At 43.5% G+C, this 288358-nt stretch overlaps 4 protein-coding genes and 1 long non-coding RNA gene across 13 annotated transcripts; 4 read left to right on the forward strand and 1 right to left on the reverse strand.

The window, feature by feature from the left end:
- Positions 1-16254: 16254 nt before the first annotated feature.
- Positions 16255-19837, forward strand: LOC307207780 (uncharacterized protein; the record flags this gene model as incomplete). Its single annotated transcript, XM_079961842.1, has 8 exons — positions 16255-16297; positions 16530-16564; positions 16753-16869; positions 17111-17190; positions 17846-17948; positions 18366-18449; positions 18823-18927; positions 19685-19837. 8 exons carry the CDS (start codon positions 16255-16257, stop codon positions 19835-19837), a joined length of 720 nt encoding a protein of 239 aa, XP_079817968.1.
- Positions 19838-28495: 8658 nt separating this feature from the next.
- MAGT1 (magnesium transporter 1) lies at positions 28496-43620 on the forward strand. The gene is made up of 10 exons (XM_079962286.1): positions 28496-28655; positions 29837-30006; positions 30896-31013; positions 31426-31566; positions 32718-32858; positions 34283-34372; positions 38320-38383; positions 39322-39396; positions 40213-40303; positions 41171-43620. Exons 1-10 carry the CDS (start codon positions 28572-28574, stop codon positions 41184-41186), a joined length of 990 nt encoding a protein of 329 aa, XP_079818412.1. The 5' UTR covers positions 28496-28571; the 3' UTR covers positions 41187-43620.
- A 30721-nt stretch (positions 43621-74341) lies between these two features.
- On the forward strand, positions 74342-167698 carry ATRX (ATRX chromatin remodeler). 6 transcript variants are annotated; one of them, XM_079961184.1, is made up of 35 exons: positions 74367-75009; positions 91343-91443; positions 93234-93301; positions 94162-94214; positions 97411-97535; positions 100417-100536; positions 101904-102013; positions 103766-103833; positions 104964-107725; positions 111800-111875; positions 118661-118791; positions 119469-119648; positions 123159-123252; positions 125570-125672; positions 129293-129472; positions 131945-132083; positions 132301-132410; positions 134459-134605; positions 134818-134995; positions 137923-138060; positions 139055-139230; positions 140890-141007; positions 144115-144245; positions 144532-144620; positions 144814-144980; positions 149944-150091; positions 150285-150385; positions 151818-151926; positions 154041-154218; positions 155134-155328; positions 158715-158864; positions 159838-159963; positions 160398-160493; positions 162215-162343; positions 164674-167698. In XM_079961184.1, exons 1-35 carry the CDS (start codon positions 74948-74950, stop codon positions 164974-164976), a joined length of 7161 nt encoding a protein of 2386 aa, XP_079817310.1. In that variant the 5' UTR covers positions 74367-74947; the 3' UTR covers positions 164977-167698. The 6 variants fall into 6 exon arrangements, with proteins under 6 accessions (XP_079817315.1, XP_079817310.1, XP_079817312.1 ...); XM_079961185.1 differs by having other exon boundaries at positions 74368-74967; XM_079961186.1 differs by lacking the exon at positions 100417-100536.
- Positions 167699-178598: 10900 nt separating this feature from the next.
- Positions 178599-201854, reverse strand: FGF16 (fibroblast growth factor 16). Of its 4 annotated transcripts, none has more exons than XM_079961516.1 (4): positions 201409-201854; positions 187180-187283; positions 180286-180524; positions 178599-178826 (listed from the first exon to the last, which is right to left on the reverse strand). In XM_079961516.1, the coding sequence occupies exons 1-4, from the start codon at positions 201680-201682 to the stop codon at positions 178733-178735; spliced, it is 711 nt and encodes a 236-aa protein (XP_079817642.1). In that variant the 5' UTR covers positions 201683-201854; the 3' UTR covers positions 178599-178732. The 4 variants fall into 4 exon arrangements, 3 of the variants coding, with proteins under 3 accessions (XP_079817642.1, XP_079817641.1, XP_079817643.1); XM_079961515.1 differs by having other exon boundaries at positions 180286-180527; XR_013834689.1 differs by lacking the exon at positions 178599-178826 and adding an exon at positions 179168-179806 and having other exon boundaries at positions 179838-180527.
- On the forward strand, positions 188965-194995 carry LOC307207561. Its single transcript, XR_013834721.1, has 3 exons — positions 188965-189421; positions 190398-190518; positions 193426-194995. It is a non-coding gene; the product is annotated as an uncharacterized lncRNA (long non-coding RNA).
- Positions 201855-288358: the final 86504 nt, after the last annotated feature.

The raw sequence follows: 288358 nt of genomic DNA on the forward strand, positions 1-288358 counted from the left end.
TACTGGAATAATCAAAACATCTTTCTTTAGCATTCCAAATCTCAAACAGTTCTTCAGGGCTTGCACTGGCAATCTTTGACACATCTGCATGAAGTGGCAACTAAGTGGGAAAATTGTTCCATCGTGACCTAGCTCTCTGGCCATGATCATCCTGGAGGCAAGAAATGCATCTATTATGCGGTCATTTATCCAGTTTGATCCTTTCAGTGTGTTTATGTCATAGTCATACACACAGATGTTGGCAACTGAACCCACAAGTCCCGTGGTTTGTAGACTGAGTGTGGGGAAGGTACAGTTGTGCCATGTGGGAACTGATGTACAAATCAGTGATTTGCCCCAAAACTTCTCACTTTGTGTTTAGAATATGGGGCTGTGAGGATCCACGAGGATCTGTGCTTTGAAACCATGTTTTTGGGCCATGGTATGGCCAACAAGATGTGGGTCTGAGTTTTTTGTGGTGCGGGCTGTGCCCCTGGCTATGATGTGTGATTTGATGGTGAGTTAGGGGTGGCCCAATGCAAAAAGCATAAGGATCCATGAGGATCCGTGGTTCAGAACCACGTTTTTGGGCCATGGTATGGCCAGGAAGCCATGGATCAGAGTTTTTTCTGGTGCGGCTATGATCTGTAATTTGATGCAGAGTTTGGGGTGGCCCAATGCAAAAAGCGTGAGGATCCATGAGGACCCGTGCTTCAAAACCACGTTTTGGGGTCTTGGTATGGCCAGGAAGCTGTGGATCCGAGTTTTTTGTGGTGCAGCGTGCGCCCCTGGCTATAGTATGTGATTTGATGGTGAGTTTGGGGTGGCCCAATGCAAAATATGTGAGGATCCATGAGGATCCGTGTTTCGAAACCACGTTTTTGGGCCATGGTATGGCCAGGAAGCCGTGAATCTGAGGTTTTTGTGGTGCAGGCTATGCCCATGGCCATGATGTGTGATTTGATGTGGAGTTTGGGGTGACCCAATGCAAAATATGTGAGGATCCATGAGGATCCGTGCTTCGAAACCACGTTTTTGGGCCATGGTATGGCCAGGAAGCCGTGGATCCTAGTTTTTTGTGGTGCAGGCTGTGCCCCTGGCTGTGATGTGTGATTTGACAGTGAGTTTGCAGTGGCCCACAAATGCAAAAAGCGCGAGGATCCATGAGGATCCGTGTTTCGAAACCACGTTTTTGGGCCATGGTATGGCCAGGAAGCCGTGAATCTGAGGTTTTTGTGGTGCAGGCTATGCCCATGGCCATGATGTTCTACAGTATCTGATGGTGACTTCGGGCAGATCTAGTGCAAAAATCATGAGGATACACGAGGATCCTTGTTTTTTAACTATGTTTTTGCACCATTGCGCCCCCACTTAAACAGTGGGTGCATGATTTTTTTTATGCTGCCTACAGACTAAGGCATGGTCTACAGTATCATGGTGGTTTTATTTATATTTGAATGAAAAAAATCATATGAATTCATTTAAAATCATCTGGATCTGCCTTGTACCCAGTCCACCCGATATGCTTCTTTTGATTCTGCAGCGAGTCCTGGCTTGCTTGCAAGACGTGGCACATGTAGACTATTTGAATGTCAATGCCCATCAACTTTGGAGGGGTGGTCCCCTCAAATATTTTATTGCGTGGTGGGGGGCAAATGGACCTTGGCCCCTAGGAACTATCTCCTATGCAAATAGGTGGCTTGTATTATTTGGTTCGTAGCTCAGAAATTGTCAATGTGGGTTGGCTGGTTTTTCCCCCTGGGTAAGCATTTATTGTATCAAAATGTGATTTCTGTGGATAAAGTTCCCACTCCTTTATCACCACAAATCCCATCTGCTTATCTGTGGCTTGTGAAATGGGTTGGTTGGTTTGGCAAGCTTGGAAGTAGGTGTGTGATGCCTGACTATTGTTTTTTCCTGAAATGCTGTTTATTACCCAGAATGTGCTTTGGGGTGTGTGGAAACTTCATGGCTTATGGTAACTGTCATCCCCATCCTGTCCAGCTTGTGGAAAGTTGGTGTAGCAATTTTTTTTCAAATGGGTTCTGGGCATGAAGGGGCTAATAAACCTATTATGACCTTAGAAGTATTGCCAATTGCCTCTAACAAGACACCACAGCCTTTTGAATCAGTTTTGTTTGTAAAGGAGCTGTTCCCTTCCTGGTTTTGCACCATTAGAATAAAGTGTGCTTAAAAGCAGCCAAGAAATGTTCTTATAAATTGGGTGTGGGTAATCTGTGGCACTCCAGCCTTGCTGGTTGAGACCAATAGGAACTGGAGTACAATGATGCCTGCAGGGTCAACAAGGCGAAGGTTCCCCACTTTTTCTAAATAAAACAAAAATGCATTCAAGTTGGTTTTGCTTATGAGTAAATAAGCATCTTATTGAGCTGTAACACTGTGCACATTTCCTGGGAACAGGGCTGGCTGAAAACATTTTGGAACCTTAAAAGAGTCACAAAGTGGCACCCCCACCCTTTCCCTGAGCTGGAAAAAGAGGTGAATGAAGATCTATATCAGGAACAAAGAGAAAAATAAAGCTCTACATCAGAATCCACTGCCCCTGTGGATCCTGCTGCCTGAAGCAGTTGCCTCACCTTGCCTCATCGGCCCTACCTAGGAGTAATGGTTGTTTGGCATCTCTCTGTCTCAGGGGACAATGGAAGAGTGCAGCTTTGGGGTTGAAGTCAAACCCTAATTCATTTAAATGGGGCTTACATCTGAATAATGTTGCATACTTGCATTGGTTTGCAAGTGTTCAGAGTGCTCCACGTAAGCTATTTTGTGGCAGACCACCAAGTCTTCATCCTTTACACTTATACATCTGAGGGGATGCTGATAGTACTAACAACCCAACACCCTCTTTTCACTGTGGCCAACCAGATACCCCAAGGGGAAACCCACAAGCAAAGCACAATAGTGCCCTCCCCTTCTGCAGTTTCCAGAACATGGTAAAACTCTGTTCCCACGTGCTTTCCAAACAAAATATAAAATAAAATGGGAATGCCAGAAGCTGCTGTCTGCTGGGCAGTTTGCAGGTGAAGGAAGAGCTGGTTTTCCCCCTGACATTAAACAAAGGCAATATTGCCATCACTACCACCAGAGGGCAGCGGAGCCTGCACAGTGCAGCCTGTGCAGATTTAAAATCAACAGCACAACCGCTATACAACATGGGTAGGCAAACAAAGGCCTGGGGGCCGGATCTGGCCCTATCGCCTTCTAAATCTGGCCCACGGACAGTCCGGGAATCAGTGTGTTTTCATATGAGAAGAATGTGTGCTTTTATTTAAAAGGCATTCTTGGGTTATTTGTGGGACATAGGTATTTGTTCATTCCCCCACCCCCACCCCCACCCCAAAATATAGTCCAGCTGGCTCACCACATGGTCTGAGGGATGGTGGACCAGCCCCCTGCTGAAAAAGTTTGCTGACCTCTGCACAAGTTACTCAGAGATTCTACTGAGTTCAATGGAGGTTTCTCCCCTTTAAGTGTATAGATGACTGCCACCTTAGTGGCTAATCTCTCCCTGCCTTCTTTTGTTGGCATCAGTCTGTCTCGGGAGACCTTTGGGAGTGAGGTTAAGCTGTTGGACAGTTGCAGCAGCTGCTGTGGCTGTAAATACCGAAGCCGCACAGTCTTGATTTGTTGCAGCTGAGGAAGATGAAGGCTGCTGCAGATGCCCCATGGTGCTTCGTCTCTCTATGAGCCACCCAGCGGTCATTCCTCCTCTAGTCACTACTATGGATGCACAACTTGACTGTCTGTCTCCAGACACTATGGTCATCTGCAAAGGATTCCCACACATGTTGCCAACCTTCATGTCATGATTGTAGACATCTTTGTAACACAGAGTTGGTCTGCCACTTGGCCTGTTGTTGGAAGCCAGTTCCTCATAGAGCACACCCTTGGGGATCCTGCCATCCTTCATTCTGTGGATGTTATGTACTAAGCTTGGATCCTAGAGCAATAGGCAAGTAGAATTCTAGAATGCAACAACTAATTGGCTTGCAGAAAAGACCAATCAGGCTCCAGGAGGGAAGCAGAATCAGCCAATCAGACGGGACTCATTGTGTAAATAATGTATATAAAAGCCTGAGGTTTGGGAGGGAAATTCAATCACTGTTGTACAAGCTGCAATAAAGAGCATGAAATCACTACCGGACTCTGAGTATATTTCAGTGGATGTGACCAAGCCAGCACAGATTTTGCTGAGACAGGAGTGTGAACATGCTGGGAATGTGGGCTTTGGAGGGCACATCTTTGCTTGAGACTCTGTCCTGCCATGTGATGCCCCAAATCCTCATAACACAGCGCACATGGAAAGCATTGACGCATTGCTCCTGGTAAGTTGCCCACAACTCACTTCCATAAAGCAGCATGCTCAACACGCAAGCCTGATAGACCTTCATCTTGGTATTGGACATTAGCATCACATTTTCCCAAACCCTTTTGGAGAGGCGAGCCTTTGCTGTAGCTGCCTTGCCAATACACTTGTCTAGCTCAGCATCAATGGAGATGTTGCTAGTTATGGTGGGACCCAGGTAGACAAATTTGTCTACCTCCTTAAATGGATGGTCACCAATGCTTAAGACCAAGGTGTAAGTACGGCTATACTCCCTACAAGCTTGGATGGGGGCGCAAAACGTCTGATGAGCCTCTATAATTAATTAATTAATAATTTTTCATTTATACCCCACCCTTCCCAGTTCAGGAAACTGGGCTCAGGTCGGCTAACAACAAATTTAAAACACTTAATTGGTTCTGCAAAAAACCCAGCATAAAATACGGTATAAAGCGTAAATAACAAATCAAAAATCAATTTAGGGGGGAAATCCATCCAATAAACATTAGATGATCACCAGGGCTAGCTGGCTAAATTAGTCTCACTTGGGCCAGAGAGGAGACCAGGGGAGAACCAGCTGTGGGATCCCAGAGTGGGCAATCTTCACAAAAAGGGGAGGGGGAGGGAAGGAAGGGGAACAAAAGATCAGGCCAGGTTCAAATTAAAAGCCAGGTGGAATAGTTCTGTCTTACAGGCCCTGCAGAAGGAAGTTAAATCCTGCAGGGCCCTGGTCTCATGGGACAGAGCGTTCCACCAGGTCGGAGCCATCACTGAGAAGGCCCTGGCCCTGGTGGAGGATAATCTGACTTCCTTAGGGCCCAGGACCTCTAAACTATGATTATTCATGGACCTTAAGGTCCTCTGCAGGGTATACCAGGAGAGGCAGTCCCGTAAGTACGAGGGCCCTAAGCCATAAAGGGCTTTAAAGGTCAAAACCAACACGTTAAACCTGACCCGATACTCCACCGGGAGCCAGTGCAACTGGTAAGCACTGGGTGAGAAGCCTCGCTGCAGCATTCTGCACCAGCTGGAGTTTCTGGGACAGTTTCAAGGGCAGCCCCATGTAGAGTGAATTACAGTAGTCAAGCCTGGTGGTGATCGTCACATGGATCACTGTGGCCAGGCCGGGGCGGGAAAGGTAAGGGACCAACTGCTTAATGTGGCGAAGTTGGAAAAATGTCGCCTTAGCTGTTGCTGTAACCTGCGCCTCCATGGAAAGGGAGGCGTCAAGGATTACACCCAAACTCTTAACGGAAGGCACTGGCACTAATTGGTGTGTCCGGGGTCGAGTCGGTGTGGCCATCCATCAGCAGATAGAGCTGAGTGTCATCAGCATATTGGAGACAGCCCAGCCCAAAGCTCCGGATAATCTGGGCAAGGGGGCTTCCTGGGAGTGTGCTGTGCCATCTGCAAACATCTCTCAGGTAAGGATCCACCACACTTTTATCTTGGCTCTGAGACGTACCAGTTTGTTGCTCCTTGAATGGATGTTCACACCCTCTTCAGTTGAGCTGAAGGCATATAAGAGCAACATGGAGAAGAATATGCCAAAGAGAGTTGGGGCAAGAACAGAACCCTGTTTCACACTGTTCTTTATAGGGAAGATGCCTGAGGATGAACTGTCATATTGGATGGTGCTGTGCATATTCTCGTGGAAGGACACAATAATCTTGTGAAATTTAAGGCAGGCGGTAACTGACCAGTGAGACACACCACTGGCCACCAATTAAGGCAACTCATAGTGCTTGTACCTTACTCCAATCAGATTGAGCTTATAAATCAAAACTGATGCTTCCCTCATTGTTTTTGCTGCATTTTCAGCACAGCACTAAAGTGATTTCCCTGGGGCTCAAGCCTGGACAGTGTGTATCAAGGTCCTAGACTGCCCAGAAAAATAAGACCTCCTTCTTGGCCTCAATGATGTGGTCCAGTGCTTTTTTTCTACCAAAAATGTTTAGGGGTACTCTCATTTTCCTACTCATATTGAAATATTGCCCCTCAATGAGGCCAGACTTAGATTCACAAAATGTTTAGGTGTATGCGTAGCCCCAGGAAAAAAGCACTGGACATGTGTATTTTGTTCACACCCCTCACTTCTGAGATCGAATGTTATTTTAAACGGCATTTAATAATGTGTTTTAGTATTAATGCATTGTTTTAATTGTAAGGTAAAAAGGTAAAGGACCCCTGGATGGTTAAGTCCAGTCAAAGGTGATTATGGGGTTGCAGTGCTCATCTCAATTTCAGGCCGAGGGACCTGGCATTTGTTCATAGACAGCTTTCTGGGTCATGACTAAACTGCTTCTGGCGCAATGAAACACTGTGACGGAAACCGGAGCACACGGAAACGCCATTTACCTTCCCACCACAGTAGTACCTATTTATCTACTTGCACGGGCATGCTTTTGAGCTGCTAGGTTGGCAAGAACTGGGATAGAGCAGCATGAGCTTACCCTGTCACCTTCTGATGGGGAATCCCAAGAGGCTCAGTGGTTTACACCACAGCGCCACCCGCGTAACACACTCTCTCTCTCTCTCTCTCTCTCTCACACACACACACACACACCCTGGGACTTTGGGTTAAGGGCAGAAGATATATTGTAATAATAACCACAACAACTGTGACTATTATTCTCCTACCTAGCAACTAGGTAAGGTTGGGAGAGAGAAAGATCTACCCATTTGTTCTTAAGTAATATAATAATAATATACATTATTTTTTTAAAAGGGATTTAAAAAATAAATCTCTCATTTATTGCTGGCATCCTATATCTCTCAATAGAACCTCCTAGCAATATCCTGTACTGGGCTATTGCAATCAAGTCCATTGTTTTAATTATAGCAAATCATGCCTACGGGTGTTTATGGAAACATGATAAATGTCCTGGAAACCAAGTCTTATGACGAACCATTGACTGTTTAGTCTGGAGAAGAGGAGATTGAGATGAGATAGGATTGCATTTTATAAATGTCTCAAGGGCTGTCACATGGAAGATGGAGCAAGCTCTTTTTTTCTCCTGCTTGGGAGGAATTGAACTGAACTTTCTGACAGTAAGAGTGGTTCAACAGTGGAATGGTCTCCCTCAAGCGTGTGTGGGCTCTCCTTCATTGGAGGCTGTTAAGCAGAGTTTGGATGGCCATCTGTCATGGATGCTTTAGCTGAGATTCCTGCATTTGCAGGGGGTTGGCTAGATGCCCCTTCCAATTCTATGATTCTGTGAATATACAGGGTTCCCAGGTACATCACTTTGATCATCTGCAGGAACGTCCCTGGTCATTCCGCAAGTTGGCAAGGTTCATTTGACAACAACAAGAAACCAAGCCTTAGTCAGATGGTGGGGTATTTGCTCCACTGCCAGAGATTCAGCAGGCACCTTCTTCTTCTTCTTTAAAAAAAATTTTAAATTGATTTTCTGTTCTCATAACAATTATTCAATATCAGCATTTAATATCCATTTCCTAGTGTCCCGTGTCCCGCCATTGACTTCCCCCAACTTCCATTTCTGGTTTGTTACACCAAATGTTATATTCTGCTGTTTATATATAATGTTCTGTTACCACTAGTATTTCTTGTTCTCTGTAAATAAAGTTGTAAATATTTATTTAAATCCTGCAAGTCCATGGGTTTTTTGTTTTGTTTCTGAAAGTATGTTGTAAAGGGTTCCCATTCTTTTCCAAAGTCACTATAGTCCTTTTCACACAGTTTGTCCGTTAACTTTGCCAGTTCTGCACAGTTCATCAATTTTTCTTGCTATTGCACCTTGGATGGTATTTCTCCAGTCTTCCAGTTTTGTGCTATTAGAATTCTTGCTGCCATAGTAGTGTTTTGGGGGGACAGGAGGTGGGCAGGTGTGGAGGACTCCTTGGTCCTGAATGGTGTAACTGTGCCCCTTAAGGACCAGGTGTGCAGCCTGGGAGTCATTTTGGACTCACAGCTGTCCATGGAGACACAGGTCAATTCTGTGTCCAGGGCAGCTGTCTACCAGCTCCATCTGGTATGCAGGCTGAGACCCTACCTGTCCGTGGACTGTCTCGCCAGAGTGGTGCATGTTCTGGTTATCTCCCGCATTGCCTACTGCAATGCGCTTTATGTGGGGCTACCTTTGAAGGTGACCCAGAAACTACAATTAATCCAGAATGTGGCAGCTAGACTGGTGATTGGGAGCAGCTGCTGTGACCGCATAACACCGGTCTTGAAAGACTTACATTGGCTCCCAGTACATTTCCGAGCACAATTCAAAGTGTTGGTGTTGACCTTTAAAACCCTAAATGGCCTCGGTCCAGTATATCTGAAGGAGCATCTCCACCCCCATTGTTCTACCCAGACACTGAGGTCCAGCACCGAGGGCCTTCTAGCAGTTCCCTCACTGCGAGAAGCCAAGTTACAGGGAACCAGGCAGAGGGCCTTCTCGGGAGTAGCACCCACCTGTGGAACACCCTCCCACCAGATTTCAAAGAGAAGAACAACTACCAGACGTTTAGAAGACATCTGAAGGCAGCCCTGTTTAGGGAACCTTTTAATGTTTGATGCATTACTGTATTTTAATATTTTGTTGGAAGCCGCCCAGAGTGGCTGGGGAAGCCCAGCCAAATGGGCGGGGTATAAGTTGTTGTTGTTGTTGTTGTTGTTGTTGTTGTTGTTGTTGTTGTCATCTGTTTTTCGTCTTTTATTTTGGGGAGATTGCTACTTTTTATATATTCTTCCATCAGTGTCTTCTTTTCAGTTCCTTTTTTATAAAGATCTTCTGTAAAGTACTTAATGAAGGCTTCCCTTATTTCCTTTGGTTTGTCAGTGACCTTCAGCAGGCACCTTCTGACATAACCTTCAAATGCCTGTTAAAAGCTTTTCTATTCCACCAGGTCTGTGCAGGCAATTAAGAACACATCTTTCCACAATAGTTAATTGATGCCTGGTTTTATTTTTATGGTTCTTATTATAATTTTATGTATTATTGAAAACTGCTTTGATATTTTTCTTCGAAACAGCAGTATATAAATATTTGCTTGTATTTGAATAATATTTGAATAAATATTTGAATAATAATAACATATACAGTCATACCTCGGGTTGAATATGCTTCAGGTTGAGCGCTTTCGGGTTGCGCTCCGTGGCAACCCAGAAGTAATGGAGCATGTTACCTCTGGGTTTCTCCGCATGCGCACACGCTCAAAATGACGTCATGTGCATGCACGGAAATGGCAAAACTCGACCTGCACATGCACAGACACGCCATTACGTCTTGCATTCTATTCAGGATGCAAACGGGGCTCTGGAACGGATCCCGTTCGCATCCCGAGGTACCACTGTAAGGCTAAGCCAGACTGTTGATCCGTCTTATTCAATACTGTCTGCACAGATTTGGCAGCACACACCCTGCCCCCCACAGGCCCAGTTTTCCCAATTTTCCAAGGACAGTCCTGGAATTACAAAAGCCAACCTGGCTTCTGATTTGATCCTGGAATGGCCCTATTTCTCTCTCCAGCAGAACCACAGCAAAGGGATGTTTGTGTGTGTTCGGTATTTTGCCCTAGGTGATGCCTCCAGAGGGGCGCGATTGAGGCTCCCAGCCTGGGGGGGGGGGAGGGGCAAATGCGCATAGTGGGGTTGGAGGGTATGTGTTTTTCTTTCTTTCTGTCTTTCTTTCTTTCTTTCTTTTCAGTCCTGTATTTATTTTTTATTACTGATTTCATTTTACATGTTAGTTGCCATACATTTTCAACACTATACATTACATATATAATAGTATATATACAGATTCCCCACATCTAACTCTAAACCCTATACTCAACTCACCATTTACCCAAATACCCATGTGACTTCATCCGCTCCACTTCCCAGTACGGAGGAATTGCGGTGGACTGCATGGCCACCCACTCCCCACCGGGGGCAGGGGACTCTGTCCCCCATTGCCTGGGGGATCCTGGCCACGTCAGAGCCTGGCCAGCCAATCCGCTGGCTGGGGGGCGTGGCTGGGACAGTTTAAATGGAGGAGCGAGCCAGAGGACTTCCTCTTTCGCTCGCTTCCTCAATTTGCAGGTTAGGCACTGGCCTTGCTATGGACTAAGGTTGGTCACCTTGGTTGTCCGAGGGGCCTGGTGGGAATTTTTCCACTTGGCAAATTGGCACTGGCCACTTGGTTTTCACCTACCTCGTAGCAATCGCCACAACTTTGTTAGGGTTGTGGTTAGGCATCGTTTGACCTTGTGTGGGGGAGGGGAGGTGTGGCCATCACCTGCCCCTCCATGCTTAAGGGTATTCCGTTAAAGGAATCCGGGGGTGTTGATCTTGTCCGAAGCCTGGCTAGGGGCTAGGGCCTTGACACGACCCCGACGGGAACACCAGGGGGAGCTCGAGTTGGTTCGCATTGATAGGGCTCCCCCTACCGGTGAATTACCTTTACTGGACTTCCTGCACAGTGGGTAGGAGTCAGATATAGTCAGGTCCAATCAATGCCTAAGCCAATACCGCTCACATTCTGTAATTCAATAAAGTTGTGGCCAAAATTTGCCCAATAACATAAACCTAACATCCTTTTTTGAAAGGTTATTTTAAAGATTTTTTCAATTCCTCATAAATATTATTCCAGAAGGTCTTTATCTTTACACAATTCCACCAAATATGATATAATAATAATAATAATAATAATAATAATAATTTATTATTTATACCCCGCCCATCTGGCTGAGTTTCCCCAGCCACTCTGGGCGGCTTTTTTTTTATAGTGAGCCTTCAGTCTTTTTACATCTCCAACATAAATTTGTGAGTAGTTTATAAATTTTAGCCAGTTTGAGCGGGGTCATATACCACCTATAATTCATCTTCATGATATTTTCTTTAATAGCGGTGCACACAGTAAAGTTTATATCATATTTCCATAACCTTTCCCATCTCTCAAATCAAATTGCGTAGCCCAGATCTTGTCCCCATTTTATCAAGAATTCCTTGGTTTGCTCATCTTTTAATTCCCACTCAAGAAGCAGGTTATATGCTTTTGAGAGATTTATCTTTGTGTTTTGTAGAATTTCTAATTGGAATTTACCATAGTTTTCGCTCCATAAGATGCACCTGACCATAAGACGCACCTAGTTTTTAGAGGAGGAAAACAAGAAAAAAAAATTCTGAATGAAACAGTGGATGTATGATTTTTGTGATTCATGCTGTGGCCACAGACATGTGATCTGATGGTGAATTTGGGGTGACCCAATGTAAAAATCCTGAGGATCCACTGGCTTTTACCTCTCCCCTCCTAGGCAGCCTCCGCTAGCGTCCCTTATCTCTCTCCCGATTCCACTAATCAGCTGTTTTCTTTCAACACTCCCTTCCCTCTCCTTTGCCTTAGTGTCTTTTCCTTAGCTGGAGCAGCTTTTTGCTCCTCCTTTTCTTCTAATTTCTCTCCTTGTTGCTTTAGTCTTTCTGTCCCGCCCCCCCACCTTTGCAAGTTAGCTGTCTTTACCTCCCCCCCCCCCCGCCCCGCAGCCTCCTTTCTCTCTAGCTTCCTTATCTCTCTCCTTAATCGGCAAATGATCAGAGGCTTTGTTTCAATACCCACTTCCCTCTTTCAAAAAAAAAAGAACATGATCTGCTTTTGGCCAATGGCAAATTTGGCTCCAGGGACCACGCATTCACTCCATAAGACGCACAGACATTTTCCCTTACTTTATAGGAAGAAAAAAGTGTGTCTTATGGAGTGAAATATACGGTCTATTTTTCTTTCAAAAAACCTATTTTCTTGTCACAAAAAAAATTATCATTCAGTTGGTAATACTGGAGCCAGCTAGTGCAATATACTTTTAGTTCTTTATACGATTTAAGTTTTAACTGTCCTCCCTCCTCTTCTATCAACTGTCTATATGTGGCTCTAATTTTGCCCATATTTTTCTTCTTAATTGAGAGTATTTCAAATGGGGCTGCCCATCAAGGGATTTTAGGTTCCAAAAGCCCATGATGTTTCCTCCAGACTTTAATTAATGGATTCCTAATAATTCACCATTAATTCTAAAAGTTTTTTAACCCTCTCTTTTCGGTCTTCCAGTGTCAGGAGTAAGTCATCTGCAAATGCATGACGTTTATAAGATATGTACCCCAGAGCAATCCCTTTTATGCTCTCATCTAGTCTTATATCTTGATTAAGTGTTTCTAAAGTTAAAATGAACAGGAGCTGGCAGAGTGGGCACCCTTGCCTTGTTCTCCTTTCAATCTTGAAGGTCTCTGACATTTCAGAATTAAGCTGATCATTAATTCTAATTAATTCTGAAGTGTGTGTTTTTCTTTTTGTAAATCTACCACAGAATAAAGTAAAATTGAGATTAAGGGGTTTTCTGAGGACTGAGGGGTGTGTGTGTGTGCTGTGTGCCCCATTGGTGCAGTGGTGCTAGTGGAACTGCTCTTTGGGGGTGGGGGACACAAAAAATAAGAGGGTTGAGGTGGGTTAGTTGTGGGGAGATAGCTCAGTCAGTAGGTCATAAAACTTTCAATCTCAGGGTTGCGGGTTCAAGACCCACATGGGATGAAAGATTCCTGCATTGCAGGGGGTTGAACCAGATAGCCCTTGTACTCTCTTCCAGCTCTACATTTCTATGATTCTACCTTCTCCATGTGAAGCAGAGGCTCAGCCACTGAGCAAACATGTTTATATGCATCTACTGGTGTCCAGATCTCATGTGCTTAGCTCAGGGGTAGGCAACCTAAGGCCTGGGGGCTGGATGCAGCCCAATCACCTTCTAAATCTGGCCTGTGGACGGTCCGGGAATCAGCATGTTTTTACATGTGTAGAATGTGTCATTTTATTTAAAATGCATCTCTGGGTTATTTGTGGGGGCTGCCTGGTGTTTTTACATGAGTAGAATGTGTGCTTTTATTTAAAATGCATTGCTGGGTTATTTGTGGGGCATAGGAATTTGTTCATCCCCCCCTCCCAAAAAAATATTGTCCGACCCACTACATGGTCTGAGGGATGGGCGACCGGCCCATGGCTGAAAAAGGTTGCTGACCCCTGTCTTAGATAGAAGAAAGGGTCTCTGAAACTCGGCAGAGTGCATCTCTAATAACCAGAAGGCATCCCTCCCTTTTCTAGGGTTTCCTCTGCCATATCAGCAACTTCAGGCCTTTCCAGATGCCTGGCAAAATGTGAGCTTTGTTTGCAATTCTGCAGCTTCCAATACCTTCTTGTTTAACATTCCTCACTCCAAATAAAGCTTTATTGTAGTTCTATCTTGTGTGAAGTTCCTTTACAATAATCGCCGTCCAATTCCAGTTCTGAAGGTTTTCTCTCTGTAGTTGGAAGGGATCCCTAGGGTCATCTAGTCCAACCCTCTGCAATGCAGGATGGCCATCCAACCTCTGCCCAAAATCCTCCAATGAAGGAGAGTCTGTATTGTTCAACTATTGCTCAAACATGGGTTTTAAAAATGTGCTCTCCTTGTATTTTTATTCCTTTCTATTCCATAAAGATAGTAGCAGTAGTTGCAATACTTGGCAGCCAGCGTTGAGCATGTCTTCCTATTTGTGGCCATTAACATATATAAGCATGTGCATTATTCCTGGATTCAGTCATCTTTTATTTTCTAGCTCTAATCTACAGTAGCACACTAGTAATGGACAATACTACAACCAGGTGTCTGAAAAATAAGGGTTTTTTTCACAGTTTTGTTAACAAAATTAATAATAATAGAAAATTGAATAGATTTTCCATATTGGAAGCATCTTAGGTTTTTGGCTTATTTGGAGGCAGCAAAAATTTTCGGTTAGGCCACGTCCTTGTTGGCAGCCATTTTGTGATTGGTGCCCTTGGCACCTTTTCAAAATTCAGAATGTGTCCACAGACTCAAAAAAGTTGGCAGATGCTGCCGTATGCATAGCCATTTGACACTTTGGAAGTGGACCATAAGGGGAGGAAGCAAAGAGGTAAATACATCAAATCCCCTCCTAGTAGACAGAACAATTAATGGAGATTTCCTGGCTGGGAACATAACAGATACATGGATATTGGAAGGCGTTAGCTGTGAATTAGGGCACCCACCCAACCCAACAGGCACAGCAGAGGTCTTCTGTGCTATCCCCTGCTGCATGTTTGTCTATGGTGGCAGCCCCTGAGGCCAGCCATGAACAGGTGTAGGCAGGCTGGGGCTCAAGTCAAGCACTTTTAGCAGAACCCTCTGCAGGTTAACTTGGAAAGAGGCCCCACTGTGTCCATAAGAAGAAGCTTTTGGATCAGGCCAGTAGTCCATCTAGTTCAGCATCCTGTTCTCACAGTGGCCAACCAGATGCCCACAAAGGGAAGCCCACAAATAGGACCTGAGCACAGCTACTTCCCCCTCCTGCTATTTCCAGCAACAGGTATTCAAAAGCAGTACTGCCTCTGACCATGGTAGTAGAGCACAGCCATCATGGCTAGTAGCCACCGATAGCTGTATCGTCTGGGAATTTGTCCAACCCTGTTTCAAAGCCATCTAAGGTGGCCCTCACTGACTCCCCTAGACGTGAGCTCCGTATATCATGTGAAGACGTAGTTTCTTTTATCTGTCCTGAATCTCCCAACATTCTGCTTCATTCATTGTCCACGAGTTTTACTGTTAAGACAGAGGGGGAAATAACCTTTCTGTACCCATATTCTCCATGCCATGCACAATTCTGAAACTTCAGTTGGGTTACCATGTTAGGAAAGGGTGCACAGAGGGCAACCATACAGAACTACACTGGCTCCCCGATTTTTTTCTAGGCACAGTATAATTTTGTGCAGAAATGCAGCCCCAATGACATTGTTGCAGAGGTAGGATGTTTCCCTCCTTTTATATTCAGGAATTATGTACTTGTATTCATACACAGAAAGACCTTTCTATACTATGTATCATGAAAATGTGTGAATGTGCATGTCTTGTGGAGAAGGTTGCTTGTTCTTAGGATAAACAATGAAACAGGAATATAAAAGCAGGAAGTTGCACTGGCTGGCAGTAGCTCTCCAGGATTCTCAGACAGTCTTTTCTTTTCTTTCTTTCTTTCTTTCTTTCTTTCTTTCTTTCTTTCTTCCTTCCTTCCTTCCTTCCTTCCTTCCTTCCTTCCTTTCTTTCTCAGCCCTACATGGAGATGCCAAGGATTGAACCCAGGACTTTCTGCGTGCAAAGCAGAACTACTGAATTACATGCCTTCCCCTAAACTTGGGATGTTTGCGTGCTCTACTGCATATAACAGGCACGTGGGAGTATCCCTCTCCTTTAGAAATGTTGCCGATTGAAGCAACTAGCCTATTAGTGAAACAGGGTTATGGAAATGAAGAGATATCGAAGCAAGCTGGCAGTCAAAACAACAGGTGCCTCAAACTTTTGAAGGAAGACTCAAGAGGAAAAATATTTGCTGTCCTATTAAGTGGGCTGCCAAGATTGTTAATTTGGGACCTACTTGTTAGACCTAAAAGTGCATTTTATCAAGCAATTATGGTACATTTCATAAAAGAGGAACAATGTAGGATCCAAATGGATTATACTAGGCCAGGCCGTGCTGTGCAGCTTACAAGTTTTATACTAGCTTTATACCTTCGGCAGAGGCTTCTTGAACTTTTGCGCACTTCTTTCCAGTTTTTGATAAGGCATTTGGAGACCTTGGCACACTGATTAAAGGGAAAGCAGCCCGGGCACTGCGTCTAAACAAAAAGAGGGGGTACAAATTGTTTTGGAGAACCAACAGTGGAAGCACGCCAAAGTTTACTGAGGGAGAAACTGTTGATACGGAAGGGGCAATGATGCTGATTCCACTGCCGCTCCAGATGGCTTATGATCGTTCATAGGCTACATTTGTCTAGGTCCACCCACATAGATAGTGAAATTGGTTGGAAGTTTCAGTCCAACCCCCTAGTCCTATCACTGATGTGGGTAGTCTTAGGTCTACTTTCCAAAGAGTACACTTTAGTTTCTCCTGGCTTGCTCATATTGGCTTCACTATGTGTAGAATTCCTCGAGCTTTGGATGAGTGCACTGAGATTGGTAACTATGATTTTTTTTTAATTGACCTGATATACTATGGGCTGGGTGAAATGGGGGGAGAGAGATAAGAGTTGTATTATTTACTTTGATTAATCACTTTGGCAATGGTACTTTCGTAGTATTGTAGAGTTGGAAGGGACCCCAGGGGTCATCTAGTGCAACCCCTTGCAATGCTTGTCCATGTGAGAAATGCAAACAGATGGATGAAGCTTTCTTCCTCTTTCCATTGCAGAAATTCAGGTGCAGCAAGCTGACCCAGTTCTAGAGGTTAGTATCTGTGGGAGCAGGAGTGAAGACCTGTGCCCCTTGGCTCTGCTCCCTTGCCTCTGCTCCCCCCAATGCCCATTTTAGGTTTTTGTCCCCTGGAGCACCCCATTTTGCCCCCATGGCTTTCACAGTTCTGTAGTCTAGGAAAGTCCTTTCCTGATTGAAAGCCTGACTTTCTCCACATTCAGGGTCTTTCTGGGGATGATCTTTTCCTCTTCTGTGTGGCCTTCACCTGTGAAAAAGCCTATAATGAGGGTGAGGATAGAGTGGAGTATAATAAAGATGCTGTGTCCATGGTCATTTTGGTAAGTGAGGTTCAGGATGAAAAATCCAGTGGGAGGTGGGCAGAAGGGGTGGTGGTGGTGGTTTGGGAAACACTCTGGGCAAGGGAAGTTTGTGGGTCTTGCAAAGAAGAAGAATTTGCAGGCATTTGGGACAGGCATTCCAACTGCAATTGAAGTCAACCCCTGAGTCTGGGGCTGGAGCAGCCCCCCTGAACTCCATGGGGAACTGACTTTGCTCTTCTGCTGTTTGAACTCTTCTCAGGACATCATGCAGAGATGGACCCAGTTTCCAAATCCCGTGAGAATACTGAAGAGGGGAATGGAAGATATTGTCTGTCTCACGTATGTTGTTGGCACTGTTTGTTTGTGTGTGTCTATTCATGGTAATTGGGTATTAGAAGTGGAGAGAGAGAGAGAGAGAGAGAGAGAGAGAGAGAGAGAGATTGAGAGATGCTTGAGGAAAGGGCAGCCAGCAGTTGGCAGTATGGGGCAATGGAAGTTTCTTTTTTTGAAAAAGAAAGAAGTCTTGATTGATGACTTTTATGCTTCCAGGGCTAGGTGTATCTCTCCCCCCCCCCCCCCCCGCATCTCATCCCTTCCTTGAAGGAAGCTGGAACTTGATGGGAGCTGTCTGGCATGGAGGGGGCTATTTACTCAGTGGATCATGGAGGTCTCAAATTGTGGGGCTCTGTCTCAAGAGCCCTGATCCAACGGGGTCAGTCTGTGGGTCAGGCATGGTCCTGATTCTGGAACCTGGCTTGGTGTCTGCTCCCTCTGCCTCCAGTGCTAATGACCTGGGGGAAGCCAGCTGACCCCTCCTGGACTTAGTTTGAGACACAGCCCAGACTTCTGCTGGGCGGTGGTGGAGGGGGGCAACATTTCAGAAGAAAAATATATAAGAAGGGCATGAGAGGGGCTTAAGGATCGCAACACCCCTGGAAACCACCCACAGGTCTTTGCAAAACTCACCATGTTATTTCTTGCTTCATCATGACAGTTTCATGAAACCTCCATTTATGCAAAGTAAGAAATCGGCCATCATCCATGGGATGCTTTTTCCAATTGCTCACACTTATGGACTGAATAATGCTGAAAAGGAGGTAAAGTCTTTGTAGCTTTGATCGTTACTCTTGAGTTTTGACTTCTACTGGTTCAATTTATCTCCTGAAAGTTTTGCACCATCTTTTCATTTCTTACTGTTTTTTTTAGTGAGAGAGTAAGCTTAGTTGCACAACAATGTTTTTGGTTTCACTGGTTTCCAGCTATTACACACAAGGATTTTTTAAAACATCATCTCCAATCAGAAAGTGCATTTTGCCTCATTATTTGTCCATGAGTGAAAACTCTTAGTCTCATTTGAAGCTGGCATTTGTCTCTAGTCTGCCAGTTTGCTTTAGTACCACCCTTATCCAATGCTAAAAATCTGTTAACTATTCTCACCCCCCCCATGTCTTTCCACATCATCTCCTCCCGTGAATCTATGAATCCACCTCTGTGAAAATGGTTTTCACCACCAGGCTCTCAAGCAGCTGTTTCATGCAATTGTGAGGCGCCTGCTGACTGAGGACCCAACCGCTCTGTGCCTACAAACCCTCTTGGAAGTAAGTGTGTTGGTGGGACGAGGGTATTGATTCATTTCAGCAGAGCCTGCTGGCATAAAAGCTTGATCAGGCAGCATCACAAATCCAGAACATGGGTGTCCCCTGACACGCTGGGGAAGGGCAGGCCACTCAGACAGGGGGCCACCCTTGTCAAGGCCCTTTCTTCAGTCTCTACCTGGGTGCAGCAGCTGTGGGGGGGGGGCAAAGCAAATTTGGGGCTGGGTAACTTGGGAGAAAGTAGTTCTTTTTTGCTGTTTGGAACAATGAGCAAAGAATCTCCCTCAGATAGTGGGGGAGACTTCTCGGTGGAAGCGGTAGCTTGCCTCTCTAGCCGAAACCAGCCCCTAAACTAAGGTCCTTTTTCCTCCCACAGGCACTGGCTTATTATTTCACTCTAGGGAACGAAGCAGAAAAGGATATGGCTACCAGCAGCACCCAAGTTTTGCTGGAACATGCACTGAGATTCATTAACCTGACTGTAAGTACTCTATTTTATGGCCCAGAGAGGTTTCTCAAGGTGGCTTACTGAAATATATTCAGAGTCCTACAGTGATTTCATGCTCTTTATTGCAGCTTGTAAAACAGTGATTGATTTCTGCCCCAAACCTCAGGATTTTATATACATTATTTACACAATGAGTCCCGTCTGACTGGCTGATTCTGCTTCCCTCCTGGAGCCTGATTGGTCTTTTCCTGCAAGCCAATCAGTTGTTGCATTCTAGGATCCTACTTGCCTATTGTTCTATGATCCAAGCTTAGTACAGTGGTACCTTGGGTTACATACGCTTCAGGTTACATACACTGCAGGTTACAGACTCCGCTAACCCAGAAATAGTACCTCGGGTTAAGAACTTTGCTTCAGGATGAGAACAGAAATTGTGTTGCGACAGTGCGGCGGCAACAGGAGGCCCCATTCGCTAAAGTGGTGCTTCAGGTTAAGAACAGTTTCAGGTTAAGAATGGACCTCCGGAACAAATTAAGTACTTAACCCGAGGTACCACTGTACATAACACTTACAAAAGACTCTCAATGAAAGTGATATCCAAGCTTGGTGTCAGACAGAGAAATAATGTGGTCTCCTAGTATGTCCATGATTATTCAGGTGGTATTTTGTGCTCTTCTTTGGTGTTGCCCTTTGGCCTCCGCCTACTAGACAGCAGAGCCCACAGAGGTCCTAGGAGGCAAGGGAGTGAGGTAAAAAAAGGATCTGATTCAGGCTTTTCTTGATTTTACAGGCTGAGGTCATAAACAGCGTTCTTCCCCAGCAGTTCTCTGCACTGTTCCAAAACATCTGTGAAGGCAAGTTGTCCATTCTGCAAGCACAGAACAAACCCACAGGGCTCACTCTCCACCCCAAAGCCATCCTTGGCAGCCTAGCTGGGGTCTGAGGAGGGCTCACTTCTTTGCTGTAACACACCTGCCTCAGGTTGAAAACCCAGCCCTGCCTCAAAGCCCCCAAACAGGGTGGAGAGTGAACAGCTGTTCCCAGATGCTATGGGGATGCCCAATGGTCTGGCAATGGGGGTGGTGATGTTGGGGGTGTGTAGCAGCCCCACTGGGCTTTGCCAGGGCATGGGAGGGGGCATTAGCTGCCTAAGGATGCCCGGTGATGAGTCTGGGCCTGGTTGTAAGGAAGGCTCACTTTCCTTATCTTCTTTTCCATCCAGCGGACATCCAGCCTGGAGTTGTGGATGTGTTCCCAGTACTGAATTACGAAGAATGAATCCTCTTCATAAACCAGATTGATGTGTGTGGTCAGAGATAAAGGAGGGATCATTGTCTGTTGTAATAATAATAATAATAATAATAATAATAAATTTTATTTATATCCCGCCCTCCCCAGCCGAAGCCGGGCTCAGGGCAGCTAACAACAATAAAACAGTACAACAGTATCTGGTGGATTTTCCCATTTTAAATAAAAAACCAATTTTGTTCTAAGCTTACATTTGTCTTTGTGATTTCTGTTCCATCACTTTACTTGCACCCCTGTGCTGTGGTTTGGAGGTTTCTTTCTGGGGGCGGGGAGGAAAGAGACACTGCTGGCAACTTCTGAGGGCGATTTACATCAAGTAAAAGGCCACTCAAGATGCCTCCCCAGTTGCTGCTTTGATTTTTTTTTTTTTAAAAAAAGAAATCCTGGAGCATCCATATCATCATGTGTGCCTACTTGAATAAGAGATTGTCTTTCCCAGGCTTCCTCAACCTCAACCCTCCAGATGTTTTTGGCCTGCAACTCCCATGATCCCTAGCTAGCAGGACTAGTGGTCAGGGATTATGGGAATTGTAGTCTCAAAACATCTGGAGGGCTGAGGCTGAGGAAGCCCGGTCGTTCCTCTCTGTATGAGCAGCAGAACACTGTTCCACAGTGATGCCACCTGGACAGGAGTTGGGGAAGCAGAACGGTCAGGAGGGCAGGTGGCACAGCACGTTGCGAAGCTTTGATGGGAAGAGTCTACCCTTTTAAATTCAGCAAGTGAAGACTTCCTCATCAATACTTCTCTGGACTCGGGGGGGGGGGAGATGCAGCCGTGAAAAGCTGCAGAACAGACAGGAGTATAGCAGGTGAAGGGTTTTTCTTGAGAGCAGTGGTGAGAAGGCCTGGCCTGTTACGTGGCCCTGAAGGTACAACAGCCCTGCCAAGGAAATTATGTATGGTAACATGAGATGCTAAGCAAGAATACTTGGAAGCACTCAAATGGTTTATATTTTGACAAGGTTGCCTAAAATATGTACCTGTGTCCTGTAAGAGAGAGAGAGAGAGAGAGAGAGAGAGAGAGAGAGAGGTGAGAGAGAGAAAGGGCTGTGTGGGGGAAAAGGCAGGCAGGCACACAGGAAGATCCAAGGACCTGTTCTGTTATCCCTTCTGGAACTTGCTCCGCTGGGAAGAATTCCTGGCATTAATATGGTATGATTTTATTACTTATGCTAACAATTTTGTACATGATATTGTTCCTCCTGCAGTTTTCAGATAGATGTGATTAATCTTTTAGAATACTATCTGTATACATTATCATTATCATTATCATCATCATCATCCATTATCATTATTATTCTGCAGTCAAATTTTAATTCACTGAGCATCCATAAGTGTATACAAGGCTTATCCACACTTGCTCTTGTCCTGCTGCTTTTCCCTGTGGAAAACTACTCTTTAGTGTTCAATTGGGGAAAACAGCAATACTGGTTTTCCCTGGATTGCCATTTTTTCCAATCTATCACTAAAAAATTAGTTTTCCCTTGGAAAAGGAGCAGGGCAAGGAGGAAACTATATGGACCTGTGCTTTCTAGGCATAGCACAAGCCGACTTGTGGATGAGTTCTAAGTGAGGAATGAAAAGGGAGGAGAATAAGGGCTTACCCACACTTAGGTTTCTTCCTATCTTTCCAGGCATGGTCTGCATGTTCTAGCATGTCATTTTTATTTATTTTTGGTCTGGAGCTGTCTCTGTGAAAACCTACACTTTAAACTTCAATCTGAGCACATGTCAATCCACAGAAAACCCGATTTGTCATTTGCTTTAATTCAGATTTAAAGAGCAGATATTGATGGGGAAAGCTCGGTGCAAAAAGCCCACTCAGATACAGAGTGTTAAAGCATGAACCTCTGTTAAAAAGGGGGGGGGGGGTAGATATTGTTGGTTCAAGTTTAATGTTTTTGGTGCAGTTTGTCCCTTTGGAGCACCAGGGGGATTCCTTTACCAAAGGAGTTTATCATCACAAGCACGCATGCACACACACACACCCCTCATTTCCATTCTAATCATTCCAATCTGTGAGCATTCCTCACCCGCCCCCCTCATTTGGGCCTTGAGGAATGGCCATAGGAAGCCCCCTCTGGCTTCAGCATTGAGGTCAGCGAGTGCTATGGGGCCCTAGGAAAGTATCATCTCCTTTGTTTCCTGGATGGGCAAAATAAATGTGCAACTGTAAATATTTTTATATTTGTGGTAATCAATCAGAGGATAATTTTATTGTTGTTAAAGATAGAATTCTGCGTTTTGCCAGGGAGATTTAGAACTTCAAGCTTCATGCTTTTATCCATTTTGCTTTTACATCACTTTGTTCAGATTCTTATACATTTCATTTCAGTTCAATATTTGTTAAAAGACGGACAATATTTCCTTTTCAATGACATTTTGTGAAAATTCAGGGTCTCAAGTTTGTATTGTAGTTTATCAAGTCTGAGTTAACTTCCATTTCTGTAGTACACATTTAAAACTCTGGGATACCATTTTAAACAGTTGTGGCTGCCCCAAAACATCCTTGAAACTGTAGTTTATTAAGGTTGATGTGAGAATTATTAGGATACGCCTATTCGTTTCACAGAGTTACAATTTCCAGAGTTCCAGAGGAATGGATTGGTAAATAACTGGTTCTAGAGAAAGTTACTCTGTGAGGAGGATAAGGGGTTTCCTAACAACTCTCAGGACCCTTAACGAACTACATTTCCCAGGATATGAGCCACTCCTAGGTACTTTCAGCATCCCCAATAAAATATTTGAGAGAGCAGGACCACCTCAAAGTTGATGGGCATCACCATTCAAATGGGGGGGGTGAGTGTGTGTGGTGTCATGTGATTTATTATGCGTGGTGGGGCTTACCTGCTCCCCCTCCCCAATATTTTATTCAAGTTGGCGCCTCCGATACACAGGATACTTTGGGGGGCAGCCATCTCTGTTTAAAATGGTCTGAGCAATTGCCTTGATACTGGCAATTTTTCCTAACGTGTGTGTTTTTGGATTCAGGTAACAGGGATAAAAGTAATGTGGTCGTGTTCTGAGATGATGATGGGAGTTTAAGAACACAATAGGAGTCCACTGAACCCAAGAGTCCAGGGTTCAAATCCCGCCGACTCAGCCATAAAGTTCACAGGATGACTTTTGGCCAGGTCTTCGGCTCTCGGCCTCCTTTACCTCACAGAGTTGTTGTGAGTACCACCATGTGTACCACCTTGAGTACCTTGGAGGAAAGATGGGGCTTCTATGTAATGAAAAATACAACACCAAAAAAGACCCCTCGGAGCACAATTTTTTTAAAAAAAAAGATGCATGGAGGTGGTGAATGTAGGTGAGCACCCAGGTGAAGAGAAAATGTGCATCCATCATACAAAGAAGCCCACACATTAAAATGAAAATGAAAGAACATTACAACTACTGGAATTTATAATACACAATGGCAAATGAGGAGTCACCAGGTAGCCAGCCCTACAGGTGTGTTCCAAGTTGGTGTCGTAAACTGAATCCCAGTTGCACCCTACCTTATTTCCTTCCATGCCTCTGAGGGATGCAAGATTGGATAGGGGGAGGACTATGGGGGAGCCTAGATCCTGCTGCCTTGATTTCTTTGTGAGAAAGAAATGAATGGGTGGGCCAGGGATTGTGCAGCTGCTTGAAGGTGACCCTGGCAGAGAGAGCTGGCCTGGAGCCCAGAGGCCATTGGGTCAGTCCTTGGCCAGGCTCCGACCACACAATTTGCTCTGGAATCCTGTGAAATGTTTCCTTTCCCATCAGACCAGTTCAATTAACCATCTCCTTCAGAGGACTTCCTTTGATCCGCAGAGGTCAGAAAATATTGCTATCTCTTTTGGCTCGGTTTAAAATCTGGAAGGTATTCTGCCTCCCCTATTTCACAGCGGGGGGGGGGGGTGTTTTGCCAGATGCTGCTGAAAATAAAGTTAGGGAAGAGCAGTACTTTTTTCCTTTAAAAATGTTTAGGGGTGCTCTCATTTTCCTGCTTGTATTGAAATACTGCCCCTCAATGAGGCCAAACTTAGATTCACAAATGTTTAGGGGTATGTGTACCCCTGCCTGCCCCCCAGAAAAAAGCACTGGGGAAGAGAGAGGAGACATCCTTAAGCCTTGTGTCCCGTCCCCCTCCCCAACCTTCCAGCCAGTTTTTAAATATGCTCCTTGGTTATTTGACCCTTCTAAATCCCATGTTAGCTGTCATGTGAGCCAAAATCTTTCCCAGTGAGTTTTCTGATAAATTTTCTGAGTTGCCACCACCACTCAAAATATTCAAGAAAATGGCCCCCTACCCCGAAAATCACTACTCACAAATTGAATGAGGAATTCTGGGAGTTCAGTTTTCACTTAGCCCTAAAATACACACCCCTTCTGTGCAAGGTTCACACCTGAACCTTTGGGTGCTCCCTTCCTCGGGGGCATTTCCAGCACCTAGAGTTGGTTTCCCAAATCCCAACTCCTACCAGCCCCAGACAACAGGCCTGAGAGTTAGGGATAAGGGGAAAGAGGGGAGTTGGGAGTCCAGCAGCAACATCTATAAGCAGGGCCAGATTTAGATGAAGAGAGGCCCTAGGCTGCTCCACTTGTGAGGCCCCTCCCCACCCCCACCCTCACAACTAGAAGAAAATGGAAGAGTGTTATAAACAAAATTGAGTGAAGCCAAGGACGATGGCGGGTTTTTAAAATTCTGCAATTCTCAATTTCTCCTCTAAAGGACATAAGATGTTATTGTTAAATATCATGGTGATTTTAAAAAATGCATAAAATTAACACTGAAAAACTTTTGCAATTACTGAACTTTGTAAACCTTTTGTGGAATAAGCATTATTTTTTAGGAAAATGAAGTTGTAATGTTATTCTTTAAAAAAACCAACACCTTGAGTTTACAAATTATATTGCCTGGGAAGTGTAAATAATATGAGCATGATTACCTGACATTGTGGCACTTTTAGAATCTACTTTATGTTGTCATTAAAAAGTCAGTTTTAAAATACATATTAAGAAGTAAACTACAACCATCAATACAGTAAGGCTAAACTGTTTCCCCCCTAGCCTTCCTCATAGCAAAATCATCCAAAACTTCATGAATATTTGTTTGTCTAAGTTTGTCACTTTCAATGTACAGAATGCTCAGTGCGGACAACCTCTCTTGAGACATTGTGGCCCTTAATTCATTTTAAATTCTTTGGAGTCTTGAAAAACTCCTCTCTCCTGAGCAGTTAGTGACCATAAGGCTAAGAAATAGCTGCAAAATTGCTTCCACATTAGGAAAGGCCATACAAATTTTGTCCTTGTATATAATTTGATAAAGGTCTGTATGAGACAGAGAATGCTCTGCTGTAGGCCTATGGCTTTGTCTCACTTACAGGTGAAAGTGCAAAAGTTCACCAATAAGTTTCAGGCCAGTATATTCCGGGTATCTTCTATCAAAAGTTCCACACCTTGCTGAATTTCTTGCTTAGATGCTGTCAAATCAGCAAGAATGGCAAACAATTGTGCAACATCACTGTACACAGTACTTCTTCTTTTTAAATTGGCTTCAAGTGCATCTAATATAGGAATAAATTATTTTTTCCTAAACCTGTATCTTGAAGAAAGTGCATCTAATGCATCAGGTGCACTTCTGCCATTTCCTTGCCATTCCCTCACTCTTTGTCTCCTTGTTTTGTAGTTGACATTTGGCAAGGTGGCTTTTGCTTGTTTCTCAAGCTCATCAAAATCATCTCTAATTTTCCTTAAGAAATCCAGAAGTGAACTGTACAAACTTGCACAAGAACTCAATAACAGGTCTGATTTCTGAAGGGCTTTGCTGACCTTGTGAAAATGACCTAGCACATGGATCCAAAAATGCAGCGTAAACACAGATTCCAGTTCTTACATTTTCTACAAAATATTGTTAGCTTGGACCCTGGTCTCCCCCTTCCCATTAATGTCAGAGTCAGTATGAGGTCCAGTTACCAACATGCAGCCTGGCCTCCTGCCTTCTACAGGTAGTTCTGGATCCCTCCGCAGATCCCTTCCCACTGCTGAGTTCCCTGATCCCCAAGACCTCTCTCTGCCTGGGGGCAATCTGCAGTGCATGCTGCAGGCACCCACAGGGCTCTGTGAAGTGTGAAAGATAGACTTCCCTGCCTGGGAGGGGTGAGGCCAGTGCCAGTCACATGTGCTTGCCTTGCTCTGTTCAAGCCAAGGAGGAGGGAAAGAATGGAAGGGACTTGGGAGAGCTTACTTGCCTGGTCTATCTGCCCCATGCAGCCCCCCACTCACACTCTCCCACTGATTAAAGTGCAGTATGTACCACTACTGACCTGACCCTTGAGCTGGGGAAGGCTGTGCAGCTGGTTGTTGACTCTGGGCCTGCTGGCTCTGGATTCTGAGATGGGAAATTCTGGGGTGCGAGGATACGCATCAGGGCGGTTAGCAGAAGAAGGAAGTTCCAGTCAAATACAGGAGCAAAACAGCAGTCAGTAGACCACAATCTTTATTATTGCGCAACAGGTCTCCACACAGAGTAAGAACCCCGAATATGGGTTACAAGCTCTTTGAAGACATTCCCTCCCTACCCAGAATACATTTCCAGAACCATCATTCATACATCGCTGATACATCAACATGATGTCACAAGGAGGGAGGGGAGCCATGAGGTTGCCCAAGTTCATCAACTTTCCTCAGTTCTCAGATCAAGTTCTTAACACCTTAAGTTCCTGCCACCTAAATAACAATAAAACTATCTATAACAATAAAACTATCTGGCCTTCCTGAGGATGGGCTGTGGGAACACCTGGCCTCAGGAAACCCATCAACAGATGTTCATTGTTCCCCTCAAGGGAGGGGTGCTCTGTACTTGACTGTATATCCCAAGGATTATGAAGGAGGGTGGTATCCAAGTTTTGAGGATTATGGAGGAAGATGATGTCCAAGTCCACCTTTCCTTTTGAAGCAAAATGTCACTGAAATAGGAGAATTGGTTATGGCATTGATTTTATGTGATTTTCAAAGGTTAGGAGTCCAGCATGGTCAAGTACAAAGGGATACAATTCTGATACTTCCTTGCAACAATGCAACAAGTTTTGCTAATAGAAACCAGAAGGGATACAATTTGCCAGCCTTCTCCATTAACAGTGCAAAGGCTCATTGTCCTGGGGTTTTGAGGGAGGAGAGGTGTTGAGAGGTGACAAAAATGATTTCCAATAAGTGCCTCCCTTTATTTCCCCCCTTTTATTTCCATAACAAGTCATTGAGTCTGTACTTTGAATAGTGACACCAGGGACCCAGAAGTGGCAGCACTTGTCAGTCCAACCCCTGCACAGCCTCATCAGGGCTGGCCTTAAGGCAATTGGAGCAACTGGGCCAAATTGGGCCCCGCAAACTGCTCCTAAGGGGCCCCCCGCACCAGGGCAGTCTAGATGGATTGTATTTCTGACTCTAAGATTCCAAGTTGGGACCCAGAGCTTCAAATTGGGCCCCGTTGGCTAGCCCTGAGTCTCATAGTTGCTGGGCCCAAGTTGCCTTGCCCTCGCATGAAGTCTTGGGTTTGCAATTTTGGAGAGTGAAGACTGTGGAGCTGTGGAGCGGGCTGGCTGGCGAGGTCCCCTAGATTTAGAGGCTTTTATGATTGCCTGGCTTTCAGTTTATTGTTTATTAGAAAATTGCATTTTAATATTAAATTGCATTTTATTCCTTTTTGAATATGGTGGTATAAACATGTTTTACATAAATAGGTAAAATGATCATTAACGTAGTCAATGCAAGTTTTAACCTACTTTTACTTTTACTCTATTGCTATTTTAACTTTTAAAAAGTCTTACACTATTATTGCTGTTAATTATTCCTTTTGATAATTTTATTGTTTTATATTTTTCGTAAACCAGTTTCGGGGTTTTTTAATTTAAAAAAAGGGTGCATAAATTTTATGAAATAAATAATAGTAAATAATTAATAAACAGCTAGTCTTTTAAAATTGACGCATCCCTCTTATCCCTCCCTCTTACCCCTCCCTTTGCGGGCTGCTGAGCGCAAAGTCCTCCCGTCTGGCGCAGAACCCAGAGACAGGCTGTGCCAACCGGTCTCTGGCGGCCAATCATATCGCAACAGCTTACCCCATTCTCATTTGTCAACGGGAGTCTGACGCGTCCTTCCTACTCCTCCCTCCCCTCCTGAACTCCTTTCTCCTCCACTTCCAGTCCAAAAAGTAAAAGTTCGGGTAGGGGCGGAGACTTAGTGAAAGAGGAAGAAGCGCAGGGGATCAATAGCTAGGCAGCGGAAGTTTCTTTCACCCAATCCGGTACTGGCCCGACGCGCGGCCTGGCCTATGGGCGCCGGGCTGCCCGTGAGTGGCTTTTCTGCCTGTCGCTGAAGGAAGGGAGGCCGGTTCAGTCATGGCGGCGTTTCTGAGGGTTCTGGCTCTGGCTTTCTTGGCCGTGCTGGCCGGCTCCGGCGTCGGAGGGCAGAAGAAGAAGGAGGTGAGTGGGACTGGCTGGAGGAGGGCCGATGCGATCGCGATCCAGGCGGGGAGGAGGAGAAGGAGAGGGGCACACCGAGGTCATCCAACCGCCCACCTTTCTTACTCTCAGGGCCCAACTTACGGAGGCTCGCCAACAACTGTTTGCTAGGCCCGCAGTTATCCTAGGAAGAGCTTTGTGTGTGTGTGTGTGACGAACTACAGGGTTGCCGAGCATGTGCAGAGTGCCGCGCCCCCCCGCGCCTGAAGCACTTTGCATCGCTTAATCGCCGCTCGTCTCTCCCACTGCAGTCCTGTGGGAGTCTTCGCCCCCCTCAGGCTGCTGCTGTTAAGTTGCCGCCGCAGAGAGTTCCTTGGTGGAGAGATGGATTCATAACAAGTGATGACGATGATGAAGATTATAATGAATGAAAAAGTTGTTGGCTGCGCCTTCAGCTGCTGCCAGTTACACTGCAATAGAATACGTTTCGCCTAATTTCTGCACGACCAGGCTGCAGCTATAGGCGCAAGCGAATTAGTGCCGCCAGATTTTAGCAAGAGATACCTAGAAGAGGGCATGTTTTCTTGTCACGTAGGGCGACGGGCGCTGTCTGCGCTGAGGAGGAGGATCCGACGGTTATGACTCTTAGTCAGGCAGTGAATGGCAGGTGATGAGGGAGAGAACTGAGAATGGGGCAGCATCTAAGGGTGCCTTGGCATGTCTATGCAGACCGTATGTTGTGTCGCCAAGTTCACGGAATCAAAGGCTTGTTGCTGGTTGCATTATCTGAATGCTGTGAACAGGCCTAGTGTACTCCATATAATCTGGACATCTTCCGTGGCCTCTGACCACGGGCTGATGGGAGTTGTAGTCTGCCAACATCTGTAGGACACGAAGTTGCAAGCAGCACTGAGGAAGTGAATATTCACCTTGATTTATCAATGCTAGTTGCTGTAAAGAAATGGTACTGGGAAGGAGATGAAATGATAACATACTGGAAAGGCTAAAGAGAAGACATCAGTATTCCATTCTCAGTCTCCCAACACGGCTTAGGAGCTGGGTCTGATTCTGGGATCATGCAGCTAATACATATCATTTAAATGTCATCCATGGTTGTTCAGATTAAGCTGTGGCAGCTTAGACTCCTAGTAGAAGACTTGTTTAACAGAAACTGTTTTCTTCCTTCCAATTTTATATTTTAGATGGTTCTTTCAGAAAAAGTGAACCAGCTGATGGAATGGGCTAGCAAACGGTCGGTAATTCGACTGAACGGTGATAAATTTCGTCGTCTTATAAAGGCACCACCAAGAAACTACTCTGTGATTGTTATGTTCACTGCGCTTCAGCCTCACAGACAATGTGTTGTGTGCAAGTATGGATTTAAATTACTTGAAAATTCATTATTACAGAAAACCTTGTATGCTTTTTTGTGTCACAGTATTTCTTCTTTGTTTTATCTTTTTTACTTCAAACTTATTCTATTGTACTCAAGGGAAAAGCACCATGCTAGCATTCAAAAAATCAGATGCACCAAAAGATTGTTGAAGTAGCAATTAATCATTGTGATATTTTGAAAATAATTCTTTTAGAAATGATATAAAGTCATACACAGGGAGTTGCTTTTTAAGTTAAAAGTACTATACCTGCTTCTTATGAAGAGAATTTGACAGAAACAATGTCTCTTCAAACAATTCATGTAGGTATTGTGCTTGCTAAACCTTATTCAAGCACCTGATTCACAGACCATCATCTTTAATTGACTTAGCATTTGGCATCAGAGGCTTAAATTCTACCTGCGCACATCTGAAGTGCCAACCGTAAGTGGTTTAGCATTTAGCATTAAAGATTTAAATTCTACTTACTCACACCTGGAGTGCCATCTGTTCTCAAATTATAAAAATATTCTCAAAGAAATGCTCATTGACATGAGGGATCCAGCTAAAGACATTATTTATTGGTACTACATTAGCTGAGACTGAGGGATGAGGGTCTTTGAATCCTACTATATAAAAGGCTTTCTCCAAAGAAAGCAAAATTGCAACTTTGTGGGAACGCCAGGAAGTATATGCATCCCTGTCAGTTCAGATGCTGTTCTTTTGTAGTGGTGACTTGTGGCTGCATGATCATTGCTGCTGTTCAGGTTTCTTCTTACAGCTAGTGTGAAAGTGTGGGCTTACGTTCTTGAAACTTCTGATGGGCTAAATGCTTTTAAATCTTGACATGGTTAGATGCTTGAACAGCACTTTCTTACATTTTTGTAGGCAAGCTGATGAAGAATATCAGATTCTGGCAAACTCATGGCGGTACTCAAGTGCATTCACAAACAGGATCTTTTTTGCCATGGTTGATTTCGATGAAGGCTCTGATGTATTTCAAATGGTAATGTGCTTCTTGCGTAGTTATACTTGTGGAGTAGGATTAAGAAAAAGATGTGCATTACTGTTTTGTTTTTAAAAATGGTTTATACTTACTGGGGCATCAGTAACATAAACATACTTAATATTACTCTAATATTTAGGATTGCACATTAAGTAATAACTTGCTTCTTCAGAGCATTTCAAACTAAGTGGAGTGGGAGGGAGAAATAAGCTTTTCTGGTAACCTGTAGTACAACTACTGGTATTTATGTGAGACAGTGGAGTTTGCAACATAGACCTATGTGTCTTGGTTCACAAGTTATGCCTGGATAACTTCAGAATCTGAGCTCCATTTCAGAGCATGGATTTTAGGTAGCAGCTCAACAGACAATTTAAGTGACAGTACATTTCTTTGTGTTTCTTAAAAAATACAGCTCAACATGAACTCTGCTCCAACCTTCATTAATTTCCCACCAAAAGGGAAACCGAAAAAAGGTGACACATACGAACTGCAAGTACGAGGTTTTGCTGCTGAACAGCTAGCCCGTTGGGTTGCTGATAGAACTGATGTCAATGTAAGTAAAGGCCAGACTTCAACTTCTATGCAGTGTTTTGCTTCTAACTGTAATATAAAGAAATATATTATTGTTCTGTTGCCTCAAATAGCAGGACTGCCACACGAAGAGAACAAGTTCATGAGCACTTGTCCATCTTTTCCACCATATGCATATACTCAATACAATTATTTCTTTTAAACCAGAACAGTTTACTTAGTCTTATTTTGGTGCTCTATGAAATCATGTTTTCCATGGTGGATGGAGAAAGGGTCGGTGGGTTGAACTGTTAGATATTTTTATGGAGAGGCAATTTTGTTGTTTCCTGTGTTTCCCAGTTGTCATGAGCATCCTGGTAAAACTGCTAGTGATTGGAGTGTCTTTTTAAACATACTTCTGGTATATTATCATAGAATCATAGAGTTGGAAGAGACCACAAGGGCCATCGAGTCCAACCCCCTGCCAAGCAGGAAACACCATCATGTCACTTTTCAAATTATTTTCAGGGCATTCTAAAATCCAGCAACAACCCTTTGCTATGGTTTTTGTATTATTCTTGCAGCTTAATCCTATCCTTAATCTTATATTATCTGGGAGTAAGGCCACTGTGTTTGGTGGGAATTGTTTCCACATAAGTGTGCATGTAATAAATGCAGCTTTAAATTGTTTAAAGGTTCTTATTAGAGATCTGTGGGCATCTGCACCATTTACCTGTAAGGTAAGATTGACTGCAACTTGGAGCAGGAATATCTCAGTGGTACATCTCAGTTTGAAATGCTCACTTCATTGTGGTCTAGTATACTCCATGCTATTTCTGAGGTTTTGTACACAAGATGAAATATTTTCTTTTTAAAGCAGATGTTTTTGTAATGTGCTTCCTGGCTATAGTTTAATTGTAACCTACTTTGAGGTAGGTTATGAGAACAACGGAGTGTAATGTAATTAAAATATTGAAATTATTTGTATACTTCAGTGTTACTTCTCAAAAGCAATTTTCCGTATGGAACACTTTAGATTTTTTTTTTTAGAAGTTGAAGTAGCTTTGCTGCATTCTCAAAAACTTACCTATCCCTCTAGTAGTAAAACTGTTCAGGAATTATTGGTGCCTATATATTTTTGTACAGAATTCTTCCAGTTTGTTTTAATGTGCAAACTGTTTTTGACTTTCATAGATCCGTGTGATAAGGCCTCCAAACTATGCTGGGCCCTTGATGTTGGGGCTGCTCCTCGCTGTTATTGGTGGCCTTGTGTACTTAAGAAGAAGCAACCTGGATTTTCTGTATAACAAGACAGGCTGGGCTTTTGCTGCTTTGGTAAGCAAATTATGTTGTAACCACTTTGTTTCCTCTTTTCTCCTCAGGATCCCTCTCCCAACCTTCCTCATCACTTGGCCTATTCTTTGCATGCATCTACTGTGATCTGGCTGTATTGTTTTTCAGTTTAAAAAACAGATTGTCATTCTGGTTTTTAGTAACAGTTTCTTTTCCACTGATTCAGATGGAAGGGCTTCTGTATCTTGTCCCCCATTCCTGTCAGCATCGCCTTTGAGCCAGTGCCACCAACTGGACTCATCCACTTCAGCCCCGACTGGGCTAGGCGAGCTGGGTAGCACTTCCAGAGACCACCTTCTGCACAGGAACAGGTCAAAGTGCTGTGGATTCACAGCTTAGAGTTGTGAGCACCGGATTCACTCCAACAAGAAGACAGTTGTCGCACAGCGGATTATAGCATAGCATAAACGACTCGGAGAGCAGCTCTGTAGAATATCTTCTTTATTCTATCTACAACTATAATACACAACTATATACAGAGCTAAATGAGGTCTAAACGAAAAATGCTGAACTGCACTGAGTGTCTGCAGCTGCAGCAACCTTATCTATACACACGATCTCTTTCTAACACTCAGTCTCTCTCTCTCTCTCTCTCTCTCTTTGATGTGAGGCTGGAGCGAAATAAGTAGAGAGCAGAAAACCACCCCTCCTCTCTGGAGAATCAGCAGATTCTTGGATATGGGAGGGGTGAAATCTCCTCAATTCCAGGGGAGTATTAGCAAACAGGATGGCTTTGGATCCTGAAGATCCACTGCCATTTCTAGAAAATCCCTTCTTCTCTCCAGCGTCAGAGTTCTGATATCAGAGTGATAATGGCTGTGGACCTTTCTGCAGCTTCATAGAGCAGGTATATGAGGTCAGATCTTCTTGTCTGAGGTTGAACCTCTCTGTCCTTTGAGAGGGAAATCAGGAGAATACTATTCTTCCCCCACTCCCACCCCTAAGATTGTGGCAAAAGGTTTTTTGTTTGCTTGTAAATTGTTGTGAGTTTACATTTTAAAGGAAATAAAATAGCTTCATTCCCTTAGTGGGAGCTCTTTTATTTGAGGAAAGATGCAGTTGTGAAATTACTGTTTTCTGTTGGATTAAAAAAAGGGTTTTAATTGCTTTGCTTGGGGCATGTTCAGTATTGGCAGCCACTTGTGGACAGGATGCTCTTGGCTATGTCACATGATTGTGTAATATGCAATCATGATGTGGGCATAAATGAAATATAAACTCGTTTTGAGGATTCAACTAGCGCACAGGCTCAGAATATATCTGAAATTTAAAGCTGTGGGGAAATAGTGGAAACAAATTAATGATCAGTATTATTTGAGGTCACTTAAAAGGTGAGCAATGTTTGAATCAGGGATGTCTTTCTTGGTGCTTACAAGTTTACTGATTTCTCAACGTGTTGTTTCCAGTGTTTCGTTCTGGCAATGACATCAGGGCAAATGTGGAATCACATCAGAGGGCCACCATATGCTCATAAGAATCCCCATACAGGTCAAGTGGTAAGTGATCATTTAAAAAACAAACAAACATCAAAACTCCAGTATAACTTTTTAAATATGTTAACATGTCTTTCAGCATATACTCCCCTTCCAAGTTCATTTGTAAAACTCTAAAACACATGAAAATACAACCCCCATCCCATAAAAGCAGCAGCTACTAAGTATTTTTTCATGTGTCAAAGTGTCAAACAACTCAACCACAGACTTCAATTAATGTTTCTCGAGAGGCTTTCTAAGGACCAGCAGAGTGTCTCTCTGGTTCCAAAGAGTTCCAGAGATTCCCACCCTGGGAGAAAGCACTATTCCTTGCACTCACACAATTTAATAGCTCTTGCTTGATGGACCAGAGAGCAGGGCTCCTGCTTGGGCAGGCTCATACAGGTATAGGTGGTCCTTTAGACAACATAGTCTCCAGCGATTTAGGGTTCTAAAGGCCACAACCAGCTCTGAATTGAGTCCAGAAGCAGAGAGGTTGTCAGTGTAACTGATACAGGATAGGTGTATTCAGAACAGGAGGTACAGAATATGTAACAGATACAGAACAGGAGTATTCAGAATAGGTGATACATTTTTTACTGAAGTGTGTAGATTATTGTAGCTAGTATACATTTCTCTCCTGAATCTTTTTTTGTCACACTCTGCCTGTTAAAGAGGTCCCTGATTAGGCATATTCCTTCCTTCAATTTATTGTTAAAGGTTCTGTCTTTCATACCTGTAGGCCTCTTAAATGTGAAACAGAGTTTCTAGGCTGTGGTAACAGTGAAAATATTGTGGTTATTTTAAGCAACACTTCATTGCTTTCGGATTCTCACAAACTGTTGGTCACAGTAATGCTTCTAAATCTCGCATTTTCAGTTTTAAAAATATATACGTTTTTGCCTCCTATTTACTTTCACTACATACTGTTCAATTCAAAATTTATGTATCCTGTATTTGTTTGTATTCACCTTGGTTTTGCTCAGACCTGACCCACTGAAATTAAGGAACGTGATTAAGTTATGCTCATTAATCTCAATGAGTAAGATTGAGTTCAGTGCCACCCCATGTTTAGTAAAAGTGCAAAAGCACATTGAATTGAGTTTTCTGTTTGAAAACTTGCAAAGATTTAACATGGCGACCTTCTTTATAAGTCTACTTTAAACCTTGATCAGGAGAGTTCTGTGGTTATTTTGGCACATGGCTTGCAATCAGAGCTCCTGCATGAAGCAGGATTGTCCTCTGTCTCCCCTGCTTTTTGTGCTGGCCCAGATGTTTAGCAAGTTGCTGCGAGTTTTAATCTGCCACCACATCTCTACTTATTTAAATTCATACCAAGAATGATTGAAGACTGGAAATTTTTTAAATTGGCAAAACATGATTCTAACATTTATACATATATACAATGAAAGCCTTGTTTGCCACACAGAGTATTATTTCAATTGACTTCACAAGGGGGTGAGACAGTACGTAATATTGGATGGTGTTACACCATGTGACCTCTGCACGGTGATATCATGGACTGGCTGGCTGAAGGGGAGTGGTGGGTGGCACCGGCCAGGGAACCCCCAATGGAAACACCAGAGCAGGAAGGCTCAGAGCCAGGGGATTGGTGGTGGGGTGCTGAGGAGAGGTCAGGGGGAGAGGCTTGGAAGGAAGGGCTGGATGTTGAAGGTACAACAGGGTTTAGTGAGTAGGAAGTGTTGGTGACAGGGAGCAGTTCAGACTCCGAGGCTGAAGCAGAGGAGGGGGGTCAAGAGGCTGCTGAAGAATCCAGGGACCCTCCCTCTCCTGCTGCGACAAGCTCCCCTCCTTCTTGGTCTCCAAGAATATGCAGAATAATGAGGAAGGAAGAACAGAGACCAGAGGCACGCTTGGGAAATATCTGGGAGAGGAGGAGCCTCAGAAAGGGCAACTGCTCCATAGTGCTGATACCTGCTGGGAAATGTTGCTGAGTTGTATAAAGTTTAATTGACTAACTCTTTACTAACTTCACTAACAATGAAGCCTTGCATCTTTCGTACTGACTTGCTTCTGACTCTGGCCCTGACAAGTATGAAGTATGATCACTTCTTGTTACGTTCCAGGGACAGAACAAAAACATATATATCCGAACACCCCTGGAACCTCCCCTGCATGAGCAATTTTACCTCCCAGAGCTGGTGCACTGAACAGGTCTTACCCCCACAAACAAGGCAGAGAGCTTTTATGCTCTCCTACTTGCATACTGGGCTCTGGGAGGCTCTCTTGTTGCTTCTGGGAGGCTCTCACAAGATCTGAGTTCCCACAAAATCTTGTGAGAGCCTCCCAGAGCTTGGTAAGCAAGGTGCAGAGCTTAAAAGCTATTTGTGTGCCAGGAAAACCCAGAACAAAAGGAGCTTTTAAGCTCTCCAACTTGCATGCAATTAATTTGCAGGCTTTCAACTTGCCAGCTTTCAGCTACAGAGGTTGAAATTCTGCTAGTTAATTGTGTGCAAGATGTGATCATACGGTATTACTAGTAATCCAGGGATTGGACCAGCTGCGTGGATACAAATCAAATGTATTGTGAATTGTAGTTCCTATAGGGAAAATCCATTTAGGCAGTTTTGTAAAAATGCTTATTCAGACATTAAAAAATCCGTTTTTGGCATCTTATTTTTGGATTTGGAGGTGGTGGTATGCCAAACAAGTACCCTCCAATTTTCTCACTGGCGTTTCATCTGGTTAGAGAAAAAGCCCAAGGAACTTCTATAATCTTTGGTTTATTCTTATTTCTTAGGTCAACAAAGGAACATGGATATAGGCCTCTGAAAACACATGGAAAGGCATTTTAATATAATTAGACAGGGACCAATTGACCCATATGCTCATTTTCAATGGGTATCATTGGGGCACTTTGTATGGTACGGGGAAGAGGTATAATTTTATTTTAAGTTAATTTCTTATTTATGCAAAACCGATAAACATATTTTTAAAAAACAACTTCAGAAGCCAAACACTGATAGTAAATTCATCTGAATACACTTAAATGGAAGTTGCACACTTCTTAAAGGAGGCTAAGGAGTGTGTGTTAGAAAGACCAGTAACCTTTTTAGTTGGGTCCTGTTGCTCCTTTGCATATATTATACTTAGGGAGAAAGTGAAACTGCATTCCTTGGAAGCAAATCTTTTATGCAGTTTTGTTAGTTGTCGTCTTTAAAGTGCATATATGCATTTCATAAACCAACTCGATAGATTTCCCTTTTGCTGGGAGGTATGGTATTTTGGGTTATGGCTCCAACTTCTGGTCAAGGCAGGTGCAAACACTTTGGAAAAAGGCTATAACAACCATGATGCTCCAGTAAGCAATGGTTCCCAGGGGGTCTGTGGCACCATTCACATAACAAAAAGTAGTATAGAGAGAGCAAAATTTTCAAAAGTAGGGGTCCATGGCTTGGCTTTTGAAACAAAAGGGGTCCACAGAACTTAAGTAATTGGGAACCACTAGTTCGCTCCTCTCTTGGTCAGATTAGGTACAATTGCTTCTCTCTGACTCTCTCTTTGGCTCTTGGGTAGATGGAATTGTTGAAAGAGTGCTCTTCCTTGCTTTTTGAGACTGTTATAGGTGACAGTAACAATGCAGTCTCTAGTCTAGGAGGACTGGGCTATTGCCTTTGTAGGTTAAAGCCTGTATTTTAAATGTAGAAAGCAATCACTGTTACACATCCTGAAATATTATTGTAGTTCCTGGCAAGAGATGGACCATCGCATGGAGCATTAGCTGACCTGAGAAGGCAGGTACCACAGTAATATGCTCAAGGAATATCTACTGATTGGAACAGTTTTGCAGTCAGCAGAATCCCTTTTAAGTAAGTCTGGAGACTGAGTGAACCTGGCTTTTCATCCCCATGTAGATCTGTGTGTAAGCATGTGCAAATTTAGATCAGGAATCTTATAATCAAATATGAAATAATCAAAACTGCATAATTTTTTTAACCCTTTTCTTGCAGAGCTATATCCATGGGAGCAGTCAAGCTCAATTTGTTGCTGAAACACACATTGTTCTGTTGTTTAGTATCCTTCTTAACAACAAATACTTAAGCGTGAAAACCTTTTGACCAGATCTAGCCAAAGTTTCCTGGGGCTTGCATTGGTGACTTTGCAACCTTCTAAGGAAATCATTGATCAGATCAAGCAAGTAGTTGCTGAATTCCGATGCCAGTCAGGTGTGGTTATCTGAATGGAAAACCATTGTAACTGCTAGATTTTCATATAGGTGGTAGCCAACTATGTTAAGAGTAGACTCAGTGAAATGAATACTGTAGATCTAAATGTGTGTCCATTATTTTCAGTGGCTCCTCTCTCAGTAAGATTGCTGTTATTTTTAAAGACAGGCATGCTTAGGATGTTTGTACTTTTACCTCTTGTTATAAACGGTCCTTGGGGTTATCTGTATAAGTTTAAGCTTTTAATTGAAACTTCAAAGTGCCACAGACTCTGATTTCCCTCTCTATGCTTTTTGAGTCTGTATCTGTTAGTACAAACTGAAAATGGCATTGCTTGTGAAGTGGGTTGTAATCCATGAAAGCTTTTGACTCAATAAGTTTGTCTTTATAAATTGCTTTGAATTATTTGATTTGGTTAACATTGTGTAACTTATGCTGCCTGCCCCATCCCTAATTCAGTGATTTCCCCCTCCAGCTCCCCTCACTACTGTCTCTTGCTTCCAATTGTGCATAAAAGTCAGGTGGGGTGGGCGGGAATCTAGCAAGTTTTTGAGAACACAGAGACCTAAAACATAATGACTCTTACCCTTCCTCCTTTTTTCTGTAGTTCAACCCAGAATGCTAGGACAAGGTTGCTGAGTTCAAACTTGGCTCAGTCTTGCAAACTCTGCAACTACAGCAAATGTTAGGATTTTTCTAAATGCATAGCATTAAGAAACTGGATAGGAATGTCCCGTACTTTTGTTCAGCCTGTTGAAGTGGTTTAGCCTTAAACAGCTTTCTCAGATGCTGGTGTTACTCTTGGGATGGTGCTCCTGCATGAAGCTGCAACTTCTGACCTGGAGGTAATGAAGAGAAAAAGTAAGTACCAGATTTTGCTTCACCTGGCAGGGATGGTAATGTTGGGTTGCAGCGCCATCTTCTGGTCAATCCTGACACCACAGCATTCTCCTTCCTTCCTTCCTTCCTTCCTTCCTTCCTTCCTTCCTTCCTGTGCCTGGAATGCAGTGTGCTTGCATTTTTAAACAGGAAGTGTCAGGATGGGAAAAGCAGGTGTGTGTGTGTCCATAAAAAATATTTTGGTACTTGGGAAAACTTTCCTCTGGCAGTTGTGTTGTCAGTAAGAATAGGTTTGTTACTTATTGCTGGTTTTCTAAGTTGTATGGCCTCTTTTGCTCCTTTTGAGAGATTTCTCACAAATTAATTCAGTTGGAACTGCAGTTAGACAATCTGCGTGGGTGATGCTGTGGTCTAAACCATTGAGCCTAGGGCTTGCCAATCAGAAGGTTAGCGGTTCAAATCCCCACAACGGGGTGAGCTCCCATTGTTCGGTCCCAGCTCCTGCCCACCTAGCAGTTCGAAAGCACGTCAAAGTGCAAGTAGATAAATAGGTACCGCTCCAGTGGGAAGGTAAACGGCATTTCTGTGAGCTGCTCTGGTTCACCAGAAGTGGCTTAGTCATGCTGGTCACATGACCCGGAAGCTGTCTTCGGACAAATGCCGTCTCCCTCAGCCTATAGAGTGAGATGCGCGTGCATCCCCAGAGTCGTCCGCGACTGGACCCTAACAGTCAAGGGTACCTTTACCTTTAAGCATTCTTTAAATTTCAGTTTCATGATTGATTATTTTCATGCTGTTTTGGCAAGCTGACTTCATTTTGTGATTTATTTCCTGCAGTAATGTGTATGGCTGGCATCGGTTTGGTGGTCTTGTTCTTCAGTTGGCTGCTGTCAATATTTAGATCTAAGTACCATGGCTATCCATACAGGTATGTATTTTTTACTATTTAAAATCCCTTTATCCCAATGAATAGCTTTTTAATAGTATTTTTACATCGAGCTTCCCTGAAAAAAAATTGTTTGTTTGGATAGTTCCAAACTATTAATAATACTTAAACAGAGAACACTGAACATGGTGTCACTTTTTTCCTTAATGATGTTTTATGAAGTAACACTAATGTCTCAACAAATGAAACTGATCTGTAGAAAACGTAACTTGAAAAAAGAGACATTGCACATACTTTAGTAAATCAAGAAATCTTTAATAAAAATATATATTTAAATAAATAAATTGATGTTTTATGAAGAATATGAATTAGACTGATTTTTTTAAAACAAGCAAGTTAGAAGATAAATAAACCAGATCAAGGGACGCAAGCATGGCCATTCAGAATACACAATGCAGTACATCACAGGGTTAAAACCACAGGGGGGAATCTTTATTTTATAACCAGACAAGACTACCTTTTCTGTTTTGTGATTAAAGAAAAAACATACTTTGTAACTTGGGAAGTATTTGGACAAGTCTCTAAAATATGCTGGGCCTACATGCGGTATACAAATGGCATGCACAGGTTCCTGCCTGCAGAGAGATTGTCTAAGTGGGACTTGGAGGGAGAGGACCCTGAGCTAAGAAATCATCAGCTGCTGTTCTGTTGGCATGTTTTCTGTCACACTTCCCAAATGATGCTAACTAAAATTTAAATGCAGCATATTCTGATGCCAAGTACATTTTACATTTCTCTAAAATCAGTGGGTGTTCAATTTGAGTCTTTAGGATTTGTGAGCAATAATTGCTTATTTTGATTTGGTAACCTGAAAAGTGTGTGTGTTCTCTCTCTCTCTCTCTCTCTCAGCTTCCTAATGAGCTGAAGAATGTTGCATCTCTGCTGTTTTCCTGAAGCGTGAAATATGTGGACCATGCTACCTCCATTTGAAATGAATAGGAATGAGACTGTTGCACACCAAACCAAAGATGTCAAGTGCCTTGACAATTTGCCCTAAAAGTCATGGGGAGTACAGTGGTACCTTGGGTTAAGTACTTAATTCGTTCCAGAGGTCCATTCTTAACCTGAAACTGTTCTTAACCTGAAGCACCACTTTAGCTAATGGGGCCTCCTGCTGCTGGAGCACGATTTCTGTTCTCATCCTGAAGCAAAGTTCTTAACCCAAGGTATTATTTCTGAGTTAGCGGAGTCTGTAACCTGAAGCATATGTAACCCGAGGTACCACTGTATTAAGATACATGCTCTTTTCGCCATTTAATTTAGGTCTAGTATAATTTTGCATCTCGGTTCCTTGTTTCTGATTAGTTTAAAAGAAAACTACATTTTAATTCTCAGGCGACAGTCCAAAGACCCTCTTTTAGGCAGATGTTAGTGCCTCTGTGTTATGCATAGAGACACCCTGATAATCACAGTTACCACCACTTGTAGCTTCATGAACTACTGGACTTATTCATAGTTCAGCTGCGTTTCAGGGTGGCTTTTAGCAGGGCGGGGGGGGGGGCACAGGGAGGGCTGCTTTGACACGGGAGGTGCCCCAAAACAGTACAGTGTGCATGTGCAGCTTTCCATGCAGCCCTTTGGGCTGTGGCTTTAACTGTTATATACACTGCATTGTATTTCTGGCACCTACAAGGACTTTACATTTTGCCCATATTTTTCTCCCCCTATTGCAAAGTACTCACTGCAGATGCATTCAGTAGGTCCCTCTTTGTGAGATGTTCAGCTTCCAGGTGATCTGATTCTATGTTGGGCAAAAGATTCCTGCATTGCAGGGGGTTGGACTAGACGATCGTCCTGGTCCCTTCCAATTCCATGATGACATTTTTAACCTCGGTTTCTGTGCAACATGTTCCAATGCAGAGCCAACTGGCAAGAGAAGTTGACTCCTTTTTTAAAAAAAGTACATGACTTGAAAGAGACTTCCATAAGCCTTTCTCTCTCTCTCTCAAACCCTGGGAGTATCTTTCAGTAATACTGCTTTCATAATTATGAGGGGGCCCCCGGTTGCATTCATTCACTTTGTAAGCTACACTAGAACTCCTTCAGTACAGTGCATCGTCCTCTTACTCCATACACAGTGCAAATGCTCATGACTACCAGAAAGTGTTTTCTGATGTTGAAACTGTCATGTGGGCTTGTAGCCCCAGCAAACTTTTGTTCAATAAAGAAGCATCCTCAACAATTTGTGTTAAAGCGTGCACAGCCCGTATCTGATTCTCTGTGCAGAGCAGCCTGCTGTATACACATACACCAGCCAGACAAAGTCAGTGTGGTCAGCCTTGATAGTACCAATTCGCTATTGTGTTAGTCTCCCAAACAAGTGAATGGCACTGTTAAAGCTATTCATATTGCCAACTTGCTATGGGCTGAAAATAAGGCCCTGTTCCAGTATGTTAATGACATGCCTACTGTTCTAGATGCTGCCTGTGTGTGTGTGTGTGTGTGTGTGTGTGGTTTGTCATGCACAGAACTCTTCAGTGCATTTGACACTTGACTCACAGAGCAGTTTTCACATGGAAGCCTGTCTCTAGGAGTTGATTTCCATTGCCAGTTTGGGGCAATATCTCTTAAATCTGAACATATTGCATGCAGAATGCAGGGCAAAGTATCAAACATGTCAGTGCTTTTGCCATTGCCTTGTAATAATATTTCACTGCTTTTCTTTACCTCTGAATGCAGTGGAAAGGTGTGGGGTGAGAGAGGGAAGATCCCAATATGTATAATGAATCTTAGTTGGTGATTGTAAGCCTTATAAGAAAGCCTCTGTTTCTTCTGCTTTTGCTGCTTTCCCCAGCTCCTTCCATGTTCAATGAAAATGATCTGCTTGGTTCTCATCCTGCAGTCCATGAGGATACTAGGAACTGGATCTAGAAGGAATCTTAAAAGGATTCTAGGAACTGTATTAATTTGGAACTTCTGCTTCTTGGCTTGATAACACTGTCTCCTTCAAGGCAGGCCTAATAACTGGGTGTGATTGACGACATAGAACAAGAAAAACATAGTGCTTTTTCTCGAAGGGAGTGGGTATGGGGAAGGTAAGGGAAATTATGTTTCTCATTAAAAGTTGAATAGAGGTAACTACTACTATACTGAACAAAGTAGTTTTCTCTTATGCAAATTTGCTATATTTAATTATATTTCAAGTGCCTTAACACCATTAGTCTATTTTTTGATATTGACTCCATAAATATTTTTAAAAATGCATTTTTATACAGCTCACAGCATTCAGTTGTAGCATGGATATTGAAAGGACTACAATGGATTTTGAACAACTTTCAATAAATATTTTACCTACCCCTGCTGTTGTGTTTCTGAACTTTATCACATCTCTAAATCATCATTTGTGGACTACAGTCCACTGTGATGTTTCCCCCTCTGCAAGCCTCAACTTGACGTAAATCAGACTTGCTCAAAAGGCTGCATTTTGATAGAAAGATTTTTAGGTGCATTTGACTGAGATGATCTATATCATAAGTGGCCATCATCTAGCTCTATCACATTTGACTCTGACAAGCAATGTCTGCAGCAGTGAGAACATTGTTAGTAACACCATCCAGGACTTCATTCTGGAAAGGTCTGCAGAGTGACCATCCCACTTGCACATTGTACCACAAGACGCACCTAGTTTTTAGAGGAGGGAAACAAGAAAGCAACGCAAAGCCTCTTGAGCGAAGAGGCAGGAGTGCTCCAGCTGCACTCAAGAGGCTTTACGTGGCTATCCCTGAAGCCAGGAGAGCAAGAGGAATCTGTGCACACCGATCCCTCTTCTCTCCTGGCTTCAGTGATAGCTGCACAGCCTGCATTCTCTCCATAAGATGCACACACATTTCCCCTTACTTTTTAAAAGGGGAAAAGTGTGTCTTATAGGGTGAAAATTATGCTATTTATAGTTTTTGTTTGTTTGATCTACAGTGGTGCCTCGCAAGACGAAAAGAATCCGTTCCGCGAGTCTCTTCGTATTGCGGTTTTTTTGTCTTGCGAAGCAAGCCCATTAGCGGATTAGCGCTATTAGCGGCTTAGTGGATCAGCCGATAAGCGGCTTAGCGGATCAGCCGATAAGCGGCTTAGCGGATCAGCTGATAAGCGGCTTAGCGGATCAGCTGATAAGCGGCTTAGCGGATCAGCTGATAAGCGGCTTAGCGGATCAGCTGATAAGCGGCTTAGAAAAAGGGGGGGGGAGGAAAAAAACCCCGCAGGAACTCGCAAGACATTTTCATCTTGCGAAGCAAGCCCATAGGAAATTCGTTTTGCGAAGCACCTCCAAAACGGAAAACCCTTTCGTCTAGCGGGTTTTCCGTCTTGCGAGGCATTCGTCTTGCGGGGCACCACTGTATATGCTACCCTTTATTGAAAGGTCCCAGGGCATTGTACAACATTAAGAACAAACTTTACACAGTGTAATAATAAAAACATAATACAGAGGATAATAATACACAGTATAATCATCATCATCATCATAACAGCCATAGTCCCCGCATTTAATAGACCATAGATTGAGAGGCTTTCCCTCGTATTCTCCTACAGTAATTGAGCAGAGAGTGGAGGAATCACTAACACCAAGCCCTGGTAGCAGCAAGGCCCCTGAATTCAGCTGTCGCCTGACTGAATGTTGGGATTCCTGTCTGCTAACTTCCAGCAACAACAAAACCCAAAGCCTTCATTGAACAGCATAAGGGATGGAGTGGGTTCCTACTAACCCACTTTGGGAACCACTGTGCTAACCACCTCAAAAGCGCTTCTCTGCCTTTGACAGTTGCAGAAGATGTGATGTCCCTGCAGGGCTTCGTCTTCATGCTACACACCTTCATCTGTTGCATAACCATGTGGCTTGCAGAGAATCCTATCTAGAATACGCAAGTTGACAACCTATCTAGCCTTAGGAACTTCAGACCACTGGCCATGTGGAAAGCTACACCACTACGGCCTCCCCAGGGAATGTTGTTGGCATCTGTCTGTTGAGCAGGGGTCTGCAACCTAAGGTCCATGGGCCACAAGCAGCCCACAGGGTCGTTTAACCAGCCCCCTAGCCGTCTGCTTGGCGAGTCCCCATGTGCTGCTCTAAACTGGCACAGTGCAAGGACTCGCTTTTGCAGTGCCGGAAATTGTGCATGCGCAGACGCCAAAAATTGCGGGCACACGTGCTCATGCTCCGGCCCACAGACGGATCTCTGCTAGAGTGAACTGGCCCAGGCAAGGTAAACCTTGCCGAGCCCTGGTCTTGAGAGACAATGGAAGAGTGCGTCTTTGGGTGTAAAGTTAAAGCAGTTGGAGAGTCATAGCACCTGACATGGCTGTAGAGACTGATACAGGAGAGGAAGGTTTTATTGCAGATGATGGCATCCGTTTTTGCTGAAAGACCACCTGGATATATGCTACCCACTGGCTTGTCCTGGGCTGGAAGGACCATATGAGAACTTTTCATCTCAGTTGTGTTTTGCTCAAGCAAATAAGGTCTTCCAGGGCTCTGGCCTATCTTGTTTTTCTGACCATGCTGTTTAGTCATGATTCACTACGGCTGTTTCCCACAGCTCAGCCCTGGGAAGAAGCATAGGGATTGTTTGTAGCGATGATATTTTGTAAATGTCAAGGTTGAGCTAAGCAGGTGTCTGAAGTGCATCCGAGACAAGGGATGCAACACAGCTTCAGCTGAGCCAGGAAAGCCTTGTTGCTCAGGCAAAGCCCCAGACTCAACAGCATATTTCTGTAGCACCTTCTTGTTGGAGAGGGTCCCCAAAGGTGGTCCAGAGCCCCAAAGAAGTGCATTGCTGGGATCGTGTAACAAGCAAAAGACCCCTCCTGTGCATAGCAAACCAAATACGAGCCCCAACACCGATGACGCCTTTCCAGCCATTAATGATATTGTCAGCCTAACACTGCTTTAAAGTTCCTTATCAAGGATGTATAAAGATCAGATACGGGGAAAATAATCCATCTGGTATATTTCAATGAAGAAAAAGCTTACCTGTGCCTGATGATGTCCTGGAACATTTAGTACTTGCAAGGACGCTGGAGAACAGTGTGTGTGCTCACCGAACACCCTTCCAAGGACAGATAATACTAGAGCTGTTACAAGTGCTGCTTGCTATATCTTAAGAGCATTGGGGTACCTTATTCAGCCGGAGGGCTGCATTCCCTCATAGGGACCCATGTGGGTAGTGGTAGGTGGTACAGTAGGATACATTCCAACCATTAAAAAACTATAGGGTTTCCAATAATAATAATAATAATAATAATAATAATAATAATAATAATAATTTATTATTTCTTCCCCAGCCACTCTGTGCGGCTTCCAACAGAAGGTTAAAAATACATTAAACATAAGAAGAGCCTGCTGCATCAGACCCAATGGGCCATGTAGTCCAGCATTCTGTTCTCATAGTGACCAACTAGATGCCCGCAAAGTGAAGCCCATAAGCAAGGCATGGGCACAAGAGCCTTCTTGTCCCCTCTTGTGGTTTCCATCTCCCTTAGTACCATTTGGTGCAGCTCATTAGGCACTGCAGATTTGAAATCATTTAAAATACCATAGATTTTATAAGACGACTTTTTAACTCCGGAGAAAAGGTTAAAAAGTTAGGGGTCGTCTTATACGCCGGGTATGAGCAGCGGGCTCTGCGCTGGGAGAAAGTTGCCCGGCATGGAGCGGAGCCCACCACCTTCTGCTGCTGCAGGCTCCGCACTGGGAGAAAGACAGGGCTTATAAGACGAACCCCCAAATTGCAGCTGCCAATTTGGGGGGTCGTCTAATACGCCCTGTCGCCTAATACGCCGGAATCTACGGTAGCTAGTTTTCCTATCTTGGGCTGGATCTCCTCCTTGCATTGTTTATTCTGTTATCACCAGGTTGGGCACTGTTTTCCTTTTAGGTGAAGGCAGAGGCAAAGTAGGGCTTAAGCAGCTCTGTCTTCTTTCTGTCACCCCAAAGCATTTATCTGTCTTCTCCACAGAGAGGACCTACTACTTGGTTGTTCTTCCTCTTGCTTTGAACATAGCCAAAGAAACCTTTTTTTTTTTTAAATTAACCTCTCTTGCAAGCCTGAGCTCGTTCTGAGCTTTGGCCTGCCTCACCTTCTCCCTGCAACTGTTGGCTACTTGTGTATACACTTCCTTTGTGATTTTCCCTTTCTTCCATATTTTTTTTAAAACCCTTCTTAAATCTCCATTCTCCTTATGCAGCCACACTGGCTTCTTTAGATGCCTCCTACTTTTCTCTTTTGTTTGAATTGTCTGCATTTGGGCTTTCAATTTTTCATCTTTAAGAAACTTCCATCCATTTTAGACTCCCTTCTCTTTGAGTATTTCTGACCATGGGATCCCACCCAGTAGCCCCTTAAGCCACTGCCATGAGTGCCGGAAGGAAGACCTGCTCCTTGCTGCAAGGCCCATTTCCACCTGGCCTGGGAGCAGGGACCAGACTCACCCTGCTCAACATAAGAGACTCCTGGGAGGCCAGAGGGACATTGCCTTGCTGTAATCCTGAAGAGCCCAGACTCACTGGAACAAACTCTGGGGTTGGGGCAAATGTCAAAAATGCTTTTAAATATTTTTTAATAGTTTTAAATCTGTGGCGTTTTAAATGCTGGGTTTTTTGTTTTGTTTTTGCTCTCCTGTGGGTGGGATAAATGTTTAGCTGGAGCTGGGGATTAGTTTAATTTTAGTTTCTACTGTCTTATTGGTTTATAGTATATTTGTATTCTGTTCTGAAGGGGAGAAGCGCAGGTCAATTCTGTGTCCAGGGCAGCTGTTTACCAGCTCCATTTGCTACGCAGGCTGAGACCCTGCCTGCCTGTGGACTGTCTTACAGGAGTAGGACATGCTCTGGTTATCTCCTGCTTGGACTACAGCAATGCGCTCTACGTGGGGCTACCTTTGAAGGTGACCCAGAAACTACAACTAATCCAGAATGCGGCAACTAGGCTGGTGACTGGGAGCGGCCACCAAGACCACATAACACCGGTCCTGAAAGACCTACATTGGCTCCCAGTACATTTCCAAGCACAATTCAAAGTGTTGGTGCTGTCCTTTAAAGCCCTAAACAGCCTCGGTTCTGTATACCTGAAGGAGTGTCTCCAGCCCCATCGTTCTGCCCGGACATTGAGGTCCAGCGCCGAGGTCCTTCTGGCGGTCCCCTTACTGCAAGAAGTGAGGTTGCAAGGAACCAGGTGGAGGGCCTTCTTGGTAGTGGCGGCCTGTGAAACACCCTCCCATCAGATGTCAAGGAAATAAACTGCTATCTGACTTTTAGAAGACACCAGAAGGTTTTTAATATTTGATGCTTTATCATGTTTTTAATACTCTGTTGGAAACCACCCAAAGTAGCTGGGGAAACCCAGCCAGATGGGCTAGGTGTAAATAATGTAATTATTATTATTATTATTATTATTACTACTACTACTTAAGAAACTAATTAAATATATGTAGCATTTGAAGAGGCACTATTATGAATATATAGATACTGGCTCAAGGACGAAATAAAAGAAAACCACATAACTTGGTCACGGGAATATCCGCCCTCCCTTCCCCACAGGTTGGCAGGGTTTGCGGCACTGAGTGGGGCTCCCTGGGTGGGTGCCACCCACCTGCTTGAGCCGGCCTTTGACCCGCCCTCGGCCAGAGAGGACAATGGACGGCTAGCCAGGGGTGGGCCTAAGGCCAAAAGAAAAGAGGCTGACTCCTTGGCTCAAGCCTCAGATTATGAGGGTGGCCTCCTCACCTCTTTGCAGCTAGGCTGCAGGTGCTGCCTGCTTGCTTGCCCTGCTCGCCTTTCAGCGGCGGCAGGAGGGCACTGCTTCCTGCAGCCGCTGGCCGGGGGACGCTGCAGGCCTAGAGCGGGCTGTGCGGGCCCGACTAGGACGCAGGTGCGGCCTGCTGGGTTTTACGTCAGCGGGGGTTGGCATTGCCGCCAGTCACCAGTGTTGCTGACTTGAGTGAGTGGCGTGGGTCCCAGCCAGGCCGCATGGCTGGCCTGCTTGTTTTGCGGGGGTGGGTGCTTGGCATAGCTCCCCTGCCGCTGCTTACCCCGATGGCCTGGCTGCTTACCTTCTCCCCTGGCGGCCGCTGCTTACCCTGATAGGGCTTGGCACTTGGCCAACTATCTGGGCATCATCTTAAAAGCCAGAAAAATGACAGGGGACTCTGCAGCTTTAGCATATGGTGAGCTGTTCTGCAAGAGGGCGGCTGAAGAACCCAAGGCGCGTTGTGACATCAAGGACAATGATCTTTGGTCCAAAGTAGTGGCCCCAAACTTCCAAAAAAGGGCTTTTGGAGAGAAGTCAGGCAAACCCCCCTCCAAAGTGCAAAGGGTGGCTATGTCAACTTGTTGGGAGTTTAATAATGGGTTGTGCAGCAGGGACCAATGCCATTTTAACCATGCTTGTGAGCGCTGCGGTGGTCCTCACTCACGGACTGTTTTCGGGCTAAGCCTCCTTTCTGCAGTTTTTGAAAAACAGGATCGGGGAGTAGAGCCAAGATGCCAAAGGAGACTCTGGAGCCTCTACCTCCAGAGCCTAGCAAGCCAAGGCTACCTCCCGAAAATGAGGTTTTTTCCACCCTAGCCTCAACCCCTGTCCACCTCTCCGTGATGTTACCGTTGTTACAAGCTTAATCCAACAGGACCGCAGCCAACTACTTGGAGGCAGGGTTCTGCATCCCTGTCTCTAGTTCACCAGTATCCAGAACCCCTCCCAATCAAAAGTCGGTAATGCCCCTTGTTGCATTTAACAAAATTGAAAAAGAGTGGCGTTTAGGCAGGGTGGCCAGCCCTTTCCCGGCCCCACCGTTCAAAAAGTTTATAGTTTCCCCTCTTGGCATAGTGCCCAAAAGCTTCCTGGTGAGTTCTGCATGATGCACAACCTGTCTTATCCTAGGGGTGGGTCTGTAAATGATGCCATAACGTGGGAGCATTGTTCAGTTAAATATGCGTCCTTGGACATAGCCATCAAAATGATGAGAGAATTGGGCCCTGGGGCCTTATTGGCAAAATGCGACATCGAGTCAGCCTTTCGGCTGCTCCCAGTTCATCCTGAAGATTTTTGGCTCCTAGGATTCAAATTCAGGGATAGCTGGTATTTTGACAAGGCTATGCCCATGGGTTGCTCTGTGGCCTGTGCGGCCTTTGAAACCTTCAGCACATTTATTGAATGGCCTTCAAAACTACATCTGGTTCCCCTTTTATGACCCATTACCTGGATTACTTTCTGATTATGGCGACCCCAGACTCCGCTGCTTGTGTCCTATCCTTAGCTACATTCATGTGCCTTGCGGCTGACTTTGGCATACCTCTGGCTGCTGAAAAGACTGAGGGCCCTTCTACTATCCTTTCCTACTTGGGTATTGAACTGGACACAATTCGGCAGTCATTGCGCCTCCCGCAGACCAAGCTGGAATCCTTGAAGCGTTGCTGGAGGCAATGCTTGGGGTTAAAAAGACCACCCTTTCCCAGGTGCAATCCCTATTGGGTCATTTTGCATGTAGGGTAGTTGCACCAGGCCGTGCCTTTTGTGCCCGTCTGGCACGGCTCACGGCTGGAGGGGTAGCCCCCCACCATCACATTAGGGTGGCAAAGCAGATAAAGGATGATCTGAGGGTTTGGCTTGCATTCCTGCAGGATTATAATGGGGTTTCATTTTGGCAGAAGAGCCTTAAACCTGTGGTGGAGTTCCAGGTCCATTCTGATGCTTCTGGCCGCTTTGCTTTGGCATGTTCTTCAGGGGCCATTGGTGTGCCCAGCTGTGGCCATCTTCTTGGCATGCAGCAGGCATCACTAGGGATTTAATTCCAGAATTTTTACTATTCTAGTCACCATTCGCATCTGGGGAACCCTCTTCTTGAATTCCAGGGTCTGTTTCTGGTCCGACAGTCAAGCGGTGATAAGAGTTATATCTAGGCAGTCAGCAAAGTCCATGAGGGTCATAAGGGTGCTGCGCCTGTTTGCGCTGGAGTGCCTGCAGCACAATATTTCCTTCACTGCCCATTTCATACCTGGTCTTAACAATAACATTGCTGATGCGCTATCTCGTTTCCAGATGGAGCGTTTCCATGAGCTGGCACCAGAGGCAGCCCAGACCTCGGACGCCTTCTCAGACAATCTGTGGGAGATTGGAAGCGAGAAGTAAACCAGGGAGTATTGTCAGCAATAGCACCCTCCACTAGACGTTCTTATTCCAGGGCCTGGGATGCCTTTGGGTGCTTTTGTGGCTCCGTGACACGGCGTGCATCCGAGGAGGAGGTGCTTCAATTCTTGGTGCTCCTAAAGCGCAAGGGCCTTGCCATAAAACTTTAATGCTTTACAGGGCAGCTATCTCATTCTTTTGTAAATTCCTTTGTTGGCCAGACCCCTGTGACAGCTTCCACGTCAAGAAGCTGCTGGCTGGGTGGCGTTGTGTCATTCCCCCACATCAAGATGGCAGGAAGCCTATCACTATCGACACACTCAATCTAATTTGGAAAAAACTACCAGAGATCTGCTGGTCAAATTTCGAAACACGTCTCTTTTGGGCAGCATTCTCCCTAGCCTTTTTTGGCGCCGTGCGCATTGGGAAGTGTTTGGCTGGGTCTCCTCAATCAGGGCTGGCAGACACTGACATTAAGTCTGCCCATTGAATGTCAAGAGCTCCGATCGGGAGGAACTTGCTCCGTGGAAAGTTGGGTCTGAACCGCCACGGCGAAGGCGGAGACCCATTGAAATCACAGGCGGAAGAAGCCTGTGAACCTGGGATTCGGCTGGCACCTTTTGCGCCTCCCCTACTCGCGGGGAAACCCTGTTTTGGGGATCCGGAGCGACGTGGGGTGAGCGGCGCGGTGCTTTGAATCGACCGCTTCTTTCACGGAGTGAAGCCGCATTGCTGTTGCTGGAGAGCGCTGACTTTTTCTTGTGGACAATTGGACAATTTTCTTGTGGACAAAAGAGGGAGGTGAGAGGAGGTCAATGATACAAGGGAATGAAAGATAGAATATGGAAAAGGTATGATGTATGTTTTTAAATTGTTTTTGTTTTGTTTTGTTTAGTTTATTGTGTTAGTTTAATGTGTTAAGGTTGTGTTTTGTATTGTTTATGTATTGTATTGTTTTTTCTCTTTTTTGTTCTTTTTTTTCTTTTGTCTTCTTTCTTCCTTTTCTTTTTTGTAAGCTCTAAAAGTAATAAATATTATTTTTTTAAAAAAAGAATGTCAAGATTCGGTCCTCAAAAACTGACCAATTGCAGAAAGGGGTCATGCTGGCACTGTCCCCGACAGAACAGCTGGGCCCCTGCCCATATCATGACACACGCTGCTTCTTCAGGGTCCGGCCCAAGTGCAGGGGCCCTTTCTTCATTCATTCAAACACGCGCCCTTTGACGCGATCTCAATTCACAGCAGTCTTATGCAAAGCCTTATTGGCTTGTGGCGTTAGTCCCCAGGAATATTCTGGGCACTCCTTCCGTATCAGGGCTGCCACTTCAGCGGCGGTACAGGGTTGGGACCCCGCCCACATCAAGACACTGGGGTGCTGGCGCTCTGCAGCCTACAAAAGCTACATTTGTCCCGGCTCCTCCTCCTTACCGCTTGCAATTTAATTTTCTTACAGGTTCACCCTCCATGAAGATCTGGGTTATAGGCCACAGCATTGTCCATTGGGCAGCGGATTACGCATGTTCACACAGTGGTGGCATAACCTTAACATCCTCCCCAAGGTACGCATTTATTGGATTGCCCAGTGGGGCATGCATTGGCGGAGCTTGATGCCCATGTTGCGTAGTGCTGCGGTGGCGCATGGTCCTCCGAGGGTCTTGATTTTACACGTGGGAGAGAACGATCTAGTGGAACAAAAATGCATTGCCCTGACCCTTGCTGCAAGGGCAGATATAAAAAGCCTGCATGCCTTGTACCTGACAATGACCATTGGCTGGTCCAATCTCCTACCTCGTCTGCACTGGAGGGGGGTTTCCAATCCCTCTCACATCAATTATGCTGTGGAAAAAATTAACAGGGCCATGCGCAATACCATGCAGCAAATTGGTGGGTTCTCTATCCCACATCCAACCATCCCAGCAGATAGAGTTGACCTATTCCAGGAGGATGGAGTGACCCCACTGAGTAATGACTTCTGGCTCTACGACTTGTGACAAGTCCTTGGGGACTGGATGGACTGCAGGGTTTGATTGGTCCTCAGTTGTGGGACTTGGCGGTGAGGCCACTTAGGCCCTCGGGTGGCGGTTTTTAGGCCTTGGCAAGGTAGCCTTTAGTCTAACATCAAGTCGGCGGGGGGGATGCATTCATGCTACCTCCCCATGCGGCGGCGCTTGCAGGGCCCGTTAAAGGGCAAAAACCGGGAGTCCCTGTGTGCTGGTCCCAGGGGGAAGGTTACCGTTGGCGTAGTCAAAGTCCGGTCCTGGGTCAATAGCCTGGAAACAGTTCCGAGGGAGCCTGGGTCAATAGCCTGGAAACAGTTCCGAAGGAGCGGGGCGAGGTCCGAAGCAGGAAGCCGGGCAGGGACAGGAACACTGGAGGAACAGGACTGGATGCTGGCCGAAACAGCTCTTCATCGATGTTGCTCCCGCAACCTGGGACCGGGCTGACTGGCCTTTATCTTCTCTGAGGCCAGGGGCGGTCCCGGCCCCCAGGAGACCCGCCTCTCCTGGCCTTAAGGCGAGCACTCCTCCTGGGAGAAACCAATTCCCTTCGCCTCTCTGCCCTGAGCCTCTGCAGTTCAGGAGAGGCTGAAGGGTTACTGGGCCCAGGGGGAGACTGAGTCCTCAACCACCTCTGGAGCCAGAGTGGAATCACCTGGTGCCTGCTCCTGAGGATCCGGCACAGGTGCAGGCACTTCAGAATCAAGGCCCTGCCCCAGTTCAGCCGGCCCTGGAGGCGGGGACTCCTGTGCAGGCTGGGATTCCTCTGGTTCAGCCTCTGAATTGGAATCCCAGGCCATCACACCCTGTCCCTAGAGTGGTGGCATGTAGGTCAAACTCCCGGAAGGAGGTCGGTGGAAGGGCATGCTGTGTAAGTTTGTGCTTGCAGTCCCCTCTCACTGGACCTCATCTGCCTGCATATCCTCAGTCAGGCGGGCTGAGAGGGTTACCTGCCAAGGCCTGTGCCAAGTTTCCCACTTCTGAAGCTCAATAAAGTTGTGGCCAATTTGAACCCATACTCTGGTCTCTTGTCTCATCATTTCGAGTAAAGGGGTAGGCACCACAGACAGGGTTTAGCGCATGTGCCCACAATCAAAGTCAGAAATGGTGAAATGTGTTATGCCTCTCAGAAAATTCACAGTCCCTTTGTTAGCTTTTTATTCTCATCTCTATTCCTCAGATAATCCTTCCACTTCAGAGATCGGTGATTATTTGTGCAAAGTGGATTTTAAACCAATGCAGCATAAAAATCTGCTAAACATTCCCGTCACTTTGGATGTGTTGTTAGATTTGTAAACAGGGGTGTCAAACTGTACTTTATACAGGATTTATCATTGTAGTAGATCATGGTATTAGTAAAGTTGATCTCATTCAATATAACCCAGTCTCTTGGTTGCCGCCTCAACAGTCAGCAGCAAAGATGGTTCTGGCCTTTTCTCTTTTCTTGTTCCCATCAAATCCCTGCCCAAACTCCTCCCATCTGCCTGCTATCCCAAGTCTAGTTTTTTTAGCAGCACATTTTTCCTGTGAGCAAAGCCTTCCCCCTCCCCGTCACCTTGGCAACCCCTGCCTGCCCTGGCCCAAGGATTCCTCTGTGATGGGGTCATCAACACCTTTTGTCATGCTAATGCCTCTATCCTAGGTGAGGCCCTGGTTTGGAAAGGAAATTTAGTCTGTATTTTTCCACTGGCCTGGAATCTTACATTCAACTCTCCCAATAATTAGCTACATCCTTACATTGATTAATTTATTCGGTTGGGGGGATCTCCCCCCCAAAAAAAAACTTATAACAATATTATTTCAACTACTAAATAAGCAGAGGAAACTGTTGAGATTTTAATAGACTAACAAAAATAAATAAATATTGGTATTATAAGAATTGCTCATCTGTTCTCCTTTAAGATGCATTGACTATAGGTACAAAAACCCTAGATTTCCAAAGGTTAGTTAGCTCTCCAAGTTCCAACAAGCAATTTCACTTTACGCAACACTCCGCTTCGCCTTAAGACAAGCCTCTCTTTCTTGCTTTGCGTTTGGTGTGAGTTCTGTGGCAAATTGGTCATGCTCACGTTCTTTATGCTTTGGGCAACAGTTAGGGATTTGTTTACTGTTTAGATCAAGATGTGCATGTACTGTATGAGATGCACTATGTTTCAGCTGGTGTTATTTATCATTAAGGATCAAGCAGGAAAATTATAAAACAAATAACTTTCATTTGAACAAGGTTTCCCTCCATGCTACTAAGTTTATCTCCTCTTCTGTCCTAACTATCTTGCTTAGTGCCACAAACAATGATGCATATTTCCTGCATATTTGATGGGCGTAGGCCCTGATCCAAACTTTTTGAGAAATTATTTCTAAAGAAATCTAATATTGTACATCAACAGGTTGTGCCCGACACAGCACTATTTCTTCTTTCATTAGAAAGTGATAGCAATTCCTGTTGGCTGTGGCAAGGATATACTTAATGTGCTTCATTCTCTCAATTCCACTTCATTAGACAGAGCAGCCGAGTGGAAGATACGTTCAAGTCTTACTATCCAAAACTGGTTTGCTAGAATTTGAGAAAAAGCACACTTAGAGTCACTATCTCAATACAGTAGAATGCTTTAAGGGTCAAGTTATAAAGGAGAGAAAAATGTGGGGTTGGCTTTTATAGCTCAGCTCCCCATCAAGGGGCACAGTGTCCCCTGTCCATTATCGGTCAGAGAAGAATAGATGAAGGCAGGATCCAGGGAAAACAAGGCAGATCTCTTCTTTTTTCTGTTGCAGGAGAGCCCACCCTCCCTTGCATGGCAGTGAGGACCCAGAACAAGGGTGTGCCAGAATTTTTAAAGACTTTAGAAATTGCCCAGCCCCTTAGCCAAAGACCACCCAAAAAACATACACCTGTCACATAAAGAGAAAAGAAATTTGAGAGTGTGTAGCTTGCCTCTTGTCTGGCAAGATATCTAATCATGGTCACTGATTGCATTTACCAGGCGAGCCTGAGCCATTCTTTTGAGCTGGTAAATATCTTATTTCCTGAATCCAGGTCACAGGCCTACCCCATTCATACACAAAATATGTTCTTAAGACAGGATTTGTAAGTGAAAAGAACTACTGGGAAAGGTTTTTCCAAGACATTTCCTTCTGCAAAAGAAATATTTAGAGTCATTAGGAGAGCCAAAATGGCTTTTGGGATTGTTCTGTTTGCTAAAATAAAGTTCGAAAGCACCTCCGGGTGCAAGTAGATAAATAGGGACCGCTTACCGGCGGGAAGGTAAACGGCGTTTCCGTGTGCGGCTCTGGCTCGCCAGAGCAGCGATGTCACGCTGGCCACGTGACCCGGAAGTGTCTCCGGACAGCGCTGGCCCCTGGCCTCTTAAGTGAGATGGGCGCACAACCCCAGAGTCTGTCAAGACTGGCCCGTACGGGCAGGGGTACCTTTACCTTTACCTTTACCTTTAATGTGGTTACAGAAGAGTTTAAAATTGAAAAAGGAACACGACAAGGCTGCCCGATTTCCCCTTTGTTATTTATATCGGTTCTGGAGGTGCTCTTGAATATGATCAGAGGGGACCGGTTGGTGGAAGGGGTTCAGGTTGGAGCGAAACAATATAAACTTAAAGCTTTTGCAGATGACCTGGTTTTGACCCTGCAGGAGCCAGAATCTAGTACAATAAGAGTATTACAATTGATTCAAGATTTTGGTCGGGTGGCGGGATTTAAACTAAACAAACAGAAAACTAAGGTGCTGGGAGAAAATTTGACAGATATAGAGTCGGAACGGTTTCAGAGAGAAACAGAACTAACTGTGGTTAAAAAAGTAAAATACCTAGGGGTAAATATAACAGCAAAGAATCTGAGTCTATTTAAGGATAACTATGAAAAATGCTGGTCTGAAATTAAGAGAGACTTGGATAGTTGGACAAAATTGAAGCTTTCCTTGTTAGGCCGTATTGCTGCTCTTAAGATGAATGTATTGCCAAGAATTTTGTTTTTGTTCCAAACATTGCAGATTGTGGACAAGATGGAGTGTTTCCGGAAGTGGCAGAGAGATATTTCTAAATTTGTCTGGCAGGGCAAAAAGCCCAGAATTAAGTTTAAGATACTAACTGATGCAAAAGAAAGAGGGGGCTTTGCCCTGCCAGACTTAAAGCTGTACTATGAAGCCGCAGCTTTCTGCTGGCTAAAAGACTGGCTACTTCTCGAAGACACTGATGTACTGGATCTGGAAGGTTTTAACAACGCTTTTGGTTGGCATGCATACTTATGGTATGACAAGGTTAAGATCAATAAGGTCTTTAAGAACCATATTGTCAGGAAAGCAGTATTTAATGTCTGGACAAAATACAAAGACTTATTGGAAAACAAAACTCCGAGGTGGCTTTCACCTCTGGAAGCCAAGGCCCGAAAAAGACCCAATATGGAGGCCAAATGGCCAAAATATTGGGAAATATTAGAAAAAGATGGAGATAATTGGAAATTGCAGAGTTTGGAGAAAATGAAGGATAAAGTGCGAGACTGGTTACATTACGCTCAGATTAAAGAAGTTTTTAAAAATGATAAAAAGGTAGGGTTCCAGGTGGAGAAATCGAAGTTGGAAACAGAATTGTTAGAACCAAAGACTAAGGTATTATCAAGAATGTATAACTTGCTGTTAAAATGGAATACACAAGACGAAATGGTTAAACCGGTTATGATAAAATGGGCTCAGGATATTGGGCATAATATTATGTTTGAGGACTGGGAAAGGTTGTGGACCACTGGGCTGAACTTCACTGCATGTAATGCTCTGAAGGAAAATGTAATGAAAATGATATACAGATGGTACATGACCCCAGTTAAACTTGCCAAAATATACCATTTGTCTGATAATAAATGTTGGAAATGTAAAGAACATGAAGGTACATTCTTTCACCTCTGGTGGACTTGCCCTAAAGTGAAGGCCTTCTGGGAAATGATATATAATGAGCTGAAAAAGGTATTTAAGTATACCTTCACTAAGAAACCAGAGGCCTTCCTTCTGGGTATTGTCGGCCAGAAGGTGTTAAAGAAGGACCGAACATTTTTTATGTACGCAACAACGGCAGCAAGGATACTTATCGCTAAGAGCTGGAAAACCCAAGATCTACCCACGCTGGAAGATTGACAGATGCAGCTGATGGACTATATGCAACTGGCCGAGATGACTGGCAGAATCCGAGACCTGGGAGAGGAGAGGATTGAGGAGGACTGGAGGAAATTTAAGACTTATCTACAAAAATATTGTAATTTGGTTGAATGTTAAGAAGGATGCTAGATCATAAATAATGGCCTACCACTGAATTAGATTTGATTCTGACGATAAGCGAGATTAAGGAAAATATAAATTTATTGGAGAATTGTTAGATTTTATTTAAACGAGCAGAGATAAGATTGTAAACAAGTGGGTAATTTGCTTCGAAAAATTCTATTTTATCTGTAATGATGTAAGTGCGAGCGGGAGACGTGGGGGAGTCCAAAGAAGTGATGAAACTATGTTATAATATAAGTAATGTTGTTTATTTATGCATTTTTATTCAAAAACTTTAATAAATATGTATTAAAAAAAAAAGAAATATTTAGAGTCATTAGGAGAGCCAAAATGGCTTTTGGGATTGTTCTGTTTGCTAAAATAAAGTGTAATCTTTGCAGGGAATATTTCCAAAATTCTGAAGGGTGAAGAACTGGTTTTTTGTGGAGTATATGTCTGCTATGTGTGCGTACCCTAAAATTTTATAACAGTTTGAAACAACATGGTTTATGTTTATTATTTATGTCAACAAGTCAGCTTCCTTGATTAAACTTCCATTGACACATGTATCCCTGGGGGAGGGGGGTTATTTGCACATGTGAGTTATGCTATTTGAATTTACCTTAATACAAATACATTTGTATTTACTTGGTACAGAAGGCAGCTTAAACACCATTTTTGTTTGGTTATGCTTGGGATTCAATTGTAGTTTTTATATGTCTATTGAAAATCAATAACATACATTTTTTTTAAAAAAAGATTGATGCTTTTTGAAAGCGTGTGTAAGATTTATTTATTTATTTGTTTGTTTGTTTGTTATCTTTCATATTCTGTTTTTCATCCTCCGCCACACCTGAACTAATTGCAAGGAGCCATAGCTCAGTAAAAGAGAATTCGCTTTGTATGTAGAACAGTCCCAGGCTTAATCACTGGATCTCCAGGCAGCACCGGGTGAGCACTGGCTGAAACCCTGGAGAGCTGCTGCCGGTCAGTGTAGACAATACTGAGCTAGAAGGACCAGCAGTCTGGCTCACTATAGCTCAACTTCATCAGTTGCTTATGCATACAGCCTTATCTGGCAAGGCAATCTGCACCATGCTGTTGTCTGCAAAATGAGGCTGGTAGTCTTCCTGAAGGATTATTCAGTGCTTTAAAATAGAACAGTTAAGAGCGAAAGCTTAGGGTCAAGCTGACCTTGAAAAACATAAGCCAATCAGAAAAGGGTAAGTGCCAGGTAACTTCACGTTCTGTACTATGACGTCAAGTGTGGCCTTGCAGGATGGTAACCCTATCTCCCTGTTGCATCCACCACCCAGGAAAGGCAGCGGTGCTATGCTCTCTGCTGTATCTTCACAAACACCATTTTGGACTGCCTGGTAAGAGGAGTGTCAGAGTTTAGCAACAAAAGCAGAAGACACTTTGCTGCCTGGAATGACAGTAGGAAATAGCATCCCCTGGGAATGGTAGTTTGTTAAGGTTGCTGAGTTAGAGCGCGGATAGGAAATGTGAGGCTCAGGGACCAAATACAGAGGTACCTCAGGTTAAGTACTTAATCATTCCGGAGGTTCGTTCTTAACCTGAAACTGTTCTTAACCTGAAGCACCACTTTAACTAATGGGGCTCCTGCTGCCGCTGCGCCGCTGGAGCACGATTTCTGTTCTCATCCTGAAGCAAAGTTCTTAACCCGAGGTACTATTTCTGGGTTAGCAGAGTCTGTAACCTGAAGCTTATGTAACCCGAGGTACCACTGTACAGCCCTTACAGGTCTATCTGTGGGGCCTCAGGCCTGCCTTGCACCCTCTTTGAGTGTGTTTGACGCACTGAAATGTGTCTTTGGCTGGAGAAAAGGTGCTGTGGTTTGTGGTCTCACTTTGCCCCAACTTCCTCACCCACCACCCACCCCCGCTTTCTTTTTCAGTTCTGCTGAATGACCTCTCTCTCACCTTTGCACCCTTGCTTACTCAGTTGGATGGAGAGACTGAAGCTCCTCTCTTGCGAAACTGAGAGGGAGCCTGCCTACCAGGAGGCAGCTGCACACACGCTGCATTTCACTTCAGCAGGACTTTGCAGGTTGCTCATTTTGGAAGGAAGGGAAAGTAAAGATGCTATGAAATGGGGAGGAGAAATGTTGTGCTGAAGCAAGGTGGAATGAAATGGTGAAGGAAAATGTGGGGGGCGGGTTGGGGTGGAGAGGGAAAGCATGAATGCAGAAAAGCAAGCAGAACAAACTGCGGAAGGAAAATAGGGTGCAGGGAGGGGAGGGAAAGCGAAGGGCAGCAAGGGGGGGCATGGTAGTGGGCGCACAGAGCAGGGGGGAAGAGGCAGCCACATCTGAATAGGCCCACCACCCTGCCAGGAATTGCCCTTGCCAAATAACGGTCAAACCATGACCAGAGTGCATTGCATTTGGGGCAAATAATAATAATAATAATAATAATAATAATAATAATAATAATAATAATAATAGAGCCCTGGACACAGAATTGACCTGCACCTCCATGGACAGCTGTGAGTCCAAAATAACCCCCGGGCTGCACACCTGGTCCTTCAGGGGAACAGTCACCCCATTCAGGACCTGCCTGCCCTGCCCCCCCAAAACAGAACTTCTGTCTTGTCAGGATTCAACCTCAATCAGTTAGCCACTGTCCATCCTCCAACCGCCTCCAGAAACTCACACAGGACCTTCACTGCACTGGTTCTGATTTAAAAGAGAGGTAGAGCTGGGTATCATCCGCATACTGATGAACACTCAGTCCAACCCCCCTGATGATCTCTCCCAGTGGCTTCATATAGATATTAAAAAGCATGGGGAAGAGGATAGAACCCTGAGGCACCCCACAAGTGAGAGCCCAGGGGTCCAAACACTCATCCCCCAACACCACTTTCTGGACACGGCCCAGGAGGAAGAAGCAGAAGCACTGTGTTACAGTGCCTCCAGCTCCTCTAGACAGTCCAGAAGGATGTTATGGTCGATAATACTAAAGGCCGCTGAGAGATCCAGCAGAACTTAGAAACAGCTTTCACCATTGTCAGTCAATAGCCCTGGATAACTCCGCATTCCAACGGGCCACCAGGGAATCGGCTGAAAGGCCATCAACATGAGATAAACATCCCCTACCATTCTCTGGAAACCATTTGGATCCATTAAGTGGCGGGAACGAACCATCTGAATCGATCCCATCTCCTTGCAGAGAGGAAGGGTTGTAGAGAAGTCCAGTAGCACCAGGAAGTGATCCAACCATGGCACTTCTTTTGTTTCGTTTTTACTTAGTGTCAGATCATCCACATCCATAAAGGTCTAACACCAGGTCTAAGGAATGTCCATAACTATGAGTTGGGCCAAACAGGGACAGCGCTATGGAGGCCACACTTTCCATGAAGTCCCATATGACCCCTTGTAAGGTTGTGTTGGATGCGGGTGGCGCTGTGGGTTAAACCACAGAGCCTAGGACTTGCCGATCAGAAGGTCGGCGGTTCGAATCCCTGCGATGGGGTGAGCTCCCGTTGCTCAGTCCCTGCTCCTGCCAACCTAGCAGTTTGAAAGCACCTCAAAGTGCAAGTAGATAAATAGGTACCGCTCCGGCGGGAAGGTAGACAGCGTTTCCGTGTGCTGCTCTGGTTCGTCAGAAGCGGCTTAGTCATGCTGGCCACATGTCCCAGAAGCTGTACACCGGCTTCCTCGGCCAATAAAGCGAGATGAGCGCCGCAACCCCAGAGTTGTCCGCGACGACCTAATGGTCAGGGGTTCCTTTACCTTTACCTTAAGGTTTTTGTCAGCATGGATGTTAAAATCCTCTAGGACCAACCAAACTAGGTGTCTCCAGGAGAACATCCGCCACGACCTGAAGCAGCTCGGTCAGGGAATCCTTGTTGCAGTGGGGAGGTCAGTACACCAAAAGGTGTACTGCCCCTATTGCCCACCTTCCAGAACATGCAGTCAGAAAACTGGGTCTTCCCAATAGGATGCCAGGTATAAGCTAATGACTTCTTAAAAATCACTGCAACCCGCCCTCCCCGCCCATATGACCTGGGTTGCTGTGTACAAGAAACGCCTGGTGGTCAAGCAGTGGCATGTACAGTATGACATCATATGGGGACTTCCGGCGAGGAAAAATGGCGGGCGCCATGGCAGCGAGCAGCTCCTGAAGCCAGCCAGAGCCAACTGCCCTACCGGCTGGCTCCAGGCTGCTGCTTGCCGCCTCCACCGCCACTGCCAAAGGGGAACCGGGGACGTCAGGCAGTACAGATCTCCTGCCTCCTTCCCCCTCATCAGGGGAGGCTCGGGAGTTGCGGGCGGGCAGCCGTTGCCTAGTTTATGTTTCACAAGGTGTGAAAGAAGGGCTTTGCACCTTGCCTGGCAGAGAAACCATGCACATTGCGACCCTCCTGGGCAACGGCCGCCCGCCTGTGACTCCTGAACCTCCCCCGATCAGTCAAAACAAAGGGAGCAGGGGGCAGGGGGAGGCTCGGGAGTCACAGGATGGCAGCGCGCCATTGCCCAGTTTTTAAAAAACTCTGTGCATTTATGTTTCACAGGGTGTGAAAGAAGGGCTTTGCACCTTTATACAATATGCTCATGTGCTTGGGCCCAGGATCTTTTGCCTCACCATCCCCACTACTGACTCCCTGTTGCTACTTTAAAAAAAAAAAAATCTGGTAACCATAAAGTACAGGCCCATCTGACCTGGGATTGCACAGCAGCACATTAAGTTGATGTGCCCTGCCTGATGTGTTGGACTAGTGATCATCTGAGTGAGACCCATAGTTGGCATGGAGACCATGAAGTCTTGGGCTGCTTCTTCAGCAGCCTCCATGTGGATATTGAAGTCACCCCGAACAATTGTGTTTGGGTCCTCCAACAATTCCCCAGAGACTACCTCAGCCAGCCCAGTCAGGGATGCAGCTGCGCACCAGGGTAGTCAATAGACCAGCAGCACCCCCAATCTGTTTCTCTCATCCAACTCCAGCTGCAGACCCTCTAAGCCCATTCTGAGGTCAAGTGATTTTCTGGTCAAGGAGATTGTACTTGTATGGAGAATAGCAACCTTTGATTAGCCTGGTGATGTACTCAGTTGGGCACAGCTGGGTAAGTTCAGTCTGACCCAGAACACTCAACCAAGTCTTGGTAATGCAGACTTGATCTGTCCATTCATCCATGATCAGATCATGGATAAGTGTGGTCTAATGGTGGCCTGGCATTCAGCAACAGCACCACTAGACCTGAGGGCTCAGTGGATATGCTAAAGGAGTCAAAGGGCTGGAACTAGAAATGGAGACCAAACACTTGGGTGGTGGTCAGCACCTCCACACCAACTGTACCTTCCTCTGCCCACAATCAATGAGATTGGAGCAGCAATTTCACCACTTCTTGCTACCTGCCCACTCAGATACATTAGTGTACCACTTTTTATCCTTGTATACAGCTGAGGGCCACAGGCAGAAAACGAAGGCCCAGTAGTATGTGCATCCCATGTTGTCAGAAAGAAGATGATAAATCCTCTTCAACTCTCCTCCCCTTGCCTCTCACTTAAGGGGAACCCCACTAAACCAAACTCCCCCTCAGTCAGGCTTTCACCCCGGGTGAGGGTCACAGGCCTGTCTACCGCAGTGGCCTGCGAATCCTATACAGTGGTACCTCAGGTTACAGGCGCTTCAGGTTACAGGCGCTTCAGGTTACAGACTCCGCTAACCCAGAAATAGTACCTTGGGTTAAGAACTTTACCTCAGGATGAGAACAGATATTGCACGGCCACGGCGCAGCAGCAGCGGGAGGCCCCATTAGCTAAAGTGGTACCTCAGGTTAAGAACGGACCTCCGGAACGAATTAAGTTCTTAACCCAAGGTATCACTATTTTTTAAAGGTATTTTTTATTAAAGATTTTCTTGATTTACAAAGGTATGTGCAATGTCTCCTGCTTTCATCCTGCTGCCGGGGAGAGGCTGCGCGCAGCTATCCCATAAGCCAGGACAGCAAGCGGGATCGTGGAGCTGCAATCCACCACCTAGGAAAGGCAGTGGTGCTATGCTCTCTGCTGTATCTTTTCACAAACACCATTTTGCACTACCTGGTAAGAAGAGTGTCAGAGTTTAGTGACAAAAGCCGAAGACACTTTGCTGCCTGGAATGATAGTAGGAAATAGCATCCCTTGCGAATGGTAGTTTGTTAAGGTTGTTGAGTTAGAGCGCGGATAGGAAATGTGAGGCTCAGAGACCAAATACAGCCCTTACAGGTCTCTCTGTGGGGCCTCAGGCCACCCTTTTTCCAATCCCCTGCTTCCCTGTTGCATCCACCCATGATAGGCAGCAGTGCTGTGGCCTCTGCTGTATCTTTTCACTGATACCAGTATGCACTGCTTGGTTAAGAAGTCATAAAAATTAGGGACAAGGGTTTTGATTTTGTTTGGGTTAGGTTTTGGGGTAGGCACTGTTGTCTTTCTGGTCACAGCTGCTCAACTTGTACATTTCTTTTTAAAAATTGGTATTTTTGAGACCCTGTTTTGGTTAACTTTTTTCCCCTGCAGCTAATTTTAATTTAGGACCTAGGTAAAGGGACCCCTGACCGTTAAGACCAGGGGTTGTGGTGCTCATCTTGCTTTATTGGCCGAGGAAGCCGGCGTACAGCTTCCGGGTCATGTGGCCAGAATGATTAAGCTGCTGCTGGCGAACCCGAGCACTGCACAGAAACGCCTTTTTTTAAACCTTTTTTTAACCTTCCCGCAGGAGTGGTACCTATTTATCTACTTGCACTTTGACGTGCTTTTGAACTGCTAGGTGGGCAGGAGCTGGGACTGAGCAACGGGAGCTCACCCTGTTGCGGGGATTCGAATCGCTGACCTTCTGATCGGCAAGCCCTAGGCTCAGTGGTTTAGACCACAGCGCCACCCGCATCCCAATTTAGGACCTAGGTTCCATTAATTAGAGAATTTAACTAAGGAGCAGTGTCCTTTCATAGGAGTTCTAAGCTTGTGGCATTCCTTGCCCCTTCAGATCATATTGTTGCACACCACCCCAATCTCAGAGTTGCACAAAATTCCAGGGGTTCCAGAAACTTCCCAGGGTTTGGTCTCCTTGGAAGAAGGGAGCGGAGACTGCAGTGTCTGTACAACCTGAGCCTACTGTACATTGGAAGGGTTGGGCTCATACAGTGGTGCCCCGCAAGACGAATGCCTCGCAAGACGGAAAACTTGCTAGACGAAAGAGTTTTCCGTTTTGGAGGTGCTTCGCAAAACGAATTTCCTATGGGCTTGCTTTGCAAGACGAAAATGTCTTGCGAGTTCCTACAGGTTTTTTTTCCTTTCCTCCCCCTTTTTCTAAGCCGCTAAGCCACTTATCCGCTTATCCGATAAGCCGCTAAAAGCCGCTAAACCGCTAATAGCGCTAATCTGCTAAGCCGTCAATGGGCTTGCTTCGCGAGACAAAAAAACCGCTAGACGAAGAGAATTGCGGAACGGATTCTTTTCGTCTTGCGAGGCACCACTGTATCATTATTAGCCCAGAATGTCTTGCTTTTCTCATAGTCCCCTGGATATTCCCAGGGGAGCTGAAGGAAGCAATGGTATGTCCGCTCGTAAAGAAAACTTCACTAGATCCTTTAGATCTGTCCAATTACTGCCCAGTTTCAAATCTCCCATATCTGGGTAAGGTAATTGAGAGAGCGGTTGCTGAACTGCTTGGTAGGTTTCTGGAGGAAACATCGGCTCTAGATCCATTTCAGTCAGGATTCCATCCTGGTTTTGGGACCGAGACGGCTCTGGTCACCTTAACAGATGATCTCCTCAGACAACTGGATCAAGGCAGGTTGGGATTGCTGATTCTCTTAGATTTGTCAGCAGCCTTTGACATGGTTGATCACGATCTTTTGGACCACTGCCCCGCCGGCGTGGGGATACAGGGCATAGCCCGTAAATGGCTGTGCTCATTTATCTCTGGTCAGGGACAGAGGGTGGCACAAGGGAGGGAGATGTCGTCCATGTGGAGTGCCAAGGGCGCAATCCTCTCCCCAATGCTTTTTAACATCTTTATACGCCCCCTTGCCCAGATTGTCCGGAGCTTTGGGCTGGGTTGTCACTGTTAAGTTGTGGGTTGACATAGCAGACGACACAGCTATTTCTCCAAGTAGCTCTTTATTTTTGTAAGCTGGAATAGAACTGCCTGCAAACAGCTCAGCCGGCCTGCTTCTATAGGCAGCCGGCTGTCAACATTGTAACAACAACAGCCCAGAGTTCCCGCCTAAAATAACTGACGTGGACCTGAGGGAAAACTATCTACAGACCTGAGTGAAAACTATATACAGTATCCCCCTGCTGGCCCAGGGTGAAACTTCACTACATAACACCCCTCCCCATCGAGATAAGGCGTTAGTTACAATCGTAATGGTTTCCTTATATACAGCACTACGCGTAATGGTTCAATTAGGCACAAAAGCATATCGGTTACATTTCCCATACTTAGACCAACAGTGATACATGTCCAACAACATAGTCCTTTAAATAAGTTGGGCGCTTGGAAACTCTGCCAGACCGCCGGGGACTGGTAGCCAAGTCCAGAGGGCCACACAGTTCTTGCTGAGGCTGTGGTGCGACCCTAGGTGGCGTTGGAACCAACTTCCCTGGATCCGCTGCTGTGGGTGGAGCCTCCGCAAGTGGAGTGGTCTGAGTCTGTGGTAAGTCTGGCAGACCCTCTGAAGCGGCTTGGTTCGGCTCCACGCTGGCAGTTTGCGAGGGAGGTGTAGGTGGGGCCTCGCCATCTGTACGTGTCTCTTCTGGAGCCGCAAGCATAGTTGGGGGCACCTCGGTAGTGTCCAAGTCCCCAACCCTGCGCCTAAGCTGGTCTATGTGCCGTCGCCACAAGCGTCCGTCTTCGAGTGCCACCTGGTACGAGCGAGGTCCAGTGACTCCCACTACTGTGGCTGGCACCCAAGGAATGTCCCCCACATAGTTCCGGGCAAAGACCTGGTTTCCTGGGACAAATGACCGTGGCGCGTTGGCACAGCCTGGGGGTTCAGCCACGGCAAAGTCCGGGTGTAACCGGTCGAGCGGTGACCTGAGGCGGCGGCCCATAAGCAGTTCAGCAGGACTCCGCCCTGTGGCCGCATGAGGGGTGATGTGTTGCACGAACAAGTATTCGGCGACCCGCTCATGCCAGTCTCCCCGGTCCAGGCGCGCCAGTGCCTCTTTTGCCGAGCGCACCATTCTTTCCGCTTGCCCGTTGCTGGATGGATGAAAGGGTGCCGTTAGGGCATGGCGGATGCCCAGTCCCAAAAGATACTGCTCAAATGTGCCTGACGTGAACTGCGGTCCGTTGTCAGAGACAAGGACATCAGGACACCCATGCGTTGCAAACAGGCCTCGCAGCACCCGGATGACAGCTTCGGTAGTGGTGGAGGGCATCAGGGCGACCTCCAGCCATTTGGAATAGGCATCCACCACTACCATAAAGGTCCGGCCGTGAAAGGGGCCAGCCAGATCGATGTGCACCCTCGACCAGGGTGTCTTTGGCGTCTCCCAGGTGTGTCCCTTAGCTGCCGGTGGTGCAGGCCTCGACTCTTGGCACGCTTGACAGGCGGACACCCAGGCAGTGATGGCATCGTCCATATTAGGCCACCAGACGTAACACCGAGCCAACGCCTTCATTTTGACAATTCCCGGGTGGCCAACGTGCAGAGCCTCCAGGACGCGCTGACGGAGTCCCTGGGGAATCACGATGCGGTCTCCCCACAGCAGACAGCCGCGATGAGCTGAGAGTTCATGTTGTCTGGTTGCGAAGGGCTGGAACTCCAATGCAAAAGGCCCTTGTGGCCACCCCCTCCACACCCAGTTGAGCACCCGGCTGATGGTGCGATCCCGGGCAGACGCGGAGGCCACAGTGGCAGTCGATACAGGCGCTGCCGGAAGATCCTCAATCAGAAGGAGTGATGAAGCTGGAGCCGGGTCTTCCACAAATGCTGGAAGAGGGCAACGGCTGAGGGCGTCGGCATGGCCCATCGATTTCCCCGGGCGATGGATGAGCCGGTAGTGGTAGGCAGCCAGGAAAACAGTCCATCGCAGCATGTGTGGTGAGAGGACCGGTGGAGTTGGACAATCACCGGCGAGGAGGCCCAGGAGTGGCTTGTGGTCAGTGATGAGGTCAAAAGTCCTGCCATAGAGGTATTCATGGAACCTCTTCACTCCAGCCACAAGTGCCAGTGCCTCCTTGTCGAGCTGGCTGTAATTCCGTTCCGTCGGAGATAGCGTCCTGGAAAAGTAGGCGAGCGGTGCTTCTCTTCCATCTGGAAAACGGTGACTAAGGACAGCACCGATGCCAAAAGGTGAGGCGTCGCAGGCAAGGACCAGCGGCCTGGATTCACTGTACTGTACCAGCACACTGTCTGATGAAAGGAGAGCCTTGACCGCGTTGAAGGCCGCCGTCTCCCGATGACCCCAGGCCCAAGGCGTCTTAGTGCTAAGGAGTCGGTGAAGAGGCTCAGCCACTGTGGCTTTGTGGGGCAGGAACATGTTATAAAAGTTCAGCAGCCCCAGGAATGCCTGCAACTCCGTCTTGCTCTTTGGGGTGGGGGCCTGCTGGATATCGCGGATCTTGGATGTGGTCGGGTGAAGGCCGGAGGCATCGATAAGATAGCCCAGGAACTCTACCTGTGGAACGGCGATCTGGCACTTCTCCCTCTGGCACTTCTCCCTCTTTACCTTGAGCCCGGCCTCTTGGAACCTGGTCAGCACGGCACGGAGGCGCTCAAACAGCTGCTGGTGTGAGTCTGCAGACACCAAGACATCATCAAAATATGGTACCACGCCCGGAAGCCCTTGCAGGAGACGCTCCATAAGGCTTTGGAAGATGCCAGGAGCCACACTCACCCCGAACTGTAACCGGCGGCAACGGAATGCCCCCCGGTGGGTGACGATCGTCTGGGCTTCAGCAGTGGCATCATCGACGGGCAGTTGTTGATAGGCTTGGGCAAGGTCCAGCTTAGCGAAGACCTTACGCTCACCCAGGGAATGCAGCAGGTGTTGGACAACAGGAACCGGATAAGCGTGCTGCTGAAGTGCCTTGTTGATCGTGCACTTGTAGTCAGCGCAGATTCTCACCGACCCATCTGGCTTGACAGGCGTGACGATGGGGGTTTCCCACTTGGCGTGGTCAACCGGCTCCAAAACTCCTTGGGCGATCAGTTTGTCCAGTTGTTCGTCCACCTTAGCCTTGAGAGCAAAGGGAACCCGGCGTGGCTTTAGCTTGATGGGGCCGACTTGTGGATCAAGGCTAAAGGAGATGGGCGTACCTGTATATTGCCCCAAGGTGCCGTCAAAAACCTCGGCAAAGTCTTTGACCAGACCCTCAGTCTCTGCGTTAGAGATGCAGTTGATGCCGGTGACTTCCAGGCCGAGGGCATCAAACCAGTCTAGCCCTAGGAGGCTTGGCCGCTGACCTTCGACCACCACCAACCGGAGCAGGCCCGAAAAATCCTTGAAGGCGATCCGGAACCGGCCAACGCCTACCACGGGAATGTCGTTTCCCTGGTAGTCTCTCAGGTGTACGCGGTGAGAGTCGAGTTGCCTTTTGGACACTCTGGGTACCAGTCTTTTGATGGTGCTCCATGACACGATGGACAGGGCAGACCCGGTGTCGATCTCCATGTCACATGGAGCTCTTTCAATGAGCACCGTGACGTTCAGCTTGCGTCGCGTAGGTGAGTCGGTTTGGCCAATCGTGGTTCCAGACAGGCAGCGGCAGTTGGTGAGAGCGAAACAACTTTCCTTGGCAGACTGGAGTGAAGACTTGGACTTGCGAGTCGATGAAGGGGGGGTGTCAGACGGAGCCGATCGGCAGACCTTAGCGATGTGGCCCCTTCTGGAACACTTCCTACAGATGGCGTCTCTGAATCAACACTTGGCACGGGAATGGTTGCCTCCGCAGCCGGCACATTCCGGTTGGCCCTTGGACTTCTGTTGGAACTTCCTGCGCTCCCGCTTTGTCTGGTGCACGTCATCGTCTTCACTGGAGGATGCCTCATCACTGCTGGCCTCTTCATGATGCACCGGAACTGGCTCCCTAGCAAGACGCGGGCTGCTGGACTTGCGGATCTCCTGGGCGGAGCGTTCAGCAGCTTCTGCGGCCACAGCCTCCTCAATGGCTTTCTGTAGCGTGAGGTCTGGCTTGGCAAGGAGACGCCGTTGCAGATGGATGTCCCGGACCCCGCAGACGATTCGATCCATCAGGGCATCGTCTAAGTCTTGGAACTCGCAGTGCATTGCAGCCTGTCGCAGGGCGGTGGTGTAGTTGTTGATTGACTCCCCCTCTGCCTGGTTCCGGTGGTAGAACGCATGGCGGGCAGCAATCTTGGACGGCTTTGGTGCGTAGTGGTTGCGGAGCTTCTCTTGGATCGTGTCCCATGGTGTTGCCTGGACTGCTTCAGGCGTAACCAATGCTCGGGCCGTCTCAAACACCTCAGGCCCACAGAGGCTGAGGAATAGGCCCCGCTTCCGATCCTTTTGTACTGCTGTCAGCTCGTTGGCTTGGAGGTAGCAGTTGAACCGAGCGAGGTAGGAGTCCCATGATTCAGAGGCTGGTGCAAATGGCGGTAGAGGCACAAGTGAAGCCATGATTCCGATGCCGGCGTGAAGGGCGATGGATGGAACACAGTGCTCTTAGCCAGAACAGTCAGCTCTGAATTGGTTCTGTCCAGTGATTTCGCTCAGTGATTTCGCTCTGTGATTCAGCTCAGTGATTCAGCTCAGTTCAGAGGCTGGCCGCATCTGGCTGTGCTCTGATGTCCATCGATCCCACCTTCGTCGCCAGTGTTAAGTTGTGGGTTGACATAGCAGACGACACAGCGATTTCTCCAAGTAGCTCTTTATTTTTGTAAGCTGGAATAGAACTGCCTGCAAACAGCTCAGCCGGCCTGCTTTTATAGGCAGCCGGCTGTCAACATTGTAACAACAACAGCCCAGAGTTCCCGCCTAAAATAACTGACGTGGACCTGAGGGAAAACTATCTACAGACCTGAGTGAAAACTATATACAGTATCCCCCTGCTGGCCCAGGGTGAAACTTCACTACATAACAGTCACCAATATGCTGAAAACACTCAGCTTTATCTGCTGATGGATGGCCATACCGACTCGATCCCGGACACACTGACCAGATGTTTGGAAGCTGAGGCTGGATGGTTTCGTGGGAGCCGATTGAAACTAAATCCTTCGAAGACAGAGGTCCTCTGGCTGGGTTGGGATGGTACGAGGATGAGGGACCAACTCCTTTCTCTTGCAGGGGCCCAATTAGTACCATTGCCTTCCGTTAAGAGTTTGGGTGTAATCCTAGATGCCTCCCTTTCCATGGAGGTGCAGGTTACCACAACAGCCAAGGCAACATTTTTCCACCTTCGCTGCATCAAGCAGTTGGTCCCTTACCTTTCCCGCCCCGACCTGGCCACAGTGATCCATGTGACGGTCACCTCCAGGCTTGACTACTGTAATTCGCTCTAAGTGGGGCTGCCCTTGAAGCTGTCCCAGAAACTCCAGCAGGTGCAGAATGCTGCAGTGAGGCTCCTCACAGGGTCTCTGCCATGGGAGCATATTCACCCAGTGCTTTTCCAGCTGCACTGGCTCCCAGTGGAGTGCAGGGTCAGATTTAAGGTGCTGGTTTTGACCTTTAAAGCCCTTTACTGCTTAGGACCCTTGTACCTACGGGACCGCCTCTCCTGGTATGCCCCACGGAGGACCTTAAGGTTCATAAATAGCAACACCCTAGAGGTTCCGGGCCCTAAGGAAGTTAGATTAGCCTCAACTAGAGCCAGGGCCTTCTCAACACTGGCTCTGGCCTAGTGGAACGCTCTGTCTCATGAGACTAGGGCCCTGCGGGATATGCTTTCTTTCCGCAGGGCCTGTAAGACATAGTTGTTCCATCTGGCCTTTGGCTTAGAATCAGTTTGATTTCCTCCCCCTCTTTCTTTTTCCTTTCTCCTCCTGTGAAGAGGCTGCATCCTAATGTTTTAATGTTGTATTTTAATCTTTTTTTAAATTGTATTTTAATCAACTTGTTTTTATTATTGGTTGTTAGCTGCCCTGAGCCCGGTCTTGGCTGGGGAGGGTGGGGTATAAATAAAAATGTATTATTATTATTATTATTATTATTATTATTATTATTGTCACAGGCTTGTATTCAAACAGCCAGCTTCTGCTTTTACCCTGCTCTCAGCTGTCACACACTTAGGTTTTGCCTACCAGCCAGGTGAGGGAAGGGCCCCATCCATTTGCTCTACTTTTGTTATACTAACAACAGTACTTAGAGCTATTAACTCACAAATAAACTACCTGACAAACAATGGAATCCATCCCTTATATTTTAACCTTTGCTGGATCCAGGACCCCAGAAATTACAAGGGTCTCAGGCATCATGGAGGCTAACATCCAAAACTCACAACACTATTGACAAACAAAATTTCATTTCCTGTCTCGCCAGAGTGGTGCATGCTCTAGTTATCTCCCGCTTGGACTACTGCAATGTGCTCTACGTGGGGCTACCTTTGAAGGTGACTCGGAAACTACAACTAATCCAAAATGCGGCAGCTAGACTGGTGACTGGGGGCGGCTGCCGAGACCACATAACACCGGTCTTGAAAGACCTACATTGGCTCCCAGTACGTTTCCGAGCACAATTCAAAGTGCTGGTGTTGACCTTTAAAGCCCTAAACGGCCTCGGCCCAGTATACCTGAAGGAGCGTCTCCACCCCCATTGTTCTGCCCGGATGCTGAGGTCCAGCGCCGAGGGCCTTCTGGCGGTTCCCTCATTGCGAGAAGCAAAGCTACAGGGAACCAGGCAGAGGGCCTTCTCGGTCGTGGCGCCTGCCCTGTGGAACGCCCTCCCATCAGATGTCAAAGCGATAAATAACTACCTGACATTCAGAAGACATCTTAAGGCAGCCCTGTTTTTAATCTGTGATATCTGTGATATTTTAGTGTATTTTTGGTTTCTATGGAAGCCGCCCAGAGTGGCTGGGGAAACCCAGCCAGATGGGCGGGGTACAAATAATAAATTATTATTATTATTATTATTATTCCCTTTTGAAGGAAAATGGTTTCAGTGCTATCATTGCTGACTGGTTAGAAGCAATGGCCATAGTTTTCCTGCTGTTTCTTCTTGTATTTGTAATCACCAAATTTAAATTCATTTTTGTTTAAAGTGAAGTTTTCATCAAGTGTATGATAATTTGGTTTGAGAAGCATTGTATGTTAAATATTTATGAATAATGGATAAAATAAATGCCAAAGAAAAGAAACATATTTAGCAGAAAACCCTGATTCTGAATCCATTAGCTTAAGTTTTATATACTGTACTCAGCAATGAAAAATCCTTACCTACCCTCAGTTAAAATAATATATTATATGCGAAAAAATGTTATGTTTAATACCTGTAATTCTGGATTATCTCTCATACAGAAGAGCCACTATGGGGTAGTCATGGACAGTGCTGGACTTTTATTTCCTCTCTAAAATTTATTGTACAATTATAGAATGAATAAATGAAAATTCCAAACACACAGAAGCAACTGTAGCTACATGCTGTAGGGAAACAGTTTCTGCAATAAACAAAAATGAGATCTGAAAAACCTAAAAAACTCTAGCTGGATTATCTCTCACAAAAGAGCCACTATAGGGTAGTTATGGGCAGTGTTCGACTGTTTTTATTTTTCTTAATGTTATTGCACAGAATATTAAACGGTACAATAAAGGAAAATTGCAAAAAGGCAACAACCACGGCCCTACGTATTGTAGGAAAGCAAGTTTCTGGCGAGGTCAAAATGAATCGGCTGACCTTCACTTGGGATGAGGAAAGAGCAGGTGACAGTGCGGCCGCAGAGTCAAAAGCTCAACTCATCCTTCTCCGACAACGCTGGAGAGCTGAAGCTACACAAGCGCAGAGCGCGAGCGAGGCAGCCTAACGTCCCGCGCCATGACGTCATGCGCAGGTTTGAATGACGGCAGCTCCTGCTGGGGCCAATCCGGAGTGGCGACGATGCCCGGATGACGCAAACGACCCTAGCAACAGACTGAGCTCTGCCTCGTCCAATGAAAAAAAAAGAAGCGGGCCTCCGGGAACCTATCAGGCGCACCGGAGTGGGCGAGGGAAGGCGGCAGGAGGCTGGTCTCACACTCGCCGACAAGATGGCGACAGCAGCGATGGGGATGGCCGCGCCAGTCGCTTTGTTTCCCACCAGAGCTTGAAGCTCGCCTTCTACAGGCCTGAACGAAAGTGACAGGAGCTGGGGAGAGATGACTGCGGAGCCCGTGAGGTACGCGGCGGCGCCTCGCTACTCTCCCGACCATGGCGGGCGGTGAGGAATGGGAAGGCGTGGGGGGGTGGGGGAGGAGCCGGAGCTGAGGGGCGATCGCCCTCTCTGCCTCACGCGCGTGGCCTGCCGAGAGGGCGCGGGAGGACAGATTAGACAATACCCCCCTCCCGCCGGCTCCTCCCGCCATTTCTTCGAGGTCATTTTATCAGCGGCAGCTCAGGGTGGGGGAGGGAGGGAGGTTGGGGAGGGCCGGGTGTCTCCCTTCCCGCCTGCGCATGCTCAGTTTGAGCCGAACGTCCCCCCTCCCCCCTCCACTGCGCCCCCTCCTGAGAGGCCGTTTTCTTCCCCTGGCGGGCGAAGGGGCGGGGCCACTGCAGAGGAAAGGGGCGGGGCTCCCTGCGCAGATCCTGCCACCCGTCCCCTCCCTTCCCTGCCACCCCCCCTTTTGCCGGTCACTGATCAGAGTTGCGGGTCCCCTTCCACGCCCACCCAACCGCGCGCGCTGCTCAGAGGACTCCTGAGCGGCCTGTCTTTTGCCGGAACCAGGCCTCGGTCGTCGGGGGGCCGGCGGCATGGTTGATGTTGATCGGCGGCCTCTGCACACGTTTTCCCAGAGACCTTGCGGCGCCCTTTTAAATAGGGGTATCGCCTAGGAAGCATAGCTGCCAACGTTTCCCTTTTTTAAAGGGGAATTTCCCTTATTCCGAATAGGATTCCTCGCAAGAAAAGGGAAAAGTTGACAGCTATGCTAGGAAGCCGCCTCGTGCTGTGCTACCGGTGCACGGTAGCGCAACGTTGACTGCACCAGTAGCCCTCCGGAGATTCAGATTAGGGTAAGATGTCGAGGGTTGAATTTGGACACTTTTGTTCTGCCACCCAGCTACAGACCACGTCCATGCTTAGGGAGCTGCTTTGTACTGAGTTGTGGGGAGGGTCGTCTAGCCCAGTGTTGCCTCTGTGTGGATTGGCAGCAGCTGCCCATTGTTTTGGGCAAGAATCTTGCCCAGTTGTACCTGGAGCGGCTTGGGCAGCGTTGAACCATCGGGCTTTCTCTATGTAAGGCAACTGCCTTACTACTGAGTTACAGACGTTCCTCAAAACGTGGTCAGTACTCAGGGATGCTGGAAGTTGCAGCTGAACAACATCTGGAGGAGTCACAGATTGCAGTCCTGGCATCTTTGGAAGGGTAACAGAGAGGGTGGGGTTGTAGTTCCATGTTGCCTACCTGGTGGTAAGTGCTATTGTGCAAAAGTTGGAAGAAATCATAGTTACCTACATGTGCAGTAGAGAGAGAGTACTCACACACAAAAACACACCTATACGTAATAGCAATTATTAACCACCACAAGTGTGCTCTGCGACCAGTTGTTTGCATGGAAAGCATACCAGATTTGTTGCCCTGTTTTTTTTAGCTAATGTGATATATTGGTTCATATATTGGTTCATATGAGAGATGCTATTTTCCCTTCCGAGCATAATAATTCATAGTAGAGCACATTATCTATGTCATGGAAACATTTTGAATAAGTTATTAAGAGGTTGCTTGGAAATGGGATCTGAAATGGATATGTGAATAAATGTACATTGCTCTTTAAAATACTGATGATTCATCACATGTACATGCTAGGTTGACTATTGGTTATCTTACCTGTGTGCTTGTTTTGAACTAGTGCTTGTGCTTTGTTTATACTGTATTGTAAAACATTGGTTTCTAAATTTAATTTATTTGCAAATTATGTAAGTAAATATTTCACACATTGTATATAAACTTTATGTCCCCAGCAGAATAGTAAGATGACTATTACAGTAAGCATAATAACATGAAATAATAAAATGAAACAATACAGTAAATGCAAGCAACAAACCAAAGAAGCAACAGCTTACTAAGAGAGTAACCTCTCCTTCTTTTTCCAGCTTATTTCTAGAGTAATGGGGAGGCAAGGAGGGCGGATCTGGATCTGGACCCTGGTGGAGGGTGGGGTACCCTGCTGCAGACCTGAATTGGATCTCCCTCCTACTGCATGGCTATTTACTCTGGGAAAAATGGTTAACATAATTGCTAATTGTGTGAATTACATCATGTCTAGTTGCTTTCTTTGGAACTCTTATTTCCATTGCCTCTTAACCTTGCAGTATAGTTCTTTGTAGGCTTCTTTCTGTTGTATCACAATTGATGATAGATGGCTGGTATGTAAATTCTTGTTCAACAACAAATTATTCAGAGTGTAAATATGTGCAATGCTTCATATGTACAAAGTGTGTGATGTAGTTTTTGTGGTTTGTGTGTAGTGCTAAGTATTTCACAATGTGACCATTACAAGTTGGCTGCACATGGAATTATATTTCCCTATCGTAAATTATAGTATTCACAGTTGAGAGAGAGTGTACAATGGTACCTCGGTTTACATATGCTTCAGGTTACATACGCTTCAGGTTACAGACTCCGCTAACCCAGAAATAGTGCTTCAGGTTAAGAACTTTGCTTCAGGATGAGAACAGAAATCGTGCTCCAGCGGCGTGGCAGCAGCAGGAGGCCCCATTAGCTAAAGTGGTGCTTCAGGTTAAGAACAGTTTCAGGTTTGAGATTGAGGAAAATATAAAATTTTTGGAGAATTATTAGATTAAATTAATTGAACGAGATTTAAGAATGTAAACAAGATGATAAATTGCTGGAAAAAGGTCACAATGATGTAAGTGGGAGTGGGAGACGTGAGGGAGTCCAAAGAAGTTTTGAAAAATGTGTTATGATACATGTTACATTGTTTATCATTTTTGCATTTTGTATTTTAAAAAATCTTAATAAATATTTATAAAAAAAAAAAGAACAGTTTCAGGTTAAGTACGGACCTCCGGAACGAATTAAGTACTTAACCCAAGGTACCACTGTATAAATATATAATTTCTTTTCTCTTCCACACCGATTGGTGAATCCTAAAGCTCAGACTTATCTGCATTGTAAAAAAAAAGAAAAGAAACTGAGTTCTTCTGTATTGAAACATGTTCACACACCTACACTTGCACTTCTTATCTGTACCAAAATTCCATTCTCTCCCACTTCATGATTTTGCAGCCTACCTGTAAAATACTCCCCCTGAAGACCAAAGCAGTCTGCCTGACAAAGAATTCCAGAAGTGTCAGCAGTGGTGGTGGTGGCTGCTGCTGCTAAGATAGAGGCATGGCAACCTCAGTGCCTAGGCGGTAAGCTTGCACCATCTTGCCTGCCTGCCATTGGTGAAGGGTTTTGGGGGTGTACACTCCCCCAAAGTCCCTGGGCCAGAGGCTGCCATGCCTGCCCCAAACCACCAACTGGGCGCTAAAGTTGGAAGATCAAATCTGGTACAGGGAGGGAGGCAGCCCATGGTATCTGGTGCCCCAGGCTCCCCCCCCCTTGCAGGCTCCCCACAAACCTTTCAGAGATGGCTGTGCATCCAAAGGGACCACCCAAAGCACCCAGCTCAATGAACCCTGGCTGTCTGAAGCCCAGCTTTGGGGGTGCTAGGTGGCTTATATCTCTGCAGCCCAGCCAAGTCGAACTCCACGCGAGGATGGCTCCCACTGCAGCAGTTCCTAGTGTCCTGGAACTGTCTGCACTCAAATCACCTGCTCCCTGGGAGGTTGTGTTGCTCTGGAGCCCTGGCAGCCTAGGGATGCTGCCAGGCTCCAAGCTGGCCCAAGAGCACAGCCTGGCGGCTCCAACAATCTCTAGCGGTGGTGGAGGAACAGCAGCAGTAGCTTGCGCCTTTGGCTGTGGCACACGCTCTCCACTGGCCTTGCTCATGCTGCCCTGGGTGGAGCTAGAGGGTGGGGAGATGGAGGGCCGCTAAAAACTGGTTTGCATGTTGGACCACCCTTATCTATATTGTAATCATTGTAATCAATGATTTTTTAAAAAGGATTTTTTTTATTTAAATCAGATTTTTAAAATAAAATGCTTCTGGAGAAAAAAATCTTTCTAAAGATAGTTTTCTATTTAAGTTACATTATAGTCCAAAGGCTTTTCATCAGGAAATATGGATTTGTTTTAAGTTTTTCATGTGTGCTAAAACTCAGACTTAGTTTTTTTTAATTAAAAAATGTTTAACCACATCAGTTAACAAACATGGATACATACGCTATAATGTTATTGCTTTAATTAAATAAATGGTTTAAATTGTTATTAAGGAAATGATTCTTTTTCTTCTTCCAATAAAGTACAGCAGAAAAGTTGTCCAAATACAAACAGTTAACTTATTAAACCTCACAATAATTTCATAATTATCTGTATTTCTAATAGTATAACCATTTTTGTTATCTCTAAAACCTACTCTGAAAATTTATTCTTCCAAAAATGAAACCTTCATATGGTTGTAAATATTAAGATTATACCAGCAAGAATGAGTCTTTCTGTAAAAAAATATGATTTAAATCAAGTCTTACTGACCAGTGATTTAAATCAAGTCTTACTAACTACAGTCATACCTCGGGTTGAATGTGCTTTAGGTTGAGTGCTTTTGGGTTGTACTCAGTGGCAACCCGGAAGTAACGGAGCATGTTACTTCCGGGTTTTGCCGCTCGCGCATGTGCAGGCACTCAAAATGACATCACACGCATGCGCGGAAACGGCAAAACGCGACACGCGCAGACGCGCCATCACGTCTTACATTCCATTCAGGATGAGAATGGGGTCCGGAACTGATCCCGTTCGCATCCCAAGGTACCACTGTAGTGATTTAAGTCGTGATTTAAATTGATTTAAATCAAATACACCCTGGTTGTAATCCACTAGGGGTTTTTGTGATGGTGTTGAAGGGTCTGGAAATAGACCGAGCTGTTATAGGGGTTTGTGGCAGACACAAATGTGTTCCTTTGGTAAAGTTGCTGTACTCTGTGGAAAAAGAATGGTAGACAACCCTTGGAAAGGAAGAAAAGGAGTCAAACAAGGCACACTTGGAAGTTGATTGCTGGTTTGGGATGGGAGGTAGCTCACATAAACAAGTAGAAAATGAACTGAACTGAGATGATAGGGCCAGCAGGTGCAAAGGTAAGGGAAGCTGAAGTCATACCATACATTAGAAATAAATCTTTGCCTGCAAGTTTTTATTAGGAATCTGTTCCCACAAGGTCTTGAATTTCATAATTGCTAATAATGGAAATTACATAGTTCTTATAACATGTATGGTCAATGTTTTGAAAAAGAGTGCAGTAATCATCTTGTGTGTTATTAGTATCTTCAATTTTTAATGGACTTTGGTAGAAACATGGTAAAACAAAAGAATACTATTCCTGTAAAGAAACCAACTTAATTATTTATTTGTAAGTTTGCATCCTGCCCTATCTTCCGGCTGTTAGAGAGCCCAAAAATACATATTGTTTAGAAGAAGTTATATACAGTGGTACCTTGGGTTAAGTACTTAATTCGTTCCGGAGGTCCGTACTTAACCTGAAACTGTTCTTAACCTGAAGCACCACTTTAGCTAATGGGGCCTCCTGCTGCTGCCGCACCGCTGGAGCACGATTTCTGTTCTCATCCTGAAGCAAAGTTCTTAACCTGAAGCACTATTTCTGGGTTAGCGGCGTCTGTAACCTGAAGCGTATGTAACCTGAAGCGTATGTAACCCGAGGTACCACTGTAATAGTTTGAAGAGAAGCCTAGATGACTATTCTACAGTGTAAGAAATCCTCAATTGGACCAACAACTGGTGCGGGTCCAGTTCCGACCATGTGGAGATCTCTGCATGGTGACTGATATCTCTGGCTGGCCCCAGGCTTCCTATGCAGGTAAGCAGAAGAGCTTATTTACAGCATTTATATCCTATCTTTTTCTCCAAGGAGTACAAAGTTCAGCCTCCTTCTCAGTTAATCCCTACAACCACTTTGTGAAGTTGGTTAAGAGGCTGTGACTGGCCCCAGATCACCCAGTGAGCTTCCTAGAGTACTTCTGTGGGGCAGCTATATAAATTAAGTAGGTAAATCAATATGGGGAAAGAAAATACCACTTAGAGAATGATCTGAAATATTTTTCTTGAAGCTTGGATTTGTTTTATTCTTGATTGTTAGATGTTTGAATGTGATGTAAAATACTTTGATATTTTTCTTTGAAATATAAGGCGGTATATAAATGAAATTAATAATAATAATAGTACAGTCGTACCTTGGTTCTCAAATGGAATCCATTCCAGAAGTCTGTTTGACTTCAAAAATGTTCGAAAACCAAAGCACGGCTTCTGATTGGCTGCAGGAGATTCCTGCACTCAGTTGGAAGCCACGTCAGACGTTTGGCTTCCAAAGAAAGTTCACAAACCGGAACACTTACTTCTGGGTTTGCGGCGTTCAGGAACCAAAACGTTTGAGCCGCAATGCATTTGAGAACCAAGGTAAGGTAAAGGTATGGTACCCCTGCCCGTACGGGCCAGTCTTGCCAGACCCTAGGGTTGTGCGCTCATCTCACTCTATAGGCCGGGAGCCAGCGCTGTCCGCAGACACTTCCGGGTCACGTGGCCAGCGTGACATGCTGCATCTGGTGAGCCAGCGCAGCACACGGAATGCCGTTTACCTTCCCGCTGGTAAGCGGTCCCTATTTATCTACTTGCACCCAAGGGTGCTTTCGAACTGCTAGGTTGGCAGGCGCTGGGACTGAACGACGGGAGCGCACCCCGCCGCGGGGATTTGAACCGCCGACCATGCGATCGGCAAGTCCTAGGCGCTGAGGTTTTACCCACAGCGCCACCCGCGTCCCTTGAGAACCAAGGTATGATTGTAATAATATTTCATTGCAAAAATAAAATGACACCTAGACACCACTGTTGTGGTGCCCGTAACTCAAGGTGCCATTGGGCGATTAGTTTATATACCTGAGTTTCTACTACAGTGGTACCTCGGGTTAAGAACTTAATTCGTTCTGGAGGTCCGTTCTTAACCTGAAGCACCACTTTAGCTAATGGGGCCTCCCGTTGCTGCTGCGCCGCCGCTGCGCGATTTCTGTTCTCATCCTAAAGCAAAGTTCTTAACCCGAGGTACTATTTCTGGGTTAGCAGAGTCTGTAACCTGAAGCGTCTGTAACCCGAGGTACCGCTGTATATCCCGCCATGCTGCTTCACCCCCCCCAAGAAAAGGCTTAGCCGTTTTGCGTGTCTCAAAACCCCGTCATCCCCGCATGCTAACATACCAAACACAAGTGGAACAAATTTAAAAAAATTCTCTGCCTTACAGAAAACCTTGATTGCCTTTGCTTGCCAAGGTTTCTCTTCCCCCAACCCCTTCCATTTTAAATTAAGCTTAGAGAAAACTGGGAGAGAGCTTAAGTACAGGCACCTCCCCATTTAAACTGGGGTTATGTTCCGAGGCATCATGCGTTTTAGAGAAATTGCGCATATTGGGAGCACCATTGAAAAAGCCTGCAAACACACTCTGAACCTCTGGAAACCCTTTAAAAAACCCAAACTCCACCACAGTTGCTCCCTCCAAAGCTCTTAGTTCAAACTTCCAACTCTCTACAGGTCTCAAAGATAGGTGCAGAGGCGCCTGTATTGCACTTGCCAAGGCTCCTGGCAATGCTAGATGCTATTTTTGCACCATTTTTGCCTTTGTCATACTCTCTTAGGGCCATTTTTGCCCCTTTTTGTGCCACTTCCAGTTTTGCAGTGATTCACACGTGCAGTTGTGCATGCCTTGAATGCACGTAAATGGGGAGTTGCCTGCATACAGAGCCTTGAGAAATGTGGTTTCTTTTTCTTTTTTCCTCCTCCTCCTCCTCCCTCCTCAGCCCACTCCCTGCCCCCAAGAAGAGAAACAGTTGATTTCAATAAATGGGCTCATCCTAAATCAAGGAAGAACTGGCGACTGTTTTGTTCTGCTCCACTTCCCAAAAGCCGCACCATATATCCATATACAGTGGTACCTCGGGTTACATACGCTTCAGGTTACATACGCTTCAGGTTGCAGACTCCGCTAACCCAGAAATAGTGCTTCAGGTTAAGAACTTTGCTTCAGGATGAGAACAGAAATCATGCTCCAGCCGCGTGGCAGCAGCAGGAGGCCCCATTAGCTAAAGTGGTGCTTCAGGTTAAGAACAGTTTCAGGTTAAGAACAGACCTCTGGAACGAATTAAGTACTTAACCCGAGATACCACTGTACAATACTATATATATATTTTAAACATTCCCCTTCACCATCTCTCAACTGGACAAATCAGTTCTGCTTGGCACAAAATCTACAAAGTGCCTTCTGGAAAGACTTGTTGTTTTTATTAACTGGATTTCTTCTCCCCCTCTTTATCTCCTTTTGTTCTCTACTCGCCCTAAAATCCATCTTGGAAAGAAGTAGGAGATTCTTGTTCTCCTTAGCATTTCTGGATAACCTAATTATGCAAACCACTCATTTAATAATAATATTTGTAAAAGTAAATGGATTTAGGTCAATTGCTTGTGAAATAATTTGTGTTCGTTGGGAAAAGAGGTTGAGGGGGAGGAGTCTAAAGGAGTCTACTGGCATTAATTTTAATAAAGTGCTGGTTCCTCTCTTTTGCCAATATGAATTATGAAAATAGTCACCACACCTGCAGAAATAGGGGAGAGTGGGGAGATTAATATTTTTCCCTGCTATATCCATTGCACTCTTAATACATATATGTATCCTAAAAGGTCCATGGGGTCACGAAGATTCGGACATGACTAAACGACTAAACAAATCCTAAAAGAAAAAAATGGGAGAATTGGGAGGGAGAATAGAGATATAAAAGAATGGATTTGTGAGGGGATTTCGAAGAAGTAAAACCCTGGAATATATTCTCTATCTTTTCACCAAGTGTGGTGGCACATTTCCCAAGCATGCCCCCCCCCCGCCTTCTGTCCTTGGATGACAGGGTAAAGACACAATGGAGAGGACAAAAGTTGTCGTCTTCACACTTTTTGGTGGGAAAATACTTTTTAAAAAATCACTACTTTTATAACAAAATAGTGACGTGTCCTTTCACCCTAGCCTTAATAATTACACACACAAATGGTTTTAGCCATTCAGGTCCCCAATCCATGCATGTTTTGCTTGGGGGAAGCCCCATTGAACTTGGGTCTTCTGAAAAAAAAGCAGGCACCAGATCAGGGCTGGAAACAACTCTCCCCCTCCCCACAAATGCCACCTGCCTGCTACTTCTCAGTCTCATTCTGTCTCAGTCTCCATCCCTCTGATAGTGGTGGCCCCTTCATTCCCTGTGCTTGGACATGCTCATCCTCTCTGGGGGTGGGAGAGAGGAAAACTGATTTGTTCCAGAGAAGTCCCAGCCAGCTAGATGGTGGAAAAGTCAGGCACCAGTCAGGGTATGAGAAATCTCAACTAAGTCATGATTGGATGGTTGTTGGGTGCGAAATGCCCCTGGCATTCAGGGAATTTTGAACACTGGAGATATGCAATATAGGCATGCCCTCTTGCACTGTGTTGCTTCATGGGCCTCTAAGTGAGGTTAGCTTGGTGCAGTTCTTTTGGAAGTGTTCCTGTCATCTAAAGAATGACAGGTGGCTCTAAAATCTAGAACTGCTTTGGAGTATGTGGGAATATGGTCATTTGTCCATAAGAGCATGGGCAAAAGTTTATTATTGCAAGGATGATTTCATAAGCAGAAAGCATTGCTTGGAGCATGATCAACACGTGGACAGCTCATGCTGTCCTAATGATTGGTCCACGTAACATAGCCTGATGGTCTACGTGGTCTAGTGCAATGGCCCTTATCTGCTGGCTGAGAACAAGTGGGATTCCTTGTATTTTGTATCTTTCTGACTTTACACAATAAAGGCTGTGCTCCAGCAGCTTCTAGAGAGAGCTGCGGCCAGATTTCTGCAACCCATCATGGTGTGAGACTGATTATTTACGGATGGCGAGCGGGTTCTCGTCAGGAGTAAACTTGGAGTAAAAATGTCTCCAGCCACCCACTTGCTCCACATCATATCTAACTTTATAAATTATCATTTCCCTTATCCCACCCCCTCAGCTCACCTTTGCTGCACAAAAAGCTCATAGTAGGTAAGCTCTAGTTTTCAGGAAATTGCTTCAGCTCCCAATCTTATTGTTTGCTTTTATCTGTAACCCACTTTACCCTTTTTGTTACAGGGGAAGTAGATGGGTTTGTCTGTTAGATTGTCCTGTCTGGCTGTCCACCCACCCACCCACCCACCTGGGCTTCCTGCAGCAGAGTCTGAAGCTTCATCACCTTCCTATCATGTACATGGTACAGGAAGGGGATATCATGGCACAGGTCAAAGCCTGGTGACTTCATTGTTTGGTGCTTTCAGCAATGCCCCTTGCCCTGTGGTCCTTCCAGCAGTGCTTTGAGGTCAAACAAATAATCAGTCAACCTCAGAATGTTTTCCTGAACCTTACAGATAGTCTAATTACTTGAATTTGGGTGCGGTTTTTTGGACATCCATTGAGAGGGTATCAGATCATTAAGACGGCTACTACTATCCCCAGCACAGGTGTGACCTTAAGTGAAACCAGAATACGAGGAAGTAAATAGATTATTATTTACACTGGTGTTCCTTCCTTACCAGCAGGCTTTACATCTCTTTGCCATACCTTTTTCATGTTTTTATTTTTTATCTATAGACAGAATGCTTTAAAATGTTTCCATAGGCTCTTCCTTTTGACAACCAGCAGAGATTAAATTGGGGGATATCTAGAACCTGGGTACTGAGTTGCTTTTTCTTCTTTCCAGTGTCTCTGCTTTCTTTTTGCTCTATATTGGCCAATCACCATCATAGATACAAAGTAACAAGCAAAATTAAATTCCCAAAATAGATAGTTTGAAGAAAGATTTGAGCTGCTGCTGCTCTGCCTGTGAGTATTGGGGAGGACCGCTCCCCCTTGAAGCCCATTCTCCACCTTGGGCCTGGGGGTGGGCCCCATACTCACCACTACAGCTTATAAGGCTCTAATAATAACACCAATGCTATCAAAGGAGGCAATAATGGGGCTTGGAATTACTACCGTGGAAGGGCAAGGGAGGTATGGCGGTGGGGGCAGATCTTGTAGGCGAAGGGGTATGAGATATGGATATGCTTGTACCCCTTTCTACCTGCGCCCCATCCCCAGGGACGAAGGTAGGGTGAGCAAGGACCACCCGCTTCCATCACTGGTGGTGTGCAATTTCAGGTCTATAGGCAACAAAAGCGCCACCCTTGAGATTTCTTTACCTTGCAGGGGGTTGACCTGGCTTGTGTAATGGAGACCTGGGTGTGCAAAGGAGAAACAGTTATCTTACGAGAGATTGCGCCCCCAGGTTTCTCTGTCCACCAGTTGCGGACTGTGGGTCGGGGGTGGGTTGGGTTGGTATTGTTAATCCGGGAAGATTGTTCTTTCAGGCCTCAATCATTGTCGTTGATCCCCGGCATTGAATGTGTTAGCCTGGTGTAGGGTTCTGAGGAGAACTTGGCTGTCTTGCTGGTGTACTGGCCACCTAGTGTACCAGCAGCCACCCTGTCAGACCTGCTAGAGGTGGTGACTGCCTGGGCCTTGGAGTTCCCCAGTCTGTTGGTATTGGGGGACTTCAACGTACATGTGGATGCCACCCCTTCCTTACAGGCTCTGGATCTGGTGTCTTCCACAGCGACACTAGGGCTCTCTCCATTTGTTTCAGGCCCCACACATAAAGCAGGTCACACGCTGGGCCTGATCTTCGGTGCAGGCGTAGATGTGATCACATCCCCCACTATGGAGCTGCCATGGTCTGATCACTATGCTCTGAAAGCCAGGATTGACTTCCCGCTCCTATCTTGCTTAGGTGGCGATCCTATTTGGGCTTGCCTGCAGAGGCTGATGGATCCTGATAGATTCCATCAGGCCCTGTGGGATCCTGCTCCCCCTGGCGACTCATTGACTGAGCTTGTTGAGGTTTGGAATACCCGGCTCTTGGCGGCCATCAATGAGATCGCATCTAGGCGCCCTCTGTGACCCCGCAGAAACTGTCCCCCCTGGTTTATTGAGGAGCTCCGGAAAATGAAGCGGGACCTCAGACGGCTAGAGCGAGTATGGCAGGATGCCCGCAACTGAGCCTCAAGAACACCTTATAGGGCGTTTATGAAAACCTATGAGATGGCAGTGAAGGCTGCTAAGAAGTCCTACTTCTCAGCCTCCATTGCACCCGCTAGCTCTCGCCCGGCGCAACTTTTTAGTATAATTAGGTCTCTAATGTCCCTAGAGGGACAGCCAATTTAAATATGAGTCAAGCGCATAGCTGTTAGGCATTTGCAAGCTTTTTTGTGGAAAAAGTCCTGACGCTCCACCGTGACCTCCCTGCCAATTTGGATACAATAATGGAACTGGAGGCTCCTCGAGTGTCCTTGGGTCCACTATTGGACCACTTCAACCGGATACTCCCAGCCGAGGTGCACAAACTCCTCTGTGCCAGAAAGCCCACCACCTGTTGACCCGTGTCTGTCCTGGCTGATTAGAGCATGTCCAGACGAGGTGCGGGCCCCCCGGGTGAGATCATCAATTTGTCCCTTGGCTCTGGGACATTCCCTGGGGAATTGAAGGAGGCAGTGGTGTGTTTGCTCTTAAATAAAACATCATTAGATCCTTTAGATCTATCCAATTACAGTGGTGCCTCGCAAGACGAAATTAATCCGTTCCGCAAGTCTCTTCGTCTTGTGTTTTTTTTGTCTTGCAAAGCACGGCTATTAGCGGCTTAGCGGCTATTAACGGCTTAGCGGCTTAGCGGCTATTAGTAGCTTTAAGAAAAAGGAAACAAACTCGCAAGAACTCGCAAGACGTTTCGTCTTGCGAAGCAAGCCCATAGGGAAATTCGTCTTGCGAAGCACCTCAAAAAACGGAAAACTCTTTCGTCTAGCGAGTTTTTCGTCTTGCGAGGCATTCGTCTTGTGGGGCACCACTGTACCACCTAGTTTTGAATCTTTTGTTCCTGGGTAAGGTGGTTGAGAGACCAGTTGCTGAACAGCTTGGCGGATTTCTAGATGAAAAATCGGCTTTGGATCCATTCCAGTCCGGTTTTTGCTCTGGTCATTGGACCAAGACGGCTCTGGCTGCCCTAACAGATGACTTCTGTAGGCAGCTGGATTGAGGCGGGTCGGGGCTGTTGATTCTTTAAGATATGTCAGCAGCCTTTGACATAGTCAACCATGAACTTCTAGACCACCCCCTCACCGACATGGGGATTCGGGGCACAGACCTTCAATGGCTGAGCTCATTCCTCTCTGGTTGGGGACTGAGGGTGGAGGGGGGGGGAGCTGTTGTCGCACTACTCCTTGGTGTGTGTAGTACTGCAGCGTGCAATTCACTCCCCAGTGCTTTTCAACATCTTTATGTGCTCCCTTGCCCAGCTTGTCCGGAATTTTGGTTTGGGTTGCCATCAGTATACTGATGACACCCAGCTCTTATCTGTTGATGGAAGGCCATCCCGGCTCAGCCCCAGACACACTGATTAGATGTTTGGAAGCTGTGGTTGGATGGCTACGTGGGAGCCGGTTGAAGTTAAATCCTTCAAAGACAGAGGTCCTTTGGCTGGTTTGGAATGATATGGGGTTGGGGGGACCAACTCCCATCCCTTGCGGGGGCGCAATTAGTGCCAGCGCCTTCCGTCAAGAGTTTGGGTGTAATCTTCGATGCCTCCCTTTCTATGGAGGTGCAGGTTACAGCTACAACAAAGGTGGCATTTTTTCATCTCTGCCAAGCTAAGCAGTTGGTGCCTTACCTCTTTTGCCCTGACCTTGCCACTGTGATCCATGCAATGGTCACCTCCAGGCTTGATTATTGTAACTCACTTTATATGGGGCTGCCCTTGAAGCTGACCCAGAAGTTCCAGCGGGTGCAGAATGCCATGGTGACACTCCTTACGGGGTCTCTGCCATGGGATCACATTCACCCAGTGCTGTAGCAACTGCTCTGGCTCCCGGTGGAGTACAGGATCAGGTTTAAGGTGCTGGTTTTAACCTTTAAAGCCCTATATGGCCTAGGACCCTCGTACCTACGGGACTGCGTCTTCTGGTATGCCCCACGGGGGACCTTACGGTCTGCTAAGAACAACACTTTGAAGATCCCGGGCCCCAGGGAAATTAGACTGGCATCGACCAGAGCCAGGGCCTTTTCGGCCGTTGCCCCAGCCTGGTGGAACGCTCTCCCACAAGAGACTAGGGCCCTGCGTGATTCAACATCTTTCTTAAGGGCCTGCAAGACAGAGCTGTTCCCCCAGGCCTTTGGGCAGGATGCAGTTTGACTTACTTTCCTTTGTATAAACTAAACCTGAAGGAGGCCCCCAACCTGGTCACAGGTCCTTGTATGCTCAGTGGAAATATTTGGTCCTGGCAAATATTAACCACTCTCAATTCCAACCTGATAATTGCCACCACAAGATTTTAACTTGTATTTTAATTAATTGATGTCTGTTTTTATACATATTGTGTTGTTTTTATGATGTTAGCCGCTCTGAGCCTGGCGTTGGCCGGGGAGGGCGGGATTCAAATCGTTGTTGTTATTATTTATTGTGCTGATTAGAGTGGTTCTCATATGTTATATTTTGAGAAAAATGTTAAGATTGTGTTTCATCCTCAGCTAGATTATTCTTGGAAGAGGAGTTATCTACCAGCTGCACTGGCTCCCGGTGGAGTACAGGATCAGGTTCAAGGTGCTGGTTTTAACTTTTAAAGCCCTATACGGCCTAGGACCCTTGTACCTTCGGGAACGCCTCTCTTGGTATGTCCCATGGAGGACCTTATGGTCTTCAAACAAAAACACCTTGGAGGTCCCAGGCCACAGAGAGGTTAGGCTGGTCTCAACCAGAGCCAGGGCTTTTTCGGCTGTGGGTCCAATCTGGTAGAACGCTCTGTCACAAGAGACTAGAGTCCTGCGGGATTTGACATCTTTCCGCAGGGCCTGCAAGACAGAGCTGTTCCACCAGTCCTTTGGCCAAGGCACAGCCTGACCCTCTCCTTTGGTAATTCTTCACAGAACTCTAACCCAATGGTTGCCATCAATTTGATTTGAACTGATTTTATAATGAATTGATTTTAGAATGCTGTATTATTTTACTGTTGTTAGCCGCTCTGAGCCCAGCTTCGGCTGGGGAGGGCGGGATATAAATATATTATTATTATTATTATGGGCATGATAATGTAGCAGAAGCTGTATTTTAAAGCTCTTGATCCATGTGGTGGGCTCTGCACACAGAGAAATTTCACACCCCAGTTATATGCTCATATTTGCAGACACTGCATGCAAAAGGGGTACATTTGTTAAATTTTGTTGAATACTTTTTGGAGTGTCCATGGATGGAACTGTTCTTTGTTGATTTAACTTGTCAGAATTAGTCCTGACCGGCTTTGGAAATTAACCAGGCACCAAGTGCATTTTGCACATGGCTATCAGCCACTTGTGACCAATTGAAGATGCCTGGGCACCAGGATGGTACCTGATGTCTCCACTATCTGGAGGTTCATACCTTGGGATCCTTGGATTTTGCCGGTTTTCACAGACCAACACATTTTTGGAATTCTATCCATGATATTTTATCTGTACAATCAGAATGAATTTCAGGAACCAAAAAGTTGAATGGAAAGATACAACTTTTGAGCCTTCTGGCTCCAAAATGGCAACTAGACATTACGTTTTGGTGAAAGTAACCGTGGTTTAAGGAGCCATTTGGCACCTAGCTCATATATTTGAGTTTCTAACACTGGTCCTGCCTAGGGCTGGGCAATGTTAGGTTTTCAACATTGCAATGTATCATCAGCCAAACATCGTGTTTGGGGTGAAACTGCTTTAGTTCTCATCGCGGGAGCTGAGGCACTTTCACCCAAACGTATGGTGGGCTGGGGCCAATGCAGTTGACTCCAGCCTGCTGCTCACCTCCTGAGCCAGCCCTGATGTCCCTGTCTCAGGGCTCCTTTCTGAGGTTGCCTTCGCTCGTGCAGGGTTGGCAGGCTACTCTGCACCTTTCTCCCTGAAGTTGGACCAGGCTACAGTAGCCAACAGCAGAGGGTCTTAGGAGCAGCGGCAGTTTCGCCAGTGATATATTGTTGAGTGAAGCTTTCATTGTGGTCTGTTCCTCATACTGATCCTGGGCGATAAGTTGCTACATCACCCAGGCCTAGTCCTGACCCTGAAATGGTTTGACGAGAATGTCATTAGGCTTCTCAGATATTGGGGCATAGAACATTCCAAGGAGGTAGATAGAACATGCATAGCAGTCAAGTGTGTAGACCTTGGAAGACAGGAGAACAGAATGAGTTTGTTTCTTCCCCCATCCTTCACTCCCCCAAGAGATGTCTCAAAAACTGGACACTGCTATTTTTGAGAGAGTTTGAGATTGCATGTCATAATGGAAATAGACCTTGCTACACACTGACAATATTTACAAAAAGGCAAACATTCAAATGGTGCATTTTTTTTTAAACAGTGAAAGCAAGTTGACTACATTGGTGCAGAAGCTTCATGACTTTTTGGCTCACTCATCAGAAGAATCTGAGGATGCAAAGTCTCCTCCAAGATTAACTATAGGTAAAACAGCCTTACTATTTAAAGCCTGTTCAGATCTGTGCTCCTTGTATGTTCATTCTGTCATGCCATTCAGCAAAACTATTTAGTTCTGAAATATAATTCTTGATGACTCTGAGAGGTGAGTTGTACCTTCTTTGATGTATTGTTTAGGCATCTGTAATTTAGGGAGTAACCTTGTGCAGAGTAATTTTGTATAAGTTAATCTGCACCAGATCCAACCCGCTGCTGTGCCTAAGCCTGGTGGATGGAAAACAAGCCTTTTGAATAGTGTTATAGGCTGGGTCACATTACTGAGCTGAACAGGCTTCAGATCCAGCTTAAGCACCTCCTTTCTGGTATCGCTACACTCCTGGAACACCTTTTGGGGCCTTACACTAAGCTGGACTGAGCCAGGATGAGCAAATTATGCTTGTGTGTTTTTCCTGAGCTGGAGTTGAAGACTTAATGCTGGCTTAGCCAGGAATCAGCTGCATCCTAAACTGCTCATTCTGGCTGATCTTGCCACCAATATGACTAAATCATTCACTTTATTAATAAATATGCCCACCTTTGGGAAGGAGACATGAGGGCTCCGGCACAATACAGAGCCCTTGCACTGCATTCCCAAAGCTGGGTAAATGAGGAACATATAAAGCTACTTTCAGAGTAGCCTTATATGTCCTAGCAATGAGAAAGTTATGCTGAACCTTTTTGACTCAAAATTCTGTTGCCTGTCAAGGGTATTTTTAAAATGTAAATAATCAGGAGAACTTTATAACTTTAATTTTTGATAATTTGCAGTTCTGAAAAATTGAATGATTTATCTTATTCTTGCGTTTGTTTTTTGATTTACATTATAAATTGCCCTTGGCTGTAAACAATAACAGTCTGACTGATTTACATTTTTATGCAAATATTGGTGCTAAAAATGATGACCATCTGTTTTTGCATTGGAGAATCACTCTTTTCCACAAATTGCAGATATGGATTAATTTTTGTCTAAGCAAAAAATGTGGTTGCCATGGAAATGTGGAGGGTGGGGGCAGTGTTAGAAAGTGAGATATGAAAGCCAGAAGCTAAATGGCACCTTAAACCTAGATTATGGCCGCAAGAATGAAATGTCTATGCATACTTTTTTATAACAAGAATGCAAAGCTAAAAATGAATGAACTGCAGCTAAAATATTGTGTTCATTTTTCAAACGGTCTAGTCTTTCACTTGCCCACCCCCCTAATATTCTCTTCTCTAGTCTTCAGAGAGTAGCTGGAAGAGGGGAGGCAGAAAAAGGTCTTCCTTCCACTCTTCAGGTTTAATCTGAAATCTTAGGCGCAATACTGTACCCAGAGCTCAGAAACAGCTCGCACTAATGAAATTCCCTGTTGCAAAATGCACCTAGAACAAGGGGAGTTTCAAACACTGGGTGGGGGGAGCATGTACTGTTGTGCACCTTTGGGAAGAAGTACCCCTTTGTTCATTAGTAGCTGACACTCCTCTCTCTCTCTCTCCCTTGTCCCCCACTTTTTCCAGAGGGAAATGGGGAATCGGCCTGCATTGTTGGTTGTCACTTTCTAAAGGTACTCTGTGACAATCTGATTTTATTTTCTGAAGAGAATCCTTGGTTTTTAGTGTTTCTTTCTGATTTGATCTAGTACTAAATAAATACAACCCAGCCAGGATCTGTTTGAGTTGTTTGTGGAAGATAGTACAGTACTTTGCCTACAGTGTGGTTATATGCATTGTTGCTGTTTTGTGTATTTTGAATCATTACTATCCATCTTTACGGGTGAACAGATTCCTTCCGTTTCTTACAGATAAATTTGCTATGACGGAAAATATTCCAACTCCAGTTCCAACTCCAATGGAAAACTGCAGGGAAGAAGTAAGAACAATTTAGTAGCTTAGTTTATAATAATGAAAAACAGTTGTGGAAAGTGGTGATCGATTTCATATGAGCTCAGATTGCTTAGGTTACTTTCTCCATGGTGTGTAAGAGTGAATTTGTATAGAGTATCTATTTAGAAATAATTTTGTTTATAATTTGGAAATTCCCAGGATGTATAGTGCAGCTTTAATAAGCCAGTGATAACAAATGAACCACAACAATAATAACTTGGTTTTATTTTTTGGTATTTTGAAAACTTGAGGAATTATCTTATATTCAGCATATAAATTCAGTATTTTTTCAGTTCTTTCATTTTTATGAGATCCAGCTATTGGTTTCTGGTTTTTTGTTTCAGAGGCAATTTTCTTCTTACAAATAATTTTAATAAATTGTTTGTGCCCATTAAGCATCTCAACTGTGACTTTTAATTTTGTGGAGGATGATAATTTTACTGATTTTAGGATTACTTAACCTAGAAAGATTGTATGTTCTGGCCTGTGGTTCATAATATTCATGCAAACTATATTGTTCATATGGACAGTGCTTTCCTGTATGAGATTTACAGATGTGCAAACCTTCCTGCCCTTGCTATACTTTATTAATGTGGCTGAAAGCAGTTGGTAAGATCATCAAGATTTGAAGTCTAGTGTTTACTTTTATACAATTATTTAATTCCATTGCATTTTATAGTTTATATCTAAAGCACAAGCCCAGTTAGTTACATTTACATATATAAAAGTAGGGTAGAGTTGTCCTTAAACTTCATAGTAAGTTATCTATAAATTGATGTGCATGCATAGGGATGTTTACTTGTATATGACTTGCGATTTTGTGTTTCCTCTCCCTTTCATATTCAGGGTAGCAGCTCTTCTGAAAAGTCCAAATCGTTATGTTCACCACGTTCCAAAAGGTTAGTTTGATATTCTGTTTACCAGTTTGAATTGCTTGCTACAGTGAGTCTGAAGGAACAACTCATTGTCTGTTAGAATCCATGGTGGATTAAGAAATAGTACATGTTACTATGTTACATATTTTTCTGTTTTTATACTGTAACCTGCCCTGTGATCCTTGGAAGAAGGGTGGTATATAACCCCTCCTTAAATTCTTATTTATTTTTAAAAACTTAAATACAAAACATAAAAAGTGAGTTTTTTATATAAAAAATGAAGAAAGAGAAAGAAGTGTTGTATATTACTAAAACAAATGTTAACAGTTAGCAAACACAATTTTAAACCTACTGTATTTTGTATAAATGAGTTCCAAATTTCATTATACATATCCATGCAAAGTCTACGTCAATAAGCAATCTGCTCATAGGTGGCAACAGTAGTCAGCTTCAATCCATTGAATAAGTGGAGCCATACATTTATCGCTCCAGTGCAGCAATATCAGTCTTTTGGCCATAGTAAGGGCACGGAGAATTCAATTACGTTGTCCAGTTGTCAAATTCCATATAGTAGGTATGTAGTTCAAAAGAACATTATCATCTGAAAATTTTAGCTTTTTTTGCACAGACATATTTATATAATTCACTACTTTTTTCCAAAACATAGTAAGTATAGGACATTTTAAAAATGTGTGTTTTAAAGAAGCATTATTTCCAACATACTGCTGTCTCAAGACAGTCCTTTTCTATACAAACGTAGTGGAGACCAATAAATTCTAAATATTATTTTCTGTTGTGTAAGTAATGATTTAAGGTTCATTGACACTCTTGCTATAGAAGTTAAAACACTCCCATTGTCAAGGCAATATAGGAACCTCCAATTCTTTATTCCATTCATTTCTTAACATCTCCATATGAAATTGATTTATTTGTAACAAATATCTTTAAAAAGTAATCATGGGTTTTTTTAGTTCTAAAGGATTTAACCAGTTTTTTTAGTATCTCAGGTGTCTCAGAAGCTGAAAATGCTGCTGGTCCAAACATAATTGTTAAAAAATGTTGTAGTTGTAAATATTGCCATTGAATTACATCCGATAGCTGATATTTATCTCATAACACAATGTAAAAATTCATTGTCATATTTCAGTTGATCCAAAGTCAATACATCCACGTCCATCCAATTTTCCTTATCACCATATTTTTCTTAATTTTTGATGGCTTTCTCCGTAAAGTCAATTTACCGTGGGAAAAGGGGTCAAGTTGTTTTTATTAGGCATCACATTCCATAACTTTCTAACAGACATACAGTCGTACCTTGGTTCTTGAATGCCTTGGTACTTGTACGTTTTGGCTCCCAAACGCTGCAAACCTTGAAGTAAGTTTTCTGGTTTCTGAACGTTTTTCAGAAGCCAAATGTTCGACGTGGCTTCCGCTTGAGTGCAGGAAGCTCCTGCAGCCAATCGGAATCCATGCCTTGGTTTTCAAATGGTTTTGGGAGTCAAACGTACTGCCGGAACAGATTAAGTTCGAGAACCAAGATACCACTCTAATTATTTCCAGAGATACCAGAGTTCTAATGTATTTTGATCCTCATACCGTTTATCCAAACGAAAGTGCTATATGTGTATATTCCAAAGTTGTCCAAATTGGAAAAATACAGTGGTACTTTGGGTTAAGTACTTAATTCGTTCCGGAGGTCTGTACTTAACCTGAAACTGTTCTTAACCTGAAGCACCATTTTAGCTAATGGGGCCTCCCGCTGCTGCTGCGCCGCCGGAGCATGATTTCTGTTCTCAACCTGAAGCAAAGTTCTTAACCTGAAGCACTATTTCTCGGTTAGCAGAGTCTGTAACCTGAAACATATGTAATCTGAAGCGTATGTAACCTGAGGTACCACTGTAACACCAATTGTTGGCTTTCATCATTTACAGTAAATATGCATGATAATATAGCTCCAGATTCAGAATCATGAATCCTTCCTCCTTAATTTGTAATTGCATTTTCTGTAAAGATATTCTCAGAATCGAAGACTCCCTAGAAATTTTTTTATTTTCTGAAAATACTTTCCAGATAGATGAACTACGATTCCTCTTAGAATATAAATTAACCTGGGAATAATGTTCATTTTGAGAGCAGTCACCTTCCCCAAAGGAGGAAAGTTTAATGATTCCCATCTATCAATATCTGAAGAAACCTCTCTTTATATTTTATTTAAATTGCATATTACTAATTGAGTTATAAGGGACGCGGGTGGCACTGTGGTCTAAATCACAGAGCCTAAGGCTTGCCGATCAGAAGGTTGGTGGTTCGAATCCCCACGACGGTGTAAGCTCCGGTTGCTCGGTCCTTGCTCCTGCCCACCTAGCAGTTCGAAAGCACGTCAAAGTGCAAGTAGATAAATAGGTACTTCTCCGGTGGGAGGGTAAACGGTGTTTCCGTGCGTTGCTCTGGTTCACCAGAAGCAGCTTAGTTATGCTAGCCACATGACCCGGAAGCCGTACGCCGGCTCCCTCGGCCAGTAAAGCAAGATGAGCGCCGCAACCCCAGAATCGTCCACGACTGGACTTAACTGTCAGGGGTCCCTTTACTGTTACCTTTAATTGAGTTATATCTTTTGGTATAGGCATACCTAAATATTTAATAGATTCACTACAAATATGGAATTAATACTCCAGGTCAGGCATAGGCAAACTCGGCCCTCCAGATGTTTTGGGACAACTCCCATCATCCCTATTTAACAGGACCAGTGGTCAGGGATGATGGGAATTATAGTCTCAAAACATCTGGAGGGCCAAGTTTGCCTATGCTTATTCCAGGTGGTATATAAATTGAATGAATGAACTAATAAATGAAGGTATAGATAGCGGTATTTCTTGTTTTCTTTTTCTAATCATGTAATTCAGTCAGCCTTTAAGCTTTCAAAAATGGGTCAAATATGACTTTCTTAGTTATAAGCCACTTTGGCATATAAACAGTACACATACTAATAAAAATAGTAATGGGTAATTAATACAGCATTATGTAAATTTGGCATTATATTTTCAGTGTTTGTAATCTGCACGTCTTACAGCTCAGTTTCATTGGCCATTATATTGCCTATCTATATAATACTATTCACTAGATTCTGTTATCTAAAAGAATGTTTTGATAAATAGTGGAGATAATTTGGCTTCACATGTACTGTTTGTAGTATAAATATATGTGTCTGCTGCTCATGCAGGAAACCTACAGTTGTAACAAAGTATGTTGGCTCAGATGATGAACAGACCTTAGATGAAACCACAAATCAAGATGTTTCAAATGAAAACTCCGAAAATGAAGTTGATATGAAAAGCTTGCCTAAAGGTAACTTATTCCATAAATTATGAAATATTCTAACAGCATACCGTGTATATTAAAATTTAGCTAGGATACTGCCTGTACACGCTATCTAGAAGCATTGAAACTTGTAATTTCAGTGAAACTGGGATAAAACTGGAAATTATTTTTGTTCCTTTTGTCAAGAACTCATTCCTGGGAATTTTCTTAAAGCTTCAGAGCAACAAAATATCGAATCCCTCATTATGTAAAACATGTTTTCCCTCTCTGCTTTACTTTGTTACTTCAAGTTAGGGGTGGCTAGTGTGTAGCCATCAGACATTGTTGGATTCCAGCTTCTGTCAGCCCCAGGTAGCATGGCCCATAGTCAGGGATGGTGAGAATATGAATCCTGGAGCCCAGCAACATCTGTAGGATGTTTTTCTGTGACAACTGTGTTGGAAGTGGGGCAAATAATTATTTGCAAAGTCCTAGCCTAATGGTTCCCAATTGGTGGTTCATGGCACATACGCATCAACTGTCTGGGACAGCCTGCTTTTTTGACGGGGGGTGGCATCTTGCGTGGGTCATGTGATACCATGATTTCCAAAAGTAGGGGGTTAGCTTTTGAAAAAGAAGGGGAGGGGTCTGCTATACTTAGCTAATTGGGAACCACCATCATTGGACTAGGAGTGGATGTTGCAATATTGCTGAGTGCTGCTGCTGAAAAGAGCAGCCTCATGTTTATTTCTCATGTCTTATAGGATGTGGTGGATTCTCCTTCATTGGAGGTTTCTAAGCAGAGGTTGGATGGTTATCTGTCAGTGATGCTTTAGTTGAGATTCCTGCACTGGAGGGAATTCAGCTAGATAACCCACAGGGTCCCTTAACTTGACAATTCTATGATTCACAGGGAATCCACTCCATTGTTGAACAGATCTTACTATCAGAAAGTTCTCCCCAGGATGTTTACTCAGAATCTCCTTTCTTATAACTTGAAGCTGTTGGGCTTGAGTCCTACCCACCCCGCCCCAGGGCAGGAGAAGTCTCCCATTCTTTCTACCGTTTATCTCACTTTTTTGAATGTTTTGCAATCTGCTGTAGGAAGGCAAATAGGTCACTCTTGTTTCACTCTTGTACATTTTTTACCCATATATCAATCTGCCTTCCATGCTCCAGGTAATTGTATATACTTGTGAAGAGATAATCTTTTACATATATTGCTTCTCCTCTCTTTTTGTTTAGTTTGGGGGTAGTCAACTTTTTTATTCCCAGCGCCCACTAATGCATCTTTCTTGATGGTAAAATTTCCTTACCGCCCACCAGTGCTCTAGGGAAGAAGGATTCAGCTTGTGCCGTAGAACCCCCTACCACCCACCTAGAATCCTGAAATGCCCACTTGTGGGCACTAAGGGCCAGGTTGACAACCCCTGGTTTAGTCTGTTCCTTTTGAATTGGTTATACCCCTCAGTTTCTACATTCCAGTCATGAGTCTCATCCCACCAAGTTTCAGTAATGCCTATTAGGTCATATTTGACATCCTGCATAAAGAGCTCAAATTTTTCTTGCCTGTTTCCCATACTCTGTGCATTGGTATAGAGATAACTTAAACCATGAGTTAATTCCTCCACCTGCTTCCTTCTTGTAGTTTTCTACCCTTTAGCAGGTTTCTGTAGCACTGCCTCAGTTTCCTATGCATCAATGAAGCTATTATCCCCAGTACCATTTGTTCCCTAGTCATCTCTAATATTGTCTCCCTCCCCTTCAGGATTTAATTTAAAGTTCTGTTAGTCAGGTTTTTGAGACTGTCAGCCAACACATTTCCAACTACTTTGAGGTGCAACTCCTCTCTTGCCAGAAGTCCTTCTTCAAGGAAATGGAGAACATGGTCTTAAGATGCCTATGCCTAAGCTTTCCTGATGACACCACCAGCACAGTCAGTGGTCTACCTCAGTATTTTCCTCTCCCTGGGCTATGACCTTCAACAGGAAGAAATGATGAAAAAAACACCTGTGCCCCAAGGCCCTTCAATTTCCCAGCCAGAGTCCTTTGCTATACATTGAAAGCTGTGACTGACAGAATTGTTTGTACTTGCATGAATCATAAGGAAGGGGCTGTGGTCAGTGGACTTTATAAGACCTGGCAACTTTGTGAATCTTTGCATCTGAAAAACAGCACACCTCCCAGGACATCTTGTTGCTTTCTGTCTCTATCCTCAGTAGAGAGTCATGTATCACCACCATTAACATCCTCTGGTAAAACACATGCCATTCTGTTTTGATTTTTCCCATTGTCTTGAGTGGCAGCCGGTAAAACAGCCTAGAAAGGTCGTAGTCCATGCTTTGTATTACTGAATGTATTTTGAGAGAGGGAAGACCACATGTAGTTGCTGTGATTGGTTTCTGCAGTGCACGTATGACAAATAGTTGCAACCTTAATTTCAAATGGTCTAATATAATGACAGCTATTAATGTTCCTGGCCATTTCATGGGAGTGAGGGTAAGGGGAACATGGCAATTTAGTCTACTTTCAGCATAAGATATGGGGTGAAAGGAATGAGGACTAATAGAAGCATCGCCACCTGTTTAAAAGAGTAGGGATAGATGGCTAGTGGCCTGAGGCTTAATATAACCCATAACTATTTTTTTCCTGGTCCTCTGATGGTCTTGCCAGAACTATGCTAAAGTTCTGTGTGATAGATATGGAACATGAATGAATGCAATTTCTCTTTTAGGCTTTGTATATAGTATGTTAATCTCCATATTTGTATGCCCAGCACTATGAGCCACATGTACTGTATAACTTTGATGCCTTTTGTGTTAGATGAGTTGGTCATCCTTTCAGTAAGAGTACAGGAAAACCCTGCTAGACTTTTATATTACAATTCTGCATTTAATAATTTGGTGTAATTTTTAAATTGTCATCTTAGGTACAATTGTTGTACAGCCAGAGCCAGTACGTAATGAAGACAAAGATGACTTTAAAGGACCTGAATTTAGGAACAGAAATACTGCTAGAACGAAACCTGAAGCTCAAAAGAAGCGTGGAGGTAAATGCACTTGAATTAAGTTCAATGATGCATTTAAATCATTCTATTATCATTATTAAAAAGTCTGAATTACCTCTGCACTCTTGATGCTTGTGAGCTTTCTAGAGACACTGGATTGACCACTGTAGTAAACAGACTGCTTGATAATGAGATAGGACCCTTGGTCTGACCTAGTGCAGCAATTCTTGTGTTCCTAGGCATCAATGAATTCTAGAAGAGTTTCACCATAAGTGCAAGGGCAGCTGTGCCATTAAAGGAATTTGGGAGCAAGGAGTAAGGCTGAGTTGTTGATGGGAAGAAAGATCAAGGGACCATTGATAGCCCCACCAGGTTTGGGGGCTCTTGCATTAGCTCAGCATTACATTAGTAATTTATTTCATAATTAGTAAATTATTATAGTGAGAGAAGAACATAGTGTGGGACACATTTAGATGAGGAGTTCTTTGCATAATTTGCCTCCTGTAATGTGCAACTTTATTTTTGGATGCCAAAACTGATGATTGCAACGTAGTGGGTTATTTTAAAGCTGCAATCAATACTTAAAAGATTTTTCAGTATCTTTAAGAATAATATAGTAATATGTTATTAATATTCCATCATAATAGGATTGCAGAAGAATTATAACTAAAATTAGTTTTTGAAAAGCAGCAATCGGAAAAGAGGAGCCCCTTTTGTGAATTACAGAAAATCCTAATATCAGTCAGATGATTAGGGAGATAGTGAAGCAGAAAGAAGATAAATGGGAGGTGGGATGAAGGGTATGTTATTGTGTGTCGGATGGAAAGGAGTCAGCTTAGCAGGTTACAGCAATTGTTATGGGGCAATATTTTTCTTTAGGTGTTTTTATTTAGTTTTTAAAAATAATTTTAATACAACATTTCCCCCTCTGTTTTCTTCTTTAGTCTTTCCTCATTTGAAATGTGAATAATGCTAAAAGCTTTCATAAATTTGTGCTCTTGGGTGAATTAAATATTATTTTTATGCTCACAACATAGACTGCAATTCTGCACCCTGTTGAACAATCAAATTCCCAATGCAGTTGTTAAATCTCTAGCAAAACTGAATGCAGGATTGCAATCTGTGAAGTCAATCTTTAAGATTTTTTACTGATTATTTAGGTTGCGCCATTCCATAAGAAGCTAATTTAATATTTATGTGTGAATCCAATGCTTCAGGGGGAAGAAAATAATTCTTAGCTGGTTACAACAGTTTTCTTTAGCCTTTTAAAGATATCTCTGCAATTGGTGATATTGCAGAAGTAGTGACACTCAGAGTCCTTCTAACAATGACATGCAAGCTGTTATGTTGGAAAAAGGAGGTTTTTGTAGAAGAAAAATTGATATGGTCCTTCTGACTTTTTTTTGTAGAGGAAGGGCTACATGGTATTGTGAGCTGTACAGCTTGTGGTCAGCAGGTGAATCATTTTCAAAAGGATTCAATCTATAGACATCCCACATTAAAAGTACTTATATGTAAGGTATGTAAATGTTGGATGCGTGTGTATACCCTCTTATGTGTATATAGAATTCAATTTTTTCATTCAGGCTTAGAACAAAACCTGCTACCTACAAGAGACAGGGTTCATTGAGGCAGATGACAGGTGGTTCCATTCCCACAGTGTATGTAGATAGATACATCCATTTACTTTCTCTCACATAAGGGAACGACAGTCTTTTATTTCAGTGATAAGTTTTAAGTTACTGCACTTGGTGACACTGGGTCCAAGGAGGGCAGCTTATGTATCTTTCCCATTCAAAATATTGGTATCCTATCCTTCACTGAGGCAGATTTCTCTGGGGAAGATGCATTGGTTAGTATGATGAGGATGAACTGCAATGAGCCTTGGACATGTGCGCCTGCCCCTCCCACTTCACTGCAAGGAGGTATTCAGAAGCTTACATTTTGCTTAATCTCAGTCTGCTATGTTATATGGTTTGACAAACTTTGTAAATATTTTGTAAAAGCCAGTTTCATCACCTATGGTTTGATTCAAATTACTCGTAACAGTAACCACAGTTTAGGATCCAGATGACCTAGCAAGGTTTTTGCTTAACCAGAAGTGAGCGGTTCTGAATTCCCCCTTGCGGTTATGTCAGGGGCTTGCTATGGCTCATTCTTGTCATGCTAAACTATGTTTTAGCATGACATCTGGACACAATCTGGATGCATTAGTGAAAGAAAAAAGGAATGCATCTCTGTGCATAGGACATATATATATGTCTCATTTCTTGCTTCCACCAGATACTTGTGATATGCAGGTCCTGTCTCTGTGTCCCACTCTCCAATCCATTGTCACATTGTTCTATTGTGGATTTCATTTTTAGTCACTTCAGATATTTTTAAAATCAGAAGGCAGGGTATAAATGAAGTGTTAGATATTTTGATAGCCCCGCAGAAAAGCCAGCCCTCTACTTTTCCATGTTCTATAGTACTTTAGAGAGATGGCTTAATTATGGGGGGGAGGCTATTTTTGCATTCATTTAACAATAAACCATGCTTTGACGCTCCATGGGTAAGCAGGAACAAATTTTATAATACGTTTACAGACAAATGAAAACACTAAAATCATACAATTTGTAACATACAAAGAGTTAAAATACATAAACTATATATATATATAAACTAAGTATAAAAGCAAACCAAGATACAATAAAATTAATAACTTTATAGAACTTTGAAGCAGAAAAGAGAAATTTAGCAAGTGTTTCTATTATTATTTTGTTCATGTCAGCCAGTAAGTTGCCCAGATGCCATTCAAAAGTTATTCCTTGGTGTTTTAGTAGGATGAAAGTAAATCTATGTTGCACCTCTCTACAAAAAGGACATGTATTAATGTTTACATTGCTCCTTCCCTGTAGTGGTGGAGCTCTTTGTAAAACCCAGCCATCCAGTTGAGGAGAAGGAGAGCAATTAAATGTAGCCCTAGGGGAAAAAAAAATCAGCCAATATTTCAGAACGTTCAGGCTTGGTCCTTAAAAAAGGCAAATGACAGAATAACACGCCCCCCCCAGTACAATTACATGAAATACAGTAATCAGTATCCTTAATCTGCACATCAAGAATAAGTTTTGCCTGGCAGTGCCTTGAGTATGAAGAAGTTTCTTTCTATTGTGCAAAGTTTATTCACTTTAACAGCAGTATGAGGTCAATAATAATGTTTAGTGTATATTATTACATAGTCTGCAAAATTGTTAAGGTTTCTGAAAGAAGAAATTTATTTTCTCCATAGACTTGCTTCAAATATTATATGAGTGATGACATCAGCCGTGATGCAGATGGAATTGATGAACAGTGTAGGTAGGTGTATAAAGATTCCTCAATATCCTAAAATTTTATAGAGTGAACAGGGGCATATTTGAGCCTACATTGATCAGTATTAGCGAGTACATTTCTTGAAGTGCTTGTCAGTATTTATAGTCCGGATATAAAGAACCATGCAGCTTGTTACTTGCACTGCAAGTGATTTCTGGACTTTAGTTTCTTCAACAGCACTTTGCCCTCATAACTCATAGCAAGCTGTTTTGAAACTGAATGAAATATCAGAGTAGTTATACTGGGGCTTCTTTGTTGAAAGAAAAATGTCAAAAGCCCAAGTCTCAAGTGCTCTTTTGGCTTCTGACCTAAATTAGGAATGTTATGTTAAAGTAACATCGTATATAGCATTGTATAAAGTTGATTAAAACATTTCTGTGGTTATGATATAACATTTTGTATATCATTTTTTTCTTGCTAGTACAAGTATATTCCAGCCAATTGGTTAAGTCAGCTTTTCCCAACCAAGTACCTCCCCTCTGTGTGTTTTGGACTAGAACTCCCATCAGCCCCAGCCAGTGATTGTGCTGTCTTGGGTGAATGGGAGTTATAATCTAAGGCAACTGGATGGCACCTAGACTGTGGGGGATAGCTGAATTCTAAAGTGCAGAAAGAAATGGAAAGTTAGTATGGAGTAAAAAATTATATTCAAGTTCTCCATGCTCCTGTGTACTTTGAGCCCCCTTTGGATGAAAGATTCCTGCACTGCAGGGGGTTGGACTGGATGATCCTCGTGGTCCCTTCCAACTCTGATTCTATGATCTATGATTTTTCTTATTTAACTTGCATGCTGTCTTGCCACTGTGCATGTACAACACAGGTGCAATAAAATTGAGGGGGGGGGGAAGGATGTGGATTTAGCGGTGCAGGACATTATGTGTGTTGAGGCAAATGTGTCACTAGCTCTGCCTGAAAGCAGTATTTGTGAAAATAGCACTAAATTTCTCTTGTTTTCTCTGGATACTTGTATCTTTCTGATACCAGCATAGCTATTTGCACTTCTGAGAAATATTTTTGATGATCAATAACTGACTTTAGATACTTATGTAACAGAGTTTTCCTAATTTATGCCAACATATTTTTTAAAAAATATATTCAAACTTTATTAATTTCAGATGGTGTGCTGAAGGTGGAAACTTAATTTGCTGTGACTTTTGCCATAACGCCTTCTGCAAAAAATGTATATTACGAAACTTAGGACGAAAAGAACTATCAACCATACTGGATGAAAACAGTCAATGGCATTGCTATATCTGCCAACCAGAACCTTTGCTGGACTTGGTTACTGCCTGTGATAGTGTGTTTGAAAATTTAGAACAATTATTACAGCAAAATAAAAAGAGAATCAGAGTTGACAATGACAAAAGTAAAATATATGATAATACACTTAAATATTCTTCGAAGAAACATAGTTCAAGTTGTAATGGAGAAGAAAAGAAACAAAACCATCCACATTCTGGTGCTCTCACCTATTCCTACAAAGCACTGATGGTGCCAAAAGTCCTGCTTAAAAAAACTAAAAAACTAGTTGAAACGACAACAAATATGAATGCTAGTTTTGTTAATTTTTTGAAGCAGACAATTGAAAATTCTGAAATAAACCCGACAGTGCAATTACGTCAGCTGAAGGCTTTTAAATCTGTGTTGAGTGACATAAAAAAGGCTCATATGGCATTGGACGAAGATCTGAATTTTGAGATTCGGTCTCTAGATTCTAAAACCAAGCAAAAAAACACCAAGGATAGTGAAACTGCAATTAATTTGGATACCGGTGAAGAGAAGAAAACGGAAGGTAAAGAAATAAAAGAGCATAAAGTTGGGTTAGAAGTCAGTGAACATACAGATCCAAATGTACCAATAACTGATCAATCAGTAAACAAAAAACCCAACTGCAAAGATAAAAAAGCTGTGAAAATTGATCTTCAGTATGAACCCAATAGAGCTGAGGCAACAGATATGGATATTGTATCAATTCCCTCATCAGTTCCTGAAGATATTTTTGAATCTTGTATGGAAGCACAAAAAGCTGCCGGTGAACAGGGCAGTGGAAGTAGAGCAACAGAGCAAGGGGCAGTAAATGCAGATATAAGATCTAAAGACAGCAGGAAAGGAATGAAATTGATACCAACAACAAAAGTAACAAAAACATTGGTTGTGAAACTGACTCCAGTTTCCCTCTCTAGTTCTTCTGTAAAAGCTGAAGATCCAGATGGAAAGCCAGAAAAGGGAGATGAGCTCGAAGACGGGAAAGAAAATCATGGCACTGAATGTCCACCTGAAAGTAAAATTACTCCTTTGGTAGAAGATCATGATCTCAGAAGGTCTCCACGTGTTAAAACTACACCTCTGAGACGCCCAACAGACATAAACACCTTACTATGTAATTCAGAAGAGGACAGCAATGATGCATACAGTGAAAAACAAAGGAGAAAATCCACACCATCTAAAAGGAAAAAAGATAAACCAGACTCTCCTGTTACTACAGTTCACAGTCCTCAATCTAACACATTTTCTGAGACAAACAAACCAGACACAATGGACCAAAGCTCTGATTCTGATGAGGTGCCTGCAGTCCTGCAAGCAGCAACCACAAGCAGCCACAGTACTTCAGATACTGACAGCAACAGTGAAACACCCAAGGATGTGTTAAATGCTTTAAAGAGGCGGCCAGTGAAGATGGACAATGGAAAGCGTAAAAGAAAAAGTTCCAGTTCTGGATCAGATTCCGATGCTAAAGAGGAAAAAGCAAAGCAGGATTTGATTGCAGCTGCGAAAAAACAACGCCAGAACTGTTCAGATTCTTCCAATAATGATTCTGAGTTGGAGAGAGAGAATTTTAGTAAAACAGAGTCTGCAAGAAAATCTGCAAAAAAAGAACCAAAGAAAGATAATGATTCTTCAGAAGAGGAACAAATTAAAGAAGGAAAAAGAAATTCCAAGCAGAAGGGTGAAGTGTGCAATGAAATTGATGATGTTGAAGTCTCTGCTCCAGGAAAAGAAAAGCTAGACAATTCTTTGGAAGATGCACCTTGTAAAGAGCTAGGTTTTAAGGGGAGACGAACAAGGGATTTCAAAGGGAGAGCCTCCAAAGGTAAACCGAATATGTCTCCAGAAAAAGAGAGTAGCATTTCAGGCAAGATAAGCGAACCACTGGCAAAGGAAGGACGTGATGTTTCTTCTGATGATATAGGACTGTCACTAAAGCCGGAACAAACTGGTGAATCATCAGATGATGCTAGAAATAAAGCTAAAAAAGGCACAGAAGGAAAGGAAAGTGGAAATCGGAGAAAAAGTTCTACAAAGGGACAAGGTGATTCCTCTTCTGAAATGGAGAAGTTTTCTCCTGAAAAAGAGAGTTCTTCTTCTGGAAGTAAAGGCAAGAAACAAAGTACTGCTGAAAATAAAAAGAACTCAAGAGAAAGGGTTTCTAAGAAGTTGCAGGGTAATGCTTCAGACACTGCAAAGTCTCCCAAAAATGAACAGGTCTGTGATACTTCAGAAGATAATTTAAATGTAAAAAGAAACAATGCTAAAGAAAAGAAAAAAGTAAGCCCCAAAAGAAGAAATTCCAAACAAGTTAGAGGTGACTTGCTTTCCTCTTCTGAGGAAGACTTGTATGAGGAGAAAAAGGAAAAAAAAAGAGGGGCAGTCACTAAGGGAAATTCCAAGAGTAATCGTAAAGAGAGAGGGAATATTAATGTTAAAAAGGCAAAGAATGAAACCCTCAATTCCTCTACCACATCACCATCATCATCCAATGAAGCTGAAAACGAGGACCTGAATTCAGCAGGCGAGGCAAGCAGTGATGAACAGAAAATTAAGCCCGTGACAGAAAGTTTATTGGCACCAGCAACAATTGGATTTTGTCAGTCTTCAGGTGTGCAAAAGTTTTAAATCTATTTTTTTTGTTATTAATACAAAAAAGTGTTTGCAGCCTTTTAGCATAATTTAGAAATTCTAGCACTTCTCTGATAAAACAAAACAAGTTCCTTAAAGTTTGAATGTAGTTGGAAATCCTTACTAGTATGGTGTGTGTATGGGTTTTGCAGTTTAAGATGTGAATTTCCATTTTTTTAGTTGATACTTAATCATGTATCAAAACCCCATTTTGGTTTTTTAATGATGTTCAAAAAATGCTGAAATGTTGATGATTTCTATAGCACTCAAATTGATTTCTATAGCACTGTCCTGTTTCCTATAGTGCCCAAGTCCTGGGGAGCTGACAAACAGGACATGCGTAAGAGCCCTCTCCTGCTGTTCCCCAGAAACTGATATCCATTGGTAGCCTTCTCCTCCATGAATTTGTCTAATTCTCTCCTGTGGTCTTCTAAGGTAGAGATATCCAGACATCTTGTGGAGGTGAATTCCAAAGGTTAATTATGTGCAATGTAAAGAAGTACTTGACCTATGGAGTTGTGAATTTGTTTTACTGCTAAAGTCACCTAGAATTGCATCCCTAGGTTCATGGTGTAACAATAATAATTCAACATGCACTTCCATTATAACTTCAGTTGTGAAATTCAGTCCATCAGTTTTAAGTATATACAGTAGGAACCAGGACCAAGTAGGTTACAGATGGGGAACCTGTGGCTCTTGCCTTATTGTTATCTCCAGATCACATCATTCCTGGCCATTGGCCATACTACATGGGGCAGATAGGAGCTAGAGTACAACAACACTGGAAACTACAGGTTTCCTGTCTCTGGGTTAAGGTGAATACCAAGGTTTCAATCCTATACACATTTAGGAATAAACTGAATGGAAGAAAATGGGACTGACTTCTGACTAGGCTTGTGTCTGGTTGTGCTGTGAGTCCAGTTGCATTTACTATATTGAATGTCACCTCAGAAGGTCTCACAGAGGAGCGTAAAGAACTGTGATAGCTGAGATCTGAATGTTCACCAGTTCATTGATTGGATATACCATGAGTATCCCCTTTGGATCCCCCCTCCCTTTATTCTCTCTAAAACTGAGTAAACTAAAGTTTTCTCATACCATCCTGTTGTCCACAGTTTATAATTTTCAAATACTCAAGAAGATAGTCACAGTTAAGCTGAATTTTGCTGTAGTATGAAAGATGAGCACATATATGATGCTGTTCAGATTTATAAACATTCCTGGTAGTTTCTGGGTAATTGATTCCTGGGTGATTGAATTTATCAGGGCTAGAAAGCAGATGTGGTATAGCCCAGTGTGGTTTGTTTAGAGTTTGATCAGCCTTTAGGAGTATACACCAGAGCTTAGAGCGAGGAAAAAAGCTGGGAGACAGCTTGAATGCAAGTGGAGGAAAGATCTGAATGAATGCAACCGAACACTGATAAGGGCTCATTATCAAGTCTACCTAGTGGCAGTGAAGACAGCGAAGAAGGCATCCTTTGCTGCCTCCATTGCATCCTCATCATGTCATCTGGCAGAGCTTTTTTGGGTTGTACAGGGCCCTTTACAGGCTGGCCCAAAGGAGGTGATAGAACCAACTGTAGCTTGCTGTGATTTGTTTGCAAAGCATTTTGAGGATAAAATTGCTTGTATCCACCAAGACCTTGACTGTTGTTGTAGCAGATGGATCTCATGGGGTTTTCCGAGCACTGTCTAGTCCAGGCATAGGCAAGCTTGGCCCTCTAGATGTTTGGGGACTACAACTCCCACCATCCCTAGCTAACAGGACCAGTCTAGTTCTGTTGTGTTGGATGAGTCTCAGTAAGGCTCGAGGACTGGACAAGGTGCTTGGATCAGTCAGGGCAACCACTTGCGCTCTAGACCCTTGCCCCTTTTGGCTGATAAAATTCAGCAGGGAGGGGACAGCTGCCTGGGCCAGGGAGGTGATCAGTGCCTCTTTACGAGAAGGGGTGGTCCCTGCCTGTTTGGAGGAGGCAGTGGCAAAACCACTCATTAAGAAACCTTCCCTGGATTCGGAAAACCTAACTAACTACCGGCCAGTTGCTAATCTCCCTTTTCTGGGCAAGGTCCTGGAGCGAGTAGTCACAGAGCAGATCCAGGTGCTTTTGGAAGAAACTGATTTTCTGGATCCATTTCAAGTGGGGTTTAGGCCTGGTTTTGGCACAGAAACTGCCTTGGTTGCCCTGTATGATGACCTCTGTCTAGAGAGAGACAAGGGAAACAGGCCCCTTTTCGATACCATCAACCATGGTATCCTTCTGGAGCAACTCTCTGAACAAGGGGGTGGGTAACACCGCTTTGCGGTGGTTCCAGTCCTACTTGAATAGTCGCTCCCAGAGGGTGTTACTTTTCAGCCCCTTGGAACATTCAGTGTGGAGTTCCATAGGGCTCAGTCCTATCCCCCATGTTGTTTAACATCTACATGAAACCACTGGTTGGGGTTATCTGGAGGTTTGGAGTACGTTGTCAGCAGTATGCTGATGACACTCAGCTCTATTTCCCCTTTACATCTGCAGGTGAGGCAGTGGAAGTGCTGGACCAGTGCCTTGCCTCGGTAATGTACTGGATGAGAGCCAACAGACTGAAGCTCAATCCAGATAAGACTGAGGCACTGTTAGTGGGTGGTTCCCTAGACCAGATGGGTGGGAGGTTGCCTGCTCTTGATGGGGTTACACTTCCTCTGAAGGAGCAGGTTCATAGCTTGGGGGTACTCCTGGATTTATTAGGTATTTTGTGATTTTATATCTTGATTTTATTCTGTGAGACCCCCGGGTATAGGGCGGTACATAAATTCAGTTGATGATGATGATAATAGTTCCTTATGTAACTGAAATACTTGAAGAGAGGAGCACTGTTAGATTTAAATGTTGAAGGATAATGTGTCCTAATTAACTGCAGTGCAGCTTCTGATGATGGTGCACCATCCCTTTTCTAAAACTGAAAGTTCATTTTGTCATTATTGGAACAGCTATTTGCATTGTATGTTGACAGTTTCTTGAAGAGGGAAGAGGGAAGTATTCAGGGTACTAACTAATTCCACCTTAGGCACAGAATAGCCATGCACAGAAAGTTGCAATATCGCTTCACTCCATAACAAGCGTTCCCAATCACAGCTCTGGCCAAGCACCCTTTCCTCTCAAATGGGTGACTTACAGCTCCTCTCAGCCCCTCTCAGGGCTGTAGGCAGTAGAAGCAGGACAAATTGCTTTCCTTTCACCCTCCTCTTCACAAACTGACAACATTCTGTAGCGCATGGTGATGACTGAGCATTCTTCATCTTCATTTGGTTATTTTCTTTCGAGAGAGGGGTGGCACTATGCTGATACTTCCTCCTTGCTTCTCAGTAGCTTGTTGTAGCTCAATTTCTATTGGCATGGGGCACTGAATTCACTTGGAGTTACCATAGACATTTAAATAATATTTGCTATTCCTAGAGCATATGAATTTTAGTTTAAAAGATTGTGAATGGGGAGATCAGAATGAAAACATTGGGATGAGGTGGGCAGAAAGAGAAGACACACCTATAAGAGTAAGAGAGTGGGAGGTCTTGCCTACCCTTCTAACTGTTTCTTTTCCTTCCTCCCACCGCCAAGTCTGCAGGGAGCTAAGCTGAGAATGGTGGACCCTCAGAAAGAATGCCTCCCTCTTTATGTTCTTCCTGTTTCTTGCACCGCTGTGCCTTGTAATTGGAGGGGCTGGTTCTTCTGGATGAGTGCGAATTGACCCAAATCTGTAGAGTACCAGTATATTACATACAGTGAATCTGGTTAATCTACAATTGGCAGCTATTTTTGTGTGCATGTAAACTGCAGTGATCATTACAAAGGATAATGTTACAAAAATGGTATTAGTTTTCTTTTCCTCTGTTTATTATTACTTTTATTATTCTGTTCTTAATTTTATATAGCAGTCCTTAGAAAAGGATGAGTTGCATTTAGTAATTGTAAGAAACGATTATCACTATTCAGGTGATTGGCAATATTGCATTTGATGTGACAAAAGTTTATTCTGCTTGTGCCAAATATATTCCCTTTTACCCCCCCCCCTTCCCAAGGAGACGAAGGAGACAATAAATCGCAGACTGTACCAATGGAAGAGGAGGAAGATGATGACGACGATCCTGAGAATAGGTATGATTCCATCCGTAAGGACTTTAAAAAGATTATAACACACCCTAGGCGTGGGCGCAAACAAGAGCAACGGAACAGCAAGCAGGTTGTAAAAACCAGAAGTGCCTGCCTTGTAAAGACTCGCTCACAGGCTTCCCGCAAGTTTGAACGAGGGGCCAGAAAACAAACCCCCAAATCCAGAAATGAAAAGAAACTAAGAAAATAGTGATAATTCACACACCTTGCATAGGGTGTGTTATAAATGCATTGCAGCACTGTCTGTTTTAAGTTTCCATGTAAAATGCAGATTTTGTGTAACTTTAACACAATTTGATAATTATGGCTACCTGTAGGAATAAGAAATACCGTTTAGCTGGTATTGTGACACAAATCTTTGTTTTGGGTATTGAATGTTTTTGAATTGGTTTGCTCATTCATTCTTAAGAAAACCTGATTAGAAAGTAGAGCCATGCTTTTGAAGAAATCCGTTCTGTTGTATCCAGAAAGATTCACTTTTAAATTTAAAAGTGAATATCTGGTGGCATTAATATAATGAATGACTGGGTTTTTATAAAAAACACACACACACCCATTCCTGTCATTGAGGTTTTATTGGCATTGTTTCGGGGTGTTCAGTCACATGTTAAATTAAACATGCATATATGCATATATGATATTGAAGTTCAATGTTAAAGTATTGCTGTAGTCAAAAGCTTTTAGTTTCGTAGGCCATACGATAGGGCTGGGCGATATATCAAAACATTGTGCAAAACAGGTTTGAAGTCCATATCTTAATAATGGTTTCATAATTTTTGACCTGGCAATATATTGTGAATCATGATGTGTGCATGCGTGTGCACTATACAAAAATCACAATGTGCGAAAAACCGTAAAACCCGCCACTGCTTCTCTTGATTCCTGCAGCCTCTCTTAACTCTGCTGGCTCAGCTTTCTGCTGTCTCCTGCAGGAGGAAGCGAATCACGATAGCAGCTGCTGGAAAAAATCACAATGTGGGAAAAATCATGAAGCCAGCCATTGTCTCTACATAGCTCCATCCTTATTTCAGACATTGTGATATATCAGTATATTGCCGTGTTTAGCTAATGATAGATCACAGTGTTGAAAACCAGATATCGCCCAGTCCTACCATATGGTTTCCTAATACCTAAATTCTGTAATGGAAGAAATTGCCAAATAGTAGACCGGAGGGTGGGGGAAAGAGAAGAAGAAACAGTTGAGTAAAGTGAATTTTTTATTGGGAGATTTGTTGGAATACCAAGAGTACTTACTACCAAGGCATCTAAATTCTAATGTTGGTTACCAGGAAGTTTCTTTTCTGGGCACTGTTTCTACAAAACTCAATAACTATGTTTTGAATGAGGTGTCTTTGATAATGATATGTGCAATCAGCTTTGTGGGGTTAAGAATTGTTTGTTACCAATTTATCTGGCTTTTACATACAGAGGAGAGCTTTTCGTTTCTCCCTAAAGTGAATATTAATACTTGTTCTGCTATATGCACCTGGCTATAGATTAAAATGCTGCTAATCTAGCCTTTACTTGCTTTTCACACACAGCGTTAAAACAAATGTATAAAGGAATGTTTAAAGTAATTGTTTAAAGATTGGCAGTATAAAACGATGAGCATACTTTTGAACAAAATGGGACTTTAAAAAAAGATGCAAACTTGAGTCCCTTTTTAATTATTAGATTTTAAATTTTTAGTAGGTATTTTTAGTTAGAAAGTTGTTAGGTGCTTGCTTGGAGTATTATACTTTATTTCTTAATACATAGCATGGAGTATTATACTTTATTTCTTAATACATAGCAGATGTATCTTGAAATCATGAAGAATAATTATATCTAATACATCAGTTCCTGAAATTTTATTTAAAGGGGGGGGGGAGAGATAATGAATACAAGCAGGTCCCGCTATCGGAACAAAATGTGTTCCCAGCAAATTGTTTGTCAGGTGAGCATTGGCATAACAAGCTGATGATTTCCATTTTTTCTTATGGAAACATTTCTAACCTATGTTTTTTGCCTGAAACTGCTGCAGACAATTAACAAAAGCCAAACAAAAGAAAATTTGGTTTGTTCAATCACTCCTGCTCCCTAATATGTCCAAACTTTTTAATAGAATCATAGAATTTGAGTTGGAAGGCATCTAAGGGTCATCTAGTCCAACCCCCTGCAATGCAGGAATCTCAGCTAAAGCATCCATGACAGATGACCATCCAACTGCTGTTTAAAAACCTCCAAGGAAGGAGAGTCCACCACCTTTCGTGGGAGTCTGTTCCACTGCTGAACAGCTCTTACTGTCGGAAAGCTTTTCCAAATGTTTAGTCAAAATCTCATTTCTTCTAACTTGAAGCTATTGGTTCGAGTCCTACCCTCCAGAGCAGGAGAAAACAAGCATGCTCCCTCTTCCATGTGTTATTCCTTAAGATATTCCTGAAGATGGCTATCATATCTCCTCTCAGTCTCCTCTTTCCAGGCTAAACATACCCTGCTCCTTCAAGTTCTCCTCATAATGTTTAGTTTCCAGACCCTTGATCATCTTGGTTGTCCTTCTCTGCACACGTTCCAGCTTGTCAACGTCTTCCTTAAATTTTGGTGCCTAGAATTGGACACAGTATTCCAGGTGTGGTCTGACCAAGGCAGAATAGAGTGGTACTATTACTTCCCTTGATTTTGACAGTATACTTCTGTTGATGCAGCCTAGAATAGTGTTAGCTTTTTTTTTTTTTGGTGCATCTAATTTATGGATCTAAGCCCCCTAGATCCTTAAATCAGATGTCTGAGCAGCCAGTTTTGCTGTTTGGCAGCAAACATTTTGGTCAGAAACCATGGATGAAGCAATGCTTTTTTCCATTCCAGTGCTTTTTTCCTGGGGGTACTCAAGGGTGTGCAGCACTAGCACTTTTTTCTAGAAGAAAAATACTGGTTAAAATTGTGGCACTTACTGTAACAACGTCATGCAGAGTACAGGCACTTTTTTTTCTTGAAGAAAAAGCACTTCTCTATCCATGGTTTCTACCCCAAATGGCTTCTGCCAAACAGCAAAACTGGCTGCTAAGATACCTGAATTAGACATTCTTGTAGTGAGGTTTGGGTATGTTCAGATAACTGAGATTTTGGATAACGAGCTTTCCAATAGTGGACCTGCTTGTACTGTTTAATCCAGGAAAGAATAAATCTACCTCTCTTAGATGGAGTTGGTGTTCATCAAATAGTCTTCACCAGTATGCAAGGTGAATTTTGGCTGACTTGTATTATATCTTTTTGCAATGCTTTATGTTGTACCAGAATTAAGAAAATCATGCTGTATCAGAATTAAGAAAATGCAATTTAAAGAGTCTATTCACTGACTATGTATGTTAGATAGATCCAAAGAGCTGCTAAGGACTTCCATAAGACATGAACACTTCTGGTCTTCCTTCCAACCCTTCATCCCCAAGCAGTTGCTGCTGTGGAATAAAGGGATGCAGCTTGGGGTATTTCCCCATCCCATTTGCACACCAAAATGCTTTCTTCCAGCATATGGGGCTGTTCGGATCTCAACCATAGTGATTACTGTTAAGGGTTTGGTGACTTCTTCCTTGATATACCAATCCCAGACTTCCAAGTAAATGCACTTAGGTTTGCAATTTAATGGTTGCTTGTTTTTTGGTCAAAAGACCCATTTCCACCAGGCCAAAGAAGGATGCTAGATATTTGTTGTAATGTTACAGCTTAGGCTGTATCTACAGCTTTCTTTTTCTGACAAAACTATTATTTTAACATGTTTCTTACTAAAGTGTAGAAATAATCTTTTGCCAAAGTGCAATATTTTAGTGGGTCATAATATAACACAGAGTGTCATATTTCATTGTGGTGTGTATTTGTTTCTTCTTGGTTTGTCTGAAATTTGAAATAGTACTGTTTTAATATGTTTGGAGTTATTTTTGTTCATTAAGAGATTCATAGTGTATTCATGCACAATGACTTTGAAGTATTTGATGGATGCAATAAATTTTTGTAAAACATGTTTCTTGTCCAAGCATTTAATTTAAGAAATGTAGACTGCCAGTTTTTCTACAAAGACGGTAGGGCACAATTTATTGAGATATTTTCTTTCATATTAAAAAAGTGTCCACATATTAGTCATATTTGTGGTCCACTAGGTTAAAGCTGTGTTAAAGCATGAAACATCATTAATAAACGAAACGTGTATAGTTTGCACACTGTTGAAGCTTATTTATAAGCTACTTTCAAGCAATTTAGGAGCATGTAAAATAAATAATTGTGAATTTGTGTCTCGTTGGAGTTGCCAACATATCTCAGAAGACTTGTGCATGCATTAAGGATTTATCATTTTCTTTCAGATGCAGTAGTCTGCATGATGCAAGCGCGTGTGCTGGCAAATTGCATAACACTTTCCTTCCCACAATATCAAGAGTATTGCATTGATTTGTTGGTTGTGTGAGTGAGTCAGCTTAGGAGCTGCCATTGATGTCTATGGAAAAGGCAGCAGGCACATGCGTGGTATTAATCTTGCATTGCAGTTATAACCGCAAATGACTGCACAGTATTTGAAATGGGGCAAAAGGTGGTCTCTCTTCAGTGCTGTAAATGAAATGAGTATCAATGTGCTAATCAGCTATGCTTATTGGGGGTGGAGGCGGGAGGCCCTAGACTCTGATAAAACTGCAAAGGAGTGCCAGTTCATTAATCAAATTCTGTATGAAAGCAGGAATTCATCCCTTAAATACTTTACAAATGATTGTTTTATTACAGTACAGTGGTTGACCAGAACCATGATTTAACACAGTTGCTTTGTTCACATGTTAGGGTAAACAAAGTTAATGATTTACCAGAAATTCACAGATGGCTCCTGTCCTAGTATGGGCAAGAGCAGGTGAAACCAAGTTTTCTTCTTAGCTTACCAGTCATGGTTTGAGCAAACAAACCATGATATCCAATTTGGATGCAACACTTAAACCAGAAATCATGGATTTGTTACTTCTGCAAAGTGGGAATGATCTCCATGTCTATGTTAAAGCAATAATTATTATTTACCATGACATGCAAACTGTGCTAATACATATAATAAAGTTCAAGCAAGAGAAAGAAGTGAATTAAAGTCCCATTAATAAATAAATGGAACTCAGCATATTTTATTGGGACTAAAACAGTGGTTCCCATAGTGAATGATACCTCCCCCAGAAGGGTGATGCGATTTCCTAGGGGGGCACTGTTGATCACTAGAGCCTTGTGTTATTTTTAAAGTTTTACTGCTCTTTTCACTTTCAAAGCTATTTCCTTTGGTAATGTTTGTTTGTATTTATGATTTTGAGTTGTCATGAGTCACAAGATAGCCAATCATTGGTAATAGCTTTTGATTTTCTTATAAATTAGTTACAGTACATCTGTGATAGGTGAAGGTTTGTGCATGTTTGGTAAGTAGTAATATATAAACACTTTATGCTATAAATTTCCTTCACCTTACTATTTTTTTAGTAATAATGCATAAAATATTTTTCATGCAATATCTGGTATCAATGGATCAAATTCTTGAATTAATTAAACTAAATAGTTTTAATTGTATTTTGAATAAATGTGCAATTGTTAACATTTTGAATTTTTTTGTGTTAATATCTTCCTTAGTGGGTTGTGCAAGACCCTTATTCTGAATTCTGCTTTTTATAGGGTAGGGGGCACTGGAAACCAGTTTATGGAACCATGGGGGTGGTGGCCTGAAAAGAATTGGGATCTAGTGGACTAATTTGGCTGGTTTCAGACTTGTTGCTTTCAGAATTGTGCCCTACATCCACCAAAGCCACTCTACTGTTAGGGAGATGGTTTGTCTCTTCTTGTAAACAAACAAACAAACAAACAAATAGGCAAGTAAATAAGTTAACTAAGTTAATAATTATATATATAAATAAATGAATAATAGTACATAAATATTAGCTTAATAGTAAGCTAATTAATAGTAAGCTAACTAATATTAGCTTAATAGTAAGCTAATAGCAAATAAGTGAATAAATAGGTGAGTAAATAAGTACATAATAAATAAGTAAATAAATTAAAGTCAGTCCATAAGTATGCAAACAAACTAATAAATAAATAAATAGGTAAATGAGTGAATAAAGCTCACTTGATTGGTCAAGATATGTGGGATAGTTATTTTTTAAAGGTGATTCACAAATTGAGTCCTTATCAAGAACTCAGTAACTTAATTCTGTTTGAATGCACTTTATTTTTGATAACTCATGCGACTCACCTTTGCATTTGGTGGCCATAGAAATACAGTATTTTTTTATAAACTGCTAAATCTGTAAGGAGATTGTTGGATAGACCAGTGCTATAATCTAAAATGCTTTCTTGGGATGTGGTTTTCTGCCCTTCAGAGATACGGATTCCTTGTGATATTTTGGAGGCTACCAAGATTGATGTGGGAATCTAATATTCAGTTAGATATTGCTGTGCAGCTATGATTATGACTCACAAGAGGGTGACACTGAAAGGAGGCATATAAAGGTGTAACCATGTCATGGTACCAAGTCAGCAAAATAAATACTTCTGAAATTGCAAGGCTGTTTGACATTATTAGGGGAAAAATCAGCCTTTTCTTCCACAAGTAGGTTAATCCACCAAATTACTCTTCCATTGCCAGCTTTACTCTTGCTCAGTTCTTAAAATTCTCTGTTCAGGTTTGTTTTCAACCATTAATCTTGCTCGGTTATTATGCATTTACTTTGGCATTTACTGATTTTTATTGCTGAACCAATGGAATACACCTTTTTTGTTTTACTTCAAAGAATTGCCAAGAAAATGCTTTTAGAAGAAATCAAAGCCAATCTTTCCTCAGAGGATGAAACTTCTTCTGATGAAGAATCTGATGAAGAGAAAAAGAAGAAAGGAAAGCATTATGAAAAAAGAGGTGACAATGGTGAGCACCACATAGTAGTACAATAAGAGTACTAAAATGTGATTTGTGACCTGGGTGGGCATTCTACCATATAGAGGGACTGTTATTTTCAAATTCATTGTCATTTCAAATATTTAGTAAGAGACTAATCAGCAAAGCATCTTTTAAACAAAATATGTAAATTGACCAAACATAGAACTTAGAACTGTATTTCTCACAGTACTTAATGGTAAGTACTGACTCTCCTTTTTTCCTGAACATGTGGCAGCCATTTTGTGCTGGTACCCACAGCACTTTCATCAATGTATGAGTACCAGCACCTCATTTTAGACCAAAAGAAGCTCTAATTGAACTCATATGGCAGCTAGTTGTGAGCAGATAGCTATTATAGCCATCTGCTCACAGTGTAAGGTTGTGCTGAAGCGTTCATATAATGCCTTCAATCCTATGACACTCTTAAATATAACTTGAATACTTAATTATTTGCACAATATTATCCACATATTAAAATGAACTGAAATGTGTTCTTCTTAGTGAATAGATTTAATAAATAATAATAAAATAATAACTGCTAAACTCAAATCCTTCATAATGTAGATGGTATGTATTGTCATTACCTCCCTTTGATACTGATACGAGCTGGAAAAATAAATTGTATGGGAGAAGCTTTATGTTGGTTCCCCCCCTTTTTGTGACAGGAGAGAATGAACAGGAAGATGAGTCTGACTCTGATTCAGATGCTGATGGGGCTAAGAAACCCAGATACAGACACCGCTTGTTAAGACACAAGTTGACCACGAGTGATGGAGAGTCTGAGGAAGAGAAAAAGGAAAAAGCTAAAGAGGCAAAAGAAGTTAAACGCAGGAACAGAAGGAAAGGTACAAAATCTAAAATGTGTGGTGTGTGTCTACATATCAGGGGCTGTATAGGCAGCCATTATTTTGCTAACATATTGGTCCTTGAAGATAGTGGTACAATTCTTATTGCTACTTTATTGGAATGCATCTGTCAAATAGCTGATAATCCATACTCTGGCAGTTCTTGTAGCAAGAATTAAAAATGCTTATTTATTCACATGAAAGGCTTATTTACCGCTTTTCAGGAAATGGTCTTTCAAAGCTGTTTACAGTCTCATTGAAGTATATCAGTAAAGTACAACAATAGAATACCAGTACTATTGGACAAATGAGCATGGAGTAGTGGGGTAGATGCAGCAGAAACCTCTAAAATGTGTGTGCCAATCCCTCACTGATAATGGCATATCTCCAAGGGGTCTCACATTGATTAGAGTAGATGAAATCAGGTAGGATGATGCAGAAGGTCAAACAATTCAGGAAAGGGATACTTTAGTTGTTTATTGGGTTTGGAGAGAAAGGCCAGTATTTTTAGAGCATTTTTGTTTTCCCAAGGGTTTGGGAATGCCCAGTGAGAATTGTTTACTTTGAACAGCAGATCTAATGATTCACAAACTTATTTTCCTTAGTTCCAAAATTGTTTTGCCATGACATTGAGACAAATTATTATTGCTTGAGGCCGATGACCATTACAGTATAAAACATAAAAACAAAAATGGCAGTCCATATCCCTTACCCAAACTACAACCATATCACCCTGAATATGGCCAGTTTTATCTGATCTCACAAGTGCCATGTGAAACAGATTATTGTTGTTGAACATGCAGAAGCTTAAAACCCCTTGACCTTGTGGAATTACTTCTGCATCCTGGTCATTATAAAAAAAAAAATAGAGCAGCGAGTTTAGAATTCTGTTGAATCAGCTGCTACTTGATAGTTGAAATCATGATGATGATGCCACATGATTCAGTATGTGAACTTAAGAACATTGTATGTCTTGAAATGATAAAAACATAGATTTAGGGGGTTCTCACCTTTTCCCAAATGTTTATTCTAATCTTAATTTAGAACTTTAAATTATCTTCCTGTTTTAGAACTAGCTTGCGCATCCCCAGGAGGCTCTTGACTTGTGTTCTTTGTTTGGGATGGGAGATTACTGTGGAAGAGGAAATCCCACTGGATACGTGCCAGGCAACAGACACACATACCGTGCAATCCTATGTATATCTACTTGGAAGTATGTCTCGTTATCAATAGAGCGTACTCCCAGGTAGGTGTGTATGGTGTTGCAGCCTTGTTGGGCCTAACATCTGAGTAGACATTTCTAGGATTTCACTGTTAAGTAAGCTCTTTGGATTCTGGCCTTAATAAGTATTTAGAGGGCATGAATGCAAGCAGATTGAGACTGCACTGGTGTTTTGCATCCAGTGTCACTTTCTCTGTTTATTTTCTTCCATTTCTTCACAATTAAAAAAGAAGTTTACCAAAGTCAGGTATTGTCTGCTACTGCTTGTTTTATTTTTATACAAATAAGATAATTACATTTCATTGTTCTGCCTAATTCTGCTGAACTGTTTTAGCATAAGTTTTATTTTGGATAGCACTGAAAATAATATACCTGTTGAAACAGCTTTATATCTTTACTCAGTAAGCACTAGGATGCCACCATCCTTCACTTGCTTGAAGGTAGGAAAAAATGAACTGCCTTCAGGCAAGTGGCGGATCATAATACCCACTTGGTAGTGTCCTAGTACCTCTGAAATACCTTACAGGTAAAATACCAGCAGTATCTTCTGTACTTTTCTTAGCCCCTTTCCCCTGTTTTTTGTTAGAAACTCAGAAGTCCTAAACCCTCATTATTCTTCACCCACATTTAAATTATGAAATAAGTGTTTCTTCTGAAACATGCCAGTGTGTGATCAGCAGGTGGCACAGGTTCTACTTTTCTCTTTTTGTGATTTTTTGTAATATTGGACATATTTTTACAGTTGACTCGCAACTTGTGTGTGGGGGTGGGTACATCTGGGGACGTAGTCAAAATTACATATAGTTAAGAAGAACCCCATTGAACATACCCACACAGCCACCCTTACCTTCTGGAGCCGGCACACTGAATGAGTCCTACCCCCTGAAGCAAGGCCCAGGCTCTGGAAGGTTCCTGCAAAATCTCTCAGGGCCATTTGAGTTCTTAGAAGAGCCTCCCAGAGCCTAGTAAGCAAATCTGAAAGCTTAAAAGCTCTTTGTGGCTGGAGAAGCCTGTGCAAAAAGAGCTTTTCAGCTCTCCACCTTCCATGCATTTGATTTGCGTGATTTCAACTGGCCAGACATCACCTACCTAAAGGTTTTGTATTAATTTTTAAAACCCTGAAGAGTTTAGGTCCAAGGTGCCTCAGGGGTTCCCTGAGTCCTTACTTCCCAGCTCAGTCACTGTGATCATCTGCAGTACCGTTGTTTGTCATTCCCTGAGTTGGTGAGGCTTATTTGGCAAAAATGAGAAACTGACCATTTTGTGTCATTGGCTCAGTTCTGTGGAATACTCCTTTCGTGCAGGAGGCACACAAAGAAAGGTCTTAAATTATGATCTAAGGGTTCATATGGAGAGAGGCAGTCCTTGAGGTATAATGGTCCTGAGCTGCTGAAGCCTGTATAGGTTGAAACCAGTACTTTCCAGGCAATATATGCTCAAACCATCTTGCTTTGGTGAGCAATCTGGTCACTGAATTCTGCGCTAGCTGAAATTTCCAAACCACCTTCAGAGGCAGCTCTACATACAACTAATTTAATCTAACCTAGAGGTTACCAGAGCCTAGGCAACAGAAGTTAGGCTACTCCTGTTTAGAGAGGGGCACAGCTGGGCCACCAGCTGAAACTGTTGGAAGGCACGCCGCCCCACTGAGGCAACCTGTGCCACAAATGACAACAGTGGATCCATAAGTATCCCCAAGCTGCAGTACTAGCTGCATCAGAGGGTGTGTAACCTCATCAAGAGCAGGCAACATCCCATCCATCCAGTCTAGGGAACCACCCACCAACAAGTTGCTCAGTCTTATCTGGACAAACCCCACATGAATCGAAGACAGTTAAAACAATTTAAAAACATTTAAACAGTCAAAATGTAGCAGTGGTCCAGTCTCTGCTTTTAACTGGTTCCACACTCCAGAGATGTACATTTCAGGTGCAGAGGTTACAAGATTACTCCTGCTGTCAGCTGTGGGCTGGCTTTTGTGAAGCTGAGTATTTCAGCAGTTGCAATGTTAGTAGCAGGGAGTGGGTAACACTGGTTGGTGAAAGGATTTAAATCTCTTTTATTACCCTCTCTCCTGTTTGCCCTTTGCCACAAACTGAATTCTCTTGGTTCCTGGACCAAAATAAAAAAGTTGAAAATTTGCAAATTAATTGCATGCAAGCTGTGAGTCAACTGTACTTCTAGTGGCATTCTATTAAAATGTTGATAAATGATGGTCAAGTACTTAACTACAAGTGTTTTGATACTGATGCAGCAATTATGATACCAATTTTTGTTTAACCTTAAAGTAAGCAGTGAGGATTCAGATAATTCGGAAGCAAATGAATCTGGAGTCAGTGAAGAAGTCAGTGAATCTGAAGATGATCAGCGTCCTAGAACAAGGTACTTCACTCTAAAAATATGCTCTTGAGAGTTTGATTTTCAGCCAGGAACTACATTGCATATCTTTCTTTCTGGGGTGGGGGAAGATGTGAAAACTGAAGGATAACTCATTCAGTCCATGTTTTAAAGTAAACCAACCAGGTTTGCACTTCCCAAACTAGAATGCCGTTTTTCTGTTTTTAAACATCTACAGATTTTTGATGTAGGCCAGGGGTCTGCAACCTTTAAGAAAAAGGAGCCACTTGGACCCGTTTCTGAAGAAAAAAAAACTGGGAGCCGCGAAACTCATCATTATAAAAATAACTTTTTTGTCACTTTTTTATTATTTCTTTGTTTGACCCTTCAGAATAACTCCTCCTCATAGAAATAAATGTTAAATTAACAAGTTACCTTTTTGTGTGTGTGTGTTCTTCACTCTCCTTCAAAACAGTGACCAGCGTACATGCCCCCTTTCAATGCAGTGACCAGCGTACATGCCCCTTACAATGTAGCGGGCTGGTGGGAAGGTGACGTCGGGACGGTGCGTGACTAACGCACGCACCGCCCCCATGCGACGTCACAGCCAGTACAGCGCTCACCACAGTGGGGAGTGTCGGGGCGCACAATGTGCCTCCTGCCCTCTCTAGTATCCACCCTGGAGCTGCGGCAAAGGTGTAAAAGAGCCACATGCGGCTCCGGAGCCGCGGGTTGCTGACCCCTGATGTAGGCCTTCGCTCAGAAAGGTTCCAAAATGCATATAAAATAACATGCCTTTCTGGACAAAATGCAAACCAATATAATGTGTCTCATTGGACTAAATGCAGATTGATATAGGAAAGCTGGATAAAACAGATTAATGAGTGATGAACACGTGTGAAACTGACACAGGAAATCCCCCACTCCACCCCAAAATAGAACAGAACTGGTCCATAGCCCAGGCAATGGTCGATAGGAAATCCCCAAGCCAGTGCATCAAACTTCATGTGAGGCTTAGCTAGTAAAATGGATCAGACATTGCTTTTATTTGCCTTTATACTACTATTTTACTGTATACTGCAGTTCTACTGTTTTTACTGTCCATATTGCTTATAATGATCCTGCATAATGTTTTTATATTGTAGATTTTAAAGAGTTTTAAGCAGTTTTATCAATTCTAAAAATTTAATATATCTTCAGTTTAAGTTGTAAAACAGACAACCCTTAAATCTCTTCAGACCAATGTTCCTCTACTGCAATACATAATATTAGGTCAGCAATTAGTCAACAAGGAGTTCATTAATATGAATACTTTACCACAAGTTTAGCATAGTATGTTCTACCTCTACTGCTGGAGGCAGCATGGATTTGAATACCAAGTGCTGGGTATCACAGGTGCTGGCAATTGCAGGTGAATATAAAGTGCTGGTGTTGCAGTTCTGTAGTGCTCGTGTTTTGCCTGCTGGCTTTCCATTGGAAAAGGGTAAAGGTAAAGGACCTCTGGATGGTTAAGTCCAGTCAAAGCGACTATGGGGTTATGGCAGTCATCTTGCTTTCAGGCCGAGGGAGCTGGTATTTGTCCACAGACATCTTTCCGGGTCATGTGGCCAGCAGGACTAAACCACTTCTGGTGCAGCGGGACACTGATGGAAGCCAGAGCACACAGAAACACTGTTTACCTTCCTGCCACAGTGGTACCTATTTATCTACTTGCACTGCTGTGCTTTTGAACATCTAGATTGGCAGGAGCTGGGACAGAGCAACAGGAGCTCCTCCTATTTCGCGAATTCAAACTGTTGACCTTCCGATTGACAAGCCCAAGAGGCTCAGTGGTTTAGACCACAGTGTCACCCACATCCCTGTGGCTTCCCATTGGTACATCTGGCTAGTCACTGTGAGAACAGAGTGCTAAACTAGATGGGGCTTTGACCTGATCCAGCAGGGCTGTTCTTATATTCTTATACCAAAACAGTTCATTGTTTTATAAACATTATTAAGGGGTCATTAATTTCAAGTTTGTTGCAACTACCAGTTTCTTAATTCCTTAAGCAGGAGTGCATTCCTGGTTATCTGAGTCATTAGTTTTTTAGTAGAGCATAGGAAAAGAGGCCATCATCATAGTGCTTCATTATGAAACGTTGGTGCAGGTGAAACTAGAGGCGTTAATTAGTTAATAAAAAGGAGCAGAAACAACCGCTACAGTTCTTGTGTTCAAATTGATGCATGATATATTTAATCTTCTGGCAGAGGAAGTGAAAATGACATTTCCACTGTTAAGTTCAGTTTTGGATCTCTTGGTTTAGTAGTAACTGAGCAGAAAATCCATGAACAGAAGATCTGTGAATCCTCTTCAATGTTTCAGATCTGCCAAGAAAGCTGAATTAGAAGAAAATCAGCGAAGTTACAAGCAGAAGAAGAAAAGAAGACGCATAAAAGTCCAGGAGGATTCATCCAGTGAGAACAAGGTATTGCACAGAAATAAGTTCTGTGGCCTTGAGGATTTAGAGTGCACATGTCAAATAGCGCCTCTCCCCACAGTAAAAGGCAAACTCCATTTAAACCTGAAGAGAGTTTCTAAAAAAAGTTTAGTATGGCAGAGGGATGGGTCAGCTCTTCAAGGTGAGTGAGGGAGTCAGAACTGTCATTCTGTAGGATGCTGTTAAGTCCTTTGCATGATCCTAAGAATCTCTTTGGATCCTGGCCTCTTTTTTATTCTTGTGAAATAAATTACCATGGCTTTATTTATATGCTGCTTTTCCACACACAAAAATAAAAAAGAGTTGCTCAAAGCAGCTTACACCAAGGAGAGCAGCAATACATCACAAAATCTAAAACCTCAGGAACACTTTCATATTTACAGGAAGACTAAAATACCAAAATAATGACAGAAGTAGCAGCATACAGAAGTAATATTTCTTTGCTGTATATGTAACAACATTGAATTTAACCATGTATTTCCTGGTGGCAAAAATGACTGAGCTTCACCCTGAATGTAGAAATACCATTCCTCACATTCCCCCTAATGTTTCAGCTTCTTACAAGGCTTTCTTAAAATTTTGGTGTTTTCCATGGGTGACAGGCCATCACATGGGTGTTGCTTCACCACCTATTATCCAAGGAAATAAATGATTATAGAGTTGAGTTCAAGGCTGCTTCCTGCCCTCATTCAGTCCATTCCCTGCCTTCATCTTGGGGTGGACATGTTCAGCTTTACTCTTAACTTAGCCTGCCTCTCTTTGTACTTGCTGACCTTGGACCCATTGTGAGTTTTTCTAACTTGTGTGAGTGGTTGAGTGTGTTACTGTTTTTAAGCTTTCCTCCACCACTGTGTTTTAGCCTTTTGTTCCCTTGATCATATTTTTTTTTAAGTTCATCTTTATTCTGTGGTTTTTCTCCCTCCCCCTGGCTGAATTTCTCACGATTTTTTCCTCACCTTGTTTGAAGCAGCCTAGCTGCTAGCTCAAGGCCTCTTTCTATCAACCATCCCCGTCATGTCTTCAGCTCCTGTTGTCATACCAGCTCTACTTCCAACTCTCAACACAAGCTCCTTTATGTTCCTCTCACTATTGGTAGACCTCCATTCAACATCTCAACGAAGAGGTCCCATTTCGGGATCCAGAAAGGGTTTTGATCATGCCAGATGCTAGTCTCTTAAGGTTGGGGGGAGGTCCATTGCCAGGGTGAGCTCTGGGCATCAGCGCCCTATCTACCTAGCCCCCATCCCCTGATTATTGTTTGCCTTTCCTCCTCTTCCACTTCTGGCCCAGAATCTCAGGTAGCTGTGATTGGAATGGCCTCAGTACTGCTGGTGCCATTTTGGCCTGACAGCCTAGCATTTGAGTGGCGCCATCTAAAGCATTCCGGACCGCATAGGTGGTGACTACTATTCTAGCATCCCATTGACCAATAGAAGATACCAGAGCATGTGGCAAATCATTCATGAGTGGCGCTGGTTTGAAGGTATAATTCATTTAGTGCCCATCCATGTTGAAATTCTTCTTGAAAGATGCCTCCCTGTTCTTGCCTCCTGTAGCACACTGCTTTCCATCTTAGGAGTCTTCACAAAGTGCTGCAAGCTCTCCAGTGGCTTTCTTTGAGCTTCACACTGTTCCTCTAGGAATTCGTTCCTTTAAGGTGCTCTTCCTCATCACCATCACATCAGCTCTGTGTGTTTCCAACCTGAGACCCCTGTCTACTGACTGGCGCCTCTGTGTCTTCAAAGACTCTGTGGTTCTCTGAACCGATCCAGCCTTCATTTGCAAGGGGAATTATTGCTTTTCATCACAACCCAGGGCAGTTTTTTGCCTTCTTTCTGTTCAAATCTAAGTCATTCCCTTGATCTTTAAAAGGCATGGCACTCCATCACTGTCCAGTGGACCTTCAGTTGAGGTGTATATTAACTGCGCAAAATATTGTCTCCTTTCATCCACCATCCTTGGGCAAGAAGGTCTCTCGAAGTGCAATAACTTGTTGTCTGAAAGCATGTATTTCTTTTGGCTACGAGTCTTCTAATTTACCTGTGCTTTCAAATATCATAGCCCATTCTACTAGATCAGCTTTGGTTGTGGTGGCCTTTGCGACCAATGCCTTGCTTCAGGACATATGCAAGGCCACGGCATGGGTTACTTCAGAATCTTTTGCCCAGCATTACAAACTGATAAATTTGCATATGCAGATGCTTCTCTTGGGTGGTGAGTTTTGACAACAGGTGCTTCTGCAGATCTAATTCATACATCCGCTGTCCCCCCCCCCCCAACTATTGAGAATGTCTCTTTCGGTACATTCCATGTGATGGCTTGCCACCCATAGAAAGTGGACTATTGGTCTCACCTGAATAGTCAATTTCATGGATGTCACACCACCACAACCCCCTACCCCCTTCTATGGGTGGGCTGCAAATCTATGTAGGCTCTTTCCTTTGCCAAGGTCCATTTCTCTCGTCTATTGGTTCAAGTTTGTTTGTGCATGAGTTGACTTCTCTTCTTCCAGTATTCATTTTGTTAATCATCTGCTCTGGCTCTGTGTCATTCTCGTCAGAAAATGGATTGAATGAGGGCAGGAAGCAGCCTTGAATCCTGTTTTCTGCCTTGGACAATAGGTAGTGAACTAACACCCATTCAGGTAAGACAAATGGTTGGATTCAATTGGTAGTATCTAATAGAATATGCTTTGATACGACTGCCATATGGTAGTATTTTTTTGGTGGAGCTTCTGAAAGAATTAAATATGCCCCATGAAGAGTTTATTACTGCAACATGTTGCAATTACTGTACTCAGAATAAATTGTAGTTTGCCACTGTTGCACGTCTTACTTTCGATCCCCTCCTTTTTGTCCTACACTGCATGGCAAGCCACTTTTGAAACAGGAGGACCTTCAAAAACAGTTTGTGTTGCAACTTTGGGGTATTTAGGGTGCTTCTGAAATACACTAAGGGCATCCTTGTTTGGTAAGTGCTCACGCGAATAAGTAAATACAATTGTGACAAACTAGCCATTCAGTTTTGAAAACTTCTCTTCTCATGCACTTTATTCAGCTACGGTTGCCTTGTATTGTACACTACTAATATTTGGCACCATTTAAAATAATATTACGGACGCAGGTGGCGCTGTGGGTTAAAGCCTCAGCGCCTAGGACTTGCCGATCGAAAGTTCGGCGGTTCGAATCCCTGCGGCGGGGTGCGCTCCCGCTGCTCGGTCCCAGCGCCTGCCAACCTAGCAGTTTGAAAGCACCTCCGGGTGCAAGTAGATAAATAGGGACCGCTTACCAGCGGGAAGGTAAACGGCGTTTCCGTGTGCGACTCTGGCTCGCCAGAGCAGCGATGTCACGCTGGCCACGTGACCCGGAAGTGTCTCCGGACAGCGCTGGCCCCTGGCCTCTTAAGTGAGATGGGCGCACAACCCCAGAGTCTGTCAAGACTGGCCCATACGGGCAGGGGTACCTTTACCTTTAAAATAATATTAAGTAGCTAGGTCCATATTAGTGTCTTTATTTACAAGACTATTAATTCCTTTTTATTACAACACACATCAACATGCATGAAAATATGGTAGACTTTCAACCAGTATTTTCTTCTGATTTTGACAGAGTAATTCTGATGATGATGATAACGATGATTCAAAATCTCCCGGGAAAGGCAGGAAAAAAATACGGAAGATACTTAAAGATGATAAGCTCAGAAGAGAAACTCAAAATGCTCTGAAAGAAGAGGAAGAGAGAAGACGGCGCATTGCGGAAAGGGAACGTGAGAGGGAGAAGCTAAGAGAAGTACGTTAGCTTATTATATACAAAGGGCATCAGGGATTAGTCTGTTTGTTGTTAGCTTTGAACACTTTGGTGCTGGGGAATCTTAATAATCCTACCAGGTGCTGGTAGTACCTTGAAAGCACTAAGAGGGATTTATAATAGAAAACTTGAGTGTGCAGTAGCATTTCCTGGGAAACGTAAAATGTTACAAACATTGCAAACGTATTCATTTATTATTATTACTCTTACCAACAATCTATTCTTTCAGACACATGCTTACGATATTTTTATTTACCCAAGCCCATTCTAGTTGATATTTTAAACAATAGGTGTACCTCCAGGTAGGGCTAGGAAAACCTGTCTGAAACTGTGAACAGCCAGTGCTAGTTAGTGTTAACTATACTGAACTAGATGGTCCAGCAGCAATTGATCTCAAGTAGCTTCCTGTGTTCCTTTGGAGGACAGTTTTCAGCTGTCCTCCAGACCAGATGAATCCTCCCAAATAGCCTCCTCCCCTGCTTTGCTCATGGATGCCTTCTGTCTTGTTGAATGTATTTAACAACTTTAAGAAAAATTACTCTTGATTATCCAATCCTTTGTAAAAACATGGAACCGTTAAGATTGTTGGTGTAATGTGTTCTACACTAACTGGTAGCAGCTCATTAAGGTTTCAGACAGAAATCTCACCCAGCCCTATGTGGAGTACTGGGGTTGAACACAGCAACATAGACATGCACATCATGTGTTATTCCACTGAACTATAGCCCTTGCCCTCAACAATGAGCCCTTCAGAATTATTGCAGTTTTTTTAAATGAATTTTTGTAGAGGTATATTAGAAAATTTTACACAAAATGTATACATACAAAATCACAAAAATTTGTATGAGGATAACAAGTTGTCTGCTGAATTAAATGTAAATAACCATAAAAAGTACTATTGTCGTCATTCTCATTATTAGAGGTAATGTCATGTTGTTTGGGACACTGGTGGCCAAGGGAGACTATGAGCTTTATTGATATACCTAATGAAGAGAAACCATGTAACATCAAAACTGGCCCATATTACTTAATTTTTATTTATTTCATAAAATTTACACTCTGCTTGATTGTAAAGCACCTTAATGACTTGCCTGTGTTGGGACAAGAGCTCATATTATATTCTCCCCCCCCCCAACCACCTTTTTGTACCTTTCCTTCTCTGCGGGCATAGAAAACCCCTTCCAATGACTAGCTAGTTCCAGTTGGGCAGCAGCCGGTAACATTGCTAGTAATTCTCTATATTGAACTCCAATTTTATTACCACTTCCAATTGAGAAGAGTGCTAAGACTGGATGTAAATCGAGGATTTGGTTGATAATTTTGTCTAGTTCAAAATGCCTTCCAAAGTTTTGGGGCAGTCTTGCAATGTGGAACTTTTGAGGTTCGTTATCTTGCAGATACCAATAATTAGGCAACAGGTAGCAAAGCAAAGAAGGATTTGTCCTTGTGCAAGAATCGTGTCACATTCACTTCAGGGTGAATACAAGAGACCCCAGTTACAGTTCCTGTGTCACCCATTTGCAAGCGTCTCCACCCTAGTTTGTCCCACCTTAATGCAGTAGTTATAAGCCACCTTTACTATATATTTTGAGGGGATTTTCCACTACACCTCTCTGACCCCTCTAAGCCCTCCCTGTCTTCCTTTGTTTTTCTAACTTGCAGTTAGCATAATCTACTTTTGTGTTGATACTTGTCTCTCAAGCTTTAAATCTATGTAAAGCCAAGCACAGCCACAAGCATCTGCTAGCGACCTCGTAGCAACCTCTGCTTCACAATATTTGAGGTAGCGACCTCTGCTTCAGAGTATCTGAAGGAGTGTGTATACACACGAAAGCTCATACCTAGAAAGCTTATATTTAGTTGGTCTTTTAAGGTGCTACTGGAATTGTTTTTTTAAAAATGAAAGATTCTTTTTAAGACTGTCTTAAGACAAAAATACTTGATTCTCTTAAGGGAGTTCTTTTTGGATCATATTTTAATAATTTTTCTTTATCTTTCATCTTGTTATTTATTATGTCTGCTAGCTTGTGATTAAGAGATTCTCCTGTTTTTGCATGGAACAAATTATTCAAAGATGCAACTGCTAGCAGGTTAGAAGCAAGCATTACTGCATTCCCCAGAAACAGGATATAGCTTTAACCCAGGGCACTTTCATTTCTAGCTTAACTATTATTTATGCTTTAGCTCATTTCTTTTGACCAGAGTGCCTCCATTTTCCAACACTGTTCCCACACACACCAATTTGCAGTTTTCCAATGAAGTCCATGACTATGATGCAAGCCTCATTTGTTGACTTGGTATGGAATGCTCCCTGTCAAATACAGAGTAGTTGTTTCATATCTTGGGATAAATCCATTTTCTTGCAACTTCACAATATTTATTCTGGTGTTAGCTCTGAGTAGCTTTGTTGTTTCTGTAACAGCTTGAATTAATTGCACACAAAAATCTTTCCAGGTGATAGAACTAGAAGATACACCAATGAAATGTCCAATTACAACTAAGCTGGTTTTAGATGAAGATGAAGAAACCAAAGAACCTATAGTACAAGTTCATCGTGACATAGTTACAAAGCTGAAGCCACATCAAGTTGATGGTAAGAAACTGTGGCAGGAGCTTTACCCCCAAAACTCTGGATTTTCATGAGTTTACCTTTTTAACTGGTAGGGTTAGAGAGTTGTTGCCGTGTTCTGTGATTGCCATCATAAGCCAAAGCAAGAAATAGTGCTTGTTTATTGCTGATTTTTTAAAAAAATAAGTAATGCAGAGTATTTAAAATTTCTATAAGGATCTTCTGAAAATATTACTTCTAGGTGTACAGTTTATGTGGGATTGCTGTTGTGAATCTGTGAAAAAAACAAGGAAATCTGCAGGCTCTGGATGCATTCTTGCCCACTGTATGGGTCTGGGAAAGACCTTGCAGGTATGTTTCAAGGATTTGTTGGCAGGGATAGAACTTGCTCATTCTAGCTTTGGTTAAAGCTGCAGCATCATGTAAATGTAAAAGCCTTCTCCCGACTGTTTGTGTGTGTATACTCATTGCCTTTTTTAGCCTTATTGTTATAGTTTCCATCTTAAGGCAATAATACAATGTCCAGTTTATTTGTAGTCGCTGTAGGGAGGATAGCCTGGTGCAGGGAAGAGAGATTTTATTACATCTCGATACCACTCTTCCTCCAAGGGGCTCAAACACTTTCCATGAAGGGTGGGTATCCAATTTTATCCTCTGAACAATTGTGTGAGGTAGGTAAGACTGAGAAGACAGCTTGTCCCCAAATCATCCAGTGAGCTTGATAGTTGATCTGGGAATTTGAACTTTAGCTTCCCCTGTGCTGATCCAGCATTTTGTTTATACTACAGTGACATATTGCAGTTTATTCAATAGTCAACTTTTCCCTTTTCTTGCGAGGAATCCTATTCGGAATAAGGGAATTTCCCTTAAAAAAAAAAAAAGGGAAACGTTGGCAGCTGTGGTTCATTCCCTCTTCAGTATGGGAATGTATACATGCCATGACTTTAAACACACACACACTGTTTGAAATTAGCCAGGTGCATTTTGCACCTGGCTATTGACCACTTGTGATCAAGTGAAGATGCCTGGGCACCACGATGGCACCTGATATCTCCACCATTAGGAGGTGCATGCCCTGGGATTATTGCATCTTGACTGTTTGCACGCACTAATACCACATCCTGTAGAATTCTATCCATTATATTTTATCTGCACAATCAGAATGAATTTCAAGAACCAGAACACTTTTTCTGTGCAGCCTGAGCAGGGGCAGTCATCATTAAGAAAAGAGGTAGGAATAGGCCAGCATATAAGTGGATTGTCCCTGGATCAAGCTACTTTTCTTTTAAGTTTTCAAAGTTCTTAACCTAGCTCAAGGTGGTCATCTGAACTAGCCAGATGTTTAACTGAGAATCAATCACAGTCAGTCCATCATTTGAAAAGTAAGACCTTATAGCTGTCTTACCCAAAAATGGCAACTAGACATTCCATTTTGGGACTGTAACCTTAATTTGGCACCTAGCTCATATATCTGAGTTTCTAACACTGCGCGTGTGTGCACACACGATGTTACTTCTTTCAAAAAAGAACAGTGGCAGAAGCATAGTGTAGCTGTATTGATTACTGGAAGAATGTTCCTTTGTTTTACAATCATTGAACACCTAGCCCCTAAAACAATAATAAAAAACTAAAAAAGAAAATTGAGAAATAGCTCACAAAATATCATGGGCATGCACATGCCCATCACAGCCTATAGCATGAGTGATGGTTGGCTCCCTGTGATGCTTGTGAAATTTTGTTCCTTAAAGTCTCAAAGCAGTAGATGTGCTATCTTAGGGAAATACTGCATTTTTTCAGGTATAACAATGCATTCTGTACTGGGAAAGTGCTGTAACCTTGCAGGGGAGAAAACATAATAGGAAAATATCAGGACTGCACCCAGTAAATGAGTAAAAGGCTATACATGTGTTGTTCTACAGTCAGAAGTTTGGAAGGCTGAGTGTTTGAGGGGGTATCTTTTGCCTCTCTGGGTAGCATTTTCCCCCCAACCTGAATACAAACAAAGTATACCTTTAAGTCCCAGAGTTTCCTTGGTTTTCCTACACTAAAGTTGTACATCTTGGAATGGATTAACATACTACGCACAAGCCCCTTTTCACACACAAACATCTGGCAGTTAATTTAACTACCTAGAGAGAGATGATCGACTAAACAGCTATATTGGAAGAAATCAAAATTAGTTGGTTGCATAGCAAATACACACAGCAAGCTTAATACAAGGAGAAAGGCTTTGATTCACACACAAACCCCTAATAAATAATTCATTATGAAAATCAACTAGTTTTGCCCCATGTTAGTCACCACATTTTTTAAAAAGCATATTTGTAGCTTCTTTTTTCTTTATAAAAATGTGAAGACATATATTAAAGATGATTTGTTTGACTTTCTCTCTCTTGAAGGTAGTTAGTTTTCTTCATACTATTCTGTTGTGCGACAAGATGGATTTCAGGACAGCTCTTGTTGTTTGTCCACTGAACACAGCCCTGAATTGGTTGAATGAATTTGAGAAATGGCAAGAAGGCTTAGAAGACGATGAGAAACTTGAGGTATATATAATTCACAATGGACTTCAGGGTACATTCAGTTTCAATCATGAAAAATTACATAATTAAGAAATGCAAACAATAACATTTGTGTTGAATGTGTGAGAAGTTTATCCATTGAGTATGAGCATTTTCAGTATTTAACATTCTGCAAGTACATTAATGGCATGTTTGGTTGGGGGTGGAAATTCAGGTTTTTTGTCTGTTTTCACAAGGTCTGTGAGCTAGCAACAGTGAAACGCCCTCAAGAGAGAAGCTATCTGCTCCAAAGATGGCAGGATGAAGGGGGTGTAATGATCATAGGCTATGAGATGTACCGTAACCTTGCACAAGGGAGAAATGTGAAGAGCAGGAAACTCAAGGAAATATTTAACAAAGCACTGGTTGATCCAGGTAAGTCAGAATATTATGCAAATCGTTTTATGTGAACTGGTCATAGTGATCAGATTGCTTTGATGCTTCCTCTGTTGCAGAGGATAGGTAGTTCATCCATTACATATTTGGAAGCAGGTATGTGTAAAGTGGGTCCCTCTAGCAGCTGGAGTTCCACACACAAACACAACTCTGCAGTGTTCTGCAGCTTCCCAAGAGGAATTCCAACCATGCTAGAACAGAAGCATTGAAACCTGCTTCAGACTACACATGAAATGAAATCTCAGAAAAGAGGAGAGGAGGTGGTCTCCCTTCTCCTCTTTTCTACACTCCCACCCCTTCTGCAATAAAATGCTGGTGTTTGGGGGTTCTGGAGAGTGGGGAAAGGTGTTTTTGCTTTCTGTTCTCTTAAAACATTCCTGTATAGTGCAGGAAGGGAAGTTTTTTGTACCTCATGGCATGCAACTCCCCAACTCCAACCTCATCATCGAGGATCATTTACTTTAAGTTGTTAGGAGTTGGAAGAGGCCACATATTCCCAGCTGCCTCCCATTCTCCCCTCTCCCTTCTCAATGGATACCTAAATATGTCATGTGTCTTGGAAGCACACAGTCTTCTTGTCAGACTTGTTTTGGGGTTTCCTATTAATTCCTGGAACAATGGTGATGTGTGAAATGCTGCAGCAATACATTTGGTGTTTCCTATTTTGTCGATCGTTTATATATGTTTGGTTGTTTATTTCTGTATTATGATGATGTTTCTGCATAGTATCTTAGATTGAAGATTGAAATCTTTCTCTGTAGTCTGTTGTATTTAATCCTTACTTTTTCTGTGACTATATTGTTGTTTTTTAAACTTTTTTATTCAAAATTAGAACAAAACATACTATCCAGAAACATATCATCCTTATTTCCCCCCATTTTTCCTCCCTCCCTCCTCCTTCCCACACAACCCCCCCACCCCCAGCTTCCCTCAGTTCCAGTCTTTGATTTCTCTAAGAATGCTGTTTTCTGCATGTTGCACAGTTGTATAGATCCTCAAATTATTTAGCTGATTATCATCAATAGAAGGGTTTGTGAATGTTTATTCAAAGCCAGCCAAGGAGTCCAGTTTGCTTTGTTGCGTCTTCAAATACTTTGTAAAGGGTTCCCATTCATCTTTAAAGTCACAGTTATCCTTGTCCCGTAGCTTATATGTCAATTTTGCCAGTTCTGCATAGTCCATCAATTTTTCTTGCCATGATTCTTTAGTTGGGGTTTCTTCAGTCTTCCATCCTTGTGCTATTAGAACTCTTGCGGCCGTTGTCGCATACATGAATATGTTTTTCAGCTTTTTTGGCAGATCTTTCCCTACAATCCCTAGCAAAAATGCTTAAGGTTTTTAACAAATGTTAAATGGAACATTTTCTTCAATTCATTGTATATCATTTCCCAATTTTTAAAAAATTACATTACAATCCCACCACATATGATAAAATGTCCCTTCCTTTTCCTTATACTTCCAACATATATTTGAACAGTTTTGTACATTTTCCCTAACTGCACTGGTGTCGTGTACCATCTGTACATCATCTTCATGTAATTCTTCAGTAGGGAACAATCTGTAAATTTTAAATCAGTTTTCCATAATTTCCCCCAATCTTCCATCATAATGTTGTGACCTACATCTTGTGCCCATATAATCATAACAGATTTTGCCTCTTCATCTTTAGTCTCCCATTCTAATAATATGCTCTATGCGGCCTTCAGTAATTTCACTTTCCCTTCGATCACTTCCATTTGAAACCTAGATCTTGTGTAACTGAATCCTTTCTTGCTGTCTTTTTTATGTGTTTCATATAGTTGTCGTTAATGTGACCAACTCTGAAAGTGGTCTTTGATCTCACCGTAATCTCTTAATTTCCATTTTCCATCATGGTCTGTGACTATATTGTATCTCTATGCATTCATGTGTACCAAGGGAGTCCTCTGAGTATGTAGGACCTGTTGCCTTGTTTTCATTTTTGCTTTAGTTTCACCCATATATTTGTCTACCCTCCCTCCAATACTTGAAAGGCTGCCTTGTCACCTAATGACTGCCCATCTACTAACATGTACCTGTAGGTTAAGGGTAATGTACTGAATAGATCTGCCAGGTGGCATTTTTTTTCAGCTTGGAGAAATGGTTAACTGCAAGACATAGTTTTGTACAAGGTGTTGCCCATCTTGCTAACTTGACTCGGATATTGCTGAAAATTAATTATGGAGAACGATCATTTTTACAGGATTATATTCAAGATTGACTTTATTTCTAGGTTCCAGTAGATGGTGGTATAGCCTGGAATTATAAATGCATTTTGAGAAATACTGCTAGAGAGAATCTGCATGGTTAATTTCTTGGGACACTTTTCAAGGGAATTGCTACAGAACGCTGTGTTTTGTAATCCGTGGACCAACACATGTTCAATAAGCTGTTGGATCAAGTGATGTTGTTTCTTGCATATATCTATTAAAGTTGTGATTATCATGTTTATCTTGCCTTTCTGGCCTATAGGCATTAAAAACTACCAAAGGTAATCCTCTTGTTTTCTATTTGAGAAAATGCCAAGGAAAATCATAGCTAGTATGAAATACCCAGTAATCTTCTACCCCATTCAGGAGGGTCACATTATGCACATTGAAAAGCTGTTGCACATGAGCAATTCCTTGCAAGATCTTACTTTGAGCACAGAGGTGCCATGGCAGTACAGGGCAGATAGAGAACTTCCCCCTTCTATCTGGACTCTCATGAGTGAATGTTTTGCCACATCAAAAGACTGCACATATGCTTCCCTTTTGTAGGTGTAGTTACCTCTGGATCAAAGTAGAAGTGGCAGTTAAGATGCATGTTTGTAAGAAGCCTGTCAAGTATTTCTTCTTGGTATCAGCAAGATTTAAAGTAGGCTCACCCCCCGCCCTTTTTTAAACCAGGCCCTGACTTTGTCATATGTGATGAAGGACACATACTGAAAAATGAAGCATCTGCTGTTTCTAAAGCTATGAATTCTATAAGATCCAGGAGGAGGATCATTCTTACAGGAACTCCATTGCAAAACAACCTCATAGAATGTAAGTACAATTTGAGTTGGTTGCTGATGACCTGAATGGGTTGGGTATCATCCCTCAACACATGATGGAGGCGGGAGAGCAAAGAACTCTGGGAGCCAGGTGCAGCCCCCTCAGTTTTTTCTTTCCTGCCTGAACATCTACTTTATATATGTCTGTGATTTCAGTAAAATAAAATTTAAAAGCCTTGTTAATATGAGGAAGTGAGTATTCCTGAAGCCTTGATTTTCTTCTTCACTTGTAATCCTTAGGTGTATTCAGTTATTTCCTTTGTCAGTCACACTCTACTCTACACTCTACAATGGATCTACTCTGATCCATTGAAATTATTAAACTTCACTAATTTAGGTCCAGTAAACTTACTGGGTCTACTTTCGGCAAAACTTGGTTGGATACAGTGCATGGTGTTTTTTTAAACATGTGCCTGTGCTTCACCTGTTATTACCTGCACAGGTTTAATCCCTGTCTTTGTTTAGCAATAGACTTCATGTGATTTAATATGGGTATGCAAGCATTGTATACTTACCGGGTTTGACATAGTCTGCAAAGCAGGCAAGGCTACAATCCTGTGCCATGGAAGGGCGGGATTCAAATGATCTTTTGTTTGGTCCCAATATGCATGCTCACGCACATATACTCTATTTGTCCCACAGAGTGTGCTCTCCCCTGTGTACCCAACTCCTGCATCTGCAATATGCAGACCGGAGGTCTTGAAAGGAAGGGACTGGAGTGCGTCACCTGCTCATAAATGGTGTGATTGAACTGGATGCCTGGAAGAGCTTTGCAGTAGGCAGAGAGGAGAGTCCTAGCTGGACCCTCCAGGGCTTCCAGAAGTATTAATGTATGCAGAGTACAAGGTTGTAGTGCCCCTTTAAACAGTTTTATTTTGAACTTGCTTGCCAAATAGGAAATGACATGGTGCATTTAAAAAATATTTCATGGAAGTTATTTTGGCATAGAAACCTATATAGCTAAAGTTTGATTTGTGGTTCCTTAGATCACTGCATGGTTAATTTTATCAAGGAGAATTTGCTTGGGTCAATTAAGGAGTTCCGAAATCGATTTATAAATCCCATCCAGAATGGTCAGTGTGCGGACTCTACCCTGGCTGATGTCAGGGTGATGAAAAAACGTGCCCACATCTTGTATGAAATGTTAAATGGATGTGTTCAGGTATGTGAATCTTTGTTTTTTATTGCCTTTAATTTGAGAGTTAAGGATTACTTAACTTTTAACAGCTTTTGAATTCTGTTTATTTGCATTGACCAAAGATACACTTCTTTCAGTTCTTTAATGACAATAGTAATTTGCAGAAAAAAGAAAAGAAAAATCACTATAAGTTGCCACAGTGGCTTATAATGGAGTATAGGATGCAGCTTTATGATTTACAAAATTTACTTATTTCATAAAATTTATACACTGACTGATTGTAGAAAACCTCAAAGAGTTTACAAAAAGAAAAAAGAAAATTGAGTAAAAATAACAATATTTTAAATACTGTACATACAAAAGTTAAAATACCAAAACAGATTAAAATTACCTCAATGCATCTGGGTAGGCTTGTCTAAACAGGAAAGCTTTTAGCAGGCACCGAAAAAGGTTCAGTGGGCAGGGAGTTCCAAAGTGCAGGTGTTGCTACACTATATGATTGGTGAGTTCTTAAAATTGTGGAACAGGTATTATGTGGCAGCTGTAGTAGTGCCAGTTCTGCCAATCAAAGTGGGCACATGTGGGGTGGGATAATTTCATACTTAAACTGCCCCCAGTTGTTAGGGGATTTTATATCCTAATAATAACACCTTGAACTTGCTCTGGTAGCAAAGCGGCATTCAGTGCTGATCTCTGAGCACAGATGTTATATCCTGACAAGGCCTCACTCCTGTCATCAGTCATGCTGCAGCATTCTGCACTAACTGCAGTTTCCAGATCAAGTGCAAGAGAAGTCCAACATAGAGCACTTCAGTAATCTAGTATTGGAAGTAACCAATGCCTTAACTATTGTAGCCAGGTCCAGGAATGACTGTAGCTGTTGAACCAGCTGCAGTTGGTAAAAGGAACTTATAGCCATTGAGGTTATCTGAACCTCCAGTGTCAGAAGCACTTCAAAACTGAACTTCAGGGAGAGTGTAACTTCATCCAGAGTAGGCAACTGATCAATTTCTCAGACAGAGGAGCTGCTTGCTCATAGTTCCTCCATATTGCCAGGATTCAAGCTCATCTTGTTTTCCCTCATCCATTTCACTACTATGCCCAGGGACCACACTGCCTCTCCTGATCCAGATGTTATGGAGCAGACGTCATTCATCAGGGCAAACCAGGGTGACACAGTCTTGTGGCCAGGCCTGAATCCAGATTGGAATGGAGCTAAATAATCTGTGTTCTCCAAGAATGCCTCCAGCTGCCCCACCACAGTGCTATCCACCACGTTCTCTAAAATGAGGGTGGGGGTATTGGAAACTGGCCAATAGCTGTTCCAATCCAAACGGTCCAGGGCTGATATGTTTAGGAGCAGTTGCACCACTGCCTCTTTCAGTGCAGCAGGGACTACCCCTTCACTAGCAAAGTGTTCATCACACTCTGCACCCACCAAGTCAGCCCACCTCTGCTGGATTTAGTAAGCCAGGAGGGACAGGGGTCAAGGGGGCCACAAGGTCGGACACATGGCTACCAGCAAAAAAAAAATTATGTGATAAACATTTGAATGTCTTTCACCAAGTTTTGTTTTCTGTAGTTTAGATTTTGGAGCTGTCCAATGTTTAGTTAGTTTGCTAATTGTACTATTCTATAACAATATTCTATGGCACATTAAAAAAAAATACTTACAATTTACAGAGGAAAGATTATACAGCATTAACAAAGTTCCTGCCACCAAAATATGAATATGTTCTGGCTGTTAGAATGACTCCTCTTCAGTGTAAACTGTATCAGTTCTACTTGGATAATCTAACAGGTAAGTGATAGTCCATTATCACTTTGGGCTTCCATTGCATCCTTGAGCTCTATGTGTGGATACAGGTCTAACTGTCCAGAGGCCTTTTGCTGTGACAGTTTTGTTAAATTTCTACACTAGCCTCAAAGTTTAGACCCAGCATGTGAAATGCTGCAGTTTGTGTGTTCAGCCGGCATTCAGGGGGAAAGGCTGCTTTGAAAGTTTAAGTCACTTATTGTCATCAGATTTTAATGCCAACAAGGAGCTGATCCATGGGATCTTGTTGACAGTGTATGGTGTGGAAGTGGATTTGCACTTACTCGCTGGACCCATAGGCAGCCCATGAGGGCAGCGCATTTTGATAATGCCTATTAGCAAAAAATTGAGTGTGTGTAATCCAGGATTGCACGATCAAATCCCTCAAGGCAGTGAAAGGTGGTCAAGGTATGAAAAACAACTGGGTATGTTTAGCCTGGAGAAGAGAAGACTGAGGGCTCTCGCACAGCAGAACCTTGATTTTCTGCCCCAGAGGACAGAACTAGGTCTAATTGGCTTAGGTTATAGGAGAATAGATATTAGTTGAACGTGAGAATATATGTCTTGTCAGTAAGAGTAGCTTGGCAATGGAACCAATGAGCTAGAGAAATTGTGGGATTTCCCTGGCTAGAGGTCTTCAAGCAGAGGCTGGACAGCCATCTGTTAGGAATACTCTAGGTCAGGATTAACTATATTAGGAAGAGCATTGAACTAGATTGTCTCCAAGGTCCTCTTCCGTTTATTGGGCTTGGGGAATTCTCTGTTTAAGGGCTGCCTTAGATCATACTGAACTTCCATTCATATGGGTTTCCCTACCCCTTGTAGAGTATATCTCTATATTATATTTGGACTCCTTTATTGTTGTGCTGGTGATTGAGTATGAATGTATCCAAGACTGGTAGTCTTCCTGCACTGTTGCTGCCACTGATGGAAGAGTGCGGAATGAAGGAGAGGAAATCTTTCTCCATTCCTCCCTCCCTCTGTCAGCAAGGTTGCTGGGGCGGGGGGCAGGAATGGGACAAGCTCTAAAGTGATTCAGGATTGGTGTTGAGTGAACTTTTAAGGGCATGAGAGGAGGGGGATTGGAAAAGCTATGGGGGAAGGTGGGCTGAGCAAAGTGTGAGCAAAGTGGGACATGCTGTGAGGGAATGGGGGAAGGATATTGTGGGAGTGAGCTCTGAAAGGGAGCTTGAATTTTTGGACAAGCTGTGAAGGGAATGTTTTTGTAGGGCAAGGTGTAAAGGGAGAAGTTGAGATGTTAAGTGAGGGAGGATTGGATGAGGTGTAGTGGGAGCAGGGTTGGCCAGCAGTGTTAGAAACTGCGATAGAAAAGCTAGGAACCAAATGGCTTCTGGGACCTGGGTTGTGGGTGCCAAAACAGAATATCTAGTTGCCACTGGGGGGGACAGCAACACTTTATATTTATTATTGTGATAAGCGTGAACTGATAAGGAATTCACATAAGTGACACATTGTTAATATCACATTTTTAGCAGAAATGGTTAATACAGTGGTGCCCCGCAAGACGAATGCCTCGCAAGACGGAAAACTCGCTAGCCGAAAGAGTTTTCCGTTTTGGAGGTGCTTCGCAAAACGAATTTCTTATGGGCTTGCTTCGCAAGACGAAAATGTCTTGCGAGTTCCTGCGGGTTTTTTTCCCTTTTTTCCCCTTTTTCTAAGCCGCTAAGCCGCTAAAAGCTGCTAAACTGCTAATAGCGCTAATCCGCTAAACCGTCAATGGGCTTGCTTCGCAAGACGAAAAAACCGCTAGACGAAGAGAATCGTGGAACGGATTCTTTTCGTCTTGCGAGGCACCACTGTACATGTTTAATTTGCTGCTGACGATAAAAAATTGGTACCATGCTCCAGTTTCCCAAGCTCTCTACTCTTTTTTTGTTAAATTCCTTAACATATTGTCTATCCTTAACATATACTTTGAGGCTTCAAAGCACATACATGTCAGTAAACCTTGAGTGTCAGCCAGGCGCAAAAAAATGGCACCCAGTCTTTTGGGGGTGCTCACAAATGGATAATCTTTAGATGCAAAATGCTCCTGGCACCCTGCTAATTTCAAACCCTCTTGGCCAGATGTAAATGGAGGGAGCTGGCAATAAAGGGTGTGTGGGCTGGCAGGGCTGGTGAGCAGTGTGAGGAGGAGTGGCAAGCCCAAGTACACCAATATGCACCATTCAGAAGGAATTGTTACTGTTTTAAGATGTTGGGGGAAAATACCACCAATATACTGAATGTCGCACAAGCTAAAGTATTTCTATAGCATTTACAAACTCATTCATTATTTCTTTGGGTTTATTTCCATAATCTCTGCCACTTACAGAATTGTTAAATAGACATTTTATGTTGTTGTCTGAATTAGATTTATATCTCACCAGTGTTGCTGCTTTAATATCCAGAAAAGCTATACTTCTTTGATCATTATTGAATAACAATTATAGACCACAGCTTAAAATGTTAAGGTCCAATAATTTTAACATTTCTGATACTTAAAAACACCATGTTTATAGACTTTCTTATAATTTGCAGGCCAGACAAACATCAGTCAGGGATACAGTATTCAGTTTTATATTTTTAAACCAGGTTTAAGTCCATAGAAATAAAGCTGGCATTTAGTTAAAATCGTAAAAAGAGCTTTCTGGATTAGGGCAGTAGGCCTTCTAGTCCTACTAATGAGCCCTGCTCTCACAGTGGCCAACCAGATGTCTGTGAGAATCTTGCAAGCAAGACCGAAGCGCAAGTCCCACCCACCCCGCATGGTTTCCAGAAACTGGAGTTCAGAAACATATAAGCTCCAAAACTTACTGCCAAGAAATTAAACAGCATGTGTGTAGATATGTTGTTACAGATTATCAAATATGAGGAACAGCAGGAATTATAAATTTTTAAGAATTTAAGCAGAAGGAAATGTTGATTCAGTCATTTAAATAACTTCCTCTGTTACAAGAGATGTTGTATCTGTGGAAGAAGCTTGTGTGAGAGAGAGGTGGGCAGGAGAGATGTATTTTTAAGAAGCAAATGCTAATTTGGCTAACTTCAAGTATGAATATTTTAGTTTAACTTCTTAACTCTATTGTCAGGTGTCGGCAACAGCAGTGAAGGTGGAAGAGGCAAAGCTGGAGCTAAGCTCTTCCAGGACTTCCAGATGTTAAGCAGAATTTGGACTCATCCTTGGTGCTTGCAGCTGGACTATATTAGCAAAGAAAATAAGGTAAATCACATCTGTCTGTCTCTAATGAAACCGTCAGTGAGACATGCCAAGTCCTAGACAGTTTCACTGAAATAATTGAAATTTATTTTCGGTATGACAGCTAGTTATTTTTTAAATATATTTGAGTTGTAACTGTTAACCATTTTTTCCTATGTGTTTTGTCATTACCAAAATAGTCCCTTGCTCACCCTGGCATTGTTCAGATGAGTGAACAGATGTTCTAAACGCTTAAGCAAGGACAGCTAAACTTCTCTTCTAAAAATATGCAATTTGGTGTTTTGTTCAGGGCTATTTTGATGAAGATAGTCTTGATGAATTCATAGCTTCTGATTCTGAGGAAACATCAGTGAGCTTAAGCTCTGAGGAAGAGGTCAAGTAAGTTGAACTGTTCCACATAAACTGTAAATGTATTTACTCTGAGTTGGTGGAATTTGTGTTTGTTGTAGAATTACATATTTTAACAACAACAACAACAACAACATACAACCCCCCCCCCCCAAAAAAAACCACCCTAACTTTGCAAGTTTTTTTTTTTTATAATAACGAGCATCGAATGTTATGCTTATAGGAAGAAAAAATCGAAGGGTAAAAAAAAGGAGAGTAGCAGCAGTGAAAGTGGAAGTGATAATGATGTTGAAGTGATTAAAGTCTGGAATTCAAGATCTCGTGGAGGTGGAGAAGGAAACATAGAAGAACCAATAAACAATCCTCCAGCCATTGCAAAGTCAGATGAAGGTAATGAGGGATTTCAGCTAAATTTCAAAATTTAGACACCATTGCAGAGGAAATTCACCCATACAGGACTGAGAGTAGAAACGATAATGTTGGGTGTCCTACTCTGAAGCTCACTCAAAATATCAGCTCATTATACAGTAGTACCTCTGGTTATGTACTTAATTCATTCCGGAGGTCTGTTCTTAACCTGAAACAGTTCTCAACCTGAGGTACCACTTCAGCTAATGGGGCCTCCCGCTGCTGCTGTGCCGCCAGCACGTGATTTCTGTTCTCATCCCGAAGTAAAGTTCTTAATCTGAGGTACTACTTCTGGGTTAGTGGAGCCTGTAACCTGAAGTGTTTGTAACATGAAGTGTTTGAAACCCAAGGTACCACTGTATTGCAGCGATGAAATTTTTTTTTTTTAAACAAAGTAAATCAGTCAGTCAAAAAGTACTTATATGACACCTTTCTGGGTAAAGCCCTCCCTCAGTAAAGAATATTATTAGTTTGACGTAAGTTATGCTTCCAAGTAATTTACAAAACTCGAATCACTTCCAGTGCAGCCCCATAATGATCTTCCTTTCATCCATACACCTGTGATTCATCCTGCATTTTAAACACTGCCTTTCAGCTCTCAGAAGGGCCCACAAAGCTTAGATTAAATCAACACAATCAAAATAAATTGTAAATCATACAAAATCAGAGAAGATTAAAACAAGCCGGTAGACACATAAAGATAGTAGTTTCTGTTTCTGGGGGTGAATGGTTTTTGAAAGGCAAATAAACCAAAGGTGGAAGAGATATGTTTTTACTACCTTCTTGAAAGCAATTAATGGGGAAATCATTCTGATTTCTCTTCGGAGGTTTTGGTGCGATGACTGAAAACATTGCACCCCATATGCTATGTGCAAAACACATAGCAAAGCTTCTAAGGGTGAATGCAGTTTGTAGACTTGTTCATGCAGGAACAAAAGGTCCTTCAAATATCTGGGTTCCATCCATTTAAGAATTTTATTGGTATTAAGTAGCACTTTGAATTGGGCCTGGAAATAAACTGGGAACCACCTCACCCGATTTTTTACCAGCTGTAACTTTTGAATATTTTTTAAAGGCAACCTGAAGTAGAATGTGTTAAAACGTCATTAAAGCAATTTTTTAAACTTCCAAAAGGACTGCTTGAGAGAGGATTGCAGAACTGTCCCTTGCAGCTCCTCTCCCAGCTGAACTAACATTTGATAATTGCAGCTTCTCTAAGGAGAAAATTGTCTAAAGGTGACAGATTGTATGGGAAGGGCTGGTGGGTAGGGAAAAGTTGCATACATCCCCCCTCCTTTGCACCCCTTTCCTCATTAGAGATACTATTTAGTATGTGCTTGGGACAGATATATGTTTAACTTTTCAGATCAGCCAGAATCCCTTCTAGTTTGGCTTTGAGACTGGAAGCACATTAAAATTGAAGATGTAATCAAAGCATCCAAATGACAAAAAGCAGGCCGTAGCAGGTACCAATGATTGCAGGTACCAGGGAGCCAAGCAGATAATGAGGATAGATAGGGACAGTTCAGTGAAAAGCAAGTCTGGGAAGGTGTTTTTTTTTTGGGGGGGGGGGCGTGTTATGGCCCATGCATATGCTTTTAGGATTGTGATCAAGGACTGCAATCTAAGGCCTACTTTCTAGGAAGTCTGCCAGTCATGCTGGAGAGATGTATTAGGTTGGGAGCATTACAAACAATTCTGTCTTAAAAGTAGCTGGAAGATCTAGAGCTCTCACTTAAATGAACTCTGTTTTCTTTCCCCACACTATCCATGGCCTTAAGATGTTATTTGATTGCTGTATTCCATATGCCCTTTGCATTCCATACAAGGGAGGTATGGAGCATAGCAACATGAGAACTGGCCTTTTCATTGGTGACTCTTTACATGTGGAATGCTTTCCCCAAGGGTGCCATCCTTATCGGTTTTCAGACATCAAGCAAAAACCCAGGCTTCTTACCTTTAATTTGGAGAGCATTAGGTATATTTGTGCCTTGATCATCTTAATGTGTATATCTTATTTTTAGCAAGTCAGTGTTTTGGACTACCAGTAAGATAATACAAGGAAATAATTCTGTGGAAGAGCATGCTGCAATTAGTAACCATATCAAAGTTTTCAGGACTCCCCCCCCCCAAAAAAAAAAAAAAATTAACAATAAGTAACACACAACTGAAGCAAAATTAAAGCCACATATTTATAGTACTGCCAAAAGAATGTAGGTAACATAAATAAAGTCAACCCTGGAATCTTGTATCAAGTTATAAATTTGTAGATGTATTTGTCTATGTGTTGGAAGTCCTCACAGTGAAAGGAATGCAGATAGCTAATGGACCTCCAGTATTTTCCAATTTTAATTCAACTCAGATCTAAAGTTTCGCATCAAAATAGTTCCACAGTCCAAAAGGCATCACAGCTAACTGAGTGCAACAGTTAAACCTTTCCCTCACTAAATTTTAAATAGGAGACCTCCTCCCAAGCTAGGAAAATATCTGGTAAGGAAACAGCTAGCTACTTTAAATGAATTCAGATCTCCAGGGTCTGATGAGCTGACCCAATGGTACTAAAGGAGCTTGTAGATTACCGTAGTTTTCACTCTATAAGACGCACCGGACCACAAGACGCACCTAGTTTGTGGAGGAGGAAAACAAGAAAAAAAATATTCTGAATCTCAGTGAAAGCAGCAATCCCTCTTGCTGTTCTGGCTTCTGGGATAGCTGCGCAGCCTGCATTTGCTCCATGACGCACGCACATTTCCCCTTACTTTTTAGGAGGGAAAAAGTGAGTCTTATAGAGCAAAAAATATGGTAACTTGTAGAGCTTGTAGAGCCTGTCTATTTATGGCCAGATGAAGTCTCTGCAGACTGGGGATGAGCAGATGTCCTAAAAGGGGAAGAAAGGACCCAAGTTTCTATTGATGAGCTTGAATTTGAAACCAGAAAAGGTTATAGAACAGATGATTAAATGCTCACTCTGTGAGCACTTAGAAAAGGATGCTGTGGTTACTAAGACCCAGCATGTGTTTCTCAAAAAACAAGTCATGCTTAACATGAGTCAACAGTATGATGCAGCATCCAATTTGCAGATGCCATCAAACTGTGAGGGGTAGCTAATGCCACAGAAGACAGAATCGGGATTCAATATGATCTTAACAGATTGGAGACTAGGTCCAAACTAACAAAATAATTTTCAACAGGGGCAAATGTAAGGCTCTATACTTAGGTAGGAAAAACCAGCTTTAAAATTATAAGATGGGGGACATTTGGCTTGCCAGTAGTGGCATGTGGAAATGTTCTATGGGTCTCAGTAGGTAACGAGCTGAACATGAGTCAGTGTGTCGCAGCAGCAAAAAAAGCTAATGCTGTTTTGGCTGCATCAACAGAAGTACAGCATCCAGATCAAGGGAAGAAATAGTACTACAGTGGTGCCTCGCAAGACGAAATTAATCCGTTCCGCGAGTCTCTTCGTCTAGCGTTTTTTTCGTCTTGCGAAGCAAGCCCATTGACAGCTTAGCGGATTAGCGCTATTAGCGGTTTAGCGGCTTTTAGCGGATTAGCTGATAAGCGGCTTATCAGCGGATCAGCTGATAAGCGGCTTAGGGCTTAGGAAAAGGGGGGGGGAAGGGAAAAAACCCGCAGGAACTCGCAAGACATTTTCGTCTTGCGAAGCAAGCCCATAGGGAAATTCGTTTTGCGAAGCGCCTCCAAAACGGAAAACCCTTTCGTCTAGCGGGTTTTCCGTCTTGCGAGGCGTTCGTCTTGCGGGGCACCACTGTATTCTCTTCTACCTTGGTCAGACTACACCTGGGGTACTGTGTCCAATTCTGGACACCGCAATTTTAAAAGGCTAGAATGTATGCTGAGGAGTGGGAGACCAAGATGATCAAGGGTCTGGAAACCAAGCCTTAAGAGAAACAGTTGAGGGAGTTGGGTATGTTTCACATGGAAAAGAAGAGGCTAAGAGGAGATATGATAGCTATCTTCAAACATCTAAAGGGCTGTCACATGGAAGATGGACCAAGCTTGTTTTCTCCTGCTCCAGAGGGTAGGACCCAAAGCAATGCTTCAAGTTGCAAGAAAGGAGATTCCGACTAAACCATCAGGAAGAACTTTGTGAGAGTAAGAGCTTTTAGACAGTGGAATGGACTCCCATGTCTCCCTCAATGGAGGTTTTTAAGCAGACGTTGGATGGCCATCTATCTTGAATGCTTTAGTTGAGATTCCTGCATTGTGGGGGTTTGACTATATGACCCTCAGGACCCTTCGAATTCTACAATTCTGTGATTCTATGAATTTGGCATAGGGATATCTTAGCCTTTGAGTTCCTTAAAAAGAGCCCTCTGGGGGTTTAGGATAGGTAGTGCACCACCTCCACTTAGTGAGAAGCCTCCACTGATATGCAGAAATCAGAACAGAAAATCATGTCATTCTTGGAGCTGACATCATGAATTCCCTCCAGTTGTGAACAGTGGGAGTGTGCAAGCCCCCCCCCCGCCAGCACAAGCTGGCAGGGCTCGGGGAATATTGCCTTCTCCTGAAGTTTTAAGCCCTTGCTGTAATTTGAGTTTCAAATGTTGTAAATGGTTCATGTTTCAGAGGAAATGACAGCTGTGTAAGCTATCCAGATATTGTGTTAACTATATTAGAAAACATAGTTGGTAAGCAATTTTGAGTTAAAACCAACATTGAAGACGTTTCCCTTTTGCTTTTTTGAAATGCATTTCTTGCAGTCAAGGCTGAAAAAGTATTGCTTACTGATTTATGCCTTATGGAAAATATGTCAATAAAGCAGACATAAATACATGATGCAAAACATACAGCAATACTGCTACAGGCATTTAAAACAGGATAAAAGCAGCATAAAATCTACCACAGTAAAAAAAACAACCCTGAAAAATGTCTTAAGATACATATATTAAGGTGTTTGTTTGATTTTTGTATTTTCCCGTAGGTAAAACTGCTTCCAACCCAGGCAGCCCAGCTCCAGATTGGTACAAGGATTTTGTCACTGATGCGGATGCTGAAGTGTTGGAGCATTCTGGAAAGATGGTGCTTCTTTTTGAAATTCTTCGCATGGCTGAGGAGCTCGGGGATAAAGTGTAAGAGTCATTCTGGAAAGATTCCAAAGCATTTGTGCTTTAAGCAGACTTGGCTTTTTAGAATTGGCAGATTTAGATTAACATTCTACTTTATATCCATAAAGTGTGTCAATGATACTGAGAGTGGTGAGGCAAATTGGTGTGCTAGTTAAATTGAAAACTAGTAACTATTCCTCTTTTTCTCAACTTTCAGCTTAGTGTTCAGCCAGTCTCTGATATCACTGGATTTGATAGAAGATTTTCTGGAGTTGGCAAACCGGGACAAAGAAGAAGACAAACCTATTATATATAAAGGCAAGTGTAGAAATGCAAGATTTGCAGAACTAGAAGAATTGTGAGACAAGTCATTTTTTATCTACAGTGGTACCTCAGTTTACAGTTGTACCTCTGTTTACGAACTTAATCCCTTCCGGAAGTCCATTCTTAAACCGAATCTATTCTTATACTGAGGCGCGCTTTCCCTAATGAGGCCTCCCGCCGCCGCCTTTCTACCATTCGGCTTCCATTTTTAGACCGAGGTAAACTTTACAAACTAGGACGCTACTTCCGGTTTTGTGGAGTTTGTAAACGGAATAGTTCGAAAACAGGGCTGTTCTTAAACCGAGGTACCACTGTACTGTTTAATTTTGGGGTTTTAAACAAAAAACTCTGGTACTTGGAGACTTAAGGAAGTTCAACAGGAGAAAGGTTTTGATTTTACAGAACAAAATTGGTAAAACAAAAGATGTATTAGGAGATAGGATTCTTTCAAGAAACTGTGTGTGTTATAGGCTTCTAAACAAGGTGGTAAACACACAGCTTCTTTTGATTTCAGCTTATTAAGATATCTGTTTGAGTGTTATAACTTAGGTCTTAATACTTGGGCTCCAAGGTGGTACTTTCTGTCACTTTCCCAGTCTTCTATAAATCACAACCCAGAGGCTCCTCTAGCATTATAACAGATCAAGGGATCACCATACCTTTCCTAACTGGTTTGGGATTCTTCTCTTTCTCTAAACGTTCTCTTCCCTTCTTACTGTATTGAGATATAGAGTGTTCTGTAACAATTCTTCTTTTCCTGTCCCCAATTGAGCTTCCCAGTTATTCTTCTTTGGCTGCAGATATTTTCCTCAGAGTGGATGTTCAGGAGGTATACTCCTATCAAGCTGAATGCCAAGAACTGCAGCTCTCGCCTTGAACTGCTTTTCTTTTCCCAAAGTGCTAGCTCAACCCCTCTGTGGCTAGCTGTACCCACAGCCAATCAGAGAGAGGCTCCAGCTAAGCACCGTGGTGAAATTCTGCTGCACTGCACCACTAAACTCTGGTCTAGCTAAGCTTTCCATCACAACTTTGTTTGTTTGAAGCATGCATATCATGCAAGCAGCTCGCATTTGAATTTGTAAACCATATCATTATTTACTAAGTTCATTCATAATAAATGTTTTCCTAATCCTGCTTATCTTCCAGTAGGTTTCATCTGACTCCTATTCTCCAAAATAGGGTCAGTCAAATTTGAACAGTTTGCCTTTCTATCCCCTCCATAAATGTGAATTCCTTAGATTGTGAAAATATATCTTACTGGACTTTGTAAACACATCTTCCAGGGATACAGTGTGGGCAAAATATTTGGATTATGCTGCTCAGCAGGGAAGCTAAAGAGGAATAACTATGGGGGTCGGTAAGCATAAGACTTGCCCCTGTGTCTTATTCAATTGATATATAATAATTTGTTTTTTTAAATTCCTAGGTGAAGGGAAATGGTTCAGAAATATAGATTATTATCGTTTAGATGGCTCTACAACAGCACAATCAAGAAAGAAGTGGGCTGAAGAATTTAATGATGTAACAAATGTCAGGTAAAAGAAACCCACACCCTTTTCTGCTTGTAAATTTATATAAGTGATAAAAGTATATCTTTTTCAACCATTGTAATGCATCTAGGAAATGAGCCCTGTGAAGCAGTCATTAGTGCTGGAGCACTTTGTTCCCCCAACCTAGTTTATAAATGCCACAGACTGCAGTGCTATACTCACTTGCCCAGGAAAAAGCCTGTGTTGCATTGTCAGCAAATAAAAATAGTGGGAATTAACTTATATGTAAGTAGGTTTAATATTGAATCTTTAACCGCAGCAAGTCATACTTGCTTTATTTATTTCATAAAATTTATATAGCGCTTGATTTTTTTTAAAAAAGCAACTCTCAAAGTGCTTTACAAAAAGAACAATTTACCTGTAAAAAAATTATAACCTTCAAACAATAATTAAAATCGACAATAAGCTAAAAACTAGATTAAAGCACATTTTAAAAACAGTTAATTTCAATAAAATATTTTGAAGAGTTAATACATATTCTGACTTTGGCAAGAATCTCCTTTGGGACCAGACCACGCAGAAGGTGGGAGAGCAGGAAGACCCAGTTGGGCTGGGCCATCCTACTACACCCAGAGTCCATGTGACTGTTCTGAGCCAGCCTGTCATTGGCTAGTGGTGCGCGGTTGGTTTGGAGTAGACCTAAGACATAATTCCCTGCCCACCCCTCTTATTAACTCCTGGGTCTTTTATTGGGGATCCATCCTAGGCATTGTTCAGTGCCTTTTGACTTCCTCTCCCTCCTTTGGGGGCCTTGGGGTAAGGGCCAGTTCAGTTTGGGGGCTGATATTCCTGCCACACACTCTAGTTGACAACAATGGGTGGAGCAGCATACACTGTCTACTTTCTTAGTAACTGTCCTTCCCCAATAGCCATCTTAGCAACAGCAGCAGTCCAGCACTCTGAGACTTGGGGTTGCTGTTCCTGCTGTTCCATCTGCCATCAATAAAGTTGTGGCCTATTTTAACCCACTCAGTTCCTGTCCTTGTTTTTCTGGCCTTGCTTTGGTCCCTGCTGTTGGCATAATAAGTTACTTCCTCTCTTAATGAGAAGAAATGCATTTGATGTTTGGATTTCATTTAAGAAAGGGCTTCTGTCGCTACGTTAAAGGCTTCCTGTTGAGTTAGTTGATTATAGGTTTGTGCTGACACATGTCCCGCCGTTTGATGTGACAAACTTGCTGTTCACAACACATGTGTGGATTTAGACAATTTTTGACCATAGTAAGGTAAATCTCTCTAGTATTCCTTTGCATGTGAGTGCTGAACTAAAAAATAAATAAATCCTTATGTAATCCTTATTGTAACTTGCAGTTTCGCAGGGAGACGGGGAGCGTTCAACCCCCATGCTTTGTTCAGTTTTGATCAGGCTTACCTATGCGGCACTAACACCACCCCCAATGTTTGTTTCTTATTGCATTTGTTAGGTGTTTTATACAAAAAAGAATTGCCTTAAAGTGACATAACATCAAAATAAAATACAGATAAAAGAAAAGGAAAAAAACCCAGATAAACGAGTTTAGTATCGTGTGCACATAGTCTGTTTCACTAAATATAGTTTTCCAAGATTTCAAGTGTTCCACTCAAACTTTTTGATGTATATTTATAACTGTCTTCCACAGAATGTAGATTGCTTCAGCAGTATAACCAACAATCACCCCAGCCTGTTAAAATTTTGTTTTGCTTTTTAGTTTGACAAACTGTTCAGATACCTTGGGACATGGCTTGGTGATTCGGAGCTCCTTATGGGCACATCTGCTCCGTCCTGCTCTCATGGTTTACTATGACATCAAAGTGGCATTTACTACAGTAACTGCCAAGTGTTGTTTTCACTTAAGCAACAAATTTAAATTATGGGCCAATGTGAAATAAGGTACAAGGTTGTGTATGGGCATGAGAATTTCCCAGTAGATGAAAAATACTACACACTATAAATATTGCAAAAATAAAACACAATAATATCACATTTTTAAACAACCACCATCTTGTTTTGTCACTCAAACTAATGAATATTCCTTTGATTTGGGGAGGGGAGGGAAGTATCTGTTTAAATTAATTAGGAATGATTTTGAGAGGAATTAAAATTTACTTTCCTTTTTGCAGAGGCCGTTTGTTTATTATCTCTACTAAAGCAGGATCCCTTGGAATAAACCTGGTGGCTGCAAATAGAGTAATTATTTTTGATGCTTCTTGGAATCCATCATATGATATCCAGAGTATTTTCAGGGTTTATCGCTTTGGGCAAAATAAACCAGTGTTTGTGTACCGCTTCTTGGCTCAGGTAGGTTTGAATTAAATGCTTTCCATGTGATGTGTGTATGGTTCTAGATAAGTTCAACAATATCTTCTAGAAAATAGTGTGGTATGACTAGATTCACCCTTGTTTTTTGTCTTCTCATATTTGTTAGCTTCAGTGCAGTTTTAGACTTAAGAAATTGAAGCAAGTTTCCAGAAGAAAACATGAAGCTCTAAAAATCAACCATACCCACCATGTACAGTGGTACCTCAGTTTAAGAACAGCCCTGTTTATGAACTATTCGGTTTACAAACTCCACAAAACTGGAAATAGTGTCTTGGTTTGAAAACTTTACCTCGGCCTAAGAACGGAATCCAAAAGGTGGAAGGGAACTGGCAGCGGGAGGCCTCATTAGGGAAAGCGCCTCTCGGTTTAAGAACGGACCTCCGGAACAGATTAAGTTCTTAAACCGAGGTACCACTGTATATTCTTTCAAACTGTGTGACTTGACATTCTCAGAAATTTTAGCAAACACACAAAAGTTGCCCTTCAGTAACTCAGTGGTGCAGTACCTCTAAAGACAGAGGTTCCATCCAATTACCCATGCATTTGTCATATTTCCCCCTTTAAAGACATCTGAACCAGCAGCCGCTACCACATGTTTCATTGCAATGAATTCTAAAAGGTTTTTAATTTTTTTTTATTTACTTACTTGCCACCTTGCATTCAATAAGGTTTGAAAGAGTGGCATATTTTTGCATCAGGTGTTTTCTTTCATCTTGAAACTACAGCCAACCAGCTTCATTGGGTATCTCGTTCGTCAGCAGTAGGGTGTGTGTGTGTGTGTGTGTGTGTGTGTTGCAAAACAGTGGCAGAGAGATTGAGGGAACTCTGGGTTGGTGGTTGGGGTCTCTCATATGTGCGTGTGGACATAAATTGTAATGTATTTTTGTTTTGAAGGGAACAATGGAAGACAAGATCTACGATCGTCAAGTAACTAAACAGTCACTATCTTTCCGGGTGGTTGATCAGCAACAGGTTGAACGCCATTTTACCATGAATGAACTCACTGAGCTGTATACTTTTGAGCCAGACTTGTTGGATGATCCTAATTCAGAAAAGAAGAAAAAAAGGGATACACCTATGTTACCAAAAGTAAGTCAATATGTACAGTTAGCACCTACAATACCAAAATATTTAGGTATGTGCCTTTTTGTGGGGGGAGCAGGGAGTAAATATGAATTGTCATGCAGAATGAAACCAAGGATCTTTTTAGCCCTTCTGTCTGTCTTGAGCAGTACATGCAGGTCCCGATCCACTTGCTCGCTATGTGAAAAGAATTATGCCTGATCCTCACTATAAACTCAGAACACTAGGAATTTGCTCACTTAATTATTTTCTTGCTTGTTTGATAGTAGGCAGCAGCCATTTTCAGGCAGAAACCAGGCAGGGAGGGAGGGGGCAAGATTGGATGAACCCGAGAGTAGGAGAGATCGGACAAATCAGGTCTTCTTTCTACATTGCATTTCCTAAGTCCAGGCATTTCACTTGCAAATTTGGCACTGTGAAATTGAAGTAGGAAATGGGGGATGGGTTAGCATTACAAAATCTCCACCAGAATAAAAGGCGTGACCTGCGAAAAATAATGAAATGGAGTCATCATTCTGCTGCTAATCCCTGGACTGCTTTCCACATAACAGTTTAATTCGCAGAAGTGGTTTTTGCAAGTCACTCCCATGACAAGTGCCTCAAAGTGTGAAGGGCCTCATTCATGGGATTGTACAGCATCCAGCTTCTTAGTTTCATAATGGCTTAATAATGTTCTCAGATGTGTATGAGGATTCATTTCCTGGAGGATTTATTTAGCGGGCTTGGCTTTCTCTGCCAAGTTTCCTTTTTTAACACCTGAGTCCTCAGTTGTACATTAGGAACTCTTACATACTTCATTGCATTCATTTTGATTTATTGCTGCCTGACCAAGAGAGCTACCTAGCAATGTCTCAGTGCCAGTCCATATTGTACATTCCTTGGAACTCTTGTTGGGTTTTTATTGCCTGCTAATTTTTGAGTCCTGGGAGATTGCTCCTTGAATAGAATGCCCTGACGAATTCTGACTCGCCATTCCCATAATATCTAGTGATGGTTCACTTTGTTGCACTTAATACTACATTACCAAGCAGTCCTAATGATTAGAACATTGCAGCCGCACCTGAAGCTCTGCCAGCAGTTTGTTGTGTTTTTACCTTATTTTACAAATTTCCTATGCTGCTTAACTTCTGGTGAAGCTTCCAGAATTTCAGGTTAGGGTTCCAATTTTTTTTAAAAAATTAATAATCAGTGCATACATTTTTCCTATCTATACAAGAACAAAAAGTTCAGCCTTTTAGATTCACTATTTTGGCCCTTAATTGGTCACTTTGGTAAAAGTAAATTGAATATAAAAGGTCACAACTCCTAGTCCCCAACCCCTTCAGCTCTCCTTAGTTTGTTTCCATGCTTAGTTCCATAAGTACTGATGTTACACCACAGTGTGCGATAAAGAAACCAGATATTGCTGAATGTGGTATAGTACTGAACAGTATAGATGTTGATGAATTGCAAAAATTCCAAAAAGAGCGAAAATTGCCAAAGTTCATTTATTTGTACCATGTCTGGAATGGAAATCAATCCAGCAAATGAGGGGGTGTTTGCGGTTGATGCTTTCACTCTGCAGATGATATGTAAGTTGTGGGAATTTTTTTAACAAAACAATTTGCATTGTGTTTTCTTTGCTTTGAAAAGATGGGAGACTTGTTGAGTGCAATTCACATCAGAAAACAATATTCCTATCAATATTGAAGTGTTTATTGATGAGTTCGTTGAAACAATGTTTCAAGAATCATGCAAACGTTAAGAAATGTTTTACTGGGGCATGTTGGTGGGTGGTTGTTGAGGTTTTTTTTTTTAAAGTACTGTTGAGTAGAGATGTTGAGAAGGCATAACTTTCCATTCTAAATGGTATTTGTTGCCAAAATGCATTATTCATCTTGTTATCTGCTGTGGTAAAATTACACAACTTACATAATTAATGTTACATTCTCTGATAGTATTGCACCCAACAAGTTTCTCTCACTCATCAATTTGAAGATTGAATATTTGGCAGGTTGGCTTCATTGCCTAACCCTGTGTTAAATAGAAAGAGATGTTGCAGTGTGCTTCTTAAGATTATGAGCTTGAAATTATTGGACAACTTTCAGATTGGTTCATGAACTCACTAGTTGAGAAGTATCTAAAATGATATCTCAACTGAAAAAATTACTGAAAAAGTAAACATTTTTATCCTGTGCTTAAAGGAAAATTGAAAGAACACAACTTGAAAACTTTCTTGGGATATCATCTTTATGAAAAAATTCAAAGTTTTATTTTGGGAGGAAATAAGTTGGAAAATAGAGATGATTTTGGGGGGCAACTTTTTAGAAATTGGCTTTAAAAGATGGACATATATTGTGTCCCAAAGCTGAACTTGTTAGTGAGATACTTTCGTGGTTCTTACTTTTCTACACATGTTGTTGCTTTTGCTCAAGCTGTCTTTATACTGAAACTTAGAATTTTTTAATGTACAGATTTGAAAAGCAGCTGGGGAGATTTTGTATGATACTGTATAAAAGCCATTTGTAACATCAATATTCTAGCAAAGATATTTTACATTTTTGTACTAAATCTTCACACAAATTCCTTCATTAAACATGCACTTTGAATTGTGGGAGACCATCAATAAATAGTTTATAAAGTTTTTACCTTTCAAGCCTTGACCTTTATTGAATACAAGTTGCATTTCAGACAAAGAAATGCAGATCTACCCAGTTGCATATAATTTAAACCACATTTTGATGACTCTGTTGGCATGGTATATATGGATTAAATTGCACTGTATTCAACAGTATTGTTACCATAGGAACGAAGGCAAATGCATGTCTGAGAACTCTCCAGCCATTTTAAGTCCTCTTACGTAGCATGGAAGAGAGCTGCTTTGTGCTAATTTAATTTTTGAATCTGGCCTTTTTTCAACTTCCATCTACATAGTTTTACTACTCTACTTTTTTGTTCTTCCCAGTTACTGATATGCTTTGTGATCAGTTTTATTCTATGGATGTGTTTGGGGCTTTGTGACTTAAAAGTGGAGGTTATATCTCACCTGAAGACGAGGTGCCTGTCTGTCCTGTTAGCCCTGTAACACCTCCCCCCTGAAACAGGTTCACAGTTCGGGTGTGCTCCTGGAATCAGCTTTGAGGCTGGATGCCCAGGTCTCTGCGGTGGGCAGGAGTGCATTTGCACAGTTAAAAACTGAATTCACCACCCGGGGGGAACCAAATTGGACTTCAAAAGCTAAATTTCACCAAAAGCTTGATTAGGCCATAGAAATGAGACTGCTGAGGAAACAAACTTTCCTCCTTCTGCTGCTTTAATATCCCCTGATGAGAAGCATGCATCAGGACCCACCACTTGCCATTAAAGAATTTTTATATGTGCTTACTGAATGTTCTGGCATTTTTATTTACCAGGATACAATTCTAGCTGAACTCCTCCAGATCTGCAAAGAACATATAGTGGGCTATCATGAACATGATTCCCTCCTGGACCACAAAGAGGAAGAAGAATTGACTGAAGAGGAGAGGAAGGCGGCTTGGGATGAATATGAAGCTGAAAAGAAGGTAGGATGCCTTAAGCCATTTAGATCAATTTCGTTCTGTGACTCAGACAATTGTTCTGCATCTTCAGTATTTTTGGGCAAGGTATACCTCAGAAAACAGGAGCCTTGAGTTTCCAGTATAGACAGACTTTAGTAGATGGATTTGGCCTGTGATCAAAAAATGCATTTGCTAGAGGAATCCTTGTAGAGTTTGGCTGTTAAATGTGAAGAGCTTGTTTTCACTGCCCTACCCCAGTACTACTAATTTGTTACTGACTGGATTGGCAGTGAAGCACTGCTTCATATAAACCACACAAGAAGGAAGACACAGTTAAAATAAAGATAAGCAAAAATCAGGAATTCTTCATGCCCCAGTTCTGAATATATCATTTCAGTGCCTTGTTAAGGCATTTACTATGATTTCACACATTTGGTTTGGGGCTTAAACAAAACTGTACACTGTATTTTCAGAAAAATAAGTGTTATCCATTGCTATCTGTAAAAGACCAAACATCTCCTTGCCCCTCCAATTACTAGAAAGCCCTCCCAAAATTTTGGTTTGGTTTATTGAAATAAGCATATTGTGATGACTGATGTCTACTTGTGCTTGGTGAGTCTGCAGAACTGAGGAAGGTAGCAGCCTATTTCCTAAACTACACTCCTACATTCTTCAAGGGGATGGCGCCAGAGCCCAACCTAGTAGTAATCTTATAATTCAAAAGCATCAATTCTTCGGCAATCCGGTCCAGCTCTCACTTCCATACATCACTACTAGGAAAACCATAGCTTTAACTATACGGACCTTTGTTGGCAAGGTGATGTCTCTGCTTTTTAAGATGCTGTCAAGGTTTGTCATTGCTTTTCTCCCAAGAAGCAGGTGTCTTTTAATTTTGTGACTGCTGTCACCATCTGCAGTGATCATTCAGGTGAGTACCAGTCATATATTCTCAAACCTTCAGCTTTGAATACTCAGAAGAGCTACCTCTGTTTTTCAGGGCCTGACGATGCGTTTCAACATGCCAATGGGGGCAAACATGTTCCCCACCAACTTTAATGCTCAGGCTCCATATATTCCTTTCAATTTGGCAGCATTGTCTGCTATGAGCAACCAGCAGCTTGAGGTAGGTGGGAAAGTTTCAAATACCATTAACATGATAGTTGCTTCATGCTGAGGATGCCTTACATAGTCATATTATTGCGCCCGACAATGAACCTAGGTCTTTTGCTTCACAATGAAAGTGCTGTGTGCATTGACTTGTAAGATGCTCGTTTCTAGGCTGTTTTGTGAAAGTTACTCCTTAATGTAGTTAAATAAAAACCAGAGGAGCAGAGTTGCCTCTCACAATTAAATTGTTTACGTGAGAAACACAGTAGTGTTTGAAATTATTTTCCATTCAGTAGCCCAACATGTGATTGGACATGTATGTGATTGGACATGGTAGTTGTATCATATGGAAGCATTATAAAGAAGCTAGGTAGGAATGGAATTTCACTATATTTGTAGATATCTTAATCTATAGTTATTCAGCAACTCTTAATCATACTTTTCTTTCAGGACCTCATTAATCAAGGCAGAGAAAAAGTTTTGGAAGCTACCAACAATGTTACTGGAGCAAGAATTCAACCCCTTGAAGACATCATTTCCAGTATAGTAAGTAAACTCACTGCTGATAAGAGCCATTTTTGCTCTGAGGTTGCATACATCTCAGAGAACTGCATTAAATGCTGATTATAGCTTGCAATATGTTTTCCCCCCCTTCCTTCAGTGATACTGAGATTGCAGATTAATCAATTGGCTGCAGTGCTGTGAGGAAGAAATCTGTTTCAGGCATTTAAAAAGCCCAGTCCTATGGTAATTTACTTATAAACTATACTGTATCTCTGGGGTCAGGAACCTTTTTCAGCCATGGGCCGGTCCACCGTCCCTCAGACCATGTGGTTGGCCGGACTAAATTTTTAAATAAAAGTACACATTCTACTCATATAAAAACACGCTGATTCCCCAACCATCTGTGGGCCGGATTTAGAAGGCATTTGGTCCGCATCTGGCCCACAGGCCTTAGGTTGCCTAACCCTTCTGGGGGAGCTTTCTTTCAGGGATACCTATGTAGGATGACTCCATTAATTTGTTTCTTTATTGTCTTGGCCAAATAAACTCTTCTAAACTGATTTCTGTTATATTATCGCATAGTATTCAGTTAAGAGTTAAATGGGATGAATGGCATCTGAACACAATACAGCCATAGTTAAGTTCTATTTTTTTCTTTGGAGATGTAAGCACATACTTCTAATCCATCAGTCAAAATCAGTGGAGCTTTTAAGTGTTTTGGAGTTGCAGGTTGTGGGTTGTACATGAGGTTATGTTAAGATTGTTGCAGACAATGATTGTCAACTCTGGCACTTATTTTAATGGATGACATCTATATATTGTGGGGGGGGGACTTCATAAATAAGGTTTGTGCTAAAATGTTACTAAATCAGCATCCTGTCAGCAGCCAAGCAAAATATTCCATTTTCAATTTGTAAAAGATTTAGGATTTATATTATATTATGAACTGAAACTGTATTTGCATAATTTTGTATCAGCATGATCTACTTTAATTTTTATGAAAGCTTCTTTTTATGAGCAGCTTAATAAAATAACTGCCTGTTTACATTTCTGCAGAATACCAGATACTTCTCTATCTGCATTTCCAAATAGTCCTTATCCCTTTGCAATCTGTACTCTCTCCCTTCTTCCCTTCCCTCTCCCCAGTCTACCAGCTGTCATTCAAAGAGGAAAATTCCACATATCTGTTGGGCATGCTAAGGTCAGAGAGGTACCTAACAGAGCGCTTTAGAACCCTAGATGCTCTTTAGAATCGTAGCCCTGGTACATTCAGCAGGCATAATCCTTGAGGAAATGGTAGATTACCCAGAGAACCATTACCTCTCCTCCCGTCTTTCAGTTTGCCTTCTCCACCTGATATCCAAGACCTTTGGGACACCTTGCTCTCACCTGGTCTCACATGTCTTGTCCAAGGTGGGTGCCCCTGACCTCCAAGCAGCCCTTCTGCAGCTGTTGAACTGGAACAAGCACCACCCCTTCCCTCTCTACAGCGTTACTACCAAACAAGACACTCAGGTAGAGATGAAGAATATGTGGATAGACAAAACCTGCACATGAAGGAAAAATCCCAGTGACCCATATTATGCCTGTCTTCAGCCAGAGCAGTCTGTTGCAGTGTCCCAGCAGATTTATTTTAGACCATTTTTTTGAAAACCGAGTTGCTGTATTCTCAAGGCAAAAAACTCTCCGTTGACACATTTCAGGACAAATTGAGGCTCTATAAGAACTACTGCTAAAACCCTCTGTTGTGTTTTCATTTGCAGTGGAAGGAGAATCTGACACTCACAGAGTCCCAGGTCCAGTCTTTAGCTCTAAGCCGACAAGCAACCCAGGAGTTGGATGTTAAGCGCCGGGAGGCCATCTATAATGATGTCCTGACAAAGCAGCAGATGGTAAGACTCACACACACTTCTTGATTCAGGTAGACTCATGGAAAAAACAAACAGGGCAGCAATGTAGAAGCACATTTGAAAAGGGGAGCTATTAACTGCTTTATCCCACCCCAAGTGCTTACAAGACCTTTATTAGCATTGTGGATATCAATCTTACACCTCCCTAGGTCTCACTTGCAGGTTAGAGGCATCCCTGCAGTTGCTTGAGCTGTAATTTACATAGTGTGATGCAGCTTGCCTTTCTTGCTCCTAATCTGCACCAGCTCTTTTTTAGCAGCTTAGATTTAGCTTGGTGAGAGCTGGGTGTTTATCACCTTGCCAAGAAATCCTGCTGCAGAAAAAAAGATGTCATGCACAGGTACTGTTCAAGTGAGTTTTAACCATATGTAGTACTGAAAAGGTTAATTTTTTATTTTTTATTAGTTTTAAAGAAAAGAGGAACTGTATGTGGCTTAAGAATGAGAGCTAGTTATAACAACAGAATTGAAAATCTAATGATACTGGGTCTTCAAATTAGCCCCACCTGTATCACCGCTAATCCCAATTGCATTGCATCCTTCCATGTACTCACCTACAAAAACAAACCCTAGTTGATGTGAAAAAAAGAAAAAGGCCTATATACTTTGACTAATCTCTATAAAAAGGATAACTCAATTACAGCAGACCAAATTATGGAAAAAATGAGAGGGTACAATGTGAATTAGTTATTCACACATCAGGTTATATACATTTTATTTCAAACCAAGCAATTAAATCCCAAGCACTCACATCATGGCATCTTCTGAAAAAAATATTTCTAAATACAACTCAGCATTCCCAAAAAAATTCTGCTGACACTACATAAAATACTCAGTGTTCTGGCCACTGAGTGATGCTCAGCTACTAAACAACTTTGGGAAACTGACCTAGACGCTAAAATTGAAGAAGCTGACTGGAACAATCTGCGGGCAAAAAAACCTTTTAAAATCAGTATCAACCCACATAAGCTAATTTATAGATGGCATGTATCACTGCTTAGTGTTGGGGGGGAAAACTTGCTTTCATCCTCCATCCACCCTCGCACCTGTAATATGAAGATAGTTTTGCTGCTCTACCTTAAGAAGGCTGTTGTAAGAATTTCAGAGATAGTCATACCTCATGTTACGTTTGCTTCAGGTTGCGTGTTTTCAGGTTGTGCCCCGTGGCAACCCGGAAATAACGGAACAGGTTACTTCCGGGTTTTGCCACATGCGCAGATGCGCAAAATGACATCACACGCATGTGCAGAAGCGGTGAATCGTCACTCGCCGATGCGCAGATACGGGTTGCGTTCTTTTCAGGTTGTGAACAGGCCTCCGGAACGGATCCCGTTCACAACCAGAGATTCCACTGTAAGCTGTTTGTTGAGCCCTTGGGGTAGGGGGTGGAGGATATTGTGTTTTATCTTCTTTTTTATGTATTTTGTGTTTTTTCTTGTATTTTTATGCTTTGAACCAGGCTGAGATCTAGTGATGAAGGGTGGAATAATAATAATAATAATAATAATAATAATAATAATAATAATAATAATAATTCTTTGTAAATACTACTGCAACAAGGAAATTTGTTTCATTCTCTGTATTTTATTTTAAAAGCACTATGCAGACCTTGATGATCAGTATAAAGTCAATATAATTCATAGCACTTTTGAAAGAAAAATCAATTTCTTTAGAAATAGATATAAACAATCTTGAATGAGCAGAACTGAAGTAGTCCTTCACCAGACATTATTGATATTCTTTTCAAGTTCACCTCCTTGCTAACCAAATACTTCTGGCTGGAAATCAGTGCTTCTTAACACTAAGGAATTAACATGCGTGTTATGTAAAGTCTTGCAGGGTTTTTCATGTTATATTATGAAACCTGAAACTTTTTCCGAGGCATTCTGTCAGACTGGAAGTATTTTCTCGTGTGGTGTTTGCCACAAAATACTTGCTTGGTCATTCACATAAGAATTTTCAGGTTGCTGGACGGGGAGTGGGGTAGAGAGATGGAAAATGGTACTAGAGGAATGTTGTAACTGATATATGGGAGCAATTTCACAGAGAGTGCTTGCCCTGATGGCAACCAAGATAAAGGTTGCTTGCAACACAATGGGTGAGTCATTAGGGGACTGTGGTCCGAAATGGTATTGCTAACTGGTGCCTCCAGTCACTAGCTTGAAAATGCCGCCACATTAGTGATGGTGGTAGCGGTGCAACAAGTATCAAGTTTCAGGTTAAAATCAATTTGTCAGGGATACTGTGGCTGAAGGGAAAGGCATTATTGAGACAGGTCATGCCCTTATAACAGCTCCACTTTTCCCTCCACAGCTAATCGGTTGTGTTCAGAGGATTCTGATGAGCAGAAGACTCCATCAGCAGTACAGCCAGCAGCAGCCACAGCAGCTGACCTACCAGCAAGCAGCGCAGCACGTGGCTCAGCAAGCAGCCATGAGTCATGCAATGATGCCAAAGCCGGGTTTGATTATGAATCCTTCCAGCTTCCAACAGATAGATATGAGAGGGATGTATCAATCTGTTGCTGGTGCAATGCAGCACCCACCCCCCTTGCAGCGGGCTCCTCTTCCAATGAGCGGCAAAGGCCCAGGACCATCCCAAGGGAAACCAATGTGATTATTTTGCACTAAAAGTTTTTAAGGATTGTTAAAATCACAGAGTGAGAGAGAACTTTTTTTATTTTTTTAGGAATCAATGGCTTAACAGAACTCAACTGTTTAAATAGTTTGAATGATTTCCGCCCCCCCCCCCCAGCTTAATCGGCACGTTCCATTGTAATTATTCACTTTGTTTTAATAAGACATAACGCCCCCACCCCGATATTTAGTGGTGTTGCCTAGAATCTTCTTACATGTGTTGAGTACAGGAGATATCCAGTTGTTTTCAGTGAAAACAGGTCCTTTCCATAACATTAGGGGCTGTACAGGTTTCCTGTTTAAACTCCTATGCTTGCTGTTAATAGCCATAAAAACAGCCATTAAATGGGAGAAACTTAGTGAAGTAACACAGATCTGTATATTTTGGTTGTCTCACACACAAATGTGCACAGCTGAGTTCTTGGTTAAAGTTGATTCCTCAAATTATGGAACTTTTTATAATCTTTCACAAAATAGAAAGTGTAAAGACAGAACTGACACGGAAATTTATTCTAATCTTAGAATTTGTGATGGGGAAAAAACCATAAGATTTAAAAATGATCTTAAAACAGAACTGAGTGCAATATTTTTAAATACTACTGCTTTTAAACTTCCAAGTCATGCAGGTTTTTTTAGAAACTCTCTGCAGCCTTAAGTTAAAGCCTGAGAAGTTGCTGTTTCCTCTAGCCTTCTGCCACTTTTATTTCATGTATGTGATGGAATAATATCAATACTTTTTTATCCTTCACCAGTATACTTCCACCATGTGCTCGTTCCGATACAAAGCACATTTTTTGACTCCTTTATACTGATGCTAGGGTCTCATCCTGTTGCCGGCAGTAGGATGGTTGTGGACGGGCTAAGAGAAATATACTCCTGGTACTTTGGCGCTCAAATATGGTGGCAGTGGTTGGGATTGAGCCTGTCTTCAGTAAGCAGTTTTGAAATGGCTAGAACCATTTGCTCTTTAACCACATGAAGGAATGTGCTTTCACAGTTTGCAGTACTGTCAAGAGTTGTGAAATAATTCCTTGTTTTATAGATAAGAATCTCATTTTACCCTGTATTCCTTTCCCACCCTATTTCCCCCTTTTTAAAACTATAAATATGAAAGTGGAAGAAACAGCTTGGTTTTTTTTTGTTTTTGTTTGTTTGTTTCTGTGCTGGAGGGAGAAGTAAATTTCCAAATAATTATGCTTCATTAACAGCTACTTTTACAACATGAAAGTGGAATAGTTGTCTGTTTTCTGGGCTTATGAAGACCCACTAAATCTTTTTCTCGCATTAATCTAGCTGATGTCTCCAGAAGAAAATACAGCTATTGGAACGCAGGCATAAAATTAAATGACAGGTGCATATGAGGCATTGGAGAAGGAGCAAGTAAAGAGTAGGGTTATTTTGGAGATTTATGAACGCTAGGTAGGATTCACACCACTGAAAAAGCAAGAGTTGCTAATTTGTAGTCTAAAATTTCTTATTTTTTATCTATAATGCGCTTTGAGTCCCTGTCAGAGAAAAAGGCAGGTTATAAATAAATATATAATAATAATAAAAGTTTGGTTTTATGAATCATTCTAGAAAAATGGTTACATTTTATTTCTCCTATCTGAGTGAATCAGCCAGCACCCAGGCAACGTTAATTTTGGGAAAGATTCAATTTTGCAGTGAAAATGCTTTGGTTGGTAATAGGAACACAGCTTGATCATTGCAGCAGATTTAACCATAAGTTGCTGTTTTCACCTCTTTTAACAATGGGAAGACATCCTGAGCCCTTGTTCAGCTAGTGGTGTGATTCATTTCTTTAATTTGGTGAGAAAGGAAGTGCTCAAAGATTGCTATATTTGCCTCAGAGGAAGTGAAAATAGAGATTCCTTGACAAATGCTTGAAGGCAAATGGTAGCTGCCTAGGATATTCCTACATTTTGTAAAATAGAGCTGGGAATTTGAGTGGCATTTTTACATCAACTCAGGAGACTAAAGTTTTCACCAACTTTTTAAAGACAACACTTTCTCAACCTCAACAACAACAGAAAAAAGGCAACTGGTGTGGATGAGGATGTCTTGGAGACAAGAAGCATTGATCTAAAACTTGGACCACTTTTCATACATATTTCTCACTTGGCATATAGCTGCATAATAACGTGCTTTTTAGTATAGCGTCAAGTTTTAACCAACATTTAATGACAGAAATGTCATCAGTTATTGAAAAAACTCATTTTTATATTTGTTTTAAATGTTTACCTAGTTGAAATAGCTTATATAAGATGATAAATTGTTGCTCGTAATACAGTTTTGCCTGCTAAATTCTCCACCTTTTGTAACCTGTTTATTCCTTTGGATGTAAAGCGTTTTTGCTTAGTATTGTGATATTGTACATGTTTTTGTCCCAGTTGCATAGTAATGTTTCAGTCCCTTGACCAGCTTTGGCTGCTGAAATCATACAGCTGTTAAGACTTGGCCTATGTTTTTATTTTGTTTTTAAGACAGTTTTTCAGTTGTGTATTAAATATCATAAGAGTACTGTAGAAAATATGTCACTTCTTATAAGGCTGTTTTGTAAAATATATATTAAGGACTGGAAACGTGTTTCTAAGGAGAAGCATTCAAGTATGGCAATACGCTATCTGTGTTTTCACCATTCGAAGTGCTGTTTGGTAGTTAAAGCTATTTAATATCTGATTTAATAAAGTGACCAAAATGGATTAATTTCTGTTGTGCTGCTTTGCTAACACGACAAATGGAGCTCTTGACATAGCTAACCAGTGCCAAATTGGGAGATTTGAGAGACCCCTAGATTTTGATAAACCATAAACTTGTCTGAATAGTAATGTTCCTGAAACACTATGACCTATATACATCATGGCCAAACGTACTTCCCAAAAGCTGCATTTTCTATACAGTGGTACCTCAGGTTACAAATGCTTCAGGTTACAAACTCTGCTAACCTAGGAGAGTTACCTCGAGTTGAGAACTTTGCCCAAGGATGAGAACAGAAATTGTATGCCGGTGGCACAGCAGCAGCAAGAGCCCCCTTTAGCGAAAGCACACCTCTGGTTAAAAACAGTTTCAGTTTAAGAACGGACCTCTGGAACGAATTAAGTTCGTAACTAGAGGTACCACTGTTAAGAACGGACCTCCGGAACGAATTAAGTTCATAACTAGAGGTACTTGGTTCTCAAGCTTAATCAGTTCTGGGAGTCAGTTCAACTCCCTGAACTCTTCGAAACCCAAGGCGTGGCTTCCGATTGGCTGCAGAAGCTTCCTGCAGTCAAGCAGAAGCTGTGTTGGACGTTTGGCTTCCGAAAAACATTCGCAAACTGGAACACTTTCAGGTTTGTGGCGTTCAGGAGGCGATTTGTTCGACAACTAAGCTGTTCAAGAACCAAGGTACCACTGTACTGTGAGATGCACCTGAGTATGGATTATGATCTTGTTAGTTCATCCATTCCAACAGCTCCCTGTAAAGCTCAGTTTGAGCAGCTTTTCATTTGCAGGTTTACCAGATAACTTGCTTTAATTGTTGTGGAGAACCTTCAGTTCAGTTCATAGGAACAGTTCATGGAACTCCACTTTTGCTATTCGAACACCAATTTAAAAAATAACAAATATCCATCCTAACAAGACAATGGTATCCCAAGTGTTTCCATTCATATTCATGGTCACAAAAGTTTTGCTGGATTTAAAAAGACAGGTAGAGAGAGATGCCATTGTGAATTTTGTGTGTGGGAGAGGAAGGATTAATACTATACATTTATGCTTTAAGCTGAGCTGGATCCAGGAACACCATTTCTCAGATCCAGCACATCCTGTAGAGCAGTATGCACTGCCTGTACATCTTGCTGCTTCTCTAATCTTTGGAGGTTTAGTCAGATTTTTAAAAATGATTTAAAAACCCTTTAAAACATAAGCTGTATTAAAAACTAGTACCGGAAATGGGAAAACTCAGTCTTGCTTTCACAAACATCCACAACCACTTACCTGCTGCTTTCGTGGTGCAGAACACATGCATATTGCAACCAGGTGGATAAGATCTATTACATGAATCTTTCCACCTAATCATACCACCATATCTTGGAGGAATACTGATCTGAAGCAAATAGCATGTAATCAGCCTTGCCACATGATCTGGTTTTTTTGGGGGGGCACAAGTACTGGAACCTCAGGAAGAAACTCTCAGTTCGGTGCCATGGGGTGGGTAGCAAGGTACAGCGGGTACTGGGTTTTCATACTGGCATTGTCTAGAGCAGGAATGTGGAGCCTTGGGCCCAGGGACCAAATATGATCACCTAGGCCTCTATGGCCCTCTGAACTTTACCCAAATCATACCCTGCACCAGCCAGCTTCCCCCCCCCCCTTGGGTTTTTTGACTGAATGGAACATACCCTTGAACTCTTTTGTGCCTGCTGCACTTTTGTAAAGTTCACATTTGTTGCTCTGCTGATTTCCCCCTGTAGCCCTCCCACCAGTGATATGTAGGCCCCAGAAAGTTGCCCAAAAGGAAATAAGGCCGTCGGGCTGCAAGACGTTTTCCACTCTGGTCCAGAGCTTTAAATGAATCAAGAGTTGCAGGTCTCAGGTGTTGAAGGAAATCTAATCAAAAATGCTGGGAAGTCTGGCCTTGTGTTGAATGTGCCTAGAACACAGCGTCATAGAGACCAGAACAAGCTGCTTTTAACTGGTCTGCAGGCAGAGAAGGGTATCCTGATTCCCTTTGGGGGGGTGCAGAAAGTGCGGGGAGGATGGCAGCTGCTAAAGTTCATTTTACAGTGCGCTTGAATTCCCAGAGTTCTTGGCTCTTTCAGTTTAATGGTTCCGGTGCTCTAATGAGGCATAAAGACAACTGAAGAGAAACCCTAAATGACAGCAATGCTTGAGACCCAGAAGGGAAGGGACACATGCACAAGAACATCAGAGGAGCCCTGCTGGGTCAGGCCAGTGGCCCATCTTGTCCAGCATCCTGTTCTCATACTGGCCACCCTGATGCCTGGGGGGAAACTACAAGTAGCACCCAAACACAAGAACCTTTTCATTTGTGGTTCCCAGCAACTGGCATTCAGAAGCATTGCTGCCATCATAGGCGATCAATGGCCATCTCCTCCATGAATTGTCTAATGATCCTTTGAAGCCATATAGGTTAGTGACCATTGCTGCCTCCTGTGGGATCCGCAATTAAAAGTCCTTTCTTTTTTCTGTCCTGAATCTTCTAACGTTCAGCTTCATTGGGTGTCCACAAGTTCTAGTGTTACAAAGCAGGGAGAAAATCTCTTATCTACTCTATGCCATGCATAATTTTATAAACTTCTATCATGTCAGCTATTATACCTTCTCTTAAAATTACCACTAGAAAAGGTTGAGCATGCTGAATTTTTGCCCACTATGCATGTGCCCTCCTCTCCCCAAGGGCCATCCTTAAACCCTGCAAAGAACTCAAGTTTCATGAGTTATAAACCCAGCTATCCTACTGCAGCTCTTTGATCAAATGATCTTAGGCTGGCAAATGCTACATTTGCTAGATTAGATTGAAAGGCATTTTGCGGACAGGATGAAGCCTCCCTCTGGGCTTGGTGGCAGGATCTTCAGAGCTTCTTCAAGTAGGAGGAGGCGTCCCACCCTCCAGACCTAAACCCTGACTGCGGCTGCGTTGTGTTGCTTTTTTCTCCCTTCTCTGATGGAAATCCCTATATGTGAACATTTTATGCGTGGTTTTTCTTTTTCTATTGTTTTTCCTCCTAAATTTGGTGTATTCAGTGTATTTGAGACTGTCTGGGTGTTTTTTGTTTTTGTTTCTTCCCTACAAGTTTTCCCCAGGGGTGGGGGTCCCCTTTACAGGCCTTACTTTTCCTTCTTTCATGTGCTCATAAAAGTAAAAAATAAAACACCAAAAGCTTTCTTTCTTTTTTGCCTTTTCCTGTCAATCTTGGAACCCTCCCCCCATTCATACTGTCAGAGGAGGGGTCCTCAGGTTGACTGCCACAGCCAGTTTGATTTTGTGGAGGTGGTGAAGATCCTCAAGGCAAGGGCATGGAGCATGGTGGGTCCTACAATCATTGAGTGGGAATGCCATTTTCTTTCTTTCTTTCTTTCTTTCTTTCTTTCTTTCTTTCTTTCTTTCTTTCTTTCTTTCTTTCTTTCTTTCTTTCTTTCTTTCTTTCTTTCTTTCCCTCTCTCCCTCTCTCCCTCTCTCTCTCCCTCTCTCCCTCTCCCTCTGTTTTAAAATCTCGGTAAACAGAGAATCAAGGAAATACTCTACACAATAATTGTAAATGTGACTTGTGAATACCATGTTTGATTGAAAATGTCATGGAAGGATATGAGACTTCAAGGAAGTCATCAGTCCCATGTCCTGGCTAATGCCCTTACTTCTTTAGCCAGTTTTTCTAATAATGCAATTGGCCATACCTTTTGTCACCACCAAGAGATATGCAGATATTCTAAGCCTTACAGCCTTTCTCAACCAGTGGGTCCCCAGATGTTGTTGAATTACAACTCCCATCACCCCTAGCTAGCAAGGCCAGAGCTCAGGGATGATGGGAGTTGTAGTCCAACAACATCTGGGGACCCACAGGTTGAGAACCGCTAAGCTTTCCCAATGGAGCACAATTTTCTTTTTCTGCCCCAGCATACTGCTCCATTTTAAGGTGAGATCCCACAACACTCGTTTTGAGCAGGGTCACCTGTTCTGGCAACTTTGTCACTTTGCCCTGCATTTATACCGCCCCGCCCCAACCGCCCATGTCTGTGTGGCCAGTGCAACCCTTCCAACAAACCAGATGTGCAGTGATTTGGACCTGGGCTTGATGACATTCTACAAATCCAGGCTCAAGAAAACCTGAAGATCTCTAGAATAAAAGCATATGGACAGCAGAGCTCCTACCTCTAGATAATCAGTCAGCTAAGTATACCAAGGAACCTTCCTGAGTAGAAATAGCTGCACACCATTTTAGATACTTCCTCCATAGGAAATTTTTCAACCCAGACTAGAATCTTATGTTGATAACCAAGTAACACAGCAAGACCTGATGGAAACAGTAAGAGGAGGAAAACAATATATTCACTTCACCCCATTACTATTGAGGGAGGGGAGATGTATCTGGGAGCAGAGAAGTTTGGGTGAGCAGGGGGTATTGAATTGCAGTGGTTCAGGGTAGGGGGAGGTAAGGTGTGGGAAGGGAGGCAGGCCAGGTAAGGGGCACACGGTACCCTGGGGATTTGCAGTTGTCCTATTAGCCAGCCTTCAGGTATATGGCTCTTGCTGAATGCCAGGATGGCTATGAATAAGACCTCCCTCATCCATGATCTCATTATGGATGAGGAGGCTGATCTGGTCTGTATCACTGAGACTTGGGTGGGTGAACAGGCTGGAATTGGTCTCATCCAGCTGTAGCCACCTGGATACTTGATGCAGCATCAGGGCAGACTTGAAGGTCATAGAATCATACAATAGTAGAGCTGGAAGGGATCCCGAAAGCAGACGAATCTTGAGGTGCCCGGAACACTGTCTAGTCATGTTACGTTGGATGAGTTTCCACTAATAAGCCTCAAGAATGTGGATCGGTGGGGCACTTGTGCTCTGGACCTTTGCCCCCCTTGTCTGACAAAAACTAGCAGGGAAGGTTAGCTACCTGGGCTGGAGAAGTGATTGATGTCTCATTGCGAGAGTGGGTAGTCCCTGCCTGCATGAAGCAGGCTGTATTAGAACCACTCCTCAGGAAGTCCTCGCTGGATTTTGAAAACCTAAGCAACTACTGGCCAATTGCTAATCTCTGTGGTGGCTCCCCACTTGTATAGCATCCTACAAGTGTCCAGGGCCACTCACCTGGTGCCTTCATTAAGTATCTTTAGGCACCAGGCTAACCATTCTTCTTCTCCCAGGCCTTTGGCTAATTAAATAATTTTTGGCCCTTTAAACTGGTGTTTGTGTGTGTGTGTGTGTGTGTGTGTGTGTGTATTGTTTTAGTTTGTTATGTGTTATGTACTGAAGTTCTCACCCTGGGCCAGCAGGGGGATACTGTAGATGGTTATGCAAATAAGGGATCAAAAGTGACGTTCAGTGATTGGATAGTTTTAGAAAATTGTTACAGTTACATGGTACTGGAGCTCTATATAAGCAGGCTGACTGAACCCTTCAGTTCAGTTCTGTCCTAGCCTGTGAATAAACAAGAGCTGTTTGAAGAATCGCTGTGTCGTCTGATATGTTCACCCACAACTTAACAGTATGTATTTTTGTGTTGCTATATTGTAAACCACCCTGTGGTCCTCAGATGAAGGGTGGTATAAAAATTTAATAAATAATAACATTCCACTAATATTAATACACCACTAATTCACCTAACATAGCAAAGACCTACCTGAGCCCAGTCTTGGCTGGGGAGGGCAGGGTATAAATAAAAAAATATTATTATTATTAATAAAGCAGTTTACAACATTAACATGATAGAAACCATACAATAAAAGCATTAAAACAGCAAAAAAATGTTAAAGGCAAGCATCAACAAACCATTGTGGGAGATACTGTATACTCTTAAAAAAAGTTTTCATCAGACATTTAAAAGTTGGCACAGAAGGCCCACTTAATCTCTATTGGCAGGGTGTTCCACAGGACTGGGCAAATGACACCAAAGGGGCAGTTTCTCATTGTTGTCAAGTAAGCCTCACCAACTCTGGGAACGACCAACAACGTTCCTGCAGGTGATCACAGTGACTGAGCTGGGATAGAAGGACTCAGGCAACCCCTGAGACACCTTAGACCTGAACTCTTCAGGGCTTTTAAAATTAATACAGAACGTTTAGGTAGTTAATGTCTGAAATCATACAAAATGAATGCACAGAAGGCAGACAGCTTAGAAGCTCTTTTTGCACAGGGTTTTCCTGACTCAAAAAGAGCTTCCAAGCTCTCAGACTTTTTACAGGGCTTTGGGAGGCTCCTGCGAGAACTCAAATGGCCCTGAGAGATTTTGCAGGAGCCTCCCAGCGCTTGTGTGAGAGTCTCCCAGATCCTGCGATATTTAAAACTTATATATAGTGAATGCTCTATAGAACAGGAGAGAATGTTTTAGGCAATGGAAAAATATTGACCACACAATTCCTACACCTTTTTTAGAGATGGCATTTAAAGTGGGAAAAGAGATTCCAAGCCTTCACAGAAGGATATGCAAACAAAGGAAAGGGACACATTTGACTCTCAGCCTGTTGTGAAGGAGGTATTTGATACTTGCAGCAACCTGAACAAACTAAAGCTCCCAGAATTCTTTGTGGGAAGCCATGATTGTTTAAAGTGGAATCATAAATGTATGGTGTGAATGTGGCCTGTGTGTAAGAGATAACAGAGGAGACAGAATTAGTTTCTGGAGAGAGAGAGAGAGAGAAAACTGCATTTCCCATAATTCTTTGGAGAAAGCTGTGACATCTAAAGTGGTATGATCAGTACTTTCTTTTTCTAGAGAAAGAGGTGCTGGAACTCACCATGAACACCTCCTTTGTTCTCTTGGAATAGCAATGGTGCCTACCTGAGAGGTGCCAGAACTGACTTCCAGAGAGTTGCAACTGAAAAAAAGGCCCTGGGTATGATACTACTTCAAATGTAGGGTGCAAATGCGTCTCCTTGTCTACTGTCACTGGTTTGAGTCTATTGCACTTTGTAAATTTTACGTTTGTTGCTCTCCTCCTTTCTGTCATTTTTTTCTTGTTTTTGTTTTAAATAATAGAGGCTTCCAGGGATTACAAGAGAAATGTCTCTTCCAGGCGAAGCACACCCAGTCCTTCAGCCTTTCCTGATAGGGCTTATTCCCCATGCCCCTGACCACCAGCACCACCCTCCTTCTGAACCTGTTTCAAATGTTGCGCAGAACTTCCCATAATACGCCAAGTGAGATTTGACTAGATCTGACTAGTGTAAAGCGGAATGATTACTTGCTTTGTGACTTGGAAGCTATGGCTGTATTAATGCAGCTTGAAAACACATTAGCTTTATTTTATTTTTTTGCAGCCATTTCACAGAACATCTGGCTCACTTTCAGCTTGTGTTTGATTGCAAACTTGAGATCTTTTTTGTACGTCCAAACAGCAATCCATGTACATATGTGGCTATCCTATGCCTATGCATATGATTGCTATTTACGGTATGTATGTGTGCCTAAATGCATAACTTTAGATTTGTCTAGGCTGAATTTCATTTTCTCACTTTCAGCTCTTCCATCCAGTCACTTTTGGTTTTCCAGCCTGACGAAGTCATTTTACTATATTCCAAGAAGTGATTTATTAGTCCATTGTTGGTTGAGTAGGAAAGAAAAGTCCTGTGCATCCAGTCTGCTGGATCTGACCAGTGGCCCATCTAGTCCAGCATCCTGTTCCCAGAGTTCCCTGTAGGAAACCTGTAAGCAGAAGAGCATTTCTAGCAACTGGTATTCAGAGGCATTATTGCTTCTAACTTCAGTGTATTTGACAAGTTGTCTGGTGTATCTGACAAGGGCTGAAAATGGGTCAGGGCATGCGTGTACACAAGCTCTGCCCCTGACAGTCCGGCTGGTGCTCAACTTCTGGCCATCACATGTGGAACACAAACTCTCCATTCTGACCTTCATGCACCACACGCCAATCATTGTCAACAGTACTGAGCTAGGTGGACCAATGAGCTGATGTGGCATACGGCAGCTCCCTCCATTCCCCCACAAATGCCTCCATATGTTCACCCACTTGCCTACAGCTAGACTCAGCTCTGTAAGGTTCAAAAGACTCAACCCCTCATTGATCTGTATGTGTTCCTCCCCACTGCCTTCTCCACCCATTTGTAAATTGAGATCGTTAGCTCACATTAGCAGGCTGCTACCTATGTAGGGGACGCGGGTGGCGCTGTGGGTAAAACCTCAGTGCCTAGGACTTGCTGATCGTAAAGTCGGCGGTTCGAATCCCCGCAGTGGGGTGAGCTCCCATCGGTCCCAGCTCCTGCCCACCTAGCAGTTCGAAAGCATCCCTAAGTGCAAGTAGATAAATAGGTACCGCTTATAGCGGGAAGGTAAACGGTGTTTCCGTGTGCGGCGCTGGTGCTGGCTCACCAGAGCAGCTTCGTCACACTGGCCACGTGACCCGGAAGTGTCTTCAGACGGCGCCGGCTCTCGGCCTCTTGAGCGAGATGAGCGCGCAACCCTAGAGTCGGACACGACTGGCCCGTACGGGCAGGGGTACCTTTACCTTTACCTTTACCTATGTAGAAAGTGATGTGTAAATAATAAATGGATGCAGAGATGTATCCACTGTTGGTTTTGTTTTTGCAAAACAGGGCACTTGATTTTCATTGATCCCTCTGGTGCTTCCCCAAAGCTTATTAGAGTTGGGGAGCTGCAAATGGTGTGTGTTTAGGGGAAATTATAAGACAGTTCCCAAAGAAGCAATGGATCCCACAATGCTGACCTCTTTATGCTGCAGGTGGGTATACTGAATTAAAAAGCTGTGGAAACTCTCAGAATATACATTCAGGCTCCCATTGCTTCGCTTGGCATAAATTACTCTTCCAGCTTTAATATCCTAACAGAAAACCTGAAGGCAAATTAATTGAAACCCATTTGATGTTTACCTTTGAGCAGAGCCAGTCCTACCATTAGGCAAAGTGAGGAAATTGCTTCAGGTGGAAAATGCTGGGGCGGGGCTGGGGGCAGGCAGCCACCCTCCTTTGTTGGAGAGCAGAGCTATGTGATTCCCACAGCCTCTGTAAACTAGCTTCCTGCCTCCAGGGGGCAGTAGTGGATGTTACCTCACTGCCAGGGTTGGAGACAGATTCAACTCCCAGTCTAGTTAGTCTCTATTCATGGCATGGAGGGTGCCCTCTTGTCCTTTGCCTCAGGCAGCAGAATGTCTGGGTTGCATCCTATCTCAAAGCATCATAATTAAGAAGCCCATCCTCTTCTGCAGTATCTTATTTTCTCTCTTACTTGCTAACTGGTTGTTCTACTCCTGTTCTTTATGCTTCTTTTTACGGTCTTAGAGCATATCCAGGTGGGTGTCTTATTGCTGGTGTATGCTCCCAGTGCGAATTTATAGTTGTATTGGGCTGCCTGCTCCTTCTATTGAGATATTAATGTTCTTCGACACCCCCATGTTTCTCCTGCATTGGCCTCCTCTTCCTCCTCTTATGGCACCGTTTGTGTCTCTGTCACCTGCCCTTTCTCTCTCCTTCCCCCCATCCCCACAGCAGGAGTTAGTTGCACTGTGATGTCATGCCACCCCTGCTCACTTGAAGCTTCTACTCTTGCTGCTCTTGTCTCTCATTTGCCTGCAACAAGAGATCTGGCTTCTTCTCCTTCCCTCATTGCACCCTGCAGCTGAGCGGGGAAAGGAGAGAGGGAAGAAAATACCTATCTGCTCCCCACTAAGTTGCTTCTTTACCCACAGCACACACACCACCCTTGTTTTTCCACACACACACTCACAGCCCTCCCCTTGCTATGTGTGTTGCATGTATCCTCTGCTTGGGCTACGTTCACTTTCCCTGAGCAAAACAAAATGCTAATGGGATCAGCTTCCTCTTGACCCTCCTGACAATGGATATGTAACTGTCAGCCTTGGTTTCTCTCCATATCCCAGTGTTATTCTTCCAGTCCTAAACTCCATTCTCCACATTCCCGCACCAGTGTGTGATTTTTGTCCCATCCTTTTCACTTGAAGGCAAATTTATCCAAATATACACACTATTTTTGTATTCAACTTTGCCTGATATGCACATTTTTATTGAGCAGTTTCCCCATACATAACACATTTTTTATATGTTATTTTCATGTGTCCATGCGTGTTTATGCACACGTCCTCCTAGCAGTATGCTTTTTCATACGGGTTACTTGACTGACAAAACTGCCTTGCAAAATTCAGAGAAGTGTCAATTTCAAAACCTGACTGTGTTTTGCTTCTCATATTGCTTCAGGAAGTTCATATCAGGTCGGTTTGCTTTTAAAGTGTGGACTGAATTGAATGTCTCCCCCATCACTACTCCACACGCAAGCAAAGCCCCCCAAGCTTCCACACAGAAGCAAAAGAGAGCAGGTGGGCAGCAATTTCGTCTCCACACCTCTTTCAATTAAGTGTAAATGATTTACATTGTGACAGCATGCCAGCACCCTACTTCCACTTTTTAAGTCTTAATGTTTGGGCTGCAATTGTTGTGCTAAACCTTTGTTCAGTTCCACAAGAACAACAGATACAGGAAGTATGTGGGAGTGGCTAAACCACAAGGAAGCAACTTCAAATCAGGTTGTTGCCAAGACGCTACAGTGCAACAGAGGTAGGGGTGGGGCACATTCTAAAACCTGGAGAATTTATTAAGTGAAAGATTTCAGGATATTTGCTGAAAGGCTTTGGTTCACAGATGGATTGCTGCTCATGTAATGTGACGATCCTGAAAGTTTTGAGGGTGCAAATCAGCTTGAACAGCTGTTCAACTGTGGAGTTGACTACCTTGGAAGGTGGTGGACTCTACTTCATTGGAGGTTTTTAAGCATAACTTGGATGGCCATCTGCCAGGGATTATTTAACTGTGATTCCTGCACTGCAGGGTGTTGGACTAGATGACCCTTGGGGTGTCTGGAAGCCAGCCAGCAATAAATCACACAGAGTAAGTGAAGTTAACTCTTTATTAGAGACAAGGCCTGCTCAGGAGTGCCAGGCCTAATGAGCACAGCAACTCTTCTTGGTAGGTTTTGCCCCTATAAGGCAGTTGTGAAGACTGAAGGTCCCCGCCTTCCCACAGCTGACTAAGTCTCCTCCTCTCCTGGGTCCTTCCTGAGCAATCTGAGACAACGCCGGCGCGTCCGTCTTTGCTCCGACCTCTTCATACCTCTTCGGGTCCTGGGAGACCAGGGGAGAAGGGAGTTGGTCGCAGCAGAAGGGGGAGACCCCCTGGCTTCTTCAGCAGCCTGCCTCATCTCTGCCTCTTGGCCCCCCTCCTTTCCTGCTGATTCTGGACTGCCCTCTGCCACAGCCTCTCCCTGCTTACTAAATCCTGTTACTTCTTCAGCTCCTGACACCTCCTCCTCACAGTCTGCTCCATCTTCTCCCTCTGACCACATACCATAGTCCCACCACCACTCCCTGGACTCTGAGCCTTCTTCCCTTGGAGGTTCCCCAGCTGGTCCCTCCCACCATTCCTCTGTGTCTAGCCAGTCCATGACAGGGTCCCTTCCATTCTATAAATGTGGGAGTATCGATCCCATTAAGAGAACAACTCATCTTGAATGCATGTGAAGAGGAAAAAAAATGTTATCTGGAGGGGCCTCATAATTAACAATGGATGTGACTGGAATAAATTAGCAAGCCACCCGCAATATATAAAGACAATTTTATTGCCGAAAAGCTCTTAAAACTCATTTCTCCCCACCCCCTTTCCTCCCTCCTGTTCCAGTAGGACCTTACCCTTCCTGATGAAAGTTGGGCCATAATATCTCTCATTTTAAAAATAGTAATTTTTTTGAAATAAATAAATATATAAAATAAATATCATATACATTTTATAAATAGATTTTTGTCCTTAGGAACAGGATTGTGTTCAGAATGTTAAGGTCCTTGACCCACCCTCCTCTGCTCCTATTCCAACAGCAGGAAACATGCACACGTGTGTGCCCACACACAACACCCCCCTCCCTCACATCCCTCTGGACCCAAGATTGCCATATGTAAGCTTTGGTTTGGATACTCTAGATTCTGCCCTCCATTTTCCCACTATGGAAGTCTTATCGGCTAGAGCCTACAGTGAGGAGTTCTGGCCTAGCAACATAGAACGAGTCTGCTAGGGCCACCTCAAGAGAATCCAAGTGTCAAATAGGAAGAGGCTCCATCCATTCTGTGGGCCCTCTTAATAACTATTCCAAGCCTGTGAGCAGTATACACAAGTCATTGCTGTGGTCTTCTGTGGTGTGGCCACCATGGCCGCGTGGCTAGGAACTGGTGCTGGCGGTGGTGGTTGTCATTTCAGAAATAATATTTTCTCCCCGTGTCAATTTTTGCCTTCTCTTAGCCCACCAGATAAAGAGAGTAATTGAACTAATGAATGGTTTTATGTAGGGTTTTCCAAGCTCGGCTCCCACCCTGCCCCTATCCTCACCTGCCACGGGAGTAAACTCAACCTCGAGATAATACCTTTAGAAAGAAAAGAAAAGAAAACTCCAAGGAATAGGCAGTGCTTCCTCTATCTGGTATCCAGATTTGTTAAGAACGATGGAATGGCTATGGGATGGAGCGTCCTGGCAGAAACCATGGAAACCCAAGTAAATATATACACAATGGCTGCTCAAGCTGCAGAGAACATCACCTGTAGTGGAAGAGATGTCTGTACATTGCAGGGATCTTAGCAGGGTCCACAGGTCTTGGTAAAAAATGAGTGAATTTTTGGTGTCTCTTAGTCCTGTATCCTTCTCTGGGAGAGCCATCTTTGTTCAAAGCAACGTAATACTGTCTCTCGGAGTCAGAGTGTTTGTAGAGGGTTGAAGCGTAAGTGTTGTACCAGTTTTCTTCAAACTGCTCACGGAAAACACACTCCCTTGTCAGCTTCTTCTGTGTGTGTAGGTGGGGTGGAAGAGGGGATCAGGGAGAGAGAGTGGGTGGGGAGAAAAAGACTTATGAAGAATAATCTACAAACATTCTGTTCACATGGGCAGCACTGCTGGATCAACCCAAAGACCCATTTTGTTCAGCATGCCGTTTGAATATAAGAAGCAAGGTTTATAAATTCCTTTCCATCTTGGACAATGTGGTCCTACTCTGATGGTGGCTCTCCAGGGTCTCATGCTGTGTGTGTGCTTGTTTGTTTGTTTGTTTGTTTGTTGCATTTATATCCCACCTTTTTCTCCAAGGAGCTCAAGGTGGAATATATGGTTCTCCTGCTCCTCATTTAATCCTCACAACAATCCTGTGAGGTAGGTTAGGCAGAGAGGGAGTGACCAGCCCCAAGGTCACACCCAGTGAGCTTCATGGCCGAGTGGGGATTTGAACCCTGGTCTCCCAGGTCCTAATCCAACACTCTAACTACTATGCCACATTGGCTTTCAAAGTATTGCCTATACTGACTCTGCAGGGTTTCAGGCAGAAGCCTCTCCCAGCCCTACCTGGAGATGTTTGGGATTGAATCAGGGACCTTCTGCATGCACCACTGAGCTGCAGCCCCTCATCACTTGCTACCCTGGAGATGCTACCTGAGACCTTTGGCATGCAAAGTGTGGGCTCTGCCCCAAACACATGCTGCCTTGTGGAAGCTTACAAGCAGGGCAGGAAAGTGGTACCCATCCTCTGTTGTCTATCTGCAGCATGGGTGCCATAGCCCATGAGATGCTCTGTATTTGTCCTTCCCCAGCAATCCCTATGTACCCCAAGTTTATAGCTGCAACCCTGTGCCTCCTTGCTTGGAAGTAAGACCCATAGAACACAGTGGGGCTGACTTTGCACATGGAGAGGTAGCATGGAAAGAAGGCCGCTATGCTAGCATCACAAGGGACTAGATGACCCTTAGGGTTTCTTTCAACTCTATAGTTTTATGATTCCATGACTCCATTCTCCCTGACATTTGGATTTGTTTGAATGAATGGTTATAAATGACTTTGAATGGAGGAGCTTTCCATCAAATAAGCCCCCTAGAAACAGGAGTAGCACCTCATATGGTGTTTAGGAGAACCAAGGCTAATGGCAAATGTTTGAGTAGGTGCTCTAGGGAGCAAATGATAGCAGTGGTTTAATTCCTAGGGACTTTGCTGCAGAGAGAAGAGCAAAACAACCCTGGGAGGTTCCGTCTGAGCACAGGGATTCCGAGAAGCAACATAACCATGGGCTGAGGTCATGCCCCAAGGCAGTAAGGATATCCTGAGGTCACATCCCTAAAATAGTTAAGCCCAGGGATGGTTGACTGATATTGATACGATGATTCAGCTCCTTCGGAATTAGTCATCCTTTTGTGTCAATGGTACTGGCTTAATCTGAGCATGGGACTTTGACACACGAACACTGCTAGACTAGGTCCATCCAGTTCTGTTGTCTGCACTGACTGGCAGCAGCTCTCCAGGGTTTCAAGCAGGGTTCTCTCTTAGCCATATATGGAAATTCCTTGGGGGAGCAAACCTGGGATCTTCTGCAGGCAAAGCAGTTGCTTTTATCACTGAGCTATGGCCTTCCCCTTGCAAAGAGAATATCTCACGGGAGGGTCTTTTTCGATGGCTGGGGAGCATGCTGTCTTGGAGTTGGGCACACTGTTGTAATCTAGACCAGGCTTTAATTTGTCCTGCCTGGCCAACTATTTGGGAACAGCCTTCTATGAACAACGTGCTTAAGACAGGAGTGGAGAACATCAGGCTGTGTACATATACATATGTGTGTGTGTGCACGTGTGTGTGTGCGCAAATGTGACCCCCATAATTCTCTGTCTGGCCCTTGGGATTCTTCCTAGGTTACACCTATCACTGGTCCTTCTCCATGCTTTGCTCAGGTGCTTTTGCCTACCTGAAATGTGCCCCCTGAACTATTGCTTGCCTAGATGAGAGGGATGAGAGCATTGTAGAAGTTTCTGGCTTAGGTTAAGAGTCACATCTGTTCTTCTACCCACTTTGCCTCCGGCTCTACCTATCTGTGGCATGTGGCATCCCAGAAGTTTGCCCATCAGCAATGTGGCCCTTGGATGGAAGAAAATTCCCAATCCTTGGTTTTAAGAAAACCATTCACTTGACTAGTATTCCCTTGCACAATATACTGCTGGCCATGCTACTGCCTGTCCCACAGTGTTAAGGGAATCCTTTCCACATCCTTTTCCATAAGGATCCTCTTACATGAGTAGCTGCTTTGTCCCAGGTTCAGTCCCCAGCATCTCTTGATAGGGTTGAGCATGAAATCCCAGAGAGCTTTTACCAGTAAGAGCAGAGGCATACCTAGGAGTTGGTGAAACCGGCCCTCCCTGGAGGCGCAGGCTCGAGGGCATGCATGCAAAAGTCACCTATCAGACTATAGAGTGTATGATGTATATGTGTATGGTGACGTGGCGAGATCAAACGTGGGAGAAGCTTCCCATCCTTCTCGCAGCACAAAGGCGTGTGAATGCTTTCACCCTTCCTCCTTGCCTTGCCCTTACTCCAGGATGCTTCAAGTACTAGGAGCCATTGATAGCCCTCTCCTCCTTGAATTTCTCCAGTCTTCTGTTAAAGCCATCCAAGTTGGCACCACTGCCTCCTGTGGGAGCAAGTTCCATATTCTAATAATAATAATAATCAGAATAATAAATTATTTTATTATTTGTACCCCGCCCATCTGACTGGGTTGCCCCAGCCACTTTGGGCGGCTTCCAAAATATATGAAAACATAATAAAACATCAAACTTTTTTATTTAAACTTCCCTCTGCAGGGCTGCCTTCAGATGTCTTCTGAAGTCAGCTAGATGTTTATCCATTTGGCATTTGATAGGAGGGCATTCCACAGAGTGGGCACCACTACTGAGAAGGCCCTCTGCCTGGTTCCCTGCAACCGCACTTCTCACAGTGAGGGAACCTCCAAAAAGCCCTCAGCGCTGGACCTCATTGTCCAGGCTGAACACAGGGGTGGAGATGCTCCTTTAGGTATACAGGCTGAGACCATTTATTCTCTGAGTGAATAAGTACTTACTTTTATGTGTCCTGAATCTTCCAACATTCAGTCAGTGTAAAGAATATTGAGCGGGATTGGAGCTATGGCTTAACTCAGGTTAAGGCAACAAACTATGTTCCTAATTGTTTTTCGGGGTGGGGAGTGGGGAGAAGCATAGCTCAGTCATAAGCATATACTTTGCATGCAGAAGGTTCCAGATTCAATCCCCAATGGCACCACCAGGTAGGGCTATAAATGTTTCATCTGAAGAGCTGCTGCCATGCACTGTGGACATGAGCTAAACTGAGCTAAACTGACGGTGCAAGGCAACTTGCTATTTTCCTATTTGGGGAGTGTCCTTGGATGGTGTGAGGTGCTCTGTATGGACTGTGAGCATGATAGAACTCTTGCAATGCTCTGTGACAGAAGAGGGGTTGTGGCTAGCAATCTTTATTTCAGGGAAGCTTGCTCTTTGTTACTCTCTCCCTCTCTTTCTCTCATGTTTTCCTACAAAGAGCTCAAGGTGTGGCAGTGACTAGCCCAGGGTAAACTCCAGTGAGCTTCATGGCAAAGTGGAGATTCAAACCCTGGTCTCCAAGGTCCTAGTCCAACACCCTGACCACGATACTACACTGGCTCTCTACACATCTCATGGAGGATCCCGTGCCAGACAGTTGGAAAATCTGCACTGTACATGTCATACTAACTAGGCCTCTTCACCATGGCAGCCATGAGGGAGAAAGCCAATGCGTGTGGATTAGTGGCCGTGTCTGAGAACCTGCTCCTTTATAATGTGCTTCAACATCATCACACACTAGCAATGATGCAGTTGCATCTGGAAAAGTCCCAGCTCAAACCCATGCAACCTCCAACTGCAAAATGATAGCAAGTGATGTGGAAGGCTCCTGTGTCAGATCCTGGAGAGCCTCTGCCATTCAAAGCAGAACACATTGGGTTGGATGGAACTACAGCTTCCTATGTTCCAGCCTGTGCAGGATGCTGCTCTGTGTCCACCATGGTGAAAATTTGCAAATGCTGAACATTTCGGTGTTGATGGGTTATTTTGTTTTGTAGAATATTTTATTGGCTTTATAATAAAATGACATTTGAACAAAACCTGCAGAATGTTACATACATACATACATCAGTTACATATACCTCAGTTTCACCTTACCCCCATAAATGCCCACTGAACCACTTCCATTCCCATAGAATACCTGTTCTGCAACTACACATTGCCTGTTGACACCAGGAAGGCACCATCACTGTACTTTTTTTGGCACCTGCTAAAAACATTCTTGTTTAGACAAGCCTACCCAGATGTATAGAAAGCTGATGTGAGTTTTAATCTGTTTTTAGTGTATTGTTAACTTTTCAATAGTTTCAATTTATTGTTGTCATTCTTTCTTACTCATAATTTTACTGCTTTATCCTTTTTAGTAAACCACTTTGAGGGTCCCACACACACAATCAAGTGGTGTATATATTTTATGAAATTAATAAAATGAAAGAACATATAAAAAAGAAAATGAGCAGGAACTGAATCACTGAATGTATCGCCAAGGCTTCATTTATCTGTGACAGCCTCTCCATAAGTAAGTGGCTGGAGGTCTAACATTAACGTCACTTCTGTTTTACATTGCTGATATGTGGCAACCAGACCTTGTCAAAATGACTGCGTTTAGTTTGGTCTTTAAAAATATTTTTATGCTGCATTAGATGCTTAGAAAGAGCCAAATCCGAAACTTTCCCATGTCAACCCTTCAAATAGCATTGCAGTGTTGTGCCATAAAGCAGAATCCAGTAAGAATCCTGTATGTGTCAAGAGATTTTTTATGGCATGGAATCATCCAACTGGAAATCAGCATGGGGTTGGCTTTCCTGCTGAGACTGCCAAGAGAACACATCACAGAGGGGTAACTGGATACTACAATTAGTCTGAATGGACTTTGATTTGGAATTGGGATTTAAATCAGATTAGCATTATCGAGACACCCAGGTCTTATTTTCTAATTTGAGCAGGAAAGATCCCTAACAAGACTGGCGAATTTCCGGTCCAAATTGTGGGCTGCTCCAAAGCAGAGCGCATCCAAGTGATAGCCAGTCCCATGTGCATGTCACAATTATAGGGGAGTGCAGAATATAGAACTTCCTAGAGTTTCATCTTCGACTTCAAAAAGTTCAAAAACTTCAAAAGTTTCTGACCCAGATGACTGGGAAGATATGCCAAAATGTGTTCACTGAAGTCTCAGAAGCCCAGAGGTGTGTCTGAACAAGATTTCCACTGGCTGTGTGTGAGGCTTTTTATAGTTCACTATAAGTAGCAAGGCCAGAAGAAACTATGCAAAATAATTGTAAAACAGCAGCAGAAATTATGCAAGTGAAAAAATGTGCATCTTTATTAAATGTTCACATTTTAACTGAGGGCTCATCCAGACTTTCTTCTGTGAAATGTTTCTAGACACTTTAAAGCTCCATGCCTGAGCACTTTTTTGGGCCCCAACCCTGTCCCTGCAAAAACCTTATCACTGAGAACCATTCTGTGGAAAGCCCGAATTGCCATTTGTTCTGATTCAGAGTTAAAATGTGGGCTTTCCTGGGGAAAGTGGCAGGGGAAAAAAGAAAAAGAAAAAGTGCTTGGACACAGACCTGTGCCTAGAAAGCACAGGGCAAAATATACAGTAAGTGTGGATGAACCCTGAGTCACAAAATCAGGCTTTTCTTTGGTGGTGATCTTGAATGCAGCATTTAAATATAAGCACAAAATACCCACAGACCTGACAATGGTTTGTGTTTCATGGCTTTCCTAAACAAGAGGAGAACCTCAAAAGAGACACACTATCAGTCATACTCTTGGATCTGCTTGGGTCTGCCAGAAACTCCCCAAACAAACAATGGACAGCAAATGACCAGTCAGTTTCTGGGTATAACTCAAGGCAGGCACTGGTGCTTACCTTTAAAGCAGTGGCAGGGACCTGGGTGTTTTACCACTGAGCTACAGCCCCTCCCCATATCCATGCAGGTGAAGTCTGCACAAGAGAGAGCGTTTTCTGTGTTTGCTTCCATATTGTGGAATTCCCTCCCGACAGAGGTTACGAATGGTTCCCTCCTTGTAATTGTTCTGCCAGCAAGCTAAGACCTTCTTATTTGGACAGGGCATAGAAAACGAAGGTGTGGGTGATGCTGACCACTGGTCAAATACAAGTAACTTTGTAATTTATAACATTTTAAAATGTGAGCCACATTGGATCCCTATTTGGGAGAAAGGTGGGATATAAATACATTAAATAATGATAATAACTCGCATCCTACTTGATCATTGACTGCCTACCTCATAGGTGGCTACCTTTAACGTGGTACACTTCTATTCGCTTTTTGTGGAGCCTACTACTTCTGCAACTCATAGCTGCAGCTCATTTTCAGCACCATAATTGTGCCATGGTCACTACTCAGTTGCTGGGGATCTCAAATGCAAAAGAGTAGCTGTGGAAGTCAGAGCGACAAGAGATTGAAGTGGGTATCTTGGAAAATATCAAGGCATAATAAAACCTTAATGTTACCCACTCCAACAGTATTTGATATTCCATAAACCTGAAGGGCTAACACTTACCGATCCATACAGCTCTCCTCTCTCGTTCATCCCAAGGTAAAGTCCAGAATCCACACCGCGGATACTAACCAGCCCTACAGCCAAGCTTATAAACTCCAAAATTCCTTTGAAAAGAAATTAAAAATGGAGAGTTATTCAATACAAACAATATCACTCTTGGTGGGCATCATTACAGTAAATAAAACCATTTAAAATCTACCCAGACCTCACAACGCATTTATATCACAATAAAATAATATCCTTTTAAAAAAATCATCTTTAAAATGAACACGACTAAGTCTTAAGAATTTTAAAGGCCTGGGCAAATATAAATGTTTTTGCCTGGCACCAAGTTGCCAGGAAGGCTTCTTTTGAGAAGGAGCTCCACAGCCAGGGACCACAGCTGAAAAAGCCTTCATTCCTGAGATTGGAGAGTGTATCTCTGATAAAGACAGTACCTGGGGGAAATAAACCCTCAACAGTATACCTTAAGATGGTGTTCCTTCAGATATTTGGACCCCAAGCTATTTAGGCCTTTCAAGGCAAGTGTCTGCAGCTTGAATTGGCTCTAGAAGCCAACAGGCAGCCAATGAAATTCTCTTATGACTGGTATACAAAGAAATGTAGCAGTGGTAATCAAAAGTCTGGCAGCCAGATTCTGCATCACTTGAAGCTTCCATGTCAACTTGAGGGCTGGAAGATTCCAGATAATGGATAACCATGGCTAGACTGTCTAGAAACAGCCACAGTTGGTGAACCAACCAAAGCTGTGTCACTGAGTCAACCTGGGCTTCTAGTGACAAAGCTGGCACTAGGCTATGAATTTGCTGACTTTGGAGGGGTGGTGGGTGGTACAATCTGCATCAGAGCCTAGCTCACCACTTCCCCAAACCCAAAGCACATATATCTACAGTGCCTCTACCTTAATAGTATTCAGCTTCAATTTATTGGCCTGCTTTCAGCCCATTCCCACATTTAGTTACTGGTTCAGCACCTTCACAGCCTCACCTGTCAAGGAGAAATTGAGCTGGATATTTGCGGCACCTCTCCCCAAATCCTCAGGTGATTTTACTCTGTGACTTCATACAGATGTTAGGGAGTAGGGTGGGAGGAGAGAGTGCCATAACATAACACAAGTGCCACAGGATTCAGCAGAGATCCTCCAATACTGCCTTCTCAAACCACCATTGCAGGTAGGATCAGAACCATCATATCATCATGCCCCCAACCCCATCCCACAGAACTGGTCCAGAAAGGTTCAGTGGCTGACGGTATCTCAAGCCGCTGAAATCAAGGAGAATCGACACATCCTCATCCTCCCCCTCCTGCTCCTGGTTTCCCTTCTGATCAAGATCATCTATCAGAGAAACCAAGCCTGAGTGACAAAATGTGGTCTGAAGCCAGTACAAAACAGGTCAGTATAATCCATTTCTTCCAGCAGTACTTGGAGAAGCTTTATTAAAGAGAGTTTGTGGATATAAAAATATCGTTTGGATTAGGGTGGTGGTGGAACCAACCTTTCATATGAAAAACTGAACAGTTTGGGAAAATACCACAAAGAGGGAATACATTAAGTCACAAATGCAATAATTAAAGTCACAAATATAATAAGAGGAACAATCTGTTTTTATGCTATGCAGAGTAACCTAAAAATGAGTAAGAATTGCACAAATGCATAGAAGCAGATTATTAAGCTGCTATGGGCCAGTTCAACAGAGGACTATGAATGAAGTTCCACAAGGATGAAACCTTCTGAGTGACCACAGCAGCCAGCAATTCCTAAGTCACTACAGTCACTCACCTCCTATCAACCCTCTCTTGGCTCTGCCTGCTAGAGTCCTCTCCCTCCCTGGAATAGCACCCCACTTCTTGGACTCAGAGCTGCTGAGAGAACAAGGAAGGCCCGTAAATTGTTTTCCATGTTCCTCTCTACTACTCAAAAACCAGGAAAAAGGCAGGCAGTTACATAGTGAGGGAGAATGAGTAGAAGCAGTTCAGAAAGAACATTGGAAGGGGGCTTTCCACAGGTGTTTGTAGCAGCTGTTGGAAACATTAGCTGGTACTGTCAGCCAGAGGCTTCTCAACAAGCGGAACCAAACTTCTTCGCATATGACTTTAGCTGGTCTAATGTGGAGGTGTGAGCAGAGCTGGGCTGGGAAAGGGGTGGGCCCTCTGCCTTGCCCCCAACCTGTTCTTCTGCTTGTTACCACTGATGCCAGAATGACGCTGACCTTGATGGTGAATCCTGCGGACCTCCCTCTTGGTAAGTGCTGCCTCTGTTTTCCTCCCTGTCTCCCTTGATTTTAAAATGCAGAGAAGTGGGTAAGTAGTCCCTTAGCTTCCCCCTCCCCTGTTTCCCTTTCCCCATCTCCTTCTAGGGCCAGGAGGAGAGGGGTGTGTTGCTGCCATGTTGTGTCAGGCAGCTGTAGCTGCATCATGAGCCAGTTGCCCAAATTGCATGGCTTTAACAGAAGAGTGAACAAATTCATGGAGGAGAGGGCTATCAATGGCTCCTAGTACTTGAAGCATCCAGAGTGAGAGTGAGGCAATAAGTTTCTAAGCAGAGGTTGGATGGCCATCTGTTGGGGATTCCTTAGCTGTGATTACTGCACAGGTTTGACTAGATGACCCTTGGAACCCCTTCCAATACTACAATTCTATGGACCCCAAAGGTGGGGTCCATGTAATCATAGCAGTAAATTATTCAATGTAGGGAACAGCTCTGGGGCAGCCCAGAGCAGCAGGTCCAGTCTCATTCCTACCACTAAAGTAGGATTTTCCAAACTTGGGTCTCCAGCTGTTTTTGGACTACAACTCCCATCATCTCTGATCACTGGTCCTGCTAGCTAGGGTTGATGGGAGTTGTAGTCCAAAAATAGCTGGTTTGGGAAACCCTGCACTTACCTCCTTCGGTACAGCCAGGACAGCTGTAGCTCCATCAGACATGAGGCTATTTGGTGTGGTAGGCCAGAAAGACACATGGCAGTAAGGAGGTCAGAACTGCTACTTTTTCATGGAGGCCTTAAGGGGCCTCCAAATCAGGAACCCCAAATTGCTGCTAACAGCACACAGAGAGGTTGCATTCAACAGCAAGGGAACAGGCTAGGCAGAGAAGAGCAGTGATAGTCACATGGTTCCTCCCATTTATTTATAGAGCCTCTAGAATGTCCATCCAACCCTTCACAAGCACACTTGACCCGCCCTGGTTGGGTTACATCACTTACATGCTTTTTTGCTAGCTCTAAGATTCTCAAAGTACCACTTGGAAGAACCATTCATTGCTCAGTCACTCATGAGCTCACAAGGCATACTAGCAAGACCTCAAGTGCAAGGACGATGTCATGCCTATACATAGAACAGGTATGTCATCGTGACTGCCTTGCTGCACTCCATGTTCATTATAGTATCACCTTGTTGCTTGAGCCTGCGCATGCCCTACTTATTCATTTTAAATACATCACTCTCCAGAAAAGAAGGTTTTCATGCTTCTGGCTCCAGAAGTTGCACTGAGAGAAACACTTGGAGCTTTGCCTTGCATACATACCCTACACTGCATTTGGTTTGAGCTGTATTGCTTCAACTCTGTTGTACTCAACCACAAATCCCAATTGGCTAGTGTTCCATGTGACACAAACACCTTCCACAACCTTAAATGCCTGGAGCACTTTTGGTACTGTTTATAAAGCTTTTCCTTCGTGTAAAATACGTTTAAGTACATGGAAGGATGGGTGTGTATTCACACATGCTAAGATGCATCTCTTTAAAAAGGACACATGCCCCCCCACCCCGGAAATTATTGTTAGCAATGCTATGGTGCTGAGTGAACATTCTACATTGAATTTCTCCTGCCTTAGAAGGATAGGATGAAATGAAAGTCCTCTTCATGCCTTCCAGAGAACATGGCACATGGAACTAAAGTATGGAGAGAGAACATACACATGCTGCCCCACTGTGCTAACATCCTCAGATGCACCAAGCACACCTACTCAAGCCTGACCATCCCGTGTTGCCTGAGACAGTCTCAGGGAGGTTATGTTGGCCAAATGCATTCAGAAGCTTCCTTGTGATCAGGACACCTAACAAGGTAAGGTTTCCTCATCACACCAGGATGCTTTTTAGTGCATTCACTAAAGTGAATACCACTTTAGCAAGGCTGAATGTGCTCAGTGGAAGAATTGAGTCAGGGAGTGGCCACTATTGTGGGCAATTAGCCTATTTTAGCCTGTATTACTTCACAACAGCTAGGACCATGTCTGTTGCTTCCTTTTTGTAGGCTGCTGAGCCTCTTGGAAACAGCTTGGTGGTGAAGTTATTGTGTGCATGTATTTGAAACAATGAGTGGTGTGAAGTTACTGAAAATTAGAACTTTCTGCCTGTTTATGGTGTTTTTGTTGTTATAAGGGCCTGCAATTATTTTTATGGCACCTATTTGAAGAAGACCATGGTGAAAACTGAGGTGGTGAAGACACAGCTATATCTAGCTTAAGAACATTAAAAAAAACAAATCTCTCCCTGCTATGAACACAAACTGAGGTTGGCATGCTTATCAAAATTTGAAGGGGATGGACGGACACTGCACTCAGATGTTTACTGTTTCCTTTCAGTTTTATGACAGTGATTTAATTTATGTATGAATATCCTTGAACATATGATTTAGATAAAGGTAAAGGTAAAGGTACCCCTGCCCGTATGGGCCAGTCTTGACAGACTCTGGGGTTGTGCGCCCATCTCACTCAAGAGGCCAGGGGCCAGCGCTGTCCGGAGACACTTCCAGGTCACGTGGCCAGCGTGACATCGCTGCTCTGGCGAGCCAGAGCCGCACACGGAAACGCCGTTTACCTTCCCGCTGGTAAGCGGTCCCTATTTATCTACTTGCAGCCGGAGGTGCTTTCGAACTGCTAGGTTGGCAGGCGCTGGGACCGAGCAGCGGGAGCGCACCCCGCCGCAGGGATTCGAACCGCCGACCTTTCGATCGGCAAGCCCTAGGCGCTGATGGAGGCATTGCTGGATCTTGTGGGCAGCCGCTACACAGACTGCAGTTGTGATTTGTCATTCTGGAGGGACAAGCTTGTCTTGGACTTCCTTGAGTGGGAGTGGACCTCTCTATTATCAAGAGCAATCTGGGCAAGTTCCTCATCCATGGTGCCTGGCCAAGCTACATCCACTTTGCCACTGATGGTAGGCCCAAGAGCCCCACCATTTGCACTATGGCCCACTACCCGAGGATGCCAGCCGGTGCAACATCTGGCTGAACTGTCTTAACAATGGGCATTATGTGTGTTTTATGTGTATTGTAATGAATTGAATTGAGTGAAAGATTATAAGTCATGGGGTGTGGAGCATGTGTGTATGAACTTAACAGCACTGAGCTTATTGTTCTTAGTTGCTATTTTGTTAATGCTGTTAATATTGTTTTATGGGTGATAAATGCCATAAAGGTAAAGGGACCCCTGACCATTAGGTCCAGTCGTGACCGACTCTGGGGTTGCGGCGCTCATCTCGCTTTATTGACCGAGGGAGCCGGCCTACAGCTTCAGGGTCATGTGGCCAGCATGACTAAGCCGCTTCTGGCAAACCAGAGCAGCCCATGGGAATGCCGTTTACCTTCCCACTGGAGCGGTACCTATTTATCTACTTGCACTTTTGACGTGCTTTCGAAGTGCTAGGTTGGCAGGAGCAGGGACCAAGCAATGGGAGCTCACCCCGTCGCGGGGATTTGAACTGCCGACTTTCTGATCGGCAAGTCCTAGGCTCTGTGGTTTAACCCAGAGCGCCACCAGCGTCCCTGATAAATGCTATATTGATTTGTTAATCATAATTGCTTGTAAGCTGCTTCAGGATTCATTTCAATGAAAAACAGCATAAAAATACAATAAATAAATCAAAATCAATCGTTCATGTTTAAGAATTATATGTCATTTGCCTTCAGAGACCCCTTAATAAAGGCATTAATCATTATTATACTATTAATTATTATTTATATGCTGACAGGGACTCAAGGCAGTTTACAGATAAAACAGGAACAGCTAAAACATTTGGCAAACAGAAGAACATTAAGATCACATATCAAAAACAGTTACATGTTCACTTGGGTGACACTAACACCTTACATTTAAAGACTTGTGATACCACTAGAAACAGTCATGGCTTCAACTAAAGAATTCTGGGAGCTGTAGTTTGTCAAGGGTGCTGAGAGTCGTTAGTAGATAACACCCCGCCCCCTTATTCCCCTCCTGGAACAGTTTAACCACCAACCCTTCTTTGCAGGAAACTCTAGAAATTGCGGCTCTATGTCTTGGCTAGGGCTGATTAGAGCTGTAGTAAAGAGGCTGGCAAAAGCTGCAATATAACCTCAAAAAATTGGACATCTGAGGAGCATGCTTCAGATTTTAAAGAAGGAATGACGGCAATGCAAATCCAACCAAGGTGTCTGGGAAAGAATTTTGCCATTATCTAGCTCAATTTGCAAGGGAAGCCTCCAACACCCATGCTTCACCAGCACTGGGAGTGGCTGTTGGGACTCAGTCAAGAATTCACTTTCTGCTTGCAAGGGGGAGTTTTCTGTGGCCAAACATGATTTGTTTTTCCAGCTCTTGTCTTCTCTTCTGTGGTGGAGATATTCATTCCACTCACTCTTTTGAGCCTCTCCAGATCACATTCTGTGAGATTTGACTGGAATTTCTGATGTCTGAAAAGCTGAATTATCTTTGAACTTCCATTGGAGCAGGGCAGCCTGCCAGTCATTGTTATACTACTAAAACAATTGTTTAAGGATTACTTCAGCTGCCTGCACCTGTCTCTCCTCGTACAGCCATATCCACGGGCAAGGGGGCTTCAGAACAATGTTGCATGTTGTACTAGTATCTGCAAATCTAAATTTTCAGCTAAATCTCTCTCTTGCACCCCCCCAACTGCCCCCCAGGCAACTGTTTGGAAACAGGTGCACTGGGTGTCCATGTCAAAGCCTGCAAAATCTCAGGAGAGCTTCAACAGCAGCAAAGAGTATGCCCAACACACACCAGCACACACAAAGCCCTGCCGAGCAGGCAGAATTGCTGCTCATGTTTTGGGGGATCAGGGTCTGTGGTGGGCAAGGAAAGCAGTTTTCAAACATTTTGGACCAGCTACACACTCCCTGGCACAATTCGCTCAAGGCACCTACCACAAGGCCTCTTGTTGCAACAGTATCTACTGCTCCAAATACTCATAGCCATTGAGTCCTATTGATGATGTACCACAGACGATCACAACTGCAATGGTAAATTTTGGTGAATATAAACTGGGGAGGGGAATCTCAGGCCCATTCTCAAGGGAATGCAGGCTTCTCTATCTGTCCCGTGAGACTTTCCGGAGGCCATGCTCTTTGCCTAACACTGCTTTGGGCCTCTCTCAAGCAGTTTTGACTGCTGAACCATGTATTTGAACCACAATAGTGAGAACATAAGATGAGCCTGCTAGATCAGGTGGGTGGCCTATCTAGTCCAGTATCCTGCAATCACACTGGCCAACCAAGATGCCAAGGTCCCTGATTGGGAAATCAGGGAGCAAGATTCAAGCCCAAGAGCCCTCTCCTCTCCTGTGATTTCCAGCAGCCACTGTTCAGAAGCATTACTGCCTCCAAATGTATGGAGGCACAGCATAGCTCCCATAATCACGTAGCCACCATTAGTCCCCTCCTCCATGAATTTGTCCAATAATGCATCAGTTGAGGTGGATTGTGGTAATGAGTGCATAAGAAACCTCTGACTTTTGCATGCCTGGAATGTAGCCTTCGACACAAAGGCAAGAGTCACGTCTATTGTTTCTGCCCGCCCCCTTGCTTGCATGCGACTCCCAGAAAGTTTTCCATTGGGGCACAGGAGGATGCATGGGGAAGTGGGAAGTGGGGTGGGGAATTGCACCCCCTGTCTCATTTCTTATAAGAAAAGCCCTGCTGGATCAGGCCGGTGGCCCATCTAGGCCAGCATCCTCTTTCCACAGTGGCCAACCAGATGCTCCTGAAAGGAAGGCCACAAGCAGGACCTGAGGAACCAAGCACAAGAGCCCTCTCCCTTCCTGCAGTTTCCAGCAACTGGTATTCAGAAGCATTGCTGCCTCCAGGTGTAGAGGCACAGCATGACCGACGTGTCTAGTAGCCATTGATTGTCTTTTCCCTCTTCAATGAGTCTGAATGGAACTCTGAGTACTAGTCTGGATCCAACCCATCCTGTATGTAAGGTGAGCCTCCCAAAGTATGTGTGACTGTGCTGTGTGTATGTGTGTGTGTGTGTGTGTGTGTGTGTGTGTACACCATATATATAGTAAATTTTGTTGCAAGCTTCCCATTTCACCTACAAAGAAGGCTGACCCTGCTGTGCAAAAGGTGAGGGAGTGACCTGCTTCAGGAGACATCAATGAGGGCAGAGCAGAGCAGGCAAAGGCAAGAACTGGTGTCTGATTGATGCAGCAAAACTTTGCTGCAGTGTTTGCCCTAGCAGGGATGGTGCTGCCACTGGACACTATACTGCCTACAAACTACATATTCCAAAGCCTCTAGTAGTCTAAATACTTAATGAACCATCCTGCTTTCAGTTTTTAAAATAAAAGTATGAAAAACTGGAACATTAAACAGCAAGTCAAGTACCCCCCCTTTTTTTAAAGGAAAGGAGAACTAAGGTAAATTGCTTTATCTGAATAATATGCTTGCTTTCTTTTTTTACTTTGGTCATTTCCACTATGAAACTGATGCATGGGATTTTAAAAAGGGGGTACTAAGAAGTAAGAGTAACTACTTTTCCAGCTCTACTTACAACATGGAAAAGTGTTGTAATTCAATTCCCATCATCCCCAGCAACTCCCATCATCCCCAGCCAGCACAGCTAGAAGATACTGAGGCTGATGTGAGCATGGCTCCTTTGGCGGTGACTCATGGGAGTTGTAGTCCAAAGCATCTGGAAGGCATCAGGTTGGAGAAGGCTCTTGAAATGGCTCTTAACATCATTGTGCGCATTTTGCCACACTGAGGCAATGGACTGCTGGGATTTGCTGTAAATACGGATACTTGTATTTTGCTTACAAAAGAGATCAGATCCAATCCCTGGCATCTCCAGGTAGAGACTGGGAAAGAACGCTGTTTGGGTCCCTGCCAGTTAATGTAGATAGACAGATGGACCAAAAGTCTGGCTTGGTAGAAGGTGGCTTTCTACATGTCTCACGTTCAAAGTATGAAGGTACCTACCATTCAAGAAATGCAATATGGCTTGGGGACAGTTCAGCTCTGACTCAGCTTGACAAAGCACAGACACTGGGACCATAACAGTACACTTTGGAGGTACAGTCAATTTGTGCATCTGCAGCCTAGGTTGCCAGACCTTAAATGCTCCTTCTAGAGCAGCCCCTTCACGAACCTTCTGAGGATGCCCTGAAGTAAGAACTACAGCCTTTAGCCCAAAATTGCATCACTGTTATGTGGCCATAGCAGTGATGCAGGATCAATGGCCCTCCCAATATTGCTGGACTCCAACTCCCATAACTCCTAGCCAGCATGGCCAATAGGCAGAGGGAACACAGAAATATTTAGCTCAGTACTGTCCACACTAGCTGGCAGTGGTTCTTTCAGGGTTTCAGACAGAGGACTCTCCTGCCCCTACCTGGAGATGCCAGGGACTGAGTCTGGGACCTTCTGCAAGTAAAGCAGATGCTCTACTACTGAGCTATGACCCTTCCCACAGACAGTACTAGTCCAGCATTGTCCAGAGGGGCCACAGGCTCCTCACTGCTGGTCTACAGTTAAATGAACATCACAGGTTGTGACGTTGTGCTGGGACAGTGATTTGCAAATGGTTAGGTGAAGCCTCAAAGGTTGTCACAGGCTGTTGGAAAGCTGTAAGAAGTTCCAAATGAATTCAATACTGGTTTGAAGTTTTGCAGGTAGTTAGGCAAGAGGGGGCAGTGGGATTTTAGCCTACAGGACTTGAGCCAGTGAGACTATGCATCTTACATCTCTGTTATCCTCCTACCTTTTGCTGATGGTTTCTCAGCTGCTAAGAGAATAAGATAGTGGTGTATGAGGAGTTATGCTTGGGCTGGTTAGCACTTCAAGCATTCTTGGGTGCTTGACCATGTCAATAATAATAATGAAGGGACACATGGTTATTTTGCAATACATAGCCTTCTTTCCCTCCCTGTTGCCAACTGGGCTATCTGCAGCAGTGGTTTTCCATCTGTGTTTGGGATTCCTCAGAAGCGTACCAGGTATTCCTCCATGAGAAGACCTCCCTTCCACTTTTCAGCAGAGAAGTGTTAGGTGTTCACACAGAGCAAAAGTGAGGGCCAACACTGAATGGACTGCACACACTAGGACTCTTCCCATAATCCTCTGTACCAGGATTCAAAGTGGAAAGGGGTCTCAACAGCTTGCTCAGCTTTCACCAACCTGGTGCCCTCCGAATGTTTTGAACTACAATTTCCCATTAGCACCAGCCAGCACAGCTATGGAGGATAGAGCTGGTGGGAGTTGTACACAACATCTGGAAAGCACCTAATTTGCCAAGATTGAGCTAGAAAATTTGAAAGCTCCTGGTCCACAGAACCCATCACCACCACCCTTCCTTGCATCAAGTCTTGATGAGATCAGATTATCTTTCTTCTGGGATGAATGGATGTGGGACAGCATGCACATCATATGGATTTCACCTGACCTTCTTCAACTTGTTGAAGCAGGCTCCCGTTCTAGCCCTCCCACCCAGAAGTGGCTGCAGATCTGCCTTCTTTGCAATGCTTCAGGATACAACCCTGACTCTTATTCAGAGTACCAGGCAATCAATATCCAGACACAAATGATTCTCCATGTAAGTTTCCCTTAATACTAAGTAAAGTAACACTACCTGCGGGGTAGTAATAAGCAATGGCAGATCCATAGTATTGAATATATGAAGTTGCCTGGCAATTCTCATGGTTCAGTACCATGTACTCCAACAAGCAGCATCTCTCAATGACTACTTTGGGACATTATGCGTGCAAAGTGGGTGTGCTCTGCTATGGAGTTATAAGCCTTCTCTCTAAAGAAACAGAGTCTGTCTCTCTGCACACAAGATTTGAACTCACAACTCTGCAGTAGCCAATAAAAACAGTAGTCATACGAAAGCCCACCTAGAATAGCATCTTGTTCCCATCACGGCCAACCTGATGCCTATGGGAAGTCCCCTGAGTAGGACATGAACACAACAGCATTCTCCCCACTTATGTTCCCCAGAGGCATAATGCTTCTGATCTTGGTAGCCATGTCCATCATAACTAGTAGCCATTGATAGCCTTAACCTCTGAGAATTTGCCCAAACGCCTTTTAAAGCCATCCAAGTTGGTGGGCATTGCTACATCTCCCAAATCACCATGGAGTCCATTTTCTTAACTCACAGCCCAGGTCTTCCTCAGTGACAGCCAGCTAGCTAGCTTCAGTGATCCAGCTTCAAATGTGTTCTGCACTCTAAGGACCTAAGAAAAGGCCTGCCGGTTCTGAGATCCAGCACCCTGTTCTCAACATTGGGCAGCAAGATGGCTATGGAAAGTTCATGAGGCAGAAATGAAGATAACAACCCTCTTCGTTTGTTTATGCTAAGCATCTGCTTCTAAACATGGAGGTTCCAGTCTCCAGCTCAAAACATTTGTTGAGCTCCTCCCCACTTGCTTAATTCTTATAAAATAAGAGTGAAAGGCCACTTGAAGCCTGAATGCAAGCTATAAACTTCAGAATTTAATTGCTCATGATTGGCTGAGGGCAAAAACTTAATACAGCATGCCAAGTCTCTGAGGTGCTGAGTTTCTCGGGCCTAGAGTTCAAGCCAACTTGATCTGCACCTGAGGATTCCAGTTTGATCCCTCCCCCCTGAGGCTCTGCCCTCCGATTACAACAAATAACTATTTATTTTACACTGCCTTTGGGAGAAGCCTGGAGCAGAAATCTATAATATTTTATATCAGAAGCCTGGTCTCATTTACATAGCTGGATGCCAACTGCTTGAAACACTTGTGGAATGCTAATGTTTCGATTTATTGAATGCACCATACAGTTAACTCTTCAAACTCAGCTTGCAAACCAAATGAAAAAGAGGGTTGCTGTCACTGAACAAAGGGAAGGTTTTCGTCTTTATTTCTAAACTCTGGCTAGCTGCTCTAGACTCTTACATGCCAATCCTTGGTCAGCAAACCTAATATAGTTCACTAAAGGTTGCTCTCGCAGTTTATTGACCTGCAGCTGTAGAAAATCCATAGCTTGTTTAGCAATTGTGTGTGTTTGTATGCAGGTGCTAGTAGTAGCCAGGTTGGGCCAAAGCTAGCTGAGGTGTACACAGCATTTCTTCTACCCATCTCCTTCCTAGGGACAGGGAAATTATATTATGTCTTTCAGGACCTAATTAAACAAGGTTTGTCTGTGCCTATTAGTACCTTTCACTGATCTGGTTAGGGCTTTGCTTGTTGATTCAACCAAGCAGATACCATTTATAGTAAGGCTGACATCCTGTACACATTTACTTGGGAGTAACCACCATTCAGCTTGGTGGGTGGTGGACAGGGCCGTAAGACTTTTTTCTTTTTCTTTTACCCTAACCAACTCATATATTTTTAAATTTCTTGCAGAACACGAATGTGTAACAAGACAAAGAGAACAAAACTGGTTTCACTGCAGACATCGTAACAGGGTAGGGGTGGTGCTCACAGCTATCCCAGGATTCTAGACTTGCTGGATGCATGGCTGAAGTCTCCATGTTGGACCTTCTTGAGAGTCCCTGCAAGACACCTGTGGTTCTCAGACCCCACTCCTTTCTCTGCACCTCACTTTCTTCTTTGCATTTAAAAAAATGATTATTAAGCATTCCCAGCATTCAGTGAACCAAGGACAGGGTTCTGAAGTCTGCATATTTTGCCAAATAAAAGTTACCAAGCTCTGATCACATTCCTACCATCACGAAACTTCATTTCATATGAAGGATGTAAAGTTATGAAACTATTTTTAGTTGGTTTGGTTCCACATTTTATTCATGCTTCAAATTCCCTTTGCAGCACAACCCTACACACATATTGCTCAGAAGTAAGCCTGAGTGCATCAAATGGTGCTTACTTCCATGCAAACAGGTATAGGGTTGAGACCTTAATGACTAGGTATGAGAGGGAGGAAGAGAAGTGCCTAGTCTAAAATTGTGCAAAGGGTGGGTTTTCCAAAAGCACCTGACTGTCTCTTCTCTGCTTTCCAAGCTTATGTTATGAATTATCTTATTAATACTACAGCTACAAGTTTGTCACGGCCTTTGGCTAGAACAATAAACTTATGAACTGATGTTTTCTGTTCTGCTTTCCAAACTACCCTATTGTAAGCTGCATGGGCCTGTGTGTGTGTGTGTGTGTGTGTGTGTGTGTGTGGAAAACATGTTCCTAGCCTGCTTCTCTTTGGTTCTAGTTTTGTTTTTGTTGGTTGCTTTTTTTTAAAGAGCCTGCTTTTTAAAGTATTTTTTGTGCACCTGCAAAACGGTTTAGCAGTGGGAGAATAGGAAATTGAAAATTAACATGCTGGCATTTCAGGGGAGTGAGCGCATTTATTTAGCATTCTAATTATATCCATGCTCGGGATGATTTATATTACTAGTGTAATTAGTTCTGTATGTGGGACAAGGCGGCGGGGCACTTTGAACAAGTTCATAAAGGCAGCTCTCCGCGGCTATTGTGACTGCGCGAGAGATCCGGCAGAGCAAAAAAGGACACCTGCTTTCGAGACGGGGGTGGGGACGCTAGTGGGAAGGGAACGGGAGACTCCTCCACCAACACGGTGCGGTGGGGTGGAACAGAGAGGGAGAGAGAGGGGAGATTCCAATCAGGGGGTCTTTCGGTTCAGGGACCGAGAGAGAAGAAAGAGTTTGGGAGAAGGAAAGGCGACCACGTGGCTTGGACGCGAACCAAAGCACAGAGGCTGTAAACAGGGGACGCAAGGTTGCTCCACAGAGCGCAAAGGCGGGCGTACGTTCCCACGCGGCGGGTAGGGGCTACATGCCCCCCCGCCAGCGGGCGCCCCTCTCGAGCTGCTGCCAATGCCCTCTCCCCACCTTGCGCCTACTGCCCCTCCATGCTCAACCGCTTTTTCTTCCCAAGCTAACTCGCCCTACAACTTTGAGGGGAAACGGAGCTAAAGGTTCTGCCGCTGCTGCCGCTGCTTTTGTTTAGTGCTCAGCGCCGCGGCGCACGCCTCTTCCCAGCCCCGCTGCCACCCCGCCCGCGGCTTACCGAAGCGGCTGTGGTCCTGGCGGGTGCCGTGCACGGTGCCGTTGGGGAAGATCTCCAGGTGGAACCCGGTCCGGCAGTAGAGCTGCCTCCGTCGGAGGATGCCTTTCAGGTGGGCGAAGTCAGTGGGAGAGCCCCGCTGCAGCCGCCCCTCGATCTGCCCCAGGCGCTCGTTTAAAAAGCCCGGCGAGTCGGCGAGCGCCACGCTCCCAAGTGTAGAGGAGAATCCGTGCAAATCCAAATCGAGGGAGCCCAGGAAGCCGCCGACCTCGGCCATGGCCACCGCGGGGGCGCAAAGCCCGGAGGAGACAGCAGGGAAGCCCGAACGTACTAGCGAACGAGCCACGCGAGCTCCGGGTCCAGCGGATGGCAGTAGCTCTTGCCCTCTCGGAGGCTGCGATTCCTCCGGCGTCGCCGCCGCTCTCTTGCGCTTGCTAGCTCCCCAGCTCAAGCCGCCTGCGCCGGCTCGCCTGGTCCAGCGCGTCCCCCCCTGCTTCTCCTCCTCCACCTCCTCGTCCTGCCGCCTTTCATAGCTGCTGGATCTGTCCGGCGATCCGATGCAAACTGGACTTTATATACGTACACACACACTCCCCTTACATTGACATATTGGATATTTAAATGCAAGCCACACCTCACTGGCATACCCCCTTGGCAGTTGCCCCGGTCCCCCCTGCTCTCTGCGCCTCTTCTGCGATCCATTTGGCTCTTTTGCGGGGCGGGGGGAGGGAAGAGAACGTTTCACTCCCTCCTTTATTATTCTTTAAAAAAGAAAAGAAAAGAAAAGGAAGGAAGCCGCGCCACAATGCAGCGAGCCAAGCGAGCTTTTTTGGCAGGTCCTTTCCCGAGCGCTGATGATGAAACTTCGTGCGCGGGGGATGCGAAAGGCGTCGAGCTCGTTTGAGCCAGGCGACCCCAAGACCAGCCTCGCTTTGGCCAGTCGCCTGCCTGCCTCGGATCGTGGCTTCAGTTCTGACAGGCTCTCGGTGGAACAAAGTAGTTGCCCTTTGCAAAAGGCAACGGAAGCTGAACCACGGGCTGGTTTGGTTTTTCTTTTTCCCTCCCCCACCAACTTTTTTTTTTTTACAGCAGAGCCCAACACTCGGCGCCTACTTCGGAGTGCCGCCGGGATACCCTCTCCCGGGGTCCCCTGAAAGCGCTTCTTGTGGGCGACAACCCCAGAAGCAGACGGCTGATCTCCCTCTCCATCTCGAGTTTGCACCGCGCGTTCCGCGGCTGTTTCTCTCTCCCCTCCCCTCCTCCTCTTTGTATCCCTAGGAGGCAAAAGGAACCTGCTGCACTGAATTCTTCCCCCCCCCCCCCACCTTTGGGAAGCACACTGCCAAACACATTTTGGGATCTATTGAGGGAGGGGGAAACACCCGGACCCCTCTAGTGTGTGTGCATTTGTAAACGACATTGTGGTATTGGATAGGAGAATAGATATGTGGGGTTGGGGTTGGTGGGGAGTTCCAAGCCGGCTGTGGACTCCCCCCCCGCCACCTTTTTTCGTACTGGGAACAGGTGTTTCCTCGCTCTATTCCCGCCTCTCCTCTACTCCCCTTTCACCCGCCCCCTGCCTCCGAGCTCCCTGATACCGTATCTCTGGCTGCAGCAGCTGCTGCCTTGAAGTGCAGACAGACACGAGTCAAGCGATCGGGACGCGGAGGGGCTTGCGGGGTTGGGCGGGGAGGAGAGGACTCTTTGCAAAAAGGGAAAAAAAGGTGGGGGAGGCGCGAGGGGGCACAATCCAACCCCTTGAAACCTGATTTGATGCAATAAAAGGAGCATTTCCCACCCCCACATGGATCTTTTAAAGTGGAGGCGTTTTTGCAACGCCGCGCGGCTGGAGGCGCTTGCCCGCCGTTTGCCGCGGCCTCCTTGGCGGCTAGGCGGCGCTGTTGCTCAGGGGCTGAAGCGCCTCGCCTTCCTTGCAACCCCTCCTTGGCCCGCCTGCCTACTTCGCTACCTTTCCACGCATTGCAACGAACGAGGTGGTTAGATCTTGGACTGCACCACTTCAAACTGCAGGAGTGAGGTGGGGCCGGATTTAGGAAATGCATTCGAAAGCACACACCCAGTTCCTTGCATGTAGTGAACTAGTGCACCAGTATCAAAAAGTGTACTCTTTCTATCTTAATGTGCTAGCTTGCATGCAGGTTCGCTCAAGAAATTTTGCAGACTGAGGCCGAGCGGCAAGTGATGCTTTCTCCCACAACCCCCACCCTTCCCTTATGGTACATTACACCCAGGCGTGCCAAATTATTTTGGTGCCTGAGACAAACCTGCCACAAGTGCCCTTACCTGTTCTCATAGGAACCGACCCTGTGATCATCATCTGAGGCACTTCTTTTTGTGCCTTCTCCATGAGAGGTCCAAAGGCTGGCAACATGAGAACAGGCCTTTTTTGCAGTGGCACCCATTCTTCCTAGGGATGAACCAGCCAAAAATGGCCCACTTCTCCCAAGCCGTTGGGAGAATCTATGGCCATTTAAACTGGGTGTGTGTGTGTGTATTGTTTTTCTTGTTACTATGGAATGTTTTTTTCAGTTTTGATACTGTAAACTGCCCTGTGATCCTCAGATGAAGGGCAGTATTGTACAGAAATGTAATACTAATACTAATACTATTAATGAAAAGGGGGAAAAGAATACATTAAATGGTGATTTCCTACACCTGAATTTGACTGCCGGAGGCTGTTGCCTTACTTCAGTGTTTCCCAACCTTGTGCCTCCAGCTGTTTTTGAACTACAACTCCCATCATCCCTGACTAGCAAGACCAGTGGCAAGGGATGATGGGAACTGTAGTCCAAAAACAGCTGGAGGCACAAGGTTGGGAAACACTGCCTTACTTTGCTAACAGTAGGGCTGACCCTGCTTGAACTCAAAGAGTTTTTAACATAGGGGTAGATTGCAAACCTAGCACCAAGCCACCTGCCTTCTGAAATGGTACAGCCCAGATTTCTGTAGCCTCAGTTTATCACCTCAGTTTATCACCTACCTTCCCACAGCACCCTGGCGACTTTAGAAACCTCAGGCAGTTCTGGGAGGAATCCACACAGAGCCACTTCCTCCTTGCTGCTTCCTCCTTGCTGCTGTTCATAAGAGGGGCATTTCCAGCATAGTGTTCTGGTGGTTAGAGTGTTGGGCTGGTATCTGGGATACCAGGGCACAAATCTCCAGTCAGCCATGGAGCTCACTGGGTGACCGTGGGCCAGCCACTTCCTCTCCACTGAACCTACCATGTATACCCCCTTGGACTCTTTGGAGGAAAAACAATAAATTGTCATAAAAATGGTATAATTTGCATAATAAATTGTATAAAATAAATTGCAACTGCAGTTTGCATAACTCAGGATATGCTACCCTAGTTGTTTTCAAGGAGTGTTCTGGGGAACTCTCGGGTTCAGCAGAGCTTACTGGGAGTTCCCAAGTCTGAAGCTCTTTGTAAGGGCAGAATAGCTTTCCTGGAAAGCAGGTGGATCACTGCCACTAACCTTCCTCTGTAGCCTGCACCCCCAGGAAAGTGTTGGGTGTCCTCCTTGGTCAGGGGTAGGGAATACTTTTCAGTATGAGGGCTCCATCCCCTTCTGGACAACCTTCCAGGGGCTACATTCCTGTGGTGGGCAGAGCTAGAGGCAAAAGCGGGTTGGTCAACCAATGTGTATGTTATCTGCTTCACTGACAATGCAGCCACCCCAAGCAATTGCATAGTTAAACTATGGAACTCACTCCCACAGGAGCCAGTGATGGCTACCAACTTAGATGGCTTTGAAAGAGGGTGAGACTAATTCATGGAGTAGGAGAGGGCTAGTAAGAGCTACTAGCTATGATGGCTGTGCTCTGCCTTCAAGGCTATAGGCAGCAATGCTTCTGGATACCAGAAAGAGGAGAGAGGAGAGGAGGGAGGGCTCATATGCTTGAATCCTGCTTGCAGGTTCCCCAAAGGCATCTGGTTGGCCACTGTGAGAACAGGATGGTGGGCTAGATGGGCCATTGACCTGATCCAACAAAGTTCTTCTTAAGTTATAACGTTCCATGTTGATTGCGTAATCCTGCCAGTCCTGGACACGCTGAATGACTGTGTTGAAGTTGAACTCATGTCCTGTTTAGAGGCTTCCTGCAAGCATCTGGCTGGCCAGTACTGCTGATGGGAGGGCTGTAACTCTGGTTCAGTCCCCAGCAACATCTCCAGGCTGGACAAATCCCCTGCCTGAAAGCCTCAAGGGCCACTACCAGTCAGAGCTAGAGAGACCAGTGGTTGACTTGGCATAAGCTGGCTTCCTATGACTAGTTTGGACTTGGCTCTGATCCAGCAGGACTGTTCTGATGGTCATATGCAAACATAATCCCCTGGGTAGAGCATGAGACTCTTAATATCAAGGTGGTGGGATCATGCCCCACATTGACCAAAAAGATTCCTGCATTACAGAAAGGTTGGACTAGACAACCCTTGTGGTCCCTTTCAGTTCAACAGTTCTGATTCTGATTCAATACATTGTCAGAGTCCATTTTTTTTATTCAGTGATCTCTGAGTCAGAAGGAACAACAAGCAAATTATATTTAAAAGAATATCAAAGTTTTTGTCTCTTTCTTTTAATGATAAAAGGGTGAAAAGAATTATTTTTGTAATGGGCATGAGAACGTCACTATTAACTTCAGTGAGGTTTGGATCAAGGCCAATATCCTCCAGCAAAATTCACTCAAGGATGAAGGAAGGTTCCTGAAACTGTCAGGGGAAATTCTACAACATTAGAATAAAATCCAAGGTGAAATAAAATCCACAAACCTTGCACTTAACTAATATAAAACAAAAGCAGGGAATTACCTTTACCAGATGAGTTTTCTTTCTCTTTAAACCTTCGTCATTATGCCTGGTTTGCACACGCTTGGCCATCGGAGCTGGAGGAAACACCAAATGATCGGCCACAACAACTTCCCTTGGATCAAACATAAAAGAATGGAGGAGAGGGCTATCAGTGGTATCTAGCCACCATGGCTATGCTCTGCTCTCCACAGTTGGAGGCAGCAATGCTCTGAGTACCAGTTGCTGGAAATGGCAGGAGGGGAGAGTGGCTGTTGTGCTTATATCCAGCTTGCTGATCTCCCATTGGGGCATCTGGGTAACCATTGTGAGAGCAGGACACTGGGTGAAATGGGCCATTGGCCTGACCCAGCAGACTCTCCTTATGTCCTTAGAACTAAGCAGATAAACATCCAGTGGCAAACGTTTCTCTTTCGATGTGGCTGTTTCCTCCTTTGTACATCAAGTACTTTACTAAGGAATGAGCTGGATCTAGGGCCTATTTTATTATAATCTTAACTCCCCAACATGGATCTGAATTGTGTGCCTTGGTTGGGTAGATGAGTTTTTGCTATTTAGAAACTTGATAGATAACTTTCTGACGTAAATGCTCTTTCTCTAATCATTCCTTCATTTATTTCTCCCAGCATCATATGCCCTGGAAGGTGGCTTTTTTATTTTTATTTTGTTTCATGCTTGAATTGCTGTGTTCATTTGTGTGGCTTTAATGTAACACAATCAGCCATTGATTCTGTCATTAGCTGTGCATTAGGCAGGCGATGACATCTCAGTTATGTGATCGGCTTGGAATACCACCAAAGAGAAGCTTTCTTCTTTTCCATCCCCCCCCCCCACTTTTCTTGGTAGTATATGTACCAGGTTTTGGTAAAAGTGCAAAACAGCATGTATGTACAAACCTGCATTAATTCGCAGTGGCATAGCTAGCCGCTTTGGTGCTTGGGGTGCTGCATGTGGCCTGTGTGCACGGGGGGGGGGGGGGTAGGGCAAGGCACCCATGGAGGCAGGGTGAGGTGCCCATGGAGTGGGACAGGGCACACCAGAATCCCAGTGCCAGAGTCCCATTCTGCTCCAGTGCCCTGCAGGCCCACACTGCATCCCATCCAGTTATTCTCGAAGCACCTCATTTGGTTCTTGGACAATGAAGACAGTATTTGAAGTTCTGAAACTTGCAATACAGTACAATCAGTACATATCTTACATGGGGCTTCAGTCCCAAGAGTTTCACATATACTGGAAAATCATGTACCCAGATCCTTGGAGCCTCTCCCACAGCTAGTGGTTGAGGGAGAGAGAATCCCCAGCACTCCCAGACATAGGAGCCAACACCTAGCGGCTGAGGTCCCTTCACACACCCATCCAGTAAAATATTTGAGGGCCAGGGACCACCAAAGTTAATGGGCATTGCCATTCAAATAGTGTGTTTGTGCTGCACCTTGTGATTGGTTATGGGGTGGGGCTTACCTGCCCCAACCCTATTTTATTCAAGTTGGCACCCCTGCTCCCAGAACCTGCATGTCAAGTGGGCCTTGCCCAGCAAGCATGGTCGGGAACTTAAAATAAGCTTACTAGATGTCCCTGTTTCCCGGGGACAGTCTCCAGATTTACAAATCAGGCCCCTGACAAAATCCTATCATTCCTACTGAAGTTGAAAGTGTCCCCGGATTCATTGAAAAAAATCTGGTAACCTTAACTTAAAAGCTCCTTTTGTATTGGGTAACTCAAGTGGCCCTAGTACAAAACGAGCTTTTATACTCTCTGCCTTGCTTAGATTTATCTTGCACAAATTCAGGCAGCCTGCCTTCAACCCCATACGGTTAAAATCATGCAAGCTAAATGTATGTAAGATGCAATTGTATTGCATTTGGGAATTAGATTTGTTCCATGTTGTGAAAAATGCTCTGGATTTGTAATACCTTCATGTAAACAATTATAGTTGTTGGGCTGCTGTAAGGTAATGCAAGAAGGTAATGCAAGTAGTTTTTTCTCATTACATACTTTGTACTTTTGTGTATGTGTGTAAAATCAAAATAATAATGAGATTATTTCCTGTAGCTTGTGAGTAAATTGCACCTTTCTGTTGGCTGCAACTTCATTTGCTGTTATTGCTGTTGTTATTATTATTCTAAAGTGGTTCCTAAGTGCTAGGGAAATCTATGCGTTTATCAAGTTGAAATTTCATTTTAGTGGGTCGTGCCAACTCTTGATGTCTGTGAAAGATTTTTCCTTACACCGTGCACAATGCAGGAACAAATCCTGCTTGCAGCTTTCCCACAGGCATCTTGTTGGACAATGTGAAAACAGGATCCTCAACTAGATGTGCAATTGGCCTGATCCAGTAGGCTCTCCTTATGTTCCTATGGTAGATGGAAGAGACAGGCTTATGGAACATGCTACCTCACAAGGAGGTTGTAATGAAACCCAGTACCTCTAAAAGAGAAAACAAAATCCACATTTTTTCCAAGATGGGAGAGAGCGAGAACAGACTCACAGAGTCTCCATCAATGTAACCGCAACCAGTGTTGTTGAGTTATAGAAGCAGATAATAGCCTTGACAGCCTTTTATTTCATTTTTTTTTTTTTTTTTTTTTTTGCTGTCTGATTCAATTTGGGGGCAAGGGAGGCTGGGAAAGGGGGGGGGTGAGGGAGTTAAGAAAAGGCATCTGAGCAAGGACCTTACAGGAGAACTGACCTAAGTGTCCAAGAGGTTTGCATAATCTAATTTAGAATAAAATGGTATTTTACAGTGTTATCAGACAAAGCTTAGCAGTGTTAAGTTAAACAGCGTATAATGTGATTAGCCAGGGGGTCGTGCCTATGATGTCATGGAGATCCTCTGAACTTTCCGAAGGGGCCTGACAAACATCCTAGCCGTTGATCCTCTGTGACCTGTCAAAGACTCCCCAAAGGGTGGGGGAAACAAGGGAAGGGGCACACAGGTGACACTCAGCCCAGTTAGTCTATGTATTCCAATGCATTTCTTTCTTTCTTTCTTTCTTTCTTTCTTTCTTTCTTTCTTTCTTTCTCTTTCTTTCTTTCTTTCTTTCTTTCTTTCTTTCTTTCTTGACCACAGTTTTATAGATAATTAAACCTGGGAATCACACTTACTAAACCAAGATAATAATCAGACTGCCACCACCAGCCATATCTGCAGTTCCTCCCTTTCTCTTGATCACTTTACATGTTTGGGGTGGGGGGTGGTACTGACCAAAAAAACGTTTCCCAGAATACACCAATCTATTCATGATGGAAGAGAAAAAAAGAGGAATACAAATACAGTAACTGTCTGAAATGGGAAGCTTGGGTCTGTCTCTTGGTGAGTCTTCAACATTCATTGGAGGTTTTTAAACAGAAGTTGGATGGCCATCTGCCAGGAATTCTTCAGCTATGATTCCTGCATTGCAAAGGGTTGGACTTAGATGATTCTTGGAATCCTTTCCAACTCTACTGTTCTAGGATTCTATGATCCACAGTGAGAGATGATGCAAGTTATAGTCCAGGAGCATCTGAAGGGCCACACATTACCCAACCCACCTTACAATGCACCCCCATCCATTTTCTACGCAGAAGTAAGCCCTGTTGAATTCAACGGTGCTTACTCCCAGGTAGGTGGGGCTGAGCTTGCAGCCTTATTGTGGCATCAGCTTTTGCGGACTGCAATCCCCTGAAGCATCTGGGGAAACTAGTCCATGGAAGTTTGTGCCATAGCAGAAATGGCAGTGCTGGATCCAGGGTGTTTAACTAACTGTTCAACCAACTGAGCCTAAATGCAACCCTTAGTCTTTAGGCGCTTCCAGACAATATATTTATGGAGCACTCGTCCTGATTTGTCTGAAAGGAGATTAGACAACAATGACTCTCTGATTTGCATTTATTCTGATTTGTTTGCATGGAGACTAGACAATGGGATCGCCTGCATTTGAACATTACTTAGCTGCTTAATCCACTCCCCGCTTCAAATTAGACTGGGGTAGTCAACACCTACACATGATTCTATTATGCCACTTAAGTACTAACAGGGCTTTTTGTGTAGCTGCACCTGTGCCTTTAAAAAAAAACAAAAACACCTAATAAGTGTGCAAAAGCGCAGAGCTAGACAATTGTAAATTGGTTTGTGCATTTTTCTGGTTTTGTGTAAATCTGAGGGATCAAAAAGGGATTGGATTGGATTGATCTTTATTACGGCCATTGGCCCGTTACACGACAGTTTCCCATACCAGCATAATATACTTAAATCTCCAAATTTAAAATCGCCAAAACTTACAAAAAACAAACAGGAACCAAAGCAAAATAAAAACAAAGACCACCATCATACATTACAATAAATTTGTAACCTATACATCGCCCTCTGCTCATAAATTAATCAGGGATATCAATGGTGATATCACCTAAAACATAGATCATGGTTTAAAACAATGGTGATATCACCTAAAACATAGATCATGGTTTAAAGGGATTATCGGAGCCACACAGGAGTCCGTTTCTCTTCTTTAGGGATAGGACGCTGATCAAGAATCTGGCAACCATGAGTGATCTTTGGGGGTCATCATCAATTAGTAGATATCTCAGTTTGGCTTCAATCGTATCATCGGCAATTCCCTTAAGATATTGAGCAAGAAACTTGCTCCTGGCCGGTAAGTGAAAAGGACAGTCAAAAACTATGTGATGCAACGATTCCGGTGCCCCACAGTTACAATCACATAACAGCGATATCTGTCCATTGGAGAATCTATTTCTCAGCACGTTCGATGGGAAGGTGTTGAATCTTGCCTTTACAAAGGCATATCTATGAGCTGAGGAAGTTAAAGAATTCAAATAGTTTGGGAGCCTTAAGAGGGGTAATAAACCAAGATTTAGAGGTGAGCAGGTACCATTGCCCAAGACCATACTCTGGTTTCTCTTCAGATCGTATAAATCAAAAAGGGAAAAAAATACTGTTCTGTTTAGGAGCACAACAGAAATAGTTTCGAGTGCAGCCAGAAAGAGATGAAAGCATTGAGGGAGCAGTCGTGCAGGACAGGCCCTACCATTAATCAGAGTAAGACAATTGCCTCAGGTGGCAGCTTTTGGGAAGCATCTGTGGCAGCTTCCCCACTTCTCCCCAGCCATTCCTCCTAAGCCCCTGGCCATTTCTTTCTGTTGGAGATCAAAGCTATGTGTACCACAGGTCTGCCACTTGCCCCCTTAAACTTACGGTACATGTTGCCATCAGGGGCAACTATCCCATGGCTAGAGCTGAAGCATTATTCAGCTACCAGTCCACTTAGTTTCTGTACATGGAACAGGGGAGTGGGTGGGTGGGTGTGCGCACGCATGCATGCACGCACGCACGCACGCACGCATGCATGCACGCCCCCACCCACCCCCTCTTGTCCTTTGCCTTAGGCAGCAAAATGTCTTGCACTGGTCCTGGAAAGGGGAGTAGCAGACAGTGACAACTGTTCCACCTGTACCAAAACACTGAAACAAATAATTCATGACCCTGAGTGGAGCACTTTTGAGCCTTAGCTCTCCAATTTACAGGATTATACCCATATGGGTAAACCCAAATTAAAAAGAGAAAAGCATTTAGACTAGCATTGTTTGAGGGTAGCATAATGTAGCTTAGTTGATTAGACCATGGTGCTGGTAATGCCAAGGTTACAGGTTTGATCCCTGTGTGGGACAGCTGCATTTTCCTGCATTGCAGGGGGTTGGACTAAATGATCCTCAGGGTCCCTTCCAACTCTACAGTTCTATCACTTTACAAATTAAATGGGAACACAAGCTTCTGTACATGCACAGTAAACTCCAATATGGACAAGTTCAATGTTGCATCAAAGCAACACGCTAGCTCACACTTTCAAGTGCTTTTCCCATCACATTTCTTATTGAAAAAAAAATCTGATCTGTTGGGGAAGCAGATTTGTTGTGCAAGACCTCCTAACTGACTGTAATTGTGTGGCCTGAATTTGCTGGTATGTGGCTGAATCTCACCTCAAAACAGGTCCATAATTGCATGGTTACACTATGGTCTTTGAGTGTGTGAGCACTGACAAGGTTTGTCTCTCCCTTCCAAATAAGGTTGTTGCAAGGAGACTAAGATAGCATTTTGAGATATCACAGAGGGTCATTAACAACAGCTTTTTTAACCCGCCCAAAAAACTTCCCAGATTTTCCTTGGAAAGGGAGTTTCTGGATCAAATTGGGGGGAAATGGGCTGGCATTCTGATAACAATGACGCTGCATGGAGACTGCAAAGAGTGTGCATGAATGATATGAGGCAGGCTGCTTCACTGTGTTCTTTTCAGTGTCTGCTAAAAACATCCCCCCCCTCCGAAAAGCCTATTCAGATGTTTAGAAAGTATATGTGAGTTTCAATCTGCCTTTATTCTATTGTTATTTCAACTTCCCAAAAGACTTAAATTGTTGTTGGTATTTTTTCCAATTTATGATTTTATGATTTTATTGTTTTAATTATTTTTTATTATTTTTTTGGAAATTGCTTTGAAGGTTTTCTTTTTTAATCAAGTGGTGTACAAATTTTATGAAATAAATAGATAGGCACATCAATCCTCCTGCAAACACCCACCTGGAAGCACCCCTGGCAAAAAGCAAGACTGAAAAGGATCAGTAGAGTAAACCAGCAAACCTGCCTGGTCATGGATACACCATTGCAGTTCATTTGCTGAGGGGGATTAAAGGGCTGATCATGAGTACTGGCTCCAGGCTTTATGGGCAAGAAAGATGCCTTGAGTGGGTCTGCCTCCTCCTAAGCACTCTCACCACTGCCTCTTCACTTGCCCTCTTCTGCCATCCATTAAGAGGGAGAGGGCAAAAAAGCAGAGAACATGGCTTCCTCTGTTTTCCAGCCTAATGACCTAATGGGACGCGGGTGGCGCTGTGGGTTAAATCACAGAGCCTAGGACTTGCCGATCAGAAGGTCAGCGGTTCGAATCCCCATGACGGGGTGAGCTACCGTTGCTCGGTCTCTGCTCCTGCCAACCTAGCAGTTCGAAAGCCCGTTAAAGTGCAAGTAGATAAATAGGTACTGCTCCGGCGGGAAGGTAAACGGCTTAGTCATACTGGCCACATGACCCGGAAGCTGTACGCCGGCTCCCTCAGCCAGTAAAGTGAGATGAGTGCTGCAACCCCAGAGTTGTCCATGACTGGACCTAATGGTCAGGGGTCCCTTTACCTTTACCTTTTAATGACCAGACAACAGCAGCAGGAAGGAGACTCCAGGGAATGGGTGCAGGCCTTGGGAGTTGTCCAGCAATGCCAACCTGTGATGCTGGTCATGTGGATAATATTGTTAGGAAAAGAAATACTTATATTTCATTTTAAAAAAAAATAGATATAGACATAGATATAGATATTCAAGATAAGAATGCAAATATAAAGAAAAGAAAGGAAACCAAAATATGTAACCAGACTTATCTCCTGCAACACAGGTGTAGGTGAGCATAAATACAATATTGTTATATATTATAAGTGTGCCCCCCTCTGTGACATATGAATATTAAGCAGGAAGTGGAACAATCACCAAAATCTTGGTGTGTGATCTATGATGTCCGTATAGATCTGGCCTTTTCTGGCAAAGAGATTTACATCTTTTGATCCATGGTAAATTGCACAAAGCCCTACCACACTGCACTGAAATCTTGCGGTTTTGCTTTACCCTGCACCGGTCTTAACTTGTTATCTTTTCTGAGATTGCATTAAACCAAATGTTTTTATGCCAAGATTGTATAGATAGATTGTCTAATTCCTTCCACCATTGCCTATCTAGCTGCGAATTAGTAGAAATGTTAACAGTTCTTTAGACAGAATATCCTTGTTTGATACTTGTGACACATAAAGGATGATGTTTTTGCATCAGCTGGAAGAAAGCATAGAAAGAGACAGTTAGATAATATTGCTTTCAATAGTTTTGGAGACTCAGAGCTTTAATTTGAGGTTGAGCTATCTGATTTTTATTTCTTTTATATGATTGGTGTTTGTTATATTATGATTCTACCAGAAATCATGGACATCCAAAGAAGCTGAATGTTCAAAGATTCAGGACAGATAAAAGGAAGGATTTCTTCTTCATGCAGCACATGGTTAAATTATAGAGCTTGTTCTCACAGAAAGCAGTGATGGCCACAAATTTGGATGGCTTTAAAAGAGGATTAGACCAGGGGTAGGCAAACTAAGGCCCGGGGGCCGGATCCAGCCCAATCGCCTTCTAAATCCGGCCTGCGGATGGTCCAGGAATCTGCGTGTTTTTATATGAGTAGAATGTGTGCTTTTATTTAAAATGCATCTCTGGGTTTTTGTGGGGCATAGGAATTCGTTCATATTTTTTTTTCTTTCCAAAATATAGTCCGGCCCACCACGTGGTCTGAGGGACAGTGGACCGGCCCCCTGCTGAAAAAGTTTGCTGACCCATGATTAGACTAATTCATGGAGGAAAGGACATGGAGGTCCTCTGACTGGCCACTGTGAGAACAGGATACTGGATTAGATTGGTCAGTGGTCTGATCCAGCAGGCTCTTCATATGTTCTTATTCTGCTACAATATAATTGTTGTGGCCTTTGGCCATTTAAATTTATTAAACTCCATTCCTCGATGGAGGATGGTCGGAAAAAATGCAGGAGAAGTTTTTGGCACAAAACTAGCTCACTGTGGCTGTTCTCACTGTGACATAATATGCGAACAACTGAAGGGAGTAGTAAGTGGAGATGCAGAGGGCTTGGATGTGATGTGAAGCCCATACGACATGGCCGGCCCAGCTGAGTAGGATTTATAGGACACGCATCTTTTATTGCGGCAGAAACTCCTTTGGATTGAAAGTGTCTCTGACTGATGCTTACAGAGTTATCACCGCTTTGATGCAGAATGTCTCCATCTATTTTATTTGACCGCAGTGGGAGGCCTCTGTGCAGTAAATCACTGTTGTCCAGAAAGGGGAAAGCCAAACGTTTGTCTCTGCGTGGCTGATAGATTGTGAGCAGGAGCCAAGTGCAATACACATAGAATGCCGTGGAACACTAATTGCACGAGGGAATGAAAGGCAAGACTGCAAGGCAGCCACCTTCTAAATAATCAGGGCTGACAGTTTTACTACGGTAGCAAAGTTTAACACTCCTATAGGCATGTACTCCATCGTGGCTGTTGCCCTTAAGAGACATTTTCTGGGTGTTATATTTAAACAAAAATTCACATTAAAAAATGTTTTCCTCACTAGGGTTTTCTCTCCCCGCTTCTGAAAAGAAACCACAAAATATCACCCCCTTAGTATCATATATATGCTAGATAAGAACATAAGAAGAGCCCGCTGGATCAAGCCAATGGCCCATCTAGTCCTGTTTTCATAGCAGCCCATTAGATACCTGTGCGAAACATGTAAGCAGGATTAGAGAACAAGAGCCCTTTCCTCTAATGTGGTTTCCAGCCACTGGTACTCAGAAGCATTACTGCCTCTGACAATGGAAGCAGAACATAGCCATCAAGACTAGTAGCCACTGATACCCCTCTCCTCCTCCATGTATTTGTCTAATCCTCCTTTAAAGCCATCCAAGTTGGTGGTCATCACTGCCTCCTGTGATATATAGGCAAAAGTCAACTCTGGATAATGCGCAGAAAGTTAGCAAAGACACTTAAATAATGCAGACCAGAGTCCAGAGAAACAAGAAATCCTCTTAACACTGAGGGAAACAGGACAAAAACACAGTGTATATCTTGAAGTAAATGGAAAGGTTTTGTCTTAGTACTTCAGGCTTGGTCCACAGCAGAGGAACCTACAACTAACATACAAGAGCAAACTGTCTCAGAACTAAACTGGCAATCAGAACTTGCACTACTGTGTCTCAGCAAGGATTACACCAATCAGACTGGATGCTAGGCAACACCACCTGGTTGACCCACTGTCAACAGAATTAATTACCCCTTAGGTTACTAACTGACAGATCTTTGATTCAGGTAGGTAGCTGTGTTGGTCTGACGCAGTCAAAATAAAATTAAAATTAAAAATTTAATTAAAAAATGTCCAGTAGCACCTTTAATTAAAAATTAAATTAAAAAATGTCCAGTAGCACCTTATAGACCAATTAAGTTTGTTCTGGTATAAGCTTTTGTGCACCTGCACCCTTCTTCAGATATAACATGTATCTGAAGAAGTGTGCATGCACATGAAAGCATATACCAGAGCAAACTTAGCTGGTCTATATATAAGGTGCTACTGGACAATTTTAGAGCTAGGCAAGCATTTATCCCGGTAAGTACTGGGAGTACTCAAGGGTATGCAGTACCGGTACCTCTTTTTTGTTGTTGTTGTTGTTAAAAAGTGTGGCACTTACTGCAGTAACTTCATGGTGAGTACTGGCACTTATTTATTTATTTATTTATTTATTTATTTATTTATTTATTTATTGGGGGAAAAGCATCGGTTTACCCCATAGAACTTTTGATGTTATTAATATTTCTTGCCAGTTTCCTGCTACTTAATTAACTGTGATTGTTGTAGGCTAGACTAAGGAGACTCAGTCTCTGCTCAGAGACTTAATCTCTGCTCAGTCACCCACACTCACTAGGAGATGTTGGGACGGTCACCATCTGCCAGCGTCGCCTCCCTTGTTTAGTTGCCATGAAAATAAAATGGCAGCTAAGGGTGAGTAGGGAGGGAAGACTCATATATACTGCCCTGAACACCTTGGAAGAATCAGATCAAGGGTAGAAATTTAAGTGAGAATTAAGTGAGATAATGTTGGGGTGGGAATCTAGAGCCCTCAACATGTTGTTGGATTCCAGGCCCACTGGTCATGGATTCCAGTGTGACCACTGATCATTCTGGCTGCTGGGAGTTGGAGACCCAATAGAGTCTGAAGGGCCACATGATGTGCTGTAAAGTATCATAAAAAAGTTGGACTGCATTGATTAAGAAGCTGAATACACCTACTTAATGCTCCAATTTTCAAACAACAACAACAGTGTTCAGGTTGACTGCTCTATTTATTTTCTTTGTTATTTAAATTTAAGCATTTTTTGGGACATAAAATTTACTGTAGGCTATATACATCGTGCCAGTCTGTGTGTCCCCAGGTGAATGATACAATACAGATGTTTAACAAAAACACATGTTGGAGGAGAGGAATGGCTTAGCCTTAACAGCGCTTCAGTTGAAAGGAATCTATGGAGTAGCGAAGTGGGCTGTAAATTAGCCCTTGCGCTAAGCTTGACTCTAATGAAAGACTCCCATAAATTACAGCAGAAGCAACAACAGTGACCGCTAGGAATTATCAGAGGCCTCGGTGTGGAGGAGGTTTACTTTTGGGGTGCCTAATTGTGAACCAGGTAATTCCTTTAGCAGCACAATGATAGCCCAGTTAATTGCCATTATGTTTGCCTGTCCAAAGATTAGCTGACAAAGGTGGGGAAATCAACAAATGTGACTTCTTTTACAGGATGAAGGAAAGGCAATTTCTAATGGGATGCTTTTCCGACTTTTGTCTTCTGAAAAGAGAAAACAAGTTGCAACCTGGGGTGAAAATTCAAACAAAAAACAAGTGTGTGTGTGTATTTGTGTGTGTACATGTATATACACATGGAGGGGTGAATGGAAGGGAAATTTTTGATGAAGGCTGTCAATGGCTGCAAGCCACAGTGGCTACGCTCTTCTTCCACAATTAGAGGCAGCAAATATGAGTTGTTGGAAACTGAAGGGAAAGTGCACTTGTGCTCAAGTCTTGCTTGCTGGTTTGCCACAGGCACCTGGCTAACCACTGTGAAAGCAGGATGCTGGACTAGGTGGGATATTGGCCTGATTCAACAGGCTCTTCTTATGTTCTTATGCTTCCTGAGTGCTATGACCTCTTGTCCAAGTTGCCAAAGCTTCAAACTTTGCAAATTGTGTGTGTGTGTTTGGGGGCGGGGGTCAAGAGACTATCGTAGGAATTCCTGGTAAATATACTGCTGGGCTGTCATTGCAAAGCTTCCTCTTTCACAGCCCTGTGCAAAACGGCTAAGCATGCAGGTGGTCCCATATATCAGCTGAAGGGTGGGATTCCTCATCCCCTTTGGAAAGTGTTGAGGCATGAAGTGCTCCTCACTCCAGCCAGACTTTCAGCAGCTAAAGCACTCTTGCTACTCCTTGCCAGCGCTATCAGACTCTGATGCATCCACCCACCCTACCCCATTGCCAGCTGTGATGCAAGACACTTGGGAAAAGATTGTGTAGGTTACTTTCTCTGTCACAATACTTCCTTTGGGGTTTTCTCCACTCCAGCAAAATGGCTTAACTTAGGGATTTTTTAAAACAATGTTTTATCCTTAGCATATAAACAGAGGAGATGTAGGCAACAATTCAAAAATAGCATGGTGCACATACATCAAGAGAGCATTACTATACAACAGATGAATTAAAGAGAAAGGACCAATAGAAAAGGACACAGGCTGGAGATATTTCTGAAACAGAAACATAATTTGGTAAAGTATAATAGAGATCCATTCATATCAGTACTGCTACATGTATTAAAATGTGTAATCAAAAGCCCATCCCATAACAAAAAGATCTTCAAATTTATGGAATCCCTTCAAATTCATGGAATCCCTGTGGAATTGCACATCCTCATTACACGCATTCCAGTAAGTGATCAAATAATTCTCTTACTGTTAGTGCCGGTTTGCTATTTCTTCCTTTCCTTCTTCTTACTAAATCTGACAATTTATACATAATGGCCAGTTTGATGCATTCTTTTGTCATCACCTGGAAACCAGATTCAGTCTCTTCTTCTTCCTACCCAAAACTAAGGGCCCTTCCCAACCCATCCATGCCAGTTATGCCCCCACATTCTGGCTTTGTTGTGTTGTTGTTGTTGTTTAGTCTTTTAGTCGTGTCCGACTCTTCATGACCCCATGGACCAGAGCACACCAGGCACTCCTGTCTTCCACTGCCTCCTGCAGTTTGGTCAAACTCATGCTGGTAGCTTCAAGAACACTGTCCAACTATCTCTTTTTTTAAAAAAAAATAATTTTTATTAACTGGCCAATCACATCAAATTAAATCACATCATATAAATTCCGAATTACAAAGCCAAATTTTTAAATTTTGTTGGGGGAACCCATACTTCAAGATCCAAAGGGGAATTCAGATCATCTTCTTATTACTGCGTTAATGTCCAAATCAGTCCCAATCAGTCCAAACAAAGTTCATAATTCTATCCAGTCTTATCTTGGTGTTGCCACATCATATCTTGTTCGTATAATTTCTCTTTTTCCTTTACGATCTCTTCTGTTAGTCTCCTTAAGCCGATAGCAAGTGTAATAATCCTGTGTGGATTTCCCGTTCCTCCACTAAGTCCAGATGGTTTCCATATATCTCTTTCGTAGATAACATCACTTTTTCCATCGTAAATTTTGGCATTTGTCGCTCTTAAGTCCCACCGAGGAGTTGATTCACGATATGTAAACAACTCTATTTCTCTCTTTCTCCTCCCAGACCCAAGAGCTCCCACAATGCCTCACAAAATGGCGAACGGCATTTTTTCCTGACTGCGTCACTCCAAAACTCTTAGCTTTCCAGCTTCATCTTGAAACATTGCTTTGGATCGAAAGTTTATCTCCACACAGCCTTAAATCCACAGCTTAAGTCCTTAATTTCTGACTCATTAGGGGAGGGGGATTCTTGTTAAGTCACATAAAAAGGTAGAGGCAGGTTTTTCCCCCCTCCCCCCTCAGTCATTACCGTATCTTGACGTTCTTCTCGTATTTTATTGTTGTCTTGTTATCAGAGATCTCTTCTGTCAGCAGTATTTACTCCCCTTTTTCCTTGATGTATGTGCAATTAATCATGTCCAAATTATTTCTTTTAAAGATCACTGCAACCAGCGGCGCGAATTGGGGACGGCGTCGAGGAGTGCCGAAAATCCCACAGGAGGGCTTTGTGCCTAGTGCCCCCACCCCCACAAATTTGGGGGTGGTATAGGGCACAGCAGGCAAGGGCCGTCCCCCCCATAATCCTGGGGGGGTTAAGGCGGCTAATTACCCCCATCATAGCCTCCAAATTACCTCGTGTGGGTCGGAGAGATGTTATTGTCAGCCATCTTCCGATGCGCCACCTAGTGGCCCCCCCACTGTCCAACTATCTCATCCTCTGTCGTCCCCTTCTCCTTGTGCCCTCAATCTTTCCCAACATCAGGGTCTTTTCCAGGGAGTCTTCTCTTCTCATGAGGTGGCTAAAGTATTGGAGCCTCAGCTTCAGGATCTGTCCTTTCAGGGAGCACTCAGGGCTGATTTCCTTAAGAATGGATACGTTTGATCTTCTTGCAGTCCATGGGACTCTCAAGAGTTTCCTCCAGCACCATAATTCAAAAGCATCAATTCTTCGGCGATCAGCCTTCTTTATGGTCCAGCTCTCACTTCCATACATCACTACTGGGAAAACCATAGCTTTAACTATATGGACCTTTGCTGGCAAGGTGATGTCTCTGCTTTTTAAGATGCTTTCTAGGTTTGTCATTGCTTTTCTCCCAAGAAGCAGGCATCTTTTAATTTCGTGGCTGCTGTCACCTTCTGCAGTGATCATGGAGCCCAAGAAAGTAAAATCTCTCACTGCCTCCATCTCTTCCCCTTCCCCTTCTCCTTCATGCATCACTGCCTTGCCATGGCGAAGGGGCTTGAATAACTCAGAGAAGCTATGAGCTATGCCATGCAGGGCCACCCAAGATGGACAGGTCATAGTGGAGAGTTTTGACCAAATGTGATCTACCTGGAGCAGGAACCGGCAAGCCACTCCAGTATCCCTGCCAAGAAAACTCCATGGACAAAGACAACAGGCTTTGTTGTATTGATGTTAAACTACAGGCCTGGGGTCCAACTGTGCTCTCTCAGCCCTCTCTGCATAGCCCTTGGGACCCTCCTTAGGCCACACACCCTTCACTGGCCCCGCTCTTTGTTTTTCCAAGCTAGAATGTGTCCTTGAGCTGTGAGAGTACTTTCTGCTCACCTGGATGGTGAACGGAGAGGTTATCTGTGTAGGATGTGCTTGAGGTGTTTGCAGAAACCCCTGACTTTTGCCTGGCTGGAGTGTACAAAGGTAAGAGTCACATCCACTGTATTGTCCATGTTTTGTACCTGCCCGCCCCCCATGAGGGAATGCAGACCTTGGGCTGAATAGGTCCCTCCCTTTACCCCTCTAGAGCTTTGCTTCAAGTGGGCATGCTTACTCAAAGCAGCTGATATCAATAAACTAAAGCCAGAGTGAGCATTTTTAACTTAGTGAATTATGCATTTTTTCATGTTTTGAGTTGCCTTGAAATGGTTTACTACGGAAAGGCAGCATATAAATAAATGATGATGATTTTTGTCCTCCCCTTTGTTTGGTTGCCAAGATTTTGGGGTTTTTTGTGTGAAGCTCTCCAGGGTGTGATTTAAATAGGCATATTGTCACAAGCCACCCTAATCTGTGAGAAGTAAGAGATTCCAGGGATCCCCATGCTTGCCCAGAGTTCAGTTTCCTTGGAATGAAGGTCAGCAGAAACTGTGTCTTTAGGCTACAGTATATGGTTATATTGACACATATATACAACCTGAGCATAGGGTGGAGGGGCTCACATGCCAAAGGATCTGGCTTCTTCATTAGCCACAGCTTTGGATCCAGCACAGAGCAAGCAGGTATCCGTGTCTCCAGCTTCGAGCCTGCTTCCAGCTCAGCCCACCCACACTAATTTGGCTATTGTTCTCCTACTTGGCAGCTAGGTGCGGTTCTGGGGAGGGAGGAGGCACACCTACTTGCTCTATGCTTGGTTATGCTAACTGTGGTGCTCAGCCAAAAACATTTCCTAGACAAAGGATAGCTTTGGCAAGCTCGCTCTTATACATTCTACCCCTACAGTTACAGGATCCCAAGAACCGGAAGGGACTCAAATCACCATCCAGACTGATCTTGACCCAACTCATAAGAATATTAATGACCCTTTGGTGTTAGCATATAGCAAATTGCAATTTTGTGGAACCTCTGGGCCAGAGGTGATAATAATAATGATAATAATTAAGATAATGCTAATTAAGATATGTGCACAGTTCTGTCAAATTGTTTATTGGAGTTGTTTTCCTATGTAATGTTGCCAGAATTAGATTCGTTGTTGATGTGGTTATCAAGAGAAGAAGTACTATGGAATTGTTTACTGGGTGAGGCTGTCATGGTTCTCTTTTATCCACACAGGCAGAGCAATAAAAGTCTGGCCCTTCATTCGCCCCATTCTTTTTGCCTGTGATAATGTGGGGCCAGATTCTGTATCATAGAGGTTAATGTGATTTCTTCATTGCTTTTATTATATGCAGGAGAGGGCCTTGAAGGGTGGGGGTGGGGTGGGGTGGGAGGAAGAATGCACATCAGTCGCGACCTCCCTAGGAGAATGACTTTTCTTGATTAGAGTATTTGTTTGGTAATGGGAGATGACCTCACCACTGGGAAAGATTAAATACAGTATCACGACTTGGCTGGCCTTAAAACAATTTCTTTCTGAATTCTATTTTGAAATCTCACAGTTTACATGGGGCTCGGTAATTTGAAGAGATTGCCATAAAGTTGTTTGGAAAAGTGAGGCCTTTCTGCCTGTCTACAAAAATACAGGGGTGGATAAAAAGGTGGGGCTTTCCCTGAACTTTTCTCTTTGAAGCACACAAAATTAAAAGGAAAGCTGGTCCAGCCAAAAGACCCTGTGGTACCTGAGGTAAAAAATCCAAGTGGTCTCTCTCTCACCCATCCACCCACAGATTTGCTTGACAAGACTAAAACTGTTCTAAGTCAAGAGGAGAAGTGGATTTGAGTTCTGTTTCCCCTCAAAATAAGACAAGAGTTTGAACTCATCTGATGCCATGCACACATTAGTGACACAAATCAGTGTTTCAATCACTTTCTTATGTTGCTGTACAGATGGGGATGGGAGCAGAGATGAGTTGGCCTGATGTGCATTGCCAGATTCATTTCCCCATGGTCCAATTCTGCAGTGGTGTAGCTGCAGCGGCTTTTGCTGCCCAGGGCAGTCACTGAGTTTGCCGCCCCTCTCGCTGTTCCTCATGTGTGAGTCCCGCCAATTTGCCACAGTCCTCCCCTCTCCTCTGACTATCCTTCCCTTCTCCCCCGCCCGCCCCTGCTGCTTCCCAAAGAGTGGAAAGGAACTCAGTTCTTGTCACCTCAGACTCCACCTCTTCTTTGCTTTACTTAATGCCTCATCATGTTCTTTGTTTCTCTTGCTTCAGCCACAGACAGAGCTCAAGCACCTATTCCTGCCTGGCAAAAGCACCCAAGAATAGTGCAAAGCAGGAGCAATAAGGGATGATGTAATCTCTCATACCTCCATGCTGCTTCTGTGGACAGCCATAAAACTGCTCAGGTGCAGGGGATTTAGGTGGTGTCATAGGTGCCCCCCAGGGGCGGAGCTACCTGCCCTGGCACCTGGAGCGGGGCGGGGGCAGGGTTAGCCAGTCCATGGGGGAGGGGCTAGCTGCCCACGCGGGAAGCATTCCTAGCTGCCTGTCACCTGCATGGCGAGCGCTGGGAGGGGTGCCACTAGCCGGCTACGGCAGCATCGTCTGTAGTGGCCCGCTGCCCATGCAGTGAGCGTCTGGGGGCACCGTCCGTGCAGTGAGCGGGGGATGGTGGTGGTGGCGTGGTGATGTCACCCGCCCTCACAGCTGACACCTGGTGTGCACCACACCCCCGCACCTGCCTTCCTCTGCCAGTGCCCCCCCCCCTTGTGCCTGCAACAAGCCCCATTGTTGGGAAAGCCCAATGAGCCTTGTAGAAGGCTTGGCGATTATTATGCGGGAGTTGGCGCCTATGAGTGGTGTGGTCAGATGAGGGCTGGCATCTTAAACCTTCCCAAATCTAGGTAAGTGCTTTACAAAACTCCATGTTTTTTAAAAATCCCCAAATTGCAGCAAGTGACGCTGGAGTCCATCAGAAGGGATTTTACTTTCTGTTCTTCTAAATCCCACTTGTCCCTTTCAGCCTGAATGGTTCTGAGCTTAGGCAGGAATAACCAGCTGCACCAATATAAGATGGGGGACAGTTGGCTTACCAGTAGTATATGTTAAAAGGACCTAGGTGTCTTAGGTAATGCAATTCTAGGCTGCATCAACAGAAGTCTAATCTCTAGATCAAGTATCACTCTATTCTGCCTTGGTCAGACAACACTGGAATACTGTGTCTAGTTCTGGGCAGCAAAATTTAAGAAGGATGTTGACAAGCCAGAACGTGTGCAGAGGAGGGCAACCAAGATGATCAAGGGCCTGGAAAGCAAGCCTTATGAGGAGCGGTTGAGGAACCTGAGTATGTTTAACCTGGAAAGAGAAGACGGAGAGGAGATATGATAACCATCTTCAAATATCTGAAGAGCTGTCACATGGAAGATGGAACAAACTTGTTTTCTTCTGCTCTGGAGGGTAGAAGACACAAACCAATGGCTTCAAGTTATATTAAAGGAGATTCTGACTAAACATCAGGAAAATTTTTCTGACAGTAAGAGCCCTTCAACAGTGGAACAGACTCCTTTGCGAGGAACTCTCCTTCCTTGGAGGTTTTTAAGCAGAGATTGGATGGCCATCTGTCGGGGTGCTTTAGTTGAGATTGCAAGGGGTTGGACTAGATGACACTTGGGGTCCCTTCCAACTTTACAGTTCTAAGTTTTTATGAAAGGTCCTTACAGCATAATGCAATTTAGTCCCATATGGTTAAGCAAGTATAAATAAATGAGTCCCTCCCCCCGAGAATAATGCACTCAGATAAACAGGTTTGTGCAGAAGTTTTTGGGTAAGATACAGCGGTGCCTCGCAAGACGAAATTAATTCGTTCCACGATTTTTTTCATCTAGCGAATTTTTCGTCTTGCGAAGCACGAAATCCCATGGGAATGCATTGAAAATCAATTAATGCGTTTCTGTGGTCAAAAAAAGTCCAAACAAAGCCAAATTTGGTACAAAAAGAGTTTATTAACTGCTCTTTAAAGTCACACATACTGTAAAGAGCATTTCAAAAATTGAAGGAACAATAAATTAAGTTTATAAACACGACAGAAAAACATTTAAAAATCAACAAAGTGTACAGTACTGTACTTTGCTTATAATAACAGGCTACATCCAACTTAATCCTACTTAGTGCAGACCCTTTGAAATTAATGCTTGGATTTTTAATTCATTTGAATCTACTCTGAGTAGGATTAGCATACGAGACAATCGTGTGTGTGTGTGTGTGTGTGTGTGAGAGAGAGAGAGAGAGAGAGAGAGAGAGTTGTAAATTTACAAAGTAGGTGGGGGGCAAACGAGGGCTGAGAGGAAATGTAAAAAGCCGCATATTCCTGCATTGCAGGGGGTTGGACTAGATCAGGGATGTGCAACAGATCTACCCATCAATCGTGGGATGTCACTGGTCAACAACTTTGGGTCTTCCTTCCCCAAAACTGCCATATTTTTTTTTTAGTGGGAAGTCTCTTGGAAGCTGGACATCCCTGGACTAGATGATCCTCAACAGGATACCTTCCAACTTTACAATACTAAAATTCTAGGAGAAAGGAGCCAAAAGGGGAAAACCACTTCCCAAAGGTGTCTTTCCATGTGAGAAAGGATTTAAAGCGAGGCAGTAAAGAATTAAGGGGGGAGATGTGGAAAGGTGGGAGGGGGCACACACACACACACACACACACACACAGAGAGAGAGAGAGAGAGAGAGAGAGAGGGGAAAGAGTCGCTCTGTTAATTTGTTTGCAACTTCAAAAACACAGCCCATTACTCAGGAAAAGAAACCCATGAATACCTGAGTGTAGGTGCTTAAGAGATACAGAGTGTGTGGCAGCCAAGAGAGAAGCGGCTCCCTGCAGCTCCCAAGCCCTGGTGGGATGGCTGGCTTTTCCCTCTCGCCTTTAAGCACAATGCCTGAGTGGGTTCAGGGGGCGGCGGCACAGGCACAGGCACTCCCACCGATGGAGAGGGAGCGCGAGAGAGCAGGAAAAGGAAGAGCAGTGCAGCACGACAGCTCCCCTTTCACTGTACAGCCCCATGGCACCCGGGGCAGACGGCTCCTTCCGCCCCCCTTTCCTCCACCAGTGCAATTCTGGCATACTTCCTCTGACCTTGGAGGCAAAACATAGCTATGCTGACTGGTAGCTATTGATAGCTTTCTCCTCCACCACCTATGGGAGTTCTGTAGTTTATGCTGTTGGAAAAGAAAAAAATTGGTAATTTATTGGATGCTAGGATTCAGGTTTGGGGCAAGTGCTCTTTGGTTAGAGAACCCCAGCAGAGATTTAAAAACACAAAATATGCAGCAAAGTAAAGCAATATAGGCTGTTAGACTTTTAAAATATGCCCTTGTGAGTTCCAAAACTTCCACATTTTGGTAAGTTAAAAAATGGTTTATTTACCAACCCTCCAAAGGCCATGTTCATGTGCTTTTCCATACATCACTCAGAAAGGTTGCAGAAGCAGTAAAACTTGACTTACTTACAGTGGTGAAAATTCCTAAATTATTGCTATAGGAACCCACAAGTGGCTTGTGAGAAACATGAGGTCTGAGCTTGGAGCAACAAGCTCAGACCTCCTCACGTCCTGAGCTTTTCAGTAGAATGAAGAACAAAGGCTTGGTTACCTAGTCCCTCCCAAGGTGATCTAAGCCTGGCAGGACAGCTTACTCGATGGTCTTAACCCCTTCATGCATTAATTATATTTAAGCATATGGCTATATGAGACTCATTATCCCACAGTTTAACTATATGCTGTGTGAAGAAGTCCTTTCTTTTATCTGTCCTGAATCTTCCAATGTTTAGATGTCCATAGACTCTAGTGGTCATGAGAGAGGGAGGAAAATCTTTTTCTATCCGCTTTCTCCATGCCATGCATAATATTATATAAATCGATCATGTCTCCTTTTACTTGTTCTCATAAGGCAGTTGCTCTGTCTGTTTGATTATTTTGGTGGCTCTTTTCTGAGCCTTTTCCAGCTCTACAAAGCCTTTTTGAGATGAGGCAATTAGAACTGTGCACAGAATTCCAAATGTGGTTGCACCATAGATTCACATTTTGATATCAGCAGTTTTATTTACAATTCTTTCCCCACTTTAGTAGAAGAGTGGGATATAAATCACGATGATGATGATGGTGTTAAAAAATAATTTGCTGTTTAGGGAGGTTCTCCCTCCCACCCATGATTCCCATGGTGGCCCTTTCCCCTGTTTTGGCTCCAGGAATTCTGGCCTCTTTCGTTTGATTTCAGCAGGCTTTTGGATGAAATCTACGTGCTTTGTTTATTTATTTATTTGCTCCAGACACTGTGCTCTATCACATTCTTGGTAACGATGATTGGGAATATTGGAAGCCCCGTTGGAAACTACAAGGAACAGAACTGTGGCATGTTACTCTGATGACACACAACGACAGGTGTGGGATTGTGTTGGATCGCTTCCACCCACCAAGCACTGAAAGATTTGACAGTTTTTTGGAAAGATGTGTTACTGTGCATAAAGGACCTAAAATTCTTTCCAAGGAATCTCACAGATAGTTGGGAGTGAAGAGGCTGAGTCATGTTTTTGGGAAAGGATTATGGGGTGTTTTTTTACCCTCAATGCAGGGTGTTGCCATAATATTAATCATTATTATGAGTTTAAAAAAATGAAAAGGGGGAAAAAAGAGAACAAAATTTTGGACACAGATATGAACGGGTCTGTTCCCCTGTGTTTTCCCCCTTTGATAGCTGCTGAACTTCATTGTCTTTTTGGCATAAGTCTTTCTCTCTCTTTTGCCACAATAGTTGCTGCAACAGTAATGTTGGTCAGAAGATAAATGGGGAGGATTGCTCATCATGCATGGTCATTGGGTGACAGAGAGAAGGCAGAACCTACTTTACCTCTGTCTTCACCCAAAACGAAGGCAGTGCCCAACCTAGTGATAATAGAATAATTGATACAGCAGCCCAAGATAGGAAAAGAGGTGGTAAGGGAACACCTAGCTGCTTTAAATGATTTCAAAACTAATGAGTTGCATCCATAAAGGAGCTTGCAGATGTAATATCAGAACCCCTGACTATAATATTTGAGAATGTTGGAGAAAAGGTGAGATCTGTGCAGACTAGACAAGGGCTAATGCCATTCCCATCTTCAAAAAGGGGGGAAGAGAAGACCCAGATAGCTACCGACTGGTCAGGCTGACTTCAATACTTGAACAGATAATTAAACAGTCAGTCTGTGAATACTTAAAAAACGATAGAGTTACAGTGGTTGGCAACCATCTGTTTTGGGAGACAACAGAAGAGTGTGCCTTCGGGGGTGAAGTTAAATTATTTGAGAGTTACACTGCCTGCTGTGGCTGTAGAGACCAGCTGGGGCAGATGAAGGCATCTGGTTGTGCTGATGCGAGAGTACTATGGCATTTCTTCTCTCTGCTCTCCTCCCAGGGATCATTTCTTCTCTGCTGGTCACTGTTATGGATGCACAACTTGACTGTCTCCAGGCACTGTGGTCATCTGCAAGGAATTCCCACACAGCAGGGTTAATGCTGCCATCCTTCATGTCACATTTGCAGACATCTTTGTGGTCTGCCTATGGGCCTGGTGCCTGAAGCCAGTTAGTTCCCTGTAGAACACATCCTTGGGGATCCTTCCATCTTCCATTCTGTGGACATGACCAAGCCAGCATAGACATTGCTGAGGCAGGAGTGTGAACTTGCTGGGAATGTGGACTTGGGAGAGCACATCTTTGTTTGAGACTGCCTGCCATGAGATGCCCAAGAATCTTCCTGACACAGCACAAGTGTAAGGCGTTGAAGGCATCACTTCTGGTGCTTGTAGGTTGTCCAAGTCTCACTACCACAAAGCAGCATGCTCAATACTTATTGAAAGACTAAAATTAGTTTTGTTTATTTTTCTTAGTGATATTTTTATCTTTTTGTAAAGCACCTCAAGTTTTTTTTACAATCAAGCAGTGTATAAATTTTATTTATACTAATAATAAACAAACAAATAATGCATGCTGAAATCATGCCATGAAATCAAGCAGAGAATATTATTTATTTATGTTCCACCCTTTCTTCAAGAAGCTCGAGGTGGCATACATAGTTCCCCTTCTCCATGTCATCCTCACAACAACCCTGTGAAGTAGGTTAGGCTATGAGGCAGTGACTGGCCTAAGGTCACCCAGTAAGCTACATGGCTGAGCAGGGATTTGAACCACGGTCTCCTAGGTGTTAGTGCAACATCGCTAACTACTACACCACACTGGCTATGTGGATATGTTTGTGTGTCCTAGAGACAGAGGTGCCATTTCAGTGTCAGTCCTGTGTTCCTTATAATGCAGGAGTGGCTAAACTTTCTGGGCCTGAGTTCACAGCCACAGCAGTTTTGCCCTTCTCCTCCAGATGTTGCTAAACTACAGCTCCCATCAGTTGCAGCCAACATGGCCAATTGCCAGAGATTATGGGAGTTGTGTTTCAGCAACATCTGGCGGGCCACAGGTTCCCCACATCTGCTCTTGAGCATGCACAACAGAAGAAGGCATGACTGCCCCACTCTATTGCACACATCTGCACCCAACCCACAAGACAAACAGCTCCTCTTCCCATATAAATGATGGCTGGGGGAGGGGATTTACATCCCCATTTGGGCTCTGAGCTGGGCAAAGAAGCTTAAACCCCTCACCCCCCATGTCTGTTTTAATTCTACCCCCCTCCCCTGTTTTCACTGCCACCACTAAAATCTGTGGGGTTCTAGGGAGTAAGAAAAATTACTTGGGGAGCCAAGGCACACGTCCAGACTGGGGTTTAGTCACCCATGTGATAATGTGTAGCTTCGTCTTTGTGGGGTTTTAAAAATAATTTACGGAAAGGAACGCTTTCAGAATCCAACAATCACAGTTTGCAGACCCTGTCATGCTTTGCCTCTGGAACTAACATTCTTTCTAAATGTGTTCATCATTTTAAATAAATACATTTGGCAATTTGTATCTTTAAACATTCTGTCTTTTGGGGTCTGCCAACAAGAAAATCATATATGAATCTTGATGCATGAACAACACTCTTATCAGCTGTTATTAGGGTTACTCTTCTTCCCACTGATTCTTTGTGGTGCTAGCAATTGTTTTCATGCTCTAAATGTTGCTTTGGTCTAAGCAGGAGATGAACTTTGAAACAGATGAGTTTAGAGAGCACACAAGAGTTTTCATGCAGGATTTCAGCTTCCTGGCAAATTAAGAGTGGCTGCGTAAGCATGGCAAGAGTTCAGATGCTGGTTAATGAAGACAAGAACTTTGATAAAGAAAAGTGGCACAACAACTTTAGATTCTGCTTATGAAATGGGAAATGTGTTGCTTATGAATTATACAGTTGTTTTTGTGTTTCAATATTAAACTCATTTTTAAAGAGGATGTTAAGGTTTAATTGTCCTTGTAGGTCTTTTTATGAATTAAAAAGTGGGTTGTTCAATTAATAAATGTAATTAAAATGTATAAGTAAATAATGAACTGTTTTGCTACAATATTTGACACCTTATAAATGTTCTTGTGTTTTGAGGCTGTTGACAAGAGTGAGGATTTCCATTTCGTATTTGTTTCAGAAATGTAACTGGCTTTTTATGCCATGAGCTGCTAGTTCTCATGAATGTAAGATTCAGGGCTCATCCACACCTCCATTTGTCGCTTGATTTCTAGGCACATGTCTGAGAGGTTTTTCTTTTGTCCCACATGGTTTTCCCTGGGAAAACCCACTGCTTACTGCTGAATCAGAACAAACATCAATTGGGATTTCTGTAGATTGATGTTTGTTCTGATTCAGCAGTAAACAGTAGATGAGCCTTCATTCATAATTGTCAATGTGTGTAGAAATACATATATGAACTTGAAAGGAGTGTGGCCCCAAACTGATTTTCTGTCTTGTCTGTCAGTGAGAAACTTATGAAGCTTCTCATGTTATTTTAACAATTTCAGTGCGAAATCGTCATCCAAAACTTTCCATATGTATGAATTATCCACCTCCAGGAATGAAGCAATCCACAGAGTGTAATTAAATATAGCACTTTGTAGTGCTACATTCCTACCATTCAAAACAGATGATGAGAAAAACCTTTTTCTAATCTGTGTGAGAGTCCTCCATTTAGTAAGTAGGATCTTTGGTGTGTCAGTTCTTTCTACATATTTGATAAGCTTGAGGCTCCAAAGCTTCCAAACTGTCTGGCCTGGGAACTGTTCCATAAAAAAGGGAGATTCGATCTCAGTGCTGTCAGCAAACTAATTCAGGGCATAATCATAAGATCTGAGGGTCTCGTTTTTCAGCAATGCTTCTGGTTCAGAATTCCTGCATTTCATATATGCCCAGGTAGGCTTTTCCAAGGGATATTTTATCAGTGGGCCACAAAGACTCTTTCTGGTTGTTTTCCCTCCCCCTTTCATTGCCAGGGCACACAAGGGTGCCACAAGTGAACTACTAGTGTGCCACAAGGAATTAATTAAATTAAAATGATCCAGTGAGCTCCCCCCCCCGGCAAAAAAGGTATCCCCTCACAGAGGGTCTCCACAGTGCTTCTGTGTCATTCATTTTCACATTTGTTTTTATTTAAAACTATTTTTGTACCACTGTCCATGGAATTTCATAGCAGCTTCTAGAGCAGAAGCAAAACCCACAGAAAAGCATCTCTCTCCAGGAGCAGGTGGAGAGGCTGGAGCCGGAATCAATGATGTAGTCAGAACTGGAGCATCAATGAGCTACAAATCCAGCAAAAGTTCAGAACAGATTGAGGAGTTTATATAGTCACTGCCTCTGCCTGGTCCTCTGCTGGGTCACTGCTCACAGCTTATTTATTATGTATATATATGTGTCTTTATATACCAACAATGCCCAGATGGCTTCTAAGTAGTATACAAAACATAAAAAACAAATTGCCCTGGAGAATAAGTGTCTTGTTTTTATTACATGTAAGCCACACTGGGAGCTCTTTTGGCTGAAGAGCAGAATACAGATTCTCTAAATGCTCTAAATAAAATAATAATAATTCCACATTCACACAACCCAGCCCTCTGGGGACCACATGCCAGTGGGTGTGAGGCAGACAGTTGCCTTATCTCAGCTAATCTATGCCAGTGTCCACTCATCATACAATCAATCTGCAGACTGGGGTGCAGTGGAGATCTGCACCCCCATCTGGGTACTGGGCTCTGCCCACTTTATCTCTCATTCTCAAATCTATAATTGAGGATTAAATCCAGATCGGAAGGATTCTATTCTCCAGTTCTCTGTCTCATTCTTCAAACGCTGGTGTTGTATCAAATTTAGGCCTTCTTGCTATGAACCTAGAGTAAAGAGCTATACTTGGTTTGGGTAGTGTTGGTAAACAAGGTAGACCCCCCCCCCCCGAACCAAAGGGGAAGGTGTTGTTTAGAAACACTGAAGGCAGGAGGCCCAAACTTGGAAGCTAATGCATGTTTCAGTTTTGCAGATTCTTTTATTTGCATCTAGTCACCAGACCATCAAAAAGCAAGAGTTTAAGAAAGGGAACTGCATATCAGCATAACAGTAACGTAAGTTAAGACACAAACAGAATTGACATAGATCCAAATGGAATGCAAACAGTCTTAGCATTCTGAACCTTCCTGGCAAGCAGCCATGGAGGTTGCTTGAAGATGGAACTTGGGGAAGCTGGCCCACATTCTCACAGCTGCTGCGTCAATGCTGAATAAGGCTTCTGAACCATATTCAGAAGTCCAGTCTGGAAGCTACCAAAGCATGATTTGCCCAGGCCTCTCTTCCAGCAGTGAGTGTAGTGATGTATCCACTGTTTATCCAGAAGCTGTTGGAACTACAGTGACTGGTTGGAGCTGATGGGAGTTGTGGTCCAGAACATCTGGAAGGTACCAAATTGGTGACAGCTGCTCTAGAACCTGCTACTCATTAGGGAGTGGAACCATTGCAATGAAGTACCCCTCACCTTCTTGTGCTCTTGCCTCCTTCCAATCAGCCTTCACTCTGCCCAACCACTGCATTGAATGTGTTGGGTACTTTCAGTCAGTCCCAAGGCAGGAGCATGGCAGAATGACCTGCCCTCATGGGTGCTTGTTGTGTCTCTGTGCAAATCAGTTTTGTACTTGCCATTTAGGAGGTTCCTCAAGAGCAATGATTCATACAGACAAAGGGAGGCACATGGGCGTAGCCAGGATTTATTGGGGGGGGGGCAGGCTTTATGTTGAACCAAGTTGCCTGTTACACAATTGTTCAGCTAAGTATTTTTATTTATTTACTTGATGAGGGAGCGGCTGCCCCCTTGGCAATGCCCTTGGGGGTGTGGGGTTCCTCTTTGGAAGAGTAGTGCTTACTCTTACATGTTCCAGATGTAAACCTTTTTGAAGAGAGTAAACTTTGCCTCCAATTTTAATATGGGGGGGGGGGCGGGGACAGGTCTCAGTTATCAGAAGTTTGGGAAACAGTTCATCTGACGTCTTGCAAGTAAATCTGTCATCTGGGAATTAAAATTGTGCAAAAACAGCTGCTGTTGGCTGCATTCATATTGCAAGATATTTAAAACACTTTAATAAAAAAAGAAATGAAAGAATATGAATGCGATACAAATGCTCACAGCCAGCTTGTACTTATTCAAATGAAAATGTTGCATCTGAAGGTATTTTAGAAGGAAGAGTCTAAATTAGGGGTGAGGACCTTTGATGTTCATAGAATCATAGGTTTGTAGAGTTAGAATGTACCTGTGGGTCTTCTAGTCCAACCCCCTGCAGAGCAGGAGTTGCAACTACAGCATCCATGATAGGCTTGCCATACATCCGGAATTTCCTGGACATCTCCAGAATACTGCAGTTGGAAGCAGTGTCCAGGCGGAAAATGCAAAAAACAACCCCAAACTCTAATATATGACAGATGGCCACCCAACCTCTGATTAAAAGCCTCCAATGAAGGAGTGTCCACCACCTTCCACTGTCAAACAGCTCTCACTGTCAGAAAGTTCTTCCTGATGGTAGTTGGAATTTCCTTTCTTGTAACTTGAATCCATTGGTTTGGATCCTACGTTCCGGAACAGGAGAAAGCAAGCTTGTTCCATCTTCTATATGGCAGCTCTTCAGATATTTGAAGATGGCCGTCATATCTCCTCTCAGTCTCCTCTTCTTGCAGGCTAGGTAAAGGTAAAGGGGCCCCTGATGGTTAGGTCCAGTTGTGGCCGACTCTGGGGTTGCGGTGCTCATCTCACTTTATTGGCCAAGGGAGCCGGGGTACAGCTTCTGGGTCATGTGGCCAGAGCAGCTTCTGGGTCATGTGGCCAGAGCAGCTCACAGAAACGCCGTTTACCTTCCCGCCGGAGCGGTACCTATTTATCTACTTGCACTTTGATGTGCTTTCGAACTGCTAGGTTGGCAGGAGTAGGGACCGAGCAACGGGAGCTCACCCTGTCACGGGGATCTGAATCACCAACCTTCTGATCGGCAAGCCCTAGGCTCTGTGGTTTAACCCACAGCGCCACCCGTGTCCCTTCTTCTTGCAGGCTAAACATACACAATTCCCTCACCTGTTCCTCATAAGGCTTGGTTTCCAGTTGGACCTCCAGCTATTATCATCCCTCACCAGTGGCCATGCTGGCTGGGGCTGATGGGAATTGGAGTCCAGAAACATTTGGAGGGCCCGCAAAGGTACCCCGCCCTTGATCTCAATGAAGGCCACTTCAGTTTAGAGAGGCTGCCCAGAAAAAGTTCATAGCCCCACAAATGAAAGTCCTTTCTTCATAAGCCATATACAGTGGAAACAACACCAAATGCAGCCATCCGTTTCCCCAGCCATCGCCAACTAAGATACGCCTGTGTTGGAAATTCTCTGCAGTGAATTAATCTTTGGGTTAGCTTGGCCCTGACAGATTATGCTAAGTAATTCTGCCAAATTATGCAAAATAATGTCATGAGGACCACAAGTCACTTGAGGGTACAGATAAGTCTATGATATTCCTGGGGGATGAGAAATTAAAAGGGATCCTTGTGGTTTGAAAGCAATGGGATGAAAGGAGAGATAGCAGGGAATATAACGTGCTTTAATCCTGCTTTTCTTGGATGCTTTGGAGAGCTTTGAGGTAAAACTTTTTGATGTCCCTTTTATAGTGATCTGCTTCCTTATATATTTCAAAACATCTGTTCCAAAGGTACTAAAAGTCTATGGTGACTGGAGAACTTTTCCACTGCAAAATACTTGTTAAAATATAACACATTTCCAGACCAGACCTGGATAGAGATCTTGCTATTCACATTATATTGAATGTTTGGCAAATTTCTTCAAGTTACAATGAGGCTTTCCACTGGAATCTATATTTAGACTTGAAAGTAAAAAATCTTTCCTATTTAGCTGAGAATAATAGTGACTTTTACCACATCCAACTATTTTTATTTTTTTAAAAGAAAGAATATTCACAGCTATCTTGAGCGACTTTGTATATTAAAATTAGCAATTCAGCAGCCGTCAGCTGCTTTGAGTATATGCAGAATGCCATCAAACACAGTAGAAGTTCCACTCATTCCAATAGATGTGGATTTCATTCAGGGTCACCTTATCCAACTGTCATTAAAGCAATTTTCATTTTAATTAGTTAGTTATTCATTATTTTAGGGCAGGTTTTTCCCCTTTGGGTCTCCAGCTTTTTCTGGACTACAGTTCCCATCATCCATGAACACTGCTCCTGCTAGCTAGAACTGTAGACCCAAGTTTGGGAAACCCTGTTTTAGGGTGTCTTTCCATGGTTCCTGGGAGGGCATCTCAGGACACACAGGAAGTCTGTGGTTAGAGGAAGTGGCTACAGGATCCTCTAGCGCTGCCTCTTCATGACATTAGCGTTCTGATAGCAGCAGAGACTAACATTTAGCTGCTTAGGCAGCCATGCCTGCACCGGCATTATTTCCTAGCTGACTTGCTGTGGCCCAGAGCTTCTCCAGCAAAAAGGCATGGAAGGAAGGCATGGAACATCTTTGCTTCACCCAGTACCTCCTGTCTTCTTTGGCGATCATTCGTAGCTGAGTAAGATTGTCTTCCATAAACACGGTTTTAACAATGAGTTCGTAAGTGACTGTGGAGGCCAATTCTGGATCCACATGTCCTTCCACTGTGGGGACATTGGTTTCTGGGCGGGTGTTGATCATGTTGAGGGTTTGCCAAGCGTGCCTTCCTCTTAGCACGTTTCTCCCTTGCATTCTGAGTTTGAGTGTCTTCAAAGCCCATATCTGAAGAAGTGTGCATGCACACGAAAGCTCATACCAAGAACTAACTTAGTTGGTCTTTAAGGTGCTACTGGAAGGAATTTTTTTATTTTGTTTTGACTATGGCAGACCAACACGGCTACCTATCTGTAATTCAAAGCCCATGACACCTTTGGTAAAGGCTGTTCTCCAATTGGAGCGCTCGCAGGCAAGTGTTTCCCAATTGTTGGTATTCATAGTACATTTTTAAAAATTTGCTTTAAGACAGTCTTTAAACCTCTTTTGTTGACCCACCAGGCTATGGGAGCATACCCTCCAACATTCTGCTGATGAAAACTGGGATGCGTGTCTTGTGGTACTGTGCTCTTGGGACCAAAAGACGTGCATCTTAATAGTATTCTACTCCCTCACCTCAGCCCTCACCTTGGCACTGGGCAGTTCTGGCCTCTGCACCACAGGCTGCAGCAGATCCTGCTGATCCTGCTAAGGCAGTGGCAGCGGCTCCTGGTCCTGGTTGGTCTCCAGCTCAGAGGCAGCGATGAGGTCAGCCAGGAGCAGCAGAGAAAGTGGCTGGAGTTGCATGGGGCCTGCCATTCCCAGCACCAGACCTGACAGTCTCTCTCACAAAGAGGAAGAAGTGTGGCGGCAGCTTCCCCATCACAACACATTGGAAGCCTTAGAGGTGCCCTGCCCCGTTGCTCCCCATTCACCTCTCTGATTTGAAAATAGGAAGGCTGTCTTTTTTGTCCTGTGCTCTCACAGCAGTCAGCTGACTTGCGTGAGAGTACAGGACTGAAAAACAGGACATTCTGGGATCCAAACAGAAGCCGGGATGGTTTCTATAATTCCAGGATGTCTTGGTCAAATCGGGATGGTTGTGCAGTATGCCTCAGCATCAGCCACCCAGTGAGGACAACCTGGCATGTGTGGGACTAACATCTAGTCCAGTGGTTCCCAAACTTTCTCCTGTGCCACCTTGCAATGGCAGATTTGGGTACCCTGGAGCCCTGCGTGAGGCCAAAATTTGCCCCCCAAACAGGGCTGTCTTTAGGATATGCACCGCTGGGGTGCAAAGATCAGCCCAGCACCCCCAAATTTAGTTTAGCCCCCAAATTAACTTTTATTATGCTTATGTCAGACACCACACTTACACCTTCTCTATTGTTTACGAAAGAAGGGAAGAAAAAGAAACAAAAGTGCCCATTACGGGGTGGCTCTAGGAGGGGTCAGCGAGGCTCCGGCCCCTAGCACCAGCCAGCAGGCAGCCAGCAGCAGGAGCAACGTGGCCAGAGCGTCCCTCCAAGCCGCCCCATCTATGCCAAGCTCCAGGCAGGTCTGGCATGGTGATCCAAGCCAGTAGGCACCCAAGAGGGGTGCACAGAGCTCAAGGGGGCAGCCAGGTGTCAGGAGGGTCGCTATGTTTGGGAGGACAGGGGGAGGCCGGTGAGATAGATCCGGGTGTCCCCCTCGGCATGCTAGCCAGTGAGCAAGTCAGTGGGAGGCAAGTTGTGAGCAGGCCTGCCAAGGGTGGCAGGGCAGGGGGCGGGTGGTGAGGGAGAGATCCCAGAGAGCCCAAGTTCCCCGGCAGCCTCCTGGCAGCCAGTTGCCAGCGGGCATCTCTGAAGCCAGCAGCTCCTGCTTCATGGTTTCAGTTTGTTCGTCTCCAGCTCATGCAGAGTCCAGCCAAAAAGGAAAAAAAGGGGTGGGGGGGAGTGCAGACACTGGGGGTGGGTGGGGAGGAGGGCGATCTTTTTTTTGTGAATGGTGCGTCTTTGGTAAATGAGCGTTTTTCTAGCTTGATCAAAATTATTTATTATTTCATAACAGGTAGACAGTTTAGGGACGCAGGTGGCGCTGTGGGTTAAAGCCTCAGCGCCTAGGACTTGCCGATCGAAAGGTCGGCGGTTCGAATCCCTGCGGCGGGGTGCGCTCCCGCTGCTCGGTCCCAGCGCCTGCCAACCAAGCAGTTCGAAAGCACCTCCGGGTGCAAGTAGATAAATAGGGACCGCTTACCAGCGGGAAGGTAAACGGCGTTTCCGTGTGCGGCTCTGGCTCGCCAGAGCAGCGATGTCACGCTGGCCACGTGACCCGGAAGTGTCTCCGGACAGCGCTGGCCCCTGGCCTCTTAAGTGAGATGGGCGCACAACCCCAGAGTCTGTCAAGACTGGCCTGTACGGGCAGGGGTACCTTTACCTTTACCTTTAGACAGTTTAGAGCTTAGGTGGCTTCAGTGGCAGGCACCCGGCATCCCCTAGAATTCGGCGCCCGGGTGCCCCGCACCGCTTGCACCCCCGGGTAAAGATGGCCCTGCCCCCAAAGTCTGGTAAAGAGGCACGGCTTTGGGAAGGAGGTGTGAGGCTTTGGTAGGTGCTAGAACCATCTCACCTCTTTCCTGAAGCTGGGAAAGTGCTAACTTGGCTTTAGGAAGGAGGAAGGAGGACTCAAGGATTCTTTCAGAGTCTTCTGCTTCCTTCCCAAAGTCCAGTGCTTCTCTTATCGGGCTTTGAGACAGCGCCCCCTTGGCTCAGTGCCCAGTGCATGCACATAACTCGCACAGCCGTAAATCCACCCCCCCTTGGTTCCCTAAACTCATTACCAGTGCCCCCTACCCCATAAAAAACATTATTCTGAATAGCAGTTTCCATGACCTACTAAGTAAGGTAGTAACACTTCAATTCAAAATGGCAACAATTAATTCATTCAAAGTCCAATTAAAACTATTTAGTTTAATTAATTTAACAAAAGTGATTAACTTCATCTAGCGATACCAGCTTTTCAAAGTCTGAAAGTCAGTTTGCAAGAGTCTTAGGTACCCCATTAATAACTTCTGCGGTTCAGCAAATTCTTTTTATGGTGTATGGACCTGATGAAATGATACCAGTTTCCCAAGGTCTGGTTTAAAGTCACTTAGCAGGAGTCTTAAATTGCCACCCCAACATTCCCCTGCCACCCCCTTGCCTCTTAGTGCCCGCCTAAGTATTCCCACCACCGCGCACCAGGGGGAAGAACTGCCCACGTTGGGAACCACAGCACTAGCTGTTGCTGCTTCAGGATAGTTCTGTGGTAGAGCATCTGCTTTGCATGCAGAAGGTATCAAGTTCAATCTCTGGCATCCTCAGATAGGCCTGGTAGGGACACCTGCCTGAAACCCTGAAGAGATTACACCAGTCATCATAAACCGCAGGCCCACACAGAGCTTCTCTGATGCCCAGGTGGCACTCTTGTTACAATAAATTTATGAACTCAAACCAAAAAAAGCAGGTCCCTGGTGGGGGCGCTCCAAGCCAGCTTAGCCCTCCAAGGCCCAGAGCACGTATACATGGCTGCGCCCTCCTCTGCAGGCATAGTAAACCATAGTGAGCTAGATGGGCCAACAGGTCTGACTCAGTAAGAAGCAGCTTCCTACATTCCTAAAAACTAAGTTCCTTATCTCTCCTAGTCATAAGGCTTCTTACAATTCTTTTAATGACAGGTGCTAAGGATGAAAACTGGGTCCTCCTGCATGCAAAATATGGGCTCTGCAACTGAGCGATGGCCCCTCTTTTCCTGTTCCTCTCTTCCTGCTCCTCTCTTTCTGCTCTTTTCCTGTGGTGAGTGGTCCTTCTCAGCTAGCAACTGCAGCAGAGCTAGTTAGCATGTTGCTTTCCAGATGTTGGACTACAGATCCCATTGGTAATGTAGGTTCGGGCAGATAGGAGTTGAAATCCAGCAATAGCCCCATTTGCACTATGCAATTAAAGCACTGTTATACCACTTTAAACAGACATGGCTTCCCCCAAAGAATTTTGGGAGCTGTAGTTTGTTAAGGGTGCTGAGAGTTGTTAAGAGGACCCCCCCATTCCTCTCCCACTCTTTAAATGTATAGTGCAGATATGATCAAAATCTGGAGGACACCTTCTGTTTTATAGTGTACAGATTTTTATTTTTATTTTATTATTTAAAAAGTAGTAATAGTACTTTTATTGATTTATTTCACCTAGCCCTCATGACCAATCACATTAAATAACAACAACACCAAAGCAAATATCTGGTGGTTGTGGGTGAGGTATCTTGGCAATTATAGAATCATAGAATTGTAGAGTTGGAAGGGACTCTGAGGATCATCTAGTCCAACCCCCTGCAATACAATGCAGGAATGTGCAGATGTCCCATAAAGGGATCTGTGATGTAACAGGTGTTTCCACAACCGTCTTGCCCCCAGAGTGTCCAAACTGGAAACTTACAACGTCCAAGTTTTTTAGAGTTTGCCCTGGGAGAGAAAAAAGTGCATTTATACTGCTGAATGCGGCAAGATTGCTTTCAAACCACCTGCGCTGCTCTAAAAATGTTACATCTGTCTTCACCTTATCCAACAGAAATTAAATTATTTTATTCTTTGAAGCTCTTTCTGTGTATTCCAAGTTATTTTTAAATTTTCCATTAAAAGGGCAGTTTTTATACTGTGCAAATATGCCAAAGCAGGGCAAATCTTAAAGAGTACCAAGTATTTTATATGTCTTAGCAGTACGTCAGATACCTCCAGTAGAAAACAACACTTTAAATGTCTCTGTGGCAAATACCAGACAGCTTTTTCTTTTTCTTTCATGGGGAGTCTTGAAAAGGCGTGATATTTTTGCTGTTACCATAGAATTGTCTTGTTGGGTCTGTCTAACCTTGCTAGTCATTGCGAAGCTAACCTGAAAGAAAATGCTAAACTGTATTTATAGGAACAAAATAATTCAGTTTTTCTGTTACTCCCTCTGACATAATGTGGCTAGACGGCCACTTTCTTTTATTCATTTAGTAACCTCGTATTCGGCTCTAGAATTCATTACACAGGTCAATAAACTATTTATTGGAAAGCCAGAAGGTCTTACCATTATCAAGGGGGAGTGTATATATATATGTACCCAGAGCAGGTGGCTGCTGGAGTGGCAAAGGAATTCTTATTTGCGGTGGCGACAAATGATTGAAGAAGCAAGGCTGCACTTGCTCAATGTGACTTATTCAGAAACAGGTCCACTGATTTCACTTGAGCTACTCCCAAGAAAAGGATGCGGCAAGTGGGCAGAAATAGAAACAAATTTATATGGCAAGCTAAGGTTTTGGGTGGATCTACACCATATACTAAAAGGAATGAAACATGTCTCTCCCATATCGGTCTCTACAGCCACAGCAAGCACTGTAACTCTTCCAATGATTTGACTTTACCCTTGTAGGACCACTCTTCCATTGTCTCCCAAGATTGATGGATGCATATTCCACACACATTTAAATCATGTGACTTCAAAGAATCCTGTGAACTGTAGTTCCCCCACCCCCACAGAGCTACAGAGCACTTTTAAATGACACTTCCCTGGATTCTCTGGGGGAAGTCATGTGTTTTAACAGTATGTTGAATATTCTTGAAGTGTATGTTGTGGATTTGCCCTGAATATCTCAGATATCACATTATACAGTGGTACCTCGGGATAATAATAATAATAATAATAATAATAATAATAATAATAATAATAATTTATTATTTATACCCCGCCCATCTGGCTGGGCCTCCCCAGCCACTCTGGGCGGCTTCCATAGAAAGCAAAAATACAATAAAATATCATACGTTAAAAACTTCCCTGAACAGGGCTGCCTTAAGATGTCTTCTGAATGTCAGGTAGTTGTTAATCGCTTTGACATCTGCTGGAAGGGTGTTCCACAGGGCGGGCGCCACTACCGAGAAGGCCCTCTGCCTGGTTCCCTGTAGCTTTACTTCTCTCAATGAGGGAACCGCCAGAAGGCCCTCGGCGCTAGACCTCAGCGTCCGGGCAGAATGATGGGGGTGGAGACGCTCCTTCAGGTATACTGGACCGAGGCCGTTTAGGGCTTTAAAGGTCAGCACCAACACTTTGAATTGTGCTCAGAAACGTACTGGGAACCAATGTAGGTCTTTCAAGACCGGTGTTATATGGTCTCGGCGGCCGCTCCCAGTCACCCGTTCCAGAGCCCCGTTTGCATCCTGAATGGAACATAAGATGTGATGGCGCGTCTGCGTGTGCGCAGGTCGCATTTTGCCAATTCCGCGCATGTGCGTGACGTCTTTTTGACCGTCTGCGCATGCGCGAGCAATGAAACCTGGAAGTAACGTGCTCCATTACTTCCGGGTTGCTGCAGAGCGCAACCCGAAAGCGCTCAACCTGAAGCACATTCAACCTGAGGTATGACTGTACTTTGAAAATCTCTCTCTCTCTCTCTCTCTCTCTCTCTCTCTCTCTCTCTCTCTTTTAATATGAACTTTGAAAAGGTAACATTCTTCCTCATTGGTTTTCAAACATTTGGCTCTGGGGTGCCTTCCAGGGTGGGCAGTCAGGGCTCATCTACACTCCTGTTGGTCCCATGATTTCCAGGCATGGGTCTGAGGGGGCTTTCTTTTTGTACCACCACTTTCCCATGTTTACTGCTGAATCAGAATGAACTTCAGTTGGGTTTTCTGCAGACTTACATTTGTTCTGATTCAGTGGTAAACAGTGGGTTTTCCCAGGGAAAGCGATATTACAAAACAAAAAACCCCCAGACCCATGCCTAGAAATCATGGGAGAAATGGAAGTGTGGATGAACCTGAAGTTTGTAGGGCATTGTCGTAGTACAGCATTGACTAGGCCAGTTGGGCCTCACTGAGAATATGTGCTTTGAACAAGGTCCAACATTCTTCTGCAGCTGTATATTTCATGGGACAAAAGGCAGTGAAAGGGTTGTTGTCTTACAGGGAAGTCCCATCACTTGTCTCCTCATGGAAGAACCCTTGATGCACCTGTGAGGAACTCCAGGATTCTCCCAAATCAATGTTTTATCTGAGCTTAGTGGACAGAAGATGGTTCTCAAAACGGCCTTGATCTCTGCTGACAGAAAACTAGATAGATCCACTGCTGGGGGGGAAACACATACTGTACTTTTCCGTGTATAAGACACCCCCATGTATAAGACTCCATTTTGGGGGACTACAAATTAAGAAAACAACCCTCAGCACTACCTGTGTATAAGACGAGCCCCAATTTTAAAACTAAATTTTTGGTAAAAAAACCCCCTAGTCTTATACATGGAAAAATACGGTATACTCTCAGCAGTTCTCAACCATTCTGCAAACCACCTGAATGATGAAGCTCCAGCCTGGAGTTTTCAGGTAATCCTTTGTTATGGTGATGGTTGGTTTGCTCTTGATAGCTGCATCTTCTGAATAAAGCAAAGCAGGTGTGTAGCATAGGGGGGGAGACAGGGGGGCTGTAGCCCTGGGCACACAATTTATAGGGCGTACAAGCCAGGCACCCCCAATGGAGGGATCCCTGTCCCACGTACTTTGAACAGTCCATGGCTCCCCCCCCCCCAAAAAAAAAAATTCTAGGAGCTGTGGTTTAAGGGTGCTGAGAGTTGTTAGGAGGCTCCATTCATCCTCCCAGAGCCACAATTCTCAGTTTCCTGAGGGGAGGGATTGACTGTTAAACCACTTGGGAACTGCAAAGAAGAACAGAGGTTTTAACAAATCTCAGCAGCACAATGAACAAACTACAACTCCCGGAATGCTTTGGGGGAAGCTGGGACTGTTTAAAGTGGTACAGTGGTTTAAATGTATGGCGTGAGTGTGGTGTATTTGTGTATAATTTTTTTTTTTTTAATAAAAGACTTTAGGGCCCATTAAAAATTGGAGGCCCTAAGCACATGTCTAGTGGTAAATCTAATGGGGGCATAAGTCAAAATTCTTTCAGGCTCTTGTGTAGCTATACAAAGCGCTGAACAACTTAAGTGCAGGATATCTTAAGGATATCCTGGACCCCTTACGTTCCAGCTTGATCGCTAAGATCATCTGAAGGAGCTGTTGTAGCACTGGCGGGAGAAGAGGAGTGCGGGGGGGAGCGCACCTTCCCCGGCAGCGCGATCATGGTGGGGTGCCATTGTGGCTGCCCCCCCACCCGCGCAGGCAGCATGCCGCCCCCACAGGATGCACGCCACGCCCCTGTGGATGGCGTGCCCTGCCCCCGGGATGCGCTCCAGCCCCGCCCCCGCCTGCTTTCTGCCCCGCCCCCCAGTGCCAGAGCATGAAGCTTCACCACTGGTTGTAAGTTGTCCCTGTAGTATTGGGGCCTGACTGACCTCAATCAGGAGTTGGGCTTTTAGCATTGCCAATTTATTTTGTAGAACATGATTCCAGAAGAGATTTGGCACACAGCTTTGCTTAAGGTTTTCAAATGTCTTTTGAAGCCTTTTTTTACATTGGCAGGCCTGTGAGCTTCACAAAATTATTTAGCAGGCAGTGAGTTTAGTGATTGTTCTGTACAGGACCCATTAACGTTTTCCTATTTCTGCACACCACTCTGGTATTTCAAGAGAAGGTGGTATATAAATACATCTGTAAATCAGCCAGTCAGTTTGGCTAGCCATTCTCATGAACTTTCAGTGAGAATTTAGCAAAGTATCTGTGAATCACTGAGTGATATTGAAACAGATAGTGCCCCAGAAAGGAAGTTTGTCTCTTTTGCCTAATTCAGAAAAGTTCCCATTTCTCCTCACCGTTCCAACCTTGCCACATCTGTGTAACAATTACATGAAATTCAATTCTCATTCACTTTTGTTTTGCTTTTTTTTTTTTTGGCATAGAAATTAGCATTGACAGGCATATCAGTGACAGAAAGTCTTGCCATAACGGATAGGCTATTCATCTAGTTAACAAATATTATTTTTAAAGATGGTTATCTTCCTAATGGCTCCGGAGAGCATCACAGAGCTCAGTTATACTGCGGCAATTTTCCTTGGATGTCAGGCTGTCGTGTCAGTGTTTGAACTAAGGCTGTGTGAAATGGAGAGCTTGCCCTTCCCCCCCATCCTCGCCCCCCCCTCTTCAAAAATAAAAAAGAGGAGTGCGGTTGGGGTATTTGGGAGCTTTGTCCCAAGGACTCTCTGAAATTATTTATCTTTATCTAGTTCCTCTGCCAGCAAAGATGTGAGGTAGAATATTCACAACAAAGTTAACGGGGGGGGGGGGGGGAGAATCAAAGGATTAAAAATCCCATGCATGCGACTCTGATAAATTGGATGGTCCTCAAGATGTTAAACAGAGCAAGTGCAGTAATGGAAGGGCAGTTGGTGCCAAACAGGATTTCTGATTTATTGTGCTAATCAAGCTGAGTGGTGGGCAGGCACTGTGTGGTACAGAAGGCAGGCACCGTGTGTGTGTGTGTGTGTGTGTGTGTGTGTGCGCGCGCGCACGCACACACACACACGCGCGCGCACACACACACACACACACACACACGGTGCCTCAAGAACACATTTGAACCTATAGGAAAAGATCTCTGTAGATTTCCTAGTTCTTGAAGATCACCACCCTTACACTCCTAAAAAATTAAAACAGGGAATTAGCACTGCTGAAGCCTGCATCTTGTAATATACGTTCATTTCCTTGTTCAGATTTATAGCCCTGTTCCTGAAAGGCTCCGGATGTCCATCTATTTTATTTATACTTGTTAAGGGAACATTGAACATGCATAGATTAAATAGAGGATTGCATTTTGGACAGAAAGGTGCTGCAGGACTCTTTCTTCTTTATCCAAAACAGGCAAGTGAGAATCCACTTGCCTATTTATTTAATAAAGTTTATACACTGTCTGGTGTGTGTGTGTGTGTGTGTGTGTGTGTAATCTCCCCTGAAAGTGGTTTACAAAAAGATAAAATAACCAAATAAAGAAAGAAAAAAACTAAAACAGATTACTAAAACCAGGCAGAGCACCTTCTCGGTATTTGCGCCCACCCTATGGAACGCCCTCCCATCAGATATCAAGGAAATAAATAACTATCCGGCTTTTAGAAGACATCTGAAGGCAGCCCTGTTTAGGGAAGTTTTCAATGTTTGAAGTTCTATTTTGTTTTTAATGTTCTGTTGAAAGCCGCCCAGATGGGCAGGGTAGAAATAATTATTATTATTATTATTATTATTATTATTATTATTATTATTATTATTAAAATGACCTCACCATTCTAAGCATCCGGATAGCCTTGCCTAAACAAACACTCTTGAGCATGTGCCGAGAAGAGCACAGTCAAGGTGCCTGCCTGCTATTAATAGGCAGAGAGTTCCAAAGTGTGGGTTCTGCTTCTGGCTCAAGTGCGAGGGAAGCCCCACATAGAACACACTGCAGTAATCCAGTCTGGGAAATAACCAGTGCCTTAACTACTGCAGCTAGGTCCAGGAATGATTGCAGTTGGTAAAAGGCCACTTCTGGCCACTGAAGCTACTAAGTAGGGTTGCCATATTTCAAAAAGTGAAAATCTATACAGAAAAGCTTGTTGAGCCTTATGGGCAAAGTTGTTGAGTTTTATTTTTGCAGGGAGGCAAAGTTGTTGAGGCTCCCCCCCCCCCCAATGTTGTTGAGCTACTTTTGCAAAATCACAAAGAAATTGGCTTTTAAAAGCTTTTTAAAAAGGAAAATGAGCAAAAATGACACTGCTGGCATCGGTTGCGATATGTCCGGATTTTCCAGGATATTTAGCCGATTTTTGCCCGGACACTGATTTGGATACAGTATTCTGGGTATGTCCGAGAAATTTCGAATGTATGGCAACTCTACTTCTGAGCCTGCAGTGACAGAGCTGGATCCAGAAGCACCTTGAAACTGTGAAACTCCATCCAAGGTGGGAAACTGATCAAATTCCCAGGCCTGGGAGCTACTTATTCACAGTGCCTTCATCTTTCCAGGATTCAAGTTCAGCTTGTTTTTCTTCATCCATTTCACCACTGTGTCCAAGCAATGGGGTCAGGGACTACACGGCCTCTCCTGATTGACAGGTACAGAGTTGAGTGTCATTAGCATACTGATGGTACCTTATCCTGAAACTCCTAATGACTGCTCCCAATGGCTTCATATTGATATTAAATAGCCCCTGGGCGAAGACAGTCCCCTGTGGCACCCTATAGTGTAGCCACCAGGGGGCCAAAATGTGAGATAAACCAACAATGCATGTTTTGCCATGGAACTGGCGGAAATGACTGGCAGAATCCGAGACCAGGGAGAAGAGTCGGTGGAAGAAGATTGGAAGAAATTTAAAGATTATTTACAGAAATATTGTAAAATTAAGGAATGTTAGAAAGATGTTGGAATGAAGTTACATGGCTTTAGCAGAAATGTTATAAAGAATTAAGTATAATAGATTGTAACTGGATTAAAGGAAAAAATAATGTTAGAATTTGTTAAGTTAAATGATGGGACAGAAGTTTGAGGAAGATGGAAAGGATTTGCTGAAACAAATAATCGAAGTGGAATACAAAAAAGGGAGGTGTGAGGAGGTCGCTGAAACAAGCAAAAGAAAGTTAATAACACTGAAAGTATTGGTTGTGTTTCTTTTTTAAAAAACTGTTTTTGTTTTATTTTTGTTATGTATATGTAATATTTTTGTTTTTGGGTTGTATTGTATGGTTTTGTTATGTTTAATTCTTTTTCTTTTTTCTTTCTGTAACTTTCAAAACTTTAATAAATATTATTTAAAAAACAACAACACAATTCATGTTTTGCCAAATGGGCACACGAAGGGGCTGAGGCTCACATATTTTCTAAAGAGAACTCTGTGATACCGTTTTCTTTGTCTGCCCCGGCAGGAAGCTGTAGTGCTACAGTCTTGCAGGCTGACCACATGTGCCTGTCTATGCCCTTCAACCATTTTTGAACTTACATTTTGTACTTTTGTAACTTAGTAGTTATACACCTGCCTTCATTTTGCTACTGCATAGCCTAGGGTGGTTGTGTGGCCCTTCTATGTTACAGCCCTCTATTTGAAGGTGTTGTTCCATTTACAAGGCTCCCTGGTCCAAGTCTGGTTTAAAGACAAACAAGCAATGAGAAGGGAGGGGCTCTGAAGTTGTCCACCAGACGTTAGCACCTAGAATGGGTAACCCGATCACAGCTTCATCTACTGTAGTTTTTATTTAAATTATAGTAATTATTTTTAAATTTGCATCTATACATATAAATGAGAAGCAAATTTTAAGCAAATATGTGCCCTCTTTTTTGGGGGTGTGTGTATTTACAGTGGTACCTTGGGTTACATATGCTTCAGGTTACATACGCTTCAGGTTACAGACTCTGCTAACCCATAAATAATACCTCGGGTTAAGAACTTTGCTTCAGGATGAGAACAGAAATCATGCTCTGGTGGCGCGGCAGCAGCAGGAGGCCCCATTAGCTAAAGTAGTGCTTCAGGTTAAGAACAGTTTCAGGTTAAGAACGGACCTCCGGAATGAATTAAGTTCTTAACCTGAGGTACCACTGTATGTATGTATGTATGTATGTATGTATGTATGTATGCATGTATGTATTTGGCAAAGTGCAACTGGTCGCCCTAATGTCTCCCCATGGAAAATCATTTGGCAAGTGGATTGGCCATGCAGCTTTTGCTGTGTAATTTAAGGGGGGGGGGGGAAATCACATTCTGGACCTAATAAATATGAAGAGACTGTTTCTGCCAGTTTCTTGAATATTATTCAGTCCCTGCAAATGCTTTCTGATCAAGCACTACCATCATTTGGGACTTTCCCCCTTTTAAGTGAAACAAACGTTCATAAACTTGCCAGATTATTAACAGTGTCTGCTGTAATGTAGACAAGCAGGGGATTCCTCTGGAGAATCCTCATTGTTTTTGCTACTGAAATTTCCAGTAAAGGTTGGGTCAGAGCTTTGAAACTCTGTCAAGTGATGCATTTTGCAGCTTTAAATTAAAATACAAACCTGCCAGAGTCTCAGAGGGTGAACTACTCCTTTATCTATCAAACAGAAGTTAATATTAACCAAACAGAATTTTTGAAAGGGAAGTATGGGAATAGTAATCCTATGGGGGGGCGGAATAGTCTGGCAGAGAGGGACTGCCTAAGCCCTGCCGGGATCGTGCTAACTGGGGCAGAAGATAGTCTACCCTCTTTTGTCTCCCCGCTGCTGCTTTTTCTACTTGGTCATCCTTTATAATTTACCTTCCATTGGTTTCAATGTCCACATGCTTTTCTTCCTTGCCAGGGACATTTTAACGTGGCCAGTTGCCATCGCAGTAAGTGAACAGTTTTCAGATTGTGTTAGACGCATGTTGAAGTTTTTGTCATGTCTTTTCTGAGTTTGGAGATGAAGTTCAGAAAGGATACAACACATGCTTTTTGTTTTTTAAGTTGTGAAAAGGAATGAAATTGTACGGAGGCTCATAACACCAGTACACGCTGGTATTACACTTCACAAGCTCTTTTGCAAAGCAGCAGCGCAGATGTGAAGGGTTTAGCATCTGTCTGTAGCAAGTGCTAGGAACCAGTGGAACAGAGGACAGATTTGTATATGGGAAGCCCAGATGGAAGGGGGTTAAGGACAGCACATGGTCTAACGAAGCAAAGCTTGCAGCTCACCAATTTGAGGAGAGGGAGGTTCTGTAGTTTAAGGTTATATAAGCAAAGCCGCTGGTAGAATGTGAGGAATGTACACAGAGGGTGGTGCCAAGCTCCAGAAAGGCAAGTGTGTGTAGCTGGAGGGAACGAGGAAGGGGGAGAGAGAGGCCACGTGGCCGAGTGCATGTAAATCAGGTGGTTGTGTGATTTAAGACACACTCTCTCAACCCTCCCCCCAACAATATGTGGATATATAAACAAGTCAGAGGAATAGACAGGTTGGTGGTGAATGAAAGCCAGGTTCACAAAGGGCTGAGGAGACAGAAGCCATGAAAATGAATGGAGGTAGGATGCTGTGATCCAGCTCTGATCCAGTCACCTGGACAGGTGACATGGTGGGGGGACAGGATGTTCCCTTTCCACACCACCACCCACATAGCCCTATGTGTGAGGCAAGGTGTCTAAGTGCAGACATGCAATTAAATGATGAACCAAAGGTCGGGCTTGGTGGGAGGTGGCTTCCTATGTGCTTTACTTTTCAAGTACAAAGGTCACAACCTGCCACTCAAGAAAGGCACTGTAGCTTGAGGACAGCTCAGCTAGGCTGGCTGGGGCTGATGACAGAAGTAGTCCAGAACAGGGGTGGAAGGAACTGTCCATTTTGGTTCTCCCAAGTTTCTCATTTTTCGAATCTTCATTTCAGTTCTCCACATTTATCCAGCAACTTGTGAATTTTCTTAAAAAACCAAAAATCCTCATTTTATGAGGAAAATTCTCCAGCATTTTAGTGTGAATTTCTCCAAACAGGGACATTTTTTGGTATGCAGTTCTTGCTCATGTACACATATTTAAAAGCAATTTCTCTTAAGACAATCCATTTTTGTAAACATTCTTGGGTAGGAGAAATGCACATCAAATTTCAGAGAAGTGTAAATTTTGAAGGCTTTGTGTGTTTTGGTTCTCATGTTGTTTTGGTAAATTTGGCTTTAAGTGTGAACGGAATCAAATTTCTCCCCCATATTTGGAGCAGAATGTGTGGAAGGCAGCAGTTTGGGGAAGACAGCTGTGCAGGAGCACCACTGACTTTTGCGGGTGCTTTGCACAGTTCTTCACTCTTACAAAAGACAGAAAAAGATCACCCATACCAGGCTTCTCATGCAGATGTGTATGTATGTGGAACATTTTCAACACGTTCAAAGCATGGGGGAGGGGTGCATCCCATTCGTCACCCCCACGCAAAGATAGTCACTGCTTGAGAAATGCTTGAACCAACCCTTTGCCACTTTGCACTTCCAGCACTGCCTTCGAAGTATTTTCAAATCTGTTGGTGTCCAACATTACCTGGCTGGCTCAGTCCTAGTCAAGGCACACCCAGTTCTTGCTTCTTTTGGTCTAATTCCTGGGAAGCACATTCCCACAGGGCTTCTTCCTTCCTTGAATAGTCCCAATTCAGGGAGGGTTTCCCCACTACCTCATTTCCACTCATGTTCTGATATTTTCTACTTTCATCCATTCTAGCCTTTCCTCATTGAACTGACCTGCACCTTGCACCCATCATCTGAGGCCCTTCTTTGTGTGCTTCCTCCACAAGAGGTCCTGAGGGTAGCAACATGAGAGTGGGCTTTTTCTGTGGTGGCTCCCCATTTAAAGCCCTATATGGCTTAGCACCCTCGTACCTACGGGACTGCCTCTCCTGGTATGCCCCACAGAGGAATCTATGGTCTGCAAATAAAAACATCCTGAAGGTCCCAGGCCTCAGAGAGGTTAGGCTGGCCTCAACTAGAGCCAGGGCTTTCTCGGCTGCGGCTCCAATCTGGTGGAACGCTCTGTCACAAGAGACTAGGGCCCTGCGGGACCTGACATCTTTCCGCAGGGCCTGTAAGACAGAGCTGTTCCACCAGGCCTTTGGTCAGGGCGCAGCCTGACTCCCTCCTCTGGCAACCTGCACAGAATTTTGCTTAATGGTTGCCATTGATTTGATTTTAATTAATTTTTATAATGAAATGTTTTTAGAATGTTGGATTATTTAATTGTTTGATTATTTGATTGTTGTTAGCCGCCCTGAGCCCGGCTTCGGCTGGGGAGGGCGGGATATAAATAAATTTATTATTATTATTATTATTATTATTATTATTATTATTATTATTGAATGCTGTCTGCAGGGATGCTCACCTGGCACCTTCATTACATATCTTTTGGCACCAGACAAGAACACTACTCTTCCCCCAGGCCTTTGGCTAATTAGACAATCTACAGCCATTTAAATCATAGGATGGGTTGATGTTATTATTTTTGTTTGTGACTATGGTATGTATTTTTGTGTTTTTATATTGTAAACCACCCCGTGATCCTTGGATGAAGGGTGGTATAGACATTTAATCAATCAATCAATTAATAATGCTGTTACTAATAATACTAATGCTAACACTAATAATTGCCCCACAATAAATAGATATTTCTGTTCATGCATGGCTAGAATTAGGTTGAGCTAAACTGCATTGTTTACAATTCCCTTCCCACTTTATAGCGCACTCTGTGTTTGCACCATGATGGGATATTTCATAATTTGCCTTTTTAAAAGAAGCCTTCTTATGATATTTGACCAAAAACTCTGGCGTTATTCACGCATTTGATTGAATGTGAGGGGAAGGAGAAATACTCGCCCACTGGCTTCATTGCTGAGCTCTGTGTGAGGAGAGGGAGGTGGTCTGAAGCATGATTCTGAGATTGTGCAGCTGAATGGAAGGGCCATAGCTCATTTCTCAAAGGCATCTACAGGTACAGCTGAGAATGCCCCATGCCTAAAACTCTGGGGTGCCATGGCCAGCCAATCAGAGTGTCCAGTACTAAGCTAGACAGGACAATGGTGGCTTCTCACTTTCCAGTCTTCAGTTCAGTTCTTCACATTTCCATGTCAGTTTGCAATTTTTTGTTTGTTTTTTGTTTGTTTTACAGAAGTAGCCATAAGCTTCACCAGCATTTAAATAGGTTTTTTAAGGGAGGAAGGGCGGAATATAAATTGAGTAAAACAAGCAATTTCTCATAATACACACATTTTAATGCTGGTTTTCTCAATATACACATTTTGCAAAGCAATTTCCCCATCTGCCATGCATTTTTTTTTGTATTCTCTTTTCATTTTGCCCTAAAACATTCATTTTTGTGCACATTACTTGAGAGGAGAGTTGTATTACAAAAATTCAAAGAAGTGTGAAATTTGAAAGATGACCCTGTTTCGGTTTGTGTATTGTTTCGGAAAAGGTGAATTAGGTGGTTTCACCTTTCTATGTGAACTGAATCAAATTTCTATCCCATCCCTAGTTCCTAATGTATTTAGATGCCTTCCCTGGGATGCTGAGGGAGAGGCTTGAACCCCTCCCCACTTTAACCCACATACATTCACCTCAAATGCATCCGTGTTACCTAAGTGAAAATGGTAACATCCATTTGTTGCTGTTGTTGAATCATTCAGGTGAAATATGGATAATTGGAGAGGGTTCACCTCAGCAAAATATCTGTCAAAATTACAAATACCTAAATACAGACGGTTGTTTACCCTCACTAGATTCAAAATGCTGCCATCTGCCTTATTGCAGGGCAGATTCGAGGATAAACCATACGCGGAACGATGCTGCCCCTGCGGCTTGATGGAGGTAGAAACTGTCTCTCATGCCTTGTTATGCTGTCATTTCTATGGGGATATATGCTTGGAATTTATCATCCCTGCTATACAAAAATCTCCGAATGGGTCCGAACTTCAATGTCTAAAATCCATGGTAGAGGACAAGGATCCTGAGATCACGCTAAGGGTGGCCAAATTCTGTGCGACTGCCATAAAACTTAGGGAACAAGCTGTGCTACCATAATGACTAAAGCCTTAAATGACAATTTTAGGTTATATTTTAGTGATTAAGATTTAACTTATATATTTTAAACTGCTGCTATATCTGTATTGCCCATGTTATACCCAATTGCAAATTCAAATGTATCCCTATCGTATTTTATGACTTCCCTGATATTGTATGTGAGCTGGAGCTGGTCTGTGACCGAAATTAATAAATTCTATTCTATTCTATGCAGGTGAACTGAAAATTTTTTTTAACTTCACGAAGGGAAATTACAATAATTGTGCTGGAGGAGAAGACTGATTTGTGGGAACTAAAATGCAACCCCCCCCGGGAACCGGGAACGATCCGCTATGAGAGACTGGTGAAGAGACACAGAAACTTTGACAGCTGTCAAAGTAGCTGTCAAAGCAGGAAAATAAAAGAGAACTTTGTTATGATGGCTTTGCTGGTTAGATTTGTTACAATTTGGACATAAATTATTGGAAATAAAGGCAACAAGTTATTTGACTTTTGGGTCTGATTTTGAAAGAAATTAAGTTACCATATTCCCTCTAGAGGGAGGCTGGGACATTGCAATAGTAGCAGCAAGTGGAAAAATACTATGAATTTGAGCAGGATCTGTTATCTCTTGGGAAAGCTGCAAAAACGAAGCATTATTTTGTCTACAGAGGTTTCTATACTAAAGGAGACAATGGATTTATCTATTGAAGAAAGGAAGGGACTTGACGCAAGTTATGTTCCTGAATAACAAAAGCCTCTGTGGAGAACAAGAAGTTTCTGAATTAGAAGGTTTCTGCAGCAGAACAGGAAAAAGCAACCTGAGGAATAAGAGCTGGACCAAATTTGAAGCCGGAGTATTTGGAACATCCAGACTTTAAAAGGACCAAGAAATAGAATTTAAGTTAGACTCTTAAACATAAAGGTCTGGATGGAAGAACAATGACTTTTTCTGAGAGTTTTTTCGAGATTGGACTTTCTGAAATTAAAAGCTATCAAAAGACGGCAAAGTGGAGTTGAGATATAGACGTGGATACACCAGGCTGGCAGTAGACAATGGATGAACTTTGGGGATTGGAACCGGGGAATGGGGGGGGGGAGAGATTTGGAATCCAAAGGCTGTAAAATTATATATTATTTCTTTCTTTTCTTTTTTCATGTTTGTTGTTTGAAAATAGGGGAATTCGTGGAAGGGAAATGGGGTCGATCTTAGGGAATTATATAAAATATAAGGAGAAATGGTTCATTAAGATAAATAAGATAAATTAATTTGGAATAAATGGGTTATTTAAAATTACAAATAAGGTTTTAAAATTTGGGGTAAGAATCTGTGGAATCAATTTAAGGGAAATGGAATACAAGAGGGGGAGGGAGGGGGAGTCCGGGAAAGATGCCACTGAAACCAAGTGTAAATCATATTTGTTTTTTCTTTCTTTCTTGCTATCTTTCCTTTTTATTCTGGAAAATTTTTAATAAATATTATTTTAAAAAAAAATATTCTATGCAGGTGAAATGTTGATCTAGCACAACACCTACCCTGTATATTATTTTTTTAAAAGGGGGATTTGAGCTTAAGGGTGCACATTTTTTTGCACACTGAATTTTAGGATAGAAATGGAGCTGAAAATGACTAGAGGGTGCTCTTTGCTCATGATCATTCATTGGTCTGGTTCCCACTTCAACCATAAAGGACACACATTGAACAGGTGGAAAGATCTACTCACATTGTTTTTAAACCACTCTGATTATCAGAATGACAGCATGGCTAAAGACCGCTGATGGATTACTAAGACGCATCGCTATATGGCAGCATGGGATCTACTTCTGGGTGGTCGAGTCTGGACAGCAATGCACTGCCCACCTGGTTCAAGATACAGGCGTCACTGATGTGGCATGCAGGCTAAGCATGTTGGAAGTGGCTCACGCACCACCGTGATGACGTAACGAATGGGTGCCATGAAAAGTGCACTCCAGTGCTCTGTGCCTGCCTGTGTTTTTACCTCTCTCTCCTTACCCATTCCATTTCCTGGTAGCAAAAGCATTTCCGCCCCTTTCCCCCCTGCCAGGCCCCTGGCTGCCCTGAAGAATATTTACAAGCAGAGCACCTCGTGCAAATCTATTTACAGCAACATCATCTAGGACAGGAAATATTTCTCTCTCTCTCTCTGAATTAAGAGAAAACCAGAGGAATGGACTGAAAAGACATTAAGCTTGGTGCAGCTAAACATTCTTGAAATAAGCTGGAAACAAAAAGAAGTATCTGCATTTGCCCACCCCCTCACCTTCCCCAGACATGTATACTCATAAAACTTAATGGAGTGGAATTGCTTGAAAGAGCGGAACCGTTTTTTAATATAACTTTTCTGCAGCTCTTCCATACATATGTGAACAATTTCAATATAAAAAAGAGAGAGACGCTAATTGTTAGAAGGCTTGGAGTTGATAATTTGTACTGGACAGATGGATTTGGTCTATGCAAGGCAAATAAATAAATTAGCACCATCTTTGAAATGTATAGCTTAGCTTGGCATCTGTGGTTACTGTATACCTTCTATTCAGTTCAGATACCTTCACCTATAATGCTGAACTGGCCTGGCTTTATATTGTTTGGCCTTGAGTTAGGACCACCTGCATGAAAGTGATGTGAAATGTTATGCGTGCCTTTGTAATGGGAGAGGACCAGAGAGGACCAAGTCTGCAAATATTTTACTGAGCAGGTCATGTATTAAGTAAAGCACTGAAAGGTAAAATGATAAATGATGAAGTCATCCTTTTAGAACTGGTGTCCAGGTGGTGAAAAGCCGGAGGTCTGAGAATCAGGAACAAAAAAAAAAGGGGGGGGGATGTAACTTCCTTTCAGGCTATAGGCAGCTTTAATGTCTGTGCTCTCTCTAGCAGTTTATTTAAAAAATAGTAAATGGTCCTTGATGAAAAGGGAGGCAACAATTGTATTAATCAAATGGCACACTCTGGAGAAACCTTCTCCAACCTGGTGCCCTCCAGATGTTTTGGACTGCAACTCCCATCATCCCCAGCCAGCACAGCTAGAAGATACTGGGGCTGATGTTGAGCATGGCTCCTTTGGCTGTGGCTCATGGGAGTTGTAGTCCAAAGCATCTGGAAAGCATCAGGTTGAGAAGGCTCTTGAAATAGCTCTTAACATCATTGTACACATTTTGCCACGCTGAGGCAATGGACTGCTGGGATTTGCTGTAAATACGGATACTTGTATTTTGCTTACAAAAGAGATCAGATCCAATCCCTGGCATCTCCAGGTAGAGACTGGGAAAGGACGCTGTTTGGGTCCCTGCCAGTCAATGTAGATAGACAGATGGATCAAAAGTCTGGCTTGGTAGAAGGTGGCTTTCTACATGTCTCACTTTCAAAGTATTAAGGTACCTGCCATTCAAGAAATGCAATGTGGCTTGGGGACAGTTCAGCTAGGCTGGCTGGGGCTGATGAGAGAAGTAGTTCTTTTTTCCAATCTTAAATTCAGTTCTCTACATTTATCCACATTTATTTTTTTTAAAAAAACAATCATCATGAAAATCTTTCAACATTTTAGTGTGAATTTCTCCTAACGAACACAGTTTTGTATGCAGTTTTGACTCATGTACACATTTTTACAAGCAATTTCTTCATATGTTTTAAAATAGTTTTTTAAATTGAATGTACCTGTATGTTAGCAGAAAAGAACAAAGAAAAAAAATAACAAGAATAATAAAGGTAACAAAGGGTGAAGACCAGGGTCAAAGCGTAGGATCATTCACTTCTGGTGTAGATTCTAAGTTTTTAAAATGTTATTTTCACTAGTATATTCATTGTTATGCACCTTCCTGTAACACATGCAGTACTGGAAGCAGGGAAGGCGACTTGGGCCCCAGATCATGGGTACCCAACAGCACTGCCATAATGTGACGTCATGATGTCATGTTACGTCGCCCCTGGAAGTGATGTCGGAGGCCCTATGAGGCCTAGGATGCCACTTCCAAGGCCTCCTGGGGCCTCGGATGCTACCTCCAGGGCCCCTCGAGGCCTCGGACAAGACCTCTGGGATCTTGTGAGGAATTGGAGGTCTCATCTGAGGCCTTGCAGGGCTTTGAAGTGGCATCCTAGGCCCTACGTGGCCTGTGATGTCACTTCCGGCTTCTTGCGAGTTCACTTCCAGCTTTGAAGATGGTGAAGTAGCATGTTCCCTGCGCAGCAGTTCAGAGCTCGTAATAATCATATCATCGACCTGTTTCAAATTCAAAGACAGTTAATAAGCTCCCAGAAGTTCCTATCTCCTTCTTGTCACCAGCAAGCTGATTGATATCAGCCAGGGCAAGTAAAAGAGATGGCAAGAGTCAAGCCCCAACCACCCCATCCCCCTCCCGCTCCCACTACATGCAGCAAAATGGCAAAACAGAAAGTGGAAGAGGCTGGGAAAGAGAGATGGCATCGGAGAGGTTCATTGCTGACACACTTAAGGAAATGCCTGAAACCACTGCAATATAAATCAACGCAGGCAGGCAGTGGCGTAGCGTGGGGGGTGCAGGGGGGGCCTGCTGCACCGGGCGCAACATCTGGGGGTTAGGGTTAGGGGGCGCAAATCCATGGGTTAGGGGGCGCAAATTACTTGCCTTGCCCCGGGTGCTGACAACCCACGCTACGCCACTGAACGCAGGTGAATGTCAAGGTTTGATTTTAAGGAGGAGATATCCAGCCTGAAAGCAGAAACGACTCAGATTAAGCAAGATGTAACAGAAATATACACATGAGTGGAAAATTGTGAAAAACGTTTAGCTCTCCAGGAACCCTTGGCGGAAGCCAATTATAATACTTTGAACAACACAATAACAGCCCTGGAGAACGAAGCACATAGACGCAACCTTTGCATAGTTGGCATTTGCAAAATTCCGACTAAAGGCAATCTGCCAGGGTTCTTGGAGGACCTCCTCAAAAAACTGCTACAGCTGGGGTCAGATACTCCATCGCAAATTAATCAGGCCATTAGAATCCCAATTTGACAATGAAGAAACACAGCTCCTATGATAATTGAGTTTCTCCACAATGAAAGCAGAGATATGATTCTATGAACAGCACGTGAATGGTCCTCAGAAACGCCACTAATTTGGGAGAAAAATAAAATCTCCATATTTTCAGACTTCACAAAACAACTTGCAGACCAAACATGGTTTCCTCTAAGCAAGAAGCATGGCAAAATAGGCTAATCTGGAGTTCTACATCAGATTCCCTGCTATTTTCTGTGTTAGAAGGTGTGAGGAAACACAGATTCTACATATAGCTAATATCTATTAAATTCTAGTTTAAACATATATGTTAGCTTTTTATCCTTGAAATATATCATTAGATCCTAGGCATTTCTAAATATGGATTAATTAGTTACTAGAAGTGATTAATGGGCTGAATTAGGTGCAAACAAGAATGTTCACTGGAAGGACAGACCCTGAAGCTGAGGCTCCAATACTTTGGCCACCTCATGAGAAGAGAAGACTCCCTGGGAAAGACCCTGATGTTGGGAAAGATTTAGGGCACAAGGAGAAGGGGACGACAGAGGATGAGATGGTTGGACAGTGTTCTTGAAGCTACCAGCATGAGTTTGACCAAACTGCGGGAGGCAGTGGAAGACAGGAGTGCCTGGTGTGCTCTGGTCCATGGGGTCATGAAGAGTCGGACATGACTAAATGACTAAACAACAACAACAACATGAAGGTTGTTACTTTTAATGTGAAGGGTCTGCGAGAAACTAAGAAGCAAATTGTAGTCCTCACATATTTAAAATTGCTAGGAACAGATATAGCTTTCCTACAGGAAACCCCCTTAATGGATCAAGACAAACACTATTAAAAAAACAACAGTGGGTGGGGCAAATATTTCTTATTGACAATTCATGAAACTCCAGAAGAGTTGCCATACTGGTGCGAAGAGGATTTCTGCTAGAGGTACAACAGACTATTATTGATGACAATGGCGTTATTTAATTTTGTGTGCTAAATTCGCAGGAAATATAATAGCTTTGGTTAATATATATGGAGCTAACATAGATTCTCCTGATATGTTTCATGAATGCTTTGCAAAGTTAAATCAATGTTCGTATGATTAGCTGCTAATCAGTGGAAATTTTAATGAAATATTGGCTCCTGAATTAGGAACACTGATAAGGAAGAAAACATCCTTAGTCAGGCAATCGTTTAGACAATATATACAATAATTTAATCTGATAGATCCATGGTGATTAATATACCCAACCAAAAGAGATTGCACATTTCTGTCTGCCCTGAACCAGAATTTCTTTAGACTAGATTACAGTGGTACCTCGGGTTACAGAAGCTTCAGGTTACAGACTCCGCTAACCTAGAAATAGTACCTCGGGTTAAGAACTTTGCTTCAGGATGAGAACAGAAATTGTGCAGCGGTGGCGCGGTGGCAGCGGGAGCCCCATTAGCTAAAGTGGTACCTCAGGTTAAGAAAAGTTTCAGGTTAAGAATGGACCTCCAGAACGAATTAAGTTCTTAACCCGAGGTACCACTGTATTTCTTAACATCATCCTCATTGTAACATCAAATTCAAGATTGTAGTATTGATATCAGTTATGTATCTGATCATAATGCAGTTATCTTGGAATGTGAATTTCATAAGTCAACTAAAGTAGGGAGAAATTGGTACTTCAATGTCTCCCTACTTAATAATAAGGAATTCAGACAACACATGTGGGCAGAGACTGTACAATACTTCAGACTGAATGCTGAGACAGCATCTGCCCACATTTGAATGGGAAGCATACAAAGCATATATACGCGGTCGAATAATGGCATACACATCATATAAAAATAAATTAAAGAATAAAAGGGGGGAAACTGTTCAAAGGAGAATTTAAAGGCCTCTGGGCTCAAATGGTAGGGATCCAAACACTATGATATATAATGAAATACAAAAAAGGGAAATTTGAATTAAATAATATAATACACTGTCTCAGTAAACAGAATTTATGCTCACTTGTGTAAGACAGAGATATTGGGAGAATGGTGAAAGACCAGGAAACCTTTTGGCAAATCACTTAAAACAAAAGAAGGAAAAGGTATTTATCCCAAGTATTAAAGGTGATAAAGATAAAGTCTATAAAAATCCAAAGGATATTAATAACCATTTTTTTAAAAAAATTGGTCACAATTATACACTAAACCAAAAGATGACCCACATGGATATGCAGGCTTTCTTAAATAAAATAAAACTACCTCACTTATATGATCTACAAAAGCAAATGTTACTAGCACCAATATCAGAGACAAAAATTAAACTACCCTTAAAATGACAAGTGGCAAAACACCGGGATTGGATGGATTCCCTATTGAATGGTATAAACCATATATTGATTTATTGGTACCAAAAGTTCATCAATTGTATGATGAGATACTTGATAAAGGTATCTTATCAACAATATTCAACCAAGCTTACATCACAGTTATTCCCAAACCAGATAAGGATCACACAAAATGTGTGAATTATTGCCCTATATCCTTGATTAATGTTGAAACAAAATTTTTAACATCAACACTAGCAAATAGAATCCAACAGGTAATTGCAGTGGTAATCAAGAGGGATCAGACCGGCTTTATAAAAACAAGACAGGCTGAAGATAACATAAGATTCATGGTAGATTTGGTTGACTTAAATAAAAACAAAGATCAGTTTGTAATCATATCATTATACTCTGAAAGGCCTTTCATAAAATTTATAAACAGTGTATGGAGTTAGTTTTAAATAAATTTGGATTTTGGATCAAAGTAATGTATGAGGCACCCACATCTAGAGTAAAAATGAATGGTATTATGTCTACCACCTTTCCGTTGGCTCAAGGAACCAGACAAGGATGTCCACTCTCATCTTTGCTTTTTAATATTTGTTTAGAGCTCCTGGCTAGCACTATTAGACAACATTGCAAGATTCACAGAGCAGTTCATAATTTAGTTGAATATAAGTGTTATGTACTGAAGTTCCCACCCTGGGCCAGCAGGGGGAAACTGTAGATAGTTATGCAAATGAAGGATCGAAAAGTGACGTTCAGTGATTGGATAGTTTTAGAACGTTGCAACAGTTACAATTGTTCTGTAGCTCTATATAAGCAGGCTGACTGAGCTCGTCAGTTTAGTTCTGTTCCAGCTTACAAAATAAAGAGCTGCTTTGGAGAAATCGCTGTGTCGTCTGCTATGTCAACCCACAACTTAACAATAAGTTAGTTTATTTCAGAACCTCAGAATAGTATACCTGTCAGGGTATAAATTAATTGTTTAGGAAATGCCTTTGAGGATCAACAATACCAAGAATATCCTTACAGAGTATGCAGTTACAAATTAAAGAAGGCAGTTTTGGAATTCCAAATTTGGAATTATATCACTATGCTTACCTTCTGTCAAATACTAAATATTGGAACCCCACTGTTGGCCCTAATTTTTCAATGTGGGCAACCCTAGAATATATGTACATAGCACCTTTGGTTGGTTGGACAATCTCAGGTGACTCTGGAAACAATTACAGTGGTACCTCAGGGTACAGATGCTTCAGGTTACAGATGCTTCAGGTTAAGACTCGTTAACCCAGAAATAGTACCTCGGGTCAAGAACTTTGCTTCAGGATGAGAACAGACATTGCGCCACGGCGGCAGCGGGAGGCCCCATTAGCTAAAGTGGTACCTCAGGTTAAGAACAGTTTCAGGTTAAGAACAGACCTCCAGAACGAATTAAGTTCTTAACCTGAGGTACCACTGTAAATCACTTAGAAGAATATGGAATATATTGGCCAATAAAAACAAATTTGGTTCATTTCCACATGCTAAACTTACTCTGTGGGGGAACCCCACACTAAGAATTGCAAAGAAGATGGTGATGTGGAAAAATTGGATGGTAGCAAGTGTATGGCATTGGATCAACTGATAGATGGGGGAGATAAATTTTATACTTTTGTTATTTTAAGTCAAAATTATCATTTATCAGATCCAGTCTGATGGCAGTACAGTGGTACCTCGGGTTACATACGCTTTAGGTTACATACGCTTCAGGTTACAAACTCCACTAGCCCAGAAATAGTACCTCGGGTTAAGAATTTTGCTTCAGGATGAGAACAGAAATCATGCTCCGGTGGCGCAGCGGCAGCGGGAGGCCCCATTAGCTAAAGTAGTGCTTCAGGTTAAGAACAGTTTCAGGTTAAGTACAGACCTCTGGAACGAATTAAGTACTTAACCCGAGGCACCGCTGTATCTTTAATTACTACATCTCCTAACAAGTGTGTTTGGGCCTTCAGCCCTTTCAGCTTCTGCGATACTAGAGATATTGGAGCAAATGGACAACTTATTAAAAAATAAAAGGCCAGAAATTACTTTTTATAGATATTTTTAACAGTACACAAGTTCAATATGCAGACTGTAAGTGATGATTGGAATAAAGAACTGGAACTTTCATTATTACCCATACAGTGGGAAAATGTATTAGCTTCAATACCTAAGGTGTCATTAGAATTAAAATTAAGACTACATTGGTACCTCGGGTTACAGACACTTCAGGTTACAGACACTTCAAGTTACAGATTCCGCTAACCCAGAAATAGTACCTTGGTTAAGAACTTTGCTTCAGGATGAGAACAGAAATCGTGCTCCGGTGGAGCAGCAGCAGCGGGAGGCCCCATTAGCTGAAGTGGTACCTCAGGTTAAGAACAGTTTCAGGTTAAGAATGGAACTCTAGAATGAATTAAGTTCTTAACCCGAGGTATCACTGTAATACAACAGAAAATAATATTTAGTTTATTGGACTCCTTTACGGTTGTATAAAAACGGTTAGCTAAGATAGCTCAGTGTTGGAGATGCGGCTTAGACAATGTCTCTCTGAAACACATGTTTGTACAGTGTTCTTTGCTTAACTAGTTTTGGGAGAAAGTGCTGGACTGTGTAACTATGACTGTGCAGAAAAGGTTAATTTTTTCAGTGGAGAATATTTTATTGAACTATTATACCTGCAGTATGGAAATGATCAGTGGGACAACGAAATGGATTTTCTGTGCCCTAATGGTGGCCAGGAGATTGATATGGAGGAATTTGAAAAATAAAAATATGATACCCTTCAGTCAATGGACTGACGATATGACATCACTGGCAGATTATGAACGGACTGCTTACAGGCGCAGACTCTGTATGTATAAATACAACAAAATTTGGAATGAGTTTATACAAAATGTAGTAGGCTATTAGTATTTGCATAAGCATTAGGGCACTATTATACCAATTTATACAAGAATGTATGGAAATATCGCATATTGCTTTTGTGTGTGTGTGCATATTTTCACTTTTATATGTATCTTTGTTGTTGTTTTTCTCCCTCATTTTTGTTTTTCTCCCTCATTTTTCCTTTTTCCCCCTGTATCAGTTTATTTTTTTAAACTGAAATCACCTTAATAAAATATTTTTTTTTAAAAAGAAACTAGGAAATTCACTGGGTGACCCTCAGGCCTAAGAATGGTCCTAAGCGATGAACTTCACATATATCAGTTGAACCTAATGTTCCTCAGGATCGTTGTTAAGATAAAATTGGGGTGGAGAGACATGTATGTTGCGTGTCGAGGACCCCCAAGACACCCCGAATAAAAACATGTTCACACATCATTTTTGTTTTGGTTTTTGGCATAATTTTGGCCACAGCTTTATTGAATTACAGTATGTGAGTGGTTGCTTAGGCATTGGTTAGCGAATATCTGTTCCCACTTGGAGGGAGGAACAGAACTGACAACCACACCCATGTGGAAGTCAGTAAGGGTAAGCAATTTTGGGGCAAGAGAAAAAGCTGGGTGCCAGGCTCACACCTCTCCCCAAATGCTCCCCGGGGCTCTTGCGTGGCCCTAGTCCTTTGTCAGGGATACGGACAAAAGCATGGCGAGCCCCTGGATTCCTTTAACGGAATACCCTTGCAGCAGCAGCAGCAGCATTGGAGGGGCAGGCACAGCCAACCTCATCCTCTCCACCAACCAAAAAATTAACCAATGCCTAACAGCAACCTTACAAGTTGTGACAATTTGCTACGCAGTAGGCAGGTGGCGCTGTGGGTTAAAGCCTCAGCGCCTAGGGCTTGCCGATCGAAAGGTCGGCGGTTCGAATCCCTGCGGCGGGGTGCGCTCCCGCTGCTCGGTCCCAGCGCCTGCCAACCTAGCAGTTCGAAAGCACCTCCGGGTGCAAGTAGATAAATAGGGACCGCTTACCAGCGGGAAGGTAAACGGCGTTTCCGTGTGCGGCTCTGGCTCGCCAGATGCAGCTTTGTCACGCTGGCCACGTGACCCGGAAGTGTCTTCGGACAGCGCTGGCCCCTGGCCTCTTAAGTGAGATGGGCGCACAACCCCAGAGTCTGTCAAGACTGGCCCGTACGGGCAGGGGTACCTTTACCTTTTTTAGGCAATCCCAAGTGGCCCCAGCCAATCAGCCAAATGGTAAAATTCCTACCAAGCCCCTGCTCAAAAGCAGGGGACCCCATGACAGGCATAGCAAGGTCAGCGCAAACAAACCCTAAATAAAGGGAGGGTGGGCGGGTAATCCAATGTGCGCAGCGAAAAGAGGAAGCTCAACGCTGTGCACAGGGACCTATATAGCACCCCCATCAATCAAATAAAACTGCAACATTGGAGGTGCCCAATCAAATCCGTGGCCATCCAAACTAACCCGTCCAGCAACAGGGAATGTCATGGTTGCTCCCACCGCAACACATGCTCTCCATGAAGGAAAACCTGCTTTCCCTTGAACTCCATGCAAGAATAGTGGGGAATATTTATTTACTATTTAGTGAATTGACCTTTGCAGCCATTTACAGTTGGGGGTGGGTGGGATGGATATTTGGTTGGGGATTAATTTTAGTATAATTGTTCTGTTCCTTTTTGTTGTTGTTGTTGTTTTATTGGTTCTGTATAGTTTGTGTTTTGTTTTTAAGGGGCGGGATCAGGGCTGCCTGGGAGTGGGGCCCCAGCCAACACGATGGCTGGGACAAGTTCCACGGGGGGGGGGGGAGCACTGGGACATCCGATCTCGGTGATCATGGGCAGGAGGCGGAGTTACGCTAAGACCAGACCATGTCATTACCGAGGAGGCAGGCTTAGTCATTGTTTGAAGACTATCCCTGCCTCCAGGTCTGGCCTTGACCGGATGGATACTGGAATCAACAGGGGAAACCTACATGACCTAAAGGTGTTGCTGTGTAATGCCAGGTCAATGATGAATAAAACCACTGCCATCCACGACCTGATTGTGGATGGAGGATTTGACCTGGCATGTGTGACAGAGACCTGGTTGGAGGAAGCAGATGGGCCTGTCCTTGCCGCTGCTTGCCCACCAGGTTTCTCTTACGCACAGCAACTCAGGTCATGTGGGCGGGGAGGGGGGTTGCAGTGATTTTTAGGAAGTCACTAGCTTGTACCAGGCGCCCTACTGGGAAGACCCAGTTTTCTGAGTGCATGTTCTGGAAGTTGGGCAATAGGGGCAGTACAGGATTCCTTTTGGTGTACCCACCTCCCCGCTGCACCAAGGATTCCCTGTCTGAGCTGCTTCAGGTCGTGGTGGATTTTCTCCTGGAGACACCTAGTTTGGTTGTCCTAGGGGATTTTAACATCCATGCCGACACGACCTTACAAGGGGCTGCTCGGGACTTCGTGGAAAGCATGGCCTCCATGGGGCTGTCCCTGAATAAGTTTAGCCCAACTCATAGTCATGGACATGCCTTAGACCTGGTGTTTACCTCTAGTGACGTGGGTGATCTGACACTAAGTAAAAGTGAAACAAAAGAAGTGCCATGGTCAGATCACTTCTTGGTGCAACTGGACTTCTCCGCGACCCTTCCCCTCTGCAGGGAGGTGGGACCAATTCGGATGGTCCGCCCCCGCCACTTAATGGTTCCAAATGGTTTCCAGAGAGTGGTAGGGGATGCTTTATCCCATGTTGATGGCCTTTCAGCTGATTCCCTGGTGGCCCGCTGGAATGCGGAGTTAACCAGGGCTATCGACTGTCTGGCTCCGAAGCGCCCTCTCCGATTGCATGGAGCCCGGACAGCTCCGTGGTTTTCTTCGGAGCTGAGGGCGATGAAACAATCGCTGAGACAGCTAGAGCGTTGGTGGCAAAAAACTCACTCCGAATCTGACTGGACACAGGTTAGAGCTCAACGTCGAGCCTACCAAGTGGCGATAGCGACGGCGAAGAAGACTTTCTTCACCGCCTCTATTGCATCTGCAGAAAATAGTAGCAGGAGACTCTTTCAGGTGGTTCGTAATTTAACGGAACCACCTTTACCACCGGGGCCTTGTAAAGACCCCAAGATCTCCTGCAACGATTTTGCAAAGTTTTTTGCAGATAAAATCACTCATATTCGGAAGGAGCTAGACACCACCGTGGGAGCAGGGCTGGGGTGGGAGAGTGCTAGAGCTCTGTCTGGTCAAGTTGCATGGAATCAATTTCAATCCGTTACCCCCGAGGATGTGGACAGGCTGCTTGGACGCGTGAAACCAACCACCTGTCTCCTGGATCCTTGCCCATCCTGGCTAATAAAAGCAAGCCGGGAAGGGCTGGGCGATGGGCTCTGCGGGGTGGTGAATGCTTCCCTCTGTGAGGGAACATTCCCAGATCCGCTGAAAGAGGCGGTCATTAAACCGCTTTTAAAAAAAACATCTTTAGTCCCGGCGAGTATGGCCAACTATCGCCCAGTCTCAAATCTTCCATTCTTGGGCAAGGTGATTGAGCGTGTGGTTGCTGAACAACTCCAGGCACGCCTGGAGGATGCGGACCATTTGGATCCCTTCCAATCGGGATTCAGGCCTCATCATGGGACTGAAACTGCCTTGGTCGCGCTGGTTGATGATCTCCGGCGAGCTAGGGACAAAGGTGAGAGTTGTTTCCTAGTTCTGCTGGATCTCTCAGCGGCCTTTGATGCAATCGACCATAACATCCTTCTGGACCGTCTAGAGGGGCTGGGAGCTGGGGGCACTGTTATACAGTGGTTTCGCTCCTTCCTCCTGGGCCGTGTTCAGAAAGTGGTGTGGGGGATGAGTGTTCAGACCCCTAGGCCCTCACTTGTGGGGTGCCTCAGGGTTCCGTCCTCTCCCCCATGCTTTTTAACATCTATATGAAGCCGCTGGGACTGGGTGTCCATCAATATGCAGATGATACCCAGCTCTACCTCTTTCAAATCAGAACCAGTGAAGGCGGTGAAGGTCCTGTGTGAGTGCCTGGAGGCGGTTGGAGGATGGATGGCGGCTAATGGATTGAGATTGAATCCTGACAAGACAGAAGTACTGTTTTTGGGGGACAGGGGGCGGGCTGGTGTGGAGGACTCCCTGGTCCTGAATAGGGTAACAGTGCCCCTGAAGGACCAGGTGCGCAGCCTGGGAGTCATTTTGGACTCATAGCTGTCCATGGAGGCGCAGGTCAATTCTGTATCCAGGGCAGTTGTCTACCAACTCCACCTGGTACGCAGGCTGGACCCTACCTGCCCGCGGACTGTCTCGCCAGAGTGGTGCATGCTCTAGTTATCTCCCGCTTGGACTACTGCAATGTGCTCTACGTGGGGCTACCTTTGAAGGTGACTCGGAAACTACAACTAATCCAGAATGCGGCAGCTAGACTGGTGACTGGGGGCGGCCGCCGAGACCACATAACACCGGTCTTGAAAGACCTACATTGGCTCCCAGTACGTTTCCGAGCACAATTCAAAGTGCTGGTGTTGACCTTTAAAGCCCTAAATGGCCTCGGCCCAATATACCTGAAGGAGCGTCTCCACCCACATCGTTTTGCCTGGACGCTGAGGTCCAGCGCTGAGGGCCTTCTGGCAGTTCCCTCATTGCGAGAAGCAAAGCTACAGGGAACCAGACAGAGGGCCTTCTCGGTAGTGGCGCCTGCCCTGTCGAACACCCTCCCATCAGATGTCAAAGCGATAAATAACTACCTGACATTCAGAAGACATCTTAAGGCAGCCCTGTTCAGGGAAGTTTTTAATCTGTGATATTTTAGTGTATTTTTGGTTTTTATGGAAGCCGCCCAGAGTGGCTGGGGAAACCCAGCCAGATGGGCGGGGTACAAATAAATAATTATAATTATAATTATAATTATAATTATAATTATAATTATAATTATAATTATAATTATAATTATAATTATAATTATTTGGTTTGGTTGACTAGCCTGCCCTAACTGGATGTCCTCCAGATGTTCAGACAACTCCTATCAGGCTCAGCCAGTATGACCAATGGTTGGGGATGATGGGAGTTGCCATCTAAAACATCTGGAGGGCTCCAGGTTGAGGAAGCCTGTAGCTTCCTCAGGCTACAGGACAGAGGAAGCTGTAGCTGGGTTGCTAAAATGGCAGCATCTTGAAACATCATTGGCAAATACTCCTGTTGGCACAAACTCCTTGTAGAAAAAAAATATTGGTTGATAACTTTCCTTTCCCTTTCCTTTCCTTTCCTTTCTCTTCCCCCTCCCCTCTCATTTGCTTTCCTGTTCTCTTTCTTCCCTTAGCAAATGCTATGGAGTCCACCCTGGACCAGATGTTGGGAGTCTATAGTTTAGTGTTCTTGGAAAAGAGCCCAGACTTTTACCTCTCTTTTCAGCTATTTACATGGCTTTTATTTCTCCAGCTGTGCTTTCATTGATACTGTACAGTCACAGACCTGTTAAACCAGGACTCATTAGCGTAAGGAGTTACTGTAATTTCAGCAATACGAAACGCGGGATGGAAATCATTTCTGGCTTTGCCTGAAGAGCAAGAGGATCAGGCTTAATGAAGGGTGTGAAGAAATGTGCCATGGATGATGATAACTCAAGGGGAGGGAAGAGCCAACTGCAGGGCTTTTTTTTGTTCCAAGACCATTGCAGAGAGGGAGGCATCAGGCAGCTGCCACATATGGAAAGGGTGCTTGGGAGCATCTTTTGTTCGTAGCAGACTAAACTTTCTCTATATTGTTTGGCTTTAGAACTGTTTTTTAGTTTTGATGGGTTGCACCCTGTTTGCGTTTTCAGCATCCATCTTTATCTTGTGCAATTTCTTATTTGAAGTTAATAATAATATTCAGGGACAATGGCTTTGCAGACTGATTTCCATATACATCTTTGGCTTGGTTTACATCCCAAGAGATCAAATATCAGTTGAAAGTGCTGCCATGATAAGTCCATGCATGTAGAGCAGTGGTTCTCAAACTTTTTTTGGCTGCTTTCCCCCTTGGTTCCATAAACTCATCCCCAGTGCCCCCTACCCTACAAAAGGCATTCTTCAGAATAGCAGTTTGCACAACCCACTAAGGGAGATAATAAAATTCAAAGCAGTAACAGTTCATTGCACATTTATTCAAAATCCAGTTAAAACAATTTAGTTTTATTACTTCAATAAAACCGATGAACTTGATCAATCAGTGAACAAGCTTTTCAATGTCTGATAGTCATTTACACCTTCTGTGCCCCCACCCAGTGCCCCCACTGATGTAGTGTCTTTTTCATAATGGCACTCATAAAATGAAAGGTGCAAACTGTGTGTCCCTTTAGCCATGGTGGCAGTTACTCCAGAGATTCTAGATGTGGATCCTTCCTTTTAGTACAGGTAGATGAGGCAATGGGCTTGGAGTAGAATGGCAGCAACACATTTGCAGTACATGAAAGCAACTGTGTGTCTGAGAAACACAGGATTCAGTGTTTGCTTCTTCAGAGCTATGGATGCTATATGTGATAGTCAATTCGTGTATTGTGAGTAGGGCAGCTGATGGTATCCCTAGGTACCTTCACTGAGTGGCAGGCTGCAGTGATGGAAAGCTGGATCATTTGCTTTATTTATTTACTAGCAACCTCGTACCCAGCATTGCTCATGAATTTTAAGAAACGAAAAACCTGTGCAGTTTTGAAATCAGTACTTAGATCAATCCCATTTTAAAGGTTCAGTCTGCCATCTTGATTCAAAACGACATCCAATTGTATCCAAACATCTACTTGCTTCTTGATCTCAAAAACCTTTTGCACAATTTAGTTATGATATCTTAAGAGAAGCAAAAATAAATAAAGGATGGACAAACAACTTTCTAAAATATAAATATAGATTTCATTGATTTTTACATTTATAAGTCATCTTTCTAATACTGTACATTTTCAGGATCATTCAGATCTCTAAAGTCTGCTTTAGCGCAGATGTAGCTGTCATTTATCCATGTTGCTTAATGTCCACACATCCCCTCATTTGCTTTCTGGTTCTGACTTGCAGCTTGAAGCTAGGAGCCTGGGTGGGGATTCCTCCTTATCCAGTTGCACTTAAAAATCTGGAATCTCACTGCTTCTATACATTGACTTGTAGACAATGGCCAAAGGTGATACATGTCGAAGGCTCAGGTCCCTTTGTATGAAGGAGAGTATCTCTTACACTTTAAACTACACACACACACACACACGCACACAGAGTTTTGTTATTGTTCTTGATTAAAATTATGTAGGGCTACACAGGGTAAAATAAAATTGCTCTAATGGACAAATCTATATCAGCTGGCTGTCCCTGGATTAAGTAGTCACTGAATTGCCGCTTAGAACTAAAGGGGCAGGGGCACATATTGAGATGCCTGTTACCCAAGACTTCAAAGCTGCTCCTATTATTTGCCGTGCAAGATTATTCTACAGGAAACAATACATTTTGATCAGGCATCCATTTTCCCCCATTGGAGAAGGTGAGTGAGTTTGGGTTAGTTTTGGTTCAGCTGAGATTTGTGCACGCTCCCACCCCCAAATCATAAGGTCATTTTTGTAGCTGATCCTTTTTACAATTGCAAAGGAGCTCATCCAGTGTGTAAATCCATCAAGAAACAACCTATTCTGTCCATGTTTTATTGTAAGTGGCCAAATGATAGAATTTGGCTGTGTCCTTTTAATTATTTCAAGAACTGGCATTCTTAGGCTAGTAGTAAATGTGTCATGAAATTACTGTACAGTTGCATGAAATTTGGCCATAAATCTTACTCACCTCTACTAAATCTCATTCTTTAATTCACTGGGGTATAAAGTACCACTTACATTAGTTTTTGGTTCACTTCATCATAATTAAATGACTTCAGAGGGCAATAATTCCTAGAAACTTTTACTTTGATGTGACACCATGCTAGTAGTGTGTAGGTGGATTTGCCTACATTCACTTTCGCTACAGCCTGTGACACAGCCTTAGACAACATCAGGCATGCTTTTTAGGTAGGCATGTGGTCTTGTTACATGCAACATCTGGGTCACAGATGTGGCTGACATGGGTACATGACATCTTTTTAAATTTCATCACACTCTGTTGAAGCAATGCTTGGATATTTTCAGGATGGCTTAAGGGAGAGTGATTCCCCCCTCCCTCCCTCTCAGTTTGTTAGGGTGTTTAATCTGTTGCCACACTCAGTTTGGCTTTGTTTCCAGACATTGCCCTGACTGGATGTGTGAAGCAGTCAGACTGCTGCATACTTCCAACATTAACAGTTGAAAATATGAATAGGTGCATAATGTCCTAATTATAATACGAAGATCACCATATAATGCTTTACCTCTCTGCCATTACACACTCTGGAAGACTCTGCCCTGCCTACTGTGCAAAGGAAGGGCTGCAGCTCAACGGGAGAGCCAGGGCGGTCCCACTCCCAACCATGAGGCCAGGTGAAGCAACCACCTCAGGCAGCAGGAGCACAGGGGCAGCAGATCTGGCTTCCAAGGAATGCACTGCCTGCTGTCTTTGCTTCTATGTGGTAGCAGTGATAGCTGTCGCACACACGTTGGAGCACCAGCATCCCAAGCCACCTCTACAGTCCTCCACACATCATAGCCTTTGTTTCTCCCTTCAACCATTGGGTAACACTGATTTTATTCCCCGACTTGTGACCGACACAGATCTTCACTCACCCCTTCTTGCCTAGGTGTGTGTGAGGAGCATTTGTTGTTTGCCTCAGATCCCAACTGTTGGCTGATTATTTCGCAGGGTCAACTCTGCATTAAGGATCGCCTTGCACATCAAATGGAGGCAATCCCTCCAGAATCACCATTTTTGGGAGGGGTGCTATGGCCAGGGCCGGAATTAGGTTTGATGAGGCCCTAAGCTACTGAAGGTAATGGGGCCCTTTATATGTCCAGCTGTCCTTTGTCAACAACAAATTGTCACTGTTTTTTGTGTTGAATATATGTTATATGGTAATTTATGGACCTAATAGGTATCTAAAGCCATTTGCACATAACAAAATATGTATTTTATCAAAGTAATAGTTGAACTGAAATACAATTAAGAAGTATATTAATAGTGAAATACAATTAAGAAGAAGTATATTAATAGTGAAATACAATTAAGAAGAAGTATATTAATAGTGAAATAATTATTAAGCTCTAACATAAAATGATGTAGGTTTTATTTTATTTGTTTTTTATCTTATATTTTGGAAATGTACATCCAGTGTTTTTTCCCCTGTAATTTTTTGCCCCCCCCCCAAGAGAGTGGGGCCCTAAGCTATACTTTGTTTAGCTTATACGTAAATCCAGCACTGGCTATGGCCCATCAACCACTGCCTGGGCACCCAGACAGAAGCACCTCCCCCTGGACCCCTTTAATGGGGTATCCCGATTCTCTGTTGTGAAAGGGGTAGGCTCCCATACCCACCAAGAATAAGGATCCAATTCAATGCCTTATCTGCTACCTGAGCCAGCCCCTTCTTGCCTCCCACATCTGCAACCAATCCCAAAGGCTGTTAGAAATATCTAGCAGCTAAGCTTCATTAGCCATTGGACACTCCATGGGGCCTGTGAAGGGCATCGTCTTTTTATGCTTAGCCAGGGACCAGATTGAAGATCAGGGGCCGAAGTCCCTACACTGGTCCACCACGCAAGCCATGCCCCCGGCTCACCTGTGATTGGTCCAGCCACAGGTGAACTCCCAGCAACCACCAGCAACTCGCATGGCCGGCGAAGGAGGAAGGGACTGGAAATCTGTCCCTGGCATGTACACAGTCACAACAAACTGCAATTGCCACTCACCACCAGAACGCTAGGAAGCGGTCCTTCTGTCTCTCTAGTGTCATAATGATTGACATAATGCTAGCTCTGTTTTAACTGGGGACATGTGATTCTGAATCTTTTCTGTCCTCACTACTTTTTGCTCCTACTTCTTTCTTTTCAACCCATAAAGCAAATTGGTTTAGGTCACAACATAGCACCTTTGGTCAGGCATATTTTATAAATGATGATGCGCCTGAGTGAGGCATCCTATTTTTGTAGAAATTAACTTTATTGAGGGTCAGGCCCTTTCTTTTTCGTCCTGAAATCTTAGAAGGCCCTCAGACCTCGTATCCCCTCTAGACTCTAAGGGGGTCCATTTCAAAGCAGGGATTGGAGGAGCCTGGGACACAAATCATTTTAGCAAATAACAGGATTTATTTTGGATGTGACCTCTTGACTACTGCTTTGAAAATTAGCCTGTGGAAATCTGAAAAGTCCCTCAGTCAACACCCTTTGGGAGAGACAATTTATTAGCGATAATGGTTCTTTCCTCTTGTATCTGTGCAGGCAGGAATAAAAGCAGAGAAAAATTTATGGCTCCATGGTCATTTACTGACTTGGGGACCGTTTCAGCTAAAAATGACTTCAGGGAGATTCCAAGGACCAGGCTTGCATGCACAAGGCGGTTCACATCACTACTGTGGGGTTCTTAAACAACAACAACAACCATTTCTGTGTCAGTGAGTTTAAATACTCATTTTTTACATATGCAATAATTCCAGGGGTTTTCCCCTCAGACGGTGCTCCTGCACCTCTCAGGTGAGCGCCACTGCCGTTCTAAGAGAATGAGGGAGGTGTTCATGGTGAACTATGGCACCTCTTTTTCTAGCAAAATAGCACTGAGTAATTCTCAGCCATTTCCAGGAAAGCAAAGGTAGCTGTGCTGCTCCATAAGGGAAACACACACACACACACACACACACACACAATCCACAGTTGGGCAATACCTTTACAGGGACCCATGGTGCAAAGGTGTGGCAAGCTTCTGAGTTCTCCAGAACTGTTCATCAGCCAGGATGTTAACATAAGAAGAGCCCTGCTGGATTGGGCCAGTGGTCCATCTCGGCAGTATCCTGTTCTCACAGCGGCCAACCAGATGTCCCAATGGGAAACCTGCAAGCAGGACCCAAAACACAAGAGCTCGCTCTCCTCTCCTGTCTGGTGGTTTCCAGCAACTGGCATTTACCGGTATAGGTTTTATTGCCTCCCACTGTGGCTAGTAGCCATTGATAGCCTTATCCATGAATTGGTCCAGTCCTCTTCTAAAAGCATCCATGCTGGTGGCCATCACTATCTCCTGAGAAAGTGAGTTCCATAATTCAGTTCTGTGCTGTGTTAAGACATACTTTCTTTTATCTGCCCCAAGTCTGTGGAAGGACCCGGAGATACCAAACCTTGATAAAGCTGGGACAGATACTCAACAAGTAAGCAATTCATTGATCCCTGTGAATTATTAATGTATTTTGTGAACAAGAGAATCTGAAGTAACACCTAAGGTCAGTCACTGCAGGTGACAAATAATGCTTAGAATTTCTATGGCATTTCTAGAGCAGTCTTAGGCAAGCTGATGCTCTCCAGATGCTATTGACTCAAACTCCAATCAGCACCAGCCAAAATGGCTGTGCTATTATCAACCCCAGCCTCATATGGCTGTGCTGGCTGGGGCACATACCTTATTGTATTCTAATTCTTACAGTAACCCTGCAATGTAAGGGCAGTACAGCGGTACCTCGGGTTAAGTACTTAATTCGTTCTGGAGGTCCATACTTAACCTGAAACTGTTCTTAACCTGAAGCACCACTTTAGCTAATGGGGCCTCCTGCTGCTGCCGCGCCGCCGGAGCATGATTTCTGTTCTCATCCTGAAGCAAAGTTCTTAACCTGAAGCACTATTTCTGGGTTAGCGAAGTCTGTAACCTGAAGCGTATGTAACCTGAAGCGTATGTAACCCGAGGTACCACTGTATTATTATATTCAACTTGCATTGGGAAAGCTGAGGCCAAGATAGAGTTCGGTGTGTACAGAGATCAGTGTGCCCTGCAATGTGTTCTGTGGCGGGCTTCACTCGTGTGGGGCTTCCCAAAAGCTGCAGTTAGTGTAGAATGCCGCAGCATGAATGCTGACAGGAGTAAGAACCTCCCAGCATATAGTATCTGTTCTCAGAGACCTGCACTGGTTGCTGATTTGCTACTAGGCCACATTCAAGGTGTTATCATTAGTATATAAAGTCCTTAAAAACTTGCAATCAGCTTACCTGCAAGATTACCTTACCCTTAATATGCCCATTAAACTACAGTGGTACCTCGGTTTACGAACTTAATCCGTTCCGGAAGTCTGTTCTTAAACCAAAACTGTTCTTAAACCGAGGTGTGCTTTCCCCAATGAGGCCTCCCGCCACCGGTGCCCTTCCACCGTTCGGCTTCTGTTCTTAGACCAAGTTAAAGTTTGCAAACTGGGACACTACCTCCAGTTTTGCGGAGTTTGTAAACCGAATAGTTCATAAACAGGGCTGTTATTAAACCGAGGTACCACTGTACTCTGATCTGTGGAACTGGCACCAGGGGGGCCAACTTGAATAAAATATTGTGGGAGCCCAGGTAAGCTCCACCCTGCATAATTGATCACATGGACCGTGCACACACCCCATTTCAATGGGAATGCCCATCAACTTGGGAGTGGGGCTCAGCCCCCTCAAATATTTTGTTGTGGGGGCCGAAGCCCTCACAGCCCCTAGAAGTTGGCTCCTATGACTGGCACCATTACAGGTGCCACATAATACTCATTCAGTACTTGCAAGAAATTAATCTTTTAGTGTGGCATCACCTGCATATTGGAACTCCCTGCCCATTGACATCAGAGATTCAGGCAGACACTTTCACTTTCACTCTTTTTGACACCTGTTAAAACATGTTTGTTTCAACAACCCTATCCAGACATACAGGATGCTGACATACGTTTTAGGCTGTTTTTAGCTTATTGTTGTTTTAATTCTTTTTTTGAATATTTGAAGTAGCTGTTTTTAACTGATTATTTTATTATATTTTTTTTTGTAAACTGCTTTGAGGGATTTTTTTTTTTAACAATCAAGTAGTAGATACAATTTTAAGAAATAAATAAACATAAGACCACATGGTAAGTGACTTCATAGGAGAGGTGAAATTCAAACCGGCAACTTAATAATTCAAAGTTCAGTCTTCTAGATACTCTGCTACACCAGTGAGATGAGAGCTACTTCTGGCAAATATGATTAATTGTACAATGTCTAGCCAGCTTGGTCTCATTTCTGCACCAGTCATGCACAAGAGTATCCCCTTTTAAATTAAGCATCTCCTCTAGAAATGTTCCTTAACATTGCATGGATTTGTAATTTGTGCTCACGCTAACATAACTTTTAAGGTATGCACCAAGACAAGTGACAGCTTTTCATTTATGTGATCTTGGCAATCATGAGCTGGCAATTATATTCTGACCTACTGAAATGCTGTGAAATTCAGACTGTTAATTCATGAATTAAAAGACCCTTCTTATGAAATTGTGTGCTTGTTAAGTTCTAATTTGGTTTAAAAATATAATTAAAGACAGAAGCCATTTAGGAAGGAAGGCTTAAGAGACCAAGGTTGCATTTGAAAGAAATTAAAGACAGGAAGCCCCAGGGGTATTGCACTCCTGCAACGTAATTGTTATTAAACAAAACAAACATTTATGTAGGGTTGTAAATTTGCTCTGTGATTCACACAAATTAGATATGGGTCCTTGAGTACAGATGTACATGAACAGGTTGCCATGTTTCAAACTTAAGGTGCAATCCAAGGGATTTATGTGAGCAGGGAAGCCAGTCCTTAACACGGAGGATATAGGAAGCCTCCCTTGTTAGTATCATAATTTGCTGTGCAATGTAGGGGGCTCTGGTAACTTTGATACAATGGCTGTCAGCATATGAACACAATGTCAAGCAAAAGTGCCACTTCCCAGGATAGTTCAGTTGGTTGGAATGTGCTGCTAATAATGCCAAGGTTGCAGGTTCGATCCCTGTATGGGTCAGCTGCATATTCCTGCATTGCAGGGGGTTGAACTAGATGATCCTCAGGGTCCCTTTCAACTCTGCAATTCTGTTTGTCATATCCCAATTGCCAGTTGCCTCAGAGAGTGATCTGGAGGCATAGGGGTCCTTAGTGGTCCTCTTCCTCAAGGTTATCACAGACCCCAAACTGTGGGGTTCTTTCTGTGGCAGACGATATGACATTTTTCAGAGCAAGGTCCTCTGACAAAGGCTCTGGAGGATAATACTACCAGTAGCTACCAGTCATGATGGTTATATATTACCTCCAGTATCAGAGTCAGTTGCTGGGCATCACAAGCAGGACAGTGGTGTTGTCCTCATGGGGTATCTTTTAGGCTTCCCAGAAGCCTCTGGCTGAGCATGTTGTGCAGAGAATCCTTGCTGAGGTAAGTATGTGTTGGCCTAGTGTGGGGCTCCGAGGTGAGCTTGGCTGTCTGGCTGGTGTACCGGCCACCTAGCGCACCAGCAGCCACCCTGTCAGGCCTGCTGGAGGCGGTGGCCGGCTGGGCCTTGGAGTTCCCTAACCTATTGGTATTGGGGGACTTCAACATCCATGCTGATGCCACTCCCTCCTCACAGGCTCTGGACCTGGTGTCTTCCATGGCGACACTAGGGCTCTCCCAGTTTGTTTCGGGCCCCACACATCAAGCAGGCCACACGCTGGATTTGATCTTTGGCGTCGGTATAGATGTGATCATGTTTCCTTCGATGAAGGTGCCATGGTCTGATCACTATGCTCTGAAAGCCAGGATTGACGTTCCACCCCCACCCTGCTTGGGTGGCGAGCCAATTTGGGCTCGCCCGCAGAGGCTGATGGACCCTGATAGATTCCGTCAAGCCTTGCGGGACCTTTCTCCCCCTGGCGACTCATTGACTGAGCTTGTTGAGGCCTGGAATACGCAGCTCCTGGCAGCCATCAATGAGATCGCACCTAAGCGCCCTCTGCGACCCCGCAGAAACCGGGCTCCCTGGTTTACCAAGGAGCTCCGGAAAATGAAGCGGGACCTCAGACGGCTAGAGCGAGTATGGCGGGGTGCCCGTGACGGAGCTTCAAGAACATCTTATAGGGTTTTTATGAAAACCTACGAGATGGCAGTGAAGGCCGCTAAGAAGTCCTACTTCTCGGCCTCCATTGCATCCGCTAGCTCTCGCCCGGCACAATTATTTAGTATAATTCGGTCTTTAACGTCCCTCGAAGGACAGCCAAATTTAAATAACAATTTGACACACAGCTGTGAGGCATTTGCGAGCTTTTTTGCGGAGAAGGTCTTGTTGCTCCGCCATGACCTCCCTGCCAATTTGGATACAATAAAGGAACTGGAGGCCCCTCGACTGTCCTCGGGTTCAGTATTGGACCACTTTGACTGGATATCCCCAGCCGATGTGGACAGACTCCTCCGAGCTGGAAAGCCCACCACTTGTCCTCTCGACCCATGCCCGTCCTGGCTGATTAGAGCGTGTCCAGACGAGGTGCGGGCCCCCCTGGGGGATATCATCAATCTGTCCCTTGGCACCGGGACATTCCCAGGGGAACTGAAGGAGGCAGTGGTGCGCCCGCTCTTAAAGAAAACATCATTAGATCCCTTAGATCTATCCAATTACCGCCCGGTATCGAATCTTCCATTCCTGGGTAAGGTGATTGAGAGAGCGGTTGCTGAACAGCTTGGTAGGTTTCTGGATGAAACATCGGCTCTGGATCCATTCCAGTCCGGCTTCCGCGCTGGTCATGGGACCGAGACGGCTCTGGTCGCCCTAACAGATGATCTCCGCAGGCAGCTGGATCGAGGCGGGTTGGGGCTGCTGATTCTTCTAGACCTGTCAGCAGCCTTCGACATGGTCGATCACGAACTCCTGGACCACCGCCTTGCCGACGTGGGGATCCAGGGCACAGTCCTTCAATGGCTGCGCTCGTTTCTCTCTGGTCGGGGACAGAGGGTGGCGCTTGGGGGGGAATTGTCATCCCGCCACTCCTTGGTGTGTGGTGTGCCCCAGGGTGCAATACTCTCCCCGATGCTTTTTAACATCTTTATGCGCCCCCTCGCCCAGCTTGTCCGGAGTTTTGGGCTGGGCTGCCATCAGTATGCCGATGACACCCAACTCTATCTGTTGATGGACGGCCACCCTGACTCGGCCCCAGACACACTGATCAGATGCTTGGAGGCTGTGGCTGGATGGTTACGTGGGAGCCGGTTGAAGTTAAATCCTTCGAAGACAGAGGTCCTCTGGCTGGGACGGGACGACATGGGACTGAGGGGGCAACTCCCATCTCTTGTGGGGGTGCAATTAGTGCTAGCACCGTTCGTGAAGAGTTTGGGTGTAATCTTCGATACCTCCCTCTCCATGGAGGCGCAGATTGCAGCTATAACAAAGGCGGCATTTTTTCATCTCCGCCAAGCTAAGCAGTTGGCTCCTTACCTCTCTCGCCCTGACCTAGCCACTGTGATCCACGCGACGGTCACCTCCAGACTGGATTATTGTAACTTGCTCTACGTGGGGCTGCCCTTGAGACTGACCCAGAAACTCCAGCGGGTGCAGAATGCCGCAGCGAGACTCCTTACGGGGTCTTCGCTTAGAGATCACATTCATCCGGTGCTATACCAGCTGCACTGGCTCCCGGTGGAGTACAGGATCAGGTTTAAGGTGCTGGTTTTAACCTTCAAAGCCCTATACGGCCTAGGGCCCTCGTACCTACGGGACCGCCTCTCCTGGTATGCCCCACAGAGGAACTTACGGTCTTCAAATAAAAACACCTTGAAGGTCCCAGGCCACAGAGAGGTTAGGCTGGCCTCAACTAGAGCCAGGGCTTTTTCGGCTGCGGCTCCAAACTGGTGGAACGCTCTGTCACAAGAGACAAGGGCCCTGCAGGACTTGACATCCTTCCGCAGGGCCTGCAAGACAGAGCTGTTCCACCTGGCCTTTGGTCAGGGCGCAGCCTGACTCCCTCCTTTGGCAATATTTACAAAACTTTAGTTTATGGTTGCCATCAATTTTGATTTTAATTAATTTTTATAATGTTTTATAATGTTGTACTGTTTTAGTGTTGTTAGCCGCCCTGAGCCCGGCTTCGGCTGGGGAGGGCGGGATATAAATAAAATGTATTATTATTATTATTATTATTATTATTATTATTATTATTATTATTATTATCTCTTGGTTTTGATGGCTGGTTTTTTTTATTTACTTAAGATATTTATAAAGCCACCCTGTGTGCAAACCTTTCCTGAAGGCAGTGCCTGACAATATAACAACAAGATGTAAAACTCAATGAATACAAAATCAGCAAACCATGATGATTAATGAGTAAAAGTACCTGACAATAATATTAAAACAGTGCACAGCCCAGTAGAGCCATAATATCACAATAATACAGTGGACACTCGGGTTGCGAACGCGATCCATTGGGAGGCATGTTCGCAACCTGCAGCGTTCACAACCCGTAACCCACGCATCTGCGCACGCGCGGGTCACAATTCGGTGCTCCTGCACATGCGCAAAGCGAGATCTAGCTCTTCTGCGCATGCGCAAGCACCAAAATCTGGAAGTAATCGTTCTAGCGTGGTGCGCAACCTAAATCGCGCAACCCAAAGCGTCTGTAACCCGAGATATGACTGTACTTAAAAATAAACAGAGCACCAAATATGTAGCAGCCCAGTTAAAATCCTTAATCATGAGAAAGCAGCAATGAAGGAGTCAGTTTTCAGTACCCGCTCAAAGGTGTGCAGTGAAGGAGGCCAAGATTTTTTTTTTAAAAAAAATCCCTGTTTCTATCTGCTTGTTAATTATTGCATTTTTCTTGCATTTTTCTGGATTTGTATTCTTTATTATTATTAGCTGATTTCGGAAGGGTGGTGGCTTCGTCTGGAATGGCAAAGTATAAAGTTAAACAAACAAACAAACAAACAAACATCTGTGTTGCCTCCTACTGCCCAAACTTGAACCAAGTTACAAGAAAGGAGATTTCAACTAAACATTAGGAAAAGCTTTCTAACAGTAAGAGTAGTTTGGCAGTGGAACAGACTCCCACGAGAGCTGGTGGACTCGCCTTCCTTGGAGGTTTTTATACAGAGGTTGGATGGCCATCTGTCATGGATGCTTTAGCTGAGATTCCTGCATTGCAGGGGGTTGGACTAGATGACCCTTGGGATCCCTTCCAACTCTGTAATTCTATGAAAGTCCCATCCTCCAGATAAAGAAGGCAAAACATGTGCCTATCTCAAGCCACATCTCCTTCCTTCCTTAGCTTCTTCCTGAAGCAACATCCTTCCCTCTTGGGCATTTTCAAAATGAGCTGCACTAGGTTTTGTCAGCTACGACCTTCCCCACAACCTCCCCTACTTCCCCAGGGGCTGCTTCTGCCCAGAGTCTCCTTCCCCAGCCACCGCCTTCTCTTCAGGCCTGACTTGGCTCACACTCCTTGTTTTTTATTCAGCATGGTTGGCTAGATGGGTGGCTGGGGGTCTGCCAACCTGGAGGGTCACTGTATTGGTCCTATGAATCCAAAATATTTCATTTTGGATACTACAGTGGTATGTTGAGTTACAGATGCTTCAGGTTACAGACACTTCAGGTTACAGACTCTGCTAACCCAGAAATAGTACCTCGGGTTAAGAACTTTGCTTCAGGATGAGAACACAAATCGTGCAGCGGCAGCAGGAGGCCCCGTTAGCTAAAGTGGTACCTCAGATTAAAAACAGTTTCAGGTTAAGAACAGACCTCTGGAACGAATTAAATTCTTAACCCGAGGTACCACTGTACTTGCAGCAGAAATCACTCCAATATCATTACATTTGGTGAGGATTGCTGCTTAAAAAAATGTTAGCTTATTTTGACAAAATTTATATGCTGCTTGATTGTAAGAAAACATGTAAGCAAATGCTTTACAAATTTTCTTATGTATCTTTGCATGACTGCATTTTAAAGAGTTTTTAAGGCTACACTTTGAGCCTAATAACCAGTTTTGTTTTGTTGTGGTAATTCTCAGTTTGTAGAGGTTGCTTGTCCCAGGGCTTTTCCACACGTCCTCTTCTCCCACTGCTTTTCCCATGGGGAAACCATTCTTTAGCACTCAATCGGAGAAATTTGCGTTTTATCCCGATTGCTTTTTGCTCTGATTTAGAGCTAAATATCATTTTTTCCCCTCTGGGAAAAGAGCAGGACAAGGGACAACCACTTGGACCTGTGCCTAGAAAATACAGATCAAGTGGAAAATCTCTCGGACCCATGATTTCTAGGCACGGAACAAGTGGAAGTGTGGATGAGCTGTAATTCTTAGGTATCCAGTTTTTGCTAGATTTATTTTTATTCATAAATATGTTTAAACATTTTATACATTCTTTTAATAATTTTTTAAAGGGAAAAGCAGCCTTATAATTTTGTTTCTCATTCTTTCAACATGAGACTATGAGAATGTGTTATACTTTGTACTGACTATCTCATTTCTTATATATATTATTTGTATGTTTAAGGTGCCCCAGGGGAAGGATTTCTTCTGAGGCGCGTTGGGCCTGAGTTAAATTTCATTTCAAGCACCTGTGTCCCCCTTTTTTTGCCTGCTGTTGGTGTTTTTCCAGTTTTGTGGCTGGTTTTCTAGCTAAAGAAGCCAGGTACTACTAAAGGAGGCTGAGCATGTGGGCGGTAGCAGCAGCAATGATCTTAGAAGAATGGAATGAGGCTGACCAGATGCCTGTAGCAGCTGACAGGACAAATAGCTGCAACAGCCAGCTGGAGGCTCCCGTGCACCTGGAGCTTGTTTATAGGCTTCTAGGTGAACTAGTCTTTAAAAGTGTGCATCTTTCGTTGGCTGATGGAATAGTAGAATTATACGATTTATACCAAAGTGTCATCTAATTCAACTCCCTGCCTTGCAGAAATCACAGCTAGAGAAGTCCTGACAGTCGTGCCAGTGTTTATTCCTGACAAGGCCAACAAGGTATAAGTGAAAAGCAGCACTTTGCAACATTTCACCTTATCACCAAATTGTCACATTTGTATAGTGAAAAGTTACTCATATAGCTGGAAAACTAATTCTGACTGCACTAAAATCAAGAGTAACTAAATACTGTGGAGGTCAAATAAGCATTGGGGCGGGGGGAGAGAATCAGATTCTTTCGTGCATGTTTTCATTCGATTCAATGACTCTTCCTTGCAACCTAAACGAGACTTTCCTCTTAAGAAGCAAGTGATGTATTTCAAATAGAGTTTTATTCCTGCTGAAGGAAATGAAGAGAGAGAGAAAGAGAGAAATGAGCTAACTTATGTGGATGGTGCTCTGGAAAGTTATTTATTGTCCCCTATCCTCATGTCGCCATTATGGGCCAAATAGAAGCCTAGCCATGATTGTGTAAGAGTAAATGCTTATGCCTTGTTTTATTGAGCCCACCAGTCCTTATAGATCCAGAAGCTGCAGTGAGTGCAGAATGCTGAGGCCTTGTCAGTATACAACACCTGTGCTCCGAGATCTGAACTGGCTGCCAGGTGAAGTTCAGGGTGTTACTACTGGCATGTAAACTTGGGACCAGTTTACCTGTGAGATCATCTTACCCCATAAATTCCCACTTGACCGCTTTGATCAGTGGAACTGGCACCACTACAGATGTTACATTATGACACCTATTCTGTATTTGTAAAAACTTGATATTTTAGTGAGTGGCGCTGTGGTCTAAACCACTGAGCCTAGGGCGTGCCGATCAGAAGGTTAGTGGTTCGAATCCCCACAACGGAGTGAGCTCCTGTTGCTTGGTCCCTGCTCCTGCAAACCTAGCAGTTCAAAAGCACATAAAAGTGCAAGTAGATAAATAGGTACCGCTCTGGTGGGAAGGTTAACGGTGTTTCTGTGTGCTCCTCTGGTTCACCAGAAGCAGCTTAATCATGCTGGCCACATGACCCGGAAGCTGTATGCAGGCTCCCTCGACCAGTAAAGCGAGATGAACGCCACAATCCCAGAGTCGTCCGCGACTGGACTTAACGTTCAGGGGTCCCTTTACCTTTTACCTACACTTTGGAACTCCCTGCCTTCACTATTATCTTCCTGTCAGCTGCTAAAAGCCTTTTTGTTAAGACATGTCTGCCCACATGCTTAGAAACTTGGTGGAGAGTTTACATCTGTTTTTAACCTATTGTTATTTTAACTTTCTGAAAAGTTTTAAATTATTGTTACATTTAATCATTTGCAATTGTATTGTTTTACCTTTCTTGTAAACTGCCTTGAGGTTTGTTTGTTTTTACAATCAAGCGGTGTACAAGTTTTTATGACAAAAACAAATGAATCATTGCTGAAAGCCCCTCTATTGTCCCCCTGTGTTGCCTGTTAAGACCAGCAATGATGGGCTGAGTTAAATGGGATTCTCACATCAATCCACCAGAGAGCACTGTACTAACATTGGTAAAGTTCCACTAGTGAAAAGGTTTAGTAATTACTGCAACCTCCCAGGAGGCTTTGACTAAGAGTGCAGCTGCATAGTGAGTGTTCCTTACAGTAGGGCACTTTCAGGTTAAGAAAACATTGACTTATGTTTGCAAGTGGTTCTAGGGTCAATTGCTACCAACGAAGACATGGAAAAAGCTGGAGGAGCAGCGGCTGTATCTCAGGAAGACAAAACACTATACGATGCCAAAGTCTATGAATTGTAGGAGTCACTAAGATGTATTCAATCTTTATATACAAAGCACATACTAACGAGCCTGCCAGAAGCTTGGCTAATTTCCTGCTGAATCTGGCTAGCTTGTGTGCTTCAATCTGTGTTCTTTAGATCAGTCTTGCATATAATTTTATTGTTACTACAAGGGGTCTTATCAGTGCAATTTTTCTAGAAAAAGAGGAGCCCGAACCCACCATGAACACATTAGAATGGCAATGGTGCCCACCTGAGAGGTGCCAGAACGTGCCAGAGAGTGCCAGTGATTTCCAGCTGAAAAAAGCCCTGGGCGTTATAACCAACAGGAAATGAATTACACAGAATGCTTTGATTACTAAGACCCAGCATGGATTTCTCAAAAGCAAGCCATGCCAGACAAATCTCATTTCATTTTTTGATATAATAATAATAATAATAATAATAATAATAATAATAATAATAATATCTTTATTGTCATTGCCCCCTCTCAGGGACAACGAAATTTACTTGGCTGCTCCATCCACCCAGGTAGGGCACTCCACACAAAATCAGAACAACTATAAAAACACTAATTAAAACAATACAGTATAATACAGCAAGGAAGATTAGATAACTTTCAAAGTCCAGGTTTCCCATTCAGGGCCGAGATCGCTCTGGAGAAGAAGCTGTTCTTGAGACGGCTCGTTCTTGTCTTCATCGTCCTGTATCTCCATCCCGACGGCAGGAGCTCGAAGAGACAGTGACCAGGATGCGATGGATCTTTTACTATGTCCAGTGCCTTCCTATGGCACCTTGTGGCATAAATCTGTTCTAAGGTGGAGAGTGGGCAGCCAACAATGCTCTCTGCTGCCTTAACAACTCTGCACAACCCCATAGCTACAGGTTTGGTAGATCAAAGGACTCCTGTGGATGCAGTGTATCTTGACTTCAGCAGGGCTTTTGACAAATCTCTCATGATATTCTTGCAGGGAAGCTGCTAAATGTTGGGTTGGATGAGGTTACTGTTGGGTGGGTTTGTAGCTGGTTGATTGGCCAAACCCAAAGGATGCTCACTAATGGTTCCTCATCATCCTGGAAAAAAGAGACAAGTGGGGTGCTGCTGGGTTCTGTCCTGGGCCCATTGTTGTTCAACGTCTTTATAAACGACTTGGATGAAGGAACTGAGGGGATGCTCACCAAATTCGCAGATCACCCCAATCTGAGAGGGGTAGCTAATGCTGCAGAAGACAGAATCATGATACAAGATGAGTGTAACGGATGGGAGAACTAGGTCAAAAGTAACAAAATCTTGCATTGCAGATGGTTCAACTAGATAACCCTCAGGGTCCTTCCCAACTTTCACCATGCAGAAGAAATAAGCAAAAATGTAAGTTTAGCAGACAGAGCCACCTTTGTTTTGTTACCTAGGTATCTTTTTTTAAGACCAAAGATAGTATATTCTGGGTGTGTTTGTTTGTTTTTGCATATCTAAAGCAATCATCCTCATGTAATTTTTTTCTACACCACCACCACCACCTTATCCTTGAAGAGCACAGCTTGGCCTTCTGGAATGTGAATATAATATTTTGTTTGGGGATTAAAATAATTAAAACATAATTCTTAGAAAGCAGAAAAAGCTGACCAGTCATTTTAAAGAACATAAGTGAAATGCCTTTGAAAATAAAAAGTTATCTTTGCCTGGTGCCAAAAATACATACACTTGGCACTAAAAAGCATTCCATATCAGAAAGCCACTACCAAAAAGGCCCATTTCCCAGGTGGCACATGCTATACCTGAAAGTGGGGGTCACACAGACCTTTCTAATGCACTTGTTGACTAGCTTGAATGGGGGTGGAGAAAAAGCAGTGAAGAAGGATGGCATGGTTGACTTTTAAAATATTGCATCAGAACATAAGAAGAGCCCTGCTGGGCAAAGCCAATCGCCCTTTTAGCCCAGTATCTTGTTCTCAGAATGACCAACATAATGCCCCAAAGGGAAGCCACAAAGGAGGACCCAAGCACAAGAGAACTATCTTGCCTCCCCACCACTCTGTGGTTTCCAGAAACTGGTATTCAGAACCATTGCTGCCTCTCCCCAAGAAGGCAGAGCACAGTGGTAGACTTTGGGCTCTCAAATTTCAGCAAATTTTGCCCTGTGTGATGCAAAAAATCGGCACCCTCAGACTCTTGTGTTCCCAACTGGTCGTGCTACCATAAAACTGCCTCTGCAGAGCATAGCAACTGTGCCTAGTAGTCACTAAAAGCTCCATGATTTCGTCTAATTCTCTTTTAAAGCCATCCAGGTTGGCAGCCATCATGGCCTCTTGTGGGAGCAAGTTCCATAGTTTGACTCTGCACTGCATGAAGAAGTTCCGGTACTTTATTTTATCCGTCCTTCATCTCCCAACATTCAGCTTCATTGCATGTCCAAGAGTTCTGGTTTTATAAGAGAGGGAGGAAAACTTTTCTCTACCAACATTCTCCATGCCATGCATTATTTTATAAACATCTATTACAGCCATAGCTGTCAACGTTTCCCTTTTTTTAAGGGAAATTCCCTTATTCTGAATAGGATTCCTTGCAAGAAAAGGGAAAAGTTGACAGCTATGATTACAGCACCTCTTATTTTCCTTTTCTCTAGACTGAAATGTCCCAAGTGCTGCAACATATCCTCATAGGGGAACCGCTATATCCCATTGACCATTTTGGTTGCCCTTTTCTGAACCTTTTCCAAGTCTACAATATCCTTTTTGAGGTGAGGTGATCAGACGGGCACACCCTAGTCCAAATGTAGTCCCATAATAGAACTGGTGCTAGGATTGAATTTACCACACAGAGTGCTGCTATAAGCTTCTTTGCTGCTTATTACACCCATAACTCTGCTGCCATAACACTTAAAGAACACTCAAGGAAGTTTGTTAATTGAAACTAAACTCTTTAACTGCTGCCCAAAGTTATACGCTGTTGGTGTGAATTGGTTGTGTGGTTCTGGAGCATTTTAATGGATGCAAACAACACTCTCTGCTTAAGTGTTGGGTGAGAAAAATGAAAGTC

This window comes from Podarcis cretensis (assembly GCF_951804945.1).
Source record: "Podarcis cretensis genome assembly, chromosome: Z".
In the NCBI taxonomy this organism is placed as follows: Eukaryota; Metazoa; Chordata; class Lepidosauria; order Squamata; family Lacertidae; genus Podarcis; species Podarcis cretensis.

Excerpts from the sequence above, each read along its gene's own strand:
- ATRX (XM_079961184.1), top strand. The coding sequence starts at position 74,948 with ATGACTGCGGAGCCCGTGAGGTACGCGGCGGCGCCTCGCTACTCTCCC. Across the intron at positions 158,865-159,837 it reads AATATGAAGCTGAAAAGAAG|GGCCTGACGATGCGTTTCAA; the intron begins GTAGGATGCCTT and ends TCTGTTTTTCAG. Across the intron at positions 159,964-160,397 it reads TGAGCAACCAGCAGCTTGAG|GACCTCATTAATCAAGGCAG; the intron begins GTAGGTGGGAAA and ends CTTTTCTTTCAG.
- MAGT1 (XM_079962286.1), top strand. The coding sequence starts at position 28,572 with ATGGCGGCGTTTCTGAGGGTTCTGGCTCTGGCTTTCTTGGCCGTGCTG. Across the intron at positions 32,859-34,282 it reads GCTGGGCTTTTGCTGCTTTG|TGTTTCGTTCTGGCAATGAC; the intron begins GTAAGCAAATTA and ends TGTTGTTTCCAG. Across the intron at positions 34,373-38,319 it reads ATCCCCATACAGGTCAAGTG|AGCTATATCCATGGGAGCAG; the intron begins GTAAGTGATCAT and ends CTTTTCTTGCAG.
- FGF16 (XM_079961515.1), bottom strand. The coding sequence starts at position 201,682 with ATGGCCGAGGTCGGCGGCTTCCTGGGCTCCCTCGATTTGGATTTGCAC. Across the intron at positions 187,284-201,408 it reads CCAGGACCACAGCCGCTTCG|GAATTTTGGAGTTTATAAGC; the intron begins GTAAGCCGCGGG and ends TTCTTTTCAAAG. Across the intron at positions 180,528-187,179 it reads GAGGAGAGCTGTATGGATCG|AAGAAGCTGACAAGGGAGTG; the intron begins GTAAGTGTTAGC and ends CTACACACACAG.